The 288,358-nt window shown below is 39.8% G+C and overlaps 3 protein-coding genes, 2 non-coding genes and 1 pseudogene across 5 annotated transcripts; all 6 read left to right on the top strand.

The window, feature by feature from the left end:
- The first annotated feature begins 63,551 nt into the window (after positions 1–63,551).
- Positions 63,552–63,797, top strand: MICOS10 (mitochondrial contact site and cristae organizing system subunit 10). The gene is given in 1 exon segment (XM_049774373.1): positions 63,552–63,797. A coding segment is annotated over 1 exon segment (246 nt).
- Positions 63,798–66,933: 3,136 nt separating this feature from the next.
- Positions 66,934–67,066, top strand: LOC126012621 (small nucleolar RNA SNORA51). The gene has a single exon (XR_007497072.1). It is a non-coding gene; the product is annotated as a small nucleolar RNA SNORA51 (small nucleolar RNA).
- Positions 67,067–75,646: 8,580 nt separating this feature from the next.
- On the top strand, positions 75,647–75,770 carry LOC126012645 (uncharacterized; annotated as a pseudogene).
- A 42,338-nt stretch (positions 75,771–118,108) lies between these two features.
- Positions 118,109–118,707, top strand: LOC126010782 (ATP synthase F(0) complex subunit C1, mitochondrial-like). The gene has a single exon (XM_049774371.1). The coding sequence runs from the start codon at positions 118,172–118,174 to the stop codon at positions 118,586–118,588; it is 417 nt and encodes a 138-aa protein (XP_049630328.1). The 5' UTR covers positions 118,109–118,171; the 3' UTR covers positions 118,589–118,707.
- A 20,004-nt stretch (positions 118,708–138,711) lies between these two features.
- On the top strand, positions 138,712–271,279 carry KIZ (kizuna centrosomal protein). The gene is given in 14 exon segments (XM_049774332.1): positions 138,712–138,845; positions 151,763–151,825; positions 158,331–158,490; positions 173,215–173,304; positions 190,940–191,317; positions 191,319–191,589; positions 192,228–192,555; positions 224,198–224,342; positions 229,676–229,841; positions 231,367–231,432; positions 253,695–253,799; positions 257,172–257,259; positions 269,941–269,981; positions 271,138–271,279. Coding segments are annotated over 14 exon segments (2,091 nt in total). The 5' UTR covers positions 138,712–138,756; the 3' UTR covers positions 271,239–271,279.
- LOC126012636 (small nucleolar RNA SNORA51) lies at positions 242,726–242,858 on the top strand. The gene has a single exon (XR_007497085.1). It is a non-coding gene; the product is annotated as a small nucleolar RNA SNORA51 (small nucleolar RNA).
- Positions 271,280–288,358: the final 17,079 nt, after the last annotated feature.

Below are 288,358 nucleotides of genomic sequence, written 5' to 3'. Positions count from 1 at the left end.
TTTACAAACCAAGGACAAGCAGTCCCTTTCATAACGTCAGTGTAAACTACCTTGCATTAACAAGAATAATAGCTTTTTTTTTAAGAGATTGTGTCAAAATAATTACATTTCATTTTGCTTTCCTTTCATTCCCATCACATGAACAAACATATCAGCCTCACTTGAAGGTCTGACTGAGAACTTTTTTCCCAACATGCCCAAAGGGAAAAATTCCTGAATTCTATCATGGCAGCATGGGATTCCAGGCAGGGCATAAGCTAATTCTACACAACCTTCCTGTTTCTTCTCTTATTGATTAGTTAGCCAACATGTTCACCCAGCAAATGTCCCATTTGATGTCTGAAATGTTGTCTGTGTTTTCACCATTCCTTTGCATCACCTCACATCTACTCACATCTTTTTATTGCCTAAAGTTGGTGCTCTCTGAAATATTTATTCTTCAACTGGAAAGTCAAACTTGAAAAAGATGTTTACTACTAGCTTTGATATAGGTTTCGTTTTGTGAAGTCTTTGAATGCATTAAAATCCCAGTTTTATGGTGTGTGTGTGTGTGTGTGTGTGTGTGTGTTTGAAGCTCGAATAAAGCCCATTAATATTTTGCAATGGTCCGTTAAAAATTCAACAGTGTAGGGCCCGGCTAGATAGCACAGCGGTGTTTGCCTTGCAAGCAGCCGATCCAGGACCAAAGGTGGTTGGTTCGAATCCCGGTGTCCCATATGGTCCCCCGTGCCTGCCAGGAGCTATTTCTGAGCAGACAGCCAGGAGTAACCCCTGAGCACTGCCGGGTGAGGCCCAAAAACCAAAAAAAAAAAAAAAAAAAAAAAAAAAAAAAAAAAAAAAAAAAAAATTCAACAGTGTTGTCCTGTTAGAGTCTATTTTGATGCAAGTTACCTGGTTAGCTTAGTATGAAATTGCTATCAGGAGTGCCTTGAAATGCATTTCACCAAATGTTATTTTTCTAATGAGATCTTTAAGGGGCAGATCTTTTTATTTATTTATTTTTGTATCTTGTATAGTCCTGATGTCCCAATCACCTATTTCTACAAAGCAAGGGAACCATTTTAATTTGGTAAAGTGGAAACAGTTTATTGCCATTTTTTTTTATTTTCTAAAAGCGTGTCAAAAATAAATAGCACCGTTGTGTTTTTTGTGAAAGCAAAAACAAAAAATCGCTAAGTAGAAGAAACATACCGACATACACACTCGGGCACACATGCCTGCACGCTCCCTCCTTAAGCTTCTCCCTTACTGCCTCTCCATGTGAGAGGAAATGTTTTCAGACGTAAAAGGAGTGAGGCAACATGGGGAATTTAAAATCCATTGGTGATTTTCCCATTCTAGACATTATAGTCCCCCTATAGAAAGGGCCAGTCTAATCATAAGGTACACAACTGTCAGAGGTGTTCTGTGACAGTGATTCAACCTCAGCAGCCCAGGGCTTGCTCTGACTTCTTGGGCAGCTTAATTTGATAGATAGATAGATAGATAGATAGATAGATAGATAGATAGATAGATAGATAGATAGATAGATAGATAGATAGATAGACAGACAGATAGATAGATAGATAGATAGATAGATAGATAGATAGATAGATAGATAGATAGATAGACAGACAGACAGACAGACAGACAGACAGACAGAAGATATAGATACATGGACTGGGCAGTCGTTTATTGCTATTCTATATGGTTAGCACAAAAATGGGTTGGAAATCTCTGATTGGACGATTAAGACCTTGGTTCCCAAGGAATATACTCTCTGCTTGGCATATTTGAATTATATACTGGATGGTTGCTAAATGAGGATATGAGGGACAAAAATCAACGTTCGCACAACCTCCCACACTCCCTGGCATCCCCCTTTCATCCCTCACAACCCACCAAAACTGCCAGGTCAACCACACTGGAGTCTCTTGTTTGCCTGGTTGGAGGAGTGGGGTAAGCTTGTGCGTTCAGCCCTCACCGGGCTTCTTTGGCGGTAGAGAACACCCCACCCCCAGTGTGGGCGCGCTCAGCCAGCACAGCTTTGTGCTTCGGGTCTCCTGGGAAGAAGCTGCCAAACCTTCAGATCCCAACGCAGAGCCGCTGGCTTCCCTCTGCCCGTAAACTTCTCCTAATTAAGCCAGATCATCTAATTACAGGGCGTTCCATCAAATCTTTCTCCAGATGCTCCCGATGTGGGCGCTGGTCAAAGCTGGCGGGACTTCTGATCAGGGATGTTGGCCTGACGGCTCGGGCGCGCGCGGGGCCCCGATCGCCTGGACACGCGGGTCTCCAAGTACTGCGCAATCCGCCCCTGTTCATTTGCTCGGGCGCCTGACGGAAGCGCAGCGCGTAATTACTAAAGTTAAGAAAACAGCCCAGTAATTAGCCAGGCAACTCCATGCACAAGAAATGGAAATTAGTCGCAGCACCACAAATTAGTTTGTGCATACATTACATTCCAGGATGGTCCTTGGGGCCCGGTGTTTGTAGTCTTTGGCCAACAACCCCGCTATCTCAATAAAGCATTCCTGCCCCCGTGAGAGTGTAGCGCGGGGAGGGGAGTTTTGCTTGAATGACAAATTCTTTCCTTCTTTTGTCGCTGGCAACCAGAATAAAGTCTAATATTCGGGCTGGGCAAAGGGATCCCGGGAAACAATGATGTCTTCCTGTTGGTTTTCTTTTCCTTTGTGGGCCTCTATTAACCCGGGGTCATTAAGGTGTCTCCAAAGCGCGTGCTCATCAATTACACTGTTTCACTCATTAGACACAGTAGTTATAAACTCTTTATATAACCCTGATTTTGGACTATTTTCACAGCCTTTCCTCCTCCTAAACCAAAGCCAGGAAATTGGACTCAGGCACACACAACACGGCATTTGCATCAAAATAATACAGCGGGGCCTCGGAGAGCCACAATCACATCACTCAGAAGGAAGGAATAGAATACAAATTAAAGGAAGGATGTAAATTTTTTGCCATTAAGCTTCAATGACCATTTGAAATGGTGCAAGGCACAAAGGTTCTTGATGAGCGTCATCTAGTTTGATTATTCATACTTGTGTTTCTGCTTGAATTAAAGCAGGAGTGCCCGAGCTTGTTACAGGAAAATATTTGAATTGATAGTGAACTCTCACCTTGCCGTGCATCCATTTACTTTTCAAATGAATACCAGATAAGTTAGTGCATTTTCTAATCGGCCTGTTTTCCAGTGAGTGCTGTCATTACATACCAATTTCTTTTAGAAGTGCTTGCTAAGAAACATTAACTACTCACAAATAAGGAGCTGTCTGTCACCAGCTGCAGTCTTCACTGCGCACCAGCATTTCTGCAGGGAGAGCTGAGAGCCACATCATCCCTGTTCTCCCAGACTATCAGAGCTTCCTTGGTCCTCTCCCTCCTTCTCCTGAGAGTCCTTTAGAAGAGGCTGGCTTCTTGTCCTGTGCCATCTTTCCAAAACCAGGCAAAAGGTCTTGCTCAAGGAAAAAGCCAAACTGGTTTGCTATGGAGACGCCATGTCAGGTGTAGGGGTGGCCTGGATCCGCCCTTGCCAATAATCATTAGGAAAATATAGGTCAAAGTCACAATGAAATATTCATTAGGCTGTTGTCTATAAAAACTAAAAAGAAAAGGGGCTGGAGACATCTGACTACAGGCAAGGGACTTGTTCTGCACATGGCTGACCTTGACACCCCATAGGGTCCCCTGAGCACTACCAGGAGTGATCCCTGAGCACAGATCCAAGAATAAACCCTTAACATCACCAGGTGTGATTCCCCCAAACAAAATAAAACAAATAATTTAAAAGAATATTTCAATGATGATGACGATGACTGTAACCCTCTGAGAATCACTGGCCTGTGAATTTTTGCTGTTTGGATCCATTTGTTTTGCTTTGTTTTGTTTTATTTTATTTGGGGACCACACTCAATAGTACTTAGAGATTACTCCTGTCTCAGTGCTCAAGATTTGCTCCTGACTCTGTACCCAGAAATTATTCCTGTCAGTCCTCGGGGGACGAGATCCAGTGTCAGGGATTGAACTAAAATTCTAAAAGAAATTGGTATGTAATGACAGCACTCATGCATTTGTCACTATTCTCCACATCTGAAACTAACTTGTAGATTTAACTCAAATCTCTTTCTAGAAACAAACCTCTTCTTTTCCTTCTCCTGACATCACATGTTCAGATTCCCATTTTTCACTGACATTCCTGGCTCCTTTCTTCCTCACCTCCTCCACCTTTCGCTGCTGTGTCTAAAATATAAGCTGCTACTCCATGTGAAAAATTCCAGTTAACTTGCAAGGAAGATTCTCCATGTTAGGTCTTAGTTTTCTTTGGTAAGGCAGAAAAAGTTCAGACTTTGACATCAGAAAGTGAGAGACTAATAATCAGTACTGAATTAGCCACTGAACTAGCCACCAGTGTGATCTTCAGTGACCTCATTTTCTAGTACTTAAAGTGCTCATCTATAAAATGATGAAATCAATACCTATCATATTTATTTAGGACAGAAAAATATAAAGTATATACTTGTACTTAGCAAACAGTAGTTCTGTCCCAGAAGACTCCGTAGTCAGTTCTCTCCTATCTTTCCACCTGTATTTGTTAGCCATCTACCCTTTGTCTGAGCACATCTTTAGTTCTGTCATCTTTGGAACCTTCCAGTTAAGCTTTTCTTCCATGTCCGTTTTGTTGCAGTGAACTTTTTTAGATTAAAGAAGCCAACGGTTGGGATGAGGTAATTATTTGATCATGTAAAAGCACACTAATTTCATAATCTGATTAAAGGAATGGAATCCATGGCAATGGAAATAATCTTAGCTCAGTGTTTGCCCATAAAAGTGTAAATATTGTTCTCTTACAGGGCCTGCTTTCTACCTATGAAATCAATCTTTCTTACATTTCCAACTTGAAGCTTGAAGCATGGTCCTGTCCTTGGAACTTGTTCCTAACCTCTCTCTTTCAACTATCCCATGTCCTATTTAAGCCCCTCTGACAGCCCTTGTCACAACTTAACTAGTAATTTTTATAATTACATCTACATATTTATGCTTTACCACTTGCTAATTCTGTACTATTGGCCAAATCACTGCTCTAGGTCTCAGTTCCTCATCTCTATAATAGGAACCATTTTAATGCCTAGCTTAGAAACTGGCTGTGAGAATCACCTAAATTAAAAATAATGTCTGCCAACAGAGTACTTCACATATGAACCTTTTGTAATTATGATAGATGATAATGATGGTGATGATAAATTGTCTTTCCCTGTTAATGAGTTCTCATACTCAAGAACTGTGTTCTTTTCTTCTGGCATTTTATTGTTTTTTTGTTTTTGTTTTTGTTCTTTTTTTGTTTGTTTGGGGGCCACACCAGGTGACGCTCAGGGGTTACTACTGGCTATGTGCTCAGAAATAGCTCCTGGCTTGGGGATGTGAGATGTGAGATGCCGGGGATTGAACCAAGATCTGTCCTGCATCAGCCACATGCAAGGCAAACACCCTACCCACTGCGCTATCACTCCAGCTCCCTCTCCTAGCACTTTATACCATATAGTGTGCCGCAAGAGAAAAACAAACAGGTGGGACCAGAGTTACAGTACAGTATATTTGCCTTGTATGAGGCTGACCGTGCTTCTATCCCCTGCCCCCCCCATATGATCCCCTAGGAGAGTTCCCTGAGAACAGATCTAGGAGTAAGTCCCTCATCCCCCCAAAAAACATGTGCCACAAATATGGCTCAAAAAGATAGAGCTTGTACCAGGCATGTGTAGGATTCTAATGCTGGTTTCTCCAACACCACCAGGTATAGTCCTGGAAGTTCCTGATGGTCTCCCCATTACCCTCTTTCAAATACCCTGTCAGGACCATATCATTGACCAGAAGTTAGGTAAAAGACATATACTCAGAGGGGCTGGGTATGTCCCCTATTTTAAAAATAAGGCAAGCAGGTCTAGAGGGGCAATACAATAGGTAGGGTGCTTGCTTTGCATGTGGCACACCAGAATTTGATCCACAGCATCCCATCTAGTATCCTGAGCCTGACCAAGAGTGAATCCTGAGTTTAAAGCCAGGAGTAAGCATGAGCACAACAAAAATAATATAGCCAAAGCAAAGCAAAATAAAACAAAAACTAAGCAAACAAATAGTAAATTCAAGGCATTTATTTTCTGCCTATAATGTATCACATAAATATACCATATCTATGAATTATAAACCACATTCCTAATTTTAATTATAGCTAGGTACATAGATATATACAAACACACACATATATATACATATACATATAAGATACATACATATATATGCATGTATGTATCAGAGGACAGCGAAGTATCCCTCCAGAAAGAGATCTATCTGCTCCAACTTTGTTCAGTAGACAGTCAAATTTTTCTCTCAATCAAATCTCCTTCTAAAGTTAGAAAATAAATGTCTGGCACATTAGTTTAGATTTATATTCTGGTTTCTCTTCAGATCACATTAGTCTAGCATTAAAGAGGCCTCTGACTGAGTTTTTTATTTGTTTATGTATTATTTTTGTGCTAATAGATGAGCCCTTTTACTTTTTGCCCTTCTGTGTTTTGGTTTGGTTTGGTTTGGTTTTGGGGTGGGCGTGCCACACTCAATGATGCTCAAGAGTTACTCCTGGGTATGTGCTCAGAAATCGCTCCTGAATTGGGGGAACCTCTGAGAACGCCGAGGAATCAAATTGTGGTCTATCCTAGGCCAGCGCGAACAAGGCAGATGCTTTCTGGCTTGTGCCACCACTCTGGCCCCGCTTTTGTTTTTTAACTAAGAAACTGTTTAATAGAATAACCACAAGATAAGTCACAAACTTGTTCATGACTGAGTTTTGGTCCTACAGTGTTCTAACAGCATCCATCATTTCTCCAGTGCATTTTCTGTGCCTCGGAATTTTTTTACTAACATTCCCAAGTTACCCATTTGACATTTCAGATACTGAAGAAGTAACTAACATGAAACCTGGAGATGATTTTTTTAAAGTTTTCCCAAGTTCCCAGTTCCCCCTCTATAAGGGCAATGTTGAGTGGCAGGGAGGGGTAGCATCTTTTCTTTCGGCGTAGAGTGGGGCTTTGGCTACACCTTCAGACTTCTTTTCACCACTTAAACACAAAGCCACCACTGCCACCACCACCCCCGTTTCTTTACATAAACGTGTCAGGTCGCTGGGAGCAAGGAGAGCATGCATCTTTCTGCCTGGGTATGGCTTCCCGAGCTCATTCCACATGAACGACCCAAGAGAAAAGATAGCTCGGCCAGAAACTATTTTGTAGTAGTTGGGAACTTGATGACAATGCTGTACCTACTGGGCGATTTATTCTAATGTGCCTGGCAGACAATTATGACTCACCAAAGCAGAAAATGGAGCTCGCCTTTTCAAAAGTGGTTCAAGTCCCACCTCCCAGAGCCATCTGGGATTACTGCTGAGTCTTGGGTGGCCTAACCCTGAGCCTTCATTAACAGTCAGGCTGCTCTGCAAAGCAAGTGTGACATGCTCACAATGGAAGGGTGCTTGTGATAATTAAATAGAAATCCTGGTTTTCAATAGATTCATGTTCAACAAGTTCCTCAACACTTGTTTTGTCCTGTTTTCAAGGAGGACCCAAAAAGCAATATGAGTTTGCACACATACTTCTGGCAAGGCACAACAGGTCTGCTCTTCCATTCTGCAGGCCCCTTGCTTCTCTGAACCATTCCAAAACAATAATTTGGGAAAGTCTCATAAAGCCCCTGTTTGGGGAAACAACTATTTTTTTGCCATATCACATATAAATTCCTGCTAGATCAAGTATAGAAAAAAGTGGGGGTTTTTCTGTTGTTTTTTTTTAAACCTTCCTTCAATGGAAAATCAACTTGAAAATTATTGGTAGACAGTGGCAGACTGATTACATAATCAAAATTACTAGATATGAAAAACCCTCACTCAATTATTTATCCTCTTCAAATTTCTATTATCTTTTTTAATTTGCAAAGACAGATTTTTTTTTTTTTTTTAGAGTCAGCTAAGTGTGCCAGCTGCCCAGGGCTGTGCAGTAAACATTAGAAAGGGTGTTTAATTACCCTAAGTTAGGCTGAAATTTTACTTTCAAAACAAGAATAAAATGCAAATGTGTGTGCATGAATGTGTATATATATATACACACATATATACATATATAAATATATATATATTTACTATATTACTTGGTGTCAAGAAGGAATAATAAGAAAGCAGCAAGACCTCACTCATTAACCATAATCAGAAGTTCAATAAAAAGATCTCTGGCTACTTCCCTCAACCCAATTTTTTCTATTTTCCCCTGTGGGAGGTGCCAGGGGAGAGGGTTAATGTTAAAATAATTCATAATGCTCGCATTGTACTCCTGTGCAAATGAATTATGATTGTTCTCCCAAATCTGCTAGCTTTATTTTTTTTACTTCTCCAAAACCACCTTACCATAACCAAATATCTACTGCCAATTTTCAGGAATGTCTTCTGGGAGGGGAGTTAAGCCATGGCATAGCCAGGCTCTATACTATTCTCCACCTTGTGACCCAAATGTTGGATTAACAAGGACATATGGCCTGATCTTGCTGATAAAGCCTTCAGGGTTAGTGCTTGAGGCCAAATTGACACCTCCCCCTGGTGGTCCCTATTGTTCCATCCCAGGGTCTAGGGAGATTACCAAACCCTGACTCCCACTGTTATACATCTGACCTTATGTAGCAGCCTGTGGAGCAAGGCAGGCTGATGGAAGAGAGGTCAAAACCCTCACAGGGAGAAAGAAAAGCTCACATCAACTGCTAGGCCCTGAGATAGTCAGCCTGGATTCTGGATGACCAGACCTCCTGCAGACAAGCCAGACCAGCATGTATGATCTCTCCAGACCAGCTGCAGTCCTCCAAGTTACCAAGCCAATTCAGCCAGGATGGAAATAGTGGGAAAGATAGTTTCCTTCTTTCTCTTGCTGCTTCTGATTTCAATAAGCTAGAATTTCTTTAAAGGAACACTGGAGTCCTGGGCAAATCACACTCTATATCTTACATACTTCTCAAGTGGAAAAACTCTTCATGTGATAAGGAGTTTTGTGGTTTATAGGATATAATCACATCCAGCTCAGTGATGCTATAGATCAACATGATCAGTTCTCTTATTTTACAAATGAAAAGGGAGTGTAAGGAATTCAAAGCGACCATGGGAATAGTACAGAGGGTAAGGCCTTGCAAGAGGCTGTCCTCAGGTTTGATTTCCAGCATCCCATATGGCCCTCTGAGCACCTTCAGGAATGACCCTTGAGCACAGAGCCAGGAGAAAGCTATAAACTGCTGGACATAGCCCAAAAATAAAAAATAAAATAAAAAAAGGAGTTTGGATTATTTAATTCAACACCCCACATCTTCTACATAATAGAACTGGCACTAGGATCTTCAGTCTGCTTCTTAATTATCTAGCTCCTTTCTACTCCTCTATTAAGATTTAAAAAGAAGAAAGATCCCGAAGCAGGGCACAAGTCCTTATTGTCCCTGAGGGTGAGTTATTTCATCCTCAGCACAGCTTAGCTTCTTCCCCCCAAAACACCCTCTGGAATATCCTTCTTCTTGCAATAACACTGAATGAGATAAGAGGATAGAAAGTTTCATTGTCTCTTTTCAAATCCAAGAACATCAGAATAACATAAAGCTGATTTCTAACTCTGTTCATGATGAAGTGCCAAGTTCCAATAATAAGTGACTCTGAAAATTAAAAAAAAAGACTAATCCATACATTGGAATATAATACATACTTCTGTACTAAAGGGAAAGAAAATACACAGAGCAAGACCTATGATTGCTCTAGGCTCTTTTCTTTTTTTTTTTTTTTTTTATTTTTGGGCCACACCCGGTAATGCTCAGGGGTTACTCCTGGCTATGTGCTCAGAAGTAGCTCCTGGCTTGGGGGACCATATGGGACACCGGGGGATCGAACCGCGGTCCGTCCAAGGCTAGCGCAGGCAAGGCAGGCACCTTACCTTTAGCGCCACCGCCGGGCCCAACTCTAGGCTCTTTTCAGACTACATTCTAAAGAACTGGAGAGCAAACAAACTTGGGTATTCTAAAAGGCAGAATCAAAAGTAAGAGTTTGGATCTACTCAATATCCAGAATCTAGAAACAACACAAATGCCAAAAACAGATGAGAGGATAAGAAAACTGTGGTACTTCTACACATTGGAATACTATGCAGCTGTTAGAAAAAAGGGTCATGAAATTTGCTTATACATGAAGCTGTTAGAAAAAAGGGTCATGAAATTTGCTTATACATGAATAAACATTGAGGGTATCATGTTGAGTGAAATGAGTCAGAGGGAGAGGGATAGACATAAAATGATAACACTCATATACAGGATATTATAAAAAAAATGTATAAGAATCATATGCAAAGACAATAGTAGTGAGGACCAGGTAGACTAGTCCATGGTAGAAAGCTTGCCACAAGGCAGGGGGGCAGGGATGAGTGCAGTTAGGACAGAGAAGTGACCACTATGATAATGACACTTGAAAATGATCACTCAAGACAAGAACTGGTGCTGAAAGAAGGTAAAGTGATACTCTTCCAACAGTGGTATTGCAAACCACAGTGCCTAAAAGGAAAAAAGGGAAGAAAGAGAAAAAGAGAGAGAAGAAAGGCAGGCTGAGAAGGAGGGTAAGGGTTGAGGGAACACAAATTGTGAGAGTTGCATACTGCTGAGGGATGGGTATTGGTACATTGTACAGACTGAAACTCAAACCATCAACTTTTCAACTGCATCTCACAGTGATGCAATCAAAAAATAAATAGTAAAAAACAAGAGTGTTGATATTCTGAAGAGGCAGGACACTGAAGAATTATACAGAGATGGAGCTCCAGGAATCTGCAGAAAGTGCCACTTAAATCCTTGACCAAATACTAATTTGACCATGTGTAGAGCAATAACCCCATACGGCCTGTGAGAGAACAATCCCAGAGTAGCTGTGTGCTCAAAGAAAAATCTGAAATTCGTCTAGTGATACTGAAGTTCAAATGGCCTTGGAGAGAGCTATCATATGACCTGTCTTTTAATCAAAACCTTTGGAAGAATCACAGCTTGGAAATAGAGCTAAACTAGTTCTTAAAAGGGGCTACTCTGACCCACCCTAACAAATAGTAAAAACAACTTCATGGGTCATACATAATTTTAAAAAAGTTTTAACTGCTTACCAGGCATTCACCAACAATTCAGGCTGGATTACAGAAAAGAAAAAGAAAGAAGAAAGAAAGAAAGAAAGAAAGAAAGAAAGAAAGAAAGAAAGAAAGAAAGAAAGAAAGAAAGAAATATAAATAGAAAAAGAAAGAAAGAGAGAAAGATAAAAAGAAAGAAAGAAAGAAAGAAAGAAAGAAAGAAAGAAAGAAAGAAAGAAAGAAAGAAAGAGAAAGAGAAAAAGAAAGAAAGAGAGAAAGAGAAAAAGAAAGAAAGAAAGAAAGAAAGAAAGAAAGAAAGAAAGAAAGAAAGAAGAAGGAAGGAAGGAAGGAAGGAAGGAAGAAAAGGAAGGAAGGAAGGAAGAAAAGGAAGGAAGGAAGAAAAGGAAGGAAGGAAGGAAGGAAGGAAGGAAGGAAGGAAGGAGGAAGGAAGAAAGAAAGGAAGGAAGAAAGAAAGAAAGAAAGAAAGAAAGAAAGAAAAAGAAAGAAAGAAAGAAAGAAAGAAAGAAAGAAAGAAAGAAAGAAAGAAAAAGAAAGATAGAAAGAAAGAAAGAAAGAAAGAAAGAAAGAAAGAAAGAAAGAAAAGGAAGGAAGGAAGGAAGAAAGAAAGAAAGAAGAAAGAAAGAAAGAAAGAAAGAAAGAAAGAAAGAAAGAAAGAAAGAAAGAAAGAAAGAAAGAAAAGAAGAAAGAAAGAAAGAAAGAAAGAAAGAAAGAAAGAAAGAAAGAAAGAAAGGAAGGAAGGAAGGAAGGAAGGAAGGAAGGAAGAAGGAAGAAAGGAAGGAAGGAAGGAAGGAAGGAAGGAAGAAAGAAAGAAAGAAAGAAAGAAAAGAAAGAAAGAAAAAGAAAGAAAAAGAAAGAAAGAAAGAAAAAAGAAAGAAGAAAGAAGAAAAAGAAAGAAAGAAAGAAAAGAAAGAAAGAAGAAAGAAAGAAAGAAAGAAAGAAAGAAAGAAAAAGAAAGAAAGAAAAAAGAAAGAAAGAAAGAGAGAGAGAGAGAGAAAGAAAGAAAGAAAGAAAGAAAGAAAGAAAGAAAGAAAGAAAGAAAGAAAGAAAGAAAGAAAGAAAGAAAGAAAGAAAGAAAGAAAGAAAGAAAGAAAGAAAGAAAGAAAGAAAGAAAGAAAGAAAGAAAGAAAGAAAGAAAGAAAGAGGAAGGGAGGGAGGGAGGGAGGGAGGGAAGAAGGGTGGAAGGAAGAGGACAGAGGACTAGCTTCCAAAACCGACAAAGAAAAATCAGCATCATCTCCTTTAATAATTCCTCTTGCTGGGGCCGGAGAGATAGCATGGAGGTAAGGTGTTTGCCTTTCATGCAAGAGGTCATTGGTTCGAATCCCGGCGCCCCATATGGTCCCCTGTGCCTGCCAGGAGCAATTTCTGAGCCTGGAGCCAGAAATAACCCCTGAGCACTGCCGGGTATGACCCCAAAACCACACACACACAAAAAAAATAATAATAATTCCTCTTGCTTACCCATAGTGCTGTAATGTTTGTGATACTGCAGACGACCATGTGTCATTGTTGAGATTAAAATATCTAGTATAATATGACATATGATAAAGATGTGACAAGTAACAGTAGCTAATTATAATTCAATTATTAATCAAATGAACTCAAATGTAAATGACATAACTGTATGGATAGATGCTTGGGATGCTCATGGTGCCTGCAGTTTTTGCTTTTGCCTCCACAACCCCCATCTTGTCTCCTACACCCTTCTACCCTGGAGTTAACCCCAAACCTTAAGCAGATCAACATGAAATTTAATCAGGATGAGCAGGATGTTCCCATCACAATCGACTGATAACACACATCTGGCAGGATATGCAACCCATGTCAGCAAGTTTGCTCAAACTTAAAAGAATGAACACCAGCTAGAGAGAACCCCCTTAAGGGAGAGACTGCCATAATTAGAGTGGAAGATGAGTAGACTGTCAGATTGGACACTAGAGATTGGTGCATTTTACAAACACTGATTTCCATACCGACCCTCCCCTTAAAACCCCTTGAGCCTATAAAAGATACCTCCCCAATTTACTCGGAGCCACTGGTTCTCAATCTGCATGAAAGATCCGGTCTCCCCTGCTAGCTGGAATCAATAAAGCTGCTTTGCTGTTTGCATTCCTTTTGAATTTGGAGTCTTCATTTGAGGCGGTGGACTTCCACGGACCCTAAAACTATGCCTCTGTTCACACAGCTGTGCAGAATAGGTGCCCCCTTTCTATGCTCCAGAGGGACTAGTAGGGGTTCAGACATACACAGTTCAAGGAGCCAAAATTTGTTTCTCCAAAATCTTTGGGCTGAGACACTTTAGACATTGTTAAACCAGACAACAAAAAGTCAGAGGGGTTACAGCAAAATAGTGAAAGATAGCACTGGACTGAGGTCTTGTGGTTTTTGGTTTTGTTTTGTTTGGGGGGCCACACTCATCTGTGTACAAGGTTACACCTGACTCTGAGCTCAAGAATCACTCCATGCAGGCCACAGGGGACTATAGGGACGGTAGGGATTGAACCATGATCAAATGCTTACAAGGCAAGCACCTTATCCTCTATACTCAGTCCCACACATTGGGCCATTTTGAGTAAGCTTGAATTTCTGGCTCAGAGGACATACTGGAAGTCAACTGTCTAGGGGTGAAATCTCTCAGCATTATTTCTCTTGTAAAATTTTATCTACTCATATTAACTCACTTCTCCAACAGCTGGTGATTCATGAAATATGAATGCCTATGTTTAATACCCTTGAGTTTGTTTTAGGCCTTTTCTTCAAAATGGTGTGAGTTGGAAGAAAGACTGTTTACGAATAACTAAAAAAGGCAAATACTGAAACAAACAACATATGTCAGTGATCACCAACAAAGAAAGTAAAAACATCTGCTCAGGTTTGTCTGGGACAAAAAGAAATTACATTATGAACAAAATTAGTGCATGGCCAAGCATACCTTAAACCAGGAGAAAAACATCTGGGTCCTGCCTATGAAAAAAATAATAATTTCCTCTTGCATTTGCATTTACCTATTACATTTCTTTGTATTTTCTGTCTCTGAAATAATCAGAGAATAATATAGAGCAGACAATAAAGTAAAATATACAGAGAGATAGTAATAGGAGATAAGGGTTTTTGCCATGTATCCCAAAGACTCCAGTTCAAATTCTAGTTACCACATAAAGTCCCTTAGAGCACTGCTAAGAGTCAAACTTGAACACAGAACCAGGAATAGTTTAAGCCTAACAGACACTGCTCAAATCTACAGGGCAAGTATAATTGACCCCATGATGTATATAATGAAGCTGAGCCTTGTAAAAATAAATTAGACAATTAGCCCTAAACTAAAATCTATAATAGTTTTCCAGATACAGTACCTTGGTATTGAGCAATCTCATTAACTAACATATCAGATGGATATTATTAGACACCATCAACAAGAAACTCATTTTGGAATTTTTGGTTGCCACTGGACCTGAGGCATATTAGAAAAAGGGAATTTGGGGGCCGGAGAGATAGCACAGCAGTAAGGTGTTTGCCTTAGACACAGAAAGACAGTGGTTTGAATCCCGGCATCCCATATGGTCTCCCGAGCCTGCCAGGAACAATTTCTGAGTGTAGAGACAGGAGTAACCCCTGAGTCCTGAGCACTGCTGGGTGTGACCCAAAAACCAAGAAAAAAAGGAAAAAGAAAAGGGGAATTTGGCTAATGTGTACCCAAATAAGTACATATTTCAAGCTATATGTTAATTCTTGGAATGTCATGTACAATAGGATGGCTATACTTAATAATACTATATTGATATCTGAAAGTTCCTATGAAGTAGATCTTAAATTTTTATTACTAGGAAAATTATTTTCAGCTTTGAAAGGTGATGAGTATTAACTAGACAATATGGTGGTCATTTCACAATGTATATCAAATTATTGTTTGTTCTACCTTACTTTTGTTTAATGTTATATGAGGATTATATCACATTGCCATCTACATGGCACATGGCACCTCCAAACTCCATAAGACTGACATCCAGTATGAGTACAGTAAATTAGATGGGAAAGTTGCATAAAAGCCTACAAAACTCAGTAAGTAAAAACAATAACACAGAAGACTCAACTAGCAACAAAGAGCTTAGCAAATCCTCCAACAATGACATTAATAACCTCATTGTGAGCATAACAAGATTTACATATTTTCTTTTATTAAACTACTTTTTGAAAATTCTATTTTCCATTTTGTTGTAACAAGCAATATAAAATAAATCACTTTATGCTTGCCAGGGGGCAACCTTGGAGGGGTGCATGATAAACTGGTGACAATGGTAGAGAGAATGCCACACTGTGGGTGAAATTGATGTGTGGAACATGGAATGTCCAAAACAGCTGCATTATGAGCAACTTTGTCAACTAGTGTTTAAATTAAGTTTTAAAAAATGGGGGAGTAAAGCCTTGTATTGATAATTCCCTAATATATAAAGCATGCTCATGACTATGAGGCACTTACACATAATATTTAAAGCACTGCTAAAATACATTTTAATATTCTGAGCTTATGCAACCTAAGATGGTGAGTTAAATACATCATTTTTCACCTTACCACCCTTTTGAGGTCCTACAAAAATTTTATGAATTGGGGGCCAAGAGATAGCATGGAAGTAAGGCAGTGGTTTGAATCCCAGCATCCCATATGGTCCCCTGAGCCTGCCAGGAGCGATTTCTGAGCATAGAGCCAGGAGTAACCCCTGAGGGCTGCCGGGTGTGACCCAAAAATCAAAATAGGGGAAAAAATTAATTGATTTTCAAAGAAAAACACTGTAACAGGGCCTGAGACATATTTCAGTTGACTGGAGCACATGTTTTGCATGCAGGATTGATCCCCAAAAACTATACAGTATGGTTAAAAAGGAAAACAAAGTAAGAACAAAAATATAAATAACAACTCTTGAGATTTCTAAACTTATTCAGAAGTCGGGAAAAGGGTAAAAAAAAGGGTTAGTGGGAAAAAGAAATGGGGCTACAAGGAGGCCATTACTCAGGCCACAGATGGAGGAAACTGACCTGGCAGGGGCTGAACTGTCAAAAAGTGAAGCATGGTTCAATGAAGACTGCATGATTGAATGTCCAGCAAACCTTCTGAGAAAGCAGTACCTTAATTTCATCCTTAGAAGTTTACATCTAATTGGTCATTTCAGGAACTAGGAGTTGTAAGAGAACCCCAGCTGATAGTGATGTAGGATCAGGGCCAAAGAACACAGACATAGTTCATAGAAACCAGTGAGCTCCCACATGCCAGTCAACCTGATCCATCATTTTGAAGCAAGAGTCTACATTCAGAGGGGAAACAGGGAAAAAGACAGTGAATGACCTACAATTAATAATTTGGTAAACACAAAACAATTACACACTTATTATAATATAAAAGCCTATTATGAAGCTTCAACCTCTAGCCTCACATTGAGAATGCTTTAGAACAAATTTAAAATATTTTCTTCTGGGCTATTGGAAACTCATGGGTTCTCCATATACAGTAATGACCTATAGTATAGGATCATAAGTAGGACACAGCCATATACATTTAAAAAATCATTCTGGAAGCTAGAAAAATAGTAGGGTTAAGGTATTTGCCTTACATGGGGCTTGCTAGATCCCTGATTCCCTGAATACAGAGCCAAGAATAAGTCAGAAGCACTGCAAGGTGAATTCCAAAAATAAAATAAGTAAAATCATTCTGACATGCAAGCAGGATGGTAAAAAAAAAATGTATCTAATGTTTACCATTTTCTTCTAGATTTTGTTCCCAAATAGTCATTATAAGATGTCTCTCTCGGGGCCCGGAGAGATAGCACAGCGGCGTTTGCCTTGCAAGCAGCTGACCCAGGACCAAAGGTGGTTGGTTCAAATCCCGGTGTCCCATATGGTCCCCCGTGCCTGCCAGAAGCTATTTCTGAGCAGACAGCCAGGAGTAACTTCTGAGCACTGCCGGGTGTGACCCAAAAACCAAAAAAAAAAAAAGATGTCTCTCTCAATTCACTCCCTCAAACACGCTCCTCCAGCCCAGGATCAAGTGCAAATCCATATGTGCTCACAGCCAAATCCAACTTTCCCTTGTTATTAGTTCACTAGTTATTCCCTTGTTATTAGTTCACTAACTGAGTCTCACCCATTCTTCTCTTTGCTATCTATGACCTGTAGACTCTCCCAAAACTCCCCTAAAGCCATTCTCAACAACAGATCCATGATTTTGAAATTATCTTGTATGCTTACAATACCCCAAGTACCCAAGTCAGCCACTTGCTAATGTTTATATTCTTCAGATAGACATTCTTTTGCCTGAGTCTTACAGTGTCCTCTAAGAAGTAAAATTAATGGCTTAGGTATGCTAGATTGTATTAATGACCTCAACTTTTCACCACATAAGTGAGCAGTTTCTTCTATTATTTAAGCAGAGTATATATCAACCATGGCTCACATCACATTCACCTAAATAAGCTTTGATCATGTGACTTGCTTTTGGGGAAATGAACAGAAGTGAATGACCAGAGATTTGAGAAGTCTGGTACAATTGGGCATGTACTTTGGCCATCACAAGAGGTCTTCCCTCAATATTGTTGCTTCCTCCTTAGTCTGAACTTCAGATAGATACATATAGAACATATTTAAGCCAAATTATCAGGGAAGGATCAAACCTAACTATATCCATATCACAAAGTACATCTACTCAACCAAAGCATTCTAACCATCTAACCCCCAGAATTAGGATCTAACACTGTCAGGGAAACCAAGATCAACCCATAAACAGATGTGTTAAGTGAAAAGAATATTATGATATCCAAAGGATTGGGTTGAATGAAGGAATTCCAGCTATTGGATTGAATGAAGGAATTCCAGACCAAAGGTCAGCAGTTTTTTGTTTTGGGGTTTTTTTGTCTGTTTTTTGTTGTTGTTGTTGTTGTTTTGCTTTTGGGGCCACACCCTGTGAAGCTCAGAGGTTACTCCTGGTCATGCACTCAGAAATTGCTCCTAGCTCAGGAGACCACATGGGAAGACAGGAATTGATCGCAGGTCCATCCTGGATCTGACACCTGCAAGGCAAACGCCCCACTGCTGTGCTATCACTTCGACTCCCATAGGTCAGCAGTTTTAAGAACTAATGTTTTAAGTTTCAGTTTAAAGGCAAGAAAAATATAATAGCCAAGGATCTCAAGCAAGAAAATTCTCTATTACACATAGGAGATAGTTTTTTGTTCTATATCTTAGGACTAAGACATACCCATTTTATTCAGTCTATTGACTCTCCTGTTAATCCTATTCCAAACCATCTTTACAGAAACATCTACAATAGAATCATATGATTTACTGTAACTAGAATGTAAATTAACTACATCCATGAAGTGAACCAAACAGAAGAAGGATGGACATACAGATGATCCCATTCATCTGTGGTATAAAGAAAAGTAAAACATAAAAACAGACAATATCAAATAATGGTAAACCTTTGGTTTTTTAATTCCAATAATGAGGGGTAGGGGTGGGGAGAAGTAAATTAGAAATGAGAGAAAGAGGGGACCAGAGCGATAGCGCAACTGTAGGGCATTTACCTTGCATACCACTGACCCAGGAAGGACTGCAGTTTGATCCCCCAGTGTCCCATATGGCCCCCCAAGCCAGAAGTGATTTCTGAGTAGATAGCCAGGAGTAACACCTGAGTGTTACTGGGTGTAGTCCAAAAACCAGAGAGAAAGAGAGAGAGAGAGAGAGAGAGAGAGAGAGAGAGAGAGAGAGAGAGAGAGAGAGAGAGAGAGAGAGAGAGAGAGAGAATAGTAGAGGGTTTGGGGCACTTTGGTGGTGATGAAAATAAAATCATTTTGTATATAAAAACAATAAGTATTAACTTTTGTGGGAGGGTTTTGAGCCACACCCAATGACACTCATGGTTATTTCTGGCTCTGCACCCAGAAATTGCTCCTGGCAAACTCGGGGAACCATATGAGATGCCGGGAATAGAACCTGGGTCTGTCCAAGTTAGCCATGTGCAAGGCAAATGCCCTATGGCTTTGCTATTTCTCCAATCCCTAAGTGTTAACATTTTTGAAACCATATTACTCAAAGTAAAAAAAAAAGATTTTTAGAAAAAATATTTTAAAAATAAACACTTAGGATAACCTTTTTACCAGATCTGGACATCACAGGATCTAATCAAGTGAACTTATATGTCACTCTTTTAGGTTGTTTTGTGTGTGTGTGTGTGTGTGTGTGTGTGTGTGTGTGTGTGTGTGTGTGTGTGTATGAGCATCCTTTACATTTATTCTCTCCATGTAGTGATCCTTTAGAAAGAGGACCATTTTCCAAAACACTTAAAGAAGGTACAAATACAAAACTGTAAGTATGGGGCTGGAGAGATAGCACAGCGGTAGGGCATTTGCCTTGCACATGGCCAACACAGGACCAACCCTGGTTCAATTTCTGGCATATGGTCCCCTGAGCCTGCCAGGAGTGACTTTTGAGTGCAGAGCCATGAGTAACCCCTCAGCACCGCCAGGTGTGACCCAAAAACAAACAAACAAAAAAAAATCCGTAAGTGTGAATTATTCTAGAATAGGGCACCTGCTGTACTGCAGTTAGTCAAGGTCTGTTGCCATCCAGAAACAAAGGAGAAGGGGAGATAAAGAGAAGGAAGAAGTAAGATGCAAAATATCAGCCATAAACTTCAGAAACTATGTTCAGGATTTGTTAATGACTGAATTTTTCATTATATGCTTTGATGGGTTTGAATTTGCCTGGTGCCAGCCAACAATAAGAGAAAATCAAGTTTATATAGCAGAAAATCTATACTCTTTAGACACCTACTTACTGCAGAAGGACCCAAAGTATTGACCCTCAGTTCAGCGCTGAGATAAGAGGCATTAATCTATCCACACACTTCCAAGCTCACACTGATCTTTCCCACCATAGCTTTGTATGTTGCTAAATAGGTCTTTATTGACTATGGGCCTTGTTGACATCAAACTTCAGTGGTACTCCCAGTACTCAAGAAGGCACAAAATTCTCCTTCCCACCCCTCAATATTGGCTGAGACTCCTTTAATAAGATGCTTAAAAATGCAAATGACCTTGAAGAAGGAATTAATTTATTTGTTTGCAATTTAGATCTCTAGAGATACAGATATGCTAGCATACTTCCTCCTGCTCTGTCTGTACCTTTGTCCCAAAGGAGAGGTCATACTGAGTGTGGCTCCTATCCAAGACACCAACTCAAATGTACTTATCATGTAGTCTTCTTGTCCTTTTTTAAACAGGCTGTTGACTCAAGGGTTTTCCAGAAGAGACCAGAGGACCAGAGTGATAGACAAGGTTAGGACACCTATTTTGCATACAATAGAGGAGGCAGGACACCTACCTTGCATGCAGCAGACCTATGTTGGATCCCAAGCACTGCATATAGTTCTGAAACAGGCAAAAGAACAGATAGATAGTAAAGCACCTCCAACCCATCCTAGCAACTTAGTAATGAGTTATTGGGACTTAATAAAAGTTCTTGTGATGTAGGGGCCGGAGAGATAGCACAGCGGTGTTTGCCATGCAAGCAGTTGGTTCGAATCCCGGCATCCCATATGGTCCCCCCCCCCCCCGTGCCTGCCAGGAGCTATTTCTGAGCAGACAGCAGAAGTAACCCCTGAGCAACGCCGGGTGTGGCCCAAAAACCAAAAAATAATAATAATAATAATAAAGTTTTTGTGATGTAATAAAAACATGAGGTGCATTTGCTGGAGTTGCTTTGTCACTGGCTTAATGCTGATGAAAGTATTACAGCTAGAACCCATCTTGTATACCCAGTGACTAGTGCCTGATAAGAGTTTTACCTGGTTCCACTGCAGATCCAGAGAAGAAGAACCCCCATTTTAGTAGAGAGGCTCTAGGAAGAACAAAGGCCTGGAAAGAAATGTCAAGAAAGACCATCAGGGCCTCAAGCATTTGCCTTGCACTTGACTGACCCAGGTTGGATCCTGACATCCAATATGGTCCCCTTGCCAGGAGTGATTTCTGAGCACAGAGCCAAGAGTAACCCCTGAGTTCTGCCAGCTGTGACCAAAAAAAAAAAAAAAAACTTTTTATTAATTTAAATTAAAAAAAATATGTACCATCAATTATTCCCATTTTTCCCTCCTGCCAACCACTCTGGCAACAGAATATTACCTATGACTATTACCTAGGTAGAAAGCCCCACATAGGGCAGACTGGAAAAGACCCTATAAATCCAAATTGGGACAAAGGAAGAGCATGGCTAGGAACTGCCATAGCACATAGCACAGGGTGCCTGAGTGCAGGTCACCCAAGTTTGCCCCTCTTGAATGAGCACTTTAACCCCAGGGTGTGTACTGGGGTTCTCTATCTTTAGAGAAACATGTACTCTCTCTCCCTCTCCCTCCCTCCCTCCCTCTCTCTCTCTCTCTCTTTCTCTCTCTCTCTCTCTCATATGTTACTCTCTCCTTTTCTTCTCTCTGCCCTTTCTCAGATTTTCTAAATAAAATCTGTTTTTACTTCACTGCTCTTCTCCTCCTTGAGTTCTTTTCTAGAATTTTTGGAAGTCAAAGGACCTGAAAGGCCTCGATAAGGTCTAAGACTAACTTTCCTTTCCTGCTGAGAGCAATTCCTTTCTCCAGACTAATCCACAGACGACCCCCCCCTCCCGAAAAATTAACTCCTGTGCAGGGCAAAGCAAGTGGATATCAGGTGAGGCTTGATGGTTGTCTAGTGGGCTGGCTGGACAGAAAGTCTATTGCCATGCCGTAGCTCACTACAGGTTTTATTAGTCCTACATCTTCATAGTTGCTCCTAGGATGGGAGAGAGAGAGGTTGGGGGTGGGAGGGAGAGGGAGAGAGATGGAGAGAATGGGGGGAAAGAGAGAGAACATTTATATCTCCTCAGGGCTGCTTCCTCTCTCTTCCCCACTTCACATAAGTCACGTGGTGGCCCCCACTGACTTCTTTCCACCCCTCCAAGCACTATCAGGATAAGTAGCTTACTCAAGCCATAAATCCTGAGTTCTATGCCTCCCCAAAAAAAACCCAAATCAAAACAACAAAATGTCTTTTAATCTCTTAATATCTTGTTTAATATGTCATTTAATGGTGTCTTGTTTTATATAACTACATATATATCAAGTCTTTTATCTTCTTTGTTAAATTTATTTCAAAGTATTTTATTCTTTTGGACACAATGTAAATGTGTTTAAATTTATTATTGATTATTTCTTCTCCTTTAGTATTTGCATATAGATTGACTTTAGAACTGGCACTTTGTTTTCATTGTTTCTGAGAGATTTGGAACAGTCTTTAGGGTTTTTCCATAAACATTATTACATCTTCTCGAAATAATGATAGTTTTACCTCTTTCTCATCTGAATTTCTTTTCATTTCTCTTGTCTAATTACTCCAGGCAGGGAGTGGGGAAGGAAGAAATGGGAGGCATTGGTGGTGGGAAGGTTGCACAGGTGAAGTGGGTGTTCTTTTTTTTATAACTGAAACCCAACCACAAACATGTTTGTAACCATGGTGTTTAAATAAAGATATTTTTAAAATAATTACTCTAGCAAAAATGTCTAATACTAAATTAAATAGAAGGGTGGTAGTGAATACCCTGAGTTCACAGATAAAGCCTTTAAAAGCCCAGGATAAGTTCAGTGATAAAAGCACATGCCCATCAAGCAAGAGTTTACTATGCCCCATATATCCCTATGTAACTCAAGTGACTCTACTATTTGGAATCCCAAGTGTCATCAAAAGTGAATGAATCCGGGCCGGAGAGAAAGCATGGAGGTAGTGCCTTTGCCTTGCATTCAGAAGGACAGTGGTTCGAATCCCAGCATCCCATATGGTCTCCCGAGCCTGCCAGGAGCGATTTCTGAGCATAGAGCCAGGAGTAACTCCTGAGCACTGCCGGTTGTGGCCCCAAAACAAAACAAACAAAAAAAAAAGTGAATGAATCCAGGAGCATTGAGTGGAAATAAAATATGGTCTAACCTAAATATCCAAACCAAAGTCAATGACAATAAACTCAGGAGACCCAAACTACAACAAGCTATACGCAAGAGGGACCTGTTACACTAACAGTCCAGGGGGCTAAGGGTGGAGGTATGGATGCATGCTGGGAACTATGGTGGAGGGTGGTCAACATTGGTGGGGGAATGGCCCCAATTCACTATCACTATGTACCTTATATACAACTGTGAAAGACTTGTAAAAAAAAAATCTTAAAAAAAAGTGAATGAATCCAGAGCTTGCTCAATATCTCAAGAACCACAATCAATTGTGAGAATGTCTTAACCAAGTATGGGCAACCCCTGATTATTACAGAAATGAAAGGGAAGTAACAGGGAAAAGACCCAAAATTGGAAAGGAGTGGGTTCTAAAAATATTGATATTTTTGCTTACATGAAATATCAATATTATGATATTGAGTATGATGCTAGCTGTGGTTTATAATAAATAGTGGTCTATAGTACATAGCCATTATTATACAGGAATATGTTTCTTCTACATTTCACTGAGTTTCGATCATTAATGGGTGCTAAATCTTGTCAAATGCTTTTCAGCCCCTATTGATATTAGATGATTCATGCTTCTCCTATTTGCTGATATAGTAAGTAACATTGATTCGCATATTTTGAACCATCTTTGTGTGCCTAGAATAAGCCCTACTTGGTATTAATGTATAATCATTGTTGATGCATTGTTTACTTTGCTAGTGTTTTGTTGGGAATTTTGGCATCTATATTCACCACAGATATGTCTTTAGTTTCTTTTGTGTGTGTGTGTCATGATCCTTATCTGATTTTGATATTGGCTTCATAAAATTTATTTTGAAACATTCCTTTTTCTTTGACTTTTTCCAAAAATTTTTGAAAATAGGCTTAAAATCCTTAAAAGGTCTGGCTTAACTTCCTGGAAAAGTTATCTGGTCCCAGAATTATGTGTTTTTTGTGGCAGGTTTTTTTTATCCCTTTTAGTTCATGCCCTTTGGTGCTTTGGAGACTACTTCCTACAGTACTGGGGGTGGAGGAAACTATGCAATGTCAGGAACCAAACCCACAGCATACCTGTGCAGATCTTTCTGGCCTTGTTTTTACTATTGATTACATTTCTCTATTTGTAATCAAGGTTATTTAAATAAAGATATATAAAAATGTTAGAAAAAAAAGAAAATTCTTTTTCTTGGTGTAAGAGATAGTTCAGCAATGTAGTTTCACTTACTACACATGTAGCAGACTAGAGTTTAATCCCTAGTGCCCCATCTGCTCCCCTAAGAACATCCAGGAGTGATACTTGAGTGAAGAGCCAGGAGTAAGCCTGAACATAATTGGGTGTGGCCAAAAGTATAAAATAAAATTATTTTTCTTCAAACTTTAAATATTTCATGCCATTTGCTACTGTCCTATTTGGTTTCTGTTGGAAAGTTTGTGTCTAATCTTATAGGAGTTCCTTTTTGCTTTTAATACTTTAAATCTTCAAGTGTTGTCCACAACATAATATGTACATGCTCAAATGATAAGTAACTAAATACTTTTAAGTGAGATCATACCACAGGGATGAAAACTCTGGGACTATTTTTTTGGAAGAGGTTTGAGCTGAGCTTCATCATAATCAACCCACCACCCAGAAAGTCCAGCAGTCTATACCCACATCTACCATAGTCCCAGCAGAAAAACAGCCCTACTCATTCACCAAACTCCAAAAGAAAAGAATGCTCACTGATAATTCTCAGGTAGGCTGGTCCAGGCTGATATCTCTGTGGAAATTCTTAGTGCTGAATTGTTTTTTTTTTTTATTATTAAAATGGAATTTCTCAACTAGTATTTGGAAGAAACATGCCGCGTATGGGGGTTGGGAAATAGGAAGAAGACAACAATTATAGTAGACAAGAACATTCATTCAAGAGGAGGTGTTACTGAAATGTGGTAACAAATTATGTATGAAATTCTATCAGCAATAGTACTGTAAACCACAGTGAAAAGCCTTTTCTTTGATGGCCTCTCTGGTAGAATCAGACTTTGTGGAGGGAATTAGTGGGTTGAATTTGACAAAGTGAAGGGATTAGTGTTGAAACATTGTATTACTGAAACCTAATCATGAATAACTTTGCAATTTCATAGTGACCAAATAAAAACTGTATAAAATAGAATCTCTTAAGGACAAAATAAATGAGCTAATGTGTGTAACTTTTACCTGATATATGTTTGTACATTAGACAGAGAGCATGTAAGGGAGAGACAGCACATGTGTTTTTATGCATCATCTACATACCTGCAAAAACTCAATAGTTTAAAAAAATGGGTGGGAGGGCTGGATCACAGATATACTGAAAAATGTTCCAAATACATTGCAAGACAAATTTATATTGGAACCAAACAGATCTGATTTTTTTTTTTTTATGGTTTTTGGGTCACACCCGGCAGTGCTCAGGGGTTATTCCTGGCTCCATGCTCAGAAATTGCTCCTGGCAGGCTCGGGGGACCATATGTGGTGCCAGGATTCGAACCGATGACCTTCTGCATGAAAGGCAAACGCCTTACCTCCATGCTATCTCTCCGGCCCCAGATCTGATTTTTAACTTTTATTAACTAAAACTAGAATCTTTACTATCATAAAAGCCTTTTTAATTGTTTATTTAAATATAGATGACCACAGTGACAACAGGAAAAAGACTTACAAAAAGAAATAGAAGTAGGCCTCCACCACTCTCCCTTGTCGCGTCTGTAAGGATTCCAGAAGCAGCACCAGGTGGGAGACCGTCCTTTGCCTCCACCCCTCTCCCCTGTCACATCTGTGAGGTTTCCAGAGGCGACACCAGGTGGGAGACCTTTCCTTGCCTCCGCCCTTCCCACCTGTCGCGTCTATAAGGTTTCCCTGGGCGACATTTGCCAGGGGACTTTCCACTGCCACTGCCCTGCCCCCGACTGCATCTCCGAGGTCTCTAGTGCCCCCAGCTGGGATGGGCTAGGAACCATATATGAGAGGGTTTTCTGACAGAGGCCTGGAGGAGGCGGAACTCCGCTGACTTCCAGGTAGGGGAGGAGAGCAAAGGAGCCAGGCTCAACAGCGCCCCCAACATTGTGGCCAGGAGCGGTACTGCACTGGTGGGCAGCAAGAGGGGGGAACACTAGAGGGTACGTTAGAGGCCAAACTTCAGCCAGCCCACCCAACAGCCCCACCCAGAACTGCAATCCAGAGAAGGGACCCAGACCCACGTCTCAGGGAGCAAAAGCAGGCCGAAATCGAAAGGCACTGCTCTCCAAGCCACACCAATAAATGCATAAAAACATGGGTAAACTGAGGAGGACCCTAACAGCTGGAGATACAGAGAGAACTCCTACTAAGTTCCCAAGCCCACCAAAACACACAGATCCAAGAGATGAAGATTTAAAAGCAGCCATGAGAAAGGAAATGCAAGCCATTGTACAAGAAATGAAAGAATCGTTAGCCACTGAATACAAGAAATCCATGGAGGAACAAATTAGCCAAATTAATGATCTGATATAGAATATGAGAGACTCCATACAAAAGCAATTAAAGGAATTAACAGACACCGTAAAAAGCCAGACGAGCAGAATCACAGAGATGGAGAAGCACATAGTAGTACTTGAAGAAAAACTGCAAACCAAAAATGACCAAGAAACCAACAAGGAATTAAGAGGCAAGGCACTGGAAGGAAAAGTCCAGTACTTAATGAACAAAGACAAAAGAAATAATCTAAGAATTGAAGGTATACCAGAAGGGGAGGAAACAGGGAAAGGGGAAGAACAAGTAGTTAGGGAAATAATAGCAGAAAACTTCACCACCCTTTGGAAAGAGGACTCCATGCAAATCCAGGAAGTGAAAAGAGTCTCTAATAAAATAGACCTTAATAAACCAACACCAAGACATATAATAATCCAAATGGCAAAAAAAAAAAAAAAGAGAGAAAGATGAACTCCTTAAAGCAATAAGGGAAAAAAGGAACCTCAAGTACAAAGGAAGGGACATAAGAATCAAACCAGATCTCCCATTTAAAACAATTCTAGCAAGAAGATAATGGAATAAAATATTTAAATGACTGAATGAACGAAATTTCCAGCCTAGGGTACAATACCCAGAAAAACTCTCATTCATGTGGGATGGTAGCCTAAAAACATTCTCAAACAAAAACAAACTTGCAGTATTTGTGCAAACAAAACCAATCCTAAACAACCTACTCAGAGATGAACTACACAATCCAAACCCCCAATTGTAACATCAACCACCCTACACAACACAACTGCACAACAGCCCTCCCTGTCAATAATCTCCCTAAATGTTAACAGACTAAACTCTCCCAATAAAAGACACATAGTAGAGAACTGGATTAAAAATCATAAAACAGAATTCTGCTGCCTGCAAGAAACACACCTACAAGTACAGGACAGGCATAAGCTTAGAATAAACGAATAGAAATCAATCTTTCAAGCCAATGGAAAACCAAAAAGAACAGGGACAGCCATTCTTATATCAGACCAAATTCCATTCAACCTCGAGAAAGTGAGTAGAGACCTTTGTCATTGCATACTAATCAGGAGAGCAATAGATCAAGAGGTACTACCCCTGATCAATATTTATGCACCTAATGTAGAGTCAGCAAAATATGTAAGGCAGTTGCTCACTAACCTGGAGAAACACATGAAGGGAATGTGATAATAGTAGGAGATTTTAATACTCCACTATCACCACTGGACAGATCCAGCAGACAGAAAAAAGCAAAGAAATAAGAGCCCTAAATGAAAAATTTGAAGATCTAGGTCTAATAGACTTATATAGGGCCCTCCACCCCCAGAAAACAGAATACACATTCTTCTCAAGCCCTCATAGAACCTTCTCCAGAATAGACTATGTCTTAGGATACAAATCAAACCTATATAAGACCACAAATGTAAGGATCATTAGAAGCACCCTATCAGATCACTATGCAACAGAGGTCAAAATTAATTGCAAGAAAAAGCAATGGCGAAAAACTAACACCTAGAGATTAAACAAAATGCTGCTCAACAACAGCTGGATCAAAGAGCAAATCAAGGAAGAACTAAAAAGATTCCTTGAGACTAACGATAATGAAGAGACAACTTGTCAAAATTTGTGGGACACAGCAAAGCAGTAATTAAGGGAAAGCACATAGCAATACAGGCCTATGTCAAGAAAGAGGAAAATGACAAAATCAACAGTTTAAAGGATCATCTTAATGAATTGGAACAACAGCAGCAAAGAAATCCAACCACAAACAGAAGGCAAGAAATAGTAAAAACCAGAGCAGAAATAAACAACATAAAAACTAAGAAAACAATACAAAAAATCAATGAGACCAAGAGTTGGTTTTTCGAAAAAATAAACAAGATAGACAAACCACTGGCAAAACTCACCAAAAAAAAAAGGGGGGGGGGACACATCCAAATCAGTAGGATCACAAATGAAAGGGGAGAGATTACAACAGAACCCCAAGAAATACTACATATCATGACATCAAACAACTGTACTGTTAGGCTAGAGAACTCAGTAGAAATCGACAGATTCCTGTAAAAATACCATCTTCCGAGACTGGAAGAAGAAGACCTAGAAAGCCTAAACAGACCAATCACTTCAGAGGAAATTGACGATGTAATTAAGAAACTCCCTAAGAACAAAAGGACAGGTCCAGATGGATTTAGAGGTGAATTCTATCAAACATTCCAAGAAGACTTACTGCCACTTTTCCACAGGCTCTTCCAAACCATCGAAAAAACAGGAATTCTCTCCAACTCCTTTTATGAGGCTAATATCACACTCATTCCCAAAGATGGCAAAGACACCACCAAGAAAGAAAACTACAAACCAATCTCACTAATGAACATAGATGAAAAGATACTCAACAAAATCTTAGCAAACCAAATCCAGCACTTCATCAAAAAGATCATACACCATGACCAATTGGATTTTATCCCAGGAATGCAAGGTTGGTTCAACATATGCAAATCAATCAACATCATACATCACATCAACAACAAGAAAGACAAAAACCACATGATCATATCAATCGATGCAGAGAAGGCGTTTGACAAAATCCAAGACCAAACACCCTTTCATGTTGAAGACACTCAGCAAAACAGGGTTAGAAGGAACCTTCCTCAAGATAGTTACAGCTATCTATGAAATGCCCACAGCCAACATTATCCTTAATGACAGAAAACTAGAAGCATTTCCCCTACAGTCAGGAACTAGGCAAGGCTGTCCACTCTTTCCACTCTTATTCAATATAATCTTAGAAGTCCTTGCAAAAGCAATCAGACAAGAGAAGGGAATCAAAGGGATCCAAATTGGGAAAGAGGAACTCAAACTATCTCTTTTTGCAGATGATATGATGATATACATTGAAAACCCTAAAGAGTCCACAGTAAAACTCCTTGAAACAATTAACCTTTACAGCAAAGTGGCTGGTTACAAAGTCAATACACAAAAGACAGTAGTGTTTTTCTATACAAATAATGAAGCTGAGGAGAGAGAGAGAGAAATTAAAAATACAATTCCATTTAAAATAGCTTCAAGAAACATCAAGTACCTAGGAATCAACCTTACAAGGGAAGTGAGGGGCCTACACCAAGGAAATTTCAAAACACTTCAGAAAGAAATTGAAGAGGACTTAAGGAAATGGCAGAACATCCCATGCTCTTGGGTAGGTAGAATCAACATAATCAAAATGACTATCCTACTCAAACTTCTATATAGGTTCAATGCAATCCCCATCCAAATCCAGGCATCATTCTTTCAAGACTTAGAGCAATCAATCATAAAAATTCATCTGGAACCACAAAAGACCAGGATAGTCAAACAGATACTGAAAAACAAGAAGTTTGGTGGCATCTCTTTACCTAACCTGAAGCTATACTATAAAGCCATAGTGATCAAAACAGCATGGTACTGGAAGAAAAACAGAGCCTCAGATCAGTGGGTTAGAACAGAATTTCCAGACATAAATCCCCAGTCAACTAATATTTGACAATAGAGCCAAGAACTTGAAATGGAACAAAGAAAGTCTCTTCAACAAATGCTGTTGGTACAACTGGAAAACCATCTGTAAGAAACTGAAAATTGACCCATACCTCACTCCTTATACAAAAGTCAACTCAAAATGGATTAAAGACCTTGAAATTAGATCAGAATCTATAAAGTTTATTGAGGAAAAATTGGCAGAACACTCGAAGACCTATATATTAATAAAGTCTTCAAGGATGGAACACCAATGGCAAGGATTTTACCATCAAACATAAACAAATGGGATTATATCAAACTAAGAAGCTTCTGCATGGTGAAGGAAACCTAACTTAAAACAAGAAAACAGCTAACTGAATGGGAAAATATTTTCTCACTCAACGCGTCAGATAAAGGGCTGATAACCAGAATATACAAAGCACTCAGAAAGCTGAGTCCCCCAAAACCAAATAAAGCCATAGAAAAATGGGGAGATGAAATGAATAGACACTTCTCCAAGGAAGACCGAAAGATGGCCAACAAACACATGAAAACAAGCTCACCTTCACTCATCATTAGGGAAATCCAAATCAAGACAACAATGAGGTACCACCTTACACCAGTGAGGATGGCTCACATCAAAAATAATGGGAACCATCTGTGTTGGCGGGGATGCGGTATAAAAGGCACTCTCATACACTGCTGGTGGGAATGCCCCCTAGTCCAACACCTATGGAGAACAGTCTGGAGAGTGCTCAAGGAACTCAGAATTGAGCTCCCATTTGACCCAGCAATCGCTCTCCTAGGTATCTACCCCCAAGTCGGAAGGACATTCATCCCAAAGTATGTGTGCACCCCACTATTTATCGCAACACTCAGTATAATAGCCAAGTCTTGGAACCAACCTTGATGTCCAACAACAGATGAGTGGATCATTAAGATTTGGTATCTATACACAATGGAATACTACATGGCAGTCAGAAATGATACAATCACAGACTTTGCAGCAACGTGGATGGACCTAGAACATATTATGTTAAACAAAGCAAGCCAGAAGACAAAAGATAAACACAGAATGATAGCACTATTCTGAAGTACCTAGAATATGCACCAGATATACAACCAATACCCTGTGATTAAATAACAGGGTGAAACAGGATAGAAACCTCAAACATTGTAATAATCACCATATACTGGGGAGTTGAGCCCAAAACAAAGGGAAGAGAAACAACACAAAGCCTGACTACACATTATATCATAAAGAAACCAGCAACAACAAAAACAACAGTGTAGAGAGAACAGGTATGTAATTATCATTTTTACTACAAAGGCCCATAATAATTTACTAGGGATCTTATACAGGATTACAGGTAAAGATTATGAAAGGAAATAACTGAGTTCAAAGGAAACACTTCAAAACATTATATTTGAATGCCTTAACCTTAACACATTTAAAATAACCTCTTAGTTTTTCTGTCCATAGCGGTTCCTGGATACAAAGTGTGAACATCCTATGGTGGTACCTTGGTGCTCAGTCACACAAGGCACCATACTCTGCTTGAATCATAAAAATGGCTGGATAAAACTTTTTGACATACACTTTATCTCTAGATTATGCCTTCTTTTAGGACCTGAAGCACATGACCAGCCAGATCACCGAAGCAACAACCAAGACCTACAGATTTTTACCACAGGGCCTAAGCAACGAACACGTTCAACCAAACTAACATGCCTTTGCTCTTATACCCTCTCTTTTCATTACTTCGTATTTTTGTTGTTGGTGGTGTTTGATTGTTGGTTTGTTTTGTTTTGTTTTTCCTATTCTCTCTTCTTGTCTCCCTCTTTTTCCACCTTATCCTCCTCACTGTCATCAATTCAATCTATGTCAAATAAAATCCACATGGTTACCTCCTCTATAGGAAAGGAAAGCTGACATATAGGGTGCTGTGAACAAAACTAAAAAGGATAAACACCTATATAGATAGACCTCACTAACACAATGGTCAGTACTCGAGACACGAAACCTATACATACCCAAAAGTTGACCTCTTCGTTTCCTTTTCTTACAAGTACTATACTTAGTACTCAGCGCACCTCTTGCCCTCCACACCTCTCTACATTAATATACACCTAAGCTAACTCCTATAGTTTATATGTGCGCAGGAGCACAGAGAGATAGGAATCCTCCTTAAGGGACAAACCTAAACCACAAATAACCCATACCTATACCCTATATAACCCCTCCCATATACTATTCCCTCTCTCTCCTCCAGAAATTCGACTATTCCTTCACCCCTCAATCCCATCCCCATTATCCCCACCACACTATAACTCTTCACCCTCACTTCATAATTCAGTAGGCATCAAGACCGACTTCCTACCCCAACAGCCAGTACCCACTACCCAAGTGAAGAGACACCCACTCAAACTCTCACCTCGCTCCCGGCAAGAAAACACAACCAACGCCCTGACTGACCCATGCAGTGTGGCCCTCCTAATCACCTCTCCCTAATGTGGACTGTGGCTTGATATCGGAACTAGCTCCAAAGGTTCTCCACTGCAAGAACTCTACCCATGACCTCCCTGCCTGGATCCCACACCTCACAAGGAAATCTCAAAAGACATTGGGAGGCCTATACTTTATCATAAGTATAGACCTATATAACACCACCGCTTATCCTGTTTCTCCCCAAATGTAAAGTGATTTCTTTTTTCTTTTCTTTTTTTTTTTTCTGGTTAGTTTCTTTTGTTTGTTTTGTATTGTTTTGTTGTAGTTTTGTTATTTGATTTGATTTGTTTTTGCTTCTTTTGGGTCACTCCTGGCATCACTCGGAGGGTGCTCCTGACTCTATGCTTGAAGAATGCCCTGGGTGGGGGATGCCAGGATCTGAGCCACCATCTTTTTACAGGAAGGACAGACACCTTGTCTCCATGCTATCTCTCCCGGCCCCACTTTATTCCTTTAATTACATCTCTCTTTTTTTTTTATAATTACATCTTTTATATAATCTTCTTTTCTCTTTTTTTATTTTTTAAAAGAAACTTTTATTCCTTTAGATATGTGTGAGCATATATATTCTTAGGATTTTGTTGTTTTGTTTTTTGTTTTGTTTTTTGGTTTTTGTTTTTTTTTTTGGGTTTTGGGCCACACCCGCCAGTGCTCAGGGGTTACTCCTGGCTGTCTGCTCAGAAATAGCTCCTGGCAGGCACGGGGGACCATATGGGACACCGGGATTCGAACCAACCACCTTTGGTCCTGGATCGGCTGCTTACAAGGCAAACACCACTGCGCTATCTCTCCGGGCCCCATATTCTTAGTTTTTGACAGGTGGCTGTTTCCTTTTTCTCTCCACTCCCAAATCCACCAGCAATATAATGTAGCACCACTTCCTCCTGCAAAGATATATTAAACAAAGGGGAAATTATACATGTAAAATAAGCTCTTATCTACTAGGGATAAGAACTCATACTTGTTTACAACACAGGGACATCTCCCACCCTGAAGGTATGTCATGGGGAAACAACTTAGGCTCCAGGGAACTAGATACCAACCATCCAGCTTTGACTCCTGGATCCCAGACATAGAAATGACATGGTTCTCCACAACAGCTCCAGGAGCCAAACCCCCTCCAGAGCATTCACAATGAATGCTGCTCTGATGCCACCATGCACCAGTTCTAAATTGATAACCTGACAATGAGGAAATGGGAACAAATTGATCTAAGAGTAAGTTGTCCTTCCTCATCAGCTAACGATAAGAAAAAATCAGAAAACATGTCACCCTTTGATCTGTGCAAAAGCCAAGATTGCTATATACAGATGACTGGTTCTTACAACCAGGACTGGACAGTACACATCCAGGGACCAACAACAACAACAGCAACAAAAAGTTCTAGCCTAGCTTTTGGTCTACGATTTGTTCAACAAACAAGATCTCCAATTCCAGAGGTCTGACACAACCGCAACTGAACGGATCTTCCAGAAACATAATGAAAGACCTTATCACAGGCTCCATATCCCCAATAGTTACTGTGCCTATGCAGGGGGAAAAAGAAAAGGAAAAAAAAGCACAAAACATTTTTCCACATATTTATTGATCGATCGATCGATTTTTTCTGACATCTTTATTTTGGTGTAGAGATTGAAGTTGATGTCTCCAATATTATTTTATTTTATTTTATCTTTCTTTCTTTTTTCACTCCAGCATGATTCAATTTCAGAACAAAGACAATTGAGTGGTGCTTGTCTTTATTGTTGTAGTGCTCACTGGATATTTAATTTGATATTTCTTTCTGTATTGTTATGGTGTTTCAATTACCTTTCTCACATCCTCTCTCAAACTAAGGTTGAAAGCCTCTAGAAGGACTCCACTCATTTTCAGCATATTTGACTTCTTTTTCTTTTTCTTATTTTGTACCCTAATCTATTGCTTTTCTTTCCTTCAAACAAAACCACATAACTCGATTTATCTAGCTCCGCCTCTAAAATAGAGGGAAAACAAGGGAGGGTAACAGGACCAAACAGATATATGATCACTAATAGTAAGCTAGACAAAGAGGGGACCACCTACTCTAGCAGCCCGGGGGGTGGGAGGTGATGGTGGGGAATATGGACTGCAGAAAGGGAACTGGGATAGGGGTAGGACATATTTGGTTATGGGTATTCCCCTGATTCAATGTTAATATGTACCTAAAATACTACTGTGAAAGATATATAAGCCATTATGATATGTTTTAATCAGAAATGTTCTTTGACTTACATGTATTATTATATTATATTAATTATATTATATGTTATGTTGTTACTATATTATGTTATGCTAGTTCACCTCAATATGTTAAGCAATTTTGTCTCTTGAATAAATTCTTACAATAAAAAAAAATTTCAGGACCAGAAATATAGCTCAAAGGACTAGTCTGCATGCTTTATAGGCAGGAACCCTATATTTGATTCCCTATATTTGATAACCCCAAAATGACTTGAAGTAACCTCTGAAGAGTGTTTCAGAATTTGTCAGAACTACTTGGTGTGGCTGTAAATTAACAAAATAAAAAATAAAGCTTTTCAGATGTCCTGAGAAGAAAGAAAGAAAGAAAGAAAGAAAGAAAGAAAGAAAGAAAGAAAGAAAGAAAGAAAGAAAGAAAGAAAGAAAGAAAGAAAGAAAGAAAGAAAGAAAGAAAGAAAGAAAGAAAGAAAGAAAGAAAGAAAGAAAGAAAGAAAGAAAAGAAAGAAATAGAAGTAAAATGACTGACCCAGATGCAAGCGCGCTCATGTGCGTGTGCGTGTTTGTGTGTGAGAGAGAGACAGAGAGAGAGAGAGACAGAGAGAGAAAGAGAGAGAGAGAAAGTGAGAGAGAGACAAAATAGGGACACTGATGATGGAAAAAGTGTAGGTGAAGAGTGGTGTACATTCTATGTCAAAAACTCAATAATAAACAATTTTGTAACCATGGTACTTAAATAAAGTAATTATAACATATATATGTAGGTAGAGAGGTAACCACAAATAATTTGTTTTCTTTTAAAACATAAATAGCAGGACCAGAGAGATAGTATAATTGGGTAAGCCACTTGCCTTAAACTCAGCCAATCTGGGTTCCATCCCTGACACTTCATATGGTTCCTCAAGCCCTGCCAGAAGTGATTTCTGAGTGCAAGAGTAAATCAAGACTAAATCCTGAGCATCACCAGGTGTGACCCAAAAACAGTTAAATAAACAAGCAAAATAAATAAGTGCTAAATGGCATAGTACACTGAAACATGTTCTACAAATTTTTTGAATATCAAACTTCCCAATTAGATTTAAAAAAAAAGGTGATCTTCTAAAGATTTAGGAATTTTATTTCTTCCTGGAGCACTTTGTCTAGATAAGGTTGATTTCTGTCTTCTGTGATTGTGATGTAAAAGTATGACTTTTCTGAACTATATAACCTTATTTTGAAGGGAAGCATCTGAGGAGCATCTGAGAAGCAAGGGATAAATTCAATTAACTGAGATGACAGAAAATAATCTACTAAGCAAATATATCAGGCAATTGGAAGCTTTCATACCTTTCAAAAAGGAAATAACATATTTCTTGCCTTGTTATCTAATGACACAGGAGTTTATTTCTCTTGAAGCTGTTACAAATCTACCTAATGAAGCCTAAACATTGCTGCCAAGCAATTAGAGTTTTTATTGTGTTCCTGATTTCCTTCATTTCCGCACTTGCTGATAATCATTAGCCAATCCTGTCTGATCTAAGAAGGCAGATGTGCACATGCACACACACAGTCACACACACACATTCACACACAGATGTTCTTCTGTAACCATATTAAAAAGCAAACTTTAATTCACTTGCCTTTTATATTGATTGGTTGGTAATGAGCCTATGATAAATGGAGTAAGCAAAAATTACCTTCATAAGTGAGCTATAAAATGATTTGCCTAATAGCCTAACAGTCCAATGGCCACCACATATACATATACAGTCAAAAGAAAATAACAGCCATTAACACTTCCCAGGTATTCTGGTCTTGATTGATATCTCTGTGGCCTTGCAGGGATCTCAAACTCAATTTACCAGGGGGCCGCAGGAGGCAAAGTCGGGGTGATCCTTGAGTGCAAAGTCAGTAGTTGTTGAGTAATTGTTGTAATATTGTTTTTGCCTGTCATCCCACCTGGATCTTCCAGGTGGGGGTGATTAAGGAAAGTAATAAATAGCTTGTTGGGGAGGCATAGGGAGCTCTTTTGCCAGAACTGACGGCTTGTTCGGTTTGCTTTTTGGAGCTGGCTGCAACTGACAAAAGACTCCTTTTGCTGAACCTTTGGTCCCCTAATCTTTTGCATTCGTTGATTATTTACTCCGGATATTATTATCAAAGTCTTCCCCTAAAAGGGGGGACAGAAGAATGGGATTCAATTTATCTTTCTGGGAGTCATTCTTAGACTTGGAGACCATCAACAAGGGGTTTGAACTCCCCCCACAAGTAGTAAACCTTGAACATTGGGAGGTGTGACTCAAACCACTAAAACAAAACAAAACAACAAAAGATTCCTCTAGGGCAGGGCCACAAAATGTTGTACAGAGGGCCGCAAACGGCCCGCTGGCCGCGAGTTTGAGACCCCTGTAAGGGTCTGGGGAAAAATTCCCCTTTCTGTATGAGCGACAGCAGCCCAACAGCACACCTATACCCTTGCACAGAAACAGTCCGGCTTCACAACTGAAATCAATATGTGCAGCTAAATAGTCTCCGGTGACATCGGACTATACAGCTGAAAACTCTGGGTGTTTCCTTGTGAAATGGAATTGGGCTGAGCTCCCCTGCACCCACCCCACACCCAGAAAAACTGCCCACCATTGTGCTCTTCCCAGAAGGAAAATGGCCCAGCTTCTCCACCAAGCTCCAGAAAAAAATAATGGCAGCTGATACTTCCCAGGTAGCCCAGTCCTGACTGATACCTCTATGATGATCTCAGGAAGGTGTGAGGGCAGATTCCCCTTTTTGCATGAACTACAGCTGTCAAATGCCACCCTCTACACCCTCTGACAGACATCCCACCTTATCAAACTGTCAAGCCACCAAATTTGTCTTTGATCTATAAATCCTGGACTTTACAGCTGCCATGCTATTCCTCTTATAGTAGTGTTAATCCACTAGTAACACAATCACTTCAAATTGACCTGTGATGATCCAAGTTTTTATTATTCCATTTGTCTTTGTGTAGTCACAGCAATATGTGCCTGTATGGAGGCAGACTGTGATGGTGGGTGGGAGATTAGGAGTACTGGTGAAGGGAAGACATAGTAGTGGTGGAATTGATGTTTGAACATTTACCACCTGAAACCACTTGGTAAATCACAGTATTAAAATAAAAATTTCAGGGGGGGGGGATCTTAATGTCCATACAAGCCATGAAAATAAGGAAAATGAAAAAAAAATTCCCAGATATCTCTAGCCATTCCAGGCAATTAATTATTCTGCTCTAGTCACCAATAAGAAAGAACAAAAAAAAAAAAAGTACAACCTTCTTTATATTCCTGATCCATAGAAACTATTAAGATTAACAAAAGTAATCTTTGAAAAAAAAAAGTAATCTTTGAAGATTAAGTCAATATGTTTAAGCATGATGTTACTCAAATTATGCTTCCTGAGATCATGGCTATGGTATCTCATATTTAGCTTTTATTCATTCAGAGCAGAAACTCTTGGTGCTCTACTCCTCCCCTTTTAGCTCCCATACCAGTTGTCAATTGCTGAAAGCCATTATTACTCTTCCTAGAGACTTTCCTGGCCCATCTGGTCATGAGGGTCTGGTTAGAGGGGAAGTCCTTACTTAATAGAAAATGAATGTTTTGGATAAACAATATAGCTGTGTCCTGCCTGACTACACAGGAGGAGAAATATTGTCTTCATTCACTCCTCTAATTAGGCACCCACAGAGTATGCATCTGAATATCCACCAAAATTTTCATAAGATGTACATATCCTTCCTGGGTCCATATTTTTTTATATTTAAGTTATGAGCCTTAGAGAGATAGTACATCTGATAAGACATTGGCCTTAAATGTAGCCAACCTGGGGGCCGGGAAGGTGGCGCTAAAGGTAAGGTGTCTGCCTTGCAAGCGCTAGCTTAGAATGGACAGTGGTTCGATCCCCCGGTATCCCATATGGTCCCCCCAAGCCAGGGGCGATTTCTGAGCACATAGCCAGGAGTAACCCCTGAGCATCAAACGGGTGTGGCCCAAAAACCAAAAAAAAAAAAAAATGTAGCCAACCTGGGTTCTATCCTCAGCATGGCATATGGTCCCCCTAAGCTTAGACAAGAGTGATCCCTGAATGGAGTAAACACTGAGCAAATTAATAGAAAAAAACTATAATTCATTAAGAATGTATTGCATTTTAACTATGTTCCCAGCACACTGTCACACTGGCCAGAAACTTAAGAGAAAAAATGCATCTCAAAAGTCATCATACTTAGAGGGTAGCCAAGAATTGACCAATCCAGCAAAAAATGCAGGAACAGTGCTGAATGATTACAGCAGATCAAATGCTTTCAAAAATTGTGATATCAGGGCAATAATATCTATGGCTTTTCTATTCCTAGAAAGTCTTTTTTTTTTTCATTTTCTTTATTTAAACACCGTGATCACAAATATGATTATAGTTGTATGATTACAGTCATGTAAAGAACACCCCCCTTCACCAGTGCAACATTCCCACCACCAATTTCCCAGATCTCCCTCCTCCCGCCCCCCCCCCCACACCTGTACTCAAGACAGGCTTTCTACTTCCCTCATCCATTAACATTGTTATGATAGTTTTCAGTGTAGTCATCTCTCCAACTGCACTCATCACTCTATGTGATGAGCTTCATGTCATGAGCTGCACCTACCAGCCCTCATCTCTCTTGTCTCTGAGATACTGTTAAAAATGTCTTTCATTTTTCTTAAAACCCATAGATGAGTGAAACCATCTGCGTCTTTCCCTCTCCCTCTGACTTACTTCACTCAGCATAATAGATTCCATGAACATCCATGTACAGGAAAATTTCATGACTTCATCTCTCCTGATGGCTGCATAGTATTCCATTATGTATATGTACCACAGTTTCTTTAGCCACTCATCTGTTGAAGGGCATCTTGGTTGTTTCCAGAGTCTGGCTATTATAAATAGCGCTGCAATGAATGTAGGTATAAGAAAGGGATTTTTGTATTGTATTTTTGTGTTCCTAGGGTATATTCCTAGGAGTGGTATAGCTGGATAGTATGGAAGCTCAATTTCCAGTTTGTGAAGGAATCTCCATATCTCTTTCCATAAAGGTTGTACTAGACGGCATTCCCACCAGCAGTGAAAAAAGGTTCCTTTCTCTCCACATCCTCGCCAGCACTGCTTGTTTTCCTTTTTTGTGATATGTGCCAATCTCAGTGGCGTGAGGTAGTACCTCATAGTAGTTTTGATTTGCATCTCCCTGACAATTAGTGATGTTGAGCATCTTTTCATGTGCCTTTTGGCCATTTGCCTTTCTTCTTTTTCAAAGTGTCTGTTCATTTCTTCTCCCCATTTTTTGATGGGGTTAGTTGTTTTTTTCTTGTATAGTTCTGTCAGTACCTTGTAAATTTTGGATATTTGTCCTTTATCTGATGAGTATTGGGTAAATAATTTCTCCCACTCAGTGGGTGGCCTTTGTATTCTGGGCACTATCTCCTTTGAGATGCAGAAGCCTCTCAGCTTAATATAGTCCTGTAGCATGAAATAATTAACGATGGGGCTGGATGGCGGAGGATGGAGGCCTTTGTGCTTAGGCCCCAGCCACGTGGCTTCATCCCCATCCAGCTGGCGAATTTCAGGCCCAGGTAATCCGCGTAATCAAGACTCACTCACATGCAGGCTTCAGGAAGAATCATCTTTATTTATGCCCTAGCCACCACAGGTGTGTGGCCTATGTCAACCTTTTAAGCATTCAGCTATATTTTGCTAGCCCTGCATCTTATCTCCTGTTAGCCATCTTCCCTTTGGGCTCCATGCGGCCCAAAGATCCAAAAGCCAGGAAGCCAAGCCGGGCCAAGAGAGAAACGGCAAAAGGGGCAAAGAGCCAAAAGGGCCCAAATTCCCTTGGTCCCAGCCTTATCTACCTTTTTCCAAACCCCTCCCAGGAATGGGAGGGGCTTGCAGGTAAAGTTACACCTACTATCCGGTTCAGACCCCTCCCAGAAATGGGTGGGTCTTAGGGTACACCACATTTCCCCCTTTTTTAAATATTTTCATGCGCCAACGTAATAAAGTGAAAATTAATATACCAGCCCTTTTCAAAAACATATCATTTGCAAAATATACTTTACACCTGTAACCTAAAATTCTATTAATGCTTTTTTACCAAGCACTATTTCGGAACTTTCATGTTCCTATATTTTTAAACTATATTGGGGGAACTTCACTGTTCCTATATTTTTCCTATACACAAGTACTTCAGCATACATGCATAACATACATTTTAAAAACAGGCTAAGTACATTAAAATACACAGTAAAACATTTTGCAATTGAAAATATTAACTCTGAAAGACAACAAAACACATTTAAATCATAAAGAAAACGACTAAGACAAAGATGCAGGTGGTTAGAAATTAGATGTTAAAATGGGCTAATCTGTATTACCTCCCTTATATTTTTATTTTTTAACCACTAACTAATTAAAACTTATTCCATTACCAACTATGAGTAAAATATTACTACCCACTAATTTTCTACACCTAAAACCATAGTTCAGATGATTAATTTGTCCCACGTTGATCTCACCACGTGGCTTCTTTAAACTTTTAAAGTTCAGATGTTGTTTTGTCCCACGCTGACACGTGGCTTTCTTCCGTAGTTTCAAGCTCCGCTGCCGGTTTGTGATTTGGAGCGATTCCAGGTTTTTCGCTTTTCCGGGCAAAGCTGAGCCCAGCCAAGCCGATCCCAGCCGAGATCCCAGCCGAGCCGAGCTGCTTGGAGCTTGCCGCTTGGAGCTTTTTGCCGCAGGGGCTTTACCGCTGCCTTTTTTCCCCTCTGGGAGCACTTTGGATGTTCAGAGTTCCAAGTGATTTAAACTAAAAGTTCAGTTCGAAATTTCCAAAGTCGAAATCCAAATTCAAGCCAAAGGTCATTTTCAGAAAATCAGTCCACTTTAAATACAGTCTTTTTTCTCCTCCGTTTCCAATTTAGACTTTTAATTAGTTTTTCTACAGGCCGAGGTTTTTGTTTCTTGTAACAAAGTTTCAGTTCTGGGCCTGGGCCTGGGCTGGAGGTGATGCAAGCTTCCACCTCTTTTGTTTTAATTGCCCTTCTTTCCCTAGAAGGGGTCACGGCCATGTTTGAACATGGCTCCACGTGGCCCAGTGTTTTGGGCTCAGTGCACCCGAAAAGAGCCAAAATGAAACAAAAGAGCAGAAATTTCACCATTTTTGCTGTTTTGTTGGGTCCAGGATTCAGGTCAAAGTTCGGAGCGCCATTTGTAGCATGAAATAATTAACGATGGGGCTGGATGGCGGAGGATGGAGGCCTTTGTGCTTAGGCCCCAGCCACGTGGCTTCATCCCCATCCAGCTGGCGAATTTCAGGCCCAGGTAATCCGCGTAATCAAGACTCACTCACATGCAGGCTTCAGGAAGAATCATCTTTATTTATGCCCTAGCCACCACAGGTGTGTGGCCTATGTCAACCTTTTAAGCATTCAGCTATATTTTGCTAGCCCTGCATCTTATCTCCTGTTAGCCATCTTCCCTTTGGGCTCCATGCGGCCCAAAGATCCAAAAGCCAGGAAGCCAAGCCGGGCCAAGAGAGAAACGGCAAAAGGGGCAAAGAGCCAAAAGGGCCCAAATTCCCTTGGTCCCAGCCTTATCTACCTTTTTCCAAACCCCTCCCAGGAATGGGAGGGGCTTGCAGGTAAAGTTACACCTACTATCCGGTTCAGACCCCTCCCAGAAATGGGTGGGTCTTAGGGTACACCACATTTCTCCACATCCTCGCCAGCACTGCTTGTTTTCCTTTTTTGTGATATGTGCCAATCTCAGTGGCGTGAGGTAGTACCTCATAGTAGTTTTGATTTGCATCTCCCTGACAATTAGTGATGTTGAGCATCTTTTCATGTGCCTTTTGGCCATTTGCCTTTCTTCTTTTTCAAAGTGTCTGTTCATTTCTTCTCCCCATTTTTTGATGGGGTTAGTTGTTTTTTTCTTGTATAGTTCTGTCAGTACCTTGTAAATTTTGGATATTTGTCCTTTATCTGATGAGTATTGGGTAAATAATTTCTCCCACTCAGTGGGTGGCCTTTGTATTCTGGGCACTATCTCCTTTGAGATGCAGAAGCCTCTCAGCTTAATATAGTCCCATCTGTTTATCTCTGCTTCTGCTTGTTTGGAGAGTGCTGTCTCCTCCTTAAAGATGCCTTTAGTCTCAATGTCCTGGAGTGTTTCACCTACATGTTGTTCTATATACCTTATAGTTTCAGATCTGATATCAAGGTCTTTAATCAATTTGGATTTTATCTTTGTACATGGTGTTAGCTAGGGGTCTGAGTTCGCTTTTTTGCAAGTGGTTAACCAGTTGTGCCAACACCACTTGTTGAATAGGCTTTCCTTGCTCCATTTAGGATTTCTTGCTTTTTGTATCAAAAACTAGGTGGTTATATGTCTGAGGAACATTCTCTGAGTATTCAAGCCTATTTCACTGATGTGAGGGTCTGTCTTTATTCCAATACCATGCTGTTTTTATAACTATTGCTTTGTAATACAGCTTAAAATTGGGAAAAGTAATGCCTCCCATCTTCTTTTTCCCAAGGAATGCTTTAGCTATTCGAGATTGTTTATTGTTCCAAATGAATTTCAGAAGTGTTTGATCCACTTCTTTGAAGAATGTCATGGGTATCTTTAGAGGACTCGTGTTAAATCTGTACAATGCTTTTGGAAGTATTGCCATTTTAATGATGTTGATCCTGCCAATCCATGAACAGGGTATGTGTTTCCATTTCTGCATGTCCTCTCTTATTTCTTGGAGCAGTGTTTTATAGTTTTCTTTATATAGATCCTTCACATCTTTAGTCAGGTTGACTCCAAGATATTTGAGTTTGTGTGGCACTAATGTGAATGGGATTGTTTTCTTAATGTCCATTTCTTCCCTATCATTATTTGTGTGTTAATTTTGTAGCCTGCCACTTTGCTATATGAATCTATTATTTCTAGAAGCTTTTTGGTAGTCTTTAGGGTTTTCTAAGTAGAGTATCATGTCATCTGCGAACAGTGAGAGCTTAACTTCTTCCTTTTCTATCTGAATTCCCTTGATATCTTTTTCTTGCCTAATCGCTATAGTAAGTACTTCCAGTACTTATGTTGAGTAGGAGTGGAGAGAGACAACAGCCTTGTCTTGTACCAGAATTTAGAGGGAAAGCTTTTAGGTTTTCTTTATTGAGGATAATATTTGCCACTGGCTTGTAGTAGATGGTTTTAACTATATTGAGAAAGGTTCCTTTTATTCCTATCTTGCTGAGAGTTTTCATCAAGAATGGGTGTTGAACCTTATCAAATGCTTTTTCTGCGTCTATTGATATGACCATGTGATTTTTATTTTTCTTATTGTTTATGTTGTGTATTATGTTGATAGATTTATGGATGTTAAACCATCCTTGCATTCCTGGGATGAAACCTACATGATCAAAGTGAATGATCTTCTTGATGAGGCACTGGATCCTGTTCACCAGGATTTTGTTGAGGATCTTTGCATCTGTGTTGATCAGGGATATTGGTCTGTAATTTTCTTTTTTTGGCAGCATCTCTATCTGGTTTAAGTATTAAGGTGATGTTGGCTTCATAAAAGCTATTTGGAAGTGTTTCTGCTTTTTCGATTTCATAAAAGACCCTGGCCAGGATTGGTAGTAGTTCCTCTTGAAAGGTTTGAAAGAATTCATTCGTGAATCCATCAGGGCCTGGGCTTTTGTTTTTGGGCAAATTTTTGATTATGGTTTTAATTTCCTTAATAGTGATGGGGGTGTTTAGATATGCTACATCTTTATTCAACAGTGGAAGGTTATATGAGTTCAAAAATTTATCCATTTCGTCTAGGTTCTCATATTTAGTGGCATAGAGTTTCTCAAAATATTTTCTGAATACCCTTTGAATCTCTGCAGTATCTGTAGTGATCTCCCTCTTTTCATTTCTAATACGCGTTATCAAGTTTCTCTCTCTCCTTTGCTTTGTGAGTTTTGCCAATGGTCTATCAGTCTTGTTTATTTTTTCAAAGAACCAACTTCTGCTTTCGTTGATCTTTCAGATTGTTTTTTTGGGTTTCCATTTCATTGATTTCTGCTCTCAGCTTTGTTATTTCCTTCTGTCTCCCTATTTTTAGTTTCTTTTGTTGATCATTTTCTAATTCTATAAGCTGCATCATTAAGCTATTCATGTATGCTCCTTCTTCCTTCCTGAATGTGCTTGCAATGCTATAATTTTTCCTCTGAGTACCGCTTTTGCTGTATCCCATAGGTTCTAATAGTTTGTGTTTTCATTGTCGTTTGTTTCCAGGAAATTTTTTATGTCTTCTTTGATTTCATCTCGGACCCACTGGTTGTTCAGTAGTAGACTGTTTAATTTCCAGGTGTTAAATTTTTTCTTCTGTGTCCCTTTGTAGTTCACATCTAACTTTAGAGCCTTGTGGTCAGCAAAGGTAGCCTGCAAAATTTCTATCTTTTTGATTTTATGGAGGTATGTTTTATGTGCCAGCATGTGGTCTATCCTGGAGAATGACCTGTGTACATTGGAAAAGAATGTGAATCCAGGTTTCTGAGGATGGAGTGTCCTATATATATCTACTAGGCCTCTTTCTTCCATTTCTCTTTTCAGGTCTAGTATATTTTGTTGGGTTTCCATTTGGTTGACCTATCAAGTGTTGACAAGCCTGTGTTGAGGTCTCCCACAATTATTGTTATTATTGATATTCTTTTTCAGATTTGTCAACAATTGTATTAAATACTTTGCTGGTTCCTTATTGGGTGCGTATATGTTTAGGAGAGTGATTTTTTTCCTGTTGTACATATCCCTTGATTAGTACATAATATCCATCTTTGTCCCTTACAACTTTTCTGAGTATAAAGTTTGTGTCATCTGATATTGTATGGCCACCCCCTTTTTAAGGGTGTTGTTTGCTTGAATGATTTTCCTCTAGCCTTTGATTTTGAGTCCATGTTTATTCTGACTATTCAGGTGTGTTTCTTGTAGGCAGCAGAAGGTTGGCTTCAGTTTTTTGATCCATTTCGCCACTCTGTGCCTCTTAATGGGTGCATTTAGTCCATTGACATTGAGAAAAATAATTGTCATGGGATTTATTGCCATCTTTGTGTAGAAGTTTGGTGTGTTTTTTGTTCTGTTTTGTCTTTAGAATAGATCTCTCAGTTTTTCTTTTAAGGCTGGTTTTGAGTCTGTACAGTTTTTTAGCTATTGTTTATCTGTGAAGCCATGTATACTTCCTTCAAACCTGAAAGTGAGTTTTTCTGGGTGCAGTATTCTTGGCGAAGCATTTATTTTATCGAGTTTTGTCACTATATCCCACCACTGCCTTCTAGCCTTGAGTGTTTCTGATGACAGGTCTGCTGTAAATTTCAAGGATGCTCCCTGGAATGTAATTTCCCTTTTTGATCTTGCTGCTTGCAGTATTTTATCTCTATCTGTGGGATTCATCATTGTGACTAGGATGTGTCTTGGGGTGTTTCTCCTGGGGTCTTTATTAGCTGGTACTCTTCAGTCATGCAGGATTTGGTCACATGTTTTCTTTAGCTCTGGTAGTTTCTCTGTTATGATGTTCTTGACTGTTGATTCTTCCTGGAGATTTTCTTCTTGGGTCTCTGGGACTCCAATGATTCTAACGTTGTTTCTGTTGAGCTTATCAAAAGACTTTTATTTTCATCTGCTCATATTCTTTGAGTAATTTTTTCATTGTCTGATCATTTGATTTAAGGCTTTTTTTCCAATCTCTTCTGCTGTGTAAAGTTGTTATGCATCACATCTTCCAGCGCACTAATTCTATCTTCAGCTGCTTTTAACCTGTTGGAAAGCTCATCCATTTTGTTCTTCAGTTCGTGTACTAAGTTTTTCAGACCTGTTATTTGACCTGATATTTCAGTTTGGAGTTTTCTGATTTCTATCTTTATATTCTCTTGATTTTTATTAGTGTTCTGATCTATACTTTCTTTGAGTTCTGTGAGCATCCTCCATATTTCTTCTCTAAACTCCATTTCTGAAAGACTGCTTAGGTGATTGGCCATTTTTGGATTATCAGAGTTTTCATCTTCATTCTCTATGGCTGAAGTTGGTCTGCGTAGTTTCCCCATTGTCACGCTTATGCTGTGGGTTTTTCTACGTGTTGTGGTGGTATTCATTGGCTAGGTGGAGTGTGTGGCCGCAAAGAGGAGCCACGCTCCTCTGCTTCGACCCCTTATAGGTGGGCTTAAGGGGGCCAGCAGAGTCAGCTTTATCTGCAACTCTGGCCAGTAAACACTCACCTCAGCCGAGGCAAGCCGTGAGGGGATGAATGCCAGAGAAGATCAAAGTTCCCAGGTTGAAGTAAGCTGGGGGAGGCCCCAAAATGTCTGCCAAGCCTAAGGGGCCCAGCAGTCAGCTTTATCCACGACAGCCCGGAAACACTCACCTCAGCCGAGGCAAGTCATCAGGGGATGAATGCCAGAGAAGATCAAAGTTCCCAGGTTGAAGTAAGCCAGGGTAGAAAGTCTTCTTAAGTGAAGGGGAAAGATGGAAGAAAGCAGGCAAAACCCAGTTTGTGGTGATCCAAATGACTGACCAAGTACCTAATTGAACTATACCTAGATAGTAATTGTCATTCATGGGTGCTTGTCCTAGTCAGCCTCCAAGAGTTTTATATGCTAGGTGGTGGGATTTTATGCAAAAGATTGGTTCTTAGCAATTTCTTAGCAATTTCATAATGCTAAGCTGTATATTCAACATTAATCCCAAAGTAGGAAATATTTCTATTACCAGTGATGTGGCAGTAACATAAACTCCCTTTGTCAACAATTTCTTACACAATGCTGGACTAATTTTTATTTTATGAAAACTAGCAATATTTCAAAATTGGAATTAAACTACAAAACAATTAATATTTCACATTATTCTAAAACAAAATAATAAAATATGTCCACTATATAATTGTCATCATCTTCACTTTATAACAATAATTGATTGCTAAATTGATAGTAATATATTTATATAATACTTTTAAAGTATTTATTAAAATATGGCCACTGATAAATGCTTCACATAAATGTTATTAAGGCAGGTAGATAGATAAGAGAGGATCCCCAGGAATGAAGTTCTCAGGAAGTAATAAAACCAAAATGTGATTCAAGAAAATTACTCTATCACTTGCCATAATGTAGCTAGAAAGCAGAAAGCTGGTCTCACTTTGTAGACACAGGAACTGAGGCCAATCTGATGCTTACCAGTGTCAGTACTGAGCCAAAAAAAAGGCTGGATCCCCTTCAGAGAGAAACTCTAGCCAAAACAATAGGCTATGATAAGAATATAAAAGTGGACCACTAAGGGATCAAAGCTCTTTGCCTGGACAAAGTCTTAGCAACAGGTTCTGAACTTCCTGGAAAAAATTCTGTAGAACCAACTTTACAAATGCAAGCAGGGCACTCCCCTAATCTGGAGCCATCTGATTACAGCTTGGGAGGGGTGGCAGCTGTAAGTTTTATTTCTGTAACAGCTGCTTCTCAACTGGAACTGAGAACAGTTTACAAGTATCTTATAAATTTCACTCAAAAACCTACAAGAAGTGGCTCATGTGGCTTATGGGTTCATCTGCAAAATTCTATCCCTAATGCTACCCAAAACACAGTGGTAGAGCAACCAAGGAAGGGGTGGCTGCTAGGTTGCTCAGAGCATAGTGAAGGCCTCAGGAATCCAAGTGGTGGAAAGGCAGAGTAAACTCTTCCTTCATTAGTCCCAAAAATCCCAGAAATGAGTAGCTGGTAGGATCATGGGGCAACTGCATTGATGTGCACCAGTGAGCCCTGTAGAGGGCAACAGTAAGCAGAGTGCAAACAATTTTAGAACATTTTTATTTTATCAAAAAGAAATTGTAACTAGCTTTTTACATGCTTATTCACTCCCACATATCCTATCCACAACCCTAAGCAAGTAGCAACTTACTTTTTATCTGTGATTTTGACAACTCTGTATCTTTTATATTTTAAAATTTATATGTGTCGTCTTTTGTTGACTGGCTTCTTTTATTAAATCTAGATATTTTTATGTTCACTTATGTGGCATATATTAATATTTTATTATTTTTACTAGCCAATTGGTATTCCCTTGTATGAGTATTTAACGTTTTGTTTAGCCATTTCTTTTTTGTATTGTTGGGGTTATAAATATTTGAATTGTTATATCTATGCCTATAAATGATTCAATGCTACCAATTTGTCTCTTATTATTTAGTGCTGCTATGGATATTTGCATACAAATATTTTTGGACAAAAAATCCACTGTTCTTTAATATATATTGCATACCTTTAAGGCTAATTTATAACTACATAGTACTAGTTCCAAACCATTTACAATATGGGTACACATTCTCACAAATACTTGTTTTATTTTAATAAATTTTAATTGAATTACTGTGAGATACACTTAGAGTGTTTTAGTTTCAGTTGTACAATATCCAATACCTCTCACCAGTGCACATTTCCCACCACCAATGTCTTCAGTTTTCCCCAATAGACACCCTGCTTAGCTCTACTTAGCTCTACTTCTTTCTCTTTCTCTCTCTGTTTTCAGTTTTTCATTTTAGACACTGTGATTTGCAATATTGTTACTGAAGAGATTCTATGCATATCACATTGCCTCATTTCAGCATCCACTTCTCTATACTGATTGTTTCTAACTATCATTATTATAATAGTCCCTTCTCTGACCTACCTGCACTCTCCCACAATTTGTAGCAAGCTTCCTACCATGGAGTGGTCCTCCTAGCCCCTATCTCTATTGTCTTTGGGTATTATTACCATACTATCTTTTTTTCCTTTTATTTATATGGTGTATAATATTGATTGATTTAAGTATGTAAATTATCTTTGCATCCCTGAAATGAATTCTACTTGGTCATGGTGTATAACCTTGTTGTTGAGTTGTTGGATTGTATTTGCTAAAAATTTTGTTAAGGATCTTTGTGTCTGTGTTCATCAGGTAATTCTCTCTCTCTCTCTCTCTCTCTCTCTCTCTCTCTCTCTCTCTCTCTCTCTCTCTCTCTCTCTTCTCTCTCTTCTCTCTCTCTCCCTCTCTCCCTCTCTCTCTGTAATATGTCTGCTTTTGGTATCATGGTGGTTTTAGTTTCAGTATAACTATTTGGGAGAGGTTTTGTTTCTTTAATTTCCTGAAAGAGCTTGAAAAGAATTGGCAATAGGTCTTCTTTAAAGATTTGAACCAGGGGCCGAAGAGATAGCATAGAGGTAAGGCATTTTCCTTGCATACAAAAGAACGGTGTTTCGAGTCCCAGCATTTCATATGGTCCCCCAAGCCTGCCAGGAGCAATTTCTGAGCATAGAGCCAGAAGTAACCCCCAAGCGCTGTCGGGTGTGACCCAAAAAAACAAAACAAAACAAAACAAAACAAAACAAACAAACAAAAAAAAGATTTGAACGAATTCACTAGTGAATCCATCTGGGCCTGGGCTTTTGTTTTTGGAAAATCTTTTGATTGCTATTTCAGTTTCCTCAATCATAATAGGTCTGTTCAGGTATTCCAGATCAGCTTGGTTCAACCTTGGGAAGTTACAGGAGTCCAAAAATTTATCTATTCTTCAAGGCTCTCTGGTTTTGTGGCAGAAAGATTCTCAAAATAATCTTTGATTACCCTTTAAATTTCATAGGTATCTATAGTGACATCCTCCTTTTCATTTCTGATTCTGTTTATTATGTTTCTCTCTCTCCCTTTCTTTGAGTCTTGCTAATGGTTTATCAATCTTGTTTATTTTTCAAATAATTCACTCTTCCTTTTATTGATCTTTGGGGTTTTTTATTGGGAAGTGTTCAATTCATTAATTTCTGCTCTAAGTTTTAGTATTTCTTTTCACCTGCCTACTTTCACACATTTTATTGATTCTTTTCTAATTACTTAAACTGTGCTTTGAATTATTTATGTAGGCCTTTTTCTGCTTTCCTGAATGCTTGTAAAGCTAAAAATTTTCCTTTATACCACTTTTGCTTTGTTCCACAAATTTCAATAATTCATACCTTCATTCTCATTTGTTTCCAAGAATCTTTTGATTTCATCTCTGGCCCATTGATTATTCAGTAGTGAGCTGTTTAATCTCAAGGTGCTAAAGTTGTTCTTCCAATTCTGTTTATAATTCACTTCTGTTTTAAGTGCATTGTGGTTGGAGAAATGGTTGAAACAATTTCTATATTTTTGATTTTATGAAGGTATATTCGATTTTATGAAAGTATGTTTTAAGGCCCAGCATGCAATCTAGCTTGGAAAATGTGCATATGCACTGGAGAAAAAAAGTATATTCAGCTTTTAGAGATGAAAAGTTTATGCATATTTACATATATTTATACATTAAGCCACTCTCTTCCATTTCTTCCTTCAAAACCTTGTTTTATACTTCTTAAGTTTTAGCCTGGTTGATATATCAAGAAGTGTTAGGGCATTATTGAAGTCTCCCACTACTATTGTGTTGCTATTGGTATCTTTCTTCAAATCTACTAGAAATTGTTTAAGTATTTTGCTAACCACTCATTGTGCATAAATATGTTTATGATTGTGATTTGTTTCTGATATACATATTTATTATTAAGAAATGGCTCTTTCTGTCTCTTGTAATTTTTTTAAGCCTGAGATCTGTGTCATCTGATATTAGTATGGCCACTTTAGTCTTTTTAAGGGAGTTGTTTGATTAAAGGATTGTCCTCCAACCTTTTAACTTTGAGTATGCTTGCTCTGACTATTCAAATGTGTTTCTTGCAGGCAACAAAATATTGGATTATTTTTTCTGATACACTTTGCCACCCTGTTCCTCTTAATTGGCCTATTTAGTCTGTTGACATTGAAAGACATAATTTTTACGGGATTTTGTGCTTTTTTTTTTTTTTTTTTTTTTTGTAGAAGCTTGGTGTGTTTGTGGATTCTGTCTTGCCTTAAAGTAGACATTTCATTTCTTCTTTTAAGGTTGGCTTTGAGTCTATAAAATTCCTGAGCTGTGTATCCTTCCTTCAAACCTTAATGAAAGTCTGGCTGAGTGAAGTATTCATATCAAGGCACTCAATTCATCAAGGCACTCAATTCATTGATTTTTGTCACCATATCCCATCACTGCCTTCAGGCTTAAAGGATGGCTTGTGATAAATCTGCTATAAATTTTAAGGATGCTTCTTTGTTTGTAATTTCCCTTTTTGGTTTTGCTGCTTTCAGTATTCTTTCTGTCTCTATCTGTGGTTTTTATCATTGTGAATAAGATGTACCTTCCAGTGCTTTTATTTGGGTCTCTTTTAGCTGCTACTCTTCAGGTGTCCAGGATGGGGGTACATACATTATCAGCTCTGGGAACTATTCAGTAATGATTTATTTGATGGTTCCCTCTTCATAAGGGTTTTCTTTCTGTCTTTCTGGAACTCCAATAATTCTATGTTGTTCCTATTGAATTTATCCCAAAGGTTTATTGCCACCTGTTCACTTATTTTGAGGATTTTTTTTCCATCTTCTATTCATTTATATTAAAGTTCTTTGCCAGCTTTTTCTGTTATGTAGATTTGTTATGCAACTCATCTTCCAATTAACTAATTCTTTTTCAGCATCTGTTACTCTACTGGAGAGGCCTTTCAGTGAGTGTTTTGTCACTTTGTCTACTACGTTTTCACTTCTGTCATATACTTGAAGTTTTCTCATTTCTACTCTAATACCCTCTTGATATCCTCTTATTGGCTGTTGGTTCCATGGTTTCTTTGAGTTCTTTGAACATCCTCCACATTTCCTTTCTAAAGTCCTTATCAGATAGGCTATAGAGGGGGCTGATATTTGTTGGGTCCTCTTAACTACCATCTTCACTCACTACATGTGGTGGGTTTCTGCATTGATTTCTTTTTGTGACCTTTGCAGTGTGGTGGTGTTTGGTTTTTGTTTGTTTGTTTTAATGTGTTGTGGGTAAGCTCCTTAGTTAGAAGAAATGTGAGGCCACAGAGCGAGATGGAGTGTCCATGCTCATCTCTAAGTGACAATCCTGAGTTCTAAATAGCCCTTTCATTCTTTTTTTTTGGGGGGGGGGGGCACACCCAGCAGGGCTCGGGGTTTACTCCTGGCTCTATGCTCAGAAATCGCTCCTGGCAGGCATAGGGACCATATGGGATGCCAGGATTTGAACCACCGACCTTCTGCATGCAAGGCAAACACCTTACTGCCATGCTATCTCTCTGATCCCAGCCCTTTTTGATTCTAAAAGCTACCCATTATCACCACAATTGCTGTTCTCTGCTCTTGCCTGTCTCAAGGTTACTCTTTTGTCTGGGTGCAGGAACCTTAGTTGGAAATGCAGGCTGGGCCCAAGGCCTACCTCAATGTTAGGGAAGCAGGACTGGGCTGGGTGAAAGGATGTCCACAAATAAATTGGTTCCCAGGTTTCACTACTAAGGCTGAATGGCTGTCTGTCTCATAACTGTGCTGCCTCTGCCAAATTACAGAGTGCCTCCTAGCTTAATTGCACTATCTCAATGGCTCAACTGCTCTCTAATGTCCATATTTTGCAAACTTGGACCTATACTATTTCCCAAAGCTTCTGCTACACTCCCCACATGTCTCAGATGCATTTTTCTAATGTCCACATCATGCAAGCTTGGCCTGGTGATGGACTTGTGCATCTCTCCAGAGATCCAGCCCACCAGAACAAATATGGGACGGTTTTAGGGCACCATTCACTGAGTCACCTTGGTTTTCTCTAAAAAATCTTTCTAAGAGCTTGATTTTTTTTTTATCTGTGATGGTGGTGTTTCCTCTCCAGGAGTCAGAACCCTGTCACAGGACTCAGAGATTTCAGGGTTTTTCACTCTCAGGGGTTTGAGGGGGACAAGCTGCTCTTCATATCTCCAAGCTACCCTACCTACTACTGTAGCAGCCACTGCTGCTGCTGCCTTGTCACCATTTGCTGACATGTTATTTATATATGTGTGTATATATGTATATATAAATATATATCCTACAAATAAGTGCAGTCATTCTATATCTGTCTCTCTGTCTCCGACTCATTTCACCCATCATAATACTCTCTATAACCATCCTAAATAAGTAAAATTTCTTGACTTCTGTTTTCCTAAAATCTGCATAATATTCCATTGTGTAAATGTACCATTTTTCTAACCTCTTATCTATTCTCAGTCATTTGGGTTGTTTCCAGATTCTGGCTATTGTGAATAGTGATGCAGCAAACATAAGAGTGCAGATACCCAGACAGACAATCAATGAATCTTTGATAAAGGGGGAAGAAATGAAAAATGGAGCAAGGAAAACATCTTCAACAAGTGTTGGACAACTGGTCTGCCACTTGCAAAAAGAAAACTTGAACATTCATCTAACATCATGCACAAAGGTAAAATCTAAATGGATTAAAGATCTTGAAACCTAAAACCATAGGTATATAGAAGAACACACATAGGTAAAAAACACTTCATGACATTGTGACTAAATGCATCTTCAAGTAGGAAACACCATTGTCCAAACAAATGGAAGCAGAGATAAACAAATGGGACTATATTAAATTGAGAAACTTCTGTACTTCAAAGGAAACAGTGACTAGGACATAAAAGCCACCCACAAAATAGGAGAAACTATTCATCCAATACTCATAAGATAAGTGGTTAATATCTAAAATATACAAAGTACTGATAGAACATAACAAGAAAAATATCTAAGCCCATCAAAAATTGGGGAGAAGGAATGAACAGACACTTCCTCAAGGAAGAAATACAGGTGGCCAAAAGGCACATAAAAAAAATATTCCACTCGAAAAAACATTGGGGCTGGAGAGATAGCACAGTGGTAGGACATTTGCCTTAGATGCAGAAAGACGGTGGTTCAAATGCCAGCATCCCATATGGTCCCCCAAGTCTGCCAGGAGCAATTTCTGAGAGTAGAGTCTGAGCGCTATCAGGTGTGACACCCCCAAAAAAATTGCTTCACATCTCTAATCATCAGGGAGAAGAAAATAAAAACAACAATAAGGTACCATTTTATGCCACAGAGACTTGCACACATCGCAAAGAGCAAGACCAATCAGTGTTGGTGGGGATGTGGGAAGAAAGTCTTATTCACTGCTGATGGGAATGCTATCTATTCCAGCCTTTGTGGAAAACAATATGTATATTCCTCAAAAAACTGGAAATTGAGCTCCCATTTTATCCAGCAATACCACTCCTAGGGATATAGTCTAGGAACACAAAAACACAATACAAAAATGCCTGCTGAATGCCTATATTCATTGTAGCAGTATTTACAATAGCCAGAATCTGGAAACAACCCAGATGTCCAACAACAGATTAGTGACTAAAAAAACTGTGGTACATGTGCACAATGGAATACTATATAGCCATCATAAAATAAATAAAATCATGAAATTTTCCTATACATGGATGGACATGGAAACTATTATGCTGAGTGAAATAAGTCAGAGAGAGAGATAGACACAGAATAGTCTCATTTATCTGTGGGATATAAGAAAAATACAAGACAATATGGTAAAATACCCAGAAACAATATAGATGAGGGCAGGAAGGACCAGACCATGATAGAAAGTTTATCACAAAAAATGGGAAATGTAGTTAGAGAAATAACTACACTAACACCTACCATTACAATGAGAGAGAGAGAGAGAGAGAGAGAGAGAGAGAGAGAGAGAGAGAGAGAGAGAGAGAGAGAGAGAGAGAGAGAGAGCAGTTGCCAAGGCTTCAATAGGGCTGGGACTTAACCCACATCCCCTTTCTGAGGCACCCTAGTGCTGTTATCTGGGATACCAGTGTATTTATGAGTGTTCAGATTGGTTTACTTCTCTTTCAAGAGTTAAATGAGTCTATGGAGCTGGTTGATAAGCAGACAATGAAGCAGCTAAGCAGCTGTAGGTTGTGTGTTTGTTTGTTTGTTTTAACAGAAAACTTTTTCATTGGGTAAACTTTTTCTTTATATCATATTTAAAATGACTAAAATCATTCAGAGAAATGACAGCAAGTCAAAAATACCTTTCCAATAGTGGTATTGAAAAGTCAAGTAAAACAATACTTACAATTAAGGGTCTAACATTGGGGCCCGAAGAGATAGATAGCATAGTGGCGTTTGCCTTTCAAGCAGCCGATCCAGGACCAAAAGTAGTTGGTTCGAATCCCAGTGTCCCATATGGTCCCCCGTGCCTGCCAGGAGCTATTTCTGAGCAGACAACCAGAAGTGACCCCTGAGCACTGCCGGGTGTGGCCCAAAAAACAAACAAACAAACAAAAAAAGGGTCTAACATTGAAACAAATTATGCTTTACATAGTTCAATATTCAGTTGAATGAACATATAGACATTTCCTATACATTTGTAGTGTTTGCTAAATTCCACTCTATAAAATTTACCAAGAACATTCTTTGGTTGTACCACTGTAGTACTGATAATTAATAATAAAATATTGTGTGAGACATGTTTATAACGTTTATTTTTACTTATTGTTTTAATAAGCTAGCAGAAAAAGAAAAATAACAAAATATTAAAAAATAAAACAATTTATTATTGGTTGATTGATTGACTGGTTTTGGGGTCACTCCCCAGCAGTGCTCAGGGGTTGCTCCTGGCTCTGCACTCAGAAATCGCCCCTGGCAGGCTGGGGGCCTATATGGGATGCCAGGAATCAAACTGGATCCCTCCCAGGTCAGCTGCATGCAAGGCAAATGCCTTACCATTGTGCTATCATTCTGGCTCCTAGAACGCCATTTTTAAGGTGAAACTTAGATTTAAAATTTTTTTAAATGTAGTTGATTTTTTATCATATTTTATAATGAGCATAGAATGAATCATAATAATCCTTTGAACCAGGGAGAGTAGTAATGTACCTTTTAAAAGGTGAATGGTAGGGAGAGAAAAACTAAAATAATTCTAGACTTCTGGTCTTTTCTGTGGTGACAAGGATCTATAATCAATATATAAACCACATATTTTTCCAAATGAGCTAACCAGAATTTAATGTTATTTAGGGGTAAAAAAAAATAGATAGATAAATTCCTTTTATTTATAAAGAGTAAAAAAGTAACTTTTTAAAAAGAATTCATACTATGATAAATATTTTTACAAAGTATACATTTAAAAATACTTTCAATACTATATTAATTGCCAAATTTCTAATATTTTTACCCCATAAGCCATTTTTAGCTTATCTTTAAAAAGTTTCTAAACAGAGCCAGAGAGATAGCACAAGCTGGTAAGGTGCTTGCTTTGTATCAAGTCACCTGGGTCCAATTTTTGACATGCCCTATGAGTACTGCCAGGAGTGATCACTGAGGTCAGAACCAGGAGAAAGTTCCTGTGCCCCAAGAACCAAAATATAAAAATTTTAAAATTCTGTACACCAGAACTATGTTCATCTGAGAAAATTCTTTAAAACATGAGAATGAAACATTTTTAAATTTTAGTGCGAGATTTATATTCAATAGGGAATATCCAATTTTATTTCTAATTCAGTACCTTATATATACCTTATGTTCCATGAATTACCATGGGTAATTCCTGAGTGAAGAGCCAGGAGTAACCCCTGAGCATCATTGGGTGTGACACAAAAAAATGAAAATAGATGGCTGAGACTAAAATTATGTTTTGTGATTTATTTCAACAATTGATACACTTCTTCCATTTCAATACATGAGTACTTTGTGTTATTTCTTTTTGACACATTAAATGCAAGAAGTTATATAAGTTAAACTCAAAATATGACTTTCAAAGTTACCATATAACACACACAAAATATTTATTCATAAATATTAAATATTCACTTAAATTAAAATTTAAATATTCATTTAAATTTTTTAACATTTTTTGGGGGGGGCCACACCCGGCAGTGCTCAGGGGTTACTCCTGGCTGTCTGCTCAGAAATAGCTCCTGGCAGGCATGGGGGACCATATGGGACACCGGGATTCAAACCAACCACCTTTGGTCCTGGATCAGCTGCTTGCAAGGCAAACACCGCTGTGCTATCTCTCCAGGTCCTCATTTAAATTTTTAAATGATTTTAAATATAAAATATTCACTTAAATTTAAATATTTATTTAAATGTTTAATGATTTTTATTTTTTAAATATATTTTTTATTTAAGTAACATGATCATAGTTGGGTTACAGTCATAACCAGAACACCCCCCTTCACCAGTGTAACATTACCCCCTCCCCCCTTCCCATCCCCTGCCTGATTCGAGACAGGCATTCTACTACAGTTATTTGTTTTTAAGTTCAGTAAGTTGTATTTTTTTTCCTTAAAGGATAAGAATAAAAAAATATAGTAAAGGTGTGATAGTGGCAATCGCTGTTGTTTGCATAGGTCCAGAAAAATGGGGAAAATGGAAAAAATCCTTGACCTGATTATAAAAAGGCCTCATCCCAGAAGTTTATTGGCATAAGACCAACTCTGGGTTCCAGGCATACCAGTCCGTCCAACCCGAGTCATTCTCCATGGTCCCGGTGAAACTTTTTCACACTTTAGCTATTGTTGGTATCATATTCTTATATTTAAAGACTATGGATTCTGTGCATTTCTTTCATCGATGTCAGGCTGATACGGAGCATCCTCTAGTTTCAGCATACCATTAAATGCAGAGCAATCTGCCCTACATGCAGACTGTTGCTGAGTCGTCTGGGTGTTGGGAGCACTCTTTGGAGTAAGTTAATGCCAAAGCAGTGGTAGGTCTTCCCTGGTAGAGGGTTGGATCCATGTTATGGACAATTGTGGTTGTTTCCATAGACGGTATTTATTGTTCAAGTGTGTGTGGGCGATGGCCATTCTTCTGAGGCCTAAGCCAAATCATTATGCCAATGTTCAGGGTAAAAGGCCTAATTACATTATCAAATTGTGTTCCCATCTCTATTAGATAAGAACTTGTTTGCATATGTATTATTTTCCCATTTTAATGTGCCTATGCAAAAGAGAAGCAATGCCACAGATATTGTTGGTGCATCTGGGAGCAGACGAATAGTCCAACATTCCCCGTAACTTAGTTCAATCATGAAATCTATACAGAGATTCTCTTCTACCGGTATTGCTTATAAAACAGATCTCTAAGGGGGAAAATCAAACAATCAAATAACAAATCCAGTGGGCAAATTAGTCACTATATGAGGATGTTCTAAAAGAGTTATAGATATTAAGGGAATACATCTGAGATATACAAAGGAGATACACGTTTCCCTTTTATGTTTTAGAAATAGTCAAGAGGGAGGGGGGTGTTTCCAAGACACCACTTTGGTCTGTGATTTGGACAAGCGAAGAGCACATGGAGCCATGTCCTCCCTGTGTTGTCTGCTGAAGCTTCCAACTCCCAGAGAGGCGTTTGCTTCCTAATTGCTGGAAGTTGAAAGTTCACCAGTCCCCTCCCAGCCCCTTGCAGGGACAAGGAAGCCTGGGGTCTCTTTTAAATTACACCTCGCCGGAACCCACTTGCTGGGATCCTGAGCAGGTGTCCAGGAATAACCCTGGGGATGGGGAGGAAGGAGAGAGAAGGCTATGGGGGGGAGGGGCAGCCGAGGCTGCATCTTCACTTTATCTTGGCCAAAAAGCCTACAGCATGGAACCTTGCCATGATGCATTGCCTGCTGAAGCTTCAGACTCCACCCAAAAAATTACTCTGAAAGATATGTAATCCACCTTGGCCAAAAACAAAAATCATTAGTACAGAAAATGGTTAAATGTGGGGTAACAAGAGATGGGAGTGAGGGAGTAAAGGTATAAAATGAGCTCCTGGACGGCTTTCAGATTATGACAAGCAGATGAAACACAATGATATCCCAATATTTGTCATTATGTTCTGAGTGCCCCCGTGCGGTTTCACAATGGACAGGTTTAATAAGGAAACTTCCCTGGTTTTAAGTCCTAAAGCCAGAACCTATTGTGCTGCTATTCCCACCTCACTGGCTTGCCCAGCCATATGGCCAGAAAAAGCCCTGGAGCTCCAGAGGAAGGAGGGAGAGGGGTGCTGGGGTGACCCATGTCCCGCACCCCTTCCTAGGCCTGGTTAAAGAGGCCTTTGGCATGGCGGAGGGCTACCAAACGCCAAATTGGCAGAACCTCCCGGCTCCCAGGAAGGGAGGAGATCCTTCCCGAGCTAGAAGGCCAGAAGGTCAGAGCCCTCACCTCAGACCCTCCCTTTGGAGCCGGGAGGGAAATGGGGAAAGCCTAGGGAAACCAATAAACTCCTCCAAAGGACCCACCTTGCTGGCTTACCCAGCCATGTGGCCAGGAAAAGCCCTGAGTTCCGGAGGAAGGAGCTAATTTTTAAATGATTTTTTTAAATTTTGCTTATAAAATAAACTACTCACTTAGGCAATACACATATTAACATTAAAGCAATTCAGGAAGTTATCAGGCCCCTACACAGAAATTGCACACAAATATCACAAAGAATTCTATATTTGGGGTGAATTGATGTACTACATAGCACATTGATTTTCATTGACACAGTCTGAAACTTACATATTGTGTTACTGCATTGTTCCAATTTATAAATTAAAATACATTTTAAGAAAAAATTAATGTACACTCCTTGTATGTTGATGTCTTATTATAAGATTCATTATTATGTCATCTTAAGTTATCTTGTTCAATGGGTCTTCCACTTCCATCTTTTCTTTCCTTGTTAAAAGAGAGTATGGACTTTACATAATCTGGATTATTCAGAATACCTCTCTTTGTAGTTTTTTTCTATTCCTTGGTCCACATTGTTTCCTAGGAAGAAAAAAATTCAGTAGAATATATACACAAACTGTTCAAACTCAGACTTTTATTTTTTTGGTAAAACTACTTCACAGTGCAGTTGTATAATAATGTCTTGCTTTTTTTGCATTGTCATTGGTGGATATCTTTTTACTAATAATTCTTTATTCTTAAATGTAAAAATGTAGGAGCCAGAGCAATAGTAGAGTTCATAGGGCTCTTGCCTTTCATGCAACCAACCTAGGTTCAAATCTGGCACCATTCTCCAATACCTACCAAGAATGATCCTTGAGCACAGAGCCAGAAGTAAGCCCTGAACATTGCTCTGTGTGACCAAAAAATATATTATATAAAATATTCAATTTTAAAAATAATAAGCATCTCTGTACCAACACACAGGTTAAAGAAATAGAAATAAAGCACAAGAAACTGCTCAATAGGCTATAGTGCATGCTCTGCACACTAGAGGTCAGGGTTCAATTCCAGTATGACATGGTTCCTAAACACATTTGGAAAGAAATTATCCATAAGCACTGAGTGGGGAGTAGCTCCTGAGCACCATGGGGGTATGGCCCTAAGCAAAAAGAATCAATTATTCAAAACTTCTATATCTTATTATCCTTTCTCTTTTCAATTTCCAGAGATAAACACCTAAACTTTTGATATTTTTTATTTTTTTTTGTTCAAATGCATGTAACATATAAGTTTATTCCTTTACAGTGTATTGCCTTTGTGTGTGTGTGTGTGTGTGTGTGTGTGTGTGTGTGGTTTTTGGTTCACACTCAGCAGTGCTCAGGGGTTATTCCTGGCTCCAGGCTCAGAAATTGCTCCTGGTAGGCACGGGGGACCGTATGGGATGCTGGAATTCGAACCAATGACCTCCTGCATGAAAGGCAAACGCCTTACCTCCATGCTATCTCTCCAGCCCCTGTATTGCTTTTTTTTTTTAACTAGCATCAGAAGTAAAGGTTGGGGTGGGAGCAATAGCACAGTGGTAGGGCATTTGTCTTGCATTCGGTTGACCTAGGACAGACCCAGATTCTTTGCCTAGCATCCATTATGGTCTTGTAGCCTGCCAGGAGTGATTTCTAAGTACAGAGTCAGGAGTAATGCCTAAGAACTGCCAGGTGTGGCCCAGAAAAACAAAACAAAAGAAAATGAAAAAAAAAAAAAAAAGAAGATGATGTAAAAGTTTCTCTGCATACAAAGAACAGTATTGCTATGGTAAAATGATGGTTTTTAAAGAAAATAATCTACAGTTTTTTTGGACTAGAACATGTCATTAACTGAAGAAATCAGAGTTCAAGAATTTGAGGGGAAACATGGTAAACTTGAAACTTACCACATCCAGGGCATTGAGAGGGCTTCAGTATAAGCAATATGAGAAGTTTAAAAAACTGCACTCACTGGCCAAAGAGATGGCACAGTGGGTAGGGCACTTGCTTTGCATACAGCCTATCCAGGTCTGATCACCAGCATTCCATATGGTCCACTGAGCATTTCCAGGAATAATTTCTGAACACAAACCAGGAGTTATCCTTTACAAAAAAAAAAAAGTTAGCCACATGCAAATCATGGGCATTAACCCCTATACTATCTCTCTGTCTCTACCATATAAATTTTAGAATCAATTTGTAAGTTTCTACTAAAACTATTTGTTGATTTTTTTCTTAGCTCATGTAAATCCTCACAAAAATTTACAAAGAATTGACATGTATATTAAGTACTCCAACCTATTACCATGTCTCAGTAAAGTTGTTTTCCTCTGTACTATGTAAATCTCTTATAGATAGATATCTATTCCTAAATACTTCACTTTAATACTAGGAAAAGATCATTATTTCTGATGTTTCAAGTGTTAATTGTTGTCAGCGTACAATAATTAAATTGATTTGGATCAGTTTACTCAGAAGTCCTGCTGAGCCCATTTATTGATCTAATTATTTGCAATTTGGATTGTTTTCATTTTTCTATCTACCAAATATATTATCAATTTTATTTATTTTTATTTATTCTTTTTTTTTTAAAAGAAAAGCCTTCTATATTTCTTTATCTTTGCAGTGGGCATTGGTGTGATTTAATTTATTCACATTAGTAGGCAATTCAAGTTTGTTCCTGACAATATTCTAAATATATTCTAGTTCAAATAATGAAATACCAGCACTGTAGCTAAGCAGTAGAACACTTGCCTTATATGTGTGATTCCTGGAATACACAAAAATAATGTATTATTTTTTTCTTTCTGGGTATCTTTGATTCCAGGAATTAATACATTCTTTCACAGGTTATTTCTTAGAATGAGATCCTGAGAAGCCAGTCCTGAGATGTGTATATTTATTCTCTTAGTAACGATTAAGTCTAAGGAAAAATTGGTGGGAGATTGGGGAAGGAGAACAAGTAGGTAGGTCAGTATTCTGCTTTCCTTTGACATTTCTGTGTTGCCCTAAAAGGACACAAATTTTGGCACCTGTAGTGAGCATGATAATAAAAGAAAAAAAAAACAGGCTATGGATCTGGGGAGCCCTTCTGACATCTGTTACTGTGTCTTGACCCTTGACTCAGAAGATCCATGAAGGAAAATCAAAGTAAGAAGCAGATGCAAGGAAAACTTTCCAACCTTTTTCATGTTCAGCCTTAAAACAAAGGGATTTATGGCAAGGAGTGTCTTTGTTGTCTTGTCTCCATCCTATATTGGTCATGTGGTCTTAGGCAAATTTTTTATCCTTTCTAAGCACATTTGCCTTATCTATACTCAGGGATAAGTATAGATTACTTGTTCTTGTGGCAGAAATCTTTCACCATGCCAGACACAAAGTCAATATTACAAGTTCCTATCCATATTGGGAAAGTTTCTCCAAAAATACCTCAAAATCTCTGAATGTTTATTCACTAGAAAAACCCTTAAGGACCATAAATTAAAGCTGGAGCTGCTGTGGAGGAGAACATGACTGAGTTGGAGCTTGACAGAAAGTGGGACCAGGCAATAGCGAATATGGTTGTGAAGATAGGTAATGGCTTTGGATTAGGACTTATTTTCTCTCTTACCTTCTTACCTTCTTTTAAAAAATGAATGTGGCCATTAGCCTTTGGTTCTGGCATGGAATTAGGAATGCCCTTTTCCAACTGTCAGCACGATTTCTAGTCTTCATATCTTGTACATGGAAAATATGTCAAAGAGCAGGAGCAGTGAGTACAGCTCAAAACATCCCAGTAGGAGAAAAGCAAGATCCTGTTTACTCCTCAGGAATATTGACTGTCCTGGAGTGAGCTGACATTCTCCTAGATAGAATAATTTTTTATTGGTGGTGCTTTAAACTCTGGCACACTGTGTATTTGAAACCAAGTTTGTGTTTGTTTGTATTTTATCTCTGGAAATGGCAAGGAGGTGGTCTTAAGAGGAATAAATTAAAAATAGGCAACAAAATACCCACAACCTTATTTGCATAAAATACATAAGCGGGAGAAAGTTACATAAAATCATTAATTACTTTTTTCTTGGGGATCTATAACAGCTGTATCATTTTATGAAAATCTAGACCATATTAAATTACTCAAGTCCTAGAAGTTTGTATACCTGTACAAATTTCTCATTGGAAACATCCATTTGTTCAGTCTCATTTAAAGCACAAATCATAGTTGGTATAAGAGGCTTAATCCGGGGGGGGGGGGGGGAGGGTTAAAACAAAAGGTTTAATTCACATAAATTCACCAATAAAATCTTTCATTCCAAAAGACAGCTATTCCTGTTTTTCCACTCACAGAAAAAAATACTAGAGATTATCAGAGTTGGTTATAGTCTCCTATACTAAAGACAAAGATGGAGGATAGGAAGATAACTTTCTTTACCTGAATTCTTTTAGACTCGCAATGGTCCTCAAACTACGGCTTGCGGGCCACATATTGTATTTAATCCCATTTTGTTTCTTCACTTCTAAATAAGATATATGCAGTGTGCATAGAAATTTGTTCATGATTTTTGTTTTTACTATAATCTGGCCCTCGAACAGTCTGAAGGACAGTGAACTGGCCACCTGTTTAAAAAGTTTGAGGACCCCTGTTAAGAGCAACCCAAAGGCAAGGGCTTTGGAAAGCTAATTTATATGGGAAGTGTACTAGTCAAAATTCTCCAAAGAAACAGAACCAATAGAACATATATTACATATAGATGTAACATATTTATTTTAAAATATTTTATATTTTATTAAGTATTTTATACATTATATTTGCTGTTGATAGTAATTTCTTTTTTTATATATTAATAATTTTTATTTTGACCAAAGTGGTTTACAAATCATTCACAGTAGTATTTCAGGTACATAGTAACATTGAATCAGGGACATTCCCACCACCAAAGTTGTCCTCCCTCCACCCCTGTTCCTAGCCTGCATCCCATATCGCCCCTCCTTTGCCTCCCAGGCTGCTAGTACAAGTGGTCCCTTCTGTGTCTAGCCTGTTGTAGATTAGGTATCATTTCTCTTGTTTTTGGCTTTGGATTTGGTGTTCAAGTCTGATCATTTTTTTTTTCTGCTCAATGTTCATATGACTGTTTGGTCTTGGTGCCCTCCATTACTTCCCCCTCAATTTGAGAGGCAGAACAAGATGGTTCAAGTTATGTATTTCTGTTTGAAGGTAAGAGGAAAAAAGAAGAGAAAAGATAAAGGGGGGGGAGCAAAAATACAAAAGAGTAATAAACAAAAACAGAAAAAATGGGAGGGGTCCTAGAGACTATAAATCTTGTTTTAAGAAAAGAAGGGGGGGCCAGAGGGATAGCATGGAGGTAAGGCGTTTACCTTTCATGCAGGAGGTCATCAGTTCGAATCCTGGCGTCCCATATGGCCCCCTGTGCCTGCCAGGAGCAATTTCTGAGCCTGGAGCCAGGAATAACCCCTGAGCACTGCCAGGTATGACCCAAAAACCACACACAAAAAAAAAAAAAAGAAAGAAAGAAAAAAGAAAAGAAAGGGGAAAAGGTCCATTCTAGGATCAGTGCAAGGACCAAGACCACCAACCACAGAAGATGAATTAAAATGACACTAAGGGAACAGAACTTCTAGAACTACAAAGAAAGACTTCATCATAAGATCCACTCCTGGACCTGTGCAGAGATTGAGATCTCTAGATACAGAGACCTGATTTTACCACCCAGGACAGAGCAGAAGTCTCCCATACACCACAAAAGCACCAACGGGAGAGTAAATGAATTAGAAAGGAGTCTATATTAATCCCATGACAATATACTCCAAGGTTGGAGAAACCCTGTATCTCTTAGGCCAAGGAAATTCTTTTTCGAATGACCCCAATGTTTACTGTGCCTATGCAGGAGGGGGAAAAGAAAGAGGGAGACAAAAAACACAAAATAAACTTTTTTTTTAATTTATCTATCTATCTATCTAGCTTTTGTCAATTTCTTTGATTTGGTATGGATATTGAACTGGTTATCTTCATTTTTTATTTTTTTTCTTTCTTCTTTTCTCTTCTTCCGTTTTGTGCTCTGTCATGTTTTTTATCTCAATGTCCACGGTAAGTATATGGTGCCTATCTTTATTGCTGTAGTGCTCACTAGATATTTTATTCAGTACTTTTTTTTATACTGATGTGGTCCCATCTTCTTTTTTCCCTTCGTCTCTCAAACCGAGGATGAGAGCCTCTAGAAGGACTCCATCTATTTTCAGCATATTTGATTTTTACCCTATTTTATTACTTTTCTCTACTTCAAACAAACCACATAACCTTAACTATCCCACCTCCCAATTAGAGGGGGATATAGTGGAGGTACCAGGACCAAACAGTTGAAAGATCACTAAATAGTAAGCTAGGCACAGAGGGGACCACTCATTCTAGCAGCCCCGGGGGTGAGGGTGGAGGCTATGGGAGGAAGGACGGGAGAGGAGGTGGAGGGAGGACAATTCGGTGGTGGGAATTCCCTTGATTCAATGTTAATGTGTACCTAAAATATTGCTGTGAACGATATGATTAAAATAAAAATTATAATTAAAAAAAGAAAGGGGAAAAGGAAGAAAAACATAAAAATAATACAAGAAAAATCAAACCCAAAATAAAACAAAACAACCTAATCACAATCATTTATGTAATCAAGATGTTTAAATAAAAAAAAAGAAGTAAAAAAAAATAAAACAAAACAAAAACAAACAAACTAAAAACCTGAGAAGCACCACAGCAATACTGACAACAACAGAACACTAATCATGGTCCTGAAATAGAGACAGATCAAAGTACAGGTAAAAAAAAAAAAAAAAAAAAAAAAAAAGGAAAAAAGGCAAAGAAAAGAGAAAAAAAAGAAAAAGAAAAAGAAAAACACACAGGAAGGCCTCCCAATGCTTACCACAGGTGCTGTTCTTTACACTGACTGTATAGAAAGAGGAGGTACAGTAAATGCTGCCCATAAACACCTCAAACCAGGCTCTTTGCCTGGTCTGTATTGTGAATAGGGGAACAAAAAAGAAAGAAAAAAAAAGAAAAAAGAAAAAGAAAAAACACAGGCAACAACCTTTTTAAAAAATTAAAGAAAAAATTAATTTGTGCTATTTATTTTTTGCATAGGAACAGTAAAAATTGGGGAGATTAGAAGGGACTTCTTACTATCAAATATATTAAATTTTCCATGTATATGATAAAAATGAAGAATTGGTTCACATCATTATGAAGACTGAGAAGCCTCAAAATTTGATAGGAGTTGCAGAAGTATGGTTAATTCAATGCCACAAACTCCTATCTTGGAGAGTGTATTACAGTAGATAAGGTGTTTGCCTTGCACAGGATCAGGTTTCAATCACCAGAAGTGATACCTAAGTGCAGAGCCAGAAGTAAGCCCTGATCTCCATGGAGTATGGCCAAAAATAGAAATAAACAAGCAAAAATAATAAACCTATCTTACAGGGCCCGTGAGGTGGCACTAGAGGTAAGTTGTCTGCCTTGCAAGCGCTAGCCAAGGAAAGACTGCGGTTCGATCCCCCCCGCATCCCATATGGTCCCCCCAAGCCAGGGGCAACTTCTGAGTGCTTAGCCAGGAGTAACCCTTGAGCATCTAACGTGTGTGGCTTACAACCAGGGTGCCACAAGTTCAATCCCCAATGTTGCTCTCATTTACTGAGTATGGTTCCTGATAGCTGGGACCCCTCCTGCCACAATAGATAAAACAAATTCTAGTGCACTATCAGACATGTATAAGTACTGCAGCTGAAAGTTTATAACCTTCTCAATGACTGCTGCAAAAATGATGTGAGACATCAAGCACAACAGAGAACAACACAGAGATCCCTGGAAAACTCTAGAAACAGAATGTTCATGAGCACTACAACCAAGAAAATGCAATCCCTAGCAAACACTTGGACAAGTAAGTGAGCATTACAATGATGTGTTGTGGTTGACTGTAAATAGATGTTCTTTGGGAGTTGGATTGAGGTCTGGTTGTCCCTAAGTTCCCAAAAGAGAAACTAATATCCTATACCCCCTGTCCAGGGAATACAGGAGAAGATGGTATGTTGATAATTCTCAGGAAATAATGAATCCACACAGAATATTGAGGAAATAGCAGACAAGAAAATTTTCACTGCAAGCTACAAGCCAGTCGCTCCAACAGTTGACATCAAAGACTGTTTCTATAATATCCCCATTCACCCAAATGACTGTAAGCAATTTGTATTCACCATTCTTCTTTAAATCATAAGGCACCTATGCACAGATTTCAGTGGATTGTTTCACCTCAGCAAATGTCTAATTCACCAACGATGTCAGTATTTTGTAGATTTAGTTCTATGTCCTTCCAGTGCAAGATTTCCTAATCCTTATGTTATAAACTACATGGACGATATTTTAATAGCCTGTTAAAATTAGAGAGAACTTTAAACCTGTATTAAGACATTATGACACATTTGTCAGTAGCTGGACTACAAGTAACAAGAGAAAAAATTCAGATGATGCCACCATATAAATACCTGAGTAATATTCTAGAACACACAATGGTACTACCTCAAAAAATTTCATTCTGGACCCGGAGAGATAGCACAGAGGCATTTGCCTTGCAAGCAGCTGATCCAGGACCAAAGGTGGTTGGTTCGAATCCCGGTGTCCCATATGGTCCCCCGTGTCTGCCAGGAGCTATTTCTGAGCAGACAGCCAGGATTAACCCCTGAGCACCGCCGGGTGTGGCCCAAAAACCAAAAAAAAAAAAAAAATTCATTCTACTGGAAAGATCTTAAAACAATGACTTTCAAAAATTTCTGGTTGGGACCGGAGTGGTAGCTCAAACGGTAAGACATCTGCCTTGCCTGCACTAGCCTAGGATGAACAGCCGTTCGATCCCCAGGCATCCCATATGAACCCCAAGCCAGGAGCAATTTCTGAGCTCATAGCCAGGAGTAATCCCTGAGCATCATCAGGTGTGGCCAAAAAAATTTTTTTCCTGAGTAATATTCATTGTGTCATTTAGGTTTCCCTAAATCAGAACTAACTAATCTGTCCCTTAGCTTAAAAGGTAACTTTGGGGCCGGAGCAGTGGCGCAGCAGTAGTGTGGTTGCCTTGTATGCAGCTGACCCAGGACAGACCTCACTTTGATCCCCAGCATCCCATATGGTCCCCCAAGCCAGGAGTGATTTCTGAGCCCATAGCCAGGACTAAACCCTGAGTGTCACTGGGTGTGGGCCCCCCACAAAAAAAAAAATCCAGCAGGAAAAATTGAAATTTTTTAGAACACCTTTTATAATTTCTTCCATCATTTGCACCTCTCCTATTCTAAATATAACTGTGTTTTATATTGATGGATCATCCTCATGGAAAGCTGGAATTGTGGGTCCATCTCTGACCACACAGTGTGCACCAATTACATATAAATATGTATATATATACATATATATACATATATATGTATATATATACATATATATACATATATATACATATATATACATATATATACATATATATATATATGAGATCTGGGAGATGTGGAAGTGGCCGAATACCTGTTTTGCAATGACGAGGCCAAAAATTCAATCCCCAGCACCACCCCAAGTCAACATCTGTACTCCCTAGTCATGTAATTCATGGCACCACAAGAAGGATATAGGCTTCTATGCATTGCAGACAAATATGAAATCCTCAAAATTAAATGACAACTACAGTAAATTAAAGGGGAAGGGGAAGATACAGCATTTGATAGATACATACAGACAGACATATATATGCATACATAAATACAAAAATAAAAGAATGAAGTAGTCAATTTTTAAAATCTATTGTACAAGCTTAGAGAGTTAGCTCAAGAGACTGGATGAAGTGCATGTTCTGTCTGCAGAATGCCTGGTTTAATCCTTATACCACATGAACTGAGCACTAATCTAGGAGTAGTACTGAGAGTGCAAGAACTTTCTATTTTGACAGCAAATCTGTATCATGGGAATTCATTTTTTAATCTAACTTTTTTATTACAGGAAGCAAAAATCATTCTAAAACAAAATGGTACTTCAAGAGGGGTCTGAGCAATTGAGAATCACCATCTCGGGACCAGGGAGAAAGTTCAAAAATCTGAAACACATATTTTGTATATAGTAATCTCAGGTTTGATTCCTAGCATTACATGGTTCCCCCAAGGCCTTTCTAGAGACCCCTGAACATTGAGGAGATAATAGTCCCCAAACACTGTGGGTGTTACCCCAAATCAAAACAATTAGTCATCTTTCTTTTATGATAATCTCATTCTTAAATCAGAGGATTATAACTAAATGGTAGAACATGTGCTTTTCATGAATGAGCGTCAGGGCTCAATCCCCAACACCCCATCTCCAAAATGGAACTATTTCTTAACCCAACTCACCATAGTTTTATGACAAAGCTATCATAACTGCAATCTCTAACAGAGAGCCTATAGTCAAATACGTCATAAATTAGTGTCAACACCAGTGCTGCATTTTGGTCAACATATCTATTACAGAAACATCTAAGCCATGCACTAATGCTGCCCTGTAGTTTTTTGGGGGCCACTCACTTATTAAATTTTTTCATATGGAAGAGATTCTTGTAAGCAATTCAACTTGGGTGAAAACCAGGGTTTTTTTCCTAAGGTTACCAGAGCTTTTAACCACTGCCTAAAGTGCACCCTGTACTGATTACCATCCCTCAGATTAACTGGATTTAGCATGCGGCAATCATACTCCTTTCAGTGGGACCCATTTCTAGTAAATCGTGAGCATTAATGACAGTTGCAAGAGCTCAAATATTATATAATCACTAATTACATTCTGCGCAATTAGTGAAGGCTCATCAGTGTGAATCACTAATGGCTGATCACCCTATTATCTCTGGGAAGGAATAGATGGCCTGCATAATTTTCTGATTGTATTAGCATAGACACAAATGCTATTAACGAACTTTGGCAATCATGAAGAGGCTCAATGTCTGTGATGGACAAAGGCAAGAGGCTCGACTAGATGGGCACAGACACTTCATTTTAAACTGCAAAGCCATGTGTTTGTAGTTTGCTATATGGCCCATTCACTCTTCGCTTTTCACAAGGAAAGCACACACAACATTCTGGTTGACCAGTTGCCAGAAAACTTACACACAAGATCAATTTAGAAAAGAATATAAAAGAAAAGTAAAATACTTTTTGAATTAAGGTTTTGCATAACCAAAGATGGTGACAAAGTAGAGTATTTACTTTTATTAACCTTTACTTACTAGACCAATATATTTGCAAACTGCTACAACAAAATACCATATACTGATTGATTTAAACACCGCTTCTGAAGTCTGAAATCCAGGAGTAAGAGAACAGCAAGTTTGGTTTCTTTTGAGACCTCTCTCCTGGTTTTCAGATAGCCATCTTCTCACTGCTTCCTCCTAATAACAAATGTGAACAAATGTGTGTCTCTATATGTCCAAATACCCTCTTAGAAGTTCAGAAGTAATCTAGGATTATGATCCCACTGATATGCCCTTATTTTATCATAACTTTATCATAAGTTTCTATTAGCTTGTACAAGCATATACTGAGGTACTGGGGCATTCAGAGCTTCAATGTATTTGTGATGGGCATAACTCAGACAATGTGTTAACCAATTATGACTATTCTAACTTAGGAAGTTCTTGCTAGAAAAAATGGCAATAGATTTAGGCTGCAAGAAAATCTTCAGGGACTCTTGAGAGTGATATTCTGCACAATGGAAGTAATGTGAAACTATTGAGCACTTGAAATATGTCAATTTAAGTGAAAAACTACAATTTTAATTTTATGTAAATTTAATTTAGGAAACATAAAACTGTGTCCCATCAAACACAGCTTTTGTTTTAGTAGTGATATATTTTACTTCAACTACTAAATATTTTATGAATAAAAATATAGCATCAGTGTGATATTGCATTGAAATTAAAAAGTTTAGTTGGGGGGGCTGGAGAGATAGCATGGAGGTAAAGCGTTTGCCTTTCATGCAAGAGGTCATCGGTTCGAATCCCAGCGTCCCATATGGTCCCCTGTGCCTGCCAGGAGCAATTTCTGAGCATGGAGCCAGGAGTAACCCCTGAGCACTGCCGGGTGTGACCCAAAAACCACAAAAAAAAAAAAAAAAAAAGTTTAGTTGGAAAATCCTAGGGATATATACCCTAGGAATTCAAAAACACAATGCAAAAATTCATTCCTCACACCTATATTTATTGCAGCACTATTTACGATAGCCAGACTCTGGAAACAACCAAGATGCCCTTCAACAGATGAATGACTAAAGAAATTGTGGTACATATACACATGGAATATTATGCAGCTGTCAGGAGAGATGAAGTCATGTCATTTTCCTATACATGGATGTACAATAGAATGGTCTCACTCATCTATGCATTTTAAGAAAAATGAAAGACATTGAAATAATTCCCAGAGATGAGGGTTGGAAGGACTGGCTCAAGATATGAAGCTCATCAAACAGAATGGTGAGTGCGACTAGAGAAATAACTACACTGAGAACTATCATAACAATGTCAGTGAGAGAAGGAAGTAGAAAGCCTGTCTTGAATATAGGCGGGGATTAGGGGAGAAGGGAGATGGGGCATTGGTGATGGAAAGGTTGCACAGGTGAAGGGTGGTGTTCTTTTTATGACTGAAAACCAATTACAATCATGTTTGTAAACATGGCATTTAAATAAAGATATTATTAAAAAATTAAGGGCCCGGAGAGATAGCACAGCGGCGTTTGCCTTGCAAGCAGCCGATCCAGGACCAAAGGTGGTTGGTTCGAATCCCGGCATCCCATATGGTCCCCTGTGCCTGCCAGGAGCTATTTCTGAGCAGATAGCCAGGAGTAACCCCTGAGCACCGCCAGGTGTGGCCCAAAAACCAAAAAAAAAAAAAAAAGAAAAAGAAAGAAAGAAAAGAAAAATTAAAATATAAAATGATTAAATAGACAAGTACCACAAGAAAAAAGTTTAGTTGAAAAATATAAGTATGTCATTGTGAGAGTTATATTGAAATTGTTGAAGTAAAAAATATTTTTAGTTTTGGTTAAATAAAATATATTACTTAAATTAAGTGTGTTTTTACTTTTTATAATGTAACTGGAAAAAACCTGAAAATTACAAGTCTGATCTATGTTTCTTAGAGACAGCATTGTGTTAGAACTTGATTTCTCTAAAAATCTCATTGTTCACCAAAATCAAGTAAGTGGACATGCTGAAAAAATAAATTTCTTTTGTCAAATGATAAAAGTTTCAGGTCTTTACAAAAATTGAGATAACACGGGCTGGAGAGGTGGCGCTAGAGGTAAGGTGTCTGCCTTGCAAGCGCTAGCCAAGGAAGGACCGCGGTTTGACCTCCTGGCATCCCATATGGTCCCCCAAAGCCAGGGGCAATTTGTGAGCGCTTAGCCAGGAGTAACCCCTGAGCATCAAACAGGGGCCCGAAAAACCAAAAAAAAAAAATTTGAGATAACAGAAATCAATCATTTCAGCATTAAGATCGTATTAATCATTCATACCTATATTAAATAACTGTCTCTCTCTCTTTTTTTTTTTTTTTTTTTTTGGTGTTTGGGTCATACCCAGTCGCACTCAGGGGTTACACCTGGCTCTGTGCTCAGAAATCACTCCTGGCAGGCATGGGGGACCATATGGGTTGCTGGGATTTGAACCACCATTGGTCCTGGATCAGCTGCGTGCAAGGCAAACACCCTACTGCTGTGCTATCTCTCTTGCCCCAATAAATGTCTTGATAATAAAAAGATTCTTATTAATAAATTCTGTCATCCTGGTGCCCCTTGCCTTCCCCAAAACATCCTAATTTATTCATCTTTCATCCCTCTTCATTTGTTTTCTCATTTACTAGAAAATTTTGGGGTAAACAATCTGATAGTCATAACTTATTTCTATTTAACACATGCTGGAAACCCACTTTGAGTTTTTCATATACAATAGGAAAAATCCATTATTTTTCATTGTTGCTGCTGTTGCTGCCTTTTTTTTTTAACTTGTGCTTCCCAGTGATGTTCAAGGACCATTCTCAGCTCTGTCCTTGGGAGTCACTCTCAGCAGTGCTCAAGGAACCGTATGGTATAGGGATTGAACCTGATATCTTGTGTACAAAACATGTACTCAGTCCTGAGGTATCTTTCAAATACTAGGTATATGGCATTTTACAGTATTAAACATCAAAGAATTTTGGGGACCCAAAATAGATATGAAGAAGTTAAACTACTACCTTTTCAAATCATAACTTAATATAAAATTCTAAAGATTCCATAAAAAAATCTCTTTGAAACAATAAAACAATGTGGCAAAATGTCAGACTACAAAATCAGTGTACAAAAATTTATCACATTTCCATATAAAAACAGCAAATAAAGTGGAAAAGAAGTCAAATAAACAAAATGGAATATGATAGGAATCAACTCAACAGAAAGGTAAGAGACATATATCAAAACCTATTGAAAGTCACAAAAGTAGAAAAGGGTAGAGAGATAGTACAAGTGCTTGCCTTGCATACAGCCAACCCAGGTTCAAAATTTCCTAAATTCCCAAAATTTCATATGGTCTCCCAAGTCCACCAGAAGTAAGTCCTGAGTAAAGAATAACCCTTTCATAAAGAGCCAAGAGTAACCTTTCAGTACTGCCAGGTGTTGCCCAAAAACAAACACACACAAAATAGTAGAAGACATAAGTAAATGGGAAAATGTTTGATGATGATGTGTTGGAAGAATTAATATAGCTAAAGTAACTATCCTACTCAGAGCATTAAACAGATTCAGTACAATTCTTATCAAAATTCCGACAGCATTTTTCAAAGATGTAGAACAAAACATTACTATAATTTATATGGAATAAAACTCCTTGAATAGTCCTGAGAAAACAATCCTGAGGAAAAAAGTTTGGAAGCATCATAGTACCTGACTTTAAACTATGCTGCAAAGGACAGCAGGTAGTGTTTTGCCTTTCAAGTGATTGACCAAGTTTGATCCCTGGCATCCCATTTGGTTTTATCAAGCCAGGCAGGAGTAACTCCTGAGAACCACTATTAAGTGTGATCCAAAAACTAAAAGAAAAAAAAGAAGAAGCTCTGACAAAGAATGGGAGATAAAGAAACTATCATTAACTATGGGTGATTGCAAATTGGTTCAACTCTATGGAAAACAGTATTGAGAGCTCCTCAAAAAATATTTTTAAAAAGATCAATCATATAAGCCAGTAATTTGACTTATCTGTCTTTTTAAAGAAGAATAATAGCAAAACATCAGTTACAGGGGGTGACTCATAATTGACATCATCATCCTTAAACGGACAGGAGCGGGCTTATGGCAGAAGGCTTTTTAATATTTTTTTATTTTTTTATTTTTTTGGAAAGCCTGTCTAGAGTACAGGCCAGTATGGGGTGAGGAGGAAGGACACTTGGGGTATTGGTGATGAGAATGTTGCACTGGTGAAGGGTTTATATATATATATATATATATATATATATATATATATATATATATATATATATATATATATATATTTAAAATATATATATATTTAAAAAAGAAAAAAGAAAAGGAAAGAAAAGATAAGGCCTCCCAATGCTTATCACAGGCTGTGTTCTTTACTCTGTATAGAAAGAGGAGGTACAGTAAATGCTCCCCATATACACCTCAAGCCCTTTGCCTGGTCTGTATTGTGAATGGGGAGGGGGGACAAAAAAAAACCAGAAGGCTTTTTAAAACTCATTCTTCTTGGATTCTGCCCATTTTTGGCATATTAGACTTTTACCCCAGTTTATTACTTTTCTCTTCTTCAAACAAAACCACGTAACTTGAACTAGCTAGTCCTGCCTCCCAGTTAGAGGGGGAAATAAGGGCGGCACCAAAACCAAATACGTGCAAGACTACTAAGTAGTAGGCTAGGTAAAGAGGGGACCACATATTCTAGCAGCCCCGGGGGTGAGGGAAGAGGATATGGGAGGTAGGACGAAAATGGAGGTGTAGGGAGGACAAATTGGTGATGGGAATCTCCCTGATTTTATGTAAATATGTACCTAAAATATTATTGTCAACAATATGTAAGCCACTATGATCAAAATAAAAATTATATTAAAAAAAAAGAACTCATTCTTTTTTTAAAAAAAAGCCTTAGGGCTGTTTTCCTATACCTAGCACTTCATGGTCCCCAATCAGACAACCTTCAAAAATTAATTAAATAATTTTTTAAGAATTATGGGAGAGGGCCAGAGAGATAGCATGGAGGTAAGGCGTTTGCCTTTCATGCAGAAGGTCATTGGTTCAAATCCCGGCATCCCATATGGTCCCCCCAGCCTGCTAGGAGTGACTTCTGAGCATAGAGCCAGGAGTAATTCCTGAACACTGCCAGGTGTGACCCAAAAACCAATAAATAAATAAATAAATAAATAAAAATAAAGAATTATGGGATAGGCAAGAGTCCCATAAAATAAAGCAAAGAGAATTTGCAGCCTGCATTGAAATGTTCATTGGAATGTTCATTATATAAGTATTTCCCAAGCTACCTTGGTTTGGGGCTTTCTTTGCGTTTAAGATTCCTTTACTAGGTGTGTTTTCATTTTCTTTCTTGGGGGGTGGCATATACAGCAGTGCTCAGAGGTTACTCCTGGCTGTATGCTTCAGGAATCATTCCTGAAAACACATTGGGAACCCAAGAGGGGTTGACCAAATAAATACAAGGCATGCCTGGCCCACTGTGCTTTTCCTTGGTTCTACTGGGTACATTTTCAAAGAAAACAGACTAGTCAGCCTACTGGTAATTGGTTTTGGAATTTGTTTTCTTGCATTCTTTTTAGGGCATGATAGGAGACCAAAACTATCCTCTAATAAGGAGTAAACCTGGATTAAACACAGAGAAAGGGGCTTTATCCTTTGCAGGATCTCTCTGGCCCTGTGGACTTTATTCAATCTTATCAAGATTGTGCTTCCTACTGATTATCTCTTGATGGGTATGATGTTGGTTTGAGCTATGGTCCAGTTTGCATTTCGCCCTTAGGGTGGGCTTGGATGGAGAAGGATGGAGGCCTTTATTCTTAGGTCATGGCCACTTGGCTTCATCCCCCATCAACCGGTGGGTCTGGGGTCCAGGAAAGCGATGGGTATTGAACTCACTCACAGGCAGGCTTCAGGAAGCATCAACTTTATTCATGCCCTATCCACCACATGTGTGGCCTATATCATAACCTTTTAAGCATTCTGCCATTCTCTAGCTAGCCCTGCATCTTAACTCCTTTCAGCCATCTTCCCTTTGACCTCCATGCTGGCAAAAGACCAAAAGGGGCTAATCCCCTGGGTCAAAGGCCTTATATAACCTTCCAAGACCACTCCCCGGAATGGGAGGGGTCTTGCAGGTAAGGTTACACGTAATATCCGGTTCCCAAGACCCCTCCCAGAAATGGGCGGGTCTCAGGTAGGTACACCTAAATCCAGGGTGGAGTTACAGTCCAGGAAGTCAAAAGAAGCAGGAACTTCCCAAATACTTCCTGATTTTTTCATGACCTAAAATGCATTGCTAAGGAGCTTCCTACCTGACTACCTACTTCAGTGAGGATGCACTACAATTGTTTACTAACAGGTTAGGAGATCTTGTAGGTGGTGTCAAACCCTTTAAGTATTGTTATTACAAAGCAACTGGGGGAAAGCAACTAACGAATGACCTACCTTCCAGGATACATGATCACATAGTACAGTTTATTCCCTTTTTGTTGTTGTTATTTTTGGTTTTTGGGTCACACCTGGCAGCGCTCAGTGGTTACTCCTGGCTCTATGCTCAGAAATCGCCCCTGGCAGGCACAGGGGACCATATGGGATGCCGGGGTTTGAACCACCGTCCTTCTGATGAAAGGCAAACGCCTTACCTCCATGCTATCTCTCTGGCCCCACAGTTTATTCTTTTTTTGTTTGTTTGTTTGTTTGTTTTGGGGCCATACCCGGCGGTGCTCAGGGGTTACTCCTGGCTGTCTGCTCAGAAATAGCTCCTGGCAGGCTTGGGGGACCATATGGGACACCGAGATTTGAACCAACCACCTTTAGTCCTGGTTCGGCTGTTTGCAAGGCAAACGCCACTGTGCTTTCTCTCCGGACCCACCACAGTTTATTCTTATCCTATATTATGACAGCCCAGCTTAACTCCCACAGGGAATATCTAAAATATCCTAAATCATCACAGAATTCTCCTAATATCACATTCTCATTTAAAAAAATACTGAATGAAGGGCATAAGAGAAATAGATCTTGCTTTAGCTCTTTGTTCTTTCTAGCATCAATAAATTTTAGGGATAAAGAAATCATGCCTGCATATGTTGGAAGGATGCCCACTTTGAAGATTATTTGCTACCTGAATGTTGGGTCATTTACATGAGCCCCTGGAAGAATTTCAAAGAGTCTCTCAACCTAGTTACTCAGATAAAAAGAAAACTCAGGTGTTGAGTTTGGTTGTTTGTGTATGGCTCATATTGATGAGGTTTGCATTTCAAACACACAGCATTTTATTGAACCTTATTTTTCTGTCCTCTAATTAGAAAAAATGTGATAAAATCAGAATCAGAGATTAAAATGTATTTAAAACCAAAAAATTATAGCTATAACAGGATCATATAAATATTTGATTTAATATACATAAAACAAATGTTATTCTGTGTACTTAACTTAAACCACTACTAGTGGTTTAACATTTTTAATTTTAAATTAGAACATAAAAGGTAAAGTATGATTAATAAAAGTAACTAATATCAAAAGTCATCCTTTAAAAACTTAGAAAAAGAACAAAGAAGAAAACATGAACCAAACACTCATGTAATATGAACTTCAAGAGAAATAGTGGGAAAGACAGGAAAGAAAGAAAGAAAGAAAGAAAGAAAGAAAGAAAGAAAGAAAGAAAGAAAGAAAGGAAGGAAGGAAGGAAGGAAGGAAGGAAGGAAGGAAGGAAGGAAGGAAGGAAGGAAGGAAGGAAGGAAGGAAGGAAGAAGGAAGAGTTTCTTAGAGATCATATACCCATAGGAGACCAAGAGAGTTAAAAATATATTGGGGCTGGAGCTGTGGTGCAAGCAGTAAGGCGTTTGCCTTCTGAGTGCTAGCCTAGGACGGACTACAGTTCTATCCCCTGGTGTCCCATATGGTCCCCCAAGCCAGGACTGATTTCTGAGCTCATAGCCAGTAGTAACCCCTGAGCATCACCGGATATGGCCGAAAATCCAAATATATATATATATATATATATATATATATATATTAATTCATTTCCTTTATGGCTTTTAATTGAAGAATTTAATCCATTTATATTTAATTATTGACAGGTAAAGACTCCCTGCTAACCTCTTGTGTTTGGTTTTTGTTTTTGGACCACACCCGGGAGCACTCGGGTTATTCTTGGGTCTTGCACTCAGAAATTACTCCTGGCAATAAATACAGAATGATAGAACTTTTCTGAGGTACTTACAATATACACCATATATACATATAATACTCCAAGAACAAATACAATGGTCTAATAGGTAGAAACTCAAATCACTGTAATTGTTAGCATTTACTGGGAAGAAACAACACTAAGCCTCAACTATCCATTATACCATAAAGAAACCAGCAACAATGGAAACAATGGTTTAGAGTGGAACAGGTATGTAATCATCCTTTTACTACAAAGGCCTATAATAATGTCTTAGGGAGCTTATACACAGATACAGGTGAAGAATATGATTGGAAGCTAGAGACTCCAGTGGCAGCGTTTCCTAACAATATGTTTTAATGCCTTAACCTTAGTAGGTCTAAAATAACCTCTCAGCTTCTCTGTCCACAGGGATTCTTGGATACAAAGGGTGAACACCCTAATTTGACACCTTGGTGTCAGTCATACTAGATACCATATTCAGTTTGCATTATGAAAATGTCTTGATAAAACACTCCAATATACCCTTCTCCTCTGGTTTATGTCCTCTATTAGGACCTGAAGCATATGATCATTCAGACCACTGAAACAGTCAACTGAAAACCACAAACTTATGTTACAGGACCTACTCATCAAACATGTTTTGGCAAATTAACATTTCCTTTTTTTCCCTTTCTCTCTCTCTCCTCCCTACTTCTTTCCTTCTACCATTTCTTCTTCCTCTTCTTCCTCCTCCTGATCAACTCAATCTATGTCAAATAAAACTCACACTGTTAGTGTCTCTTTGGGAAAGGAACTTCGATACATAAGATGCAGCGGACAATACTACATAGGGTAGACACCTCCATAGGTAGGCCTCATTAACACATTGTTTGATACTTGAGATGCAAAACCTATGTGTATCCTAAACTGTCCCAGCCATTATCTAACCCTGAAACCTTCATTTTGCAAGGCCCAACCCCATCACTGATGAAATGCCTAGAAACTAGAAAGACCTCCCAACTCCGATGCACCAACCCAATCTCTTATTTGATTTAATTTTTTAATTTATTTTTACTATTTTACATATTTTTATTTTCTCCTCTCTCTTATCTTTTGCTCTCCCTTTCTCTCTTTCTTAATCTATACTTATGCTAATTATTTATCTTAATTCAACCAGTCCTTAAGAGCTCAGATCCATCCTATTAGGGTCAGAACTCTAACATCACCTTAAGAATAGATCACTAATGTATGTCTTTATGTGGACATGAGTACATTGAGAGAAAACTTCTCTATGAGAGCCAAACCTAAATTGTAAACAATCCATGCCTATAGTATATATAGCCACTCCTATATACACTATATATACATATATATATTTCACCTTCAGAAATCCTATTATCCCTTCACACCCCAATCCCAATCCACTATCTTGCCTTAGTAATGATCTTTACCTTCAGGTCTTAACCCATTAGGTATCAAGACTGACCTACTGCCCCAATAAGCCATCACCCAGTTCCCAAGAGAAAGGACACCTACTCAGTCCCATATCTCGTCCTCTGGCAAGAAACTACAACCAACACTCCTGCTGACTCATGCTCTGTGGCCCTCCTTCTCATCCCCCCACTTCAAATGTGGACTGTTGTTTAATACCGGACTAGCTCCAGAAGGATCCCCAGTGTAAGAACTGTGCCCGAGCCCTTTTTACCGCAAATCACTTCTCCAACTCAAAAAGACCAGGGTGTGTGATGAAAATGTGCCCTGGATCCACCCCGCCAAAGAATATTTCAAAAGACAAAGGGGAAGCCTATATTTCCTTTATAAGTTAAAGACCTCTATAATAGTACCTCTTAACCTGTTTATCCCCAAATGTAAGGTAGTCTCCTGCATCACTTTGTTTCCTTAATTATTTTTTAAACTTGTTTTTATTTATTTTTCCTTTATATATCTGTATGTGTATATATATATAATTTTTGTCTTGTTTTTGTTTTCTTCTCTTCCTTAACTTCACCTGTTCTGGTTCTGCTTGGTACAAAAACCTACAAGAAAAAGTCTTGCCTGGTATAAAATCTCAGGTCAAAACCAGAGCTAGGAGATGATGGAGTCTGACACTCTCACCCTCAAATGCACAAGCAATATAATATCCCACCATTTCTTCTTGCAAAGGCATACTAAAAAAGGGGGAAATGTTATTTATAGAAACAAGCTCTTATCTACTAGGGATAGGAACTCATATATTTTACAATATAGGGGCACCTCCCACCTTGAACATATGTCATGTGGTCCCAACTTAGAATCCATGTGATTAGACAGTGACCATAGATTCAAACCCTAGTGATCTGAACCCTAGATCTCAGACATAGAACCGACACAGTTCTCAGCAACAGCTCCAGGAACCAAACTCTCTGGGACATTCTTAATACTGTCTGACACCAACATGTGCCAGATATGCACTTGATAAAACATTCTGACAATAAGGAAATGGCAACAACTTGATCTAAGAGCAGGTTGTCTTACCTCACCACCTAACAATAAGATGAAATCAGAAGACACATCATCCTTTGATCTCTGGACAAGCCAAGATCACTAACTACAGAAGGCTGACTGTGACAAACATGACTGGGCAGAACTTATCCCGGGACCAATAAAAAAGACCCTAGTCTAGGCTTTAGCCTACGATGTGTACAACAACCAAGAACTCTAATTCCAGAGGTCTGACTGAGACAACTGCAAATTAACAGAACTTTTGAAAACATAATGAAAGACTCTATCCTAGGCTTCGTACTAGCATCAGTACAAAAACCAAGACCACCAACTAAAGAAGACCAATTAAAACAGCGCTCAGGGGTTACTCCTGGCTCTATGCTCAGAAATCGCCCCTGGCAGGCACAGGGGACCATATGGGATGCCGGGATTCGAACCACCGTTTTTCTGCATGAAAGGCAAATGCCTTACCTCCATGCTATCTTTCCAGCCCCATTTTTATAGATATCTCCATGCTATCTCTCCAGCCCCATTTTAAATAGAGAAATAAGTTACATAACATAAAATACACAAATCATAAAATATGCAACTTGATGGAACATTTTGGAGTTTCTCCAGTGCTTGGGCTTTTTATTTCACAAGACTTTTCCCTCAATAAATACCGTGAAAAGGAGAAATATAAAAAAACAAGAAGCCCAAGTGATAAAGCAACTAAAATATGCTTCTATGGAGAGTTATTAGCTCACAAGAAAAGCAGCAACAGAGATGGAAAGAAACGAACTAGAAATTAGTCAGAAAACAATAAACAGTATGTTAGCAGGGTGCTGGAGAAATAGCACAGTGGGTAATTTGTTTGCCTTGCATGTGACTGGCCCAGGTTCAATCTCTGGCATCCCATATGATGTCCCGAGCCTGTGAGAAGTAATTTCTATTTTTTTTTTTTTTTTTGGTTTTTGGGCCACACCTGGCGTTGCTCAGGGGTTACTCCTGGCTGTCTGCTCAGAAATAGCTCCTGGCAGGCACGGGGGACCATATGGGACATCGGGATTCGAACCAACCACCTTTGGTCCTGGATTGGCTGCTTGCAATGCAAACGCCGCTGTACTATCTCTCCGGGCCCTAATTTCTATTTTTTTTAAATAATTTTTATTTTGTCCAAAGTGGATTACAAATCTTTCACGTAAATTTTAGGTACATAGTGACATTGAATTAGGGGCATTCTCACCATCAATGTTGTCCTTCCTCCACCCCTATTCCCAGCATACATCCCTTACCCCACTCCTTTGCCCTCCGGGCTGCTAGTATAAGTGGTCCCCTCTGTATTTAGCTTGTTGTAGATTGGGTATTGATTTTGTTGTCATTGGCTTTGGATTTGGTGTTTAAGTCTGATCATTTTTTATTTCTACTTAATGTTCGTACAAATGTTTGGTCTTGGTACTCTTCAATATTTTCCCCTCAATTTATGAGGCATAAAAGATGGTTCAAGTTATGTGGTTCTGTTTGAAGGAAAAAAAAAGGGGGGGGGGCAAAATCAAACAAGCAAAAAAAATGGGAGGAATCCTTCTAGAGGCTATCAATATCAATTTAAGAGCAAAAAGGGAAAAAGGAAGAAAAACATAACAACAATACAAAAAAATAGGGCCCGGAGAGATAGCACAGCGGCGTTTGCCTTGCAATCAGCCGATCCAGGACCTAAGGTGGTTGGTTCGAATCCCGATGTCCCATATGTTCCCCCGTACCTGCCAGGAGCTATTTCTGAGCAGACAGCCAGGAGTAACCCCTGAGCACCGCCGGGCCTGAAAACCAAAATAAATAAATAAATAAATAAAAATAAAAATAAAAAAGTAAACAAACAAAAAACCTGAAAAGCACACCAGCAATAAAGACAACAAACAAACAATAACCATGGTCCTGAAATAAAAATAAAACAAAGAAAAAAAACATATGAAAAAAAACAATCAACATAACAAAAAATTAATTTGTGCTTCTCTTTTTTTTTTTGTATAGGCACAGTAAATATTGGGGAGATTAGAAAGGGAATTCTCTTGGCCTAACAGGGGTCTCAAACACGCGGGCTGTTTGTGGCCCTCCATACAACATTTTGTGGCACTGCCTTAGAGGAATATTTTTTTGTTTTGTTTTGTTTTAGTTGTTTGGGTCATACCCCACAATATTCAAGGCTTACTATTGACTTTGCACTCAAGGATCACCTTGACTTTGCCTCCTGCGGCCCCCAGGTAAATTGAGCTTGAGATCCCTGGCCTAAGAGATGCAGGGTTTCTCTACTCTTGAAGTATACTGTCATTGGAATAACTACAGGCTCTATACATGCTCTTTTACTCTCCCCTAGATCCTTTTGTGGTTTCTGGAAACTTTCCACTCAGTCATGGATGATAAAATCAAGCCTATGTAACTAAAGATCTTGCACAGGTCATAGGATGAAGCCTAGGATGGAGTCTTTCTTTACAGTTCTAGAAGTTCTGTTCCATCACTAAATAAATAAATAAATAAATAAATAAATAAATAAATAAATAAATAAATAAATAAAAGACAAATGCTTTGAGACATTATAAAATCTTTAAAAGGCTGGAGCGAGGGACCGGAGAGATAGCACAGCGGTATTTGCCTTGCAAGCAGAAGATCCAGGACCTAAGGTGGTTGGTTCGAATCCCGGTGTCCCATATGGTCCCCCGTGCCTGCCAGGAGCTATTTCTGAGCAGATAGCTAGGAGTAAACCCTGAGCGCTGCCAGGTGTGGCCCAAAACCAAAAACCAAAAACCAAAAGAAAAAAAAAAAAAGGCTGGAGCGATAGTCCAGTGAGTAGGGTTCTTGCTTTGCATTTGGTCAATCTGCTTTCAATCTCCAGCACCACATAAAGTTCCCTGAGGAGTGATCCCTGAGCACAGGCCCAAAAATGACCCTAAAACAAAGCAAAAAGACCTGTTTATATGAGCCTACCAGTATTTCTAAAATTGCTAAGAACTCTACTAGAAATGGTAAGTTCAGCAAGATTACAGACAACAAAATAAATTTATATCAGTGTACCTGGGTTTTTTGTTGTTGTTGTTGTTGTTGTTTTTACTTTTTTTTCTGGCCACACCCGTTTGATGCTCAGGGGTTACTCCTGGCTAAGCGCTCAGAAATTGCCCCTGGCTTGGGGGGACCATATGGGACACTGGTCCTTCCTTGGCTAGCGCTTGCATGTCAGACACCTTACCTCTAGCGCCACCTCTCTGGCCCCATGTTTTTTTACTTTGTTTCAACTTAGTTTTGAAACTGGTTTAAAGAACATCAGTGTACTTCGTGTGTGAGTGTGTGTGTGTGTGTGTGTGTGTGTGTGTGTGTGTGTGTGTGTTTGGGACACACCTGGCAGCATTCAGGGTTTACTGCTGGCTTTGTGCTCAAAAATTGTTCCTGGTGGGCTCAGGGAACAATATAGGATGCCAAAGATAAAACCAAGGTCGGTCCTGAGTTGACCAAGTGTAAGCAAGTGTCCTACCCACTGTGCTATCTCTCAGGCCCCATGTCAGTGTACTTTTCTATATTACCAATAAGTATTCAAAACTTAAGACAATTCCACCTACAATAGCATCAACAAGAATAAATTACTTAGTACCAGAGAGATAGAACAGCAAATAAATACTTGCCTAGCACGAGGTCAGCCCAAGTTTAATTCCCAATACCTCATATGATACTTTGATTCACTAAGTACAGAGCTAAGAGAAAGCCCTTAGCAATAATTTAGTGGTATCTTTCACCTAAGAAATATAAGACTTTTGGGCCCGGAGAGATAGCACAGCGGTCCCATATGGTCCCCCGTGCTCGGGTGTGGCCCAAAAAACAAAACAAAAAAAAATGACTTCAAAAAAAGAAATATAAGACTTTTACATTGAAAATTATAAAGCATTATTATAACTGGAGGTGCAGTTCAACAATAGAACGTTGATTATTGCAGGTATGAAGCCTTAAATTTGATCCATGGTACTGATAAATAAAAAAGTTATTGGGCTGGAGAGATAGCACAGCACTAGGGTGTTTGCCTTGCAGGTGCTGACCCTGGATGGACCTGTGTTTGATCCCCAGTATTCCATATGGTCCCTCAAGCCAGGAGCGACTTCTGAGCGCATAATCAGGAGTAACCCCTGAGTGTCACTGGTTGTGGTCCAAAACAACAATAACAACAAAAAAGTTATTAAAGAAAATCAAAGAACTAAATAGGAGTTGCAGAGATAGGACAGTGGGTAGGGCATTTGCCTTGCAAGAGGCCCACCCAGATTCAATTCTCAGTATCCATTAGTCCCCCAAGCCTGCCAGGAGTGATTCCTGAGCACAGAGCCAGGAGTAAGCCCTCCCTGATAACCACAGGTGTGGCGCCAAAACAAGGCCAAGAAAAAAAAAGGTAAAGAAGAAATAAATGCTAGTGTCAGAGAAATAGTGCAGCAGGTAAGGCATATAGCCCACTTGGAGTTCAGATTTTGAACCACATATGGTCCCCACAGTCCTGCCAGAAGTGATCCATAAACATAGAGCCAGAAATAAGCCCTGAGCATTGCCAAAAACAAAAACAAGCAAACAGTTGAGCATGGCTGGGAATGTCACTGATTGCAGAGCCAGAAGTAAATCCTGAGCCCCACCAGATGTAATCCCAAAATTAAAATATAAATAAATAAATATACAAAATAGTTAAAAAAAAAAAAGACAAACAGATGAAAGAAGGCAGCACTATACTTATCAACCACTATGTCAGAATCTCATCTCAGAGGCAGTTGGGGAGTCATAAAATGGTCTGATCATAATTATTTCCTTTTTACTATGGAAAGCGGATGGATCACCATGGCTGTACTAAGAGTTTACCTCTCATTGCAATCAGGGATCATCTTTTGGAACTGAACTTGGTCAAATTCAAGAAAGGCCCTACAAGCCGTACTATGTCCCAGGTCTCCTATCTTGGTTTTCTCACCTTCTCTGTTACTATCCTATTTCTTAAGAATGGCTTCTTAAGCTGGTTCATTGGGGGTGTTCTTTTTATGACTGAAACCCAACTACAAACATGTTTGTAATCATGGTGCTTAAATAAAGATATTATTTTTAAAATAAATAAAAGCAATTTTCCTTTTTATCATTAAAAAAGGAATAGCTTCTTACAAATCATTTATACACAAACACTCATCTGTTTGTTTCTTAAGAAACATACCTAAAATGGCATCCAAGCAGAGATGTCAAGGAGAGGATGGAATTGTGCATCTGGAGTTCAGCAGGGGCATTCTGGCTGAGAAAAAATGTTGAATATCAACTAGATACATTTGGGGGCCTCAAAGCATGAGATATGATGAGTGCCTCATGAGAATATGTTGGCAAAATTTTTTCATAGAGACGACTCTCATCCTGAAAATAAGCCAGAGGGAATAAAAGTAAGTATGTTTCATTTTTTTAATAAGATAATATTGCAATTGTAACAAAATGTCAGAAATGGATATTTATTTCAATCATGAATATATGGTTGATTATTGAATCATTATTTATATATATTTTGTAATTTAAGTTTTCTATAATAAAGCCACACCAGAACCTGAACGATAGCATAGCAAAGAGGGTGTTTGCATTGCACTCAGTCAACCTGGGTTGGATCCCCAGCACTCCATATGGTCTCCTGTTCCCACAGGAGTGATTCCTGAGTGCAGAGCCAGGAGTAACCCCTGAGTATCATGTGACGTAGTCCAAAAAACAAAATTTTTTAAATTAAATTAAAATAATAAAGCCACATCAGTAATGTACAAATATGCCCATATTTTTCTTTATTAATGTCTTTATACAATTTTATTACAAACGTGATTGTAATTGAGTTTCAGTCATATAAAGAACACCCCCCCTTCACCAGTGCCCCAAATCTCCCACCTCCCCGCCCCCCCCACCTGTATTTGAGACAGGCTTTCTACTTCCCTCATTCATTCACATTGTTATGTTAGTTGTCAGTGTAGTTATTTCTCTGACTGCACTCACCACTCTTTGTGGTGAGCTTCATATCATGAGGTGGACCTTCTAGTCCTCATCTTTATTGTCTCTGAGAATTATTACAAAAAATGTCTTTTATTTTTCTTAAAACTTATAGATGAATGATACTATTCTGTGTCTATCTTTTTCCCTCTGACTTATTTCACTCAGCATAATAGATTCCATGGACATCCATATATAGGAAAATTTAATGACTTCATCACTCCTCACAGATGCATAATATTCTGTTGTGTATATATACCACAGTTTCTTTAGCCATTCATCTGTTGAAGGACATCTTGGTTGTTTCCAAAGTCTGGCTATTGTAAATAGCACTGCAATGAATATTGGTGTGAGGAACGTATTTTTTTAATTGTATTTTTGTGTTCCTAGGGTATATTCCTAGGAGTGGTATAGCTGGATTATATGGGAGTTCAATTTCCAATTTTATTTATTTTTTTTTTTTTTAGGAATCTCCATATTGTTTTCCATAAAGGCTGGACTAGACAGCATTCCCACCAGCAATGAATGAGAGTTTCTTTCTCTCCACATTCCCTCCAGCATCTATTGTTATTTCATTTGGAACAATAAATACCCCTGAATAGCTAAAACAGGCCTTGGGAAAAAGAATATGGAGGCATTACTTTCCACAATTTTAAACTGTAATACAAAGCAATAGTTATCAAAACAGCATGGTATTGGAATAAAGACAAATCCTCAGATCAGTGGAATAGTCTTAAGTATTCAGAGAATGTTCCTCAGACATACAATCATTTAATTTTTTATAAAAAGGCAAGAAATCTTAAATGTAGCAAGGAAAGCCTCTTCAACAAGTGGTGTTGGCACAACTGGTTAGCCACTTGCAAAAAAGCAAACTCAGACCCCCAGCTAACACCATGTACGAAGGTCAAATCCAAATGGATTAAAGAGCTTGATATCAGACCTGAAGCCATAAAGTATATAGAACAACACTTAGGTAAAACACTCCATGACATTGAGACTAAAGGCATCTTCAAGGAGGAAACAGCACTCTCCAAACAAGTGGAAGCAGAGATAAACAGATAGGAATATATTAAGCTGAGAAGCTTCTGTACCTCAAAGGAAATAAAGCCTAGGATACAAGAGCCACCGACTGAATGGGAGAAATTATTCACACAATACCCATCAGATAAGGGGCTAATATCCAAAATATACTAGGCACTGACAGAACCGTACAAGATGAAACATCTAATCCCATCAAAAAATGGGGCGAAGAAATGAACAAACATTTTGTCAAAGAAGAAATACAAATGGCCAAAAGGCACATGAAAAAATGTTCCAAATCACTAATCATCAGGGAGATGTAAATCAAAACAAAAATGAGGTATCATCTCACACCACAGAGATGCCCAAGCTAGAGAAATAGTACATGTAGCCAACCACCTGTTCCATCCCAGGTACTTTGTATTGTCTCCTGAGCCCTAACAGGGGCTATTCCTGAGCACAGAACCAGGAATAGTTCCTGAGCAGCTCTGGGTATGACCCAAAACAAACAAAAACCAGAGCTAAAGAGATTGTACAGCAGGGAATACACTTGCTTTGCATACGTTCAATTCAATCATACTTCATTTACCCTTAGGCCTGCAAAAAGTGTGTTTATTAACACTAGAATTAATATGTATATTATGGATTGTTGGCATAAAAGTGATAATGGGAAAATACATCTTCCTGTAATAAAGTAGATTTTTCTTTTTTAAAAATAGAATTTTTTTGGTTGTTGTTTTGGGTACATAACCAGCAATGTTCAAGGTTACCATGGGCTCTACACTCAAGAATTACTCCTATCAGTACCCAGGGAATCATATGGTATGCTGGGGATGGGATCCAAGTCACATGCAAGGCAAATGTCCTTCTATTGTGCCATCCCCAAATGGAGAAATTTTAAAAGCACAGTGTCACACCAAAACTCCAGGTGCAAAAAAGCAAGTTGCTTGATTCAATCTATGTAAAGTCCAAAAACAAGTAAAACTTATTTATATTGTGGTATAAGAACATGTTCCCCTTGGAAAAATATTTACTAAAGGACGATAGAGACAAAGGCAGAGTCAGAGAGAGAAAAAAAGACAAATTTCTGGACGAGAGATATTATAGAGGGTGTTAAGTCTCTTCTTTGCACAGGGCTGACCTGGGTTTGAATCCCTGGAACTACATATAAACAACATCATTCCAGAACTACCAGGAGTGAGCTAGGAATGATCCCAGTGTGCTCCAAAAATAATTTTCTTAATGTGACAAAAGGATAGGAATAAATATCTGTGAGACTGCAATATGCTTTTTCTGGATCTAGTACTAGTCACAAGATAGCACAGAGGTAAGGCAATTTGCCTTGCACGTGTCCAATCCTGAACTACCTGATTGAATTCCCGGCATCCCATTAGGTCCCCTAAGCCTGACAGAAGCAATTTCTGAGCATAGAGCCAGAAGTAACCCCTGAGCACCACTGGATATGACCCAAAAACCCACCCACCCACCCACAAAAAAACAAAAAACAAGGAATGAGCTTTTTTTGTTTAGTGATTCACACTACATATTTTGGTGCACTGTTAATATCGACATCAGGTTTCACAGAAATGAAAAGAGGTTGAGATTTTAGCCTCCCATCATTTCTTCAGTACTAGGAGAAGACATGGTACTCCAGATTCAGAGACAAATGACTTACAGGAATCACAAACTTGGTGTTTCCATCTGTTTCCTGTGACACTCCCGGAAAGCCCCATCACACCAACAAGCATCACCACACTGAGGTGGGCACACAAGGCTTGGTCATGTACAATATGATCCCAGTGTGCTCCAAAAATAATTTTCTAGATTTGTATCTAGCCTCAGGGAGCCTGAATCTAGGAAATGGTCCTTGGTTCTCAGAGGATCCTGTTTTGCCATAATCCCAGCCCCAAGCCTCCAAATACAAGGCTGTGCTCCAGCCCCAGAAACACTCCTTTCTTGGTGAGTGGGTACAGGCACAAGTGATGGTGCTGAGGGATATTTCTGGCTCTGATCTCAGTAATCACTCCTGGCAGAACTCAGGAGACATTATGGGATGCCAGGGATCAAACCCTGGCTGACTACGTGCAAGGCAAGAGACCTACCTGCTGTACCTTGGCCCAGGAAATGGTCTTTGTAAAGGAGCTGAAAATAAACACTGCTCAGACTAAACTAGAAAAGGTTATTGCCTTCATCCTAGACCTAGACAATGAATAAATCTGCAATTGCTTCAATGAGAAATCCCTCTCTTCCAAGACTGATCATTGTTTAATACTTGAAAATGGGGTCTATACACAGTGTTCCCCCAATTCTGTCTTTTCCAAGGGTACTGAAATGATGGCGGGTGGGTGGTAACACCTCGAGTTCAACTGGGTGCTTTCTGTTCATTACTTAAACAAGGTCTAGTAGGTGCTGAGCAATTTATTTCTGAAAATGTGTAGTAGGTCAAATAAGTATGGACTTTAAAAAAAATTTCACAGCAACTTTGCTTGCTAATGATATTGCAATAAAATATACATCTATATGCCATTTAATGAAGCTAAATTTGTGTGCCCACAAATGAAGCTAAAAATGAAGTTCATTTAGCCTTTTACCTGCCCCAAGTCCACAGATGATTCCTTCTTTCCTCTTCTTTTTTTTCGTTTTAGTTGTTTGTTTGTTTGTTTTTGGGTCACACCCGGCAGTGCTCAGGAGTTACTTTTACCTCTATGCTCAGAAATCGATCCTGGCAGGCTCAGGGTACCATATGGGATGCCAGGATTCGAACCACCGACCTTCTGCATGCAAGACAAACACCTTACCTCCATGCTATCTCTCCAGCCCCCCTTTCCTCTTTTCTTTATTCTTTCCTTTACTCCTTTCTTTTTTCCTTTTTTCCTCCCTTTCTTTTTTCCCATCCTTCCTCCCTCCTATCCCTTCTTTCTTTCTTTGCATTTCTTTCTAGATCATTAACTATAGAATAACAAATATCTATTCAACAAAAAAATAAATACTTCTAAAAATTCTGGGAACAAGAATCAGAAAAATTTGAAATCACCGCCTACCTCAAAATAATTTCCCAAGATTGTGGGTCGACAGGTCCAGACCTCTTAACTTCATATGTTAATGTTCATATGTTACAAATATATATTTATTTAATCAAAACATGAAAAAATTAATATGGTACTCTATGTATGTATATATATACAAGATGAGACAGAGGAAGAAGGATCTATGAAAGAAATATATGTTGTCACATTCTACATATTACAGTTTGCTTTTCTTTAATAAAGCCTTGATAGTTCTTCCTTCCAAGTAATCATATAAGCAAATCTTCCTCTTTTCTCTCTTTTTTTTTGGGAGGGGGTTTGTTTTTGGGTCATACTCGGCAGTGCTCAGGGTTTACTCCTGGCTCTATGCTCAGAAATCGATCCTGGCAGGCTCAGGGGACCATATGGGATGCCGGGATTTGAACCACCATTCTTTTGCATGGAAGGCAAATGCCTTACCTTCATGCTATCTCACCAACCCCTCTTTTCTCTTTTTTAGGAGCCTTAGAATGGGTATACTTAAATTCAGTTAAGCATTCCTCTTAGGGATGTGTTTCATTTTGTTCCATGTTTTTTATTTCTACTATAGTTTCTTTAGCTTTGAGTAATATATACTAAGGTAGAGTCTGAGGAGAATTGCACACCACAAACCATTTCCCTTCACATTTGGGCCAGTTATATTTCTACTAGTTACCCATTTTCTTATGAATTTGATAATACTTTATATTATTGCTCATTTTCTTTCTTTTTGTTTTTGAATTTCCCCCACCAGGAGCAAATCAGATCCTGTGTCAGTTGGGATCATCTTAGAGCATGCTCAGCACCTGGAATTAAGCTCATGGCTTGCCTTGGGTTCTTTCAAAACCACTGAGCCATCTGCTGGACTCTTCTTGTTAGGAATCAACAACAGTCCTGCATATGCAAAGGCACCAGGGATTGAACTCAAGACCTTTGTGTTTTCCAGGCAAGATTTTGAAGCCTTTAAGTCATCATATGAGACTCCCAATTTAATTTTTCTTAGTTAGAAAGTAGAGAAAATGACATTCTATTAGTGTTTTCATTTGTATCTTCCCAATCATATTATGTAGGTTGCTTGCTTTATATGTGACCCATCCAGATTTGTTCCCCAGAAGTCCATATGAAACCCAAATTCTCCAGGAGTAAGCCCTGAGTACACATCCAGGAGTAAGCCCTGGGTATGCCAAAAAAAAAAAAAGGACGGGGGTTTCTACTCAGTCCCATGTAGCTGAAGAGTAAACTGACAAAGAAATTAGATATCTAGCTAGAACTTATGAACATAACATATATAACAGAAAGTCCTCCAATTATTTAAATAATATTTGTTCTCTTTTCCTTTAGTAAAAGAACCCAGGCTGGGGAGGAAGGAACAATATGTCCAATTTCAAATGTTCACTTGGAGGTCCAAGAGAAAGTAAAGCCAGTAGAGAACTTACCTTGCATATGACAGGCTTAGGTTTTATCCTCAACATCCATATGGTCCCCAAGCATCACTGGGAGTAATTCCTCTATGCAGAGCCAGGAACAAGCCCTGAGCACTGACAAATCAAAACATAAAAAAAAAAATTCAATGTATATTTTGGGGCCAGAGAGATAATCCAGAGGGTCAGCCTCTTTGCCCGAAGTCAGCTGGATTCTGTCCCCAACACCCTGAATCTCAGTCATATGTGATCCCTGAGAGCAGCACCAAAAGTAAACCCTGACCATAGCTGAGTGTAGTCAAAAAGAAAACAAACAAAAAAGTAGAATGTATATTTCACATATTCATCACAATATACATGTAGAATGTATATTTCACATTTTCTCTGTAGGCAGAAAAACTATACAGCTAACTTTTTTTACAAATATACTACGTATGTAAGTTGAGCAAACTGCTATTTCATGCATTCCTCTAAAAAAGGACAAAAACTGACCTCATATTTTGCTGACTTTCCTTTTATGAGAAGGCTAAAAGTGTGTAGCCTTAGGACCACAGGCACCTTTGAAATAAAAATGATGTGAAAGTAGAGCAGAAAGAAAAAAAACACTGGTTGAGGGTGAAATGCTGAAAAATCTGGGGAGCAAAGAGATAGACACAAGAAGGTTGAAAGACCTGTGGAGCAGAGATAGATTGTACAAGAACGAAGAAACTTACCTTTTAGATGGCACTAGTTCAAATCTCCAGTACTGTATGTGATCCCACTCCTATGCACAGAACCAGAAAAGTTTCCTGCACATTCCAGGGTGTGTGTGGTATGGAAACGCACAATACTTGTTACCCCCTTAAAAAGAAAAAAAAAAACAACCCTGCATTAAAAATCCATCTTTTCCACACTAGCCTACCAAGTTCTGGAATTATGTGAGTCAAAAAATGCCTACTCTGCTTTTTTGTTGTTACTGCTGGCATAATAATGGTGCCAAAGTGTGAATTAAAGCCAAGCCCATATTCTTGACTCTTAACACATGCTGAATCACTTTTATTCAAAACAACACTCCACACAAATGGAGTGCTATTTCTATAGTAGTCAGTACCAGTGGCTAGGAAAATCTGAGAGAGTTGGCTTTTGACTATTCTTCATCAAGATAATTGCTTCCAAGTAAGAACAAATTTACCTTCAGAATGACAAGAAGAAGAGGTATTGCTTACAAAAGATGAAAATAGAATTAACCTAATATTGCATAACTCTATTAAATATCTACCCAGGAAAGGGTAGATTTATAGTCAAGAACAACATGATACATGTTTATGACAGGAAGTTCTGATCCTGCCTTCACAACTAAATTTGCCAGGTGACCAAGAAAAATGACAGTTTCTCTATCCTCCCTTTTGTTACATTGGAATAAAACAGACCTTTGTGCCAATAAACTTGTACTGAGAGTTCAACAAGAAAAATGTGCATAAAAGCTTTTCAAGGGGCTGGTGAGGTGGCACTAGAGATAAGGTGTCTGCCTTGCAAGTGCTAGCCAAGGAAGAACCACGGTTCGATCCCCCAGCATCTCATATGGTCCCCCAAAACCAGGGACAATTTCTGAGCGCTTAGCCAGGAGTAACCCCTGAGCATCAAATGGGTGTGGCCCGAAAAACAAAACAAAACAAAACAAAAAGCTTTTCAAGAAATGAGTGATGCTCTGGACACAGAAGAAATCATGACATAAATATTGAGTTCTTGGTAGACTTGTATCCATACTCAGCACAGAGCCTCCCAGTTATCATTATTGCTTTATGGTGACTCCAATCTTCTTCCTCTTTTTTAGCCATTACATGATAGAAGACCCCAGGAGACATGGAAAGAATTTCAGATAGGGTTTGGCATTATCTCTGGGAAATAAAGGCAGGTGTGATTGTATGTGTGTGATTTGGGGGGATTTAACCTTTTTCTCATTGAGTTTCATATATTATCTGCAAAGAATTGATGAATATTCATTGATCTATCTAGTAACCACAAGTATGCTATTAGAAATGCATTGCTTATCTATATTTTTGAAATGTTGAAATAATTCAGTGTTGATCCTTTCCAAGATAGGTTTGCTACCTTTAAACTGAAGTGACAATAACACTACAGCTGCCTGAGGTTTCTCTCAAGTTGTACTGATACCCTTGATGCTTCTAACAAACCAGAGACTGCCTGTGAGAATCCTGTATGTCACCACTAAATTGGAAAAGGCCTGAAATATCAAAATCACACTGCAGCAGGAAAGAGAAGTGAGAAAAAGCACAAACTATGGTTATTCATGAATCACTCTGGTCTGCCATGATTCATTCCACTGACTCTCTTCTCTGGGCTCATAATTTTTTCCCTGAAAGTGTTTCACCTGCACTGAAAGAAAATGGGATGGAGAGGTGTCTAATAAAAATGATTTTTAAAGACTCTTGAAAAGCAAAAGCCTGTATGTAGGTTATGGGCTCTTCTTTTGACATACAACAGCAACACAAAGCCCAATTAACCTCTTCAGAGGAGAAAAAGAGAACCCAAAATAGTCTGTTAGGCTTGGTCAGGAGGATTGGGACAACTTGAGAAAGACAGAAGGAAAATAAAATAAGCATCACTGGAAGAATTTTTCTTTGAAAAGATGATGACCACCCATGTCTTGATGTGAGTTTCTATTGAGACAGCAAACACAGAAATTCACTCTGAAAATGTAGATCCTGCAGGAAGATTCTGGAAGAGTTATGCACCTTCACTTTAGAAACTAGGGTGGTAGGTAATTGGGAGTGAAATGCAGCAATGTAGATACTGCAACACCAAAGTCTCCAGTAAAAGCGTAGCTTCAGGTATTTTATTATAGATTTCCGAATGGTCTTTCATTGTTTCCACAGTGTGGCCCCTTCTCGCCCTCACTGACGGGCAAGGCCAGAAGACACACCGGCAAACATTTTTGCAATTTTCCCACTCTTCCTTCAAGAATGATATTTATAGACTTAAGAATTGCACTGGGTTCCCGACACAGTTCTCTTTGGGGGCGTGGATTAAATGTAGATCTGGGTGTTGAAAGACATTTACATAAGTGCTGTTTGTGAACCGGGAAGCCAGTTCTTCTATTATCGCCAGAACATTTAAATCTTAATGACTGGCATTGTTGTCTAAAAGACGGTGTTTTTCCTGCTGAGAAACTGCATTAGATTCAAGAAACGGAGCTCATTTCCATTCTCTCAGCAGTCTCTCTAGAAATGACATGCAGTGCTTGAAACTGTTTATTTCCAAATTCAGGCCTCCCTCGCATCAGTCATCAGCTTCAATTACCAGTTTTCCGGAGCTGAGCCATCAGGCTGTCTGACACCAGGGTCCGGCCTAATTCCCACCTTCTCCAGAGTCAAGAGCATAATGTGCGGATGAAAAGGTGCAAAATAGCCTGGACTTCATTAGCATGCAGGGCCTGGCTGTTCATTTGCTGGCTGCGAATGGAAGTTCTGACACTCAGAGCTGGCTGCAAAATGAGAAAAGTCCTCTTCAGGGGAGATGGGGTCCTCGGTGGTGAGAAAAGGTCATCAAAAAGACAGTCACTGCCCTTGCTCCCTGCTCTCCAGGACTGCTTATTGATTCCAGGGACACCTCATTACACGCCGGATCAACATATTATTGCCATGTTCTGGGACTGAATTGTTTACAAGTGTCTTTATCACTGGCAAAGGCCTGCCCGGCGATGCATGACTACACTCATTTGGCTCTGACCCGCCAATTATGTGTTATCCGATATGTTGCTGGGTATCTTGATCTTTGCCCGGGTGTTCTTGCAGCATCAACACAGACCCATTTACTACTTCTTTCTAACCACTCTTTGGGAGAGTAGCCATTAGCGTGTGTGTGTGTGTGTGTGTGTGTGTGTGTGTGTGTGTGTGTGTGTGTGTGTGTGTGTGTGTGTGTGTGTGTTCTGCCCCGGGAAATCTGGGCATTGTTAGTCTGTTACTTGCTATGCATGAGGTTCATAATCAGTTGGGAAAAGAGTCTCTCTCTCTCTCTCTCTCTCTCTCTCTCTCTCTCTCTCTCTCTCTCTCTCTCTCTCTCTCTCTCTCTCTCTCTCACACACACACACACACACACACACACACCACCTATCTTTATGGCTTCTAAGATAAGCCACACGATTTGTCATCAGTATGCAGGCAAAGAAAATAATGTGTCTTGTTAGTGAGCTCTCTCTGCTCCCTCATAAGCCCCGAGAGAAAGCTGCCTGCCATATTTTACATGGGTATAGCCATGGCAAACACTGCACAGGCTCAATTTAATCTTTCATGACAGACACTGGTATGGCTTCATAAAATAAAGAGTAGACTAGTAATTGGATTAAAATCTTAGTCAAGTTTGTGCGATACCCCCACCACCACCTTGCTCCCTAAAAAAAGTCCAATTGTGATTTCAAGCAGATGCATCCTGCCATGGAAAGTTGATTTCTATTTCTCTATAGTGGTAATTACTCACAAAACTAAAAGGATTGTGTATTGATAATTACATTTCTTTTTATGAACATTGCTTGAAGAAGATGCCATGACTATCCAACTCTGGGCCCTTCTCAACAAAATACTATAAAGGGGTTCCATTTCATTTTCATCTCCAATTGCTACCAATAATAGCCCTTTAAGGAGTTTCCCAGTCGGGAAATAGCAAAGGAAATGACCGGAAATTTGTCACTTCTGAAGTGATTTCACTACTCACGAGTGAAATCAAACTCTAGAATCTAACTGAAGTAAATTCTTTCTATCAATTATCCCAATTTGTTCATTATTCATCATAACTTTTCTCCAGGTGTTTTATTTACTAGTCTCAATTTTGGGAGCTAAGTTTTGTAAAGTTAAGGAGCTCTGTGTATTTTTCCTGAAATCACTGGTTACAAGCTTGCTGACAAATGACTAACTAAAAAGGCGAAATAAAGATCCCTCCTCCTCAGAGTACTTCAGCTCAATTAAAGCATCAATGGAGAGATGTTTGCTCCACCAAGTGGTTAAGGACACTGCAAACTCTGTAGTGTCATCAACCAACAAATAGCCTTTGAAAGAGAAGATGATGGAAGGATTACTCTTGGTTTATTTTCAGAGACATGATGGCATATGAAGAAGTTTGATCAAGGGATAAAGGTGGAACAATTACCAAAGCTTCCCTCTGAAGAACAATTCTGGGGCCAGAGAAATAGTATTGCAGGTAAGTATGCACCATCAGGTTCAATACCTGGTTCAAGCCCTGGCAACCCCTATAGTTTCCCGAGTCCACCAGGAGTGATGCTTGAGTTCAGAACCAGGAGGAAACCTGAGAATGGGTAGTTATTGGTGGTGGGAAGGTTGCACTGGTGAAGTGAATGTACTTTTTATGACTGAAACTACAAACATGTTTGTAATCATGATGCTTAAATAAAGATATTATTCTTAGGGGCTGGAGTGGTGGCCAGCGGTAAGGCGTTTGACCTAAGATGGACCACGGTTCGATCCCCGATGTCCCATATGGTCCCTCAAGCCAGGAGCTATTTCTGAGCACATAACCAGGAGTAACTCCTGAGCATCACCAGCTGTGGCCCAAATTCCAAAAAAAAATTTAAAAAAAAAAGATATTATTTTTAAAAATAAATTTAAAAAAATAAAATCTAAAAAAGGGGGAATGAGTAGTTATTGCCCATTCACCCCCATAAAAGCAAATCTCAATAATAGTTGGGATTCAGAGACTGTCACAAAGTGTCATTCTCTATAACCAGTTTTCATCTAAAAGTAAAGAGGATTCTTTATCATTATAAGGATTATAACAATGAAGCAGTGGGAATGACAACAAATGAGTGGTTTGGGATCAGATGTTCTAGCCATCCAGAGGCTTCTGCCTATTTACAACCAGCAAATCTGTTGTTTCAACCATAAAAGAGAATCTCTTTCTGCTATGGCTTTAACACCTCATATTCTTTATGAATCTCCAGAAGGTTCTCTTCAACGAACCAGATGGTCAGTAATCCTAGATCCTCTCTATTTCTTCTTTGTCTTGTGAATGGTCTAACTATGTCTCTTCTAAAAGTAAATGGAAATCATACACATCATTTGCAAGTACAGTAATAAGCTACAATGATCAGATGGTAACAAAAAAAACATCTTTTAGCATAATTGATTAAGTTTAACATTGTGTCAGGTAACTTTCTAGATGTTTAGGATTTATTTACTTGCTACCCAAGTGACTTACATATTTCTAGTCACTTCTCAGAGGAGAAAATACATACACACATTTAATCAGAGTTTGTGAATGTACTCAAATCCAGGCTGCTCATAAAAGAGAAAGAATTTTTTAATTTTTTTTTAAATTTTATTTAGTCACCATAAAATTACAAAATTGTTCATGATTGGGTTTCAGACATACATTATTTCAACACTCAGTTGAAACTCTTTCAACTTCACCAGTGTTCAATTCACTCCACCAATTTTTTTCCCACCCACCAGTCTGCTTATAAAAAGAGAATGGTTCTCTTGTTTTGTTTTGGGGACACACCTGACAGCGCTCAGGGGTTACACCTGGCTCTGTGTTCAGAAATCGATCCTGGCAGGCACAGGTGACCAAATGGGATGCCGGGATTCGAACCACCATTCATCCTGGGTCAGTCACTTGCAAGGCAAACGCCCTATGGGTGTGCTATTTCTCCAACTCTCAAAAAAGAATGTTTTTATTTTTTTTTTATTATTTTTTTTTTGTGGTTTTTGGGTCACACCCGGCAGTGCTCGGGGGTTACTCCTGGCTCCATACTCAGAAATTGCTCCTGGCAGGCACGGGGGACCATGTGGGATGCCGGGATTCGAACTGATGACTTTCTGCATGAAAGGCAAACGCCTTACCTCCATGCTATCTCTCCGGCTCCAAAAAGAATGTTTTTATATATGCTTTTTTGCACTATGGTTTATAGCACTATTGTTGATACATAGCACCGACTACCTTTCAGCCCTTTCTTCTCCAGAATAAATGTTTACCTACATTCAATCATGGTTGTTGCCCTTCCTTTTTATCCTCCAGGTGGCAATTGTCCTACTGAACACCAGTTCTTTTGTGGTTTTTTTTAAACATGGCTACTCTGGCTAGAGTTGGTGTACTCAATTTAGAGCTTACCAGAAATTATGAACATTCAACTTTCATCTCCATATGCAGGATATAAAGAAACACAATGTTGGAATAGTGAATACCTAAAGACCATGTAAACAGTAGTGATGCAGCTTACTAAAATATGTTGAGGATATTCAGCCTGAAGCTCTTCAAAACTATCCAGTACTCTGTAGAAGATGTTCCTATGTCTGGTTATTATCTTCTTGCTGTTATACTGTACTTCATTGCTCAGTGTCAAACCACCAGCATAGGACCTGCAATTTTTTTTTGTCCTGGGTGTTTTGTTTTGGTTCCATTTAGTGTTGATTTTTTGCCTCTAAAGTCCACTTTGCCTCTGCAATAGATAGAGGGCTTAGTTAGTGAGACTAACTCACAGCTAATTAAAACTGGTGTATAAATATCCAGCTCTGGTAGATTCACTTTAGGCAGGTGTTCAATAGTTTCACAGAATTAAATCCCAGTGACCCATAATGCCAACTTACTTTATAGTACTCTTCAAAGACTGCATTAATGCAGCCTATCTCTCAATTCCACTCACAACTGATATCTCTTGATAACAACTTCCAATTAACTGTTTGATTTGGGAGAACCAAAACTAAAGTGTTCTCACAGTACAATTAAGAAAAATAAAACCAAGATAAGATATAGATGACTTTGAGTGTTGCAACAAATCAAACAAAGCAACCATTTTTTAGGCAAAGAGGCATTTTTTAGGCTCCAAAGATTGGAGCTAGTGCTTCATACTTGGGTTTGATCCCCAGGATGGTCCTCTGAACATTATAATAGCATAGTATATAGGGTATTTGCCTTGCACGAGGTCTACCTGGGTTCTATCTTCTCCATCCCTTGAGGTCTCCCCTCCCTGAGCCAGGAGTGGTTCCCCCCCCAAAAAAAAAAAAGTCAGGAGTAGCACCCAAACACTGCTGGATGTGCCCCCCAAATAAAGCAAAAAATGAAAAAAACAAGAATGATTTTTCAAACAAAATAGAAATTAATATCTTACCTTGAGAGAAGACATATTCTGCTCATGTAGGTTACTTTATAAATCCAGGGTTTTGGAGAAGTTTTGTCAAGTATGGAACTCGAATTCACAACTTTCCCAGTCAGCAAGCAAGAACAGGAAGGTACAAGTCTGAAAGACAGTTACCCCAACATTGCATTTCCCTGGTGAATAAATAGTTAATTTCTTGCACTAGCAGCTGTAAAGAAGGTTGAGATGTGTAGCCTAGACCAGTAGCCATTTATCCAGAAAGAAGAGAATAAGAGGGTAAGAAATGACTGATAAGAGACTTAAGACTCAAGTTTTTGCAGCAAATTAGTGAACAACTAAAATGATAATTCATTCTTCTCTTCATCTTGTCCCTTTGTCCCTCACGTTGGTATCATGTCTAAAATAGCTCTCAAATACCATGCTTCAAAGAGTCTGATATCCTGAAGGGACCGTTCTTTGCTACAGAGTAAGCAAAGCAAGACAAACTCTTGTAAGTTCTCTCAACTTTGGTCAACATGAGACGGTTGGATTGAACTTTCTGGTGAAAGAAAAATAACAGCAAAGTGTTCTCTCTCTCTCTCTCTCTCTCTCTCTCTCTCTCTCTCTCTCTCTCTCTCTCTCTCTCTCTCTCTCTCTCTCTCACCCCCCCACATATCAAGAATCAAACCCAAGAGGGGTCTCAAACTCGTGGCCCGCGGACCACAAATGGCCCTCCATACAACATTTTGTGGCCCTGCCCTAGAGGAATCTTTTGTTGTTTTGTTTTGTTTAAGTTGTTTGGGTCACACCCCCCAATGTTCAAGGCTTACTACTGACTTTGCACTCAAGGATCATCCCGACTTTGCCTCCTGCAGCCTGCAGGTAAATTGAGTTTGAGACCCCTGGAAGGTATGCAAAGCCAGCATTCTATCATTGAGCTATATACCTCCAGACCCTTGGGAGCCATTCTGTTAAGCAAACTCAGCCTGCTTTGCTGCTTGCTCCAGGATACCAAATACAAGCACCACCACTCCTTCTTCAAGGAATTTTATTGAGTATACCAGAACAGTGGAATTTTACTGAGTATACCAGAACAGTGGCATATACAAGACTATATTATGAATGGCACTTCAAGAATTAGGGGAAGTTTCAACCTCAACAAGACTCACAAAAGTCCTTATTTGGGAAGGTTGTTGGTTTATTTACTTTTAGTTTGGAGCTACTCAGGAGCCCGGACAGTGCAGGGGAGGCCAAGCAAGTTCTCAGCACTTTTAACTAGCTCTTTGGCTCATAATCAAGTGTTGACAGGGGATGGGGGGAGGGGGCATGAGGCTTGCTGATATCCATGATGATCAGGACATTATACAGTCATCTCTAAGGAACAGAGTCTCGTTTCTGTGGCTTATAATTATCCATTAGCTGACAAATACCTGATTTCTTTCTTTTTGAATTGTGTATCAGGGATGGAGATACTCACTCAGAAAAACTCATTTAAATGTTAAAATAGAGGAAAATGAGAGTAGACAGGTTGATCTAACAGAATCCTCTTCATAACTTTGATAGGCCAGGCTCTATTTTTCAAATTCAAATCTTTACAATATTTGGATGTACCATGGCAATACAAGTAGATATTTTGTCTTATTTTAAAAAGACAATAGGAAACAAATGAATAGAAATAATATTTTTGTTGGAAGAATTCAGTTAATGGCCCTGAGATATTTTTTATATTATTTTAAATCCCTTTCTTTATACACTACAGAAATAGGACTGCATTTTAAAATCATTTGTCTGTCCGGTAGTCATTCTTTATTCTCAGGATAGCTTATATCTTTCATATTTAGGCTATATATAAAACCATGTTTTGTGTCATTTAGATACTTAATTGCACTCATTGCCATATTTCCAATATTGTTAGTGAAAAAGTAAATGATTAGCAGTTACCCTAATTTTGGGGGGTTTGTTTGGTTTTAGAAAGTTTTGGGGGGGTTGTTTGCTTTGGGGCCTTGAATGGAAGTGCTCAGGGTTTTTTTGTTTGTTTTGTTTTTAAGTTTTGGTGTCACACCAGGCAGCGCTCAGGGGTTACTGGTTCTATGCTCAGAAATCGCTCCTGGCAGGCTCAGGGGACCATATGGGATGCCGGGATTTGAACCACCGACCTTCTGCATGCAAGACAAAAGCTTTACCTCCATGCTATCTCTCCGGCCCCAGGGGGCGTAATTATTGGCTCTGCATTCAGGAATTATTCCTAATGATGGTCAAGGGAACAAATTGGATGCTGGGGACTAAATCTGGGTTGACCTTTGGCAAGACAAATGCCCTTTCTGCTTTTACTATTGTTCCAGCATCATTACCCCTGATTTGAACTGTACAAAGTAAGGTAGTGCTCTAGATCTTTTTTCTAGAACAATTTTCTTTTTTTTTTTAAACTTTATTCATTTATTGATTATTCATTGGTTTTGGGCCACACCCAGCAGTCCCAGGTGTCACTCATAGCTCTGCACTCAGAAATTGTCCCTGGCAGGGTAGGGAACCATCTGGGATGCCAGGAATCAAACCAGTTCCCTCCCAGGTTGGCTGCATGCAAGGCAAATGCTCCAATGCTGTGCTATCTCTCTGGACCCTCCAGAACAATTTTCTATTATGCTCAGCAAACCTCCCTCCAAATGTAAGCCCCAGTTTCACTTAAGAGATTGTATTGAAAATACGTGTCTAATCACCAAGAAGCCAAGCATTTATCAGGATAATCCTTCCAAACTCATCAACTTTAATGGTATCCAGACGGGTTTTATGAAGAGGGCTCATTAGCTAAAAAGAAAAAAAGCAAAACTTAAAATTTCAATGTTCTGTGGCTTTACTTACATTCTCAAAAACAGAATCCGAGTCCCATGCCTGCTTATTTAATAATCATCTTCCACCCATAGACTGCCTTGAAAAATAATTAAAAAATGTAAAGAAGATAAACAAGCTAAGTATCAAGCATGACAGAATTGTCCAACAAATGGGGGGTAGGTTGTATGCATAAAAATGAATAACATCAAAAAATGAGTAACATCAGAACAACAAATTCAGAACCTGAATATGTTGGTGTTTAAAATTAGAGTAGTTCTCAAAAGAATGGATGCAGATCCATTTAAAAAAAAAAAAAGCTTTCAAATTACTACACTGATTAGACATGTCTAAATTAGTTAGAAATTAATAAATTTTTAAAAGATGCAGAGGTTTTCCAATCATAAAAAAGAGAGCCTATAAATCACAGCACTGTCTACAGTTTGATGAGGGGGGTGTCCAATGAAATGCAAGAAGAAAATGTTTACAATAGCAATGAATGTGCATGGTACAAATGCTATTGTCAAATTCTCAGGACACAATAGTGTTCTAGAAAGTAATTCATGGAGCCTTGGCAAGCACTGCATTCATTACATAGTTGTATTTTAAACCTATAGTGTGAAGTAGTCACCTATCACTAAAACTCAGTGCTACTCCAGGTTCATCAAAGTACAAGGATAGTGTTCTATCACATTACTGCTTCAACACTACTCAGAACTTCTGTGGTAGTTTTCAGTGGTTTCAAGTACTGAGATTGTAAGCAGTGTAGAAAATAGAAAGCAAAATATTGAATGGCTGAGGTATATACATCAAACAAGTAGGAATCTATAACAGAGATAAGGATCCGAGTGGAATATCCTGTTAGAGTGAATTCAGCACAGAACAATTCCAAGGTAAGTTAGAGTAAGTAGCCCTGAAAAGCACAACCTGCAAAAATTAGAGCAGTCTGTGTCTCCTTCAAGATGACATGGTTCCTTTCCAGACTCCCAGGAACACAGCATTTCAACGGGCAGCATAAAGATAAAGGGACGGAAGCACAGCCATGAAATCTGTAGCCTAGAGACAGTGATAGTTAAATTCAAATCTATCCTGACAATAGAATGACATCATTCTACATAGGCTCCCTTCTGAATTTGGGCCACACTAATATTCCAGTTTCTACAACTGGGCTTTGTGGGACATCACCTTCAGGAAAGGAAAGCATTGGTTGGGGGTCAAAATAGGAAGGAGGAAGTAGATCAGGAAGAAAGGACTATGCAGGTAAAATAGTTCACTCCTGTTCTAACATGATTTGTGTTTTGTGTATCTGGATTTAGAATAAAAATAACTTTGGGGAGGAAGAACTTTGAAACTGAACCAAGGAGAAACATCACAGTGGAAATAATCTTCACCACCCACTCCTTCTAGCAACTGCCACGGCCCTTCTATAGAAGCGGCAATACCTCAAGGCAATACACACAAATCCTGTCATTTGGTTTTAATCCATAATATTAAAATAAAAAGGAGCATCCTCGTATCCCCAAACTCATGTCTTCAGTTCGAATTTTTCCCTCTGTCCTCCCCAGCTCCACACAGAGGATATGCCAATACCCAAACAACCCAGGTGTTCTCTCTCTCTCATTTTATGGACAGGGTTATTATTTAATGATAATGATTTATTTTTACACATTGTCCTGTGCTGATGTTTAAAAGATAAGAAGACATTTGTCTGAGCTAAAGCCGGAGGCCCTTGGAGGACGCCAGGAGACCCTGCCAAAGCGCTTCCAAACTGAATAGTCATTGGGCTGCCAGATAATTCAGAAACTATTTGTATGAGCTGTTTATCAAATTATTAACCGCACAGATGTTGTTTGGCTGAAGAGCAGCTGAATCCCCTCTCTGGCAGCCGTGGAGACAAAGGTCTCCAGGAATAATTGGAGATGTGCATGGAATATTAAATTAATTTACTGCTCTTAATTCTTATGCAAATTCTGACCTCTGATGGAGCCTATCAATTACCCCCGCGCAGTGAAAACGAAGGCGACAGTTTCTTTTCTTCTCTTTGCTTTTTTTTTTTTTAAACACCTCGGAAAAGGAAATATTTGCAATAAGCAGGCGGTAGGAGCACCGCGTCACTGAAATTATTTAATTGAATCTCCAAGTTTTCAGTGGTGTCCGTGGAGGATAAAACCCCAGGACGCAATGGGGGCAGGGATGCGGGGCTGTGGAGTCTGGAGGAATTCGTTGGTTGGGCTGCACACCTGCGGGCCGCAGAGAAAATACAGCAAAGAGCCTTAATTGGTGAAGGAAAATAAAGCCCTGCCGCAGGCAGACTCCGGCCTTCCAAATCCTCGATGTTCAGCTTTAGTGCCCGGCCACACAGTGGCTGGCGATTCGGTGTAAGTACCGCGAGCTGCTCAGGCTTTGGATATGCTATGGCACAATTTTCCTTGACCACTGACTGATACTACAAGGTTCACATCTGAGCTCTGGTTTCTTCCTTTTGCTAATATTTTAAGTGTTTAAATCGTCTTTCCAATGGGGGAAAAAGTTTATTCTGTCCCATCCATCCACCCACGCACTCCCGTAGGCTTGAAAAAATAAAATCAATCGACAACATTGCGCTCTTCTCCTGTCCAACTCCTACGAAATTCCGGTTGGGCCGAAATTCTGCAGCGAGAAGTGACGAACGTCCTTTTTCTCTGAATTGGAGCAAACACCCCGGCTTTGTCTGCGGCGATTGCGTCAAGTCGATGCGGGTTCTGAGTCCCGGAGGTGGGGGAGCAACGGGGGTCTCTGGGTCTTTCATCATCTTTTTTAATAAGGGCGACCAAATCGGGCGCACAATGTCATCAGCCCCGGTGCGACCTCGCCGGGACCTCGGCAGCCCGAGGTTGTCGCCGGCGGCCCCCCGGCGCAGTCCCGACGCGCCGCCTTTCAGCTCTGCGCGGCCCGCACAAAAGCCAGACAACAATATCAATTAATCATGCAGCCGGCAAACAAGGAGATTTATCCCGCGACAAACAGCCCTGCGGAGAGCCGCTGAATGGGCGTGATTAGCATGTGAAAAGGCGAGCAAAACTCCGCGGTTCAACAGCTAAAGAGCAATTTGATGGGGCTGGGATGGGGAAATTACTTGATTAGCGTCTGTCGGAGGCGTGCGCGGTTCCAGCCTCCCTCGAGCCGGGATCCGACCCCGGGAACAAAACGCGCTGGGAAACGCCGCACCGCCGAGCTAGATCGCGGGCACAGGTTCGGAACGAGACTCCCCGGAGCACTGCGGGGTGGGGGACGTCCCAAAAAGCGCCAAAGGGGCGACCTACTGGCCACGCGGGTCTCCAGCCTGCGCGCACGGCCAACACCAGCTGCGGGTTCTCTCCGCCCAGACCTAGGACCACCTAGGCCAGGCCAGGGCGCCAGGCTCCACCCTGGGCAGGAGGGGTTCTTTGAAGCGCAGCGGCTGCTCTGGCCCCAAAGAGGTACGCGCGGGGTGAATGGGCCACACACCGGGGACCCTTACCCGAGAGAACCCTGGAGCGCAGCCCACAGCGTCAGCCCCGCTGCTCCGTGCCCTGGTTAGAGTCGCGCTGCGCGCGGCGTGGCTGATCCACCCGAACGCTAACACGGGCAAGGAAGATTGGCTCGGGTCGCAAGGCGCCTGCCTCCTCGCCTGCCACCAACCTTTGGGGTTGGTGTTTGAGCAGAAAAGGTGGTCCTTTGGATACACCCTCACGGGGAGGAGCTGTGAGCCAGAAGTTGGGGGCCTGGCCGCTACGCGCTGGGATGAGCGAGCGTGGAGAGAAAAGGCTGCGGGCCTGGGGCTGGAACCGGAATGAAATATGCCGCTGGGCTCTCCACTCGGATGAGCTGCCCCAAGTGGGCCCTGCCAGGCAAAACTGCAGGCGTGGAAAGCTACTTGGTAGCGAGCGTCTGTTCCCCTAGTCCCAGAGCTCTAGCGTGGGCAGGATAGGCCAAGAGAGCGCTCTCGGGCACCCCTTTGCCGCACCGGGCCGCACGCCCTGCCCTGAAGCTCTGCCCTCCGTTCCCGGCTGAAATCCACGCACACCCCAGAAAAAGAAAATTAGTTTCCGGCTCTGGACTCGAGAGGAGCCTTCGCCTTCAACGCACACGCACAACACGGTGCTCTCTAGCTCCTCCCGGTGCCGGGAAAGGAAGGGGAGGGCAGGGCAGGGCGCCCGGCTAACGGCCGTGGCCGAACTGCCAGCAGGGAGGGTCTCGGGACACACTAGACAGGCACTTCCAGCTCAACCCCAATCCGGGTGCATAGGTGAGTCCCCAAAATGCGGCCTTCAATTGACCCGGGGCGGGGCTGGGGAGTCTAATACGGCTGTGATGAAGCACTAAAGCGTCTAAGACTTGCACAGACCCTTTGCCCAGACCCGGCCTTCTCGAGTTCGCCCCGCGCCTTGGCACAAATGAGACAAGCACCGAGATGAACAGTTTTCAGCCGGTGGCGTAAGTGTCGGTGAACAAATCTCAGATCAGGGCCCATATCCAGCAGCTTAATTTTGTTTTCTTTTTGGTGCCCTTCTCCCCCGACCCTCCCCGACCCCAAATGTATTTTGGGTGCAGGTTTGCCAAGTCGAGGGTGCCTCTAGCCTGCCTTGAGCCTGGATCCTTTCTCCTTTTAAGCCACAAGGAGGATTCCATCCTCTTGCCCTGTCGGGCTCCTGGAGCCTCGGGATTGAGCAGGTGCCGCTAGGCCGACGGCAGATCCGGACGGTAGGTGAAGCAGGGCACCCCGCCAGTACCAAGCGAACGAAAGAGGGCGAAACTGTTAGGTGTGCCCCAGCAGGCCTGCGGCCTACAGACAGCGCGATGGGGAACCCCGAAAATCAGCGCGTTAGGCCCGAAGCACTCTCTCGTGGATTTAAGGTGCTGCTTTCTAATTCCAAAACCTGCTGATTGAACCCACTCTAAATTGGTTGGCCGAGGAGACGGGCTGAATGCCTGCAAGAGACACCGAGCTGTGAGCACCCACCGCGAAGGCTTCCGGTTGGCTTGGAGGTGATGTTTACAAGTTCTGTCGGGTGCCCATCCTATTGCTCTGAAAAGGAAAAAGAGGCCGCTGCAATTTATTCCAATGGGCGGTTTTTAAGGAACTGGCAATTTGAAACGGCTGGGTGTTATTTAGTGCAATATGAAATCAAATGATCCTATTTCTCAAATAACAGTGTCTGTGAGGAGAAGTGAATCCCCTGAAAGGGTAATTGTCTGCTGATGGTATTTCCCATTATACCCGATCTTGGCCTAAATGCTGTTGGGCTGCTAGGCTGAGAGAGGTGAAATCAATGTGCGAACTTGCACCCACCAGGCAGGACTAGGTGGCCCCGCTCTCGGCTGACACTTGGAATAAACAACGCAGCCAAGTACTGCGGATTCCAGGATCATTTCCAGGTCTCCGACGTCATTAGTCAGGAATGATCTCCTAGGTGAACCAGTGAAACTAACTCTTCCCTCTTTCACAACATTGTTAGTAAATTGCAAACGGTCGCCCCTCCCAGTATCCTGGAGACATTTGTCAGACACCAGTTTGACTCTAGTCAAGAAAGCAAAAAAAATGAACGAGGGCACCTGTCCCCTGGCAAGAGCATTGAGAAGGCAGAGTCCTTCCCTTCAAGGGCACCACTACCCACATCTGTCTGCGGATTGTCCCAGACCAGTGTCCAGAGACCACGTTTCATTTCTGGGAAAGAGGTTGTGTCCTAAGAGGTCTTTTATTGGAGGAGTATGTAGCACCTTTTGAAGTTTAGAAAAATAAAAAACTACCCTGATCTTTTTTCTCTTCCGTGGATTCCACCTCTGGGGGTAGAAACCAGATAGAGGGATTAAATTTAAGAGAAGCACAGAGAAGGAACCAATCTAAAGAGTGATTTTTTAAGAACTGAAAAAAAAAAATACAGTTCTGATGGACCTCCGAGTCCAGTGTTGGAGAGTGTCAGTAATTTTGGGCAAACTAAAATGTCAGCCAATCTCATTCATAATTCACCCCCCCTTTAAAAATGTTTATTATGAATCTTGAGTAAATGTCTCCTTTTAAAAGTCTTCCAGGGCCTAGCTAAAAGGGGTGCATCCCCCCACAGAGCTACCATGAGAAAGGAATTTCAACTCCCCCCCTTTAAAAATGTTTATTATGAATCTTGCGTAGATGCCTCCTTTTTAAAGTCTTTCAGGGCCTAGCTATAAGGGGTGCAGCCCCCACAAAGCTACCATGAGAAAGGAATTTCAAGGGCCACACACCTAGGCTCTGGGAATTTCCTGTAAGTACCTTTTCTCCCCTTTAAAACTGGTTTTTTTTTTTTTTCCTAAGGAGGGCTTTTATTATATTGGAAAATCTTGAATTTTAGGCACAGCCTTTAACCTCTGTTAATTTGGGGGCATTTCAGCTGGTCGTCCTAGAACTGAGAATAATGGCTTGTTTCTGCCTTCTATAATGCAGATTTGTATCATAATATGTATAGATTTCATATATCTATCTATAAACCATTTGATTACCATCAAGTTACCCCCCCCTTTTTTTTTTGCCTCTTCTTAAAAAATACCTAGACAAGCATAAGGCATGGATATCCTTGCATATACCAGGATTGTCACAATAATATAAAGATATTAATTCTTTCTCTACAGAAGTTCAATCTATGCACTTGGCACCAAAGTCACCTGGCTCCAGGAACAACCTTCCGGAGCTCTCAGGAAGTTTTGGTCCCAAAAAAGCCGGTGGCCTGGAGTCAGTCTCTGGGTCCCTTCCAGAATGTCATTGCCCGACTGAAATGCAGAGAGCCACAATCATCTGGCCCCACACAGTCGTCCCGAGTCCTGATCCATCTGGCCTTATATATAGGCTTGGAACCCAAACCTCCTGGGAGCCGTTTTCTAAGGTCCCCCGGGGTCATCCTGCCTCTCCAGGATCCACGTTCACCTTGCTGCAGGTCCAACCCTTCAGTGGGACCACGAAGAGAAGCTCCTTCGGCCTTGAGGGTCCCCTTCTACTGCACCCTCGGCGCTCTGCATTGCGGCAAAGACAGTCCCGCGCCCCCACCCACCCCACACAACCCTTCGAAAAGTTGAGCTAGGACGGTGAGATCCTTTTCCTGCCACCGCGCCTTTGCCCGCGCGGGTGGCTCCAAACGTGCGCTCCCGCGACTTGGCAAAGGAAGCGAAGCTCCACGCGAGCCGCTCCTTAGCCCCTTCCAGAAAAGAGGGGGCTTGCAGGATTTTCTCTGATGACGCCCAACGGGACTCAGTGCCGGTCCACCCCGCGCCTCCTCCCAATCCATCAAATTGGGGACCTTGGAAACTGCGCCTAGAGTCTTTTTCTTGGCCTTTTTCTGCTTTCTGCAGACTAGGCTGCGGCCTTATTCTTCCTCAGTCCCACCCTGACCGTGTCCCCAAATCTCCTGGCGTGGATTCTCCCGGATCGAAATGGGGAAGGACTCTAAGAGGCTCAGAAGGCGGTCACCTCGGTGTTGTTTGAGGGAGTCCCTCTCCAAGTCCAGGCGCGGGGTTCCGGGGCCCACAGGGGCTGGCCCAGTTCCTTTGCCCCCTCTTCCCAGAGGTCTCAGGGTCTCAAAGACCCACTGAAACCTTGTGGAGAGGAGAAAGGGGATTTAAGAATGAGTCGCCCCTAGTCTGGGGAATATTTATTTCTCGGTCTCCCTTCCCTCCTTTGGGAGATGGGCAAGAAACACCTCCTAGCCCAGCTGATCTACGTAGTTCCAGATGCCCTGGGTCTCCCCCCACCTTTCTGCAAGCCATCCCTTCCCCCCATTCAACCCCCCACATCGGCCTCCCTCCTCTGCGGAGCCCTACTGACCTTGCAAAAGCGTGGCCTCGCCTTTACCTGGCCGCACTGCGAGAAAGAAGATAAAGCGCAGCTTCGCGCACAGCCCAGACCCGCTGCCGCGGCCAGCCCGTCACCCGGGGCGCGCGAGGGAGCCCGGAGCTCCCCTCCCCCGCGCCTTATCATTTCATCACACGCGATATTAAATTATCAAGCCGCTCGTTAATCATCGAGCGAGTTATTGGGACTGAACGCGCCGCCTCGTTATTGACAGTCCAGACCTGTTCGTGGGTTCGGGGTGTGTCTGGATGGGGGTGGGGTGGGGTAGGGGATGTCGAGTCGCTCTCTAGGAACACGGGGAATCCACACGGTCTGATGGGGAGTATGGTTTTGAGGTTGTGCTTTTTTATTTTTTGCTCAGAAGAAAATTATTTGGACTTCAGGGTTTGGTCGAGAATTTGTTTATTAAAAAAAAAAATCCCAGGTCAGTTTCCTGGTCCATTTTTTTAATTTGGATTTTGATCTGAGCCATGAAGACTGCTGGTGGCATATCAATCAACTACATCTTAATTTGCAGTTTTTCCAGAAGCTGAAGCTGCCCAAAGTCTGAATCTATGCGTCTTCATTACCTACTGTGCACGGTGTGAAATGGCTATGTCGGAAATGCACATGAAACTGAACCTCTGAAGTCATTTCAAAGGACAGATTTCCTCCTAATTCAAAGGAGATTCTTTTGCTTTTTTGCATAATATAGATGCAAACAGAAAAATAAAGACCCTTTAAAAATTAGATTTTTAATTTGAGGTTTTTCTTTAAAAAATAATCCATGTGCTTCACTATAAAATCTCTAGAAACTAGTTTTGCTTCACAATTCCTTTTCTTTTCCAATTTCTATTAAAAGAATAATTTTTCAATCAATGAACAGATTAAATGTAAATGTCTATGATTAGGTTCCAAACAAAAGAAGTAAGTGTTCATAAAAAGTTGTCTTAGTAGCACAAAGGAGGTAATTAGTTCTCAACATTTTGGATCTAACACACCAGCATAACAAGAAACAAAAGAAAGAGCCCTCTTTTTCTGGAGGGAGTGGTAGATGGTTCTTGAATTATCAGTTTGAAGTAGGCTTTGGAAGAAATTTAATTCCCAAGTCAATGCTACATTATCATTAGCCAAAGTTAATATGCAGCCAAACATGGCCTATTTCAGTAGGAAATAACTGTGATTTTAGTTAAACTAATGAGTGAAGTTTTCTAAACAATTGTAGAACAATTACAGCCCTTTAAAAATAAAACATAAGGGGCCGGAGAGATAGCACAGAGGTGTTTGCCTTGCAAGTGGCCGATCCAGAACCTAAGGTGATTGGTTCGAATCCTGGTGTCCCACATGGTCCCCTGTGCCTGCCAGGAGCTATTTCTGAGCAGATAGCCAGGAGAAATCCCAGAGCATAACTGGGTATGGCCCTAAAACCAAAAATAAATAAATAAATAAATAATAAATAAATAAAAACAAAAACATAAAAACAATTGTCAGCCTAGGGCTCATTTCTTTTTTTGTTTTGTTTTTGTTTTTGTTTTTGGGCCACACCCGGCGATGTTCAGGGGTTACTCCTGGCTGTCTGCTCAGAAATAGCTCCTGGCAGGCACGGGGGACCATATGGGACACCGGGATTTGAACCTATCACCTTTGGTCCTGGATCGGCTGGTTGCAAGGCAAACACCGCTGTGCTATCTCTCCAAGTAGGACTCATTTCTAATCTTTATAAGCTAAATTGCATTTTAGCTTTTTACTAGAAAGTGTTTCCAATTTGGTAAGCAAAAAAAAAAAAAAAGTACATAAATACTGAGCCTGTGGTTATATTTTACCATAGAATATCTTTCATATTACTGTGTGACCAAGACTATGTTTCTCTCCTGTTTGTTGTCCACATGCTTATACCCTATTCACTAACACAGAGATAGGTATGAAAAAACTCAATGTATATATACAAATGCATGATGTATGAAATTCATAAATTCTAAAGAATATAGGAAAGTAGGGAGGAGGGAACCATGACATAAAAATTTTAATAGACCAATGGAGAAAACTGTTTTGGCTATATCAAAGAAGTTATGTCTATATATGTTTTGCAATGATAGAAATACTGTGGTCAGAACTGAGAAAACATTTTTCTAGTTAAAATGGGTCATTGGCAACTACCTCCTTAAAAACTTCTCTGAAGATATTGTTTTAAAACCCAAGATTTTCAACACAATACAAGTTACTCAGATAGTATACATGTTGGTGGACTGTACAGTATTTGTTTTTGAAATGCAGAATACGGATTAAAATATGAGAAGTTTTTAATTAAAATAAAATATTTTGTTTAATGGTTATCAAAAATGAGAATATACATTTTTCATTCATTTGACTTTTTCTTCCCGATGCTGCTTTTACAGACATCAACCGATTGGTCTCTTGTAGGAATGCTAGCGGTATAATTTTAGGATGAGAACTTAATCTCTCCTGCTCAAGCTCAAGGAAAGGTCATACTTTTTTTTTGTTTGTGGGCCATGTCCGGTGGGGCTCAATGGTTACTCCTGGCTATGCACTCAGGATATCAAAGCCTGGTAAGCTGCAAGGCAAACAATGCCCTACATGCTATGCCAATACTTTTGTCCCCAGGTCATACATTTTATGACTCAGAGAGAAAATGAGAGAATCCACTTTTTGGACTCTAAAACCAGTGCTCTTTTCTAAATAACATTTAATATAGCTTTGAATTTTTCCCTTTTGTTAACCCTCCACCTGCCATACAACAGAATTAAACACTGTAATATTTTGAATCTATTTCAGAATGTAACAAATTCAGGGCAGGAGAGACAGTATAGAAGATAAGGCATTTGTTTTGCACACACCCTATAAGGGTTGGATCCCCAGCACCACATATAAACCCCTAAACCACCACAGGAATTATTCTTGAGCTCAGAAGGAGAGTAAGCCCAAACACTGGTGGATGTGACACTTAACTTGGAGCCAATTCAGTCCCTAATTTTAACACTTGGATAAGTTACTTTAAATTAGAATTAGATTCAATTCAAAAGCAAATACGTTTTCTAGATGATCTCATGAAACAATACAGTAGGGCAAACAGGGTGAAAACAAACAAAATTAAAACAGGGAATGAAAGACAGCAGCAAAGAATTACCAAGCTAGTGACTATAGTTTACAACTAGAGTTTAATCCTACTAGAAACTATGAGAGGCAAACAAATGTTCAACTCTTGCTAGTTATTGATTGAATTAAATTGCAATTTCTGACCATAAGGAAAGTCAAAGTGAAGAAAGAGTTGGTGATTTTGGTAGTTAGAAGACAGACAAATACATAGTGAACACCATTAAATTTTCCTAAAGATATCCACAACTGAATTTCTCAGTCCACATTCTGCATTGTAGTTTTTCCACTCTGCATCAAGAGATGGGATTCATTTCTCTACTTATTGAATTAGCTCTGTGATACTTTGACCTAAATAACAACAATAACTCTAGTTTTGGTCTCAACTGGTCTAGCAGCCTCCAGTTCCTATATATATATATATATATATATATATATATATATATATATTTTTTTTTTTTTTTTTTAATATTCTGGCTCCTAGGACAATTCCTCTCAGAACTGAAGAGTCATGCTGAGAGAATTAAAAAACCTCATAGAGGGAGATCAGGTTATTGTGCTGCACTGACCACCAGCTGTGGTCACAGCTGTGGCAGTGTGTCTTCTTGGACACCAAACCCAACTGATACAAAAGAAACAATAACATGTTTATACATCAGGATGGCTAGTCTGTAGTATCCAGAAATTCAAACAAACACTAATCTGTGTTTTGCTATAAGGTATTTTGACCCCCAAAAGGCAATCAGCTAGTAAAGCCACACTAGGATTTATCTGGGAATAAAAAAAACAGGCAGAGCTAGTAAGTACATCCAGCTTCTCCTTTTTGGACTCTACAACTATTGGCTCTGCACTACCCACTTAAGACACAAGAGGGGAAAAAAAGCTGCGGGAAAGTGCAAGGCATTATGGTTTCTGTAGTTTTCTAATCTAAATATTTGCAAAACGTTTTACTATCCAGCTTCATGTAAGTGGGGTTCTGAGCTTAATAAACTTTGAAATCAATTGACTATGACAAAAATATTATTCTAGAGAATGTGAATGGACCTTATCCTCTCATGAAGGCATTAAGAACAAAATCAGGGGCTGGAGAGATAGCATGGAGGTAAGGCATTTGCCTTTCATGCAGAAGGTCATCTGTTCGAATCCTGGCATTTCATATGGTCCCCTATGCCTGCCAGGAGCAATTTTTGAGCATGGAGCCAGGAGTAACCCCTGAGCACTGCTGGGTGTGACCCAAAAACCACACACACACAGACACAAAAAGAACAAAGTCAGATTTTTCTGAAGAAAATCTGCATCTCCAACTATGCACATCGCCAAGATATGGAAATAACCCAAATGCCCAACTACAAATGAATGGATCGAGGAGATGTGGCATATTATATATATATAATATATATATATATATATATATATATATATACATACACACACACACAATGGAATACGATGCAGCTCTGAGAAAAAAATATCAGACTGTGACACAAATTGAACTAAAGGATATTGTTGCAATAGTGTTCACTTAATCACGTCAACACAATCTTGCTTGTTTGTTTGTTTTGGGGGCCACAGGTGTTTGACGCTCAGGGGTTACTCCTGGCTATGTGCTCAGAAATCACTGCTGGCTTGGGGGACCATTATGGGATGCCGGGGGATTGAACCACAGTCCGTTCTCGGCTAGCGCTTGCAAGGCCTTACCTCTAGCACCACCTCTCCAGCCCTACATCAACACAATCTTAAAGCAAAAAAAAAAAAACAGAGATTTTTGTCAGCATTTAAATGGATTGCAATTAGGCAAACTGACCTGAAGCTAAATTTCTGACCAGTTATGTTTCTTGGTAATCCCTGTTCTTAGAGCCAGAAGTTCACACTAAGCACTGCTGTGTGCTCAGGGTGTGATCCATAAAAAAGTAAAAAGCAACAACAACAAAAAAGTAAGATCATATAGGCCAATTACTGAATTATATAAAAAAAAGTATAACCTTAAGAGGTTTAAATTATTAGTAGGTTAAGATAAAAAAATCTTTCATTACTGTCTCTATAAAGCTGCTTAAAATATGAAACCCTGGGGCCCGGAGAGGCAGCACAGCGGCATTTGCCTTGCAAGCAGCCGATCCAGGACCTAAGGTGATTGGTTCGAATCCCGGTGTCCCACATGGTCCCTCGTGCCTGCCAGGAGCTATTTCTGAGCAGACAGCCAGGAGTAACCCCTGAGCACCGCCGGGTGTGACCCAAAAACCTAAAATATTTCTGTAGTTTTATAATAAATAACTTTAATTTAATATCTGTTTTTAAAACATTGTCATTGTTTAGAAACTCTCTAGAAAAAGAGGTAATAATTCTCTTTGGTGATAAAGCTAAAATATTCTGTAAGTATAATGAACTATCTTTTTTTTATTTGTTTTTGGATCAACCTGGCAGTGCTCAGGGGTTATTCCTGGCTCTAAGCTCAGAAATTGCTTCTGGCAGGCTTGGGGGACCATATGTGATGCCAGGACTTGAACCACCGACTTTCTGCATGCAAGGCAAACGCCTTACCTCCATGCTATCTCTCTGGCCCTATAATGAACTATCTTAATATAAATAGCATAGGTCCAATTATTCTCCAACTTTTAGAATGTCCACATGTATTCCTTGAGATTCAAGGGATCATGGAAAAATATTATTTTTATTTTACAATATAGTGCATTGTGCTTTACTCTTCTGTCTAATTATTGCCCAATGACGATGTCACATTTTCCAAAGTTTTTTTAGACATTTATTTATAAAGATAGTTGCTTGTAAGACAGTTGAATAAGAAAGGTAGGCACTTTAGAGAATATTGGAAAAGAAAATGAGTAAAAAATAATGTCACCTTGAGCTGGGCAATGCTGCGGTCGGAGCAGGGGCAGTTGGGCAGTGGGAGCGCAGACTGAAAAATGCAGACCTCCCGGACACTGCTTGTTACTTCGGCTCTGACCCGCTGTTGTACCAGGGGTCTTATTAGGCCTGTGTCTGCCTCCTTCCTGAACAGGCCCGAGATCCCATCTAAACAACCTCAGCCTTCTTACAACAGCTCTCCACTCCAGCTGGCCAGACGGGAGTTCCAGACCAGCATGGTCTCCCAGGACATTGACACAGCCGCCAAATTTATTGGTGCTGGAGCCGCCACCATAGGTGTGGCTGGCTCAGGTGCTGGCATTGGAACCGTGTTTGGCAGCTTAATCATTGGTTATGCCAGGAACCCATCTCTCAAGCAGCAGCTCTTCTCCTATGCCATCCTGGGCTTTGCCCTGTCTGAGGCCATGGGACTCTTCTGTTTGATGGTCGCCTTCCTCATCCTCTTCGCCATGTGAGGCTCTGTGGGGGTCACCTACCCATCCCTGCTGCTTCGACTCCAGGCCACACCTAGTGCTGAGTGTGCTGAGCTTTACCATTAAACATAACGTTTCTCTAAACCAAATAATAATAATAATGTTGTCTAGTATCTGGTTCTTGATATGGGTCATACTTGGCAGGCTCCGGGGTCCATATGGGATGCTGGGATTCAAACCACCGCCCTTCTGCATGCAAGGCAAACGCCTTACCTACATGCTATCTCTCCAGCCCTCTTTATATAATTTTCAATATCCAGTTGGCCTGAGGTTCTCTTTTTATTTCATATGGTTTATATCTATCGTTTAATTCCCTCTGTTTTTTTATTTAAAATTCATTTCAAGGATTTAACTTCTGCCTAAAGATGGAGAGAGCTGTAAAGTGTTCCTCTCAGACTTACAATAGAAGCCAGAGATCAACAATTATATAATCATCAAATAAAGTCATTTTCATGAACATTTATGTGTTAATATCACAAAACAAGCAATTGGCCTTATTCTTAGGCATAGAATAAGACCTGTTCATGCCTATCCAATTTACCTTCCAGCATCTGAGTATATTCAATCCAAATCATGGAGAGAAAATTAAAAAATTTCCTTTTAAGCAAAGACTTGGTTATTATAACCCTGTAATAACTCCTGAAATCAGTCTTAAACCTCCACATTTATTTTCTTAGAGTTATTGTGGCCATTCAAGGTCATTTGAATTTACATAATCATCTTGAATTTATGAATCACCTTGTCAAGTCTACAAATGTATGTGTCTGCTGAATTTTGATTATGATTTGGTTGAATCTATAGATTAATTTTGGTGAGTTGGTAGTTTTATCTATATTTCTCTCCATTTAGTTAGAGCTTCTTTAATTTATCTACTATTCCCAGATTTTGGTAAACAAAAAAATTCCTGTCTATAATCAGTGATAAACCTAAATATTTCATTTGGGGGATAAATGGTCTTTTAAAATTTTTCAATTTTCAGTTATTTGTTATTGATTATCTAGAATAGCGACAGATTTTTGTATGCTGATGTTTTTTTAAATCCCATGGCCTTGCTAAATCACTTATTAATTTTCAACAAAGCAGTAAAAATAGACCCAATCCCAGCCTGGTCTAACTGTTTTTTTCCTTAGTTAGTTGAGAAATAATTTCTCGTGTATATGACCACAGTGTGACCTCTTTTTCTCTGTCTGCTGTATGACCTTGAGTATGAGAATCAACCTCCCTGAGATTCAACGTTTACCTTGCTGCACTAGGATTGATGGGATAAGGACTGTTAAAGCTCACTTGCGGCAAACAAAGCTGATTTTAGTGCCCTTTGCCTCAGTTTTTAAATGCTCTATGTAAATTTCTTGCATGTTTCCAATTACTAAGCTCCCTTTATACCAAGAGAAAGTGCTCAAAAAGTTGACTGGTCATAAAGTACTTTTAAAGATCCAAAGGTTGATTCATAACTAATGTACATACGATTTCTAAACATAGCTGATTTAGTTAGAGCATACTTCATCTTGGTATAACCTAGAAGTTACTTTGATAATTTTCTTACTTTTTTTTTGTTTGGGGGCACACTGGGCTATTCTTTTAGCTCTTTGTTCTGGGAGCACTCGTGGCAGGTTCAGGGGACCATATAAGATACTGGGGATTAATATGCTCTGGCATGTGCAAGACAAGTGCCTAATATACTTTACTATCTTTCCGATCTCTTCTTTTAAAACTTAAGTACAGCCAAGGACATGTTCCCTCTAGATTTTGTCTAGGCCCTTGACCTGCTTAGGAGAATTCATGAAAGACAAAAAATACTAAGAAGTTAATACCATAGGAAAAAAAATGAGCGATAGTATGAAATAAAAAAAAGAACTTATTTTTATCATTCTTCAATCTATTCTATATTACCCAATTGGTATAAACTTGAATTGTCCACAGGAATTAGCCTGCTGTTTATGACACATTTTTTTGAGGGGAGCCACATTTGACTGCGCTCAGGGTTTACTCCTGGCTCTGCCCTCAGAAATCACACCTGGCCGGCTTGGGGGACCATGTGGGATGCCGGGGAACCAAACCTGGGTCAGCTGAGTGCAAGGCAAATGCTATACCCGCTGGTGCTATTGCTCTGGCCCCTGATTCTTTTCCTTCTCTGTCTCATAATCCTTTATCTCAGATTCTTAAAATACTTTTCTAGGATCAATCATAAGCATACAGTATTTCCAGAGTGTGCCAGCATATAAAATAAAAATAGGTCCATCAAAAGAAAATTGACTAGATGAATTTTATATAATGTTCATAAAATGAAACATTATATAGCTATTAAAAATAATTAGGCAAGGTTAGAGTGATAGCACTGTAGGTAGGATATTTGTCTTGCATGTATCTGACCTATATTCAATTCCTGGTACCACATATGATGACCCCCTGAGCCCTTCCAGGAGTGATTCCTAAGTACAGAGCCAGGAATAAGTCCTGTACACCTCCAGGTGGCACCCAAAATCCAAAATACAAAAAGAAGAGAATTAGAGAGAGGCTGAAGGGATAGTACAGTGGGTAGAGCATTTGCTTTCCATGTGGTCAAGCATTTTATATGATCCTCCTATTAAGCTGGACCCACAGAGATATGGAGACAACAGAGATTGATAAAGACTTTATTAGAAATCAGCACTGAGGACCCCTGGGCCAAAGAGACATCCTGAGCTATCAGCACACATTATAAAATTTTCTAACACAAAGGCTGGAGGAGTCAAGGCCACATTCCCACCTCATTGATGCAAGTAGGGATACAAACTGGAAAACAAAGTTAGAGTGCCTGAGATATCCTGTCAAGCTTTTGACACTTACCTAATTTATGAGGTTGTCTTTCCTATTTTCATGCTCTTGAGGGCTATCAGTCTTGTGAGAGAGCTCCATTTCTCAGGATAATTGCATCTGGGTGTTTTTCCTTATCTTCATTTATAGCCCATCTAAGAAGTGTCCCTTTGATGTTAAATCTTTGTTGTTTTTCTGGTGTGTAGGGACTGCCTCACAATAACAAGTCTTGTCTCTAAGTTCTTCCATTTAAGCTGTTTCTGTACACACCTAAAATAAGCAACATATAGCACCTAGGATATCCTGACAAATTGTGACACACATCATGTCCAATTTAGGTTCGGGCAGCTCTAATTTTGGCCTCCAGCCAGGATTACTGACTTTAGTCTAAATTTGTGGCTTATTTGTTTCACACCCCAAGCCTGCCAGGAGTGAATATTCAGTGCAGATCTAGGAGTTACACCTAAGCACAACCCAACCAGGAGTGGCCCAAAAATCAAAGTAACAATAACAAAAGAATTGGGCAAATCTGAAGCTTTCAAAATACTGACATAGAAAGTCTATAGCTATGTTAAGGCTGTTGTTCAAGGGCGTGGTGCATAGCTCACAGGATTGGAGCTCATGCTTCAGAGGCCCTGATTTTCCGAGTTGTTCAACTAGCAACTCAGAGTCCCCTGATCACCTCTAAATGTGACTCTGATGTCTCAAAGGTTCAAACAGCTCAAGATTCCCACCCAAACATTGTTGGGTGGTAAAATAAAGTGCTTATACCACTCAGCAAGTAAAAAGCAGATCCAGAGTCTGAACTCAGGTCTCTTGATTACAAAAGTGATTGTTTAGTGACACTATATTATACATTCTCTCCAATAATACTTATTCTAGCTGTTTAGGTTGACCAGAAGCACTGAAATGTGTCACTGCAATGAGTTGAGGTTACTTGACCATCTGAGAGGACATGTGAGGTCAGGATCAGCAGGATTGATAAAGGAGAGGCATAAGCCAGAGAGTGCAACTTACTGGAGCACATGCTCTGCAAGCAGGAGTCCTGGGTTTTATTTGAGGCAATATCGGATCCCACAGAACAATAAAAATGACTCCCCCCTCCCACTGTCCCAGCACTGACAGAAATAGCACTCCATCCCTATCCTCAGCACACTGGGTGTGTGTGCTAATAAGCAAAGAGGCCCAAACAACAAAACAATGAAAGAATAGAGAGGAAGCTTGAAATACCTCTGCAAGAGACACGCAATAAATAACAAAAAAAAAACACTAGAATTTACTGTATTACACTGCATAATCAACAACGCCCCCATTGTAAACTAATACGGACACAATTACAAAATGCTTCATGGGGCTGGAGAGATAGCATGGAGGTAAAGTGTTTGCCTTGCATGCAGAAGGTCGGTGGTTCAAAATCCCGGCATCCCATATGGTCCGCTGAGCCTGCCAGGAACGATTTCTGAGCACATAGCCAGGAGTAACCCCTGAGCGCTGCTGGGTGTGACTCCCCCAAAAAATGCTTCATGTAATAATCACACACTCCTTACTTGCAAAATAAGTTGGCATTCAATCTGCAAACATTATGAAATGAAATGCTGTAGCCTGTAGTTCTTACAATATTTTCTTTTTGCATCCTGAAGGAAGGAACTATGTTAGCTTATATTTATTAAAGGATAGCTTCTCCCAACTATAACAGGAAGACTATCACATAGAATGCCACATTGTATCCTCTCCTCTCAACCTGCCTAAGAAGAGACCACTACTATCCATTGTCATCAATTTACAGCCAAGGAATTTGGAACACAGCAAATTCATTTGTCCAAGATCACACAACTTGTAACAGAAGGTAGTAGCATGTGACACCCAGGAGTACTTAAGCCAAAATTCTCAACCTCTCTATTCTACCATTTTCCTAGGACACAATGGCAAGTGCCTGTTGGAAAAGGGAGGTTTTTCTGTTATGGTTCCCTTCCAGGTGCCCCAGGAATGAATGATGCCAACATTTCTACAAAGACATGTCATAGATAATTGCAGACGGTGAGAAGTGGAACATTCTCCACCTGGTACCCAATCCTTACCACATTAAATAGTATTTATTACACAAAATTCTTTGGTTTTAACCTGCCTCGAGCATCCCTTTGTTTCCAATCCTTATCTTCAAGAGTACCTGTTGAACCCTGATGAGAAGTGTATCCAAGTCTCAAACAATTATGAAATCCACTAAATAATTGTTGAACAGAATCACAGTGTTCGCAGACTGTTCACTGTGGCATCAGCACCTCCAGGCTGCAAAGCTACTGCTCATGCACCCAGGGATTTCTGGCTAGAGAATAGTCCCAGCCAGGCAAAACACTATCCACTCCTTCAGGGAGAGGAGGCTACGGATTTGGCTCTTCAAGTCTTAAGCCCCTGAGGAGTTTTCTTTGCCAATAAACGGATAATCTTGGAGCCCTCATGGAACCACAAATGCAAGGATTTCAGTAGAAGTCAGAGGCATACAAGAACTCTGAAATGAAGTGAACCCAAGTTATTTAAGTAGCAAATCCCTAACTAATACCACCCAACTCTTCTATTGGTGTATTCCTGGGCCTTTTAACTTTTATAGATCTGGCACATTTTACATGTCAACAAATTAGTAGTTAGGTTTAGAAGACAGGACAAAATGAAAGTCTGTTTTTGCTTCATGAAATTTGCACACACAATAAAAATGTGCATTTTTTTTTTTTTTGGTTTTTGAGCCACACCCAGTGTTGCTCAGAAATAGCTCCTGGCAGGCATGGGGGACCATATGGGACACCGGGATTCGAACCAACCACCTTTGGTCCTGGATCGGCTGCTTGCAAGGCAAACACCGCTGTGCTATCTCTCCAGGCCCTCATTTAAATTTTGTGATACAAAAAAAAAACAAACTTGTGTTGTTTCAGTCACCCAGATTGTGGCATTTTAAATTACAAACCTAATAAATACCCCAACTCATATTGATACAGATATACAGGGTATATATCAATGTATATACAGATATACATTGTACAATGTATATACAGATATACATTGACTGGTGTTTATATTCATTTTGTTTGTTTGTTTGTTTGGGGCCATGCCCATCAGTGCTCAGGGTGTGGTTCTACTCTCAGGAATCACTCCTGGCAGTGTTGGAAGACTAAATGAAATGCTGAGGATTAAACCCAGGTTGGCCACTTGCGAGGTAAGCACCTATCTTGCTGTATTATCTCTTCAACCTTGTTTAAATTTTAAAACATAAAATTCTAACTCCAACATATTTTCAATATCAGTCTTTTATTCATCATTTCAACTACTTATTTTGGTTTTATTTTTTTGTTTTGGGGTCCAATGGTGCTCAGAGGTTACTCCTGGCTTTTGCACTCAGAAATTACTCCTGGCAGGCTTCGGGGACCATTTGGAACACTGGGGATCAAACCTGGATTGCCCGTGTGCAAGGCAAACACCCTACCTGCTGTGCTATCACTCCAGCCCCAAATGAACTACTTTTGTTTGTTTTGTTTTGTTTTGTTTTTGTTTTGGGGCCACCCCTGGTGGCGCTCAGGGATTACTCCTGGCTATGCACTCAGAAATCGTTCCTGGCTTGGGGCACCACATGGGCCGCCAGGGGATCGAATCCCGGTCTGTCCTAGGCTACCATAGGCAAGGCCTTGCCGCTTGTGCCACTGCTCCAACTCCCCAACTGAACTACTTTTAAGGTATAAAAATAACAATTCTCTACGGCTCTCCATAAGATCCATATGACTACAGAAATGAATCACTTTGTTTGCATCCTGTGCATTTGAAACCTATCTTCAAATTTAGAATAATCAACATTACATATTAATGGTGTGATTTTGGTCAAGTCTTTTACCTCTCTCTCCTCAAAATAAGGGAGTGTACTTATATTCCCTCTAATTTCTAGCTAAAATATTTTGTGATTTCTTAGGAGCCCCCCAGTTTAGACACATTGGATGAACTATGATCCAGGTAATCTAAAAGCATAGTTGCTTATAGAAACCAGTTCTGCTAATATACAAGAGTCTAAAAACAAGAGAGTTCCTGCAAGTTAAATATTCAAAGAGAAAACTGCATTTAAGTCTGTCACCATTTATTCCCCCGCCCAAGTCTGTCACCATTTAAAATGCATAATTTTAGCATTTAGTCTAGAAATATTCATTTAATTTATTATATTTTATTGTTCATAAAAGAGGTCCTGTATCTTGACTTGTCATATGTCAATGATAAATCAGCCTCAGAATGCAAATTATACTTATTTTGAGTAATCTATTTCCTGTTTAATTATTTTTAATTTTAGACTCTCCTAAAATGTTTTAATAGAAATTTGGGATTCTAAATGACTACTTATTCATCTGCTTATTCTGTATATTTACTAAATATAATTAGTTGTATTACTTGTTTGGGTGATTTTTATTTCTCTAAAAACTAAAAATTAAAAACACCCAAAATTAAAAACCCCCAAATTAAAATTTTTTATGGAGATCAATGTGAATTATGTGTCTTTCACAGTTGTATTTTAGGCATATAGTGACAGGACTTGGGGCCATTCCCACCACCAGTGTTGATCTCTCTCCACCATAGTTCCCAGCGTGCATCTCATACCTTCACCCTCAGCGCCCTGGACTGCTAGTGTAACAGGTCCATTTTGTGTATAGCTTGTTATAGTTTGGGTCTCTTGATTCTATTGTCATTAACTTTAGTTTGAGTATTTGGATCTGACAATTTTTTTATTTCTACTCAATGCTCCTGGGACCACTTGGCCCCTGGGTCCCATCCACCTTTTTTTTTTTCTTTTCTCAATTTGTAGGAAAAATAGAAATATGAGGTAGAACAAGATGATTCATGTTCTATGGTTCTGTAAAAATAAAGGTGGGAGTCCCTATATAGAAGCTATAAATAAAATTAAAATAAAAAAAGAAGAAATAATAAATGGAGCATATGTGGTAATTGTGTGTGTGTATTGTGTGTGTGTGTGTGTATGTGTGTGTGTGTGTGTGTGTGTGCATAAGTGCAGTAAAACTTGGGGAAATTAGAAAGGAAATTCCCTTGGCCTAAGAGATACAGGGTGTCTCCACCCTTAAAGCATACTGTCATGAGACCAACTACAGGCTTCAGGCATTTTAGTTGACAAACCCCAAGGTCTTTCTTTATATCCCAGGAAAAGTTCTCAGTCATAGTTGTCAAAGTCAGTCTTCTATAATTAGAGATCTTGGAAAAAAAAAGTCCGAATTTCAAGGCTAAAGAAATAGTATAGCAGATAAGCTCTCTTGCATGTAGTCAACCACAATTCAGTCCTTGGCATTGCATTATAGGCTTGCAAGTACTGCCATGAGAGAACCCTGAGCACAGAGCCAGGAATAAACTCTGAGCATTGCCTTATTTATACACCCTCAAAACAAACAAAAGCAAACAATAATAGGCAAATCTGTTTGAAGATAAATAAAATATCCTAAAAACATACATTATTTTGCCAGGTTCATAGTAAAAGCTTTATGTTAAAATCAATGAGGATCCTCTGTGCCTATTGTAGAATTAATGTGGTACAAAATAATCCGGGCGGGCGGGTGCATCACACCTCTTAGTGCTCAGGGGTTATTCCTGGCTCTGCACTCAGGAATCATTCCTGGTGGGCTCAGAGGACCATATGGGATTTCAAGGATCAAACCAAGGTTAGCAGACTGCAAGGCAAAAGCCCTACCTGCTGTGCTATCTCTCTGGCCCCATTGTACACAAATTTTATAAAACATCTAAATAAAAGCAATATCAATATTGCCTTTAGAGATTAGGCAAATGGGTTCTTTTCCTGTTTTTATATATTAATAATGTTGCCTGTAGAGATAATACAGAGACTAAGATACTTGTTTATCTCTATTCTATGCCACAGTGATACTTATGGTCTACTAGCCATCACCAACACTGAGCCCTGATCACAGACCAAAAATAAGCCCTTAGCACACTCCCAAAGTGTTTTCCTTGTCCAGTCATGACATTCCACATAAGCTGAGAAAAACCCTGAACCAAGACCATACCTGTCAAAAGGCCACTCACATCTCCTTCTGCTACCCTTAACCCCTGACAGTAACTGATCCAGCTATAGAGGTGCCTTTTCTCTTTTCAGACCCTTTCTTTTGTTTTATTAAATTTTTAAATGTGATTTTATCTATGAAGTTCTTGATAGTAGAATTTCAGATATACAGAGAAATCAGGATCACTTCACCACTAGTGTTGACCTTCCTCTACCAATGATCCCAGAGTACATATTATACCACTACCCTTTGCCCCTGGCCTGCAAATATAACAGGCCCATTTAAGTTTAGATTGTTAAAGTTTAGATTTCATTTTTCTTTTCTTTTCTTTTCTTTTTTTTTTTTTTTGTTTTTGGGTCACATCCAGAAGTACTCAGGGGTTCCTCCTGGCTCTATGCTCAGAGATCGCCCCTGCCAGGCAGAGGGAACCATATGAAATGCTGGGATTCGAACCACCGTCCTTCTGCATGAAAGGCAAACGCTTTACCTCCATGCTGTCTCTCCAGCCCCAAAGTTTAGATTTCTATTGTTGATTCTATTGTTGTTGACTTTGGCTTATACATTAGTTGTCCTTTTATTTTCCACCAATGCACCTGAGACCTCCTGGCCCCTGACCCCATCCTTTCTTTTTTTCTTTTTTTTTTTTTTTTGGTTTTTCGGCCACACCCTGTGATGCTCAGGGGTTACTCCTGGCTATGTGCTCAGAAGTTGCTCCTGGCTTCTTGGGGGACCATATGGGACGCCAGGGGATCGAACCGTGGTCCGTCCTAGGCTAGCGCAGGCAAGGCAGGCACCTTACCTCCAGCGCCACCGCCCGGCCCCTTTCTTTTTTTCTTAATTTTATAGAAAAATGCACAAATATTTGGCAAAAACAAAGTAATCTGTGTACCAAAGGTTCTCTGAAAAAGGAAGGAGTATCTATCTAAAAGATAAAAAATAAAAATATTAAAAAGAAGAAAGGGGGTATGGCAGTGTTTTTGCATAGGTGCAGCAAAAGTTGGGGAAAATAGAAAGGAAAAACCGTTAGCCTAAAAATAGGGAGATACTACTCATGAAGTATCTTGCCAATAAGAACAACTACAGACTCCAGGTATACTAAGATGTCTAACCCCAAAATCTTTCTTCATGATCCCAGTAAAAGTTCTCTTAAATCCCAGTTGTCACAGTCAGGTTTCTGTAAGTTGAGATCTTGGTTTTTGCTTAGATTCTATGTCAAAGTCAGGGTTTCACAGAGTGTCTTCTGGGTTCATCTCACTGTTAGGTGTTGAGGCAGGGAAATATCCCTGAAAGCAAGTTGTTGCTGTTTTCAAGTCATGGTGTTGTATAAACTCACTTTGGATCAAGTCAGTGCCAGGGCAGCATTAGGGCCTTGCCTGGTGCTAGTGCAGAAAACCGTGCCAGTTCCACAGATGGGATCCAAGGTTCAGAGGTGAACAATCAATGTCCCATCAACTTAAGCCTAAATCAACTGTGACAAATGTTCAGGATGAAAGGTCCCCTGCAATATAAAATTTATGAGTTCCTATCCATATTAGATAAGAACTTCTTTCTATATTTAAGATTTCCCCATTTTAATGTGCCTATGCAAAAAGAAACAATGCCACATGATACTACTGGTGCATATAGGGGCAAAAATAACAAGCTAAACAATCCCTAAAACCTGGTTCTAACATAAATTCAGAAAACTAGAAAAACTTATCTACTAGAAATTCCTACTAAACAATTTCAAAAAAGCGATGGGGAAAACTGCATCTATATAAGGAAATACACAATAAGAATTATATCTATTAAGAAAATACATTTGGGCCCAGAGAGATAGCACAGTGGCATTTGCCTTTCAAGCAGCCAATCCAGGACCAAAGGTGGTTGGTTCGAATCCCGGTGTCCCATAAGGTCCCCCGTGCCTGCCAGGAGCTATTTCTGAGCAGACAGCCAGGAGTAACCCCTGAGCACCGCCGGGTGTGACCCAAAAACCAAAAAAAAAAAAAAAAAAAAGAAAAGAAAACACATTTAGGGGCCAGAGTGGTGATGGAAGTGGTAGGGTGTTTGCCTTGCATGTGCTAACCTAGGACAGACCAAGGTTTGATCCCCCCAATGTCCCATATTGTCCCCCCAAGCCAGGAGCGATTTCTGAGCACATAGCCAGGAGTAACCCTTGAGTGTCCCGGGTGTGGCACAAAAAACAAAACAAAAAGGAAATACATTTAAAAATATATATGAAGGAAATATACATATCTCCTTTAAGTCTTTTGAAATAGTGGTGGTGGGGGGATAAAATCTAGAGCACAGCTTAATCTTGTGACATAGTCTTGTGGAGTCTGAAACACAGTTCCCAGCAGTCATGGATCAAGAAATGTCTTAGAGCAGGGGGTTTCTATAAAACTGAATTTGGTAGCAAGCAACAGTCCACAGCAAAGGGAGGTGGGAGAAAAGATGCTGCCAAGAGTAAATCAGCAGCAGTGGAAGTGGCAGCTTCTTCCTGGGCCGCGGCAAGGAGGGCTTGGAATCTCTTTTTGCTTTGGGATTCCTGAAGAGTTAAGAACTAAGGGTAGGGGCCAGAGCAGTGACATGGAGCAGTAAGGCGTTTGCCTAGCTGGCGCTAGCCTAGGACGGACTGCAGTTCGATCTCCCCGGGGTCCCATATGGTCCCCCAAGCCAGGAGCGATTTTTGAGTGCTTAGCCAGGAGTAACCCGAGTGTCACCGGTTGTGGCCCCCCCCAAACAAACAAACAAACAAACAAACAAACAAAAAGAACTGAAGGTAAAAAGGAAAAAGGGTTAAATAGGGAAAAATAACAGTTTGGGTTGAGACAGTGAAAGAATAGGAAACGGGGCCAGAGTGGTGGCACTAGAGGTAAGGCATCTGCCTTGCAAGCACTAGCCTAGGATGGACCGGGTTCGATCCCCCCAGCATCCCATGTGGTTCCCCCAAGCCAGGAGCAATTTCTGAGCACATAGCCAGGAGTAATCCCTGAGCGTCAATGGGTTTGGTCCAAAAAATCAAAACAAAAACAAAAAAGGATAGGAAAGGAAAGGATTCATAAGGTGGTAAGTGGGGGAGGTGGAAGGAAGGACTATATACAACAAAGACAGACATTATGTACATTACAGGTGGACATTAGACAGAAATAGAGGTGGCCAGCACATACAGTCACACACACACACACACACACACACACACACACACACACACACACTGAAGATCAATCCATAGTTTGCAGTTGAAAAACTGACCCAGGTTGAATGGGTCAGAACGCCTAAAAAAATATAAATCCAGCAAGTTAGATGTAAAGGTTTTCTATTTTCTAGGAAAATCATCTTTGGTGAGGATTAACTTTACTGAAGAAAGGGTTTCTGGGTTAGATTGTTCATAGAGCATTTTTAAAACAATTATAATTTTCAAGTGTGGAATACTAAGCAATATGGTAATGAGCACTGTAAAAGACGTCTGCACCATGAAGTATTGTCTAATAGGTCTGAGTATCCAGGTTCCTTTCCTGAAAGAAAACTGAAATTATGGGCATTATGATATAATAGTAAACTATTTTGAATTAAAAATAAATTGCAATAACATACTCAATGAATGAGCACTGTAGCAGGAGTCTATGGGATGCTGTTGCCTTTTCCAATGTTATCTGTGAACATAAACATTAGGTCATATTAGCAGGCATATTCAAATGGAAAATGAACAGATTAGAATATTTGTCAAGATATTTTCTGTTGTTGGACAACTAGGTTGATTTCAAGTCTTAGCTATTGTATTGAGTGCTGTGATGAATAGCAGTGTGCATAACCTTTTGAATGTTTTTCTGTCCTGGGGATAGATACCCAAAAGAGGAATTGTTGGGTCATATGGCAGCTCAATTTTGAGTTTAGTGAGAACCTTCTGTACTGTTTTCCATAGGGGATGGACCAGGCAACTTTTCCACGAGCAATGGAGGAGAGTTCCTTTCTCATCACATCCCTGCCAACAGAGATTGTTCCCAGTATTTTTGATATGTGCCATCATCACTGCTATAAAATGATATCTCATTACTGTCTTGATTTGGATTTCCCTAATGGTAAGTGACGATGAACATTTTTTATGTCTGTTGGCCATGTGTCTGTCTACTCAGAGAAGAGTTTTTAGGTCATTTCTGCAAAAACTACACTTGTATTCATGTGACAACCAAGGAGAGTAGATGATGACTCTGAAGTAAAACAGGGCTGGATTAAGTGGAGACTAGGTGGAGCCAGGAAGAGGCATTTTCCTTACTTACACTGAAGTGGGAAAGAGAGGGCTGGGCTTGAAGGAGCCTGAGAAATAAAAGGTCATTGTGCTGGGACTGGAGAGATAACACAGTGCTAAGGCGTTAGCCTTAGACGCAGAAGGATGGTGGTTCGAATCCCTGCATCCCATATGGTCCCCCAAGCCTGCTAGGAGTGATTTCTGAGCATAGAGCCAGGAGTAACCACTGAGCGCTGCCAGGTGTGACCCCCCCCCCCCAAAAAAAAAGGACATTGAGCTGACCAGGTTCTGGTGAAGGCACATGAACCAAGGCAGGAGAAAGACTATTTGATTTAGAGTTTATTACTTTGATGTATAATTTAAAACATTTGGAAATATAAATGAGGATGTTCATTCTTTCTCTTTTAGGTCCTTGTCCTGGATCTAGAAAACTGATGGGAAGCCTTAGAAACAATATACTTTATATTCATTTTTCTTTATTTGGAGGGCATTTGCAGTGACACTTGGATAGATGGTTCAGTACTGAGGTCAAATATAGGATGCTGTTTGGTCATGGGCCTTTAAGGGCCTTCAAGATTGCTCCTGAGATTCTAGGGAGCTTATCTGTACTAGAAATCTCCTTCAAGGACTCTGTAATTTGATTCATTTCTTTGCACTAACTTCCTGACCCCATAAGTTTGTACTATGGACCAATAATTTACATTTTTAATTATTTTATGATCCATAATTTTTACAGATGATCAGTTGAGTAATTTAATTCATATTTTATACATAATTAAGCACAACTAATGATCAAAAACAATTAAAATAAGTGAAGAATAAGAGACTAAAGAAACCGGAGAGGGGCCAGTGAGTAGTACCACAGAGAGGGTGCCTTGCATGCGGCTGCCCTAGGGTTCAATCCCAGAACCTCATATGGAACCCCAAACCCCAGTTTGCTGAGTGAGCTCAGAACCCAGAATCAAAAGTAAGATCTGAGCACCACTGGTGTGACCTCCAAACAAAACAAAACAAAAAGAAACAAAAGAAAAAAAATGTTTTGGCCACACCCGGTGGCATTCAGGGGTTGGTTACTCCTGGCTATGCACTCAGAAAATGCTCCTGGTTTGGGGGACCATATGGGACACCAGGGGATTGAATCGTGGTCTGTCCTAGGCTAGCATGGGTAAGGCATCTGCCTTACCCCTTGTGCCACCGCGCACAAAAAGAAATTTTGAAAAGAAACTGTAGCTTTCCTCCTAAGTTGGTGGAAAAGATGATGATTAAAGACTGTTGCTTTGGGGCTGGAGCAATAGTATAGTTCCTTACACACAACTGACCTACATTTGATCTTCAGCATCCTGTTGTGAGTAATTAGGATTAATAGTAGGAGAGTTGAAAGGACCTTCCAAACAGAAGAACTTGAGCAAAAGCACATAGCTAGGAAAGACAAGAAATGGGGATGGAATATTGATAACCTAGATATTGCACAGTAGATAGAATGCTTGCCTTGCATGTGGACAACCAGGGTTTGATTCCAGGTATCCCATATTGTCCCCTAAGCATCATCAGGAGTTAAATCCTGGGTGTACTCAGGAGTATTCAGGAATATTGCCTGAGCATTTTTGGATATGACCCCCAAAACCAAGAAACACATAATCTGGTGCTTGGGGGCTGGAGAGATAATATAGGGGCTTAAGACACTTGCCTTGCACACAATTGACCTGGGTTCAATTCTCAGCATCATATGTGCTCCCCTTAGTAAAGCCAGGAATGATTCTTGAGCATAAAGTCAAGTAGTTTGCACTACTAGATGTGGTCCCAAAACAAAAAGGAAAAAATAGAACTGGTGCTGGGAGGCAAGAGATAGTCTAGTGATAGTCCAGTGATAGATTGCCTGTCTTCAAAATGAAGTCGCCAGCTGGAGCGATAACATAGTGGTTAGGGTGCTTGCCTTGCAGGTGGCTGACTTGTGTTTGATCCCCGATATTCTATATGGTCCTCAGAGCTCACTAGGCATGATTCCTGAGCACAGAGCCAGAAGTAACTCCTGAGCACCCCCCCTCCCCCCAAAAAAAAAAAAACCCAAAAAAGATTGCCTGTCCCATTTTCAATTATATCCCACAATTTTGGGGATCATAGGATGTCTTGGTAAATCTGCTCTGAATCTATTTAAATTATTACTTTTAAACATGTTCTTTAAAAATCACTGTGAATTGTACAGTTTCAAAGTTTCATGCTTACAATATTACAACATCAATCCTTCATCAATGACTATTTTCTTCCACCAAAGTCTCCACTTTCCTTCCTGCTCCCCAGCCTGTCTCTAGAGGAGGCACTTACCCTCCACCATTGTTTTAGTGTCCTTTCCTAATTTATCCCTGATCCTAGTGGCAAGCTCCTCACTGAAGAACAATTTTCCTGCTCCTGTTTCTATTGCCACTTTGTTATTCCCTTAAAAAGTTTCTTTATGCCTAGCTATTTTGGTCGATTTCTCTGTTTGGATGTGACTATTGAAATTGTTGTCCCCAATTATTCTTATTTTTTTTTCTCTTCCTTTCTTTTCTTTCGTTATGTGCTATGCCATGTTTCTTATTTCAAGAGCATGGCGTGTTTTTTTGTTTGTTTGTTTGTTTTTGTTTGTTTTGTTTTGTTTTTTTTATCTGTTTTTTGTGGTGCTTATCGATATAGCTAGAGTCCTCACTGGATACTTGATACTTCTTTTGGTACTGGTGGAGTGTTTCACCTTCTTTTTCTCCTTCATTTTCCAAATCGATGATGAGAGCCTCTAGAAGGATTCTGCCCATTTTTGGGGTATTAGACTCTTACCCCAGTTTATTTATTTTTTCTTTTTCGGGCAAAACCACGCAACATGAACTAGCTAGCCCTGCCTCCACTTAGAGGGGGAAATAAGGGAGGCATCAAGACCAAACTGATGCAAGACTACTAAGTAGTAAGTTAGATACAGAGGGGACCACATATTCTAGCCGCCCTGAGGGGGAGGGAAGAGGAAATGGGAGGTAGGACAAAATGGAGGTGTAGGGAGGACAATCTGGTGATGGGAATCCCCCCTGATTTTATATAAATATGTACCCAAAATGTTATTGTCAACAAAATGTAAGCCACTATGATCAAAATAAAAATTATATTAAAAAAAAAAAGAAAAAAAAAGTTTCGTTATGGGCCCGGAGAGATAGCACAGCAGCGTTTACCTTGCAAGGAGCTGATCCAGGACCAAAGGTGGTTGGTTCGAATCCCTGTGTCCCATATGGTCCCCCGTGCCTGCCAGGAGCTATTTCTGAGCAGACAGCCAGGAGTAACCCCTGAGCATCGCCGGGTGTGGCCCAAAAACCAAAAAAAAAAAAAAGTTTCTTTATATTCCTCATATGAGAACATCATTCTGCCCCTCTCCCTCAGTTAATTTCACTCAGCATGACTTCACTCTACATCCATCCAAATAGTTCCTCTGTGAATCTTAAGGAAGTTCTTTTGTATATGATTTTATTTCCTTCTTTGATCTTTCTAGTTTCAATATTTTTCTCTTTCCTAAGCCAGAAGAGCATGGAGAAATATAGTACAAAACGTCCATGAAATGAACACTTCACCAAGAATATCCTATCCAGCTAGATTATCATTCAGATTTGAGAGAGATACAGAGCTTCCTGATAAATCAACAGTTTAGGAAATTTATATTCTTGAAACTAATTTTGCAAGAAAAGTTCAAAGAGTCTCTTTAAAGGACAAACTTCCCAATATGTGACATTGACTATAGAATCACTAATGGTGCATATGACTGTCCACTACTAGATTAAGAAAGGTAAACTCTTAGTTTGCTATTTTATACTGGAGGATAATTTCTGAGCTCAAGTCAGAGCCAGTTGTAACCCCTAAGCTCTGCTCGGTGTGACTCCAAAACAAACAAAAAGAGATAAAGTGATATTCATGATATCCCTTCAGTAACAATATTACAAACCACAGTGTCTAAAGAAAAAAGGAAGAGGTAAGAAAAATGTCTGCCACAGAGACAGGGGTGTTGGGAGGGAGAAGGTCAGAGGCAAACTGGGGACATTGGTGGTGGGAAATGTGCACTGATGAAGGGTGTTGGACATTGTATTCTGAACCTCAACGAACAACTTGTAACTGTGTTTCTTATAGTAATTCAATTAAAGATTTTTAAAATATCAGGTTTTTTGACCAAAAGGATAGCTTTATTATCTATTCAGAAATAACATTTGCACCCTGACAATCATTGCAGCACTGCTCACACTAGCCAATGTCTGTAAACAACCAAAGTATCCAATAACAGAGGGCTGGATAAAGAAAATATAGTACGTAATAGAATACTACTCAGCTATAATAAAAAATGAGATCATGCAATTTGCTGCTAGGTGGATGGATCTATAGAATATACTGAAGAAAGTTAGTATTAGAAGAATAGATATAAAATGAAATCTTTATTTGGGGGATATAAAGAAACATGGTAGGGGAGAATAACAAGTGCCCAAAGGCAACAGAAACTGAGATATAATCCTAGTAGGAAGTTTACTACAGAATAGGTGAAGGGGTAACTTGAAGAGGGGCGACCTGGGAAAATGGTGGGGAAAGTGGACATTTGGGTTGATATGTGGTGAGGGACTGTGCTATGGATAAAATTTTATCATTAAAAGTATTAGAAACCACAGGACACCGGAGAGATAGCATGGAGGTAAGGCGTTTGCCTTGCGTGCAGAAGGTTGGTGGTTCGAATCCCGGCATCCCATATGGTCCGCTGAACCTGCCAGGAGAGATTTCTGAGCATAGAGCCAGGAGTAACCCCAGAGCGCTGCCAAAAACAAACAAACAAACAAACAAACAAAAAAATAGAAAAGACAGGACCTCAAAACAAACGAATAACAACAACAAAAGGCATGGAGTGGTGCATGTTTGATTCCTGCCACCCTCCACAAGCCTGGTGCATCCATGAATTGCTGTCACTAGGAATTCCTTGTGCCTCAACCAAGTGCACATCCCACACAAGCCATACAACTGAAGTGTGCAGTTTTCTTTTCTCACCACCACACAGGTGTGTGTGTGTGTGTGTGTGTGTGTGTGTGTGTATGTATGTATGTATACATATGTTGTTAGGGTCTGGGAAAAATCCCCATCCTCAGGGCGCCCCGAGAGTTCCAAGGAATGACTTAGAGACTATGCAAGAGCACAGATGAGATTTTATTCTGGATCCAGGGTCAGTGCCCTGGGACATATCCCAAAGCAAAGACCTCAAGCTTTGTTTGAGCAAGGTTTATATAGATCATTTCTTAAAGGAACAGTGTCATCATTTCTTACAGGCACAGGCGCAGTTTGTGCATTTTTACATCATAACTTAGAAGAAAGAAACATATTCAATGAACAAAGAGATGGTTATTAAAACTTATCAACCCAGTGTTACATATTGCAGGTGTCAGCTTATCACAGTGGGCCAGGATGGGAACAACCTGGCCTTATTAGAGAAGAAAGAGAAGAAAGGGGATCACTAAAACTCAAGGTTCAAATGTAGCTAATTGTTATTCCTTTGCACAGAGTGGCACATACGTCAGCCTTAGAAGCATGAGAGTTGAGCTTTCTGGGGCCGAGAGCCCCCTCTGGTTGGTACTGCTGAAATCACTCTAGGCTTATAATTATTAGCAATAATACAAGAAATACTTAACGGCTAACTTAACTTCTTGATATACATATATCCTATAAAACTTAAAACTCACTTAAAGTGGCAGCTATAACATAATAGTAAGTATAAACGGGCCTTGATCCCACATGCCCAAGTCTTTATCTCCCAGGCTTGCTATCCTTGGGAGTTGTGAGAACAGAACTTGCTTATCGTAACTCAAGCTAACTGTCTGAGGCCTCTTTCTAAGTGTCTGAGGCCTCTTGTCTCTGTGGCTCCCCACTCTTCTGGCAGGGGTTTCTGTTTGCAGGCTAGAATTTTAAAATGGGGCAGTCTTTGAAAAAGAGAAGTTTAAAATATAAAAGACCTAAAACCATTTAAGAAATTTTTCCCGGGGCCCGGAGAGATAGCACAGCGGTGTTTGCCTTGCAAGCAGCCGATCTAGGACCAAAGGTGGTTGGTTTAATCCCGGTGTCCCATATGGTCCCCCGTGCCTGCCAGGAGCTATTTCTGAGCAGACAGCCAGGAGTCTCCCCTGAGCACCGCCGGGTGTGGCCCAAAAACAAAACAAAACAAAACAAAACAAAAAAAGAAATTTTTTCCTAATCAGTGTGAATGCTATAATAACAGCTTCTCCGATTTTTATCAGCAAGGAACTCCGAGTTTCAAAGGTAGAATTTGCAGAAGCTCATTGGGCAGGAAGAGGGGATTTGAGTTCAGGCATTTTCGTCTTAAATTCTCTGCTGAAGGACTCTCCAGGGTCTTCGTCTATAGAGTGAGGTTTGCACAAATGCCTGTTTCCAAAGAAATTAATGAGTAACTTGCCCTTATTTTCCAACCAGAACTGAGGCCTGCAACATAAACTATATTAGATCAATGAGGATGTTGAGGGATTGCTCTACTCTGGAATAAGTACCGTTGTTTACCATTAGGAATTTGGTCACTTTTGTAAGGTGTTTTGTTTTTAAGTGCGGGTAGGCCCATAAGCTTAGTATGGTAGCTGCTGGGAAGAAGAGGCAGGAGAGGTGGCGGGAGGAGTGGAGAGTCTACTTGACAAAACTAAAGCACTTTTATAAACGCCGAGATGCCAAAGACAAAAAAAGAAAGACGCGAAGAATTCTGCACAGTCCCTGCTCCCCGGGGTGAGGAAAAAGCCTGACAGGGTCTTTTCCCGCGAGAATTCAGAAGAAAGTGGAGGCGAGAAAAGGCGGCAGGCGCCCAGCCCAGAGCGCCTAGGCGAGTTCCCGGTTAAGATTTCCTGAGCTACGCCCACAGGGCCTGCCCGCTCCGCTCAACCCCGCCCCCTTGTAGGCCTCCTGCCCGCCCATTCGCTGAGCTCCTCCTCGCCCCGCCCACAGCGCCTTGTTTACCCGCGGTGCATGGTGGGGCGGTCGCCCGGGACGACTTCGCCGCGCAGTGGCTACCCAGTCTGGAGTTCTAGTGGTGGCGGCAGTATAGCAGCATGCGCCCGGCCTCGGTGCCGTCCGCGCCCCTGGCGAGCCCCGACTACTACGAGAAGCTGGGCCGCCTCCAGCACGGGCTGAGGGAAAGGTACGGCCTACCCGGGTGGGAGCTGGGAGTCCGCGCGCGCCGCGGGTCCGCTGGCGTTTCTTCCTCTCTTTGCTCCTACGGTGGTTCCTCTCTGGCCCGATGAGGCCCGCCCCGTTTCTGGGACCCCAAGAGGGTCCGTAGGTTGGAGCGCCCCCCACCGGGGTGCAGAACGGGGCCGTGGAACTGAATCTGCCCAGGAGCTTAAGAGTCCTGGAGTTCCACCGCCTGTCACTCTCCTCGAGACCCTGGGACCTAGCTGTCGCCTCCCGTGACACGCCCCGTCTTCGAATTGTCATCCTACTTTTGACAGCCGCGCTGCCTCTTGTGAGGACAGATTTGGGGATGAAGGCGGGAGGGCTTGGGGAGAGGGATCGGGAACGACAGTGGCGTGTAGGATAGTTTACTCTGTTTCAGATGCAGAAGACTTTGATGTTGCACCCTATTTACCCGCTGAAGATGACATTTCTAGCTTCCAAAATGTTCCTGATGCCTAGATGAGATGGGAGACACTGAAAATAGCTATTAGCGATGTGTCTTTTATTTTTTTTAAAAACATATCAATAATATCTTTATTTAAGCACCATGATTACAAGCATGATTGTAGTTGGTTTTCAGTCATAAACAGAATACCCCCCTTCAGGGCAAAATTCCCACCACCAATGCCCACCCCCCTCCAGAACCCATGCCTGTATTCCAGACAGGCATTCTACTTCTCTCATTCTTTAACATTGTCATGCTAATTGATAGTGTAATTATTTCCCTAACAGCTTTCACCACTCTTTGTGGTGAGCTTCAAATTGTGAGCTAGTCCTTCTGGCCCTTCCAGCCCTTAACTCTGTTGTGTCTGGGCCTTATTACAATAATGTCTTTAATTTTTCTTAAAACCCATAGATGAGTGAGACTATTCTGTGTCTATCTCTCTCCCTCTGACTTATTTCACTTAGCATAATAGATTCCATGTACATCCATGTATAGGAAAATTTCATGATTTTGTCTCTCCTGATGGCTGCATAATATTCCATTGTTTATCTGTATTACATTTTCTTTAGCCATTCATCTGTTGAAGGGCATTTTGGTTGTTTCCAGAGTCTGGCTATTGTAAATACTGCTGCATGAATATAGGTTTGAGGAAGGGATTTTTGAATTGTGTTTTTGTGTTTCTAGGGTATATCTCTAGGAGTGGTATGGCTGGATCTTATGGGAGCTCAATTTCCTGTGTTTTGAGGAATCTCCATATTGTTTTCCATAAAGGCTGGACTAGATGGCATTCCCACCAGCAATGAACGAGAGTTCCTTTCTCTCCACATCCCCACCAGCACTGATTGCTCTTGTTCTTTGTGATGTGTGCCAGTCTCTGTGGTGTGAGATGATACCTCATTGTTCTTTTGATTTGCATCTCCCTATAATTAGTGACATGGAGCATTTATTCATGTGTCTTTTGGCCATTGAAGTGTGTCTTAAGAACAGTTAGAGAAAGCAATAAAGCAATTTGCTATGAAGAAGCCCATAAAAAATAGATTGTTACCAGGGCTGGAGCGATAGCACAGTGGTAGGGCATTTGCCTGCCCAGAATAGACCGAAGTTCGATTCCCAGGCATCCCATATGGTCCCCTAAGCCAGAAGCAATTTCTGAGCACATAGCCAGGAGTAACCCCAGAGCATCACAGGGTGTGGCCCAAAAAGAAAAAAAAAAGATAGTTGAATTATGATTTTGTTAAATAAACTAAGTGGAGCTGGTAATCATCTTGTAGAACAAGAAAGGAACTTGATTTTTGTATCTTGATCAAATGTTCTGTGAGTTCTGAAAGTTGTAAAGTCATTTAAGTCATTTAAGAAGAGAACTGTGACAATTAGAAAGTGGCAACATTATTGCATATATGGTAAAGACAGAAATTAGTAGTAGTTTTGAAAAGAAATTACTTTCATCATCAGATAATATAGATTCAATTTTAGTCAAATATTTAGAAAGCATATAAACTGATCTAATTATCCTCACCACATTTCACTATACTTTAATCCTTTTTTATATCTTTTTTTGTGTGTGTATGTGTGATTTTTGGGTCACACCCGGCAGTGCTCAGGGGTTATTCCTGGCTCCATGCTCAGAAATATGGGACGCCGGGATTCGAACCGATGACCTTCTGCATGAAAGGCAAATGCCTTACCTCCATGCTATCTCTTCGGCCCCCCTTTTTTATATCTTACTGTCTTTCTCACATACTTACATGCACTTACCCGAATGGACTCCTCACCTTAACTTAAAACAATCACTACTTACAGTGCCTTCCAACTTCTCCAAATATTTAATAACCTATCCCTAATTTATGTAATACAACTCTTTAGATCCTGGGAAAGGAACCATATTTAACAGTATCTTTAGTTCCTATTCCCTTCCTTGAGATGGAGAAACACATGCATATATATCAAATAAATAAAAGACATCCCAAGTCAACCAGCTGGTGTCCAGGAGTTATGAATATCTATGTAGAATCCAGTAGATCTCATTATCACTAAATAATGACTAATTTTCAGCCAACTGATTATTTTAAAGACAGTATTAATTGTCTACACATACCTCTTATTAAAAGACTTAGGTGGTGCTTTTTATACATCTTAATACTTTTGTATAATTAAAGTTCCTATTAATTAGTCCATGATCTCATATCTTTCATTTCTTTTTGTGTTGTTTTGGGGGAACAGACTTGGCAGTGCTTGGGGGAGGCTATGGGTCTTGGGGAACGATATGGCATGCCAAGCTTGAGTCTGGTTTAGCCACATGCAAGGCAAGTTACTGTAGCCACTGGACAATCTCTTGAGCCCCTCTCCAGGGTCTAATTTTAAAATGTTAAGTAGGGGCCGGTGAGATAGCGCAGCGGTAGGGCATTTGCCTTGCCGGCTGACCCAGGACAGACATTGGTTCGAATCCCGACATTCCAATTGGTCCTCCTTGCATGCCTGCACACAGAGCAATTCTGAGCGATTTCTGAGCACAGAACCTGAGTGCCGCTGAGCGTGACCCAAAAACCAAAACCAAAACAAAACCCCAAAATGTTAACTTGTTCCTGTGCCATACCTTACAACTAAATATGAGGTTTTGCTTCCTGTGCTAGGAATTCCTGGGTATTTATAATCCTTATGGTATAATAGCAAGTACAATAGTTACTAACCTTGGTTTTTTTTTGGCTTTTTGGGCCATGCCCTGTGACGCTCAGGGGTTACTCCTGGCTATGTGCTCAGAAATCCCTCCTGGCTTGGGGGACTGTATGGAACACTGGGAATTAAACCAAGGTCTGTCCTGGATCAGCTGAGTGCACGGCAAATGCCCTACCGCAGTGCTATCGCTCCGGCCCAGTTACTAACCTTCTTATGTTTAATTTTTTTTTTGGCCACACCCATTTGATGCTTAGGGGTTACTCCTGGCTAAGCGCTCAGAAATTGCCCCTGGCTTGGGGGGACCATATGGGATGCTGGGGATTAAACCACGGTCCTTCCTTGGCTAGCGCTTGCAAGGCAGACACCTTACCTCTAGTGCCACCTCTCTGCCCCCCCCCCCCTTTTTTTGGTTTTTGGGTCACACCTGGCAGCGCTCAGGGGTTACTCCTGGCTCTATGCTCAGAAATCGCTCCTGGCAGGCTCAGGGGACCATATGGGATGCCGGGATTCGAACCACCAACCTTCTGCATGAAAGGCAAACAAACGCCTTACCTCCATGCTATCTCTCTGGCCCCTTATGTTTAATTCTTAATGCTTTAATTAGTAAGATAGGGAAGGCTGTTGAAATTATATTTGTGTAGTACTGGGAATTGAACTAAGATAACTCATGTGCAAGACAAGTGCCTTATATACGTACTGCTCCCTGGCCCAGTATTAAGTAAAATAAGGAAACAGCTTTCCCCAACCCAATTCTCCATCCATCCCTGAGAGCTTGAGGTAAAAACGTTGAAAGCTGCATTTTTATACTTTATTTTGTAACTAGTCCCCATGCTCACAAGGACCATTGTTTGCCAACTGCAGTCTTTTGTGAGCTGGAGACAGTCTCTGCAGCTGTGCCCTGAGCTACTTCCAGGAATATTCCATCCCTGCCCAGTGCTGTTCCTGCCTAATATCAAGCCCACCCTATTGGTGCTGAAGGACCATGTGGTGCCAAAAATTGAACCTGGGCCTCTGCATGCCAGGCATGTACTTCAGCCCTTTGAACTATCTCCTAGGTAGTACAGTTGAGTTACCAGTTCAAAAATGTCCAGAAAGTGTAAGATAGAAAATAATTTTTCTTTTTTATTTTCTTTAGCGATAGCTGAATTAATAACTAGATATTTTTTTGGTAATTGGTATTTTTCTAATCCAAATTGTAGTAGCACAGTTATAATTTTATATTCAGAATTTTTTTTTATTTTGTATACAATTTTTCTCTGCCTGTGGTGAAAGTCAGTCATGCGTGCATAGTATCACAAGCATAGTAGGAACTTGTAAGTAGAATTGAGTATCACAGTTTATATAAAAATATCCATTTGAGAGCCCGGAGATATAGCACAGCAGTGTTTGCCTTGCAAGCAGCCGATCCAGGACCTAAGGTGGTTGGTTCGAATCCCGGTGTCCCATATGATCCCCCGTGCCTGCCAAGAGCTATTTCTGAGCAGACAGCCAGAAGTAACCCCTGAGCACCGCCAGGTGTGGCCCAAAAACCAAAAAAAAAAAAAAAAATCCATTTGAAAGGCCCATGCATCTGTCCTTTTTTTTTTCTTTTTAATTTTCTTTTTTTTTGGGGGGGGGGCCACACCCTGTGATGCTCAGGGGTTACTCCTGGCTATGCACTCAGAAATCGCTCCTGGCTTGGGGGATCATATGGGACTCTAGGGATCGATCCAAGGTCCGTCCTGGATCTTCCGTGTGCAGGGCAAACGCCCTACTGCTGTGCTGTAGCTCTGGCCCCTTCCTTACCTTTTTAAGTTAGTATTGATTTAGAGTGAGGCATCATAGTATTGAAGACACTGACACTGAGCAATTAGTTGAGTAAAACTGAAGATGATACTGAGATAAAAGAGTAACAAATGACTTAGGAGGAGAAAAGTAAATTATGGCATCTCACTTATTGTGTAAATGTCAGAAAGGTTCAGGGTGACTGAGATATTTGACAAAAGGTATGTAACCCAGGCCTGAGTGTTTTATTCTGATTCTGAAAGAGTTGATAGGTAGGAATTGAAAGATAGTCCTTTGAATATACCTTTCTCTATGAAGTAACAATATAATTTTAAATCTTAATTTTAAAGCAAATACAGAAAGATAGAATTCAGAAACACAGTGCTGATGAAAAAGTTAAAATGGCCTAATGAGGGGCCGGAGAGATAGCATGGAGGGTAAGGCGTTTGCCTTTCATGCAGAAGGTCATTGGTTCAAATCCCTGCGTCCCATATGGTCCCCCGAGCCTGCCAGGAGCGATTTCTGAGCATAGAGCCAGGAGTAACCCCTGAGCGATGCCGGGTGTGACCCAAAAAACCAAAAAAAAAATTATTTAAAAAAATAATGGCCTAATGAGCTTGGCTTTCTTTTCCTTGGCAGAGAGGACCAAGAAGTGTTTTGTATTTGGCAGATCTCGCAAACTGTTTAGAAGGCCTAGGACAATCCTGGTGATACTTAGCCAACCAGTTTTGACAATTCAGGTCCTGGAAAATTGATTAGGAAGTAATACTCAAACCTTGTGATCCTTGGAATCACCAGGGTAAAACCCAGTAGTGCTTGGGAGGCCATTTGATGCCAGAGATTGAACCAGGGCCCTGTATAAATAAATCATGTACTCCTGAACCCTATGCTTTCTCTCAGGCCCTCAAGAAATGATTGTGGTTTTGCAATGTCATGAGTGTCAAGAGATATCTGTCTACTAAAGACAGAGCAGGAACAAAGATTTTTTATGTTTGTTAACCAAAAATAACTTTCTGCTTAGGAGGCAATGAGTTACCAAAGAAACACTGGTTCTTTTGACTAGAACTATTAAAAATTATTATTATTATTATTATTATTATTATTTTTTTTTTTTTTTTTTGGTTTTTGGGTCACACCTGGCGGTGCTCAGGGGTTACTCCTGGCTGTCTGCTCAGAAATAGCTCCTGGCAGGCACGGGGGACCATATGGGATACCGGGATTCGAACCAACCACCTTTGGTCCTGGGTTGGCTGCTTGCAAGGCAAACACCGCTGTGCTATCTCTCCAGGCCCTAAAAATTATTTTGAGGGCAGAATCAATAGTACAGTGAAGCACTTGTCTTGCACACTACCAATACAAGTTCAATTCCTGGCATTCTGTTTGGTCCCCAGAACCCACTAGGCTTTATTCCTGAGTACAGAGCTAGAAATGACCCCTGAACACTGTCAGGTATTTCCAATACCTGACAAAAACAAAACAAAACAAAACAAAAAAAAAACATGGATTTGAAATAAGTTTAAGCATATATAAAAGTTGCAATATAACCAAAACAAAACACTTTTTGTTTCCTCTCCTTATTTTTTTAATAGGGTCTATAGGGGTTGTATAGGATTTATTTTTGTTGATTTTTGTGAGTACTTTATCTTGGATAACAATCCTTTAGTCTGATGTGCTGAGTGTAAACTTTTTTTCCCATTGAATTGGGTGCCTTTTAGATTTAGCTCATGTTTCCTGCCATACAGAACCTCTTTAATTTGATATAATCCCATCTGCTTATTTCTTATTTTGTTGCCATTGCTAATAGAATCATATCATTGGACATAACTTTGAGGTTAAAATATTGATGCATTCTGCTTCATTTCAAAGAGGACTGACTTTATTGTAAGATATGGGCTATAGATTCAGCTTCATTTTTTTTACGTGTGGTTATTCAGTTTTCCCAGCACAGTTCATTGAAGAGGTTATTTTTATTTTGGGGGGGGGGGTTTGGGTCACACCCGGCGGTGCTCAGGGGTTACTCCTGGCTGTCTGCTCAGAAATAGCTCCTGGCAGGCATGGGGGACCATGTGGGACACTGGGATTCGAACCAATCACCTTTGGTCCTGGATTGGCTGCTTGCAAGGCAAACGCCGCTGTGCTATCTCTCTGGGCCCGAAGAGGTTATTTTTAAACTATCTTTATTCTATTTCATGCCCCAGTTCCTTTGTCAAAAATTTGTTAGCCATAGATCTGGGTATTTGTCTTGGGTACTCAAGCCTAAACAATTAGAGTTCAATTCAAGACCGTGCTGTTTTGATCACTGTGCTTTATTAAATTCAAGTTTCAAGTTAAATAAATACCTCCTAGTGTCTTTTTAGTGTGTTATAGGCCAGTGATGGTTAACCTTTTTGAGCCCAATTGCCCAAACTGCTGTACAATACCCGATCCTCCCAGTGGCCAGTCCGGCCCTGTTGCCAGGTGAGCTGGCAAATTCGCCTCCCACCAAGCTGCATATCTTAGTTGCGGACATTCCTGTGGGCCAGCTGCAAAGCCTTCTTGTGCCACAGTTGGCATGCGTACCACAGGTTCGCCATCGAGGGTATAGGCTATTTGGGGTATCTTAAGATTCTATTTATCTTTATTATTGACTTTTTTAAAGTTATTGAAGATTATCATCTGAATTTAGTTTAGGATTGTCTTGAATATATATAATTTAGGTAAGGTCATTTTGGCAATTTTTTTTTCAATTCATGAACAGGGAATATTTTTTTATTTTCTATCTCTTTCTCAAGTGGGTTATAGTTTTCATGGCATAGCTACTTCACCTCTTCTATTAAGTTGATTCCTAGAAACTTGTTATTTTTGGGTGCTATTTGAATGCAATAGAATTATTTGGGTATTTTCTCTTCTAGCTTTGTTATTTATATATAGAAATACAATAGGCTGGGCCAGAGAGACAGCATAGTGGTGGAGCGTTTGCCTTACATGTAGCAAACCAGGATGGACAGTGTTTCAAATCCCAGCATCCATATGGTCCCTTGTGCCTACCAGTAGTGATTTCTGAGCACAGAGCCAGGAGTAACCTGTGAGAGAAGCCAGGTGTGTCCTCAAAACAAAACAAAAAAACCACATTAGGCTTTTGTGTATTGATTTTGTAGCCAGCCACTTTAATATATTGGTTTATTGTTTTTAGGAGCTTTATCATGGACTTTTTAGGGTCTTTCATGTTAATCTGAAAATAGCGATAATTTGACGTTTTTTTCAATTTGTGTTCTTTGATTTCTTACTTGATTGCTATAGGTAGGACTTATAATATTACATTGAGTAAAAACAGAGACAATAGATATCCCTTGTTCCTGATCTCAGAGGAAGTACTTTTAGTTTTTAACCATTGAGAACAATGCTGATTGTGAGTTCGTTCTAGATGGCTATTATTTAAGGAAGCTTCATCCATCCTGTTTTTATTGTGGTATTTATCATGTTTGGAATTTGAATCTTGTCTAAAGATTTTTCTGATGATCAATTATGTCAACTATGTGATGCCTTTTCTTTCTTAAAAAACAAAACAAAACAAAAACAAAAGACAGGGAGACCCTGCCCACGAAACATGCTGTCATGGGACCTGCTGGATTTTCTAGGCATACTGGATTGTCTACCCAGGGACTTTCTTTGTGATCCCAGTGGGGGTTCTTTTCAATAAAAAAAAAAAAGATTTTTTTTCTGTATCAATTGATATAATCATATGTTTTTTGTATATGTTGCATATTAATTTGTTTGTGATTAGACCATCCTTGCATCCCTGAAATGATTCCCACTTGATTGTGGTGTATGATTTTATTTAAATATGCTATTGTATATAGTTTGTTAAAATTTTTTAGGGGTTTTTGTATTGTTCATCAACAAAATTGGTCTTAATTTTTCTATTAGTATCTCTACTTTGGGTAATATTAGCTTTATAGCAGGGGTTAGGAAGGATTCTCGTCTCTTCAATATTTTGGGAGAACTTAAGGACTAAAGTCTTCTCTGAAGTTTTGATAGAAGTCATCAGGGAACCCATTTGGACCACTAAATTTGGTTTTGAGGAAGTTCTTTACTATTTTAATTTATTTGCTTGCTATTGGCTGTTCAGGTTTTCTACTTCCTACTTGTTCTGTTTTGGTAGATTACATGATACTGTTTTGTTTTTGTTTTGGAGCCACATCTGGCGGCACTCGGGTTAGTCCTGGCAGGCTCAAGGTACCGTAAGGGATGCCGGGGATCAAACTGGGTCAACCACATGCAAGGCAAACACTCTACCGCTAAGCTATCGCTCCAGCCCTTAGATTACATGATTCTAAAATCTATTTTTTCTAGGTTATGCAGCTCTATGCTATAATGTTATTCAGAGGAACCTGCCAAAATATCTTATATTTCTGATGGGTCTGCTGCAATTTCTCTTTTTTCATCTCTGATTTATTTAGGAACTATCTTTTTTCCTTTTGGACCTAGGTAAGGGTTTATCTATCTTGTTTATTCTGTAGAAGAACCAGCTCTTGGTTTCATTGACTGTATTTTTCTCTTCCTTTATATATTATTGATTTCTGATTTAATTTAATTTATTTATTTATTTATTTTGGTTTTGGGGTCACACCCGGTAGTGCTCAGGGGTTACTTCTGGCTCTATGCTAAGAATCACTCCTGGCAGGCTCTGGGGACCATATGGGATGCTGGGATTTGAACCACTGTCCTTCTGTATGCAAGGCAAACACCTTACCTCCATGCTATCTCTCTGGCCCCTAATTTTATTTTTTTAATTAATTTTATTCCTTCAATACATTTTGGAGTTGTTTGTTGTTTCCAGATTTTCAAATGTGTATTATGTTGTTGATTTGAGCATTTTCTTTTTTCCTAATTTAGGACTGCCTGTACTGCTATAAATTTATTCCTTAGTACAGTTTTGATCTCTTCCATAGATTCTATTATCTTATTTTTACATTCTCATTAGTTTCAAGGAATGATTTCATTTTTTCCTTGATTTCCTTTTTGATCAAGGTATTATTTAGCAGTGTTTTGCTCAGTTTCCGAGTGTTGGAGGTTTTCCCAACCTTCCAAGTGTTTTGATGTTTCTTTTAGAGGTTTCATGACATTGAATCTAGAGGTATCTTCAGTGCTTTAATGCCATTGTCCAGGCAAACAAAAGCAAAGCTAAACAAATAGGACTACATCAAACCATGAAACATCTATACCATAAAAAAAATGATAAGAATGAAAATGATGGGGGCCGGAGAGATAGCATGGAGGTAAGGCGTTTGCCTTTCATGCAGGAGGTCATCGGTTCGAATCCCGGTGCCCCATATGGTCCCCCGTGCCTGCCAGGAGCAATTTCTGAGCCTGGAGCCAGGAATAACCCCTGAGCACTGCCGGGCGTGACCCAAAAACCACAAAAAAAAAAAAAAAAAAAAAAAAGAATGAAAATGAAAAGAATGAAAAAAATCCACTCTACTTTCTGCCACTTATCTGACAAAGGGTTAATATCCAAGGTATATAAGCACTGGGAGAATTTTCCAAGGAAAATAATACCATCAAAAACTGGGGGGATTGGGGAAGAGATGAACAGAAACTTCCTCAGAGAAGAGATATGAATGGCTGGAAGGTATAGGAAGAAAAAAATGGTCTGCATCTTTCATCATCAGGGAAATGCAAATCAAAATAGCAGTGAGATATCACCTTGCACCAGTGATATAAACTGGTTTTAATCATAAAGATTAAAAACAGTGTTGATGGGGATGTAGGGGGTAAAGGAGCTCTCAGGCATTGTGGGTGGAATGTTGACCTCTCTAGCCTTTTTGGAAAACAGTGGATACTGTCATAAACTTTCATATGATCTGTCAATTGAATTTCTTTCAAGGACACAAAAACTTCAGAAAAGACATCCACACTCTCTGTTCATTCACAATAACTAAAATCTAGACACAGCCCAAGTGTCCAAGAACAGAAAAGTGGGTAAAAAAACTGCCATATTCAAAATTCTGATGCTGTGACTTGCTCTTGTATACTTTTAATCCTTCAATTCCATTTGTATGGATTCTTTTATATTTGAACCAATTATTTGAGTTATTAAATTTCTTTTTTTCGTATTGCCTAATTGCCTTGCGTGGAGTAGTGATTGAAGGTCCTCTTCAACAGGGCCTGAGAATTTTGCCTGGACTTCTGGCCCTGTCTGCCAGTGCAACTGAATTCCTTTTGTATTCTCATTGCCCTTTAAGTTTAGTGATTGACTGATAGTTGTGCTCTAGATTCCTTATTGTTTGAGTAGTGATCCAACTTGTTATTTTACACTAAAATTATTTTACCCTCTATTGTCATTACCTGTAATGGTAATTTAGTGGGGCAGGTATGGTTCTGATTCCTCCCATTTAGGTACCAGGGCTTTGATAAAGGTAAAAGACCCTGTAGTTTTCCACTGGCCCTTAGAGTGTGTGGGGTAGATAGAATAGAGTATTAGTATTAATACATAGAGACATTAGTTTCTGTAATGTTTTTGGTGTCAGCATGGCCACTGTAACCACTTGATGTACCTGATTGTATTTTTTTTGTTTGTTTTGTTTTGTTTTGTTTTGGGGCCACACCCGGTGTTGCTCAGGGGTTACTCCTGACTGTCTGCTCAGAAATAGCTCCTGGCAGGCACGGGGGACCAAATGGGACACTGGGATTCAAACCAACCACCTTTGATCCTGGATCGGCTGCTTGCAAGGCAAATGCTGCTGTGCTATCTCTCCGGGCCCACCTGATTGTATTTAAAGATGATTTTTAGTTTGTGTATGTCCCTAGGGCTGAATGACTGGTGACATGAAGGCCAATGAAGAAGTGGCTCTTCAAAGTCCAGACAGGCCACTCAGGCTGGCTAGGGGTCAGGCAAACACACTTTTTTTTTTATCCTCCTTCCCCCCTCCTGCATACTCTTCTTGGTTTGTTAATGTCTTCCTGTTTAACCCACAGCCCCTTTGCTTTGGTTACTTCCATCTTTTCTGGTACTTAGTTTCCCCATCTCCTTGCTCAAGCATCAGTGTCTGCTTCAGAAGAACCCAATTTAAAACAAGGCCCAAGATGGACCGGGGCAATAGCACTGCAGTAGGGCATTTGCCTTGCCAGGGCGGACCTGGATTCGATTCCTGGCATCCCATATGATCCCCTGAGCCTGCGAGGAGCGATTTCTGAGTGCAGAGCCAGTAGTAACCCCTGAGTGCTGCTGGGGTTTAAAAAAAAAAAAGAATTGTGAATTGAGGAGAGAACCTGGTCTTCACTAAGTGAAAGGTCAGGCCACATCGTAGGACTGTATCCTTTCTTTTTCACATGGGTCTGCCCAGACTTGCCCGATTAAGGGCAGAGGAAAGCAACTATCTTCCATGTAAGTTGGATTTGTGAAATCATGTTGTCTAGACTTAGTGGAAACCATGCTGCCCAAATGCCTCTAGTTGAGAGAAGTCTGAACATCTCTATTTTATACATATTGTTTATTATCTACCTTTGCTCCTAAAATTGCTTTGCTGAGAGCAGGGGCTTTCATGGATTGGATCACCAATTTAGTCTCCCGGTCTACAGTAGTACCTGGTTCTTTGTGGCTCTCAAGGAGTATGTGTTAAGGGTCAAATACTTGCCAACCCCCATAGTTTGATTCTAGGCACTACATATCCTGTTAAGTACTGTCATGACACCCTGAGCACCACTGAGGGTGACACTAATCCTTCCCCAAAAAAGAGAAATATATGCTAATGAATGAACCTATTTCCCAGCCTTTTCTTATCATGCTTCCCTATTTTCTTCGAAAAAAATTTTTTTTCTACTGATATCCTTTGTTCTTTCTTAAATTTCTCTTGAGACAGCTGTTTTATCTTCAGTTTAAAATCCAGCTGGCATTTGTTGTTTCTTTGAATCTAGGGAAGTAGTCTCACAAAGTTATAATTTCAAAAGAAATGTCATTCTAAATATGACTACTTAGTGCTTATCCCTGCAACTTATTCATAAAATATTTTTTATTTTAGTGAGAAGAAGAGATTGGACTTGGAAAGGAAACTTTATGAATACAATCAGTCTGACATATGTCGGTAAGAGATGATAACATTGAAAGTTTTAAGTCAGTTTGCTTTTTTGTTAACTAATAAAAATTTAAGCTTTTTATGTGTTAGAATACTTGTAGTACTTTTCCTATCTCATATTGTGTCTTGGTAGTGCTTGGGGTCACTTCTAGACATGCTCAGGAAACCATGAAGTGGCAAGTTTGAACCTGGTTAAGCAGGGTCTCTAGTAGGCAAAGCATGAGCTCTAGCTTTCTGAGCTCTTCCCACATTCTCTTATTTCTATATGGAAGTTAAGACTTCAATTTAATATAGTTACTGTCAAATATAAGAATACATTTAGTGGAGAGATAGAATAGCGGTAGGGCATTTGCATTGCACGCAGCCTATCCAGGACGTATGGTGGTTCGGATCCCGGCATCCCATATGGTCCCCCTAGCCTGCCAGGAGCGATTTCTGAGTGCAGCGCCAGGAGTAACCCCTGAATGCCACCGGGTGTGACCCCTCCCCCCAAAAAAAAGAAAAAAGAAAAGAATACATCTAGTGGGGTAAAGAGCTCTAATGGCTGAGCACCTGCTTTGTAGGCTGGCATCCTGTTTTTGTTTTATCATTTTTATTGAAGCCCCATGATTTGCAATACTGTCAGTTATATTTTTCATGCATGCATCGTTCTAACACGTACCCATCACTAGAGTGCCCACTTCCTCCACCAGTGTCCTAAGGGTTATACCTATCTCCTTTCCACTGCCCCCAACCAAGATAAGCTCCTTTATGTAGACAAAAATGTATAGTTCTGATACTTTTGACTATTTGTTTTTCCCTTGCTATATTTCTTTCTATCTACACATGGGAGAGATCTTTGAATTGTAGAGGTGATGATCTAACACACATATAGATGAATAAAGCTAAGTGGAAATTCCACGAAATTCTAAATCAGTGATGAAGAAAAGTTTCAAAACTTTCTATATTACTTTTTTTAAAGACATGAATTTGGAAAATTAATAGTATGAACAATTTTATTCTAAAACATTTAAATATTTACATCAAGTGTATAAGTCCTACAACTATACAATTTCGAATGAGGAGAGGAGAATTAAAAAGTTGAATGACAATAAAAGTGTGCTTATCCTAAAAACGGTATGTTGACATTATGATGGAAATATTATATTGTAAATAATGTGTAGGTATCTGCATTAGTTAAAAGAAAAAGAACTCGGGCCCGGTGAGATAGCACAGCGGTGTTTGCCTTGCAAGCAGCCGATCCAGGACCAAAGGTGGTTGGTTCGAATCCCAGTGTCCCATATGGTCCCCCGTGCCTGCCAGGAGCTATTTCTGAGCAGACAGCCAGGAGTAACCCCTGAGCACCGCCGGGTGTGGCCCAAAAACCAAAAAAAAAAAAAAAAAAAAAAAAAGAAAAAGAACTCTATAGATCTAAAGAAATCTCTGAAACCTCTGGAATAGACAAGAAAGAACATTTAACATAAAGATTAATTCATTACTGAAAAAATATAAAACCACTAACAAGCTAGGAGTACATTTAGTCCTTTCTTGGAGTTGGACTACACCTAGCAGTGCTCAGGAATTCTTTCTGGATCTGCACCTGGAAATTACTTCTGGCAGATTCCTGGCAGGCTCAAGAGACCATATGGAATGTCAGGCATTGAACCTGGGTGGGCCAAGTGCAAGCATATGCCCCACTCACTGAGCTATTGATCTGGCCCCAATTTAGTCCTTTCTTAATTTAATAGGGGGAAAACATAAGTACCATGAGTGAATGCTACACTAATTGGTGAAGAGTTAAGAATTCTGCCTTGTTTTTTAAAGAAGCTTCTTTAATACTTCTTGTAAAACTGGTTTCAAGGCATTGGATTCCCTAAACTATTGGGAGGCCTGTTTTTGATTCCTAATATTGCATGGTCCCCCCAGTTCAGTTAGGAAAAGCCCTTAAGTGGCCCTGAGAACTCCAAAGATAGATAGAGAATATCCTTAGTTTAAATTATTGTAAGATAAAATTTATTTTTGCTTGTTAATATTTGTATAATTTCAAAATGTATTTTGATTAAATACCTAAGATATATAAGTTAAACTTAGAGTTTAACCTTTTTGGCCTGAAATTAAGCACATTGTCCTAATATCTAATATTGTTTGTGGATATTGTAACTAAGATTAAAATTAATGTAACTAATAGATAATAGTTATACTATCCTTATGTCACTTAGTATTAAGAGAAAACATTAAGTGTTTAAATTTCATTTGTGGAGGTTTGTGTTTTGTGGCCATACACAGTTGTTCTCAGGGTTTGACTCTTGACTCTGTGCTCAGGGGTCACTCTGGCAGTGCTTGGGGGAACCATATGCAATACGGGGATTTGAACTGAAGCCAGTCATATGCAAGACCTTGTGCATTCAGGTTTGAAGGAAGGATACACAGCTTCATGGATAAACTATAGTTCAGAAACTTTACAGACTAAAAACCAGCCTTAAAACAAGAACTTAGGGGGTCGGAGAAATAGTACAGTGGTAGGACATTTGTCTTGCATGTGGCCGATCCAGGATGGACCCAGCTTCGATTCCCGGTATCCTGTATGGTCACCTGTGCCTGCTAGGAGCAATTTCTGAGCACAGAGCCAGGAGTAATCCCTGAGCATCACTGGGTGTGGCCCCAAAACCAAAATAAATAACTAAATGTTTTAAAAAAAACTCAACAAGATGGGAATGAAAGGAACTTTTTCTCAATGTAGTCAAGGCCATTCACAAGCCCGTGGCAAGTATTCAACATGGAAAAACTAAAAGACTTTCTTCTAAAATATGGCACAAGACAAGACTCCCTTTCTTGCCACTTCTATTCAACATAATTGTATAATCATAGCAATCAGGCAAGATAAAAATATAGAGCATCAGATACGAAAGGAAGAAGTCAAGCTCTCACTGTTTGCAGATGACATGATGCTATATTTTGAAAATCTTAAAGACTCTAAAAAAACTATTCTAGAAACAATAGATTTGTAAAGTAAAATGGAAGGTTACAAAATTAACATGCAAAAATCAATAGTCTTCTTATACAAATATAATGATAGAAAAGAAATGGACATAAAAAACAATCCCGTTCACAGTTGTAAAACAGAAATTTAAATTTTGGGGGTCAACGTAACTAAAGAGATAAAGGATCTATACAAAGAAAACTACAAAATACTGCTGCAAGAAATAAAAGAGAACACAAAGAAATGGAGAAGTATTCCCAGTTCATCGATTAGGAAGATAACATCATTTAAATGAACACTCCTCAAAGCATTGTATAGATTTAATTCATTCTCTCTAAGGATACCATGACATTCTTCAAAGAAGTGAATCAAACATACCTGAAGTTTATTTGGAACAGTAAATGCCCACAAATAGCTAAAGCAATCCTTAGGAAAAATAGGAAGGAAAACATCACTTTCCCCAACTCTAAGTCATATTACAAAGCAATAGTCATTAAAACAGCATGGTATTTGAGTAAAAACAGACCCACAGGTGACTGGAATAGACTAGGATATACATAGAATAACCCCTAGAAATACAATCAATTAATCAACTAATCTTTGATAAAAGGGCAAGAAACACAAAGTAAAGCAAGGAAAACCTCTTCAACAAGTGATGTTGGGACAAGTGGTCAACCACATGCTCAGACCTCTCTTTAACACCATGCACAAAGTTCACATTAAAATGTATTAAAACTTTGATATTAGATCTGATATATATAGGATAAAATATGTAAAATAAATAAGATATATAGGAGAAAATATAGGCAAAATGCCCCAAGACATTGAGACTAAAGTGATCTTTAAGGAGGAAACACCACTATCCAAACAAACAGAAGCAAAGATGAACAAATGAGACTACATTATACTAAGAACTTCTGTACTTCAAAGGAAGCAGTGACTAGGATACATAGGCTACCCACAGAATGGGAAAAACTATTTACTCAGTACTCATCAGATAAGGGGCTAATGTCTTAGATACACAAGGTACTGACAGAACTCAACAAGGAAAAAAAAAACATCTAACCCCATGAAAAAATGGAGAAAAGAAACAAACAGACATTTTCTCAAAGAAGAAATACAGATGGCTTAAAGGCACAGGAACAAATGCTCTGAATCACTAATCATCAGGGTGCTAGATTAGCTTTCTTTGTTATTGTTTCCTCTTACTGAGTTTAGTTGGTTTCTATGCAACTTTCCCATTTAATTTGCTCTGCTCCTGCTTAGCTATTGTGAAATTTATAGATGTTGCATAGTGGTATATATGGCTGCTTACTCCAGAAACTTTGGAACTAGAATGATTCAGTAGCTCGGTGTCTCTTGAAATTAGTCATGGAGCTGGGCCTTGTATAAGCTAGAGGAAGTCAGGATCTCATGAGCTTGGAGACTAGGACTACCTGTGAGGCTTTCTTTTTTCCAGAAGGATAAACATGGTTATTCAATCAAGATCACAATGCAAAGTGATTAGCATGAGAAGAATTCCTTGAAAACTTTTGACTTAAAGGAGACTGTAAGGTCTCTTGTTAATATATTTTTTAGCATTTCTAGTACCTTTGAATTTTTTCTTTTGAGAATGAAGTTTTTGTGATTTTAAATATATTTTTGCTTCATGAAAGACTGTTGAATAATGATAGGCTGCCTGCCAGGTACTCTATAATTTAAGAGTTTGTGAAGAGGGGCCGGCGAGTTGGCACTAGAGGTAAGGTGTCTGCCTTGCAAGCGCTAGCCAAGGAAAGGACCACGGTTCGAACCCCCGGCGTCCCATATGGTCCCCCCAAACCAGGGGCAGTCTTTGAGCACGTAGCCAGGAGTAACCCTGAGCATCAAATGAGTGTGGCCCGAAAAACCAAAAAAAAAAGTTTGTGAAAAAGAAAGAGAATTAACAATGCTGGTTCTGTGAGCTGAGTAGACTGCAAAACATGAGTTGTTGTTGGATTTTCTCTATTGATCTAGATGAGAGTCTAAAGATTTTAATCATAAAAAAAGATTTTAACCATAATTTGAATAGAAGCTCAATCAGATTTATTACACAATATTATAATAATATATTTTTAGGGGTTATTTAATGAAAACTTCTTTGGTATTTTAGTTTATTGAATTGACTTGTTTCTTAGGCCACAAATGGCAGTACTATTTATCTAGATCTCAATTGGTATTTTACATTTATTTATGTATTTATGTATTTATTTATGTATTTATTTATTTATTTATTTATTTTGGTATTTGGGCCACACTTGGTGACACTCAGAGGCTGCTCCTGGCTTTGCACTCAGAAATTGCTCCTGGGTTGGGGGACCATTTGGGATGCTGAGGGATTGAACCACGGTTCGTCCTAGGTTATCTAATACAAAGTAAACACCCTACCGCTTGCAACACCACTCCAGCCCCTAATTTTTATTTTTTTTATTCTTTTGGTTTTTGGTCCACACCTGGCAGTGCTCGGGTTACTCCTGGCTCTGCGTTCAAAAATTGCTCCTGGACCATATGGGATGCTGGGTATCGAACCCAGGTTAGTCCTGGGTTGGCCGTGTACAAGGCAAATGCCCTGCCACTGTGCTATCACTCCAGCATCCCCAATTGATATTTAAATGTTAAAATTTCGGACTGCCACCTGGTACCCTCTCCTCTCCTCTCCCTCCCTCCCTCTCTCTCTCTCTCTCTCTCTTCTCTCTCTCTCTCTCTCTCTCTCTCTCTCTCTCTCTCTCTCTCTCTCCCTCCCTCTCCCTCTCCCTCTCCCTCTCCCTCTCTGTCCCCTCTGTCTCCCCTCTCTCCCTCCTCTCTCCCTCCTCTCTCTCCTCTCTCTCGTTTTTGGGTCACACCCAGCAGCTCTCAAGTGTTACTCGGCTCTATGCTCAGAAATTGCTCCTGGTACCCTCTCCTCTCCTCTCCTCTCCTCTCCTCTCCTCTCCTCTCCCTCCCTCCCTCCCTCCCTCTCTCTCTCTCTCTCTCTCTCTCTCTCTCTCTCTCTCTCTCTCTCTCTCTCTCTCTCTCTCTCTCTCTCTCCCTCCCTCTCCCTCTCCCTCTCCCTCTCCCTTTCTGTCCCCTCTGTCTCCCCTAAAAAAAAAAAAAAAAAAAAAAAAAAGGAAAAAAAATGTTAAAATTTCTTGATACCTATGGATTGTGATTTATAGTTTGATTTCTTTGTTGAGCAGGTAGTTTGAAATTGTTATATAAAAGAATGATAATGGGCTATTAATCTGAACATAGCCACATTGATACTGCTTTTGAAATCACATTTAATTTTCAGAAAGAAATCCAGATAAATCTTTACTAGTTCAATGTTATAATGTGTTCTTGTATACATTTCTCAGGAGACTTATTCCTACATATGATACCTCAGTGGTGTTGTATTAATTTCCTTGCTTTGAAAATGCATTTATATTTTGACCTTTAGGTTTTTATGTTTGTATAAAAGATCTCAAAATACATTGTTTCAGGAATGATTAAATATTTCTCTCTCTTTAGGTATGTTAACACTGTGCTTTATTTATTAAAAATCAACTTTTTCTTTTTTAGAGTTAAACTGAAGTATGTAAAACTAAAGAAGTACCTGAAAGACATATGTGAATCTGAAAAGAAGGCTCATATTCGGAACCAAGAGTATTTGAAGCATTTTGAACACATTCAAACTCACATTGGCCACTTCACAAATACAGAAAAACTTCAAAAACTGAAGGTGAAATTTTTTTCTGTTGGGAATGTGGTTCAGTGCTAGAATTCAGTCTCTGACTCTGCAGCAAATCTATCTGGTTTTTCAGTCTTTTTCCTTTTTTTTTTTTTTTTACTAAAATTTCAAATAATGGACAGTATTTAGATTGTTTTGAACAATAGTGTTCAGATGTTCATCCTTAAGATTCTTATATTTTTCTCAGTGAATTGCTATGTAGCCAAGTATTTGACTCAACAACAATGAAATAAAATTTTCTCAGACTCCTACTTTCACTGAGAAATTAATAGAATATACTTTGTCGTACTATAGAAAGTGTTAGCTTTAAAAGGTGTGGTCACTAACCAGTACCAAACTTAGTACCTGGTACTTGATGTTTGTTGACAACATGACAAAGTTTGAGCAGTATTAGGGCTTCTAGAGATTGCTTCTAAGCTCCTCTGTTCTGGTCAGTCAAAAGCTAATTGAAGACTGTGAATATAGAATTGACACTGAGGAGACTGCTTTTATGATCCTGAGTAGTGTGCTCCTCTCCCATGTGGCTTTCCATTGCTTCAGCCTCAAAAATTATACATAGTGGGGCTGGAGCAGTGGCGCAAGCGGTAAGGCATCTGCCTTGCCCATGCTAGCCTAGGACGGACCGCAATTTGATCCCCCAGTGTCCCATATGGTCCCCCAAGCCTGGAGTGATTTTTGAGCACATAGCCAGGAGTAACTCCTGAGCATCACTGGGTGTGGCCCAAAAACCAAACCAAAGCAAGAAAATTATATGTAGTGTCAGGGCCAAGCCTTTTCCGACACCACTGTGTTGATCAGGGATTGTTGCCCAAATTAATAACTCAACTGCACACTTGATTGCAGGAGGAGTTGGCCTTTCTTATTCCCTTCCCTTTCCTCTCCTTTTCCCTTTCTTCCCTTCCCTCTCCTTTTCCCTTCCCTTTCTTATCCTTCCCTTCCCTTTCCTCTCCTTTCCCTTCCCTATCCTTCCCTTCTTTCCCCTCTCTTCGCTTTCCTCCACTCTTTATTGTAAAGATACACACACTGTAGTTTGCATGTTTGTCTCTCTCACACCATGAGTTCATGTTTGAAATCCTAACCCCTGAAAGTATTGTTTAGATCAGGCCTTTGATAGGTATTCATGTCATAAAGATGTGATTCTGATAAATAGAACCTGATAATAGAACTTGATAAATAGATTCTGATAAATAGTGTCTTACAAAATTGTAAGCTCTGATCACCACTGAGTGTGGCCCAAATCTCAAAACCAAACAAAATGAAACAGTATGGAGCAAGTAAAGATTTAGTCCAAATAAATTTTCTGCTAAATATATACGTATAATTGTATATATAATGTGTATGTGTATATATAATTGTTTATATAATTAAGATGCTGGAGATAGTTCTGGGAAGGTAAACAAGGATTTAGAGCAAAACAGAAGCTTTCTTCATTATATAACCTTTGGTAACATCTAAGTTACTTTCAGTAAGTTTCTCCTTTGTAAGACTAGATTCACTTTATGTATTTAAAATAAACAAGTATTAAAATCAACCAAAACTTAAAAGAAAAAACAACTTCTGACTGCTTTTGTGAATTATAATACTTCGTTAGGGGACAGTATTCATTTTTAGGACTTTTAAAGAATATTGATGGGGCCGGAGAGATAGCATGGAGGTAAGGCGTTTGCCTTTCATGCTGAAGGATGGTGATTCAAATCCCAGCATCTCATATGGTCCCCTGTGCCTGCCAGGGGTGATTTCTGAGCATAGAGCCAGAAGTAACCCCTGAGCGCTGATGACCTGTCAATTTTTGAAAATTTAGTTTTGTGGTTATATCGTTTCTTCTCTATAAGATAAAAATTTGATGGATATAAGTGCTAGAATTAATAGTGCTATGGATTATGATTCTCTACCTTTACCTTCTCCTTGATTCCAGTACCAGCAACTTTTGGAGAGTGTTTTGGCCAGTTTTTCTTGGTTCTTTTTAGCCCTTGTTTTTTTTTTTTGGGGGGGGGCACACCTGTCAGTGCTCAGGAGTTACTCCTGACTCGTAGCTCAGAAATCGCTCCTGGCAGGCTTGGGGGACAAAATCTATAGCAAATACCATTTTCTCCCAAATAATGCATATTACCTATCAATGTATTTTTTTTATTTTGATCATAGTGTCTTACATATTGATGACAATAACATTTTAGGTACATATTTACATAAAATCAGGGGGGATTCCCATCACCAAATTGTCCTCCCTACACCTCCGTTTTTGTCCTACCTCCCATTTCCTCTTCCCTCACCCCCAGGGTGGCTAGAATATGTGGTCCCCTCTGTATCCAACCCACTACCTAGTAGTCTTGCACCTGTTTGGTCTTGATGCCTCCTTTATCTCCCCCTCTAACTGTAGGCAGGACTATCTAGTTCAAGTTGCATGGTTTTGCCGGAAAAAGAGAAGATATATAAAGTGGGGTAAGAGTCTAATACTCCAAAAATGGGTGGAATCCTTCTAGAGGCTCTCATCATCGATTTGGGAGATGAAGGAGAAAAAGAAGGTGAAACACTCCACCAGTACCAAAAAAAAAAAAAAGTGTCAATTATCCAGTGAGGACTCCAGCTATATCGATAAGCACCACAAAAAATAGACGAAAAAAAAATAAGAAAGAAACAAAAACAAACAAACCAAAAACATGCCATGGTCTTGAAATAAGAAACATGGCATAGCACATAATGAAAAAAGAGAAAAGAAGAGAGGAAAAAATAAGTATATTTGGGGACAACGATTTCAATAATCACACCCAAACAGAGAAATCGACCAAAATAGATAGGTAAATAAAAATAATACTAACAATAATAAATGAAGGTAAAAAAAAATATATATGTATATATATAAAATAACCAAGGTTTTGTGCTTTTTGTATTTTTGTTTTTTCCCCTCCTGCCCTGGCACAGTAAATATTGGGGTCATTCGAAAAGGAATTCACTTGGCCTAAGAAATATGGGGTTTCTCCGTCCTTGGAGTATACTGTCATGGGATCAGCTCTAGACTTTGCTCAGGATCATTTATTCTCCCGGTAGTGTTTTTTTTTGGTGTGTGGAAGACTACTGCCTATCAATGTATTTTTACTGTTATGTGTTAATATTTAAGATTAAGCATGCCTAATATTTAAGATCAAGTGTGCCTATTAATATTTTTTTTTTTTAATTTTTTTTTTATTTAAACACCTTGATTACATACATGATTGTGTTTGGGTTTCAGTCATAAAAGGAACACCACCCATCACCAGTGCAACATTCCCATCACCCAAGTCCCAAATCACCCTCCTCCCCACCCAACCCCCGCCTGTACCCTAAACAGGCTCTACATTTCCCTCATACATTCTCAATATTAGGACAGTTCAAAATGTAGTTATTTCTCTAACTAAACTCATCACTCTTTGTGGTGAGCTTCCTGAGGTGAGCTGGAACTTCCAGCTCTTTTCTCTTTTGTGTCTGAAAATTATTATTACAAGGGTGTCTTTCATTTTTCTTAAAACCCATAGATGAGTGAGACCATTCTGCGTTTTTCTCTCTCTCTCTGACTTATTTCACTCAGCATAATAGATTCCATGTACATCCATGTATAGGAAAATTTCATGACTTCATCTCTCCTGACAGCTGCATAATATTCCATTGTGTATATGTACCACAGTTTCTTTAGCCATTCATCTGTTGAAGGGCATCTTGGTTGTTTCCAGAGTCTTGCTATGGTAAATAGAGCTGCAATGAATATAGGTGTAAGGAAGGGGTTTTTGTATTGTATTTTTGTGTTCCTAGGGTATATTCCTAGGAGTGGTATAGCTGGATCGTATGGGAGCTCGATTTCCAGTTTTTGGAGGAATCTCCATATCGCTTTCCATAAAGGTTGAACTAGACAGCATTCCCACCAGCAGTGGATAAGAGTTCCTTTCTCTCCACATCCCCGCCAACACTGTTTATTCTCATTCTTTGTGATGTGTGCCATTCTCTGGGGTGTGAGGTGGTATCTCATCGTTGTTTTGATTTGCATCTCCCTGATGATTAGTGATGTGGAACATTTTTTCATGTGTCTTTTGGCCATGCGTATTTCTTCTTTGTCAAAGTGTCTGTTCATTTCTTCTCCCCATTTTTTGATGGGGTTAGATGTTTTTTTCTTGTAAAGTTCTGTCAGTGCCTTGTATATTTTGGAGATTAGCCCCTTATCTGATGGGTATTGGGTGAATAGTTTCTCCCACTCAGTGGGTGGCTCTTGTATCCTGGGCACTATTTCCTTTGAGGTGCAGAAGCTTCTCAGCTTAATATATTCCCATCTGTTAATCTCTGCTTTCACTTGCTTGGAGAGTGCAGTTTCCTCCTTGAAGATGCCTGTAATGTCCTGTAGTGTTTTGCCTATGTGCTGTTCTATATATCTTATGGTTTTGGGGCTGATATCGAGGTCTTTAATCCATTTGGATTTTACCTTTGTACATGATGTTAGCTGGGGGTCTAAGTTTAATTTTTTGCAAGTGGCTATCCAATTGTGCCAACACCACTTGTTGAAGAGGCTTTCCCTGCTCCATTTAGGATTTCCTGCTCCTTTATCAAAAATTAGATGGTTGTATCTCTGGGGAACATTTTCTGAGTATTCAAGCCTATTCCACTGATCTGAGGACCTATCCTTATTCCAATACCATGCTGTTTTGATAACTGTTGCTTTGTAGTACAGTTTAAAGTTGGGAAAAGTAATTCCTCCCATATTCTTTTTCCCAATGATTGCTTTAGCTATTCGAGGGTGTTTATTGTTCCAAATGAATTTCAAAAGTGTCTGATCCACTTCTTTGAAGAATGTCATGGGTATCTTTAGAGGGATGGCATTAAATCTGTATAATGCCTTGGGGAGTATTGACATTTTGATGATGTTAATCCTGCCAATCCATGAGCAGGGTATGTGTTTCCATTTCCGTGTGTCCTCTCTTATTTCTTGGAGCAGAGTTTTATAGTTTTCTTTGTATAGGTCCTTCACATATTTAGTCAAGTTGATTCCAAGATATTTGAGTTTGTGTGGTACTATTGTGAATGGGGTTGTTTTCTTAATGTCCATTTCTTCTTTATTACTGTTGGTGTATAGAAAGGCCATTGATTTTTGTGTGTTAATTTTGTAGCCTGCCACCTTGCTATATGAGTCTATTGTTTCTAGAAGCTTTTTGATAGAGTCTTTAGGGTTTTCTAAGTAGAGTATCATGTCATCTGCAAACAGTGAGAGCTTGACTTCTTCCTTTCCTATCTGGATTCCCTTGATATCCTTTTCTTGCCTAATCGCTATAGCAAGTACTTCCAGTGCTATGTTGAATAGGAGTGGTGAGAGAGGACAGCCTTGTCTTGTGCCAGAATTTAGAGGGAAGGCTTTCAGTTTTTCTCCATTGAGGATAATATTTGCCACTGGCTTGTGGTAGATGGCCTTCACTATATTGAGAAAGGTTCCCTCCATTCCCATCTTGCTGAGAGTTTTGATCAAGAATGGGTGTTGGACCTTATCAAATGCTTTCTCTGCATCTATTGATATGATCATGTGGTTTTTATTTTTCTTGTTATTGATGTTGTGTATTATGTTGATAGATTTACGGATGTTAAACCAGCCTTGCATTCCTGGGATGAAACCTACTTGATCGTAGTGGATGATCTTCTTAATGAGGCATTGAATCCTATTTGCCAGGATTTTGTTGAGGATCTTTGCATCTGCATTCATCAGTGATATTGGTCTGTAATTTTCTTTTTTGGTAGCGTCTCTGTCTGGTTTAGGTATCAAGGTGATGTTGGCTTCATAAAAGCTATTTGGAAGTGTTTCTGTTTGTTCAATTTCATGAAAGAGTCTTGCCAAGATTGGCAGTAGTTCCTCTTGGAAAGTTTGATAGAATTCATTAGTGAATCCATCTGGACCTGGGCTTTTGTTTTTCGGCAGACATTTGATTACTGTTTTAATTTCATCAATGGTGATGGGGGTGTTTAGATATGCTACATCCTCTTCCTTCAACCGTGGAAGATTATAAGAGTCCAAGAATTTATCCATTTCTTCCAGGTTCTCATTTTTAGTGGCGTAGAGTTTTTCAAAGTAGTTTCTGATTACCCTTTGAATCTCTGTCATATCAGTAGTGATCTCTCCTTTTTCATTCCTGATACGAGTTATCAAGTTTCTCTCTCTCTCTTTCTTTGTTAGGTTTGCCAGTGGTCTATCAATCTTGTTTATTTTTTCAAAGAACCAACTTCTGCTTTCGTTGATCTTTCGGATTGTTTTTTGAGTTTCCACTTCGTTGATTTCTGCTCTCAGCTTTGTTATTTCCTTCTGTCTTCCTGTTCTTGGGTCCTTTTGTTGAGCATTTTCTAGTTCTATTAGCTGTGTCATTAAGCTACTCAGGTAAGCTCCTTCTTCCTTCCTGATGTGTGCTTGCAAAGCTATAAATTTTCCTCTCAGTACTGCTTTTGCTGTGTCCCATAAGTTCTGAGAGTTTGTGTCTTTATTGTCATTTGTTTCCAGGAACCTTTTTATTTCCTCCTTGATTTCATCTCGGACCCACTGGTTATTGAGCATAAGGCTGTTTAACTTCCAGGTGTTAAAGTGTTTCTTCTGAGTCCCTTTGGAGTTCACAAATAATTTCAGAGCCTTGTGGTCAGCGAAGGTAGTCTGCAAAATTTCTATCCTCTTGATCTTATGGAGGTATGTTTTATGTGCCAGCATGTAGTCTATCCTGGAGAATGTCCCATGTACATTGGAGAAGAATGTGTATCCAGGTTTCTGGGGATGGAGTGTCCTATATATATCCACTAGGCCTCTTTCTTCCATTTCTCTCCTCAGGTCTAGTATATTCTTGTTGGGTTTCAGTCTGGTTGACCTGTCCAGTGTTGACAAAGCCGTGTTTAGGTCCCCCACAATTATTGTGTTGTTGTTGATATTATTTTTCAGATTTGTCAGCAGTTGTATTAAATATTTTGCTGGCCCCTCATTCGGTGCATATATGTTTAGGAGAGTGAATTCTTCCTGCTCTACGTACCCCTTGATTAATATAAAATGTCCGTCTTTGTCCCTTACAACCTTCCTGAGTATAAAGTTTGCATTATCTGATATTAGTATGGCCACTCCAGCTTTTTTATGGGTGTTGTTTGCTTGGATAACTTTTCTCCAGCCTTTTATTTTGAGTCTATGTTTGTTCTGACTATTCAGGTGCGTTTCTTGTAGGCAGCAGAAGGTTGGATTGAGTTTTTTGATCCATTTAGCCACTCTGTGTCTCTTAACTGGTGCATTTAGTCCATTGACGTTGAGAGAAAGAATTGTCCTGGGATTTAACGCCATCTTTATTTCAAAATTTGGTGTGTCTTTTGGGTAGTCTTGTCTTAGATTAGGTCTTTCAGTTTTTCTCTTAAGACTGGTTTTGTGTCTGTGAAGTTTCTGAGCTGTTTTTTGTCTGTGAAACCATGTATTCTTCCATCAAACCGGAAAGTGAGTTTTGCTGGGTATAGTATTCTGGGTGAAGCATTCATTTCATTCAGTCTTGTCACAATATCCCACCACTGCTTTCTGGCATTGAGCGTTTCTGGTGACAGGTCTGCTGTAAATCTCAGGGAAGCTTGCTTGAACATGATTTCCCCTTTTGATCTTGCTGTTTTCAGAATTCTGTCTCTATCTGTGGGATTTGTCATTGTGACTAGGATGTGTCTTGGGGTGGTTTTTCTGGGGTCTCTTTTGGTTGGTACTCTTCGGGCATGCAGGATTTGATCACATATATTCTTTAGCTCTGGAAGTTTCTCTTTAATGATGTTCTTGACCATTGATTCTTCCTGGAAATTTTCTTCCTGGGTCTCTGGGACTCCAATGATTCTTAAGTTGTTTCTGTTGATCTTATCATAGACTTCTATTTTCGTCTGTTCCCATTCTTTGACTAATTTTTCCATTGTCTGCTCATTTGCTTTAAGTTTTTTGTCCAATCTCTCCTGCTGTATGGAATTGTTATGTATCTCATCTTCCACAGCACCAAGTCTATTCTCAGCTTCTGATACCCTGTCCCAGAGCTTATCCATTTTGTCATTCACTTCGTTTACTGAGTTTTTCAGGCCTGTTAGTTGACATGTTATTTCAGTTTGGAGTTTTGTCATTTCTGCCTTCATATTTTCTTGGTTCTTATTAGTGTTCTGTTCAACTCGATCCATGGTTTCTTGGAGTCTGTTGAGCACCTTCCATATTGCTAGTCTAAAGTCCTTATCTGAGAGGTTGATTAGTTGTTCAGTCATTATCTGGTCCTCAGAATTGTCATCTTCATTCTCTATGTCTGATGCTGGCCTGCGCTGTTTCCCCATTGTCACATTTGGATTGTGGGTTTTTCTACGTGTTGTAGTGGTATTCATTGTCTATATGATGTTGGCAGCACACTCCTCTGGCTCCACCCTTTCTGGATGGGCTGACTTGCCTCTAAGGGAGGGGAGTCCTCCGTGGATGAAGCCTCACACTGGGTCAAATCTTAGGCCCGAGCATGTAACAGAGAAGACAGTCCAGAGAGAAATGTTTGCTTCTGTGATATAGCGCCGTTCTTAGTGTGATTTTTCCTTCTTGTTGCAATGGAGTTCTTTCCTTAGAAAGAGTGCACGGCCGCGTAGCGAAGCGGAGCGGCCGTGCTCCTCTGAGCCTCTTTTTGCCCCACTCGCAAGAGTTTCACGCAAGAGGACAGTAGACAGACATAGACAGGTCACACTCACAGTCTTTCACAGCTGAGCCCCACTGGGCCGGTGTACTTTTGCGGATTTTCCCCGCCTGGTGTCACACACAGGGAGCCAGCTTTTGCAAAGGATAGCCGGTTTTTATGCTCTGAAGTCCCTCCCTGAAAATGGCGTCTGGGCGAGTGAGGTTTCTGGAGGCTCTTTTTGCCCCACTCGCAAGAGTTTCACGCAAGAGGACAGTAGACAGACATAGACAGGTCACACTCACAGTCTTTCACAGCTGAGCCCCACTGGGCCGGTGTACTTTTGCGGATTTTCCCCGCCTGGTGTCACACACAGGGAGCCAGCTTTTGCAAAGGATAGCCGGTTTTTATGCTCTGAAGTCCCTCCCTGAAAATGGCGTCTGGGCGAGTGAGGTTTCTGGAGGCTCTTTTTGCCCCACTCGCAAGAGTTTCACGCAAGAGGACAGTAGACAGACATAGACAGGTCACACTCACAGTCTTTCACAGCTGAGCCCCACTGGGCCGGTGTACTTTCGCGGATTTTCCCCGCCTGGTGTCACACACAGGGAGCCAGCTTTTGCAAAGGATAGCCAGCTTTTATGCTCTGAAGTCCCTCCCTGAAAATGGCGTCTGGGCGAGCGAGGTTTCTGGAGGCTCTTTTTGCCCCACTCGCAAGAGTTTCACGCAAGAGGACAGTAGACAGACATAGACAGGTCACACTCACAGTCTTTCACAGCTGAGCCCCACTGGGCCGGTGTGCCTATTAATATTTAATAGTTGAATAAGTAAATGTCGTTCTGTATGGTTTGGAAAATGTTTAGCATCTAAGAGGAGTCCATATATATGTATAAATATACACACACACATATATATATATATTCAGGCAAGTGGTATGTAGTAAGGAGTAATTAAAGAAATATGAGAATACAGAAGAAAAAAGAAATATAATGGGAAAAGTTGTGAGCATGGAATGTATCTCATTGGCCTGAAAGATTTGCCAGAACCTCCTCCTTTATCCTAAAACCTCAATCATTTTCAGCAGATTTCACTACTTAAACCAATGTCACTTGCCTCTTCCAGGTAGGGAAATAAGAAGTAAAATCTAAGCAGGCAATATCAAACTCAGTCTCTAAAGCAATGAATAGACCAAATGAATTGCCTGATGGGTAGTTAATTGTTCTTGAGTTGATTAGCAGTTTTCCCTAGAGGAGTTGGAAGATAAGTGGGTTGTGCTTAGGAGCCCTAGACTAACAGATCCTATTGGGATTGTAATAGTTTGACCCCTGAAATAGCCAGTCTGACTGGGAGTAGTCTAGAATACATGGCAAGAAGGGAATAGGGCTGTTGGAGGAGGGTGGGGCAGGGGGACAGACAGTGTTGGAGTGCTGGTGATGGTGTTCAAGATTGCATCAGAGAGAAAGAATGCAGTGTCAACCCTGATGTATTCTGGAAGTATAAGATACTTGGACATATCAGTGAAAAAATGGACAAAATGAGAAGAGAAAATACAAAATTGAATTTTTTCCCCATCATTCAAATTTACCCAAGGAGTCAAACAGTTTCTATAAGTGTTCCCGTTTCTTTGAGTTATGAGAAGATTGGTCCAGTTAATCTTAAACTGTGTACAATCCCAAAGACCTATGAGAAAGGAAATCTCTTGAAAATAAGGTGTTAGTCTTTTTGAAACTAGAGTCCCACATCCCTGTTAACATTCTGTTAAAACAGCTCTTCATGTTTAAGAGTTAGATCTGATGGTTAATAACCAAGTAGCATATATATTACTAAAAGGTAAAGAAGGAACAAATCAGTTTTGGTGGAAATTCATGGTTGTAAGTCTTTCAGGTACAGTTGGTATCAGTTGGGGCCGGAGAGATAGCATGGAGGTAAGGCGTTTGCCTTTCATGCAGGAGGTCATCGGTTTGAATCCCGGCGTCCCATATGGTCCCCCGTGCCTGCCAGGAGCAATTTCTGAGCCTGGAGCCAGGAATAACCCCTGAGCACTGCCGGGTGTGACCCAAAAACAAAAACAAAACAAACAAAAAAAAACCAAAAAAAAAAAAAAAAAACAGTTGGTATCAGTTACCAATTTCTTGTTAAAATTTTTGATCTCAAAAATTTTATTTTATTTGCATTACTTAATTTATAAGGTATCTACCATTTATTAAATTTTTTTTAGTGTTGTAAACACATCAGAAAGTATTTCAAAGGAACTTATTTTATTTTTTTTACTGTTTTGCACTTTTTGCTCAAGCAAAATCAATTATATAAAACATTTTAGTTTTGTCTTGGCAGCCACAGAACTTGGAGTTCCCTGAATATCTCTAAATTTTTCAATACTGACACCCCAAAAGGAACACACCAAATTAGATGTCAGAGTAGAACAGAAGCCAAATAAGGTTAACAAACAAAACTAGGGGCTGGAGAGATAGAACAATGGTAGGGCCTTTGCCTTGCATGCAGCCAATCCAGGACAGGTGATTTGAATCCCGGCATCCCATATGGTTCCCGTGCCTGCCAGGACCAATTTCTGAGCGCAGGGCCAGGAATAACCCCTGAGCGCTGCTGGGTGTGACCCAAAAACCAAAAAAAATCCAAACAAAACTAATAACAGAATGATCGACTAGTAACAAATAGCTTAGTGAACCCTCAGTGACTGAATTCCCATTGCAAGATATAATAATTTACAGTTTCTTTTGCTGTATTTTTGTTTTGTTTGTGTCTGCCAATGGGGCTGGCTTGGGGGTGGGTGGGAATCCGGTACAGGGAATTTTATGCTGGTGGTGGAATTGATGTTAGAACATGGAGTGGCAGAAACAAATGTGTTATGAGCAACTATGTAAGCCACCATATTTAAATGAGTTAGCAAGAAGAGCACAGAAAAGCATTCGATTTGTAACCCAAGAGCAAATTTTGGGTACTATAGAGGTAGCTCAACAGGCTGATGCATACTTTGTGTGCTGGAGACCTAGGTTTGATCCCTGGCACTGCATGATTGTATCCACCCCCCACCCCTACCCCCTACCCAAAGGCTATTTCTTTGATGGTGCTTACAAATTGCTCCTGACAGCTGTAGCTCTTGGGGGTAGGATCATAATCATGGGGTGCCAGGGATGGAATATTGGCCTCCTGCCATGCAAAGCCTTTTTCCTTGAGCTTTCTGTTCATTAAGCTGTATTTCTAACCCAAGAACGAATAGATTTTGTTTAATCTCTATTTAATTTCCATGTTATTTATTTTGTAGTTTGTCTCCCTTTTTTAATTTTATTAATTTTTTTTAATTTGGGGAGTGGGTTATTTTGGACCACACCTGGGTAGTGTTCAGGGGCTATTCCTGGCTTTGTGTTCTGAAGCAACGCCAGGTGGTGTCCAGGATTTTAAACTGGGGTCAGTGGAAATCAAGCGAAGTGCCCTAACTGCTAAACTGTTCTCTCCAGGATCCTCTTTTTTTGTTTTTGGGCCATATCTGGCTGTGCTCAGGACTTAATTCCTGAATCTGTGCTCAAGGATCACTCCCAAAGGTGTTTGTGTCAGATCATATGGGATGCTAGGGATAGAACCAATTGGGCACATGAAAGGCAAGTGCCTTAACTGCTCCATTATCTCTCTGACCTATAAAAATACTTGCTTGGGGAGTGCCTGTTTAAAACTCATGAGGTTAGGGCCGGGCGGTGGCGCTCGAGGTAAGGTGCCTGCCTTACCCGCGCTAGCCTAGGAGACGGACCGCGGTTCGATCCCCCGGCGTCCCATATGGTCCCCCAAGCCAGGAGCGACTTCTGAGCGCATAGCCAGGAGTAACCCCTGAGCGTCACCGGGTGTGGCCCAAAAACCAAAAAAAAAAAAAAAAAAAAAAAACTCATGAGGTTAACAATTTTTGAATTCAAATGAGAGAGATGGAATAGAAAGATGTAAATTGTATCTTTTTATTTGCCTTTTTTCCTTTTCTTGATTCTTTTTCTCATTTGTACTGTTTAAAACTTTAGGTATTTATTTAGATTATTATTGCTATCTGTCATGTTAATAACATTCTGAAAGAGAAAAATTATTCCATCTTGGGGCCGGAGAAATAGCATGGAGGTTAGGCATTTGCCTTGCATGCAGAAGGTTGGTGGTTCGAATCCTGGCATCCCATATGGTCCTCTGAGCTTGCCAGGAGCGATTTCTGAGCATTGAGCCAGGAATAACTTCTGAGTGCTGCCGGGTGTGACCCAAAAAAACCAAAAAACAAACAAAAATATTCCATCTTTATGATTACTAATAAACAGGTGGCTTGTAATACCTTTTCAGTTATTTTGGGAAAAAATCAAATTTATCATTGTTGTATGTTTTTTTTTATGTTTCAGAACAAAATTCAGCATTAAATTCAAATCAAGATCTAAGGAAACATTTTTCTAATTTGAGTCTTTTTGAGGCATATTTTTATATATATATATATAATTTCTTTATTTAAGCACCATGATTACAAACATAATTGTAGTTGGATTCAGTCATAAAAAGAATATCCCCCTTCACCCATGCAACCTTCCCATCACCAATGCCCCCATCTCTTCCCTCCCCCATCCCACCCTGTAGTATTCGAGATAGGCTTTCTACATCCTTGAGGTGTATTTCTCTCTCTCTCTCTCTCTCTCTCTCTCTCTCTTTTCTTTCTTTCTTTCTTTCTTTCTTTCTTTCTTTCTTTCTTTTCTTTCTTTCTTTCTTTCTCTTTTTTCTTTCTTTCTTCTTCTTTCTTTCCTTCTTTCTTCTTTCCTTCTTTCTTTCTTTCTTTTCCTCTCTCTCTCTCTCCCTCCCTCCCTCCCTCCCTCCCTCCCTTCTTTCTTTCTTTCTTTCTTTCTTTCTTTCTTTCTTTCTTTCTTTCTTTCTTTCTTTCTTTCTTTCTTTCTTTCTTTCTTTCTTTCTTTCTTTCTTTCTTTCTTTCCCTTCCTTCCTTCCTTCCTTCCTTTCTCCTTCCTTCCTTCCTTCCTTCCTTCCTTCCTTCCTTCCTTCCTTCCTTCCTCCCTTCCTTCCTTCCTTCCTTCCTTCCTCCCTCCCACACTCCCTCCCTCCCCCCCTCCCTCCCCCCCTCCCTCCATCCTTCCTTCCCTCCCTCCCTCCCTCCTTCCTTCCTTCCTTCCTTCCTTCCTTCCTTCCTTCCTTCCTTCCTTCCTTCCTTCCTTCCTTCCTTCCTTCCTTCCTTTGTCACACCTGGCAGTGCTCAGGGGTTACTCTTGGCTCTATGCTCAGAAATCGCTCAGGGGGCCATATGGGATGCCAGGATTTTACCTTCTGCATGCAAGGCAAATGCCCTACCTCCATGCTATCTCTCCAACCCCAAGGTGTATTTCTAATTGTAGTACATGCCTGTTTAATTTAGAAAATGTTCTGATACTTACCTGTGATGAGCCACAATCTGACTTTTTAATATTTTTTAATTTATGATATATTAAATTTTAAGTGCTTTTAGTGTCTTGCTTTTGAGAAAAACTTATTTTATTGTGGAATCAGTTTCTTCAGTTATAATGTAATAATGATGCAGACATTTTTAACTGTTAAAGCCAAAACAAGCATAATTCCAATGGTGCTTAGTTCTTTATAATCATTGATATTTATATTAAATTTTTATTTATCGAAAATTGAATTTATTTCAGGTTGATTATATAGAAAATATCTGTTCTATTATGCATTTTCCATAATACTGTGAAGAAATCAGATACATAAGAATTCAGTAGGATTACTTTCTGTGGTTTAGGACAAAGTTTTTCAGTCAGAGGCAACACTGTCTGAAGTGTTACTTTTATTATAAAGCGACTGGTTTTCATTACAGCCTCATCTATCAAGGTTTATTTCTTAAACTGCAGAAAGATTAAGTGAAATTCAGATAGAACCTTATTTAAAATCGTGATGTTTTATAGAATGCATTTTTTGAAATTGTCTGTTTATTAATAAAGCTGAATTTCTCAGTAATATCAGCTTTTACTTTTTTTTAACTGTTCTTTTTAGGTGTAAAGACTGAAAATTATAGGCAGGAGCTAACTAATAATTCTACCACAAAATTAAACTTTGTCTTTAGATTGACTATGAGACTAAAATGAAGATGCAGCTACTCTCAAATGAAAACCTGGGAATAAAAGTTGAAGTGAAAGGTGAAGATAAAGATAAGGTAATAAATTAACATAATAAACTTTCTGCTAATAGGATTCCTGGATCTAAAATAAACATGATAATGTTTTATAAGAAACTGTTTTACAATGATCTTTCTGATTAAATCTTAAATGATCAAAGGCATTTACTTGTACACTACTTTAATGTCTATTTTAATGATATTTGTTGAATATCAACAAATATGGGTTTAAAAGAGATAGATTCCAAGGTAAATATCATTGTTTTTAATGGATGAAATTATGTTTTTCTGAAAAATTCTTGTGGAAAAATAATTAATATTCTTCGTTCCATCCATGTTATAAGTGAAAAGTAAATAAAATGTGTTTTTGTTCTTTTCTTTATATATATATATATACTTTGTACATTTTAACCTTTTCACAGAGAATGTGGGAAAAAATGATTGCATATCTAAGCAACAGACAAAAAGACCAGCAAGGAATACTTAAATAAATTCTGCTATGTATCTGCCGTAATGCAGGCTTCTAATCCTCCTGCCTATCTCCATATAAATGATTCTGTTCAAGACCATAGATGTTTTCTTCACTAAAAGCAGTAAAGCTCTTTTAGATGAAATGTCTAAAAACATCTTGTAATAACTTGGAGCATGCTGGCAAGAGTAGTCACTTGTGACTATGTGTGAAACCCCCTCAGCCAGTCGATATTGTAATAAGCAAAAATGGTAGCATCACTCCATTATTCAGAAAAGCCAACAGCGTGCTTGTTCCTTAGGCTGCAGCATTCATTAAGGAAAGCTTACTGGGCTGAAAGCTGGAAACAGATGATAACGGGATATGATTTTCATATTTAATGCTTTCCTTGGAAGAGTATGTGTGCTACAGATTGATAGAAGAATCAACTGCTACTTTACTAAAAGACTTTCAGGTTTGCCCTATAGCTACCGATGGAATCATTCAGCCAAGAAATTAACTTTTTCTCCTTTTACCTGCTTTATATATCTGCTAAGCAGGCTGCCTGGCTGCCAGTAAATGCTATTATGCAGTTAACTGTTTGGTATTTAAGACTCTTATCAGAAAAGAAACAGAGGCCACACTATTTTGTTTTTATAGTAGGAACAAGGTTTTAGTTTTTCTTTTTTTTTTTTCTTGCATTAGCAGGCATTAAGCTGAGTTTATAGGAAGTTTTGGTTTTCCTTCCCAAAGATTAAAAAGTTAAAAAATCTAGAATTTAGAGTATTCTTTAAACTGTAGGTATAAAACACCAACCCCCAGCAACCTTGACCTATGTAAAAAGACCTTTTATGATAATTATTTTATTGCCAGTAATATACACTTCTAAACTATTCAGGCAGTTTTTTGTTTGACATTTGGTCATGAAATAATTTGAGTGCTTTTAATCTGTAAACCATTTTGTCCTTTTTTTTGTGCTTTTCTTGGTAAATCCATTTGTAGTATGGCACTGTCAGTCATATAGAAATAGGAGCCTCTGTCTTTTCCCATTTTTACTATCTACTGCTTACCTTTTGTAGCATGTACCTTGTGTTCTCTTAAGTCATGTTTAAAATTAAGGGCAAGAGACAAAAACTGGCAGCCCTTTAAAATGCTATATAACATAATTAGGAGAAAAGTAATTCCTGTACACTGAAATGTATCATCATCTCTTTAAAAGTTTTAGACATTATCTGCTAGCTAGGGAATATCTGGGAAATTGTGCATCTTGCGTTTTTCAATTTTCCTTTATTATACAATTAATTTAAAGAAATCAATTTTTTTCTTTTTAGTTTTTGGGCCACACCTGGTGGTGCTTGGGTTACTCCTGGCTCCGTGCTCAGAAAATCACTCCTGTCAGGCATGGTGGACCAGACAGGATGCTGGGAATCAAACCCGGGTTTGGGTTTGTCCCCAGTTGGCCTCGTGCAAGTCAAATGTCCTACCACTGTACTATCGCTTCAGCCCATAAAGAAATCAATTCCTTTTTTTTTTCTCTTGGTTTTTGGGGCCACACCCATTTGATGCTCAGGGGTTACTCCTGGCTAAGTGCTCAGAAATTGCCCCTGGCTTGGGGGGACATATGGATGCCGGGGATCAAACCGTGGTCCTTCCTTGGCTAGCACTTGCAAGGCAGACACCTTACCTCCAGCGTCACCTCACTGGTCCCATCAATTCCATTTTCTATTTTTTTAATTAATTAATTAATTAATTAATTAATTATTTTGGTTTTTGGGTCACACCTGGCACTCAGAAATCGCTCGTGGCATGCTCTGGGAATCATATGGAATGCTGGGATTCAAACCACCATCTGTCCTAGGTTGGCTGCTTACAAGGCAAATGCCCTACTGCTGTGTTATCTCTCCGGCCCATGAAATCAAAGTATACCATCAGTTTAACCTTGCATTAGTCTTTATTATATACCTTTTCTGAAACCATTCCTATCACATGATTTCCATTTATTTTTTGATGAAAATTTGTCCTCTCTGTTTTTAGGCAATTTTGTTTTGTTTCTGTACCCAGAGATTTGATGCCCTTGAACTGGCTGAAGCATAGTATATTCCACTAGTTGGATTCCATAAATAGTTATTGATCACTGTTCTGTTTGAGAAGCTAAGGAAGTGGGGTCCACCAGTGACTACTACAGTTCTGATTCTCAAGATGTTTCTTTTGATTGATATTCCTTTCTGAGGCCCAGATGTTGTGTGATAAATGCCAGCTCCAGAGAGGCAGGCATGAGCTCTGTAGGAAGGATAGTATGCTAAAGTCAACAACTCATGGTGTGGTGGAAAAGGTAGAAATTAAGCTAGTGTAAAGAAGGGATTGTCGGTTAGTGGGGGATGTGATAGGCATTCTGGCAGATATTATGATGTGCACTAGTTCTTGCACATTTTGTTTGGTTGGTTTTGTTTTGGGGCCACACCTAGTGGTACTGAGGGCTTATTGCTGGCTTTACGCTCAGGAATCACTCAGGGCCATATACAGTACTAGGTATTGAACCCAGTCTGGTTGTGTACTAGACAAATACCCTACCCACTATACTATCTCTCCAGCTCTGACATTTCTTTATTCAGTTTTACTCAATTCTTTTACTTTTAAGTCTTAGTTATATCCAGAGAGACATTTGAGAACTGGGCAACAGATAGTGGGCATATTGAATTATTAACGAATATAGGTATGTTGGGAGCCGGAGAGATAGCACAGTGGCAGGGCATTTGTCTTGCATGCAGCTGATCCAGGACCGACAGTGGTTCAAATCCTGGCATCCCATATGGTCCCCTGTGCCTGCCAGGAGTGATTGCTGAGCGAAGAGCCAGAAGTAACCCCTGAGCACTGCAGGGTGTGAGCCCAAACCAAAAAAATAAAATAAAATACAGGTATGTCAGGCCAAAATAATAGTACAGCAGGTAGCACACTTGTCTTGCATGTGGCTGACCCAAATTTGGTCCCCAGGTCCCCTTACAGTTCTCGGACAACTTCTAGGAGTGATTCCTTAGTGCAAAGCTAGGAGTAAGCCCTAAGTACTGTGAATATAGCCCTAAAACAAAAACAAAACAATGCAGGAGTGTTGTCATGATATTCTCAGACAGTAATAATTGTAAAGAAAATGGTCTTCCTTCTTTTTGTTGAAATGAGTTAATGAAATTGTTGTAATTTATAACATATTGATTGGGAGGGCAGGGACTTGGGCCACACCTGGCCATGCTTAGGGTTTCTCCTGGCTCTGTACTCAGAAATCACTCCTGGCAGTCTCAAGGGACCATTTGAGATGCCAGAAATTAAACCTGATTTCGTCCCAGGTCAGTCGCATGCAAGGCAAGTGCCCTACTGCTGTGTAACATTGATTTTATATTGATTTACCTTGGAAAATAACTTAGACAATCTACGTTTGAAGTTTAAGCTTAATGAATTCATTTTAAAATTTGTTATTTTATCCACTATTAAAATTAATGACAAAAACACCTTAGTGGCCTGAATTGTTAAAATTTGTTTACCTTTGTCTTGGCTATAATTTGCAAAGTGGAAGAATTAAAATTAACATTGTCAGGCTGAAATGTTGCTCAATAATGGAGTACATACCTTACATGTGTCAAAAATGCTCTGGGTTCACTTCCCAGTAACACCAAAAAAAATTCTTAGTGGCATGATCTCTTAACTGGCTCAGGCTATAGAAAAAAATATTATAGAATAAGTGGCTTCTCTTAGAAATTCTTTATCCAAGGTGTGAAAGCTATAAGTTTAAGTTCAAGTTGCTGGTAGGGTTGATTTCTAGGAAGAGTTTTTTTCTTGGGTTGCAGATTGCTGTCCGCCCTTTGTCTTTGTGGGGTCTCTTATGTAGGTATATGGAGAGAGATTAATCTCTGACATCTAATGAGAGCAGTCATATGGACTAAGTACCACCCTTCTCACTTCATTAACTTTATTTATTTTAATAATATATTTAAGCACTGTGGTTACAAATATGTTTGTAGTTGGGCTTCACTCATAAAATGTATACCCCTTCATCAGTGCAACCTTCCCACCACCAATGCCCACATCTTCCTTTTCCCCCAACCCCTTGCCTGTATTTGAGACAGGCATTCTATTTCTCTCATTCACTATCCTCATGATAGTTGTTGGTGTAGGTGTTTTTCTAACAGCACTCACCATTCATTCTGTGCTAACCTTCCTATCAAAGAGTTGGTTCTTCCAGCCCTTATCTCTGTTGTATCTGGGTATTATCATGCTGTCTTTTATTTTTCTTAAATCTCACAGATGATTGAGACTATTCTGTGTCTATCGCTCTCCCTCTGACTCATTTCTCACTCAGCATAATAGTTTCCATGTCTATCCATGTAAAGGTAAATTTCATGACTTTATTTTTTATGACAGCTGCCTACTATTCCATTGGTATATATACACAATATCTTTAGCTACTCATCTGTTGTTGGGCTTCTGGGTTGTTTCCAGATTCTGGCTAAGGTAAATAGAGCTGTACTGAACATAGACATGCAGAGGGAATTTTTGTATTGTATTTATATATTTGTAAGGTATATCCCTAGGAGTAGTATAGCTGGATCATGGGAGCTCAATTTCCAGTTTTTTGAGAATCTCCATATTGTTTTCCATAAAGGCTGAACTAGACAGCATTCTCACCAGCAGTGAATGAGTTTCTTTCTCCCCACATCTCTGCCAGCACTGATTGTTCTTTTTCTTTGTGATATGTGTCATTCTCTGTGGCATAAGATGTTATCTCATTGTTGTTTTAATTTGCTTCTTCCTGATGATTAGTGTGTGGAACATTTTGTCATGTGCCTTTTGGTCATCTGTATTTCTTCTTTGAGGAAATGTCTGTTCATTTCTTCTCTCTATTTGGGGGGGGCGGGGCACACCTGGTGACGCTCAGGGGTTACGCCTGACTATGTTCTCAGAAATCGCTCCTGGCTTGGGGGACTATATGGGACGCTGGGAGATCGAACCTCAGTCTATCCTAGACTAGCGCAGGCAAGGCAGATGCCCCACCGCTTGTGCCAATGCTCCGGCCCCATCTCTCCATTTTTTGATGGGGTGAGATATTTTTTCTTGTTAAGTTCTGTCAGTACTGTTTCCTTTGAGGTATAGAAGCTTCTCATTTTAATGTAGTCCAGTTTGTTTATCTCTGCTTCCACTTGTTAGGATAGTGATGTTTCCTCTTTGAAGATGCCTTTAATCTCAGCGTCATGGAGTATTTTACCTATGTCTTCTTCTCTATACCTTATAGTTTCAGGTCTGATATCAAGATCTTTAACCCATTTGGATTTGACCTTTGTACATGGTGTTAGATGGTGGTCCAAATTGGCTTGTTGACATAGTTATAGATGCTGTACTACAGATAGATCTTTAAAATATTATGGCAGGTGAAAGAATCCAATCAAGAAAAATCACATATATAATTTCATTTGAATAAATTTTCCAGAGTGAGTGAATTTTTGGGAAACACAAGAGAGTAAGTGACTTCCTGGACGTGTTGGCAGTAATAGCAATGTTCATGTTCTTGAGACTATGCCATCCAAACACAGTTCATTTCTTTTTCTTGTGTTTAGATTTATTTTTACATAGGTTTAAGAATACTGTTTAATTTTTGAATTTTTTTCACTTATCATATATACAAACTTTGAGTTGGAATGTCCACAAGTGATAGTGCGTGGGACCATATGGCACCAGGAATTGAATCCTGGGGCTTCTACATGCAAATCAAAGTACTTCAGCCCTTTGAGTTCATTTCAAGTTGCCTCATTTAAAAAAAAAATCACGATGTTATTTAGTAAGCTTATAGGTTGCTAGTAAATTTTCAGGGTTATAAATAATGTTTAAGTGAATTTTTGATTTCCACTTTTTTTTAAGATGCTATCATGAGGGGCCGGAGTGATGGTGCAGTGGTAAGGCGTTTACCTTGCATGTGTCTAACTTAGGATAGATCTCAGTTTGATCCTCCAGCATCCCATATGGTCCCCCAAGCCAGGAGCAATTTCTGAGCGCATAGTCAGGACTAACCCCTGAGCGTCACAGGTGCGGCCCAAAAATCAAAAAAAAAAAAAAAAAAAAAAAGATGCTATTATGAGGGTTGGAGTAGTAGCACAGCAGTAGGGTGTTTGCCTTGTACTCAGCTGACCCAGGACAGACCCGGATTTGATCTCATCATCCCCTATGGTCTCCCGAGCCAGGAGTGATTTCTGAATGCAGAGCCATGAATAACCCCTGATCACCATCATATGTGACACAAAAACAAAAGATGCTATCAAGTACAAGTACTGTATCAAAGTAGTCACATTACTTCTTTGTGATCATTTATATAATTGAGTTATATCTTAGCAACTTTATTATAATACAGTATCATTATCCATATTTACTTACTGTGCATTAGATTTCTAGCACTTTTTTATTATCTGTTTTAAATTTAAGAACATTTGTCGTACTTATTCATTCCTCACCACAGAGGGCACACAGAGATTTTTTTAAATAATAATTTTAGGTTTGAAGAAAAGTTACAGATACAATTTTGAGTGTTCTTAGTTTCTGTACCCAGTTTTCATCATTATTAACATCTTAAATAATAATTTAAAGTTTGTCATATTTTTGGCTTCTGAGACCCCCTACATCAGGGGTCTCAAACTCGCAACCCGTGGGCCGCGAACGGTCCTCCATACAACATTTTGTGGCCCTGCCCTAGAGGAATCTTTTTTTGTTTTGTTTTGTTTTAGTTGTTTGGGTCACACCCCCCAATATTAAAGGCTTACTACTGACTTTGCACTCAAGGATCACCTCGACTTTGCCTCCTGCGGCCCCCAGGTAAATTGAGTTTGAGACCCCTGCCCTACATTGATATTAACTAAATCCCAGGTTTATTCTTTTTTCTTATTGTTTGATTCATTTCCTCCACTAATGTATACTTTTCTATTTTAAGACCATACCCAGTATTGCTCAAGGTTTATTCCTGCTATGCTCTCAGGCATTACCCCTGACAGGGCTTTAGGGACCTTATTGAGTGCCAGGGATCAGCCTGAGTTGGTTTTGTACTACCTGCTCTATTAACTCTTCAACTCCTACAGTTTAGTTTTTAAAAATTTAATGTAATATAGAATGCAACTGCATGTCAATCATTTTATAAGAAGTCAAGTTTTTAAGGGATTATTTTAAATAATTTTGACAGCCTGGAGATTGGGACTTAATTTACTTCTCAATATATTTATTTTATTAAAGTATTATTTGTATTCTTTAAAAAATAGAAACAACAGGGCTGGAGAGATAGAATGGAAGTAAGGCGTTTGCTTTGCATGCAGAAGGTTGTGGTTCGAATCCCAGTATCCCATATGGTCCCCCAAGCCTGCCAGGAGCGATTTCTGAGCATAGAGCCAGGAGTAATCAGAGTAACCCCTGAGTGCTGCCGGGTGTGACCCAAAAACCAAAAACATAAAAACATAAAATAAATAAAAACAACACTTCTGGTATTTATATATATAAATATATATACTACATGTAATCAAAATTATATATTGGATCAGACACCAACATCTATGTACACTAGGGCTAGAACTCAGGACTGCTAGAACTTGGCATTGTACTACAATAAGGAATTTGTGAAACAAATCCTAGCAGTAATCCGAATTTACTGCTAATAGCACTGACTTGATTATATGAGTATGTGTCCTTATCATTGTTCAGATTCTCTTACTTGAAACATAATCCATATTCCTTACAAAGCATCAGGCATAATGGAGAAAGCATAATGATTAATGTGGACAAAAGTATAGGGAGGTCTTTAAACACACTAGGACATTCTAAACAATTGAAAAAGACTTACAATATCAACAGTATTTTTTGTTAAATAGGTAATTAGGGGGAGGGAGTTATACCTGATTGAGCTCAGGGCTTACTCCTGACCCTCAGGAATCATTTCTGGGGTGACCATATGTAGTAGCAGAGATATGAGCCAAGGCTGCCATATGCAAGGCAGGCATCTTAACTCCTATACTCAACCATTGATTTTAGTAAAATTAAATTATTCAATAAGAGCATCAGTAAACTTAGAAAAACTATGAGCGAAGAATGTATGAAAACGTCAAATAGAAATGAATGAGATATAGAGTACAGTAGCTAAACTGATAAATACTTTACTAACAGAACTCTGAAGGACAAGGAAGATGAAATTATCAAGAAAGAAAACACTTAAAAATTGAAGAAAATGTAAGATGTTTAGTGGATATTACTGAGAAGAACAGCATCTTCATCATAGGGATTTCAGGAGAGTTAAGAGAGAAATTTGTTGTTGTAAGAGATAATAGGTAATAATTTCCCCTATTCTGAGAATGGTCACTTATTACTCTGATATGGAAGCCCAGAGAACTCTAAACCAAATAAACCGAAGCAAAATACCAAGATATATTGTAATTAAAATGGCAAGAATGAGAGAGAGAGAAAAGATACTCCTCAAAATAGCAAGATAAAATCAAAATCAAAGACTTGCATTGGATATCTGAAATGAAGTTCTGCAGACCAAAAGGAATGGTATTCTGTTTTGAATGAAAAAACTTTCAATCAAAAATTTTTTATCATGCCAGTTTTATCATACACATTTAAAGAAATGACAGAAACATTTTTAAGCAAACAGCTGCAAAAGGCATTTATTGCTTCTAACAGCTCTACAAGAAATACTAACTTGTCTTTTCTATAAGGTAAGGAAACACCTTTCATAAGCAGAAATATACTTAATTGAATTTGAAGGTTACTTTAAGTTCAAAGTGTAAATAAACTTAGAATTTTGATATAAATACATGCTAACTTCAAGGCAAATATACTTAAAAGAAAATAAGAAGAGGCAAATGGAAATTGGTCACTACACAAGAGGTCGATAACAAAGTGCCAGCAGGAAAAGTAAGGAAAAACAAAAAGTTTCTGAAATCCTCATCGAAAAAAATGGCAAAAATTACTTCATGTCAATAATCTCTCTAAATATCAATGGATAGCATGCCTTGCTCAAAAAGCGTAGAGTAATTGGATTGATTAGAAAACAAAAACCATTTCTGTTTAGAATTCATGTTAGAACCAAGTTACAGGGAATGTTGGACTTGTTCCCTCGGCCCTCAGATGCACCAATAGTACTTGTGGCATTGTTCTTCTTTTGCATAAGCACATTAAAATAGGAAAATATTATGTATGCAAATTCCTTTCTCACCACAGAAGGCACACAGAGGTTTTTTTTTGTTTTTTTTTTTTTTTTAATAATAATTTTAGGTTTGAAGAAACTTCAGAGTGAGGCCTCCTTGTAATTAGGCCAAGGCTTTTTTTTTCATTTTCCCATATTTTGCTGGGCCTATACAAATAATGGCAATTGCCACACTCACACCGTTACTATTGTAATTTTTAACACTTATCCTGAAAGGAAGGAAGGAAGGAAGGGAGGGAGGGAGGGAGGAAGGAAGGAAGGAAACTAGCTTACTAAACTTAAGAAAAATAACTGTAAACGGGTGGAGGAGGACAACACTGATGGTGGAATGCCCCTCACTCATTGTCACTATGTTCCTCAAATATTACTGTGAAAGAATTGTAATTCACTTCGACCACAATAAAAAATAACTTAATAATACAGGAATAATACAGGCAGGGGATGGGAAGGAGGGGGGCCATTGGTGGTGGGAAGTGGTAAAGGGGAGTGTTCTGTTTATGACTGAAACCCAACTACAATCATGTTTGTAATCATGGTGCTTAAATAAAGAATTTATATTTGGGCCCGGAGAGATAGCACAGCGGTGTTTGCCTTGCAAGCAGCTGATCCAGGACCTAAGGTGGTTGGTTCGAATCCCAGTGTCCCATATGGTCCCCTGTGCCTGCCAGGAGCTATTTCTGAGCAGACAGCCAGGAGTAACCCCTGAGCACTGCCGGGTGTGGCCCCCCAAAACAAAACAAACAAACAAAAAAATAAACAAAGAATTTATATTTAAAAAAAAAGGAAAGAAAAAAAACCAGGAGCCAGATCAGTGACACTAGAGGTAAGGTGTCTGCCTTGCAAGTGCTAGCCTAGGATGAGCCATGGTTCGATCCCCTGGCATCCCATATGGTCCCCAACCCAGGAGTGATTTCTGAGCAGCCAGAAGTAACCCTGAGCATCACCGGTGTGCCCCCCTCCCCAAAAAAAGAAAAAACCCAAAAACAAACCAAAAACCAAATAAACACAGGCTGAAAATAAAAAGGTTAGAAAATAATCATACAGACATATGACCATAATTATAGCAAAGTGGAGTTCAAGCTAAGTATGATAAGATAGAATGAACATAAGGATTAAAAAGTCAATTTAGCAAGAGAATTTAACTCTATACATATGTATCTGTATATGTATATATATACACACACACCAAATTAACACCAACAAACTTCTTTTTTATTATTTTTTAATATCATAACACTTTGATTACAAATATGATTGTAGTTGGGTTTCAGTCATGTAAAGAACACCCCCCTGCACCAGTGCAACATTCCCACCACCGATGTCCCAAATCTCCCAAATCTCCCTCCTCCTCACCGCACCCCCACCAGTACTCTAGACAGGCTTTCCACTTCCCTCATTCATTCACATTGTTGTGATGGTTCTCAGTGTAGTTATTCCTCTAACTGCACTCACCACTCTTTGTGGTGAGCTTCATGTTGTGAGCTGGACCTTCCAGCCCTTCTCTCTTTGTCTCTGAATATTATTGCAAAAATGTCTTACAGGAAAATTTCATGACTTCATTTCTCCTAACTGCTGCATAATATTCCATTGTGTATATATACAACAGTTTCTTTAGCCATTCATCTGTTGAAGGGCATCTTGGTTGTTTCCAGAGTCTGGCTATTGTAAATAGTGCTGCAATGAATATAGGTGTGAGGAAGGAATTTTTATATTGTATTTTTGTGTTCCTAAGGTATATCCCTAGGAGTTAAGACCAACAAACTTCTTAAAGCAGCTACTCAGACCTATGAAGAATATATTAACAGCAACAAAATAGTGGTAGGACACTTGAACACCCCATCCCCATCATTGAACAGAATAACCAGACAGAAAAACCAATGAGAAATTAAGGAACCGTTTTAAATGATGATTTGGAGAGCTGGCCTTAATAGATATGTACAGGGGGCCGGAGAGATAGCATGGAAGTAAGGCATTTGCCTTGCATGCAGAAGGATGGTAGTTTGAATCCCGGCATCCCATATGATTCCCGAGCCTGCTAGGAGTGATTTCTGAGCTTAGAACCAGGAGTATCCCTGAGAACTGCCGGGTGTGACCCAAATCCCGCCCCCCCCCCCCAAAAAAAAAGATATGTACAGGACTCTCCTCACTCAAAAAACTGAATACAACTCCAGTACAAATGGGATTTTTCTCTTCTTTCTTTTTTCTCTTTTCTTTTTCTCTTTTCTTTTTCTTTCTTTATCTTTCTTCTCTTTCTTTCTTTCTTTCTTTCTTTCTTTCTTTCTTTCTTTCTTTCTTTCTTTCTTTCTTTCTTTCTTTCTTTCTTTCTTTCTTACTTTCTTTCTTTCTCTTTCTCTCCTTCCTTCCTTCCTTCCTTCCTTCCTTCCTTCCTTCCTTCCTTCCTTCCTTCCTTCCTTCCTTCCTTCCTTCCTTCCTTCCTTCCTTCCTTCCTTCCTTCCTTCCTTCCTTCCTTCCTTCCTTCCTTTTTTCCTTTCTTTTATTTTTGGTTTTTGGGCCACACCCGGCGGTGCTCAGGGGTCACTCCTGGCTGTCTGCTCAGAAATAGCTCCTGGCAGGCACGGGGGACCATATGGGACACCGGGATTCGAACCAACCACCTTTGCTCCTGCATCAGCTGCTTGCAAGGCAAACACCGCTGTGCTATCTCTCCAGGGCCCTCTTTCTTTCTTTCTTTCTTTCTTTCTTTCTTTTTCTTCTTCTTCTTTCTTTCTTTCTTTCTTTTTCTTTCTTTCTTTTCTTTCTTTCTTTCTTTCTTTCTTTCTTTCTTTCTTTCTTTCTTTTCTTTCTTTCTTTCTTCTTTCTTTCTTCTTTCTTCCTTCTTCCTTCCTTCCTTCCTTCCTCCTCCCTCCTCCTCCCTCCCTCCCTCCCTCCCTCCCTCCCCTCCCCCTCCCTCCCTCCCTCCCTCGCTTCCTCCTTCTCTCCCTCCTTCCTTCCTTCCTTCCTTCTTCCTTTCCTTCCTTCCTTCCTTCCTTCCTTCCTTCCTTCCTTCCTTCCTTCCTTCCTTCCTTCCTTCCTTCCTTCCTTCCTTCCTTCCTTCTTCTTTCTTTTTCTTTTCCTATTTTTTAGTTAAAGAATAGAAAGTTTATTAGATTACTGAGGATGCCTTAGACAAGATGGTGTCATTGGCATTTATTGTTTTACTTCCTTTACAATCAGTAACACTTTGAGGTCTTTGTCTTGCCTTACTTTCCCAGCTAGAGCATACACAACTTTATTGAATGGAAGTGGGCAGAATAGATTCTTACATTAAACCTGATTTTTTATCACATAAGGTAAGATTTAAGCTCTTTTAAGCCCATATATTCCTTTTTTTTTTGGTTTTTGGGCCACACCCGGCGGTGCTCAGGGGTTACTCCTGGCTGTCTGCTCAGAAATAGCTCCTGGCAGGCACGGGGGACCATATGGGACACCGGGATTCGAACCAACCACCTTTGGTCCTGGATCGGCTGCTTGCAAGGCAAACGCCACTGTGCTATCTCTCCGGGCCCCCCCCCCTTTTTTTTTTAAAATTTGTAGCAGTACATAAATGTCCGACAGAAACCACTTTATCTGCCGAACACTCATATTTTTTCTTGAATATATGTTCCTCTCTTTCCCTTCACTTTTTTTTTTATGTTGTTGTTTGTTTGCTTTGGGCCATACTGGCAGCTTTCAGGGATTACTCCTGGCTTTGTGTTCAGAAATTACTCCTGGCGGGCTCAGGGGACCATCTGGGATACCAGAAATTGAATCCAGGTCTGTCCCAGGTCTGCCGTGTGCAAGCATGCAAGGCAAACACCGTACTGCTGTGCTATCACTCCCTTCATATTTTTCTTTGTACATTTCTTTTTTATTTTTTTTTTAATTTTGCTTTTTGGGTCATACCCGGCAGTGCTCTGGGGTTACTCCTGGCTTTTGTGCTCAGAAATCGCTCCTAGCAGACTAGGGGACAACATTTGAACCACCATCCGTCCTGGATTGGCTGCATGCAAGGCAAAGGCCCAACTGCTATGCTATCTCTCTGGCCCGTGTAAATTTTTTTCAGTAAAAACCATTGTACATCACACTTACACACAAAAATCACCTCTATGACTGGAAACTAAACCCTCGGTGATGAGCATAATGTTAAATGAATGGCACCAAATATTTCTCTCTCTCTTTTTTCTAAACTTGTTTGATTTATGATCAAGTTGTTTATAAGTTAGATAGGTTTCAGTTATTCAAATTTATAAGTCAAAAACTATTATAATGTGTCTCTTTGAGTGTATCCTTGAGTTCTACTTGTTGGATTTTGTCAATTTTCTGGATATTTATATTTTTCCTTTTTTTCCCCCAACAAATTTGGGAAGTTTCAGTCATTGTGTCTTCAGATATTTTCTCTTTTTATTATTTGGTGTCTTCCTATTTACCCCTTCATGATGATGCCTATATTACTTAACTTAATGGTGTTCCACGTTTTTTAAGTTTTTTTTTTTTTTTTAGGTTTTGTTTTGCTTCTCTTCGATGTTTTCTTCTTTCTTTATCAAATGTTCCTTTGCCCTTTCTTCAAGTTCCCTAACTCTTTGTTTGCCCACTCAGATACATCTTTGAACATCTAATGAATTTTTCGTTTCAGTTGTACTTTTCATCATTCCTATTTGGTTTTGTTTTAGGTCTTCTAATAAGGATTTTTCTAATAAGTATTGGTACTTTTATTTTGATAGAACATTTATGTCAAAAAATCATCTCAATAACTTTTTAAATTATGGTTATTTAATAAAATTATAAAGAAAAAGGCAAGATTTTTGTCTTTTTTAAATTGTTGAGTAATGTTCCATTTAGTATAAGTACCACAACATATTTAGTTACTTATTAGTTGACATTTAGGATGTTTCAGTATCATTGCAATTAAAGCTGCAGTGAGCGTGATGTCTCTTTGAATTAATATTCTTATAGTTTTAACTTAAATACTGAATGGTATTTATTTTATGGTACTTAGATCACTTGGTTATTTTTATTTTTAGCTTTTTAAGGAATCTCCATATATTTTTTGTTGCTGTGTTTTTTTGGTTTTTGTTTTTGTTTTGGGGGCATTCCTGGGGAATGCCCAGGGGTTACTCTTGGCTCTGCTCTCAAGAATTGATCCTGATAGGCTTAGGGGACCTTATGGGATGCAGGGATGGAACCCAGGTTGGTCCCGGATTGGCTGCATGCAAGGCAAATGCCCTACCTGCTGTATTATTGCTCTGGCCCTCCATACAGTTTTTATAAGGGCTCCATTGAATTGTATTCCCATCCACTGTATCTGAGAGTTTCTTTTGGCCATACCTTCACTGACAATTGTTGCTTTCTGTATTTTTGATGTAGGCCATCCTCACAGTTGTCAGGTGATATCTCATTGTGGGTTTTGTCTTGTGTTTTCTTGATAATAAATGAAGTTCTGTTGGCCATCTATATAACTTTTTTTTTTTTTTTTTTTGGTTTTTGGGCCACACCCAGCGGTGCTCAGGGGTCACTCCTGGCTGTCTGCTCAGAAATAGCTCCTGGCAGGCACGGGGGACCATATGGGACACCGGGATTCGAACCAACCACCTTTGGTCCTGGATCGGCTGCTTGCGAGGCAAACGCTGCTGTGCTATCTCTCCGGGCCCTATATAACTTTTTTTTGTTTTTGTTTTTTGTTTTTGTTTTTCGGGCCACACTCATTTGATGCTCAGGGGTTACTCCTGGCTAAGCACTCAGAAATTGCCCCTGGCTTGGGGGGACCATGTGGGACGCCAGGGGATCAAACCACGGTCGCGATCTTCCCTTGGCTAGCGCTTGCAAGGCAGACACCTTACCTCTAGCGCCACCTCGCTGGCCCCCGATATAACTTTTCTGAAGAATTGTTTGTTCAAATTTTCTTCTCATTTTTAATTGGATACTTGGTTTGTTGTTATTGAATTATGTGAATTCTTTACATGTTTTAGTATTAAACATTTTTCTGATGTTTGTACATGCATTTTTCTCCAAGTCAGTAGATTGCCTTTTCATTTTTATGGGAACTTTTTTGCTATACAAAAGCTTTTTTTTTTTTTTTTTTGATGTAGTCCCATTTTTTCTTTTTGCTTTGGTTTCTTCTGTCATCAAATTCCTCAGAGACCTCTATGTTCAGTATTTATAAAAGTATTGCCTACTTATTATATAAATTTTTCAAGATTTATATCTGTCTATTTGGTGTGAGTGTGGCAGGATTGGAAAATACCAGGTGGTGCCCCAAGACTTACTACTGACTCTGTGCTCAGGGGTCACTTTTGGCAGTGCTCAGGGATAGATATGCAGTGCCAGGAACTAATCCAGGGTCAGCTCCATTAGCTCCACGTTATTCACCTGACTATTAACTTCTCTTAAGGCCATTGTTTCTTAATTGATTTTTCTAAATATTCATTGATATAAGTAGTATTATTGACATTATTATGCTGCTATACATCTCCTTTTATATAAATTATATATTTTATACCTCTTTTTATATAAGTTATGAAATATAAAACCTAAAGATTTGTTTTATATATCTGGAGCACCTGTACCAGGGACATGTATTAATGAAAGTTTTTTTTTGTTTTGTTTTGTTTTTTGTGGTATTTTTTTTTTGGTTTTTGGGTCACACCCGGCAGCGCTCAGGGGTTATTTCTAGCTCTATGCTCAGAAATTGCTCCTGGCAGACTCAAGGAACCTTATGGGGTGCCGGAATTAGAACCACCGACCTTCTGCATGCAAGGCAAACACCTTGCCTCCATGCTATCTCTCCGGCCCCGAAAGTTATATCTTTTTGTTAAATTTTTCCCTTGATTTTATAATGGTTTTCCTTGATGTTTATATATATATTTTTGACTGAATATTTTATCAGATATGAGAATATAAGTTCTTGTCTTTTTCTGTTTTTTTCTAGGAAGATTTCACTCTAGTCTTTGGCTATAAGTTTTACTTTTTTTAAAAAAAACTTTATTGATTCATTGATTGATTGGTTTCTGGGGCATATCCAGCAGAGCTCAGGGGTCACTCCTGACTCTACACTCAGATATCGCCCCTGGCAGACTGGAGGAACCATATGGGATGCTGGGAATTCAAACAGATCCCTCCTGGGTCAGCTGCATGCAAGGCAAATGCCTTACCGCTGTGCTACCTCTTCAGCCCTTGTAAGTTTTTCTTTTATATTAATTTCTTCTTCTGTTTCTAAGGTAGATGGAGCTTGTCATTTTGTAAACTGCCATATTATAACTTTTTTGTTTGTTTTGTTTTTGGGCCACACCTGGCAGCACTCAGGGGTTACTCCTGGCTCTGCACTCAAATTACTCCTGGCAGACTTGGGGGACTATATAGGATGCTGGGAATCAAACCCAGGTCCATCCTGGGCTGGCTGTGTGCAAGGCAAATGCCCTACTGCTGTGCTCTGTCTCTCTCTCCAGCCCCCATATTATAACTTAAAAAATTACGTTAAATGGGTCAAGGAGATAGATCCAGGGTCAGGGTTGTATCCTTGAATACACAAGTTTGGTCCTCAGTACTGCAAATAGACACTAATTGCTACTGGGTCAGCACTCTGTTAATCCCTAGCACATGAGCTATCGTGAGAGCAGTGCCATAGCAGCACTCTAGCATTGAAGTATCTCAGTAAATTGGCAAAATACCAGGGCTCCCTAACCACTGCTTAGGACTTCACCCCCTAAAGTCTAATATTAAATTTATCATCTTACCATGTATGAATTTCAGTTCAGTAGCAGTAGATACTGTCACATACATGTGCAATGTGTTCATCTCTTCCTGAAAATACAGATTCCATAGTTCATTGAGAGCATTTGCTCTGTGATCCAACAATATTATTAAGATTAAATTGTAGGGGCAGTGCTGATTTTTTGCTCATTTCCTTTTGAAGCCATACATTTCATAAAATGTAGTAAATCTTGATTTTAATAATTGTGTTTATTTTTTCTTCATTTCCAAAACAACTGGACATATCTAATTGTATCTGTCTACCATTTCTTTTAATGCAGCAGATTGCATCACAGGTGAGAATTAACTCGGGGCCAGCCCTGTCAAGAGGACTGTATCAGCCAGCAACAAGCTTTATGGGCCGCCAAATGTCAGCCACCTCCAGCACTGAAGATTTCAGTACTCAGGAGAAATTGTTCCCACCTACAAAGAACTTTTCAATTTCCAACCCACAGTCACAGCGACAGACAGCCCCGAGCAGTAATGTGACAGACAGCTATGTAGTACCAACTCACAGTGACACGCGGTGCTTAAAGAAGTCTGACAAAATAGACGGAAAGACGTCTCTTCAGATTGGTGAGAAGACGCCAGTCATAGCCAGTGTGTTGTCTGAGGAGGAACAAACTCATTGCTTGGAGATAGGAAGCAACCATGCTTCCTGGCAAGAGTAATTTATCTGAAGGCAAAAAATCTGCCAAATTCCATTTCCCATTATGGGGAAGATTAAGTCCAGAGAACAGCACCACTGACTCAAAGTATGACAGTTCCAGTAGATCAGAGGGATCAGACAAAGAAATATTGACATGGGGACATATTAAAGTCGAGAAAGAAAAAGCTAGACCACCAGTCTCAGTGATATCAGTCACAGACTACCGTGTCTCTGAAAATAAGTGTTCTCAAGAGAAGCATTCTGCCCGGGAAGGTTTCTCAGGTAGGGTAAGAGGCTAAGATTGTTTGTGATTTTGTTGTATTTTATTTTTCTCAATGGTAGTGAATTTACAGAGTTTCTCATATTCTTTTTTTTGTCCAAACCAAGACAGTGAGGCTGGGAGTTTAACCTCAGTAGTTGAACACATGTCTCACATATATAAGAGGCAGGGTTTGAGCCCTAGCACTGCAAAATCAAATGGAAAAACAGAACAAAGTAGTGACTTTGGCCAACAGTTTTTTTTGGGGTTTTTTTTTTTTGTTTTTTTTTTTGGTTTTTTGGGCCACACCCGGTAACACTCAGGGGTTACTCCTGGCTATGTGCCCAGAAGTTGCTCCTGGCTTGGGGGACCATGTGGGACACCGGGGGATCGAACCGCGGTCCGTCCAAGGCTAGCGCAGGCAAGGCAGGCACCTTACCTTTAGCGCCACCGCCCGGCCCCTGGCCAACAGTTTTATTGAAATTTATAAATTTAAGCTTATTGTGATATTTTAAGTGTTTATTTAATAAGTATTAAAAGCTATAAGTTGTTATTTCTACATTTTTTAATAGATGAGAAATTATCTAAGAGCTAGACTATCACACTTTGCATTCACCGAAAAATGTAGTAATCATTAATGTATTCATATCTCTTTTTATAGATCATCTTTCTCACAGAGACCCAGTGTCCCAGAAACCCTCCAGGAAAATGCAGGAAGAGCAAAAGGAGGAAAGTTTGAGCAGCAGCAGCAGCAGCAGCAGCGACCTCACAGTCTCTATAAGTGAGGATGATCTGTTTTTAAAGAGTCCAGAACCACAGCCAAATCCAGGTGACAAGATGGAGGAAGAAGATGGAATAGAGGCCTTAAAATTAATCCACTCAGAGCAAGAAAGCGATGCCTTACTCACCGAAAAACGTAATTGTATTTTGCAAGCCCTAAGCTCTTCTGATTCAAAAAAGGAATCCTCCACTAACTCACCAACAAGAGAGTAAGCCATTCAGTTTTTTTTTACTGTTCTGTTTTAATTATAGACAGTTTTGACACCATCACTCTGGGATGTATTATTGAACTCAGTTATGAATGTGTAAGTTTCCTAAGTCTCAAAAATAGATTTTTAGACAAGGTATAATTCTCTTACATTTTTTTTTTTATTAACTAGCTTCAAAAGTCTGATATCATTGAATCATGATAATTCCAAACAATCCCTGGTTAATTCATAGATCAGTGCCCTTCACCTGCAATCCTTTCGAAAATGACTCACTGTGAAATTGTATAATACAAAGGGTGATAAATAAACTTACTAGAATTCATATTTAGAACTCGGGAACTTTGTATCTAAAATGCTTAGTTCTTGTATTCCTGCCTTAATTTTATTTTGTGATTAAATGAGTTAATAAGTTCTAAGTATATATCTAGGTGGTATTATTTTTCTAAATATAAACATAAAAACATTGGAATCATTAATGTTAAGTAGAAGCATTAGCATTAAACATTTAAGACATTTACATTATCCAACTCATAGATATGATTAGTTAGTCTTACATATTTTTTTACTGTTCATTAGAGTTACCAGGTCGCTATATAAAGAATAAGGAAGCTGCTTTTAGTGTGTTTTTGTTATTAAACATTTTAATTTATTGAATCATTGTGAGGTACAAAGTTACAAAATTGTTCTTGATTGAGTTTCATTTTTACAATGTTCAAGCACCCATCTCTTCTCCAGTGTCTACTTCCCTCCACCAGTGTCATCGGTTTTCCTCCCACTCTCCAAACTGCTTCTCTGGTAGACATTTTTCTTTTTTCCTTTTAGGTACTATGGTGTATAGTACTATTACTGAAAGAGTATCATGCATATCACTTTGCCTCCTTTCAATAGCAAAGAAATGGAAGCTTCTAAAATCGAACTCTGTCAATAAAAATAGCACAAATAGGAGGCCAGAGAGAGGACCATAGATAGGGTACTCATCTTGCTCATCGTTGACCTGAGTTTGATCCCCAGAACATCTTTATGGCCCTCCAAGTCTGCCAAGAGATCTTAAGCTCAGAACTAGGAGTTAGCCCAAGGTAAGCTAGTTATGACCCTCCACCCACCAATAAAAAAAAAAAAAAAAAAAAAAGGAGAAAAAGTATTACCAGTGGTATCAAGACCTAAAAAAACAAACTGTTGCTTTTTTTTTCTAAATAATGAAATGCTTGGGGATATAGTTCTGTGGTAAAATATATGCTTTGCATGTATGAGATCCAGTTAAATAACCTAGCATCTTCCGTAAGGCTGTACCTTGAGATTAAATAATTTTACTTTCTTAAATTTAATAAGGAAACAGAAAAGCCAGAGGCGTAATGGTGACTCTCAGTGAATTTGCATTATATCTGTACATTGCTTTGGGAAGTATTACCAAATCTATTAGTAGGATATGTGTTTTCATTTCTTTGTGTCCTCTCTTACTTCTTTAAGAAGTATTTTATAGTTTTCTATGCATAGGTCTTTCACCTTTTTAGTAAAGTTGACTGCAAGGTAGTTGATTATTGGAGGCACAATTGTGATTGAATTTTTAATATCTTTTTTCCTCTTTCATTTTTGTATATAAAAGAACCATAGATTTTTGCATATTAATTTTGTAACCTGTAATTTTACTATACAAATTTGTTGTTTCTAGAAGCTTTTTCGTAGAGTTTTAGGGTTCTCTAACTGTAGTATCATGTAATCTGAAAATAGTGAGAGCTTGATCTCTTCCCTTCCTTTGTAGAGTATTAGGGTTCTCTAACTGTAGTATCATGTAATCTGATAATAGTGAGAGCTTGATCTCTTCCCTTATGTGGTTTTCCTTCATATATTTTTCTTGCCTAATTGCTATGGCAAGGACTTCCACAACTATATTGAATAGAATGGTTAGAGTGTTTAACCTTGTCTTGTGCCAGATCTTTAAGGAAAGGCTTTTAGTTTCCCTACTGAGTATAATGTTTGCTGTGGACTTGTGATAAATGGCTTTGACTATTATTTAGGAAAGTTCCTTCAATTCCCATCTCCTTGAGAGTTTTTAATCACAAATAGGTGCTGGATCCTGTCAATTTTTTTTCTCTGTATCTATTGATATGATCATGATTTTTCTCCCTCTGCATCTGTTGATATGGTTATAGTTTTTTTTCTTTTATCAGTATGGTGTATTATGTTGAGTGATTTGCATATGTTAAGCAGTTTTTCCATCCCTGGATTTCAAATTGTATTTAGTCAAAATATGTGATCTTTTTGATCAATTATTGGATTCTATTTGCTAGTATTTGGCAGCGTCTTTGCATCTGTGTTCATCAATGATATCAGCCTGTAATTCTCTTCTTTTATGTATGTCTGATATTTCATATCAGGGTTATGTGAGCTGCATAGAATATGTTTGGGATTGTTACTGTTTCTTCAGTTTTCTGGAAGAGCTTGAAAAGTATGTTTTCTTGAAAGGTCTGAATGAATTCATTAGTGAATTCATCTGGGTCTGGCCTTCTGTTTTCAGGGAGTTTGGGGATTACCATTTCAATTTCCTCTGTAGGAACACTTCAGTTCAGGTATTCCAAATCATCTTGGTTCAAACTTGGGAGGTTATAGGAGTACAAATGTGTCCATTTCTTCTTGATTCTCTTGTTTGGTGGAATAAAGATTCTCAAAGCAATCCCTGATTTTCTTTGATTTTCTATAATTTGTTTCAACACTCTTCCTTCATTTATGATTTGGATTATTAGGGTTCTCTTCCTTTGTGAGTCTTGCTACTGGTATTGACCTTGTTTATTTTTTCAGAGAATCAACTCTTGCTTTCCTTGATCTTTTGATTTTGGCAGGGGGGGTTCCCAGTTTATTAGTTTCTGCTCCGTTTTATGTTTTCATCTTGCTGCCTCTGCTTTTGCCTCATTTTGTTGGTCATTTTTCAGTTTATTAAGCTATGTAGTTGTTTATTTACATTATTTATTCCCAATGAATGCTTGCGGAACTATGAATTTTCCTCTTAATACTACTTTGGTTGTGTCCCACAAATTCATTTATTTCGTATTCTCATTCTTGCTCATTTTGCTTAGCTGAAAGAAATCAAATCTCAATACTACTGATCTTTTCAAAAGCTGGTCGTGGGCTTTAGAAAAATTAAACTCGAGGCTGTTGTGATAGCACAGTGGCAAGGCATTTGCCTTGCATGCAGCTGATTCAGGACGGACCTGGGTTCAGTTCCTGGCATCCCATATGGTGCCCCAAGCCTGCTAGGAGTGGTTTCTGAGCACAGAGCCATGAGGAACCTCTGAATGCCACCAAATGTGGCCCAATCTTCCACCCAAAAGAAAAATTAAACTCAAAAAGAGAATGAACTAATTTTACAGTTTGTAAAGTACATAAGTTATAGGAGAGATAGGCAAAAAAGAGAATGAAGTGCAAGGTAGAACATGAAGAGGTTTCACTATGGCCTGCCCAACTGATGGCCCTGGGTTACTTTTCCATGAGTATAGTGTTCAACTTTACTTTGGGAACAAAGACTGGAATCCGTGGGGTGGAAAGTAATAGCACAGGAGGCCAATAATACTAAAGAACAGAAGTCAGTCTCGGTGAAAAGAATAATCAACTAAGAATAGATATCTGGGGACTGGAGAGATAGCATGGAGGTAAGGCGTTTGCCTTTCATGCAGAAAGACGGTGGTTCAAATCCCGCATCCCATATGGTCCCCTGTGCCTGCCAGGGGTGATTTCTGAGCATAGAGCCAGGAGTAATCCCTGAGTGCTGCCGGGTGTGAGCCAAAAACCAAAAAAAAAAAAAAAAAAAAAGATATCTGATAGTACAGTAGACAGGCATTTGAAAGAACTTAGAAATGTGATTCCAGTTATTCAGACAGTGAATTTAGGGTAAATTCCCAAAGAACAAAGTTGCATTCTATTATTTCCAGTAGTAAATTTGTTTTTCATAAGCAGGAACTCCATAATTTTAGTATTTTTATGTTAATATCTTTATTTAATGAGCAATAATTTGCAGCCATTGTCACTAAGGTCTTTAGAGAAGATGGAAAAAGATGACTCAGTTGAAAAGGACAAATACAAGAAAAACTGACTTATATGCAATACATAAAGAAATGTGATATATAAGCAAGGGAATAGACCATATCTAAGAAAGAAGATCCCTTCAATTCTGTCTATATAATCAAGTATCAGTAGGAAATGGGTAGGGAATGAACCAAAAAGGTTCAACTTGTTTGTGGTCATTGATATAGCAACACTGTACTTCTAAAACACATAAACATTTACATTCTTTTTGTTTGTTTGTTTGTTTTGGGGGGCCACACCGGTTGATTCTCAGGGGTTACTCCTGACTATGAGCTCAGAAATCGCTCCTGGCTTGGGGAGATCATATGGGAGGCCGGGGGATTAAGCCGCAGTCCATCCTAGGCTAGCGCTTGCAAGGCAGATGCCTTAACGTCTAGCAGTGGCACAGCTTCAGCCCTAGCATTTACATTCTTGTTATCAATGTTACTTCAATTCGAATTAATTTAAATATTTAAGGAAAAGAGGACCCCATTGGTCACTTTCCAAATCCTTGTCAAAGGCTGTTATAATCAGTGAGTGTGATATAGAATGATGGGATAGATATAGAGAGTAAGAGTGAAGGTATACTGAAAGAGGATGAGTATACTGAGAAGAGCTTGAAAAGGTTAGAGCCTAAAGAACTTTTATCTGCATGATTGTTTCTTTGGTGGCAGAGTTCTAAGATTGAATCTCATACATTGACATACATTCTACCATTGAACTATTCCTCTGCCAATTTTTAGTGTTATTACAAGATAGAACTAAAGATGAAAATTTGCTTACTTTTGTTAAGCTATTCCAGTACTTAATTTTTTATGTTTCTATTCAGGTTTTCATTAAATTTTTGTCAGCTTTTAAAAATGGGTAGTTTTAAAATAGGGATCTAATTATTAGATATTAGATACTTATACTTCTTAGATTTGTCTAATTTAATAATTTCTTCAATAAGATTCTATTCTGTCTTACTGTTACAAGTTATAGTTTTCTTTGTGTGCTATTTAATTTGTATCCCACTGGTTTTGACAAGTAAACTCTCATTCAGGTTTGAATATTTTAATTTACCCACCTAAATGTTTATAATTAGACATCTAATTTTATCCCACTTTGTGCAGAGATTGAACATCTGTTCTTTTGTCTTTGATGATTGACTCTAATAATAACTAGTTTTTACTAAAAGTTCTCATATTGAAAATAATGTATATTTACTCTTTATTGGTTGTATGGGGCCTATATTTTCCTTTAGTTTATGCTTATTAATTATGTAGTTCTAATCATCTGTGTATTTACTGATTGTTTGACCATTCAGGATTTGTTGCTAATTAGTATTTTTATATTCTTCCTGAGTAATCTAAAGTCCTTTAATACTTGGTCTCCATTATTCCTTGTGGGTCTTTTTCTGTTTTCTCTTCTTTCTCTCTCTCTTTTTTTTTTCATCAGTCAGTGTTTTCTCAAATCTGCCCATTTTTTAAGTGGACATTGTATAGGAAGTTTTTCTAAATGATTTGAATCCTAGGAACTTCTTCTCTAAAGAAGATTTACATTTGCTTCTCACAGGCAAGTAAGTAATTCTTGATCCTTTTATCCAGGTATGAGATTTGAGGAGGTTTGAAGCCAGGCTTTGGACCTTTTAAGGACCAGACTATTTTAGTCTCATCCTTAAAAAAAGGAAGCCCTTCAAGGTTTCATCAAAATGTGGGTGATTCATTAGGATTCCCCTTTCATGGTAGACTTGGACTTATTTTTTATTTTCTGATTTTTAGGGTTGTTAAAGTCTGCTCAGCTTTTTAGACAACTCACTGTCTTTTCTTTTTTTTTTTCTTTTCACTGTCTTTTCTAAAGAGTGTGCCACTGTTTACACCCTCCATATAAAATTTGTCCCCGATATTAGACTTATCTTGAATTTCTTTACTACCTTATCTCACTGTAATGCAACAGAGATAATTTGATATTTAATGTTGTTTCTAGTGAAAGAAAAAAACTGGTCTGTATTACTAAGATGGCATTATAAAAACCAAAGTTATTAACATACTCTTTTCAAATGAATTTTATTATTGGATTATAGCATATATAGGAAAAGTTTAAATCATAAGCATGTTACTCAATTAAATATTATGGAATGAACTCCCGAGGAATTCTGCTCTGTGTCTCTTCCATCATAATAGCTTCCCCTTAGCTGCTGCTGCTTTTCTGAATATTAGGGAAATCAGTTGAAAACCTATTCATTTTTAATTATAAACTCTGTAATGTTGGACAGGTAACTTCTAATTTCATTTTACTTTTAAAATCTATTACTTAGATTATTTTCTATTCTATTTAATCCTTCTTCCCCTATAATGATTCTTTTCAAGTCTTTTTTTTTTTTTTTTTTTTTTTTTAACAATTTGGTTCTTTAGATTGTACACAGTACTTTTCTCAATTTAGTATATGTGGTTGCCAGAGAACAGGCAGTGGTTGGGAAGGGAGGAATGGAGGCATGGGTGGTGGGAAAGTTGTACTGGTGAAGGGGATGTTCTGTTTATGACTGAACCCAACTACAATCATGCTTGTAATCATGGTGCTTAAATAAAGATTTTATAAAAAAAAATTATAGAAACTTGGGGGGGGGGGAGAAAGCCTTCCAAACTCAGAACTGACATATGGAATATCCTGTTTAAGAATGTTATGTTTACCTACATATCTATGAGAAATAGATGGTGGTTGTCATGTGTTAGTACTTGATAAATTAATGTTGCTATATAATGGTAATAATTTCTGTCACCTTTGGGTGCTTACTATGTACCAGATGCTGTGCTAGTCATTGACACACACAATCTCATTCACTACTGCAACTAAATGTAATGACCTTCATAGTGATCTTATTGATCTTAACTGATAAAGGCTGAGTTCCCTTGACTTCTCCAAGACTCAGGGAAGAGCCCCAGGGGCCAGTTTTGGTTTCTCATTTTCATAGCTCCAGAGCTCCCTCTTCTGTTGTTCTCTCAAAATGTTGCTTGAGCATGGCCTCTTAGGACACTTGTTAGGTGTGTTTCTTAGTACTTGTTCCTTCCTCTTTAAGAGATTGTCTCAGTTTAGTTCAAGTTAGAGCTTACCCCCAGCAGCTTCTCAATACTGCATACCTGTGCTGAGCCACTTAAAATTTACACTTAAATTGGTAAATTGATTTTTCTTTTATGTTTTGCATCCACACCTATGGTGCTCACACACACACACACACACACACACACACACACACACACACACACAGAAAGAGAGAGAGACTATGTGTGTACCCACCTCAAGTAGGGTACTTTCAGCAGAGAGAGAGAGAGAGAAGAGAGAGAGAGAGAGAGAGAGAGAGAGAGAGAGAGAGAGAGAGAGAGAGAGAGAGAGAAGGGAGGGAGAGGGAGAAAGAGAGAAAGAGAGAGAGAGATAGAGATAGATAGAGAGAGACTGTGTGTGCCCACCTCAAATAGGGTCATTCCAGCAGACAGAGCCTCCTGACAGATATAGCAGAAACCAGAAACCTCATGGAGCCAGCACAGCTTCTACAGGAAAGAAGAGGCTCTTTGATGTTTGTTAGAAGCAGGGCAAGTCTTCATTCAGCCTCTCCTCACATTTCATCGACTAAAGTTCTGTCCCAGTCCCATTCCCAGGCTAATAACTGGCAAGGGTCCTTACTGTTACTAGGATAAGAGAAGCTGTTTTTGTGAAGGAGCAGACAGCAAATATTTCTGGCTTCTCTCTTCTCCCCAAGCCTTACTAAAACTCCATTCAAATCTTAGCTGATCTGTGCCTGTGCTAGGAATTACCTTTCTTAGCTTCACGTAGAGGTAGGGCTAGATACAGATTCCCAGATTTCCAAACAAAACTGGGCAGCTCTGTAGAAGGAGGGAACTGGGCATGGATTGGGTAGAGGGTAGCCTGTGGCTTTGTTTCCTTGACAGGAGGAAGTGTTTGAGATGCAGAGCATCAAACAGAAAAAGTTGTACAGGTGGAGAGGGGACATCATGGCCAGGGAATAGTTTGACCCATTACTCTGATGGTTTAAGACTAAAACTGCACTTTTAGGTTTACTGTACCAAATAGGGTTTACTTTATATGAAAACAAGTTTTTAAATTATCTTTTGGAAATATTCTACAATTAGATTGTGAGAGATTTATATAACTGGACTTTTATGGACTTTTTTTTTTTTTATTGGAGCCACATATGGCTGTGGCTGTGATCAAGGCTTACTCCTTGGCTCTGTGCTCAGAGAATAATACACACTGCCTAGGTTCAAACTAGCAACAAAGCTCTCCCTCCCCACTCGCACACACATGCATCCCATCTTTATGGTTCCAGGACTTTTTGTTGTATGCAGCATAGAATCCAATTTTAACCACTAACTTACCTTCCCTTTTCTTCTCTTGAGAATAGTCTTTTGGGGCTATTGGTGATAGATAGGTTTCTTGAAAATTCTAATCCCTTTTAAGGTAGGATTTGAAAAGGAGGATGAAGACCACCAACCTGGAGCAGTATCTCACTCTCTTAAGACTCAACTTTCCCCAAATGCTCAGTAAAGAGGTGCCCCAGCTGAGCATAGAGCCAAACAGCTCTCAAGAGTGCCCAGTATATAGTATCATTTTCACCTTTGGGGCCCTGAGGTAAGGTATCTGTCTATCAAATAGCCAACCCCAGTTTGATCCCTAACACCCTATAATATCTCCCAAGCACTTCCAGGAGTGATCCCTGAGCACTACCAAATGGGATTCCAAACCCGAAAACCAAATAAACATCTTCCCCTTTGATGAGACAAGTTGAGAAGTTGGAGATGTGCTTGAGAATCTGAACTTAGTGCTATTCACTATCACTACAGTGTACCTGAGACCAATGCCCATCCTTACTGTGCAGCTCTTGAGAAGCTGCTTTGCCTCCACAGACATGTTCCCTCGGACATAAATATTTGCAGAGTTGCCCAATACATCGGAAGGTCAAACAGGCAGCTGCTGCCATGAAGCTGGTCCTCACCCTGTGGCTATGACCCTTGTTCCAGCCATACCTACTTGCTTCAACTACACCCACATGCCCCAACAGTGCCCAGGGACCTTGCTTGAACTCTGGCACAGCTCCCACCATTAGCCACTGCCTCCGTTCCCAGAGTCAAGACCTGTGCCACCTGTCCTAGGACCTTTCCAGGCCTCTTTCCCTGCCCTGGGCATACCACAAACACAAAAGCCTCTTTTTCCAGACCCATAGAACCTCTTCTCACTCAGAACATTGATAGTTCATCAATGGCAGAAAAGAGGGGTGCAGAAAGAGGGGTGCAGGATTGCTCATCCCTAACAGCCTTTTTATCCTTGGCAGTAGGAGGAAAGAATGAATCTCCTCTTCCTAACTGTCCCTCCCCTGCAGCTCCCTTCCTGGAATGGGGTTTGCAATGACCCCATCTTCCTCTAGTCACCCCAGATACAGAACCTGTAGTTATTGTCTCAAGACTTACTCACTTGTCCTTTAGGTAGAGTAGTTGGGGAGGGCTACAAACTGAATCATGTAGATCAAGGGACAAGGAGCTAAGAGCATCCCCTGTGGAAGTGGAGGACCCATGTGCCCCACTTTTCCCATGAGAAGTGGGTTCTGGTTAGTGTGGGTGGGGGCTTCTGCTCTTGGCTGCAGACATGAGGATCATTATCTCCCCTGTCTTGCAGCCTTCTTTATTTATTTATTTGTTTGTTTATTGGTTTTGGGGCCACACTTGACACTCAGGGGTTACTCCTGGCTATGCTCCAGAAATCGCTCCTGGCTTGGGGGACTCTATAGGATGCCAGGGGATTGAACTGTGGTCCATCCTAGGTTAGCGTGTGCAAGGCAGATGCCATACTGCTTGCGCCACCGCTTTTTAAATTTTTTGGGGGGGGGAGGCATCATCACCCCAGCAATGCCCAAGACTTTTCAGGAATTACTCCTTGCCATGCTGTGGCATCATTATGGGATGCCAGGAATTGAACGTGAGCCAGGCGTGTGCAAGGCAAGAGTCTTACACACTGTACTGTCTCCAACCCTCCTCATTGCTTTACTTTTAGGAAGGTTATTTGTCTGCCCTTATACCCATTTCTAGAGTAAAACTTGTCAATCATATTTGTCTTGTGGTGTGCTTGTCTGATTTTCTACCAGCAGTGAGGAGCCCTTTCCCTTTTTTCTAGGGTCTGCCTATGAAGGCCAGTTTGCTTGCCTTCCTCCACAGTTAGCTTACTTATTTGTCTATAATAAAGTTTTAGTATTGTCCATTTTCATGTGTCTCATACTTTTTAGTCTTTGATTTCCTCTTTAGCCACTTGCTAGCTGAATTTAAAACTAATTACTGGGCCCGGAGAGATAGCACAGCGGTGTTTGCCTTGCAAGCAGCCGATCCAGGACCAAAGGTGGTTGGTTCGAATCCCGGTGTCCCATATGGTCCCCCGTGCCTGCCAGGAGCTATTTCTGAGCAGACAGCCAGGAGTACCCCTGAGCACCGCAGGGTGTGGCCCAAAAAAACAAAAAACAAACAAAAAAAAACTAATTACTTTTCTTTTTTTTCAGCTATAGTACTGACTTTTTTGTAGATCCTCAGAGCAGACCAGCACAATCTTTCCAGCAGTTTAGAATTAGAATCCAGACTTTCTCTGACAGGTGTATGGCGACATTAATAACCAAGCTTGTAGCTCCTTTTCTCTCCCTGGGAGTTGCCACTCCATTTCATTGTCAGGTGGAGGTAGAGTTGGAGGTGGAGTCAAAGTCACTGAAGGTTCTGGAGTTACTCTAAGCTTTTGGTCATCACTGAGAAACTCCCACTCCAGAGGAGTAAACTGCTAACATTTCAGGGTCTGGAAATTGCCTGAGCCCAATATATTTTCCCTCATCCCTGCGCCCCTTACGAAAGTGTAATGTTCCTAGCCCCTCTGAGTTCTGATCTCAAGCTTCTACTCATGCCCACATGCATGTTATATAATAGAGGCAGATAGATCCATGGAAAGGCATAGCAGAAGTCTAAGATGTGAACTGTCTCGCTGACCTACATTAGTCATTGAGCCCCAGAAAAGATGATTCTACCCTGACAAATGCAAAAGCACCCTCAAGAATGGAATCTTAAAATTGATTATCCATTGGGCCACACAGATAGTTCAGCAGATAGGGCACTTGCCTTGCACTGAGTTCCTGGCATCCCATATAGTTCACTGAACACCACAAGGAGTGAATCCTGAGTGCATTGCTCAGAATCACTCCTGCAAGCTCCCCTGCTGGATGTGGCCAAAAAAAAAAAAAAAAAAAAGACAAAAAATACCTGATTATCCTAATACCTGATAAATATTTTTATAAATAAATATAAATAAATAAGTAATATGTAAAAGTATCTAAAAGTATGAAAAATATCTGGTATGTAAAAAAAATTCCACAGTTCAGGGTCTGATGGTATTATATTTAGTGAAGGACTCATAAGTTGGATTATGGGGCATCTGCCTTCATGTTCTTTTCTGTAACAAATATTTAATTTACTTCAAGTAACTGGCTCCTTAGATATGATGTCTACAACTCAATAAGGTATATCCAGCACCCTGATATGATGCTCCTCTGGTGACATATCCTGGCTGATTCACAAGCACCCCAGGATAACAGGAGTTAAATATTTCCAGTTTCATCCTCCCAGCACCAAAGAAGGTTGTTTGCAATCAGCCCGGTGTTAAGATTGGAATTCATGGAGTTTTCAAAGAAAAGGGGGCTGCAGTTATTGATTTGTTTCCTATGGGCTGCCTGCAGCTTGCTAATGGCTTCTACGCTGCTAAAAACTTAACTTGAACTAAGTCTGGTGGTTTCTATTTAAGAGTGGAGGGAACGAAACACCTATTAAAAGTTTTCTTAGGCCTCCCAGTACCTCATTAAGGAACTTTTTTAAAGGGTGGACATTCTGGGAGAGGGACTCATTCTGAGAATTGGAATGGAACAGAATGATGAGGTCTGTTTTGAGGCCAATGAGGGGGAAAAGGCAAGACTTCTGCTTGTGCAGCCCCTGCTACAATAAGAGGACCTTAACACAGATGGGCGGGCGAGCTCCTAAAAATGTCGCCCATAATTCAAGCTGTCAACTTAATCCTACTGTTTCCAGGTAAAGAGAAGGGGCCCTTGTTTCCCGGGTGAAGAGAAGGCTCATTGCTTGCTGACCCCTGGTCCCCAGCTTGCTGCAGGCCGCCCCTCTTTTTGTGTCAATGCCCCTTCCTTCCCTCCTTTTGGCTATTGTGCTGCTCTTCAAGTGGCCCCCTGGAAGGGACCACCCTGGGAGCTGCACAATGGACCCCAGGACACCGCCAAAACATAGGTTTTGTAGGACAGCCCAGTAAAGAAAAATGTTGTTTAGCTATGTATGTGTTTGTCCTTTCTACAACTGTTTTGTGTGGCCAACAAAACCCCCTCTACAGACTGCACTCTGGCCACACATACCGCCGTGGGGTGTCAGGCGAGAGCTCTCGTTGTCGCTGCCAGTTTCTTTTCCCAGGGCTCTAATTCCTGGTGCAGATTCCATTCATGTGCCTGGATTTATGGTCAGGAAATGTGGCATCAAAGCAAAGTCTTGGTGGGGGCTTTTGGAAACTATTCTACCCAGTGGTCGGGGAGTTGGTGTTTTGGCAATGCTCTAGGATGAAATTTGTCCTAATGCTGCTTCACAAAAGCCAGCAGCCTGGAATTCTATTCTCAGTGGTCATTTACACCTCTGTAAAAGGATCAGTGCCAGCCAATTGTTAGACTGTTTAAATCTTAATTTGCATCTTTATGGTGATAGAGCCTAGGCTGATCTCCCTACAGCTTCTTTGTATTTGTGTACCTGTGGGTGGGAGGTCATTGGAGGGTAAAGGTGCTAATTTGTCCAGAGGATGATCAGTTAAACTACAAAAATTGCAATCATTTCGGCTGATGTCAGACTACTTTGGTTCATTAGTTATATTTTGTAGTAGTTGAGAACTTTTGAATATTGGGTTATGTTGTTTCTGTCCAAATTTAAGACCCCTCCTGGGTCTTAGAAGGATTTTATTTATTCATTTGACCATTTGTATCGATGCACCCAGATCTACAATACTTTTAATGATACTTCTTTATGTGTATATCATTTCAAAAATCACTGCCAACACCAGCAGCCTGTTTCCCTCATCAGTGTCCCAGTGACCTGTTCCAGACAAAATCTTGACTTTCAATGACTTTGGTCATTTTTTGTTTATTTTCTTGTTTTTGTTTGGTTTTTGTTTTGATGCCACATCCAGAGGTGTTCAGAGGTTACTCCTGGCTCTTAGCACAGAATCATTCCTGACAGGTTCAGGGTACCACATGGGATACCAGGAATCAAACCCAGGGTGGCTGCATGCAAGGCAAATGCCCTCTCTACCTGCTGTACTATCACTCTGGTCCCATTGTCCACTTTCTATATTTCCTTGTATCCCAATGCAGGGTTCGGAAAACCCGATTTCCAGCCGCCTGGCGCAGAGTAATGAAAAAAACTCGAGCCCAGCAGTGATGCAAGCAAGTTCCGTATATTATCTGACCGGTCAGAGGTCCGAAATGTACCCGTGGCAGAGTAGAGGTTTACGGACCCCGAAACCTTAAGCCAGTCTCTTTTTAAACAGAATTTAGACAGGTTGATTCATTCTTATTATCAAAGCACAATCTTAAAAGAAACAGGAATGAGCACTGATGTTGGAGAGCTGCGCCGGGGGGGGGGGGTTGTGAGATAAAGGTGATTTCAAATTTCAAGATTTTAGGGCGGGTGGGCCACACAGGAGCGGGAAGCAGGGAGGCCAGGGGGCAGGGTGGCAGCATTTTCAAATCTGGAGGGCGGGTGGGTCACACAGGAGCTCGAGGGCAGGTGGGTCATACAGGAGCTCAAGGGCGGGTGGGTAACACAGGGGCTGGTAAAGCTGTGGGAAGCAGGGAGGCCGGCGGGCAGGTTCTGAAAAGCAACTTATGGCTGGAGTTTAATAAATTCATATCATATTTTAAAGCTTTCATTAAAAGTATGTTTTTCACTTCTTTCACCAGCATATGAGAGATCTTTTTTTTTTCCTTGTGGAGGCAGTGATAACTATGCACATATAGATGAATAAAATTGAACTATTAAGATTTCTAAATGTTGTTCAGAGCTGGAGTGATAGAACAGCGGCAAGGCATTTGCCTTTCATGTGACCCACCTGGGATAGACCCAGTCAATCCCCGGCATCCCATATGGTCCCCCCAAGCCTGCCAAGAGTGACTTCTGAGCACAGAGCAAGGAGTAACCCCTGAGCACTGCAAGGTGTGGCCCCCAAATCTAAATGTTGTTTATTGTAATTGACATATTTCTTCAAGAGGAACATGTAACAACCAGAATGAAAGTAGAACTAGATAAAATGATCATTTTATTTTTATTTATTTGCTGGGTGGAGCTCCACACCTAGTAGTACTTAAGTCTTACTCCTAGCTCTCTTTACACTTAGTGCTCTGATCTCTCCTAGTGGGGTTGCAGACCTTATGTAGTGCCAGAGGTTGAACCCATGCCAGCTACATGCAAAGCAAGTGTTCTACCCATTGTACTATTACTTGGGCCTATAAAATTATAATTTAGAAAATATATGTAATGAACTTAAGACACTGTGTGGGCAAGAGATATAGTACAGCGGATAGGTCAGTTGCCTGATGTTGCCAACCCTTGTTTGAGCTCAAGTACCCGAATATGGTCCCTAGACCCTGCCAGGCAGAGTTAGCACAGCAGACTTACTTCACTCAGCGTGATTCTCTCAGATCCATCCTTGTAGTAGCAAATTACATGATTTTTGTCTGTTTTTTTTTTTATCATTGAGTAATATTCAACTGTGTATAAATCTCTAAAGTAATCTTTTCTGTTCACATCATGTGTTCTTAGTTTATAGCTCAGAGACTTCTGGGGCTAGAGAGATAGTACAGTAGACTTACCTTGCGCACAGAAGAGTTAGATTTGATCCCCAGCACCCTTAAATAAGATCCTGAATACTACCAGGAATGATCCTTGATTACAGAGCCAGGAGTAAGCCTTGAGCATGACTGTGTATGGCCCCAGAACCAAGTAAAAGACTTTTCAAAAAAGTATTATGATTTGGAAAAAAGATAGACTTTAACCAGTGAAGGGTAAAAAACTGAAGTTCTGGGTCAGTGTTTCCAGAACTAGAAAGCCCAGGCTCCTGTCTGTGTGTATTATCCTTAATCATGTTTCTAGTTCATGAGCCACCTCCACAAATGGGGTACTTTTCATGTTTGCTCATTTTGAAGTAAATTTCCTCCCCTAAAATATTGTCCTGGATGTTGTGTATGTAAACATTTTATGGGATTATTATGTTACTGACCCTACCGTGATCAGTCATTATGCCCTACCCTAGGGTAGGGCACAATCCAACACTGGATTCAATCAACTATATTGCTTTATTATTATTTTGTCTTATTCAAAATGTGATAAACCTATTTTAATCAAACATTTTAAATAGACATAACAAATTACACACAAAATATTTACTATTTATGGCCAATGATTAGCACATCATTTTGAGTCTATTGTTCCTTAGAGAAAATGAGGACTGAAAGTCAAATCTGTAACACAACAAATAAAACATAAATTTTTTTATAAAATAATACCTAGAGAGATGTGTAAAAGTTATGTAATGAGTTAAGAAAAAACTTTCTTTTCAGTAATCTTCATGTAGGATTATTTTTGCCAAGATGTAGTTCCTAATTTGTGATACTAAAAAATGAGGCATCTCTCTTTTTCTTGATTGTTTTTAAAGCTGCTTTGAATACTAAACTTAGCCAAGAGGTTTTCTTTTTTTTTTTTAATTGTTTTCTAAATTTCTATATAGCTAAAAGATGAAAATGAAGCTAGGAAACAAATTATTAGCAATTTGCCTGGAAAAATAAAATCCTTTATTTTATATTTACTTGTCACTAGGTAAAATAAAAGTATTTTTCAAGCAGTGACTTTTTATTCAGCTTGTCTGGTCACATGCCTGACTTTACAAAGAGTAAACGGTGTTGGGGCCAGGCCAGTCTACAGAATCCCAGGGAAACACTAAACATGGATCTGTCAACCCTTGCCTCTACAGCTGAAATGATTTTAATTAGTAAGGAAAACCGAGGACATGAAAAAACTGATGGATAAATACTGTGTGGAACTACCAAAGGTAGGGTGTTTGCCTGGGTTCAGTCTCTGTCATCCTGTATGGTCCCCTGAGCACTGACCAGGGGTAATCTCTAAGCACAGCGGGGTGTGGCTCCAAAACAAAAACAAAGAACCAGCTCAGGACTTGAGAAGTAGCTGGAGTGCCAAGGGATAACCTAGAATCTTGAACAGGATTTAAGTCCAAAGAGTCATTTATTTTCTGCCTAAGAACTCTGCTTAAAAGTGGGGGTAGACTTGTTCTTGAAGTTGTCATTCACCTTCCAAAAGGAGGACAGAGGACATCTTCCCCTTTGTGGCAGATAACCACAAAGAATTTTATTAACTTTACCATAGAAATAATTATAAAAGTAGGCGGGAGCAATAGTATAGTAGGTAGGGTATTTGCCTTAAACCAGCTGACTGATCCTCGCATCCCATCTGGTCCCTTTATCACCCAGGAGTAATTCCTCTGTGCAGAACCAGGAGTAACCCTTGAGTATTGCTGGGTGTGACCCAAAGCCAAACAAAAAATAACAAACCAAAAATATTATTCTAAATTTTTTTTTTTTTGTGGTTTTTGGGTCACACCCGGCAGTGCTCAGGGGTTATTCCTGGCTCCAGGCTCAGAAATTGCTCCTGGAAGGCACGGGAGGACCATATATGGGACGCCGGGATTCGAACCGATGACCTCCTGCATGAGAGGCAAACGCCTTACCTCCATGCTATCTCTCCGGCCCCCTATTCTAAATTTTTTAATTAGCATATTCCTTTATAGGTTGCCTGGTTTTTATTTCCTTGGCAAGAGCAATAGCGCAGCGCTAGAGTGTTTGCCTTGCACGCTGCTGACCCAGGACAGACCTCAGTTCAATGCCTGGCATCCCATATGGTCCCCCAAGCCAGGAGCAATTTCTGAGCACATAGCCAGGAGTAACTCTTGAGCGCCACTGAGTGTGACCCAAAAACCAAAAAAATAAAAATAAATAAATAAAAATATTCATTTCTTTTTGTTGTATGCATCAAATATTTTTATTATAGTAAGCAATCAAACCTTTAAGGAAGATCTGTCTTTGGTGTATTTTCCCTTAGCTTTTTAGAATCTGGCTTCCTCTAAGACAGACTTTTTGTTTGGTATTCAAGCCCAGTGATAAGGGGGACCAGCAGGACCAGTAGAGCTCAGAAGTCACCATAACTACCCCTAGGAGTAACCAGGCAGTGTGGGGGAATTGAACTCAGGACTACTTCAGTCCTTTCAGCTTTTTCTCCAACTGAGCTTAAATCTCTTTGGCATCTCCTATGACATCACATCAGACTTAACCTCAAACAGTGGCCAAAATGTTCTTCTTTACCTAGACCTTCAGTAGCCTAGAAACAGTTAAAGTCTAACTCTTTGTTTCCATGTCTTGCTAAGAATAAAGAAAATTTTATTGTAGTGGGATCCAGGTGGAGAAATAATCGTCATTTTTCTACATTCAGAAATAAGAGGAAGTAACCTATACTTCAGCCAGCAGTTTTCAATTTCTTAGCAGTGACAATTTAAGTAAATTTCATATGAGTTATAGAGATCTAACTTTGTTCTGATTGACAATATGAAATTAGCCTTTTCTGCTGTTAAGATTATCTGGCATTCCTATCACTCAAGTAAAATGTAGGATGAGATTGCATTTCTGTGCATTTGAACATCCTCAAAGTCGTTGAAGGGTTAAAGTTCCTCTGATGCATTTAAAACAGTCTCATATACACAAACAACTTTCCCCAACTGCTCCATTTACATCTTTGTCAGGAGACAGTCTGCTTGCTGCACTTTTATTCTAGAACTTATTTCAGATTTTCATAAACCATGAAGAAACCACCGTAGATTTTAGAAACTGGCTCTCTTCAGTAAATAAATATTTGTTGCATACCTGTTTTATTTTATGGATGCTGCACTCATAGTAACATTCTGAGGAAAACCATTCATTGCTTCCAACCCCTAAATTTGTTTTTTTATTCAACCCCCAAATTGTATTTAGGGTTAAAGTAATGAAAAGCAATTCTGGGGTGCCACTCTTGTTATATTTCTACTGTTCTGTTTCTATATGCTTCCAAATGAAAAGTCCCAGAATTGCAAAATACAATAATCAACAATGTAGCATAGACTCATCTTCAGTTTAACATTTTTATATATTTCCCCATCTATCTCTTTGTAAACATCTATTTCTAATTTTTTTTTTTTTTTTTTTGCTTTTGTGTTATACCCAGCTGTGCTCAGGGGTTACTCCTGGCCCTACACTCAGAAATCGCTCCTGGCAGGCTCAGGGGACCATATGAGATGCTGGGATTTGAACCACCGTCCTTCTGCATGAAAGGCAAATGTACTACCTCCATGCTATTTCTTCGGCCCTGTTTCTAATTATTGATGAAATCTATTCAACTCAGTCCCTATTCATAAGAATATCCTAAAATAGTCTGTCCTAAAGGGGTCACTTTGGTAGGTCAAAATCCTAAATAGGTTTCTCATTTTTCAAGGTCATGCTAGTGATACAGGCCTCTAATCTAGAAATTTCAGATGTATTACCAAAAGGACCTGGGAGCTTGTTAGAAATATGTTCTTGGGACCATAGCAATGGAGCTGCAGGTTAGACATTTGCTTTGTATGTAGCTGATTTGGATTCAGTCTACTGTGCCCCATATGATCCCGTCCCGACACCCCCCTCCCCCCTCCACCGCCCCCCCCCCCCTGTCCTCAAAAGCTTCACAAGAATGAGACCTGAGCAGAAAACCAGAAATAAGCCCTGAGTTAAACCGGGTATAACCACTACGCTCCCCAAAATTTTTATTTTAAATATGTTCCCTGGCCCTACTCACCACTGAGTCAGGAATCTAGAGGTGAGTCCCAATCATGTAGGTTTCATTAGGCTTATTAAGGCTCTCTGCTCCTTCCGGTTTGAAACCCATAACTCTGAGTTCCCTTGGAGGGCCGAAAGACTAGGGCAAGAGAGAAGTCTAGTTGTTTGCATCCATTTTGGCACATATGCACCAGGACTTTTTGCAAGTCACCCAAAATCTATTCCATACTTACTTTTTGATGGTCTGTTTTTTTTGTTTTTTTTTTTCTCTCATGGCTTCAGCAGTTTTGTAGCATCTGAGCTATTTAATGAGTTCATGGAACTTAAATGTGCAATGTATTCTTTGTCCAATGCTGACACTTATAAGGGCCTAAATCATTTTCTATACATGTAACCAGTCTGAACCCTGAGTTTTATTTGGAAGGCTGACTATGTATACTCTTTTTAAAATGTAAGTTAAAGAAATTTATTCTTTCTAAAATACTGGGCTAATGGGGCCAGAGCAGTGGTGCAGGGCGTAAGGCATCTGCATTGCACGCGTTAGCCTAGGACGAACTGCAGTTTGATCCCCCTGTGTCCCACATGGTCCCCCAAGCCAGGACCCATTTCTGAGTGCATAGCAGGAGTAACCCCTGAGCGTCACTGGGTGTGGCCGAAAAACAGACATGAAAAACAAACAAAAAAATACTGGGCTAAAAAGATCGTGTCAAGGCACTTACTTTGCATGTGGCCAACCCATGTTTGATCCCTGTCACCACATGGTCCTTGAGCACGACCAGTAGTGACTTCGGAGCATAGCCAGGAGTAGCCCCTGATCACATCAGGCATGACACCCAGACAAATAATTAAATGCAACGCCACACTTATTTGTGTGTGGACATTCAATGAGTCTGTAAAAATCCACCTTGCAAGGTCATTATTTGGCTGAAAAAGAATAAGGATTTGGGTCTGAATATCTTCTACCCAGCATTCTTTTTTTTCTTTTTTTTTTTTATCATATTGGCTTATATATCTTTCACGGTAGTATATTAGGTACATATTAACATTGAGTCAGGGGAATACCCATCACCAAATTTGTCCTCCCCCCATCCCCGTTCCCTTCCTGCAACCCATATCCCCCACCATCACCCCCTGGGCTGCTAGAGTAGGTGGTCCCCTCTTTGTCTAGCTTACTATTAGTGATCATATATCTGTTTGGTCCTGGTACCCTCCCTTGTTTCCCCCTCTATTTGAGAGGTGGAGCTCAATAATTCGAGTTATATGGTTTTGTGTGAAGGAAAGAAAAGCAATAGAATGGAGTAAAAAATAAGAAAAAAATTAAAATCAAATCAAATAAACTGGAAATGGTGGAGTCCTTCTAATCTAGAGGCTTTCAACCTCAGTTTGAGAACATGAAAAAGGTAATTGAAACACCACATCAATACAGAAAGAAATATCAAATTAAATATCCAGTGAGCACTACAGCAATAAAGACAAGCACCACACAATAGTCTCAGTTCTGAAATCAAACCATGCCGGAGTACAAAAAGAAAGAGAAAGATAAAATAAAATAAAATAAAATAAAATAGGAGACATAAACTTCAATATCTACACCAAAATAAAGACGTCAATAAAAATTGATCAATAAGGGGCCTGGAGAGATAGCACAGCGGTGTTTGCCTTGCAAGCAGCCAATTCAGTACCAAAGGTGGTTGGTTCGAATCCCGGTGTCCCATATGGTCCCCCATGCCTGCCAGGAGCTATTTCTCAGCAGACAGCCAGGAGTAACCCCTGAGCAATGCCGGGTGTGGCCCAAAAACCAAAAAAAAAAAAAAAAAAGATCAATATATATGTAGAAAAATGATTATTTTGTGCCTTTTTTTTTTCTCCCTGCATAGGCACAGTAACTATTGGGGATATTATAGAGGGAATTCCCTTGGCCTAGGAGATACAGGGTTTCTCCACCCCTGACGTATACTATCATGGGATTAACTATAGACTCCTTGCATGATCATTTACTTTCCCCCTGGTGCTTTTTTGGTGTATAGAAGACTTCTGCTTCATCATGAATGTAAAATCGGACCTCTGTATCTAGAGATCTTGGTGTCTGTACAGCTCAAGGAATGGAGCTTATGATGAAGTCTTTCTTTGTGGTTCTAGCAGTTCTGCTTCTTTGGTGTCGTTTTAATCCATCTTCTGTAGTTGGTGGTCTTGGTCATTACATTGCTCCTAGGATGGAGCCTGGGATAGAGTCTTTTGTTATGCTTCTGGAAGACCTGTTCAGTTGCGATCGTCTCAATCAGACCTCTGGAATTGAAGATCTTGTTTGTTGAACAGATCATAGACCAAAAGCTAGGCTAGTGCTTGTTGTTGTTGTTGTTGTTGTTGTTGTTGGTCCCGGGATGCATACTGTCCAGTCCTGGTTGTAACAACCAGTCATCTGTATATAGCGATCTTGGCTTTTGCACAGATCAAAGGGTGACATGTCTTCTGATTTTGTCTTATCATTGGCTGGTGAGAAAGGACAACTTACTCTTGGATCAAGTTGTTCCCATTTCTTTGTTGTCAGGTTATCAATTTAGAACTGGCACATGTTGGAGTCAGAGCAGCATTATGGATGCCCTGGAGGGGATTTGGTTCCTGGAGCTGTTGTGGAGAACTCTGTCATTTCTATGTCTGGGATCCAGGAGTCAGGGCTGGATGGTCAGTGCTTAATTCCCTGGGGTCTAAATTGATTCCACATGACATACGTTCAGGGTGGGAGATGCCCCTGTGTTGTAAAAAAGTATATCCCTAGTAGATAAGAGTGTTTTTTACACGTAAAATGTCCCCTCTTTTCAATATGCCTTTGCAGGAAGAAGTGGTGTTACATTATATTGCTGGTGGATTTGGGGGTGGAGAGAGAAGAAAACAGACACAGGACAAAAACTAAAAATATATATGCTCACACATATCTAAAGAAAAAAAATTCTTTTTTTTTTAAAAAAAAAAGATTAAATAAAAGATGTAATTAAAGGAATAAAGTGGGACCGGGAGAGATAGCATGGAGGCAAGGTGACTGTGGCTCAAATCGCAGCATCCCACATGGTCCCCTGTGCCCACCAGGGACTGTGTCCGAGCATAGACTACCCAGCATTCTTTGCTTAACTTTTTTTATTTATTATTATTTTTTTTTGGTTTTTGGGCCACACCCGGTGACGCTCAGGGGTTACTCCTGGCTATGCGCTCAGAAGTCGCTCCTGGCTTGGGGGACCATATGGGACATCGGGGGATCGAACCGCAGTCCATCCAAGGCTAGTGCAGGCAAGGCAGGCACCTTACCTCTAGCACCACCGCCGGCCCCCTTTGCTTAGGTTTTTATGTGCCCCATATACCATTTTATGTCAATAATCTTCATTGAAATTAGAATTTAAAGTCCTAAAAATGAGAATTCAACATAAACCTAGCATGTACTGGGGATCTCCCAGTCTGGAGAGAGCCCAATGGGCTAATTTCATGCTTCACAAGCAGGAGACCTAGGTTCTGTCCCCAGCATCCCATGGTCCCCACCCCATGACCAGCCCACTGGGAACTACTCCTGAGCACAGAGCTGAGAGTAGGCCAATGGCCATATTTACGTTACCACCTGCACCTATGGAAGTGATCCCTAAGCTGTGGAAAATGCTGGAAATAAACACTTTGGTTAATGCTTTTCAACCTAACTCAATCAAAGGAGGTAAGAAAGTCTCCTTCATTTCCTTATTTTTATTGTATGATAAAAAAGAAAAGTAAAAATTATCTTTACAAGGCAGCAAAAGAAGCTGGTCTGGGAAGAAGAGTACTTCTGAGTTTTCTAGGCCATTTTGTTAGAAAGGCTTTTTAACCAAAATGTATTAGAAATGCATCATGAGGCTTTTTAACCTGGCCTCCATTTCTTTTTTGCTGCCTTTTTATCTGTTAATATACTATTTAGTATAAACTACAGTTGTGTGTAGCTTATATGCATTAATAATTCCCCGTGCAAACTGATTTCTTACACTAAATGATTCATGGTATGATTCTCTTAACCTCAGCTGCCAAACTGTGATTGTGGTTGAAAAGATAGGATATCTACATCTATTAGACTAATGTTCATTATAATGTCTCAACGTGCATAATAGAGCATTGGTTGCCGTTATGAAAGGTTGCATTTTATATGACTATTGATCTATAGTTATATATAAATCAGCCTTCCATAAGAAATGATCCTTCTTTATGACCAACACAAATTTTAAAATTAATATCTGGAGACTTCAAGACTGTCTTCTTACCATAGTAATTTTTTAAAGCCAGATAAAGAAGTCAGGAATAGTTAGTAATGTCAGTGTGCTGTATTGTTAGAATTTTTGGTAGAATTGCCATTTTTTTTTTACTTTCTCTCTCTCTCTTTTTTCTTTTTGTCTTTTATCTAGTAAGTTTACTGCTTTTTATCTGGTATTCAGATAAGAACATCCAATCCTTATTTATAGTATGATACATTTCTCCAGTACAGATTTAGCCATCTTAAAACATGGTAAAAATGGGTATTGAGGGAGATGAAAGAAAGATACAGTTAAGGAAAATTCTAACAATTTTGAACTATTGTAATGATATCTTTCACTTACGTCTTCTTTCAATCACTCATTTGCAATTTTTTTTAAATAATATTACTCTTTATTTTTTGGTTTTTGGGCCACACCTGGTGATGCTCAGGGGTTAATCCTGGCTATGCACTCAGAAATTGCTCCTGGCTTGGGGGACCATGTGGGACTCGGGGGGATTGAATTGCGGTTTGTCCCAGGTTAGCGCATGCAAGGCAAACAAGCTTTCGACACCACTCAGGCCCCTCATTTGCAATTTTCTAATTGAATTTGTGAGGATTTTGGTTCAGCTCCAAAAGAGTGGATGCACTAAGAAAAGTTGACATATTTTTCACGATGTTCCTCTTTTGACTTTGAGTTGCTTTGTCCTGGTATCCTAACAGAACTGCATCTGCTTCTAATAGAGTTGTATTCTGTTATGGCTCCCAGAAACCTAGATGTGAGTTCAAGGTCTAACAACTGCAGAAGAACTGTTTCCCTTCTGGTATTTCTCTTCATCCATTTCTGGTTCTTTACACACACAGTGAAATTTGCCACCAAAATCTATATAAAGGTTATTTCCACGATATGAAATATTTGCACAATGAACAGTTTATCCTTGACTGGGCCCATTTGTATAAGAGGAGAATGTTTCAGCATAGAGGTGAAGGAGTCATCTTTTTGTCTTGTTCTGTTTTGTTTTGTTTTTGTTTTTGTTTTTTTGGGGGGGGGGGCCATACCTGGCAGAACACAATTACTCCTGGCTTTGCACTCATAAATCACTCCTAGCAGGCTGGCTCTGGGGACCATATAGGATAGCAGGGATTGAACCCAGGTTAACCACATCATGCAAGGCAAACACCCTAACTTCTATGCTATCTATCACTCTGGCCCTCCACATTTTTTGAAGGGCCTCTAATTGACTGAGCTCAGTCTTTCTTTGCACTTGCAGCTCTGAGTGCTGTTTCAAAGTGCTTGCAAAGCTGCCAGAGCACATCTTAGAATCTGTGAAATCAGAACTCTCTCCCCCAGATGCACTTTCTGTGCTCAAGTTTCGGCAGGGCTGTGAGAAGAGGAAACCTTGTGGAACATGGCTCTTAGATGTCAAGACATAAGTTCCACATAGCTCCGCTATTTTTGCTTTACACATGACCTTTGACCTTTCCACATGAACACCAAATTGCCATTTCTTGTATCAGAGGATGCTGTTTAAGGCACACCGACTGTCATGGGCCCATCTTTCTTGTGTCAGAGGATGCTGTTTAGGGCATCCAACTGCCATTGGTCCATCTCTAGCTTTAGAAAAGACACCCAAGGGGCCGGAGCAGTGGCGCTAGCCTAGGATGGATGGAGGTTCGATCCCCCAGCGTCCCATATAGTCCTCCAAGCCAGGAGCGATTTCTGTGTGTATACCCAGGAGTAACCCGTGTGTCACCGGGTGTGGCCCAAAAACAAAAACAGAAAAGACACCGAAGGAATGGAGAGATAGTACAGGGAGTAAGGTGCTTACCTTGCATTGCTGACTGAGATTCAATCCCTGGTACCACATATCATTAGTGATCCCTGAACATAGTCAGGACAAAACCCTGAATGTCACTAGCTATTCTCCTCCCTGACTCCAAAAGTACCCAATGTCTATATGACCTTTGAGGGATAAGTAGTCAGATTCTTTCTAACATTTTTAAATTTTAGCATCAGGTTTCTACCACCTAACTTGCTCTACCCACACCCTGTGCCCTTTAACACCCAGGAGTTATTGTAGGTTACTCCCTTCAGTGAAATATTACTGTTTGCTCAGAGATTTCCCTGGAGTCAAAGCTATCCATTGGTCATTTTGACTAACCATTCTAGAAACACAATTTTGGAGAGAATGATCTACTTTTCTTCTTAATTATTAATTATTGTGATATCCTAGAAGCCTAAACAAGGCACTAAGATAATTACCTAAATAGCTTTTTTTGGTAAAAGTATAATGAGACCATCTATAATAGTATTAATTTCCAATTATAACTACTTATATACTCGAGTATAAGCCGAGTAAAATTTGTGCTAGGGGAAAAAATCCGGACTCGGCTTATACTCTGATCATACAGGTTATTTGATTCAGTGCGCTTGCACCAAATAAAATGCACATAGTCTCCAGTTGTCTTCTGCTGTCTGCTGGAGGGGTGGTGCTTCAGCTCAGTCCACAAGTCAAGGCTGAGCTGAAGAGGTAGGCAGCTGAACTGAACTGTATGCCACTGAACTATTTAACCCACAATATTCTGCGCTAGGTATAAGACTGACAGCAGTGATGATGATATCTGCGAACTCAGTGATGATGACAATGTCTATGCTGATACCCTCACATCAGATACAGCTGAAGCTCTGTTTAAACATACTGATGGGGAGGAGGAAGAATCCAGTGTTGAAGGACTTTAACCTTTGTGATTTAGCTTGATTATCTGTTAAGCTTTGGTTTTCTGCACTTTATTTAAAATTTTAAAATTATTGTTGCTAGTTTACAGTTTTGCTTTAGCAATAAATATTGAAAAATATTTAACCTACTGTTTTCTCAATTATTGTAATTGGATATATATTTTTATTTTTGAAATTTACAAGTGTGTTTTGCACCCTGGCTTATACTCTAGTCACTAAGTGTTACCAGTTTTTAGGGTAAAATTGGGGGGGATGTCAACTTATACTCGAGTATATACAGTAATTATTCCTTTTAGAGGCCATTTCTAAATATTGTGTATCCAAACCTGTATTGAAAAACTGAGTCACCTTTATATTGTTTAGTTACAGTATATGAAAACCTCTCTGTTCTATCCATGTGTAGGTTAAAACTCAAATTATCTATTACTTTGCATCTAAAAATTTTGTCTTTTAATCTGTTATAAATTAGTTGATATAGAAAATGCTGATATATTTAAATTGCAGTTTTCTCAATTAAAAGCATTTCAATTTTCTGAAGTAAGGGGTATGCTATTTAAATGCATCTATATATTTATGTTTCTAGAGATCAAACTGATGCTATGGAAGGCAAGCATTGTATCTTTAACTTTTTTGTTATTTTTTCATTAGAGGAGTGTATGACATCAAACCTTGTTTCTACTATGTGGGATTCATATTATAAATTTTCCAAGGTGAAATGGACTAAAGAGGGGAACATCCTTTTAATCCTTGTACCCTCTTTCCTTATTCACTTTCTGATTTGGAGCATTTCTCTAGAATGATGAACAAAATTTCATGCATTTTTAGCCATAACTCTTTTACTTTATGCCAAATAATTATGTATGTTTTAAACCTTCAAGAAATCCTGATTTTTGTGGTTTCAGTATCATTTCTCTACTTTGTGCCTTCCTAAATTACTCATTTGCTCTCTGACCTCATGCAAATCAGTTAATGAGTTCTATTTTGAAATTATTTAATAATAATAATAATAATAATAACTCAAATTCTTTCATGCCAGTACTTAAATTTAGTTACAGTTGCCTCTGCAGAACTCACCAAAGAGACTGGTTTCTGATGTTCATTTCATCCAAACTAATTTAACTTATTCTAGTTAAATTTGTTTTTAACTTTAACTTAGCAAAACAGCATTTCATACTAAAAAAACAATTGAATTACTCATTTTGAGAACTGTATCAACTAATTGTACAAGAATTTTCTCATGGCCTGAGTGCCTTTTCCTAGTAGGTAAACCTACCCAAAACCAAATTGAATGCAAAGATTGTTTCATTTTCATTGAATCAGAACAAAGAAATTAGGTAATTTTCTGGCATCTGATGCCATAGTTTTATGCAAACATTGTTCCCACACTACCACCAGAGTGTGCCTGCTTTCTCCCACCAATGCACCTGCTTGTATTTCAGGCAAAAGTGATGTCGGTTAATCCAGTGTTTCATAGTACAAGGCTGTTGTTTCTAATAGAATAAATTTACTAATTTACACAAAATGATCATTTCCAAGGTATAATAACATGGACATATAACCTGCTGCCTTTCTAATTCATTTATTATTAGTTCGAAGAACTTTTCCCATCGGTAAATCTATATTACTTCTAGTCTATGGTTTTTAGATATTGAAACAAGCCAGTGCCCCCTGAGGTCAACTTTTCTCATAATGAAAGGTACACATGTGCACGTGTGTATGTTTGTGTGTGTGTGTTAGAGAGAGAGAGAGAGAGAGAGAGAGAGAGAGAGAGAGAGAGAGAGAGAGAGAGAGAGAGAGAGAGAGAGAGAATATGTCCACAAGGATAGGATAAATGCTAGTTTTCATCCTTTTACTTACTAAGTTTTATAAAAAGTTGTCCTGGGGCTGGAGAGATAGCATGGAGGTAGGGTGTTTGCCTTGCATGCAGAAGGACAGTGGTTCGAATCCTGCATCCAATCTGGCCCCCAAGCCTGCCAGGAACGATTTCTGAGCATAGAGCCAGGAGTAAACCCTTAGTGCTGCCAGGTGTGAACCAAAAACCAAAAATAAAATAAAAAGTTGTCCTTGTAGTTTTCAAAGAAATCTTTGTTAATTTATATTTTAAAACTGTGGGTAGAAAACATATAGAGGTGCTTGTATTGATGCAGCAGACCTCCATTCTATCTCTAGCATATTGTCTCTCAAGAACCACCAGTAGTGACCCCTAAACGCAGAGTGAGTAGTCCTTGAGTGTATGTGACCTAAGTTTCAAAAAAAAGCATATATACAATTTATACTTACTCATTTTTAGATTCAGAGTTCAGTAATGTTAAATTCATTCACATTATTTTTAAATGATCTCTTTAACTTTTTCCATCTTGAACTGCAAGTCAGTAGTCATAAAACAACTCTTTCTTTCACCCTCTCTCCAACCCCTGGCTATTCCATTCTACTTCTTGTTTCTGGGAATTTGACTGCTCTAGGAAGACTATGTGAGTGTAATCAGAGTAGTTATATTTTTGTTAGATTATTTCATTTGGCAAAATGATCTTAAAATTCCTTCATGTCGGGGCCGGGCGGTGGCGCTGGAGGTAAGGTGCCTGCCTTGCCTGCGCTAGCCTAGGACGGACCACGGTTCGATCCCCCGATGTCCCATATGGTCCCCCAAGAAGCCAGGAGCAACTTCTGAGCGCATAGCCAGGAGTAACCCCTGAGCATCACGGTGTGGCCCAAAACCAAAAAAAAAAAAAAATTCCTTCATGTCTTATTAAAAATTGAATTCAGGGCCCGGAGAGATAGCACAGCGGGGTTTGCCTTGCAAGCAGCCAATCCAGGACCAAAAGTGGTTGGTTCGAATCCCGGTGTCCCATATGGTCCCCCGTGCCTGCCAGGGACTATTTCTGAGCAGACAGCCAGGAGTAACCCCTGAGCAATGCCAGGTGTGGCCCAAAAACCAAAAAAAAAAAAAAAAAAAAAAAAAAATCAGAGAATTCTTAAAATTAGTTTTTGAGTTTACTTATTTTTCTTAATTCATGAAATTCTTTTTGGTTTTCGACATGGTATTGCTCCCACTGTTGGTCAGGGTACCTCATGGTAAAGGGATCAAATATACATGGAAACGTAGGTTTTTTTCTTTGTGTGTGTGTGTAACTGTTTTGCTAGTGGGAGTCCTTTTAAAATAGACCCACGCCTTTTCCTTTCTAATAGTTTTTCATAGCTTTGTTCCTTTATTTCTTCTTCCCTCTTTCTCTTTCTCTTTCTCTCTTTCTTCTTTCTTCCTTCTTTTCAGCACAGGCAATGGAGGGGTATTTTTGAGCAGGACTTGCTGGAAGACCTAAGTCCTTCTCAATTTATACCTTTTGAAAATAGGTGGCTGGTTGAGCACTTCTTTATTAAGATTTCAGAATTGACTATTAAAACAATAGAAATTGCTGAGATGCTTCTTTCTGGTGTCCAGAACCAGCAGGGTCTCAGTCATCCACTTAGCAAGCACCCTCTGTCCTCATCCCGGGACAGTCCGCCCATACCACGCGATTCCTCTGCTGAAGGATGTATCCACATTCTTGCCTTGCCTGTTTCTCTTCCATCTCTATCATTCCTCTCTTCACCAGGGACTCCAACTTACAGTCTTTCATTGCTTCCTAACTTTCTGATAGGACAAGGTTGTTCCAGGCTCATCTTTATACTTCCTGCTCCACATCTTGAATAGTGATTTTCTCCTGGGGCCATTTTACTATCTAAATACCACCAGTTGGGCTTAGTAAACTCTTCTAATAACATTTTAATTTTTTAAACATTATAAACAAGGATTAACTGTCATGCTGATGGAAATGTGATCTTTTTCTTTGTCTTTATTTTGGGGTCATACCCAGTGACACTCAGGAGTTAACTCTTGGCTATGCACTCAGAAATCGCTCCTGGCTTGGGGGACCATATGGGACACCGGGGATCGGACTGAGGTCCGTCCTGGGTCAGCCTCGTGCAAGTCAAATGACCTACCACTGTGCTATTGCTCAGCTCCTAATCTTTTCCTTAACCACATTTAAGAGCCTGGCCATCTATGCAGGGATTCAAAACCATGGCCAACCATTAGAATGTCTCTTTGAGACAGAACAAAGTCATAGACAGTATTGAACAATGACAAATTCTTAGTTTTAGGTCACAAAACTGACTAATATGGGGGTACAATAATAATACAGCTAGTTAGAGCACTTGCCTTGCATGGTGCCGACCCGGGTTCAATCCCAGGCATCTCATAAAGTCTCTTGAGCACACCAGGGGTGATTCCTGAGAGCCAGGAGTAATCCTTTGCACCCCAGGTGAGAACCCCCCCAAAATAAACAAAACTAAAAACTGACTAATGTGGAGCCGGAGAGATGGCACAGTGGTAAGGCGTTTGCCTTGCATGCAGAAGGACAGTAGTTCAAATCCCGGTGTCCCATATAGTCCCCCGCGCCTGCCAGGGGCAATTCCTGAGCATAGAGCCAGGAGCAACCCCTGAGCACTGCCGGGTGTGACCCCCCCCCCAAAAAAAAACTGACTAATGTAAAATGAGGGGGCTGGCAGTGGACGGATAAAATTCAGATAGGAGGTGACATAAAGCCACTATTACAGGGACATGCACACTTTGGTAGTAGTATGTAGTAACTTTGTATATCATTACACTCAGTACATTTAGGGATTTTGACTTTTTTTGTTTTTGTTTTTGGGTTACACCTGGCAGTGCTCAGGGGTTACTTCTGCCTCTACACTCAGAAATCGCTCCTGGCAGGCACAGGGGACCATATAGGATGTCAGGATTTGAACCACCGTCCTTCTGCATGCAAGGCAAATGCCCTACCTCCATGCTATCTCTCCGGTCCTACATTCAGTACATTTGAATACTACTATAAGCCTATTACCTAAACTATAATTTATAAATATATAATCATTCTGTGAGATATAATGGGCCAGAGAACTAGCTCAGTACTAGAGCAGATCACATGTAGGAGGCCCTAAGTTTGACCCCTTGACCCCCCCATATACATACAATTTCATGGCAACTGAGCCATATCATTGACCAAATTTACAAGGCTCTTGGGACAGCATATAGGGTGCTTGCCTTGCATGCAGCCAATCTGGATTCTATCTCCAACACCTCTTATATTCAGTCCCTCCCCCCCAAGCTGCCTGTAGTGATCCCTGATCATAGAGCCAGAAGTGATCCAAATCCTGCACCCCCACAAAAGAAATATTTTTACTAGGCTCTAGTGGATATATCAAAAATTCAATATGATTCCAGATCTCAGGAGCACTCAAAATTGAGAGTGCTCATCTAGCAATGAAATCATAACAAAAATAAAAGATAAGTTAAAATAGAAATATAGATCTGAAAAGATGTACAGTAGGTAGGGCATTTGCCTTGCACACAGACAATTAGGGTTCAATCTCTGGCATCCCATGGACCCCTGAGCACCACCAGATACAAGTCCTGAATGCATATCCAGAAATAACGAGCATTGCTGGGTATTGCTCAAAAACAAACAAGAAAAGAATTGGACTTTATAAAATCTTGAAGTCTAGAATATATGACATTCCAGACTTCGGATAATTTGTCATTTGGGATCATCAAAATGTAGACTCATATAAATAACCCCGTGTTACAAATGTCTGATATACCTATGTTTTATAGATCCAAACAAGCTACAGAGTCTGCCTTATTGGCCACAGGATTGGGTCATGATGTAGCCACCTTGAAAGTTCATGGTAATTCTATAAAAGAAGATGCACCTAAGCCATCTGGAACTTTCCCAGAAGACCTGGATCAGAAGGCAAAGGTCAGTCAATTTGTTTAATATTTGTTTCTTGGGGCACAAGCGATAGTGCAGCAGGGAGGGCATTTGCCTTCCACACAGCTGATCTGAGTTTCATCCCTGCACACCACCAGGGGAGTAAGCCCTGTGCATGCTAGAGTGATTTCTGAGTGCAGAGCCAGGAGTAAACAATTAAGTTTCAGAAGTGTTCGAGTTAATTAACTTGGAAAATAGGTTCTTTTTTTTTTTTTTTTTGATTTTTGGGCCACACCCGGTAATGCTCAGGGGTTACTCCTGGCTATGTGCTCAGAAGTTGCTCCTGGCTTGGGGGACCATATGGGACACCGGGGGATCGAACCGCAGTCCGTCCAAGGCTAGCGCAGGCAAGGCGGGCACCTTACCTTTAGCACCACCGCCCAGCCCCGGAAAATAGGTTCTTAACAATCAATGTATTTGAAAAAAAATTGATAGCTGGACTTTTGGCTTAATTTTCTCATCTTAGTGTTTTGTCTAAAAATCTCCTGGGAGAGGGAGGTGGGTACAGTGGTGGTTTGATGTTGAAGTTATGTGCATGAGAAACTGTTGTTGATAGTGTTGTAAACCACAGTATACCAATTTAAAAATTAAAGAATCATAAAATAAAATAAAAATTATAACTTGTTATATAAAGTTGATTCAGGTCCTCTAAGTAACCTAATTAAAAGTCAACCACACATTTTCCAAAGACCTTACAACATGTTCTCATTCTATTTTTCTATGTGCTCTATATTTATGTGTTATTTTTTAAAGAAAAAGAAATTTGGGCCCGGAGAGATAGCACAGCAGCATTTGCCTTGCAAGCAGCCAATCCAGGACCTAAGGTGGTTGGTTCGAATCCTGGTGTCCCATATGGTCCCCTGTGCCTGCCAGGAGCTATTTCTGAGCAGACAGCCAGGAGTAACCCCTGAGCAACTCCGGGTGTGGCCCAAAAACCAAAAAAAAAAAAAAAGGAATTTATATTATAGGGAGGGGAACATTTTGTCATAACTACAGTGCTCAGGAGCTATTCCTGGCTCTGTGTTCAGGAATGACCCCTTAGGTGCTTGGAGGCCTCTGTGGTGCTAGAATTAAATCAGGGTTGTTCACATGAAAGGCAGTCGCCTTGACCCTTACTCTCTCCATCCCTCTCCCATATTTAAAAACTACTGAAGCACATGCTTGGTATGCTGGAAACCCTGAGTTGATTGTATGCTTTGCATGTTCCCACCTGCATCACCAGGTATGTTCTTTGAGCACTGCCAGGAGTTGCTCAAAAATTGAAAGAGACTGGAGAGATAGTGTAAGATGTAATGCTCTTGCCTTGCACACAGCCATGCTAGGTTTGATCCCTAGCATCACATATGGTCCCCTAATCACTTCCAGGAGTGATTCCTGATGTCAAAGACAGGAATACCACCAAGTGTAGTGTGAGAGAGGGTAGGATGGAGAAAAAGAACAGCATTTCTTAGGAAAAACAGAAATCTCTATTGTTTTGTTTTGTTTTGTTTTTCCCAATTTTGTTGAATCCCTCATGATTTGAATACTGTTAGAACCTGTATATAGATTCATTTCCTATCTGTTGATAAGTATAGAGCTTAAGAAGGACCTTGTTTTCAGATTTGATTGTATGATTTATTACTGTCTTATAATAGCAGTGTTTCCACTCTTGTTTAATGCACGTGCATCATCTCTCGGTCATGTTGGCTGAAATACATATTGGCTGAATATCCTTTGCTGTTGAATTACTGGTTTTGGGTTTTTTGTTTTGTTTTGTTTTGTTTTGTTTATTTGGGGGGGGGTGTTGGTCACATCCAGCAGCACTCAGGAGTTACTCCTGGCTTTTCGCTTAGAAGTCACTCCTGGCAGGTTCTGGGGACTGTATGGGATGCCGGGATTCGAACCTGGTTCCGTCCTGTGTTGGCCACATGCAAGGCAAATACCTCTGTGCTATTGCTCCAGCCCCATTACTGTTTTTTTTTTTTTTTTAAGATGTTATTTAGGGACTGGAGAGATATAGCGGTAGGGCATTTGCCTTGCACACAGCCAACCCAGGACAGACAGTGGTTCAAATCCTGGCATCCCATATGGTCCCCTGAGTACAGCCGGTGTGACCCCATAAAAAAAACAAAAACAAAAAAAGAAAAGGTGTTATTTATAGTAGAAACATATGTCATGTTTCAGATAATCAGTCCATTCATATTTTTTTAATTAATAACCCCATTAGCAATGTGTTTCCTAGTTAGTAACTTCTTTTTTTTTTTTTTTTTTTTTTTGCTTTTTGGGCCACACCTGGTGACGCTCAGGGGTTACTCCTGGCTGTGACACTCAGGGGTTACTCCTGGATATGCACTCAGAAACCGCTCCTGGCTTGGGGAATCCTATGGTATGCTGGAGGTTGAACCAAAGTCCGTCCTGGATCAGCAAAGTGCAAGGCATAGTTAGTAACTTTTGAGTCAAATTATATCCTGCCTCCATTCCTAAATAATTTTTTTATTCCTTTTAAAAATTATTATGGGAGGGGTCGGAGCAATAGCACAGAGGCAGGGCATTTTTCTTGCACACGGCCAACACAGGACAGACACCAGTTCAAATCCCAGCATCCCATATGTTCCCCCTTGTCTGCCAGGAGCGACTTCTGAGCACAGAGCCAAGAGTAACCCCTGGGTGCCACTGGGTGTGACCCAAAAAAACAGAAACAAAAAAATAATAAATAATAAAATTATTATGGGATCATAAATTTACCAGGAGACAAAATTTATCTTTAAAAATGGAAATATGCACTTTCTCAAACAATTAGTTTGAGACTAAAGAAATGTTCAGCCCTAAAGAACAATGTTACCAAAGGAATGTGAGCAGAGCAGGCCTTGAAAACCTGAGAACAAAATGGTTTTATAGGTTCTAGTACTGCTTCAGTTTACACGTCATCTTTATACCATTATCAAAATAAAGTAGCATTGAATTATTTCTCCGTATTGAAAAATATACACATAGGTAGTAAATAGTATACATATTTCTCAATTGGTAAAAATCTCAAAAGAAAAGAAAAGAGACTGTAGAAATTTAAGAGAACTGTACTACAAATTAATGAATGACTAGTCAAGCATACCTCTAAAATATTTACTTTGATTTGTAGGGTAAAAGGCTAATTAAATAGCCACATGGAAATGATGTTTACCTGTGGGTCCTTGTGCTCTCAGTCATCCTGTCCCTTTTCTCTTGAGTAAATACATCATTAAAGCCACAGAAACTCGGATTATGGCCCTTGGAGACTGATAAGATCCACAGCACCCATATAGCCTATTAGGCAATTACATAATTGAGCTACATGCTTTAAATCAGAAAAAAATGTAATTACTGTATGTGAAAAATAATGATTTGGGTGCTTCATTTAAATATAAAGTGTCTTCATATTCCTTTATTCCTAAATGAAATCTATTTCCACCAGACAAACTTCTGCAAACTTCAGGCAAAGCCAAGTGACTTGTTAGTGTCCCTCAGAGTAGATTGGCCCCATCCCTACCACACATGATGCCAGGAAGACATGTGTAGAAATCTCTTCCCTTGGCACCAAAGGAAGGTTCTTGTCTTATCCCTTGAATACTAATTTGCTGGCTCATACTTTTCCTTTCTTTTTGCTACATAGATAAAAACCACCTTCACCTCTAAAAAACATAGGTATAATGTAAAGTATGAGGCTAGCATTTTTCTTTATAAACACTGAGTAATGACTTCTGGTGTGCCAGAAAAAGTTCCCAGGGGAAAATCAATTAAATCTGGGTTGTGAAAAAATAATGTCCTCTGCTCTCTACCCTCAAGGTTTTAATTTTTCATGCTTTTCTGGTTATGGAAACAGAGTGACTCATTTACATGTAACAGGATTTCATTTTATAGACATTTTTTTAGAAGAGAAAATCACTTTCTCTTGGTTTTTGTACCAACCATCATAGAAATCAAATACCTTTAGATCTAGTATATATTTTCTTTTAAAAACTAATGGGAACTCAGAATTGAAAAAAAAAGTTTTATTGAATCACCGATGAGATACAAAGTTAAAAAGTGTTGATGGTTGAGGATCAGTCACTCAATGGAATTCAATATTAAGGGAAACAAAAAGAAAAGATTATCCAACTCTTCATATCTTAATCCTGTGAACATGTGTATATGATATTGAGTTTATCAACAGACATGGGTTGTTGGTTTTTTTTTTTTTTTTTTTTTTCTTGGTGTGTGTACTCTGAGCCATGATAATCCTGACGTTTCTTTTGCCTAAAAGTTCTATAGTCTCAAATGTAAAGCTTCAATGGTCCTTTACAATTTTATTCTTTTTTTTCTCTCTCTCTCCTCTCCCTCCCTTTCTCCCTCTTCCTCTCCCTCCCTCCCTCCCTCCCTCTCTCTCTCTCTCTCACACACACACACACAATTTTATCCTTAATATGTAAGACAGTTGCTATTATGAAATTATGCCAAGAAATTATTAATTACAACTTTGGGTAAGGTAATATGACAAATAAATACATATTTGAAAATTTATAAATATATAAATTATTTTAAATATCAGGAGAAAATTATAGCTTCCAATCAGAATTTAGGACCATTGTTTTTGTGCATATTCTAGAGTTCTTTGCCTAGATGTTGGGGTTATTCTGCATACCAAATAGGAAATTAACTTTCTGTAACAGACTAGATAAGGATGGTTATAGATAATGGAAACTAGACATGCCAGTATGGTCTAGAAAACATATGGTGTGTTTGTGGTTTCAGGAGCTGATGGTACTCTTCACACTTCTCTTTAGGGACAGATTCTAGAAGCAGTTCAATGTAGTGATCCAGATAGGCAATGGATTGGGGCACTGTATTGGAAGGCATTTCTAGAAGATTGGGAATACTGAGATCACTTTTTTTTCAGATCTCTTTCACAATTGAAACCAACACTATAGCATGAAAAGAATGTTGTAAAACAGTGAAAGGATAAATCTTGGATAAAGGAGCCTAAATTAATGGAGGTAGTTAGATATCCTAAACAAGAAGAAAACACTTTAGTGTTATCAAGATACGGTCCTTAAAAAATGTATGTTTGTGAATTGTAGGTTGTTGTAAAACAAATCTAAATTAATACTAGAAACTAATCAGATGTTTTTTCATGTTGAAGACATTTTAATTTCAGTTAAACATCAGGAAGTGAATTAAATCCTAAGTAAAGCTTAACCTAAAATTATATCTAAAGACTATTAAATCCTAAGTAAAGCTTAACCTAAAATTATATCTGAAGGTCTTTGAAACTAGGGAAATATGGATCCAGTTTGTTTTTATTTCTTTGTGCTTGCTTTTAAACACTGTAGGCAACAGCTTTATTGAAAAAAGCCCTTACAGAAGAGTGTGATGATAGGTCAGCTATTCACAGTAATGAATCATCTTGCAGCTTGCCATCTATTCTGAATGACAATAGTAGAATAAAAGAAGCAGAACCCGCTCTATGGCTCAACAGTGTTCTTACAGGAGAACAAGGTAACTATTGTTGAAGGTTCTGACCCCAGCAAAAATACATTCATTGTCAACATAGCATCCTCGTTCACAAGGTATATTTACAAAATAACTCGAAAAATATATCTGGCTTCAATCTGTGTAGCATGTTACCTGTTTTATATCAACTTCCAAGAAATAAATAAGTTCCTGTTTGGTCTCACAAGAACAGAAACCTAATTATAAGTGTGTTATTCTGAATTCCCAATGAAGTAAGCATTTGGAAGTTGTGAACGTTGAATAAAATGTTGCTTCCTACTTGATAATTCTCATCAGTTGACAGAGATAATTATGATTTTTATTGTGATTCCATGAAGCACTGAAAAGTTTTTGCTAACATTTAACTAGAATGTGTAGCAGGACAGCCCCTGAAGAGGTTGACTGATGGAGGGATGGAGAATGAGGCCCTTTTCTTCCAGCTCGGAGCACGCGTCTGCCACCCTGTCTAGCCCACGGTTCTGAGGTGAAACGGCGGGTAAACAACTCGCAGACAGTCAGGCTCGTGGAAATATTTGCTTTATTCGGATGGACAAAACTGAAGTCCAAAGACTCAGATTCAGTTCCAGCCAGCAAAAAGCCCTCGCCTTCCACAGACCCTTGCTCTTATACTCCAGAGTCAGGTCCCACCCAATGGTGGGGTCAGATACCAACCAATGGTGGAAGCAGAATCAGGTCCTACCCTAGGGTGGGGGCAGAATGCCAGGTCACACCCTTGGGTAGGGCACAGATTAGGGTGAGCAACATAGTAATCCCCCAAAATATTTACATACACAACAGAATGTATTTTTTTATTTATTTGTTTGTTTGTTTGTTTGTTTGTTTTGATTTTTGGTCCACACCTGGGGTTATTCCTGGCTATGCACTCAGAAATCACTCCTGGCTTAGGGGACCACATAGGATGCCAGGGGATCAAACCGTGGTCTATCCTAGGTCAGCTGTGTGCAAGGCAAACACCCTACCGTTATGCCACCGCTCTGGCCCCTGTATTTATGATTTTTAAGCATTTTTTTTACATACATAAAACTCTAAAGCCTAAACAGATTAATTTTAAAAATCAGTGAGTTTATGTCTTCCCAAATTTAATAACCCCTTTTAATATCCAGAAATTGAGACTACTTTAGCAACACAATGTCATTTATACCAATAAGATACCATAATGGTATTTATGATTAAAACAGCGATAAATTGCTCAGGATGTATTTAATAGTTGATGCACATGGACAGAATTGGAAGTTAACTTGTCTTAAGCCCCATTCAAGTGTTATGATATATCATCAGACTAGATTATTTTTCATAAAGTCTAGATTATATCTTAATATTATAATAGGTTTTCTTTTTAGAAGTAGCACTGTCTGAGACAAGAAATTATGCCCCTAAAGGTGGCTGAGAATCAGGGAGTTCAATGGACTAGCAAAGCCACATCCAGAAACACAACTTGAACATGTTGTTACCATATATTTGATTTTGTCATGTAAGTATAACATATTGTTATCATGTATTTGATTTTCAGAAGTTTCAAATAGCTATACAGAGGAGAGCAAGGAAGAAAGCCTGGCAGCAAAGATTCCAATCACAGGTAAAGTTCTGGTATCCTACAAGTTCCAAACCAGGATTCAACCTTATGATATGATCAGTATATCCTAGGCTAGTGGTCTATGGACTCTGCTGTGTGCTGGGGTGTTGGAGCAGCAGCTGAAGTGTAAGAACAGGATATATGAACTGACATTAATACATAACTGACAGTGAAAAGTAACCATGGCTATTTAATTCCCCATGATCATCATGTTATACATTCATACATGTATAACACACACACACACACACACACACACACACACACACCTTTCTCTAGCACCTGTGTCTTTGAAAGGCTCAGTCTCCATGGGGAACACCCAGTCATTCTATGCCCAACTAGACTTGGTTCTGATTTTACTCCTTTCTTTCCTGTGATAACTGAATTTGTATCATTAAAAGGAAAAGCAGGATGAGGGTAGGATAGAGTCCCAGACCAGAAGGAAGCTTGTTCGTGTCTCAGTTACAAAGCTGGAAACTGATCACTTAAAATTTTCAGTTCTAAGGTTTCATCCAGACTTTTCCCATTTTTGGATCTGCATTGCTGCCTATCATGACTTATTTTGGGGGTTTCGAATATCAACAGCAATTAGTATTCTGACCAGAGTTCTATTTGAAATACATCTAAATTTACTAGTACCTTGTTTTGTAAAGTGGTGTACTACTTCATTATAAATTCAAAGGTCTGCGTTTAAATATTTATACAAGTGAATACACCATTGCACTGAGGTATGGAGGCACGCATCTGCATGTGTGCTCCTTTTGTTGTTTATAAGCAGGAAAAATAGCTTTCTTTTATGGCAGTACATACAATTCATGGCCTGATGATTAATTTTTAAATCCATGTTTTTATGATGAACTCTGGTTTTGAAAAAGAGGTTTATAGTGAAGCAATTGTTTTACATATTCAGCATCAGATAATATTTCACTGCAATCTCCAGAGATTTTTTTTCTTCTAAGCATTTTTCCCAGTGATGCTTCCTCTTCAATTTGAGCAACAACAAAAACTCTTAATAGAGTCCCCTCTTTATTTTTATTAATAGGTATAGATGATTCCAAATCCCCAAAATTGGTATTTGGATATTTTTCTTTTAATTCACTTTTTTCTTTTTTAGATTTTTGGGCCATACCCAGTGGCACACAGGGGTGACTCCTGGCTGGCTCTGTGCTCAGGAATCACTCCTGGAAGGCTTAGGGACCATATGGGATACTGATAATTGAATCCAGTCAGTTGCATGCAGTGCAAACACCCTACCTGCTGTACTGTTGCTCCCGCCCCTTAATTCACTTTGGAATATAGAAATGTTCCAAGAACCCCTGAATTTATTTCCAGAAAATGAGGCTTTGGGAGCCAGAAAAATTATCAAGGATTGCCTTGCATGTACCAGTCCCATTTGATCCAAAGTTCTACATCTAGTCCTCCAGGCACAGTCTGGAGTGACCCTATGCACAGAGCCAGGAGAAAACTATGAACACTACCAGATGTGGCCCAGATCCCCCTTTCCCAAATTGATAAGAGGTTTCTTTTTTTTTTTTTTTGGTTTTTGGGCCACACCCAGCGGTGCTCAGGGGTTACTCCTGGCTGTCTGCTCAGAAATAGCTCCTGGCAGGCACGGGGACCACATCGGACACCGGGATTTGAACCAACCACCTTTGGTCCTGGATCGGCTGCTTGCAAGGCAAACGCCACTGTGCTATCTCTCCGGGCCCTATAAGAGGCTTCTTGATAAGAAACTTGTCAATGACATAGTTGCCCTTTTTTGTGGGGTGGGTGATTTACAATACTATTAATAATGGTTTCTCTGGGACCAGAGAGTTAGTACAGTGGTAGGGTGATTGCCTGGCATGTGGCTGACCTGGGTTTGATTCCCAGCACTTTGATTCAATAAATCAAAGTTGTTTTAAAAAAATGTTTCTCATTGGGGCCGGAGAGATAGCACAGTGGTAGGGCATTTGCCATGCATGTGGCCTACCTGGGATGGAACCAGGTTCAATTCCTGGCATCCCATATGGTTCCTCAAGCTGGCCAGGAGCAAGTTTTGAGTGCAGAGCCAGGAGTAGCCCGAGTGCTGCCAGGTGTAACCCAAAAACCAAAAAAAAAAAAGTTTCTTATTAACATAATTCCAACACAGTTTCTCTATTTTTGTCTGCCTCTTGGCTTTGATGCTAAATCACTGGGAATCAGGCACACACTTGGTTGTGGAGCTCACACTCTTGGTGTCGCCCTGGCTGGGCATCATATGTTTGGTGGCCATATTAACACTTTGCCATGGTATTTGCTGGACTCACCCATGTTCATTCAGTGCTTACACACATGCTTGCTAGGGAGCACATTGTTTTAGCCTGAAGCTTGCCCCCATTTGGCCCTGGTGCTTGCCCCCACCACCTGTTGGCCATGTGCTCACAAGGGCCACACTCCTGGCCAATTCTCACAGTTTAATCCCTACCACCATTTTGTTGTGATGCGTGTGCATGCCTGACTATGCCAGAGATAACACATTTGCTGCACTACTGTGACACCAGGTATCACAGAGTACAGAGGTACAGAGACTGCACTCCACACACACAGGTAGTGCTGATCTTGAGCCTGGGCAGATCAGGATCTGAGCCATCCCTAGGGCCCCTCTTACACCTCTTTTCACTAGGTGGGAGTAGATAGTTTGCCCCCAAATTAATTCATATCGTATCCTCTTTTTCAAAAAAATTGCTCTGAGCTCTTGTTTCAAAACTGTCTTCCTGTCACATATGCAGAAGTCTTATGTAGAAGTTTGAAAGCCTCTTTGTCATCAATACTATGAAATGGTCCTTTTAGCATCATGTCAGTTCTGTTAATAGACGTTTTGAATTATTCTTTGTGTGCCATGCTATAGCTCAAGTAATCCAGTGCTTGCCTTGCATGTGTGGGGCCATAGTTCATCCTCAGTACCATATAGGTGCTCATTCTGACCACCACTGGGTGAAGGACCTAGTCTGGAATGTTCCCAGCTGTGAACCCCAAGCACTACAACCACAGTAACAACAACAAAATCTGGTTTTATACCTATTGGGCTACACCCAGCTGTACTAAGGGCTTACTCCTTTCTCTGCACTCAGAAATTACACCTAGTAGAGTTTGGGGAGTCATGTGAGGTGTCATGGATAAAACAGAGGACAGGCACAGGCAAGGCAATCACACTTTCTGCTCTACAACCTCGCTGGACCCTGGGTAGTTTTGCCCTTAATTTTGAAAGCATTGTTTGATTACGGCTTGGCGAATCAATCCTTACTGCCACACTCAGTTTCTTTGCTTCTGACTTGCTGTACCTCTCATAACTCATAATACTGTTCTCATTTATGTCATCAAAGACTCTTTGCTCTCAAGGATTTGTTTTGTTTTGTTTTCGGGCCACACCCAATGATGTTTAGGGCTTACTCTTGGCTATGCACTCAGAAATAGCTCCTGGTTTGGGGGACCATTTGGGACTCTGGGGATTGAACTGAGGTCTGTCCTGAGTCAGCCACATGCAAGGCAAACGCCCTACCACTGCACTGTTGCTTTAGCCCCAGATTTTGTTATTCTTTTAAAATGTTTTCTCTTGGGACTGGCACATGGTACAGCAGGGAGGGCATTTGCCTTGTGCAACCAACCCCTGGTTTGATCTCAATCATTCCATTCAATCTTTGATCATTCCAGAGCTCATCTTTTAAGTTTTTGACCATAATCTCTTTATTAAATTCTTTTATCATTTGGTTTAATAATTTGGAGATTTCACTTTTGATCAAAACAAAGCTGTTTTAAAGCTTGATTTAAAATAGTTTGCTTCTGGGGCAGAGAGATAGTACAGTGAAAAGGGCTTTTGCCTTGTACATAGCCAACCCAGGTTTGATCCTCTTGCTTCCCTGAGTGAGCCAGGAGTGATCCCTGACAGCAGAGCCAGGATTAACTCCTGAGCACTGCTAGACTTGGCCATATATTGATATGGCCAAAAATCAAAATAAATAAAATATTTCACTTCCCTAATAGAATAGTTATATTGAGATTTTTCTCTTTATATGGGCTGTACTCCTAGAATATTCCAAAAAGAAAAATGGTTCTAAAGTTTGGTCTCAAGACCAGCAGTGGTCTTCAACTGTTGGTCCGTGGACTGGTACTGGTCTGAAAAAGTTGAAAGCTAATTGTCTACTTCAGTGGTTATAACTCAACTGATGAGTTTGTACCCAGGACAGGTGCCAGTGCTCAGGCATAAAAATGTTAGAAGAGTGCCACTCTGGGCATTGAAGAGCTGTCATGATGGAACCTAAGCTGTGGTATTAGCCAGCAGGATCATGTCTTTGCACTCCCTGCTCAGTTTTTCCACATCTGTGAAGCTCTTATATTGGGAAAGCAAACACACAACCTAGCATGGTAGTGTTAAGGCTGAAGTGAGATCATTAAAGTATATTGGACACTTGATACACACTTAGTGATTTACTAGAATACAACTCATGTGAATCTTAGTCCTACTGGTGTACAGGAGCCAGTACAACCCTCAGTGTTTTCAAACCACTGGTACCTAATTAAGAGGACCTCCATGCAAACTTAGAAGGAAAAGATGCAGAGTTGAGAGGCAGTGCTAGACAGAATGCCCAGGATATGAGTCTGGAAAGGGTATGAGACCTCTTTGCTGTAAGTTTGGCAGTTCCCTGCCTTTCCTGAGTTGCATAGCCACATGGAAATAAGACTAGCTCAATTCCTGTACTCTAATTTCTCAGACAGCATTTCCTGAAAGTAGACCTGAATTCGTTTTGCAAGAAGTGATAACTCAGCCAATTATCTGAATCCAAGATATTTACTATATCAGAAAAGAAATCTCGAAGGAGCTTCATAGTATAGTAGAACATCAATTACGTCCATAAGGAAACACTTAGATGGTGATGGAGTAATAATACAACATGTTATGCACTTACCTTGCACATGACTGACCTTGATTCAATCCCCCAGCATCCCAGATGGGCTCCCAAGCACTGCAAGGAGCACTCCTGAGTGCAGAGCCAGGAGTGAGCCCTGAGTGTGGCCCCCAAAACAAAGCAAAGTACTTAGAGGACTGAAGAAAGTGCCGTGGGTAAGGTGCTCACCTTCCATGCAGCCAAGCAGTATTCAATCCCTAGCACCACATATGATCTTCTGAGTTCTACTAGGAGTAATTCCTGAACACAAAGCCCAGAGTTTGCCCTGAGTACCTCTAGAGCCCAGTCCTATTTCCCACCACCTGCATACTCCAAAGATGTCAAGTGGCCAGGTATCCGGCCTTCACTTCTGTGCTTTAGGAAAGTGCTCAAGTGGAAGAACATCACAGGGGCTCCTTCTCATCAGGAAATAGCATTCTCCTGGTGTGCACCTCAAAGTATTGATTGGACTTTGTAGCATTTTTCCCCCAATGAACTTTACACAGTGTTCCACCAAGGAAATACTGTAAAAATTACAGATTTTGTGTACAAAGTCTGAATGCTCTTTCTGTCCCACTGCATCCTGTCCAATGCACGGGTCTTTATAAAGAACCAGTGAGTGTGCCCTTTAAATGTGTGCACCTAGAGTTTCACATAATTATTTTTTGGATTTTGGGTCACACCCAGCAGCGCTCAGGCATTACTCCTGGCTCTACTCAGAAATTGCTCCTGGCAGGCTCAGAGTACCATATGGGATGCTGGGATTCAAAGTAAATGAATATAAATAAATAAAATTACTGTCTATCTTTCCTATGGTTCCTTTTTGTGGGGCATTACCTTATGGATATGATTATGTTATACAAGACTTTGGGCCACTTGGATATAACTAAAAAGTTATATAACTAAAGAGTTCTGCAGCCACTACCAGATTAGAGGCGTTAGTCTAGAGGTGCTCTTCAAAACTTATTTTGTGGGGCTGGAGAGATAGCATGGAGGTAGGGTGTTTGTCTTGCATGCAGAAGGACGGTGGTTCAAACCCCAGCATCCCATATGGTCCCCCAAGCCTGCCAGGAGCGATTTCTGAGCTTAGAGCCAGGAGTAACTCCTGAGCACTGCCGGTGTGACCCAAAAACCAAATATATATACACACATATATATATATATATATACATACATACATACATAATCTTTTTTGTGTGGTTTTTATTGCTTTACAGCCATTTCAGCAAGGATATATATAATAAGGAGCCATGTGTAAAATAATGCATGGGTAAAAAATGCCCAGGAGATCGAATAGAAAAGAGCTTTTATTTTTGTCTAGTTTTGGTCCACACTGGCTATGCTCATGAGTTACTCCAGGCTTTATACTCAGAAATTATGCTATTAGGCTCAGGGGACCATATGGGGTGCCAGAGATTGAACCCATGTTGGCTGTATTCAAGGCAAACATCCTACCTGCTGTGCTATCATTGTTCCCAAAAGTTTTTTTGCTTTTTTTTTTTTTGGTTTTTCGGGCCACACCCGTTTGATGCTCAGGGATTACTCCTGGCTAAGTGCTCAGAAATTGCCCCTGGCTTGGGGGGGACCATATGGGATGCCGGGGAATTGAACCGCAGTCCTTCCTTGGCTAGACACCTTACCTCTAGCGCCACCTCGCCAGCCCCTTTTTTGCCTTTTTTTTTTTTTTTTTTTTTTTTTTTTTGGTTTTCCGCCAAAACAGACTTTTTTTTGTTTTCTTTTGTTTTGTTTTTGGGTCACACCCGGCATTGCTCAGGGGTTACTCCTGACTGTCTGCTCAGAAATAGTTCCTGGCAGGCACGGGGGACCATATGGGACACCGGGATTCGAACCAACCCAACCACCTTTGGTCCTGGATCGTCTGCTTGCAAGGCAAAAGCCACTGTTCTTTCTCTCCGGGCCCAAAACAGAGTTTTTTTTATTCTGCCATTTTCAGAAACACAAGGGGGGCTGGGGAAATTTCCCAAGAAGGGCACAAATAGTTTCCTTCCATATTTGCATATACAAGGCAGAACATTTCACAGCATAATTATGTACTGTGTTCAGGGGACTTGTTGATGAGGGTTGCAGAAAAGGGATTCACAGCTTAGAAAAAAAATTAAAAATTTTTCTGCCAGGGCCTGGAGAGATAGCACAGTGGCTATTTCTGAGCAGACAGCCATGAGTAACACCTGAGCACCACCGGGTGTGGCCCAAAAAACCAAAAAAAAAAAAAAAATTTTTTTTCTGCCAATTCTTCATTTTTGCCAAAGAAAGCCAAGTATCTCCAGGGGCAAGAGCCAGTGCTGGCACTTGAACCCTGACAGGATAGCACTGGAGTGTCTGAACCAATTAGATGTTAGTATATTTCTGAACAAAAGCTGCTCTGCAAGGATGTGCAGAGAGCAGCAGTGGATAAAAGCAGCACCTTTCCATTGTTTGTCCTGTGATACTCTGAGAAGTAAGCAGAATGTTTGAGGATTTCAAAGTGACTTGCACCAACAGGTTTGCCTCTGTGGAGTGGGGCAGTCCTCTGTGTACGTAGACATAACACCACAGCTCATTGTTTCCCCTGAAGCACGTAGATCAGGATTAAAGCAGTGCGTCTCTCAATTAAAGAAAAAAATCTCCCTCTGATCTGCCCCCTCGCAATGAAATTTCCTGCCTTGACAATTTTATTTGTATTCACCCTAAATTTCCTTTGGAGAGTGAAGTGAGTTTTCATTTTAGCAGATGCTGCAGTCTATAGTAACTAATACTAATAATAATAATGTCATAAAATGCCCATCACCTAACAGTTTCTGGCACACAGTGGACATTCATTTTGTCAAACGAATGAATAAAAATGAGAGCATTAAGAAGTTGCCATAAATGCATGTTGATTCAGGCCAGAATACTATGTCTTTCAGTCATTCACTTCCCCAACACTTTTCCCACCCCACGTGCCCATCCTGGCAAAACTCATCTCCTTAAGCTCCATGTGAAAAGGGCTCTCAGCTTTTATCTCAAGAGGATTAAGCCTCAAAGAATGTCCATTCAGCCTCTCGTTCTTTTGACACCAATTCTCTTGGTCAAGCTGTGTTGAAAGTGGTTGCCTGACTGGGCCATTTCTCACTGATACTCTTTGGTTAGCTGAAATAGTCAAGGCCACACTAAGGTGTGTCCATTTAGGGGTTTTGTGGGGGATCACTGTAGATTTGAAGAGCATTTCTGGAGATTCCCAGAAGAGCCTTCCAGAACACTACAGCTGGAATTTTCCCTCAAATTGGAAAAGGTTCATTATTGTTAACATTGGAGATAACATTGGAAATGGAAATAGTCATAGTGCTAGATTATCTTTGGTGACCTGATTTATCCTAGGTGAAAAGACTATAGTGACAATTTGGGATTGATTGAAGTACCATAATAATGCACCTCCACTACTAAAATTGTATAAAAATGTTTTTCTCCAGTTTTGTCCTAAACATACACAAAAATCAGTATTTTTTAAAATGCTACTTGCTGTCTATGTTTCCTAGGAGGGGAATTCCCAACTCATAAAACCAGGGAATCACTCTGTGCTCCTAGACTGTCCCCTGTTAGGTATGGGGATCCTCTTTGTGACACTTACTGGGGTTTCATCCGGGGTTTCATCTGCTGCTTCCTGATTCATGACATTGCAGGGCTGTTGTAAATATCTAACATAGTCATCAAAGAACAGAGAAACTTTCTGATAGGAAAGGCGCTAGATGTTCTTGGGTTAGTGCTCCTGGCTTTCAAGGACTTGATCATCTGAGTGCCTGGAGAAATTGAAATTCTTCTCAGTGGTGACATGTTAGATCTTGGTGGCATTCTAAAGCATATCCTGACTCAGATCCACCATTTTTTAGTGGCAAGACTTGGGCCACAACCAAGGTTTACTTGGTTGTTCAAGGTGTACTCCTGGCTCTGTGATCAGATGTCACTTCAAGGTTTAGAGGACCATATGGGATGCTGTTTATAAACCCTAGGTCAGTCACATACAAGGCAAACACCCTACTCACTGCGCTTTCACTTTGGCCCCACAGCCCCACCCTTACCAGTTAGGTTCTATATGTATCAAGCAACTCCTGAGGTTTGAAAACTAGGGCCCTCCAAGCTAAATGAACTAAATGAGCCCTTGAAGGTCATACTGCTAAACCTTTATTTGCACAAGAGACTTGAGTGGAGAGAGAATACAAAGTTCTACAAACTCAAGGCAATAGAAATGATTTGGCTCAAAAGTTCTGGATGCTGAAAAATCTAAAAGCAGAGTGTTGGCTTCTTGGGAGGTTCTGGAGAAGAATCCTTTGTCCCTATCTACTTTGGTGCCTCCCAGCTTGCAGAAATCCAGTTGTCCCTATTATCTCCCCAGTTGCCACCTTCCCTGCTTCCTGTCAGCAGACCTTGGCTGAGAACCTCCAGTAAATCCAGGACGGTTTCACCTTGAGGCTCTTAACTAATTATACTTCAAAGAAGCAATTCCCAAATAAGGTTACATTCTGAAGTTGTAGGTGCACAGGATATGTTGAGGTCGATATTATGCAACTCATTAGAAGAAGCAAGAAAATTTCTTCATATTTTTTTATTTCCAGCATTCAGTTCTCTCCTTTAGTGATTATTCCTGGCCTACTAGAGACTATTATGAATCATATAATTTATTATCCAGGTATAGCATAGATAATATAAGTATTATAATAATACTATATCAGTAATTATGTAAGTTATCAGTATCAGATAACATCAGTACTTATATGTTATCAATAACATATAAAATATATATTAAAATCATATATAACACGTAAATATTATATATTACATACAGCAAATACAAATTAACATGCATATGTTAAATATGTTAAATTCATTTTATATATGACATATATAAAATATATGTAATATAGCAACATGTTACATTACTGATATTTATGCTTCCAGTGTTGACAATTATAAAATAATGATAAAATAGAAATATTACTAATTTTATTATAAAATAATCATTCAATGTAAATTATTGCAACTGTTCTCAAAAACTATACTATAAAATATAGCTCTTGGTCAAGATTACTCAGTCTATGAACTTTAAAACAAAAGCCTGTCTAGAGTACAGGCAGGGGTGGGGTGGAGAGGAGGGAGATTTAGGACATTGGTGATGGGAATGTTGCACTGGTGAAGGGGGGTGTTCTTTACATGACTGAAACCCAACCACAATCATGTTTATAATCAAGGTGTTTAAAGATATTAATTAAAAAAAGAAATTGACATTTGAAAAAAATTAAATTTAATTAAAGAATTGTGGTTTATTGATAATTGAGTTTTAGGCATATAACATTTCAACACAAATCCCACTACCAGTGTCACTTCCATCACCAGTGCTCCCATACTTCATCATCCCCGTCCTCAGCTACTCTCTCCTACCCCAGCCTACCACTTTGGTAGGTTCAGTGGTTTCAGCTTAGATATGTGTTTTCATTCTCCCACATCCCCAGTATAACCAAAGCCCAGATCCCACTCCTCCCTTACTTCCCTTTCTCCGCTTCTTTTTTCCTGCCTTGATTTCTTTTTTTCATTTTCCTCTCTAGGCTCTGGGGTCAGGGATGACCTAGGCACCACCCCTGTACTACATTACATTTTCTAATACAATTATTTTATATGCCACAGAGAAATGTGATCATCGGTGTTTGTCTTTCTTCTTGCTTACTTCACTCAACAGAGTATCTTCCAATTCCAACCAGGTTTCAGCAAATTGCACATTAATCTCTGAACTTAAGGATTTCACCTTTTTGTTTTGTTTTGTTTTGTTTTTTTGGGCCACACCCAGTGGTACTCAGGGCTTACTCCTGGCTATCTGCTCAGAAATAGCTCCTGGCAGGCATGGGGGACTATATGGGACCCCGGGATTCGAACCAACCACCTTAGGTCCTGGATCTGCTGCTTGCAAGACAAATGCCACTGTGCTATCTCTCCGGCCCCATTTCACTTTTTTAGGGCACATAGTATATATCAGTTATATGCAAGGCTTATTACTGGCAGAGCTCAGGAAATCATATGGGGCACTGGGGATCAAAACCAAGCTGGTTGTGTGCAAGGTAAGCACTTGCACACCTACTATCTACTGCTCCCAAGACTTTTAATGAGAACTGAAAATTCACCATCCATGACTAAATAGTATTCCATGGCAGGCTCTATGGTTAAAATTTATGTCTGATGCAATGCAAGCAGAATTGTCTCAGTTCTATTTTGGGCCTGAGCACTTGTGTTGCATTTATACCTGAACACTGGAGTGATTTGGAGTGCAGAGCCAGAAGTAACTCCTGCGCACCATTGAGTGTGACTCAGAAAAAGACAAACAAACAAACAACATCAAAAAAGAAGTCTGCTAAGTCACTATATTGCGAAAGTTCCATAGAAATTAAGAATGTGATGTTCTTTACACTGACTATATAGAAAGAGGAGGTATAGTAAATGCACCCCATATACACCTCAGCCCAGGCTCTTTGCCTGGTCTGTATTGTGAATGGGGCAGCATAAAGAAAAAAAAGAATGTGATGTAAAGGGGGCCAGAGCAATAACACAGCAGGTAGGGCTTGCCTTATGTGCAGCCAACCCAGTGTCAATATCTGGCATCCCATATGGTTTCCCCAAGCCTGCCAGGAGTAATTTCTGACTGCAGAGCCAGGAATAACCCTGAGCACCACTGGATGTGTCCCCCCCAAAAATATGTGATGCAAATACTTTTCTTTTTCTTTTTTTTTGGTTTTTGGGCCACACCTGGCTATGTTCTGGGGTTACTCCTGGGTTTGCACTCAGAAATTACTCCTGGTAGGCTCAGGGGACCATATGGGATGCCAGGATGGAACCAGGGTTATCCATATGCAAGGCAAAAACCCTACCCACAGTGCTATTGCTTCATCTCCAAAATACCTATTTTCTTTTTTTGGTTTTTGGGTCATACCCGGCAACGCTTAGGGGCTACTCCTGGCTCTACACTAAGAAATCGCTCCTGGCAGCACGGGGGACCATATGAAATGCCAGGATTCGAACCATCATCCTTCAGCATCTAAGGCAAACGCCTTACCTCCATGCTATCTCTCCAGTCCCCAAAATACCTATTTTCTGAAACACTTCCAAGCACTTGCTATAAATTGTCCATTTTTTATGTATCAGTCCTCTCCATGAAAATACAAAGGGAAATCTAGGGAGTAGATTTACAGGCCTAGGATCACTGCTGGTATATAGTTTTATTACAGAAAGTTTGGACATGAAAAGTGATTTTGGTTCTGTATCATATTTACATAAGACTGACCTTTAAAAAAAATCCTAAATATAGATGCTTTGCTACATTTTTAGAATTATGAAATTATTCTACTTTTCTTTTTTTCACTTGAGCAGATTATTTGACTAATTATTTCTGAATTTCAAGTGAAACTATAGAATTAATACATGTCATTATTTCATTTTATTTCTAAAAACAACTAGATTTGCTACATCACTGATGCATGTAAATGGGAGGGGGCTGTCAGGTATAGAAATACAAGAAAAATAACAGCACTGGGAAACTCAGTGGACAGCAAAATATTTTTTAATTTAATTTTTAAATTTCTCTATATTCCATGCAGGGAGTGTAATTATCCTTTCTTACTCAAACCAGCCCAGTTCTTTGTTAGTTCAAGGTCATTTTGTCCTAGCTGTGGTGATAGTATTGTTTGCATCTCCCTTTGTTATTTCTTTTCTAGGCCCAACTCTTGTATTTTTTCATTAGGGATTTCTGCAAAAGCCAGAGGCAGATTCTCTGCTTTGGAGAAACCCCTTACAGGCTGGTGAACCAGCGTTTATCTGGCTCTTGTAATGGGTTGTTAAAAGCACTTGTTCATCAGATATTTTCTTTCTCTTTTTATTTGTAGATTTAGAAGTATTTTAGCAGGTGTACATTTGCATATAAAAGAAAATAAAAGATAAGGAGTTGAGGCTTTTTATTTCTCCTCTCCTCTGCATCCTCTCTTACCTCCCTTTATTCAGCATGTTTTACTTTTTTTCCCCTAACTATTTCTATTTCCCAGACACAAAATATATATCCAAAAGAGAAAAAAAAAATTATCCCAGTGACCTTTCTTCACCACTTGGCCAGAAGTAGATGATTGGGTTTGGCCAGTTCATGTAAAAAGTAGGAGGAAATAAATCCATCTCATTGTGTCATCAGTCTGGAATTAATGAGGATAGATTTTAACCCCTTGACCTCTTGCCTTTATTTTATGTTCAAACTATAATCTTTTCTACTTAGAAAATTCAATCTTGACCCAGATTTAAGAGAATAACACAGAAATTCGAAGCTCAAGCATCTGTGTGTATGTATATCTTTCTGTACAAAACACTCTAATAGAAAAAAATACTGTTCCTTTGATAAAAATGTTACTTTTTCCTGAGTTTTTTCACTTAAGAGTTGGGCATTACTAATTTTGAGGCTGTTTTTCTCGGTTAAGCATCACAGGGATAGCAAGTAAAGACTTCAGAGACCACTTCTTAAATTTGCCATTAAGACTAAATCTTTACCATGGATTTCTATGTTCTATTGAGAAATCTTTTCCCTGACCCTACCTTCTGTTGAGGTCATTATTGATAGCAAACTCACTCACTTCAATAGCAAGAGTTGTTATTTTAGCTCCTTTGTTCATTCGCTCATTTAATAACCATGAATTTAGGAATCACTGGAAAACAGCTTGGTCCCCCTTGATTCTTGGTTAGACTTGCTCCAGAAAATCTTGGGTCTGAGTTGCCACAGATTTCATGTCTGTGGCTTTGTCTTTGGGCGTCACCAATTTAGCATTGTAACCAGATCTTCTAAGCTATTTGAAGAGAATGTCAAAATTGTTGGAGCACCTCTAGCAAAAAATTGACTCTCATCTGGAAAGAGTCTGAGACCTGGCCCATCTGCCTCAACCATTCAGTTGTGGCAGCTTCCCTTGGTAATATCCAGGGCCTCACTTTCCACAAAGAGAAGCTTTCACTAAAACTGGCCTGTGTTCTCTGACTTCCATTTTTCACTGAGTGTTCTTGTGACCACTTTTAGTGACCACATCAACAGTTATTCACCACCCTCTAATCCCATTGTACATTATGTTGGGCCTGTGCAGTATTTGTTGTTTTGTTTGTTTGTTTTTTGTATTTGAGGAAGAAGTCTGGAAAGATTGGGCTCAGTTTCTTACATAGCCACACCTGGCGGCAAGAAAGCAGCTGTCACTTCTGGTCAGGACATGTAGCCGACTCCAGTCTGTCACAGGGCCCCCCTGTTGCCACCCAATTTACTATTTCCTAATGTACAGGACTTGCTCGACCTCAGAAAGAACCTGCATGTACGATCACACTGCAGAAGCTGGATAGCTGTCACCTCTCCTCACTTTTAGAGTGTTCTTTTATTGTTTGGGGACCACTCACTATGATGCTTAGTGACTATTCTGACTTGGTGCTCAGAACCATATAGTGCCAAGCTTGAGAAATGAACATGGAAATTTCAGCTGGCAAAGCATGTGCTTTGGCCCTTTTAAATTATCTCCTCATTTTTAAAAAGCCAATTTTAGTTTTATTTTTCATTTTCAATCTCTCTGTGATTCCTATGTTGTTTTTTGGCTGTTATTTTGTAAAATGAAGATGAATAAAGGTGTAATTTGTGCCATGGGAGACATTCTAAACTTTGAGGGCCAGATAGATCCTCAGACTGCCAGTTGTTAGATGGTCTGTATTATCTCCTTTTGCTGATGCTGGTGTCTTGGCCCTACCTCAGTGAGTGGTAGTTCTTCAAGTGAACACACTTACTCATTTTACCTTCTAACCTTGTCTTTGCTCTTAAACCACTGGAGGGAAAGCCACGCTGGATAGTTTGCAGCTTTATACTAGCTGAAGAGTCTTCAGCTTAATTCTGCCAATTCCTTAGTCCTCAACACAGCTATGTCCTCATGTGGGTTTCCATGACTTTTGTCTTAGTCCTGAACTCACTGCATTGTCCTTCCTTGCTAGACTAAAGCCAAGAATACTCCAAGAACACTCTTGATTCCCCCAATCTGAAATTATATCACAACTATTTGCTTGGTTTTCTTTGTTTCTTTCTTTTACAAAAATCCTCCCCAGAAAATAATTGGTATAACTTTTCTTGTTTTTTTCAATGATTGAATTTATTTAAAAAATTAATATTTTTATTTAAGCACCATGATTACAAACATTTATAGTTGGGTTTCAGTTATAAAAGAAAGAACACCCTCTTTCATCAGTTCACCATTCCCATCACCAATGCACCCCATCTCCCTCCTCCCCTACCCCCTGCCTGTATTCAAGACAGGCATTCTACTTCTCTCACTCACTACCATTGCCATGATAGTTGTTAGAGTAGTTATTTTTCTAGCTAAACTCACCACTCTCTATGGCAAACTTCATATCATGGACCAGTCCATTCAGCCCTCATCTCTTATCTCTGGGTATTATTACAATAATGTCTTTTATTTTTCTTTATTTTCTTTCTTTCTTTATTTTCTTTCTTCCAGCCCTCATCATTGTCTCTGGGTATTATTACAATAATGTCTTTTATTTTTCTTAAAACCCATAGACGAGTGAATCTATTCCATGTCTATCTCCATGTAACTTATTTTACTCAGCACAATAGTTTAAATATCTATCCATGGATAGAACAATTTCATTACTTCATTTTCCTAACAGTTGCATACTATTCCATTATGTATATGTACCAGTTTCTTTAGCCACTCATCTGGTGTTGGACATCTAGATTCTGATTATTGTAAATAGTGCTACGATGAATATAGGCATACAGAAGGCATTTTTATTGTGTTTTTGTGTTCCTAGGATATATCCCTAGGAGTAGTATAGCTGGATCAAATGGAAGCGCAATTTCTTTTTGAGGAATCTCCATACTGTTTTCCAAAAAAGCTAGACTACATGGTATTTCCACCAGCAGTGAATGAGAATTCCTTTCTCCCCACATCCCCACTGATTGTTCTTGTTCTTTGTGATGTGTGCCATTCTCTGTGGCATGAGATGATACCTCATTTTTGTTTTGATTTGCATCTCCCTTATGATTAGTGCTATGGAGCATTTTTTCATCTGGTAGTTCTTTGAGGAATTGTCTCTATTTCTTCTCCCCATTTTTTGATGGGGTTAGATTTTTTTTTCTTGTTAAGTTCTATCAGTAACTTGTATATCTTGGGTATTATCCCCTTATCTGATGGATATTGGTGAATAGTTTCTCCCATTCTGTGGGTGATCTTTGTATTCTAGTCACTATTTCCTTTGAGATGCAGGAAGCTTCTCAGTTTAATATAGTCCCATTTGTTTATCTCTGCTTCCACTTATTTGGAGAGTGCTGTTTCCTCCTTGGTCTCAATGTCATGAAGTGTTTTACCTATGTGTTCCTCTATATACCTTAGGGTTTGGATCTGATATTAAGGTGCTTAATCCATTTAAATTTGACCTTTGTGCATGGTGTTAGATGGAGGTCCAAATTCACTTTTTTTGCATGTGGCTGACCAGTAGTCCTAACACCACTTGTTGAAGAGGCTTTCTTGCTCCATTTTGCATTTATTGCCACTTTATCAAAGATTAATTGGTTGTATATCTGGGGAACATTCTCTGAATACTCAAGTCTGTTCCACTGATCTGAGGGTCTGTCTTTATTCCAATACCATGCTGTTTTAATGACTATTACTTGTTGTACAATTTAAAGTTGAGGAAAGTGATGCCTCCCATCTTCTCTTTCCTTGGGTTATTTTAGCTATTTTTGGGTGTTTATTGTTCCAAATGAATTTCAGGAGTGTTTGATCCACTTCTTTGAAGAATGTCTTGGGGGGCCGGGAAGGTCGCGCTAGAGGTAAGGTGTCTGCCTTGCAAGCTCTAGCGTAGGATGGACTGCGGTTCGATCTTCCAGCGTCCCACTATATGGTCCCCCCAAGCCAGGGTGATTTATGAGCACATAGCCAGAAGTAACCCCTGAGCGTCAAATGGGTGTGGCCCAAAAACCAAAAAAAAAAAAAAGAATGTCTTGGGTATCCGTAGGAGAATTGCATTAAATCTGCACAATTTGTTGAGGAGTATTGCCATTTTTTTGATGTTACTCTTCACAGTCCATGAACAGGGTATGTGCTTCTATTTCCTTTTGTCCTCTTTTATTTCTTGAAGCAGAGTTTTGTAGTTTTCTTTGTATAGGTCCTTCACATCTTTAGTTGACTCCAAGGTATTTGAGTTTCTGTGGCACTAATGTGAATGGGATTGTTTTATAAGGTTCATTTCTTCTCTATTATTACTTGTCTATAAGAAGGCCATTGTTAATTTTGTAGCCTGACATTGCTTTATGAAGCTAATGTTTCTAGAAGCTTTTTGGTAGAGTCTTTAAGGTTTTCTAAATATAGTATTGAGTCATCTGCAAACAGTGAGAGCTTGACGTCTTTCTTTTCTATCTGGATGCCCTTAATACCTTTTTCTTGTCTAATTGCTATGGCAGTACTTCCAGTACTATGTTGAATAGAAGTGGTGAGAAGGGGCAGCCTTATCTTTTACCAGATTTTTGAGGAAAGACTTTTAGTTTATCAACAATGAGAATAATATTTGCCATTGGCTTGTGGCATATGGCCTTGATTACATTGAAAAAAGTTCCTTCTGTTCCCATTTTGTTGAGTTTTTTTTTATCATGAATGAGTGTTAGACCTTATTGAATGCTTTCTCCACATCTCTTGATATGATCATATGATTTTTATTTTTTCATTTGTTGATATGATGTGTTGATTGATTTATGTATGCTAAACCATCCTGGAATGTATGCTAAACTGCATTCCTGGAATAAAACCAACTTGATCTTGGTGTATGACCTTCTTGATGAGGCAATGGATCTTATTTGCCAGGATTTTGTTGAGGATCTTTGCATCTGTGTTCATCGAGGATATTGGTCTGTAGTTTTTTTTTTTCTTTTTCTTTCTTTCTTTTTTTTTTTTTTTTTTTTTTTTTTTTGCAGCATCTCTGTCTGGTTTTTGTATCAGAGTGATCTTAGCTTCATAAAAACTATTTGGGAGTGTTTCTGTTTCTTCAATTTTCTGAAGGAACCTGAAAGGGATTGATAGTAGTTCCTCTTGAAAGGTTTGAAAGAATTTGTTAGTAAATTCATCTGGGCCTGGGCTTTTGTTTTTGGGAAGACTTTTGATTACATTTTAATTTCTCTGTAGTGATGCCTCTGTTTAGATATGCTAGATCATCCTGGTTCAACTGTGGAAGATTATGAGTTCAAAAATGTATCCATTTCTTTCATATTCTCATGTTTTGTGGCATAGAATTGCTAAACTGTGCCACTGCATTAAATCACAATTGGTTCATATGTCTTTTAAATACATTATCATATACTTTATTATCTAATTTAGGAAAATTTTTATAAGTAAAGGAGAATTCCATTAACAATTATTCTGGAGCAACAGATAGAAATCTGAATTGTATTGACAAACTGGGATGCCTGGTCGCTCTAACTTTTCTTTTTTTTTTTTTTTTCAGTTTCGGTAAAAAAACAAATACCATTAAATTTATTATCAATCTTTTTTTGGGGGGGGGATGTTTTTTGCACTCTGGGATTTCTCCTGTCTCTGTGCTCAGAAATCACTCCTGGGGCTGGAGAGATAGCATGGAGGTAGGGCGTTTGCCTTGCATGCAGAAGGACAGTGGTTCGAATCCTGGCGTCCCATATGTTCCCCCGAGCCTGCCATGAGTGACTTCTGAGCCTAGAGCCAGAAGTAACCCCTGAGTGCTGCCGAGTGTGACCCAAAAACCAAAAAGAAAAAGAAAAAAGAAATCACTCCTGGTAGGCTCAAGGACCATCTGGGATGCTGGGTATCAAACTGTCACTTGTCAGTCATTTTTAAGTATAAATTTTTATGGTGTTAAGTGTATTTTTTTATAGTACTGCAAATTGAAAAATATCTGTAGAACTTTTTCAACTTGTAGTACTATGACACTATAACAGCTATACAATAAATATTAGTTCCTCTTTCTTCTTCCCAGCTCTTACTCATCACCTTTCTAATTATGTTTTTATGATATTGACTGTTTTTGATCCTGTAGTATTTGTCTTCTTGTGATTAGTTTATTTTATATAATGTGTCAAGGCTCTCCCATGCTGTAAATATAAGGGACCAGAGTAGTAGTATAGCAGTAGGGTACAGACCTTACATACAGCTGACCCAGGTTCAATCCCTAGTACTCCATGTGGTCCCCAGAGTAAGCCCTGAGCACTGCTGGGAGAAGTTCCAAAACAAAAAACAGATAAAAAGAAAAAACATACTGAGGTCATCAATAGCATAGTGGTAGAGTATTTGCCTTGCTCGTGGCTGACCCTGGTTTGATTCCCCACATCCCGTATGGTCCTCCAAGCCTGCCAAGAGCAAGTTCAGAGTGCAAAGTCAAGAGTAGCCTCTGAGTGCCACTGGGTGAGGCCCCAAACAAATACTGTAAGTATGCCCAGATTTTCTTCTTTTTTTTTAAAGACTAGATTTCTCTTTCTTCTGTTTTATGATGCCAGGGATCTCATGCATGTGAGGCCTTTGTTTTATCACTGAGCAACACTGTTAGCTTCAAGACTAATATTTCCTTGTGTGCATATGCCACATGTTTCCTTATCTATTTAATCATTGATAAATAATTTAATTGCTTTATCTTTTTGGCTATTATAAAAACAGGTATGCCTGGGTTTTAGAATATATCCCGAATTCTGTGAAATTATATGCTTAGAAGCCTTGTGTGTTTGTGTGTGTGTGTGTGTGTGTGTGTGTGTGTGTGTGTGTGTGTGTGTGTGTGTGTGTGTGTGTGTGGTTTTGGGGGGCCACACCCAGTGGCACTTGGGTTATGCCTGGTTCTGAACTCAGAAATTGCCCCTGGTTCGGGGGACCATATGGGATGCCGGGGATCAAACCCGCATCTATCCTGTGTCAGCCACTTGCAAGGTAAACATATTACTGCGTGTTACCACTCTGGCCCCCTTCAAAGCCATTATTACCAATATGATCATCCACAGAATCTCAATCAGTAAAAAAATTTTAAAGAAATATAGTCAGAAGTTGGTTCATATATTAATTCTCTTAATAGTTTGATATGGTACTTTTTTCTTTTTTTAATTAATATCTTTATTTAAACACCTTGATTACAAATATGATTGTAGTTGGACTTCAGTCATGTAAAGAACACCCCCTTCACCAGTGCAACATTTCCACCACCAAAGTCCCAAATCTTCCTCCTCCCAACCGTACCCCCACCTGTACTGTACTCTAGACGGGCTTTCTACTTCCCTTATTTTTTTTATTTGTTTTTTTTTATTTGTTTTATTTGTTATGATAGTTTTCAATGTAGTTATTTCTCTAAATGCACTCATCACTCTGTGGTGAGTTTCATGTCATGAGCTGGACCTTCCAGCCTTCCCTTTTTTGTCTCTGAGAATTATTGCAAAAATGTCTTTTATTTTTCTTAAAACTCATAGACAAGTGAGACTATTCTGCATCTATCTCTCCCTCTGGCTTATTTCACTCAGCATAATAGATGCCATTACATTCAAGTATAGGAAAATTTTATGACTTCATCTCTCCTGGTGGCTGTATAATATTCCATTGTGTATATGTACCACAGTTTCTTTAGCCATTCGTCTGTTGAAGGGCATCTTGGTTGTTTCCAGAGTCTGGCTACTGTAAATAGTGCTTCAATGAATATAGGTGTGAAGAGGGGATTTTTGTATTGTATTTTTGTGTTCTGAGGGTATATCCTAGGGGTGTGTGTGTGTGTGTGTGTGTGTATCCTAGGAGTGGTATGGTATTTTTAACTAAGATTAGAAAAAAGCTCCATGGAGTGGTTTTTATAATGGCTGCATCATTCCATACTATATTCCCAGTAGTGAACCAGTTTTCTAACTTATTCATAACCTTACCAGTTCTCATTCTCTTCTGTTTCATTGGTAGTAGCTATCCTGTTATTAAAATATCTGAGGTAATATATTAATGTTACTTAATTTTAATATTTTATATATAAAATATAAGTATTTAATATGTTTCTGACTCATACTTACTAATTTAGGGCATCTTTTCATGAACTTAACTCATTATTTGTATATCTTTAGAAAGGTAATCATTTGTCCTTTGCCTACTTATAAATCAAGTTATTTTTTTTTTGTTATTATGACATTGTAGATCCTTATGCTTTTTGTTGTTGTTGTTGTTGTTGTTTTGGTTTGATTTTTTGGACCACATACAGTGATGTTCAGAAATCACCCCTGGCTCTGCGTTCAGAAATCACCCCTGGCTTGGGGGAAAATATGGGATGCCAGAGGATCGAACCACGGTCTGTCCTACATTACCACGTGCAAGGCAAATGTCTTACCACGTGCATCACCACTCTGGCCCCGGATCCTTAAGTTTTTTTGTTTAGTGTTTCATTTTCTGGGTCATACCTACCAGTGCTCAGGGAGCACTCCTGGCAGTGCTGGGGGATCATTTGCAGTGCTGGAAATTTAACCTGGGTCACCTGATTGCAAGTTTTTAATGTTACACTGTACTTTCAGGTCCCACATATTTTGCATATTATCAAAGATATGATGTTTGTTATTTCCTATAGCATATGCTTTCTTTTAACTCCATTATTTCTTTTTTTATTTAAAAATTGGATTTTCTCTCCTCTGGAGAAAACCTGAGTTCTCTCTCTTTCTCTGTCTCTCTGGATCCATCTATCTAGGTACCTAGCTATTTATCTCTCCCTGCTCCACTTTTCTTTCTCTAAATTTCTTTCAATAAAAACTATGTTGCAGGGCTGAAAGATAGTACATTGGGTAAAGCATTGCATGAAAGCACTAACCCTGGAACTACATGTAAAACTGTTAAGGTTGTTTTTTGTTTTTGTTTTTTGTCTACTTTTGGTGTTGTTGATTAAACTTCCAGTTTAGGAAATAAACATTCATTGCTAAACCTACTATCCTGAAGCATCCTCTACTTTCTTACACTTGGTTTTGTTTTTTATTTTTCACTTTTAATTCTGATCTTACATGTTAAATTTTGGATCGATTTGACCTGACTCTTACCTGTTTTAAGGAACAGACCCAACTTGATTTATTTTCTGTTGCTAACAGGTGATCTGTGCTTTTTTAGTTTTGTTTTTATTTTTGTTTTTGGTTTTTAGGTCATACCCGGCAGTGCCCAGGGGCTACTTTTGGCTCTACACTCAGAAATAGCTGTTGGCGGGCTCGGGGGACTATATGGGATGTCGGGATTCAAACCACTGTCCTTCTGCATGCAAGGCAAATGCCCTACATCCATGCTATCTCTCTGGCCCCTGATCTGTGCTTTTTAAAATTTTTAGAGACGAAAGCCTACCAATTGCTGAAGCAGGCCACACTTCAGGACAGCAAAAAGCCAGCTGACGACCAGTGTCAAGAGGACAGTGCTCCTTCGGACCCACTCTCAGGTCAGTAAGGGCAACATCAGCGCACAAAGCCAGCTCCTGGAGCACCCAGGATCGGAGCAGCCCTTGTGTACAGGGAACAGTGGTTGTTTTCTGAAGGTTTCTGTTTGGTTTGGGGGCCACATCTGGCAGTGCTCAGGGTTTACTCCTACTGGCTCTACACTCAGAAATTACTCTCAGCAGGCTCAGGGGACCATATGGGATGCCAGGGATGGAACCTGGGTTGGCCGCATCCAAAGCTCTCCCTGCTGTGCTCTCACCATGGTCCCTTCTGAAGGTTTCTGGAGTCTGCTATATAAGTTTCCACACAAACTGGTGACAGCTAGAATAAGTCTGCTTTTCTCTGTCCTGTGTGAACAAGTTTGGAAGAAATGTCTAGCCTACAAATATTTGCTCCCCACAATGAAGTTAGTTAGACAGGATCAAAGAATGAGTAACTTTGATGTACATGAGTTTTAGTCCCTTGTATGTGTATCCAAATTGTGGTAGTATTAATATTCTAGTAGTCCATATGTTTGTTGATATGTAACATGATCCTTTACCAGTTGTATGCCAAAATATACTTAGATTTAGTTTCTTCATTCCACCCTGTGCATTGCAAGATTTTTGATTTTCCAGCAATAGGTTCAGTAAAATATGATATGTTCACTGTCTAGCCCTGCATCTAGAATTTGTTTTTCACTTGGTCACATATTACATTTTACTGCCATTCTCACTCTCAACCACAGAAATTCTCTGGGCTCCAGAGAAAATCTAGAAACTGAGGCCAGAAAGATAGCATGGAGGTAAGGTGTTTGCCTTGCATGCAGAAGGACGGAGGTTCAAATCCTGGCATCCCATATGGTCTACCGAGCCTGCCAGGAGCGATTTCTGAGCATAGAGCCAGGAGTAACCCCTGAGTACTGCCGGGTGTGACCCATAAAAACAAAAAATAAAGAAAAGAAAAGAAAATCCAGAAACAGAGAAATAACTGTATGGCAATTAACTGTAAATAACTGTAACTTAACTGTAAGTTAAGAAATAAGTTAATGGCTTTAGTACAGGCAGTGAGGCTTTGTATTAGGAAACTTCCTACAACTCTACCCAGGGAAGCTACAGCCTGTTTTGGTCACTTTCTACATCAGATGCCTAAGGCTCTGGACCTGTTGTTAAGAAAGCTGCTGAAATCCTGGGCCTTTTTTCCATGTCTGCAAAGATCTCATTCTGGAAGCATCTGGACACTCTGTTTGGCCTAAATGTGGACATGTTGTTAAGAACATTGCCTTACTGTCATGCTAGGCAAGCAGTGGCCAATTAGAAATTTAGCAAATACCCAACTATGATCATGTTACTTAAATAAAAAATATATTTAAAAAAAAAAAAAGAAAGAAAGAAATTTAGCAAATGCTGTCTGCTGAGATGCCCTTGCACTCAGATCTGGGATCTCCAGTCATTTCCAGCTAAGAATCACACAACTCCATTTTCTTTCTCATACTGTCACACCAATTTAGGAACACACCAATTTAGACTGCAATGTATATCTGAAGGTACGTAATGTTCAGAAGCAAAAGAACTAACAGTATGATCCACTAGCAGCCAGAGCTTACTAAATTTTCTGTCAATAAATAGCTTCAGTGCAAGATACGATAATACACAATAATATAAGATACACAAATTTTCTGGTTGCTATACTCTTTTTTTATTCCTTTGATTTTTGGGTCATACCCGGCAGCGCTCGGGGATTATTCCTGGCTCTACTCTCAGAAATAGCTCCTGGCAGGCTCAGGGGACCATATGGGATGCTGGGATTCGAACCACCATCTGTCTGCATGAAAGGCAAATGCCCTACTTCCATGCTATCTCTCCAGCCCCTGGTTGCTATATGCTTTATTTTTCTTTGCTTTATTTTTCTTTTCTCTTCTTTTTTTTTTTTTTATTTTTTTTGGTGGGGGGGTATGCCATACCCAGCTGCACAGAGGTTATTCCTGGCTCTGCACTGATAAATTAGTCCTGGCAGTCTCAGGGGATCATATGGTATGCCTGGGATCGAATCCAGCCGTCTGCAAAGCTACTACAAGGCTAATGCCCTACTCACTGTGGTGTCACTCTGGCCCCATTTTTTTATTTTTATTTTTTTGGTTTTTCGGGCCACACCGGTTTGATGCTCAGGGGTTACTCCTGGCTACGCACTCAGAAATTGCCCCTGGCTTGGGGGGAACCATATGGGACGCCGGGGGATTGAACTGTGGTCCTTCCTTGGCTAGCGCTTGCAAGGCAGACACCTTACCTCTAGCACCACCTCACCGGCCCCTTATTCTTTTTTTAATAATTTTACTCCCACTTACTTGGAATCAAATGTATTATAATCAACTATGTCAATATGCGATACATGGTCTTTAAAAAAAGTAATTTTATATATGTAAAATAATATATAAGATATATACATATATGTGTGCATATATGTATATATGCACACATATGAATCTCCCTTGGTGGCTAGAGACAACTCAAGGGGCTGAACACTTCCTTGGCACATGTGAGGTTCCATACCTGCTCCCTTCAGGCCCCTGAGCCCCACAGTGAGCCTGGAGTAACCTCTGATCACCATCAGGTGCTCAAGCAAATAGTAACAATTATCAAAAATGTTCAAGGCTGCTGAGAGGCAGAGATCAGGGTTGCCCTACAAACTGCAGAACATGAAACTGGGGAGCAGAGAGGGACAGACCAGCAAAGAGGTGGCTTGTATAACTGATGAGAGATGCAAAAGTGAGCATGCATCACTGTCCCTGAAAGCCCAAAGCAACTTCTTGACCTGGTTTCCACCCTTCGTTATCCTGGGAGCCACAGCTGTTCATCCTCATTAACAGAGAGAATCAGCCTGTGCTCAGTGCCATAGAAAGACCCGTGGATACACAAGTGCATATGGATTATTTAAAATAGACCTCTTTAGGAAGCTGGAGCAATAGCACAGTGGGTAGGGAATTTGCCTAGCATACGGCCAACCCGGGTTCAATCCCCAGCATCCCATATGGTCCCCCGAGTCTACAAGGAGTAATTCTGAGCACAGAGCCAGGAGTAACCCCTGAGCACCACCAGGTGTGGTCCAACCCCTCCCCAATAATAAATAGAAATAAAATAGACATCTTTGGATGATTTTTTTTTTTTCAGTTTTTGTAGCTTCTATATAATAGTTCTGAAAGAGGCTGCCCTCTTCAGCCTCCACCATTTCCTTTCCAGTATCCTGCCATTATGCTGTGCCTTACCTTTAGGACTCCCAAGTCTTTCACAGCTTGAAACACTCCTTCCTCCTTCATCTGTTGATGTTTGTTTTACCAGACTTACTGGGAGGTCTATTTGGCCACTAATGCTCACCCTTCTTGTTTGTGCTTATGACAGGTCTGAAAGTTGGCAGCAAGACAAAGACAATGAATAAAATTGCTTCAGAAGCTAGTTTTTCATCTAGCAATGGAAATCCTTTGTCCAGGTAAAGTCTGAAGGCCTTTCTGAACAGTGAGAACAAGATGAGACCTGTCACTGGGTAATGAATTCAACTCTGGGCAAATTATTTTGTTAGGTGGCTAGATGGACAGTTATGGTTGGGTTTTTGTTGTTTTTTGTTGTTGGTGATGGTGGTCTAAAATAACATTCAAAACTTTAGTCTTCTTGGAAAATATTTACCCCTGCACCAAGTATTGTTTTGCAGCTGTTGTTTCCTTGGTTTAAGATTCAATTGACACCTCAGTGAACCACAAATTAGCGTCTACAGCTGCTCGCAGTAGGACTGCTTAGAGACCACACAATAGAGGGAGTCGGGAAAGGGCAGGGAGAAGACATCATGCCCCCAAAGAAATAAAATTGCCCATTTCTTCTTGCTGAAATGGCTGATATATATACACAAACATAGAAAGAGATTGCTAGTATATATGTTACATATATACATATACAAAAGCAATTGCTTTTGAATTCTTCTTTTTCTGTTTAACCAAGTGTTTTTACTTAAGTTCGTTTTATCTTTTCTTAGACTTTCTTACTTATTTTCCAGAAAGAACCAAACTAATCTGTTCACATTTTTTAAATGCAGCCCTTCTTAAAAGTTGTTCCAGGTTGAAAGCTAAGTAAGTTTGTGTTGGATTTGTCATTCACATGAAATACTAAACATGCAGTGGCATCCAATCCCTTTGAAAAAAATTAAAATTGAAAATGTAAACAGTCATCTGGTGAAAGGTCATTTTGCTCTGGAATGAGTATCTTTGAAAACAGTACAGCGAGTTTCTTTTTTAAATAACATTTCTCATTAAAAGGCATCTTTTTAATTGCATTACATTAGGATTCATTGCTTACCTCAAATGAAATGTAAAAACTTGTAAAGTCCTATAAATATATTTGTTCTAGAAATGTAGTGTTTTTCAGTAACAAAAATTACATTTTTATTTGCAGTTTTATAAAAATTACAATATATTTGGGTTTTTGAATATAGTCTTTTTCTGTTGTTGTTTTGGGGCTACACGCAGCATTGCTCAGAAATTATTCTTGGCTCTTTGCTCAAGGTTCACTCCTGGTGGGCTAGGGGACGATATGTGATGTCAGAGATCAAACCTGTGCAGGTTACATGCAAGGCAAATGCTGTATTATTATTACTATCAGTAATAGTACTTCCTGTATTATTTTTTGCTATGGACCCAGAATATAGTATATAAAAATATTTTTCTAAAATGAAATTACTGCTTTTAGGAACCTGACAAGTTCCATTTTAAGAAATTATTCATTTAATTACCTGAAATTAATCTCAATACTTGGATTTTCATGTGGGTTTTTATTGTTGTTGTTTTTCATTTTGGGCCACATCCAGTAACACTCAGGTTACTCCTAGCTATGCACTCAGAAATCGCACCTGGCTTGGGGGACCATATGGGATGCCAGGGGATCAAACCACGGTCTGTCCTGGATCAGCCATGTGCAAGGCAAATACCCTACCACTGTGCCGTTGCTCCAGCCCTCATGCATATTTTTTGAAGGAAGTGGGAGATGAATATGATACAGAAGGAGTATAACAATATTAAATTTTTATAAATTATAAATGCAAGTTCTAGGTCTTCTGAAAAGAAATCAAGGAGTCAGAGCAATAGTGCAATGGTTAGAACTTGCCTTGCATGCAATTGACTGGGTTTGCTCTATATATGGTCCCTGGAGCCTCACTGGGTGTGACCCCAAAACAAAACAAAACAAAACAAAACAAAAAGACAATAAACCCTATAGGTACTTTTCAGGAAGTAATGTTAACCATTGTGCTTAATATTGTCTCCCTTTAGTGTTTAAACATCTGAGAAGTGCTGTTTTCATCATATTTCAGAGGCATTTAATAAAAACAACAATGGGGAGGGTTATATGCTAATAAGAGCTGGCCTTGCACAGGCAAGTCAACCTGGACTTCCACATATGTGTACACATGGCACCACACATGTTCTCTCATCTCCGCAGGAGTTATCCCTGAGCACACTCAGGAGTCAGCCCTGAGCACCAAACCCTCCACTGACCTCCCCCGATAATTCGTCTGTAACTTTTCTTTGCATGTCCATGTTTTTTCCTTCCACCCCCTATATGTCTAATTGTATCTGTGTATAAAACAAAACATTTTTCTCAGACTGATAATTTTATTTCATCTTTATTTCACTAAATTCAAACTAAAATGTTTTCCTATTTGAGGTGAAGGACCTTTGTTAATACTGCTGTTTCTGCATGAAATTAATGTTCTAGAGAAATGATAAGCAATCTCATCACCTCCTTTAAAAGGAAAAATAAAATCAAACATCTTAAGGAACCCTCGGTTCCAGACACTTGATAATAATCCATCGATGAAAGGGTCTGCCTTGGATTGTGGAGTTTGGCTTGCCAGCAGGGTTTGGTTCTTGTGCAGGCTTGGTGTCATGTACAACCCTGGGTCTGGAGAGCCCTGGTTTTGCTGTTTGTGCCTGGATTCACTGAAATTTCTTAGCGGCTTACATTTAAGGATCCCACTTACTGCAGTCACTCCTCATGCTTTATTGCTTTTACAAGTGGTCTCAAAACCCAGTACTTGAGAATAAACATAACAGTGCAGTGCTGTATAGCACTTTTAAAAATTCTTCTTTACTCTAGTTTGTCAGTGAGCTGATGAGCAACCTCAAAAAAAAAAAAAAAAAAAAAAAAAGACTTGCTGGACCTTAAAAAAAAATGGCTTCTTCTGATGTCCTAAAGACAATAATTGTGATGTGCTAGTTAAGCCCAAACTACAGCTGAGGGATTTTACTTTAAAGCAGCGGCTTGGGTGCAAAAATGCATTTATAGCTCTTTGTCTGCACCTCATTATGTGTGGGCCTGATTCATTAAGTAATTGGTTTGCAGTTGTTTACATGAGTATTAAGGCCTTCTTTTCAGCCGCCTTTGAGAGATACATTGTGCAAATGTTGCCCGCGATGAATGCAGAATGAGGGCCAGAGGGTCCGTCCTATTGGCTAAACAGTGCGCTCTGTTGAAAAGCCAGAGAAAGGGATTGGGTGCTGCTTTGCATAGCAATGACTTTCTTAATAAGCGTTACAGATTAATACACATAAGCTATAAAAGATGCAAAGAGATACTCTTAGCACATTTATACACGCTCGTTTCATTGTGACGGCGGTGGGGGTCTGCGCGCTTTCATATTCCGTTTTTCAGAGCAGCGCTTCAGTGCATGAGCCGTAATAGAATCCGATGTTTATTGTATTATAAATCACGGGCAAGTAGGCAGATCGGCAACAGTTTATTATTAAAGATTCTTTCAGTGTAAATCTTTCTCTACCATTGTATTTGCTTCGGCAAAATCATTTTGTGGTTGAGTGGGGCTGAAAGGCATAATGTACGAAGGAGTGAGTCCTAATGGGGAGCCGTTCTCCGCGTAAAGACCACTTGTTCCCTTTTGTTCTGGGGTGCATGCCAGAGCTTCCTCTCCTTTGCAAACATTGTCTCGCTTTACCTTCCCCCAGGAAGCCGGTGTTTTTGTTTTGTTTTGTTTTTTTCTTTTTCTTCACGCTCCCGGACCTATTGATTCAACGAGAGTATATTTTAACAGCCTGCCGTGTAATTTAAGTTTACGGGTCGGATCGAACGAAATAACATTCTCTCCCCTTCCCCCAAAAGAAAAGAATGTGTGCTTGCAAAATAATTGCCGGGGAGGAGAGCAGAAGTCTTGGCCCCTGCAGGGCCGCCGTGGGTGGCAGCCGCGCCCGCCTGCAGCATCAGGAGCCACCAGCGGGGGGTGCCCGGTCCCTGCAGATGCTTCGGGCAGTGGTGCACCATCACTGTTCCCCGAGCCTTTTGCTCCTGGGATGTAAGATCGCCAAAAGCCAAAAGTCGATGTGATACAAATAGCATTTTCCTAGCAATCCTTTAGGTTCTCTGACTCGGTCCAGCAGGTCTATATTCGCCATCAATTAATTCTGTTGAATTCGTATACTTTTAGTCAGGATAGTCTGTATGCCTCTTATCATAAACGCTCATGTTTTGTTTTTCTTTTCCCGCGAATAGGGAAGAACCATCTTTAGTTCAGTGAGCTGGAAGGAAGGAGTTAAGTTGATCTCCGGGAGCTAAAATAATAAAAGTAAAAATTTAAAAGGGCATGTACTGCAGGGAACCTGCTTAACCATCAGGGGGCGCTCGGACTTTTTAAAACCCCGAGTTGTGCCTTCCTTTAAAAACAGCAGCTACCTTTAAAAACTGCAGCAGCTTTCAGGTATGCCCCAAAGAGAAAACAAATCAGTGCACAGACATTTGTGGTTACACTTGCAGATATTTTATTACGTTGAAAGATTTTTTTTGCCCTTGATATTTCAGAAGTCTATTTTTGAGAAAATTCCAACTGAAGAATCTGTTTGAAATATTTTACTGCTAATTTAACTCGTAGTCAGAAATCACAAAAATTTGCAAAATTCAAAGCGTAAATGCAAATGTCTTCTCCCAAGTTAGCTGTTTGGGGGTTCGATGGGGAACCTTCCCTCTCTTGTCCCCAATACCACAGACCCTGTTCTTCGCAGGCCACCAGAGTCTCATTGTCAAACTCCACTGATGTGGCCACAGAGAGTGACTTCAGTGGTTTGTTTGGACCATAGATATTTTAAATTACATTTATACAATTATGTACATATCATTTTTTTGACTAAGAGGTTAAATCAAAAGTCACTGTGTAACTAACATTCTGTCCCCTCCCAGCGGGCCAGAGTGACTGTCTTAACACCCCAACCTAACTGCTTCAGAGTTTCAGCTGACTCTCTGGACCGAGGTGTGTGTGTGTGTGTGTGTGTTGCGAGGGTGGGAGGTCTGGACCGAGGGAGGGTGTGTGTGTGTGTGTGTGTGTGTGTGTGTGTGTGTGTGTGCCCTCACAGAGCCTCTCTGCTGTGTGCCTAGGTTCCGTTTCAGGCTCTTTTGAAATTGTTTAGTTTTTGTTTTGGGGCCACAGTTGGCAATGCTCAGGGTCTACTCCTGGCAGGGCTCAGAGATAGTCAAACCCACATTGGTGTGTGCAAGGCAAGTGCCCTTATCTGCTGTGCTATCACATTTTTTGAAATTCTTTGCTCCACTCCTTTACCTGAACAATATGCCTGCCAGATTTTCAAAGCTAACTTTTTTCTTTGTTTTGTTTTTTGTTGTTGGGCTCCTGGCTTTGTACTCAGAAATTACTCCTGGCAGGCTAATAGGACCATATGGAATGCCAGGGATCAAGCCTGGATTGGCTGAGTATAAGGCAAACACCCTGTGGGTTGTGCTATTGCTCCAGCCCCCGTTAAGACTTAACTCTTTATCTTCTACAAGTTTCCTACACAGGAACTATAAAGTGTTTAGTATTCAGTAGCCCTGAGGGTATTTCTGTCATCTGTGTGGTCTGGTGGTTACTATTCCATGTGGTCTTCTTACTGAACTTGGAGGAATTTTTCGTAAGCACAGTGGTCAATGGCCATTAGCATTTATGTCCACATGAACAGCTGCAGCTCAACTCAAGCATTTTTATTTATGAAAAGAGAGTTGCCACTGTCCTTACCTTCTATGGCATCACATACAGAGCAACAGTGCATCCTGCCTTGGGAGAATTCTCAGCAGGAGTGGATGCGAGAGGCTCATGTGTACATAGACCAGGGGTGGCGAACACGTGGCTCTCAAGCCGCATGGGGCTCCCTGCCAAAATGAATGTGTCTCTTTGCCACTTATCATTATTTTGTATACTGTGGCTCTTTGCCAAGAGTGGATTTTGTTCTGCTGCTTCTGAGGAGGGACCTCTGAGGAGAGATCTCCGAGAGTGTGGAGTCCCGCCCCCAGGCTGCATCCTCCCATCTCCCATCCCTCAGAAACAAACTGCCAGGCAGGGTTGAGGGGGAAACCCGTGTGTCACATGTTGGGTCACATAATTGTTAAAATTATATGCTTTTGTGTGAGTGTTTGTCTGTTTTGGCAGGTCACTGCTTGGTATGGCTCTCTGACTCTCACAGTTTAAAATTTTGGCTCTTTGTGTCGAACTTGTTCACCACCCCTGACATAGACCTACTCGTGGTCCTCTCTGATTGGTCCTTTGAACTCCTGCCTTCTGCTTTCACAGTGTATAGGAAGCCAGACCTGGGATTCTTACCTGACTGGTGCCTCTTGTGGATTCTTGGTCCATGCTGTTCCAAGTGAAGGAATTCATGAGCCACCAATGAAACCTCAGGCTAGAAAGTCTGTCTGCCTGCTTGAAAAAGCCCTGGGAGAGGAATCTCCTAGTGTCTTCCCCACCCCAAGAGTCCACATATATTAGACTTGTTTCCCCATTCCTCCTTAATAATGCATTTCCTATCCCATCACCTCTTCATAGAACTCACAGCTGCTCATCACAAACCAAGAACAGGCCTTTCTACACTTTATGATTGCATACACAGGTACAGGTGCTGTTCCTAGAATAAAAGCTCCTTTGTCTTGATTCTAGTCAACTAGTACTTAAGTTTGGCAAGGCTGGGAACAATAGTGACTGGGCTTAGAGTTGTATTCATCTGTGTTATTGAAGGCCAAGGACGTTATACAGTTTAAGCTGTTTAAAACAAATATAACCAATTACCAAAATGCATTTAAGAAAATTAAGATAGTTAGGGCTAGAGAGATGGTACAGGGATTCAGATGCTGCCTTTTATACATTCAACCTCAGCACTGGAAGCCCTCCACCCCCTCCCCCCCCCCCAATTTCCTCCAAGAATCATCTCTGAGCGCAGAGCCAGATGTAAACTGAACACAGCCAGTGTGGCTCAAAGGGTAAAAAAAAAAAAGATTGACAGTAGAAAGTGGGAAGAGGTAACATCAAAATGTTAACATCTACCTTGTTGGCATCCAGTATTTAACTAGTGAAAAAGATCAACCAGCCTTCTGGGGTGCCCTACACACAGCATTGTCTTGTTAAAATGAGACCAATTAAATGTAGTCCAGAGCATCTGGACTCTTAAGTCTGTGGCTGTGGCTCTTTACTGTATGTCTTTTACAGTTTCTTTCTTACAAGATAAAGTACTTTCATACTCTTGGATAAAATTAAATTGTAAGCACATTTGATAAATATGGTAACTGTATCCTTTGGCTTAGAACTTGGACTCGTCCCTATCTTATTCTTTAAAAAGTGATTTCTCTCTCTCTCTCTTTCTCGTTCTCTCTCTCACCATTGTAGCTAAATCAATTGCCTCTGGTTTCCACTTTAAGCAGAGTTTCTCTGCCATCTCTATATGACCTTCCCCTACCTGTATTTTTTAGATGTGACTCCAAGAAATAAAGAATTGCAAGCAATAAAGATCAACCTACATTTCAATATTACATTAACTTGCAGTGATGGCTTCCCAAAAGATACCCTAAGGTGGGAGAGGATGAAGTAAGAAATACTTGACATCTTTCTGGTAAAATACATGAATTTAATTCAGAACCTGTTTCTTAGAAGAAAATATTTTTGAGAAGAAGCTTGAAGAACCTGATTCTGAAATCACATAATTCAAACTAGAGGACATATTATTACTTAAGTACAGATCAAGTATTTTTATTATATTTTGGTTTTTTTGTTTATTTGTTTGTTTTTTAAGGAAATGGACCACACCCAGGGGTGCTCAGACCATATCCCCAGGGATGGATCCTGGCTGGCCTGGGCAGGGTTCAAATTAAGTGATAGGGATTGCAGCCAGGTCAGCCAAAGCCAACGCAAGCACTTTATACCCTGTATTGTTGTTCCAGCCCCAGATGCAGAGTCTTTAAGCAGGGCCTTCTGCTTACTGAGGTTTGCCTTTTCCTTATTCTCTGAGCACCTACTGAGATCAAAGCCCAGGCTGTTCATGTGCGTGGAAACAACATGGTTGTCCTCATCATGCTTAAAGTCTGGAGCAGAGGAGGGCTGCGCTGGTTAGGAGAGAGATGAGTGTGAACATGTATCATGGAAAGACATAAAAAGTCAGGAGCTCGTGGCCAGAGAGATAGCATGGAGGTAAGGAATTTGCCTTCCTTGCAGAAGGACGGTGGTTCAAATCCCGGCATCCCATATGGTCCCCCAAGCCTGCCAGGAGCGATTTCTGATCATAGAGCCAGGAGGAACCCCTGAGCGCTGCCAGGTGTGACCCAAAAACCAAAAAAAGAAAAGAGAAAAAAAGGAGAGAACTGGGGAACTGGGACCAGAGAAATGGCATGGAGGTAGTACATTTGCCTTCCATGCAGAAGGATGGTGGTTCAAATCCCAGCATCCCATATGGTCCCCCAAACCTGCCAGGAGTGATTTCTGAGCATAGAGCCAGAAGTAACCACTGAGCGCTGCTGGGTGTGGACCCCCCTTCCCCCAGAAAAAAATAAAAAGTCAGGAGCTCAAACTTGGAAAGTCTGCAGGATGAGAGCTTTTGTTATATACAAAGGAAGACTTAGGAAAGGGTTTTAAGTGAGAAAATAAATGATCAAATTTGTGACCTGAAAAGTGGCAAATGGATCCTAAGAGTCAACATGAATATGATTGAGTACCAGCTAGGCCATAAGAGAGACCCATCCAAAGAGCATTTTTTGACTAGGAGATAGCACCTAGGGCAAAGAGTAAGGACTCTGAAAAGTACTAGGTTGCAACCTGATGCCTGGTGTAGGACTAATAGGGGACAGAATAGTATACAGGGCTTTGGCTGGGCAAAGATGCCTTTGGCTGAAACAAGAAGAGAAGCCAGCTTCGGTGGAGGGGAGCTAAGCACACTGGGATTTTGGCGTGGATGAGTATGTTGAACTCTGGGGTACTTTGAAGGTAGCAAGTGAGCACTGGACATGTTCTTAAGGCTCAGAGAAGCAGACTAGCCTTGCGTAAGTACCTGCTCTGTGCTCTTCCTGAATCAAGGACTTCCTGCAGCCACATCCCACCCACTGTTCAGTCCTGCCCCTCCCTTAGGCCTATGAAACCATTTTTGGCTTTAAAAATAGAATCCAAGAGCGCTGCTGGTGTGACCCAAAAATAAAACAAAACAAACCAAAAAAGATAGAATGGAGAAATGATAGATACATGATTAAGATGTTTTCTTTGCCTGTGGCCAAACCTATTTTGATCTCTAGACATCTGAGATGTGCTCCTGAGCACCACCAAAAGTGACCCAGGAGCTCATAGTGACCCAGGTGACCCAAGTGTCACCAATAAGTAGCACCTGATGTCACCTGCAATTAACCCAGAATCTTGGAGACAATTTTCCTCTTAGAGGCTCACACTATCTGTGCCTACCTTCCTTGATGCCCCCATGGCTGATAGTTGGAATTGGACTCTCCCATAGCTCTAGGGCCCTCTGTTTCTCCTGGTGAAATGCTACAGGCCTCTAGTGACCCTGGCATATCACAAAGCACCAAATTTAAAGGGACCTCCAATAAATATTGAGTGTAGAAAAGGGTACTTTAGTGGAGTGTGTTTTACTGAAAAGAGATGTAAATTATAGCATTTCTGACAGAAAGGAAGATTTTTGTTTGGTTGGTTTGGGGGCCACTTTTGGCAATGCTTGGCCAATCACCACTTCTTGGTGCCAGGGATGAAACCTGGGACTCTGGTATGCAAAGCATGAACAATTGCCCTTTGAGCTTTTCCCCTGGCCCTCAAAATATGTTTTAACCCATAAGACATGGCTCAACAGGAGAGACAGACGTTTGCAGACTCTGTCAAGAGGCCAGGATGCTGCTCAGGGAAGAGCACAGGGGAACTCATCTGTCTCTGATCTGAAGAGCTGGACTCTCATCTAATGATATCTCAACTAGAGGGGCCAGAACAATAGCACAGCAGAAGTCATTTGCCTTCCCTTGGCCGACCTAGAATGGACCCAGGTTCAATCCCCAGCACTCTATGTGGTCCCCTGAGCCTGCCAGGAACAATTTCTGAGCACAGAGTCAGGAGTAACTCCTAAACACCACCAAGTGTGGCCCAAAACCAAATAAATAATAAAAAAAATTTCAACAGAAATGTGGGCAAATACTTTGGTAACACCACTAGGAAATAAATCAAAATGTCAGGCCACACATAAGCAGCCATTTCTTCTTAGTAAGCACACCTTTGGCCATTTACTCTGAACATTAAAGAATATAAAGAGCTGGGATGTGGCTCGTACCTGGCATGTGTGAGGCCCTGAGTTCAAGCCCCTACATCACAAAAAAAGGATGAGAAAAAGATCTGAAGAGATAGTACAGGGTTTAGGGCTCACACTTGTATGCATCTGACCTGGATTTAATACCAGTCCCCCACATTTGCAATATGTAGGCAAGGTGGCCATGATTATCACCAGATGTGGTCCAGGGGGATCCCAGAGTACCAGTGGGGTGACCCCAGTGGTCTCTGGCACTGAATGGTTGGTCCAGGTGGTATTGCCTGGCCACCCTGAGACACATAGTATCTCCTCACTCACACACACACACACACACACACACACACACACACACACACACACACACACATCTGAATATGAAAAATGGTTGAATAATGTTCCTAAATAGGGACTTTTTTATTTTTAATTTATTTAAAGAAAATGTATTACATAGTTGACATAACTGATCATAATACAGGAAGACCAAAAGCAATATGATTTTAAAAAATTGAAAGAAAAACTAAAGAGATGGAAAAGAAAGGAAAGAAGTTCAGTAGCAAGTATATTTTTGAAAATTATTAAATCACAATTCATTAAAGCACCTACAGAAAGTTTAGTGAGCTCTTTTTAAAAAAAAAGGATAAGAGTTGGGGCCGGAGAGATAGCATGGAGGTAAGGCGTTTGCCTTTCATGCAGAAGGTCATCGGTTCGAATCCCGGCGTCCCATATGGTCCCCCGTGCCTGCCAGGAGCAATTTCTGAGCATGGAGCCAGGAGTAACCCCTGAGCACTGCCGGGTGTGACCCAAAAACCACAAAAAAAAAAAAAAAAGGATAAGAGTTAAAAAAAAAAAAAGATACAGTAATAATGGTGTGAGAGTGGCAATTGTAGTTTGCATAGGCCCAGCAAAATATGGGGAAAATGGGAAGAAAAAAAGCTTTGGCCTAAATACAAGGAGACCTTATCCCTGAAGTTTTCTGGCATAAGATCAACTCGGCTCCAGACATACTAGGTTGTCCAACCCCTGAGTCATTCTATGTGGTCCCGGTGAAATTTTTTTGCACATTAGCTGTTGTTGGTGTCAGGTTTCTGTAGTTAAAGATTCTGGTTTCTGTGCATTTCCTTCATTGAAGATGATGTAGAGCGTCTTCTAGTTTCATCTCACCATTAGATGTGAGCGTCCTGCCCTGCAAGCAGGTTGTTGCTGTTGCTGAGTCGTATGGATGCTAAGAGAACACTCTTTAGAGTAAGTCTAAAGGAAGTGGTAGGGTAGCTGGAGGGTCTTCCCTGATAGAGGTTTGCTTCCTGGTGATGTTATTGTGGTTGTTTTCATAGATGGTCAATGGTTCAAGGATGTATGGACAATGCCCAGTCTTTTTTGACCTTATCCAAGTCATTATGCCAATGTTCAAGGGATAAGGCCAAACTGCATTACAAAATATGTGTTCATATCTCTATTAGATAGGAACTTGTTTGCATTTGTAATATTTTCCCACTAAATGGGGACTTTTAAATCATTAAAATCACAGACTTTTGAAAATACCTGATATATATAAGAGCTCATAGAACCAATGTCTTTATATTGCCTCTACTGATCAAACAAGCCCCAAAATGTAATTGTGTGTGTTCAAGGTACTTGCATTTGTTTTGTTTTGTTTTGCTTTGTTTTGTTTTGTTTTGGGCCACACCTGGCAGCAGTGCTCAGGGGTTACTCCTGGTTCTGCTCTCAGAAATTGCTCTTGGCAGGCTTGGGGGACCATATTGAATGCCAGGAATCGAACTTGGGTCCATCCCAGGTTGGTTGTGTGCAAGGCAAGCACCCTACCACTGTGCTATCACTCCAGCCCTGATACTTGCATTTTTATCTAGCACATATTTGTTTTGGTTTTTGTTAGGGGGGCACACCTGGTGGTACTCAAAGGCCGCCCCTGGCTCCATGCTGGGGCTCACTCTCAGCAGTGCTGGGGCCATCATGCAGTGCCTGGGATCAAACCACTGTTGCCTGCATACAAAGACTCCACTGCAGCCTGCAGACCTCTCTGAATGTGTTCATAGCTGCAATTAATCAAATGGTTTGTTTTAAACGCCTTGGTTAAACTGATTGGCCTGTGATCTGTGAACTTCCTTACCCTTTTCTTAGATTTGAACATATTTTTGGGGTGGGACAACATCCAGCAGTTCTCAAGGATTACTCCTGGCAGATGCTGGGGATCAAGTCTGGGTCAGACATGTGCAAGGCAAGAACCCAATTATATGTACTCCGGCCCTGAATGCTATTATTTTGAATCTGTTTTAAGTATCTAACTGGTTGCTTGTCTATTATGTCTCTGCCTTGCTCCTAGCCTGCACACACAGGCAGTGCAAGGGTCATTATGACTGGGATGTTCTGCCACAATGAAGATTCTTTCCCAAAAACATTAGAGTTCAGAGCAGTTGTGACATTTTCTCTTTGACTTAAGTTTAGGAAACTAAATGTAGATTATCTAGCCCTCTGAATAATCTGATTAATCATCCCCAATATACTCAATGTACAAAAAGTATTAATCTGGTTACTCTTTGGGGGTCTTACCTGGTTTGTTTATTTTATAGGTATCAAAGCAAGGAACTGCCAACCAATTTAAAGTCTAAAGGTAAGAGAAACTGGAGACAAAGATTTCATTTTGAATTTTATTTTATGTATTTATTTTTCTTCTGGAGGACTACCCCAGACTGTGTTCAGGTTTATTTCTGGCTTTGTGCATGAGAAACTTAGTTCGATGACAGGGATGAACCAGAGTCAGGCATGTGTCTGGAAAGCTTCTTACGTGCTGTATTAAAAGAATTTCACCAAACGAATGGAGTGGCATGTTTTAATCTTCCAACATCCTACAGAAGGCTGTAAGGCTCACCAGTGCCCACAGGCTCTCGAAATTTCTCCTGGGCTGTGGCCTCTGGGAACATTAGAGGGCGTGTTTGGCACCATCCTTCTGGAACCACACGGTAGCTGAGACACAAGGGCATCCCAGCCCGCAGCAGCCAAGCAAAGTTTCAGGCGCGAGTATGAATTTCCCTTCTCTTCCTCCCTCTTGAGCCCAGAGGAGGCCAATAGCACAGACCAGGCCATAGTAGCTGGCCTCTCACAAAACATGAGTAACCCTACTCCTGAATCAATCTTCAGTCTCAATCCACATCCTGTAGTAAAGAGTTGGAGAGAGTAGATGAGACAAGAAAGTGTTCTGAATTGGACTTTTCTGAACAGTGTCTGGAACACTTTGAAGCATGTGAATTTGGTTTGATTTGGTTTGATTTGATTGACAAAGTTATTGATAGTTGAGTTTTAGGCATATAATATTGCAACACCAATCCCACCATCCCATGTCAGGTCACATTACCAGTGCTCTTATAGTCTGTGATCCACCAAGCCAAGTTGTCCTCTTCCTCTCCCAATCTGCCTGCCACCTTTACAATTCAGTGGTTACAGCTCATGTTTTCAGTATTGTTGAGCCTGTGCTTTGGGCTTAAGAGCTATGCTACTCTCCCATCTCACCAATCTAACCGAAGCTCCAACTCCTGTTCCCCCATTACAACCCTTTCTCACCTTCTGTCTTTCCTTTTCTTCTCTGTCCTCCTGGAAGTGTATGAAGTTGTGCAGAAATGACCTTCATCGCAGGTGTTTTTATCAGGCTACACCACATGGTGTCCCTAGCAGACTCTACAGGCCAGTGCTCCAATCAGCTAATTCTACTGATTATACTGAGCTAATCAAGGCAAAGCGATGCTAAATAATTGTCTGGTTTTCTCTTGCAGCCTTCTGGGGTGAATCTGATGACAGTAACTCTGAAATTGAAGCAGCTTTGCGTCCTAGAAACCATAATATAGCTGATGATTATGACGATTTTTATGACTAATCAGATGAGACATCTATTGGAATTAAAAATCTTGAAGCAAACTGTTAGCTTCTGTTCATATGCGATACCCCAAACAAGTGTGTCCTTGTAAGTGTTCTTATTTGTTCATGTGGGAAATTTGAATCACATTGTTATTTCACTAAAATTTCACAGTATAAATGTGAACTAGCATATTCATTTTAAGTGTTACTAAATAAAAATGATTAATGCAATATGCCCGTAAAAATTCTATTTTTTTCTTGTAGAAGTTCACAAGCTGATTCTAAAATTTCTACATAAATTCAAAGGACTCAGAACAAACAAAACAGTCTTGAAAGACAATTAGGAATACTCACCTTCCCAAATGAATGCATGCTAAAAGTTGCAATAATCAAGACAATGGCAACGATACAGAAATATAGATCAATGAAGTATCAATAGACACAAAATCTTCACAAAAAGAACCTCTCATTTCTAGTCAAGTTTATCAAGATCATTCAATATTAAAAAGAATTTCTGGGCCCGGAGAGATAGCACAGCGGCGTTTGCCTTGCAAGCAGCCGATCCAGAACCAAAGGTGGTTGGTTCGAATCCCGGTGTCCCATATGGTCCCCCGTGCCTGCCAGGAGCTATTTCTGAGCAGACAGCCAGGAGTCACCCCTGAGCACTGCCGGGTGTGGCCCAGAAAACCAAAAAAAAAAAAAAAAAAAAAGAATTTCTTTTTGGGCCCGGAGAGATAGCACAGTGGTGTTTGCCTTGCAAGCAGCCAATCCTGGACCAAAGATGGTTGGTTCGAATCCCGGTGTCCCATATGGTTCCCCATGCCTGCCAGGAGCTATTTCTGAGCAGACAGCCAGGAGTAACCCCTGAGCACTGCCGGGTGTGGCCCAAAAACCAAAAAAAAAAAAAAAAATTTATTTTTAACAAAAGATGCTGGCTCATCTGGATAACCTTGTACAAAATATTTAAATTGGATTCCTACCTCACACAATAGCTAAAAACCAACTCAAAAATGGATCAAGACCTGAATGTTAAAAGCTAATGTATAAAATTCTTAGAAGTAAAACATAGGCATAGATTTTATATTTCGGAGATTTTTTTCTTTTTGGATTTTGAGCCACAGCTGGGAGTGCTCAGGGGTTCTTCCTGGCTCTGCGCTCAGAAATCACTCCTGGCAGGCTTAGGGGACTATATGGGATGCCAAGGATCGAAGTTGGGTCAGCTGCATGCAAGGCAAACACCCACCCACTGTGCTATCACTCCAGTTCCTATTTTGGAGATTATTGTAGTGACTTCATTTTATAGGAATGATCAATTATATACTTCTCTTTCAATCTTCTTCCACTATCCAAATTATAGAAGGATGAGAACCCAAATTCCAAGTTTTTAATGATTTTCTATTTTTTGTGACCAGTCCCTGTTCTATAGCTATCCAGGGGCCAGTCCTCAAACTATGGCCCATGGGCCACATATTGTATTTGTATCTGTTTTGTTTCTTCATTGCAAAATAAGATATATGCAGTGTGCATAAGAATTTGTTCATGGGCCCGGAGAATAGCACAGCGGTGTTTGCCTTGCAAGCAGCTGATCCTGGACCAAAGGTGGTTGGTTCGAATCCCGGTGTCCCACATGGTCCCCCGTGCCTGCCAGGAGCTATTTCTGAGCAGATAGCCAGGAGTAACCTCTGAACATCGCCGGGTGTGGCCCAAAAACAAAAACCAAAAAAAAAAAAAAAAGAATTCGTTCATAAGTTTTGTTTTTACTATAGTCAGACCCTCCAATGGTCTGAGGGACAGTGAACTGGCCCCCTGTTTAAAAAGTTTGAGGACCCCTGGCCTACCCAAAGCCACTGCATTAGAACAAAAATTAAGTAAATTCCAAAGAGTTCTTTGTGAAGATCCAGGGGTAGACGTTTGTATGTCCTATTAGGTTACACTGATTTTCCAATATATGTAAAAGACATATGAGAACTTGAGTAACATGAGGATTTGATGGGGGAAAAAAGTCAGTCCCAGGAGATAGGGAAGAAGAGATGGTTCCAGAGGTAAGGCTCTTCTTTTGCCCAGTTTGATCTTTGCATTGCATATCGTCCCCTGAGCACCATGAGCTGACAGTTTTGAGCAGGGAGCCTGTATTATTCCTGAGTACTGCCAGGTGTGGCCACAAGTGCTCAAAAAAAAAAAAAAAGTACATAAAAATAAAGCAGAGCACAGAAAACTACTAAGACCTGTTGTGCCCTTAACACTTTCAAGGATTTCATCATCTAGGACAGTATTGGGGGTGCTGGGATGATGGGTCAGGTGAGTAGCCTCTGAGTGCAATTGAAGGCTGCTGCTTATTGGTTTGCTCAAAAAAAGTAGATTTAAAGGGGAGAGCCAAATTAAGTCTGAGAATTTTGGTTGAGGGTAATTACCTTCCTGGCTTCTAATTGAGGTTCAGATCGAGCTGTATTATACACTTACTCTGCCCCTTTTTCTGGTATGTCCTGGTACATCAATCACTGGGGTACAGTGATGGCTGTGACCTGGTCACCGTGTCAATGTGCTCCTCTCCAACAAGCAAGACCAAGTCTGAGATACTGTGCCCTGCTCGCTGTGCTAAATAGTAACCAAAGTTTAGAGGGAAATATCCATTGTCCTGGGGTTCAGTTAGGGAAGTTTCACATAAGGTGGCATATGAATGGGACAGGGTAAAACTGGGTGGAACAGGAGACCCTGGGCTGAGTCTCAGAGGCACAGAAGATGATCTGGAAATGAATTTGTCACAGAGGTTGAGCTGCCAGGATGGTGCTGCATGTGCTAAAGGAGAAAGGAACGGAGGTCAGGGAAGGTAAGAGCTGTAGGGTGGAGAGGAAGGAACAAGGTGCTTCTCACTGACAGACATTATGTTTTCTACAAAGAAAATTCAGATAATAAAGAGGCAAAGTGTTGACACACGAGTTCAGCAATCTTAAATGGTAAATATCAGAACAATTTCATCAGGCAAACCATTTTTTTTGTTTGTTGGTTGGTTGGTTTTTGTTTTGGGCCACACCCAGCAGCGCTCTGTGGTTACTCCTGACTCTGCTCAGAAATCGCTCCTGGCAGGCTCGGGGGACCATATGGGATGCCGGGATTTGAACCACCATCCTGCATGCAAGGAAAACACCCTATCTCTATCTCTCCAGCCTTATATAATTAAAATTTTTCTAATAGCTACATTAAAAGAAAATTTTTTTTGCTTTTTGGGCCACACCTGGTGACGCTCAGGGGTTACTCCTGACTATGCCCTCAGAAATCGCTCCTAGCTTGGGGGACCATATGGGACACCAGAGGATTGAACCGTGGTCCGTCCTAGGTTAGTGCATGCAAGGCAAACACCCTACCACTTGCTCCACTGAGCCGGCCCCTACATTATAATTTTCAAGATAAACTAATGTAATGAACTTAATATTAATTTGGGTATAATTCTGATCTTTAAGATAAAGTCTTCCCCTCTAACAATGTGTAATTTTTTTTGTATTTAAAATCCTTTTGGGGGGGCTCTGGAACAATAGCACTGCGGTAGGGCATTTGTCTTGCACGCAACTAATCCTGGACAGACCCGGGTTTGATTCCCGGCATCCCATATGGTCCCCTGAGGCTGCCAGGAGCAATTTCTGAGAGCAAAGCCAGGAGTAATCTCTGAGCATCGCCAGGTGTGGCCAACCCTCCCTCCCCATCCCCAATCCATTTTTGAAGTGAGGAAGGGCTTGAGCCACATCCCGCAGTACTCAAGAACTATTCCTGGCTTTGTGCTTATGAATATGACCACAGAAGTAGATATGGCTTTATTAAATTTATATGGGGGGCACACCTGGCTCAGCTCAGAGTTTAATCCTGGTTCAGTACTCAGAGATCACTCCTGATAGAGCTTGGGGGAATCATATGTTGCACCAAGGGATTGAACCCAGACCAGTCACATGCAAGGCAATTGTTATCTATAATACTATCTCCAGCCCTTTATTTTATTTTTATTAGAAAAATAAAACACTAGGGAAATTCTCAATGTGATAGAGTAATGCTCTAATATTGTAAAATTATTTAAAGTCGTAAGCAAAGCATTGAAAGTTTTTTATAGGGGCCAGAGAGATAGCATGGAGGTAAGGTGTTTGCCTTTCATGCAGAAGGACGGTGGTTCGAATCCTGGCATCCCATATGGTCCCCGAGCCTGCCAGGGGCGATTTTCTGAGCATGGAGCCAGGAGTAACCCCTGAGCTCTGCCGGGTGTGACCCAAAAACCAAAAAAAAAAAAAAAAAAGAAAGAAAAGAAAAGAAAAAAAGAAAGTTTCTTATGCCCACCCATAAGAAAGTGATTATAACATACTACTGGAGAATGTCAAAATGATTTTCTCCTTTTTCTCAGCAGAACTTGGGAAGCCAAAGTGCCTTGTGGGAGAGGTAGCTTTAGAGCTAGTTGTCAGTGGCCTATGGCAAACTATACCTGAACTAAATCTCCCAGCAAACTACACATAGGTCTAGGGAGGGAGGTAAGATGACCGATACTGAAGACTATATTGTGACTACAGCCTTCATGCCTAGTTGCATTCCTAGGTGTGTAGTCACATGCCTACCTGGAGATGGGTGATGGACCCAGGTATAGTGTCTCTTTGAAGGAGATTCTTGATAACTGTGGAAGAACAGGAGTTGGAGTTGTGAAGCTCTCAGAAATCTCCAAGGAATGCACGATCCCTGTAACATTGATCATCACAGGTAGCTGCTACTCATGCTCCTGGGCCATCCAGATACTGAAACCTTGAGGTAATATAGTAGTGCCTCAGCCTGTGAAGGAGTTCACTAGGAAATCAAATAAATATATGTATGCTTATATATGTGTGTTTACTTAATATATAAATATATATATATACACACATATCTTTGGAAGAAAGTGTGAGGGACTGCGAGAGAGTGAGAGCCCCATACTATCTCCAAGAGCCAGAAAGGATGTTGGGTCTGGAGATATAGAGCTATTAAGACACTTTGCCTTGCATGTCTCCAACTTGGGTTCCATCTGGTTTTTGGGAACAAAGACTACCAGGAGTAATCCCTGAATGCAGAGCCAAGAGTAAGCCCTGAGCATCACCATGATGGCTCCTAAAAATGCCCAGAAAGGATATCAGATGCTGGAATTAGGCCTCAGGTTCCAAAGTCAGGACACTGGAGAGACGTGGGTCTGGAAGCAAAAGTCAATGTAAGAAATAATACACGGGGCCAGAGAGATAGCACAGCAGTAAGGTGTTTGCCTTAGACGTAGAAGGATGGTGGTTCGAATCCTGGCATCCCATATGGTCCCCCGAGCCTGCCAGGAGTGACCCCTGAGCACTGCTGGGTGTGACCCAAGAACCAAAAAAATAATAATAATACACACATACACACACACACACACACACACACCACCACCACCACCACCACCACCACCACCACCACCACACCAGGGATGATCTTTGTTTTGGGTAAAATAAGGTGTAACGTAACAGGGAAGATACTGAAAGTGAACATGGGACTTAGAGGATGCCAGGGAGGCTGATTACAAGATGTTAGGTGGGCTATGGCTCAGTCATGGGTTGGAAGCCTGAAAAGGGTAGCTACAACACCCTCAGTCAAGTGGTGAAACCTGTGTCAAATGCTACTGGAAATTAGGGCTCAGTGCCAATCTCACTGGGGTTGGGGGAGGACACTGGCCACAAATTATTCCCAAAACTGGATGAGGAATAATATGAAGACTAATCCAAAGGCCTGATGCTTCTTCTGGCCTTCATGTGTCTTGGGAGTGGGGTGGAAAGGGAGAAAAATGGAAGGATCAATCCTAATAATAGTATGGTTTGTCTGGTTTGAAGAGTCACCAGTTGACTATTAGTGAGATTTGTCCGTGGCCTACCTCCCAGCAGGAGTTTAACAAGAATCCCTTGGTTAACACCCAGGTAAACAAGCCTTGCCTTGTGTAACAGAACACAACTGCCACATATCGCCAGAGGCCTTTAAAGGGAATAAAAACTCTTCCAGTTTAAGAGCTGAAGTGGAAACACCTTCCAGACTGACAGGATAAGCCCATAATAGTATCCACACAAGTCAGCACAAGGACCTGTGGACAAGCTACACATTGAGCAGGTTAGATGACAACTAAAGATATCAGGAGCCCAAACATTGATGTGAGTGTGTGAGAGAGGGGAGAGGGAGGAAGAGAAGGATCTGGAATGGCGTAGGAAAGACATGCGACAGATCAAGGCAACCTGGAGCTGAAACTGTAGGACCCAGGCTGGGAAATGTGGACTGTTTTAAGTTGGAACAGAGAGCAGAGCCAGGCTCTGAGACATCTCTGGAGAGAATAAGTTTACGAAGCCTCACTGTGATGCTGCCTGGCAGTATCCTGGATCTTGGGGAAGACTGACCCATGGACCTTGGTCCTAGAGGCTCCCTCCAGCTCTGGCTGGCACCAGTTTTGTACAGTGTGCCAAGCTGCTTCTGCAAAGGTGGTTCTCGCCCCATTCAGGAAGCCTGGAAATGACAGAAGGAAGGCTAGAAAGGAATTTAGTATTTACCCAAATTTAGTGTGTAATAAAAAAAATGTTTAGATTCAGGAAGAGTGGGGGGAGAGAAAAGGAGGAAGCCAAACAACACAAAATCCTCACAGTTTTTATATGATTCTCCAGCTTTCACACTCACCCCTTCCATCTTCCTGTCACTGGCAGTTCTGTCATGGGCAGAGTGCCCCAGTGACGATCAGATATTGATGTATCAAACTGCCAAAAATACATTAAAAGAAGATTGCAGTCATTTCCCAATCCAAGCAGATAAGGATTAGTTTACTCAAGGACGCCGCCTGGGTGACAGAAACTGCACTCAGGCTTGGAAAGACACGTTCGCTCAGATCTCAAGTCCAACTGCTTTGGGTAATGGTGTTGGATATTTATTTCACAATCACCTGAAAATCTCGGGCTCCTTCATGTGCTCCATTTAATTCTTTTGAACAACATGGTTTTGTCATGAGCCCCTGGCACTGCTATTTTTCCATTTCCTCAGGACAGTTGGGCCATGGACACAAAGACTAATATTTGACAACAGATGGCTCTGTGCACTTCTGGTAAGGTCATATCTCACTTTTGGAATGCAAGTGATAGCCGGGTTCCTCTAGAGCCGTATTTATTATACTATTATTGTGCACAAACTCATTAGATGTCAAACATCCTGCCAATCAACTTGATTCTGGGCTTCCCCAGCTGTCCAGCTGGCAGCTCAAAGATGGCAGCAGATGAGACTGATGGACCATCTCCTGCAGCCCCAAATTTAAGGCAGGATGATCCTTAACCACTGGAACGTGCTGGAGAAAGAACTAGAAAGGCAGTAGGCAGAATCCTGCAGTTGGCTGATGCACCACAGCAGTTGTGAAATGACCTCCATAGAGTTCCTCAGGCCAAGTCATCCTGGCACTGGCAAACACAGTTAGAGCAATGATAAAGTAAACTGAAATCAAGCAAATCAAGCTGCACCACCCCCAGAGCCACGGAATGTTGTTGATCCTACATCCTGGTCCCAATTCTTGCTAAGAGTAGTTGCCTCTCTCTCTCTTATTTGAGACATGCATCCATGCTCAAAGCCCAAACATTCCACACAGACATTTTTTTTTTCCGTAATCAAAGAATAATACATTGGCTTACTCAATTTACAAGAATGTTTGTTTTCAAGTACTAATGATGCCCTGGCCCAATAGAGAAAGATTAATTTAACTATCCTGACCTCAGGGTATTTCTGTCTCATTGAGAAGACCTGATTGTCTACATACAAACATGCAATACTCTACTGCTGAATATACCCCCAGCACGAGAATGTAAAATTTCTGGAGACTGATATGGTGCTCTGGCTACTGGCTCCAGATTTTAATGTTAAAATGCAAAATCCAGGGCAGGTCTTTCTGACATCAGTTCTCACAGTGCTGTAGGTTTCTCTCCCTCCAGCTGTAGCATCTTTTCTGAAAGCTGAAAGTCTTAGAATAAACTTCAGAATTCCAAAATAGTAACATTAGCAATATTATGCCAATGCAGTTGTTTGAGTAAAGAAATGGGGTCCTGGCACTTCCTCCTCCTATATCTCCCAGTATCCTCCTCTCTTAGTTTGGATTCTTGACGTTGGACCATAGTTCTTTTTCCTGCCTTTTCTCAGTCCCCCAAAACCTCCAGGAGTGATACTTTAGCAGAGACAAACCCTGAACACCACCATGTGTGGTACAAAAAAACACAAAACTAAACACAAAAAAAGAGTAATAAAAGCAATTAATGAACCTTCTAGTTTGTAAGGTCTATAGAAAACATATAGCGCAAAAGACAAGTTTCTTATCAGTAATTAATATAAATGAATTAAACTCTCACCAAAATATAGCAGTTAGCATACTATATTTACAAAAAGCATGACACAATAATATATTACAGTAGAGACAAGTACTTTAGAGCAAGGAAGACAAGTAGGTACAAGTCAAAAAATGGAAAAACGTTTCATACAATAGAAGAAAAAATGGATAAAATAAGCTAGTTACAAAAAAATAAAATAAAAAGAAAAAAGAAAAAATATATAAAAAAAAGAAACACACTAGTGGTGAAGACCTTTGAGAGAATATGTAATGCCACCTAAGAAGCTTTTGTATAGAAGTTAGCTCAGTTCAATCATAACATAAGCCCAGAAGATTAAAAAAATATATTTTGTGAGTGGTTCTACTGTAACATTATAAGGAAACCTGGTTAAACCCAAATAAAGAACAAATTCAATAATTAAAAAAATAAGCTAGTTACAAAGAAAAGCATACATATATCCCACTTATATGACTTATCTAGAGAACTCAAATTCCTATACAAAATAAATAAAAGGCCAGAAAGATAGTACAGACAGTTGGGAGGTATGGCATATGCCTTGCACAGAACAGACCCAGGTTTGAGCCCCAGCATCCATATGGTTCCCCAAGCCTGCCAGAAATGATTCCTGAGTGCAGAACCAGGAATACTCCTTGAACAACAGTCCACTGGGTGTGGCTCCAAACAAAACAAACAAAAAATTAAAAAGTGGTTTCTCTGTGTTTGGAATATTGAGTAATAAAGCATTTTATTTAATGAGTTTACAGATTTTTGGTTTTACAATATGAAGGAGCTGAATAGTGGTAATGGAGGTACAAAACTAAATGTTCTTAAAACCACAAAATCCTTATAATGGTAAAATGATAATTTTATTTTTTTACTTATATTTACAATACTTTTTGGAGGAGTCAGAGAGTGGCACCACCTGGAAATTCTCAGGGCTTTTCCTTGAATGTGCTCAGGGATCCCTCCGGGCATGTCCAGGAGACCATATGGGGTACCAGGGATGAAATCTGGGTTAGTCGCAAGGCTTAACCCTTGAGAAATCCTTTTGGCCCCTTGGCATGATCTTCTGAAGTGAAACTAAATTTAAAATAGTTTTAAATTTAATTTAGATTACAAAAAACATGTACTGTAATTTAAGAAACACTGTGATACATGCAAATGCATGTAAGTTTCTTAAACTCTTGGAAAGGTGCTGTTAAAAGAAAATGCATGGTCCCCCATGCCTGCCAGGAGCTATTTCTGAGCAGACAGCCAGGAGTAACCCCTGAGCACCGCTGGGTGTGGCCCAAAAACCAAAAAAAAAAAAAAAAAAAAAAAAAAAAAGAAAATGCATGTTGGGGCTGACATAATAGTACAACAGATAAGGCATTTGCCTTGCACTCAATGACCCTGGTTTGATACCTGAAATCAAACTGCCAAGAGTGATTCCTGAGCTCAAAGTCAAGAGCAACCCCTGAGCTTCACCATGTAATGCAAAGTACAAAAAAAGAATAAAGAGTGCAAACCACAGTGTCATAAAGGAAAGGAGAGAGAAAGAGATAGAGGAAAGAGATAGGGAGCGAGGGGAGAGAAGCAATTTGCCTTCTCTAGAGCAAGGCAGGGGTTGTGTGAGAGAGAAACGAGATATTGGTGACTGGAAGGGTGTACTGGTGAAGGACAATGTACATTGTATGGCTGAAACCCAACAATGAACAATCTTGTAACCACAGTGCTTGAATAAAGCAATTAAAAAACATAAATAAATTACATTTAAAAAAAAGGAAATGCATGTTTTCTCCTTTTTTCATAGAATAGTTTATTGCTTTTTAACTGTGGTGCCCTGCCCTGGTATGCTCAAGATATCAAGAATTTTCTTTAAACATTGTCCTCCTGCTGTACCTGATTCCTGTGGCCACTATCCTGTGTAGGACTAACTGTTCACTTTGTGGTCACCAGTGAGCCTTTCCATCTGATATTTAAATCCTTTGAATATTGCTTTGCCTTACAACTGCAATTAAATCAATAGAGCCAGTTTAGGATCTGAGTCTCAGGAAGCTGCTTCCACTTTTGCACTTTGAGGGAAAACAGCTGATGTTTAAGACACTGCATTGCTGTGAGGTGGCCACTGTGTTGTGAGAAGACCTTCTTCCACAGAGGAATTTGTGGAGAACCAAGGGGCCAGCCAACACTTAGCTCTTCCAGTCAGCCATCTCTGTCACAGGAAGCAGAGATGAGCTGCCTGTCCAAAGTGCAAATTGGAAGCAAATAAGCAATTGGTATTTTGAAGCCTCATATTTTGGGTTTTTTTTTTCATCTCAATAGATATTCAGAACAGGAAGTTTTTTTATCTGACTGAACCCACTCAAGCTTATTGAGCCAACCAGCCCTGTTTCCTGAGATCTTCCTTCTCTCCTCTGTTCTCCTCTTTCCTGTGAACTGATTTATCCAATCTGTATATGTATATATGTATGTATATATATATACATATATATATATATATACACACTCCTCGCTTAACTACCAAGTTCCATTTCTACGACTTGGCCATTAGTGAATTGGTCATTAAGTGAGGAACTGCATTACTGTATATGCATAGTACTTGACAATACAGTATTCTGAATAAGTCAAATAACGAGAAAGATCAAACTGAAAACTTCCACTTGTTTTAATTTGCATAGGTTCTGTAATTTACACACAGTACTGCAATATATTATAGAACATAAAGTTAGTAAAGTAGGTACATTAAAGCACCAAAAAAACAGTACAGGGGCCGGAGAGCTATCATAGAGGTAAGGTGTTTGCCTTTCATGCAGAAGGTCGGTGGTTCGAATCCTGGCATCCCATATGGTCCCCCGAGTCTACCAGGAGCAATTTCTGAGCATAGAGCCAGGAGTAATCCCTGAGCACTGCTGGGTGTGACCCAAAAACCAAAAAAAAAAAAAAAAACCACAGTACTGTACTGTAGAGTGTACAAGATGGAAAAAGGATATTTAAAATAAAAATAAATTCAGGTTATTATTTTCGTTAACAAATCCTTCAAAATCTTCATCTGTGTCATCATCAGAGCTATTATCAGGAGCTGCTGAAGGCCCAGGTAAGGGACATGATGGAGTAGAAATTGAAGCATGGGTAGTGCTTGGTGTAACTTTCCAAAAGTATCCACTTAGAGTGGTCTGTGAAATGTGACATGTGAATACTGACCAGGAAAAAAAGCAGTACCGGATCTCAGAATAGTGTACATCAGCCATGAATGACGTTGAAACGCAGGACCGCTACCACATTCTATATATATAAGCAGTCCATATTCAAATATAGCTGTATTTGTGGCCCCAAATATAAATTTTGGGGAAATTGAAAATTGGAAAATTCTTTGCTTCTCTCAGGATGGAAGACAACTCTAAGAAGCATATTACTGTCTCTTTTGCAGGCTGACTTATGACTTATTTGTGGTGAGACCTATTGTAATCGTCCTTTCTAGTGATAAGGCAACTTTAAGGAGTATTTTTTTCTTTTTTCTTTTAACAAGCATTATTTACATTATGGTAACACTGAGAGTTCATACTGTTTAATGTATAAGTTCTCTCATGAGTCTTGCTCATGTTCTTATGGCCTTTCTTGGTGAATCATTTCCTTCATTGTCTTGACTTCTGGCTGTATGTTTTCATTATGGAAATGTCTAGCACCTTCATGTTCACTGCCATTTTGAGTAGAGATGAGTCACTCCAAAGTGCTGCTTAGAGACAGTGAGGCCAAGAGCACAGGAGGGAGAGAAAATAAACTTGTCGCTTGCTGCCAAGAGAGGTCAAGAAAACTTAAAGCTCTCCTGTGTTGTCAGGAAAGGTGCTGAGGATGTCTCCAGAAAAAGAGAAGTAGAGGATATGAGAATCTAAAAACTCTACTCAGCATTAAATTAACTAACCCTCTCCTTTACCCCCAAGAAGAACTACACATAGATATTACAATAATTCCTCCTGGTTGCAAAGCCATTAAATAATTCCACAAATGTCTTCCTAAGCTTCTTACTGATGCTGGTTGAAAGTTCCTAGTGTTCTCAAACTGCCTTTGATCATGTCAGAGAGTCACTTTGGAAGGTTTCTTCATGGCCTTAATCATGTTGGATGCAGTCCCTTTGGTAGTTCATCCTCCAGAAGGAAAGGAATCACGAGGCACAATTTACATCTCTCCCTCCTCTCTCTCTAACTCCAGGGTATTAAAGAACAAAAATGTGCAGGTACCCCACTGACTCTCATTAGGACCTTGGGAATCTCATAAAATGATTACCTATTTCTTCACAATGGAACAGCTCAGCAAAATCTTGGAAAGGACTTGAGAGAAAAGGTGAAAAGACTTATTTGCAGTCTCCTTCTTCCTGTGGTCTCAGGGGAAGAACCATTGATTAAATACAGAAGGTCAATATCATCCTGCCGGGCAAACTTGAGATTCTTGAAGAGCCTCTCAGCCCAGTAGGACTCTCGAGCCCAGCTTCAGAGTGAACAGAAGAGATGCAGCGATTTTCCCCTTGGAGGCTCATCTTGGCCTGAGCTCCTGATTAAATACAGAGTGTTTGGATCTTTATGCTTTTAGTCCTGCCCTGGTCAGAAAAGAAATTTGTCACAGCGTCTAGCTTTATAAATTCCTAGTTTGGCCTCATATTTTATTTTTTAAAAAAATTAGTTTGAATCACCATAAAATACACAGTTATAAAGTTGTTCATGATTAAGTTTCATCAGTGCATATATCCCACCACTAATGTCTCCAGTTTGCTTCTTGCCCTTCCCTTTTTCCTTCCCTTGTCTGTCTCTATGGCAGACATTTTTCTTCTCTCTCTCTCTACTTTTTTATTCATTTTAAACATTGGTTTGCAATATGGTTATTGAAGGGGTTTCAACTCAATTTATCTCTTTTCAGCACCCACTTCTTGTCCAGAGAGATATTTCCAGCTATCATTGTCATAGTGATCCCTTCTCTGTCCTAACTGCACTCCACACACTTTGAGGCAAGCTTCTTTCCATGTACTGGCCCTTCTGGTCTTAATCTCTATTGCCGTTGGTTATTATTACTACACAGTCTCAGATTTAAGTTGCTTCTCAGCAAGAAGATGAGTCCAAATGGTTCAACAGATCTCTCTTTGCACAAATTATTTCAAATCTGTACGGGACCATCTCTCCCACAATATTTACACTCACTTGCCTGACATATCAATTCCTCTTCTAGGGTAACAGATTTATTCTGGGATAGAAAGTAGATGTTAAACACTGTATAGCTACCATTTAAGATCACAACAATCTTCCCTAGGGTTGTGGTTATTAATATATATGTATATATATATATACACACACACATAAATGTATATATAGACACATGCCTATGGTTGAGGTTTGAGGACACATACCCATGGTTGAGTGACTAGAGAGCAGAATGCAGAGGTCAATGATCAGATTACACTGAAGTGGAAGCCTCATGCCCCAACCCCACGGTATTGGGGAGACACAGGTCTGGAAGCAAACACCAACACAGGAATAATCCACACATGATTAAGGAGATAAAACAGGTTCAGAAACTTCCACAGCAAGCCTTCTGCTCCTAGAAAGCAGATATCTCAGTTGTGGAAAACTGAAACCAAAAGCAGTTTTCCCCGGAGACCGCAGGCTTTCTTGGGAAACCAAAGACCACTGGAGTGGAGAACAAGTGGTCTAAGGCAGTGTTTTTCAACCTTTTTATGCAAAGGCACACTTTTTTTTTTTTTTTTTTTTTTTGGTTTTTGGGTCACACCCAGCAGTGCTCAGGGATTATTCCTGGCTTCAGGCTCAGAAATTGCTCCTGGCAGGCACGGGGACCATATGGGGTGCCGGGATTCGAACCGATGACCTCCTGCATGAAAGGCAAACGCCTTACCTCCATGCTATCTCTCCGGCCCCAAGGCACACTTTTTTCATAAAAAAAAATCACGAGGCACCCCACCATTAGAAAATGTTAAAAAAAATGTTAACTCTGTGACTATATTGACTATATATAAAGTAATTCTCTTGAATAGGAATCAAATAAACACAAAGAAATTATTTTATAATTACTTTATTATGAAATAATAAAATATATGATATAATATTATGAAATAATAAAATATTTTATGATTGTTGGTCTATTTGTGAGCCAAAGTCACATGTTACAGATGAAATTGGAATTTTTCCCACGGCACACACGACAATATCTCACAGCACACTAGTGTGCCATGGCACAGTGGTTGGAAAACACTGGTCTAAGGCACTAAAGGTGCTTAATTCCAATGAGTAATAAGTATCATCAAAGAGGAAATATCCTGAATAAAATTTAAACCAGTTAATCCAACATCTCACTCTTATTAATTTTATAGAAAAATGCAGAAATATGAGGTAAAACAAAATAATTCGTGTCCCAACATTTAAAAAAAAGGCAGATGCCTCTATCTAAAAGAAAAAAGTGGGGCCCAGAGAGATAGCACAGTGGCGCTTGCCTTGTAAGCAGCCGATCCAGGACCAAAGGTGGTTGGTTCGAATCCTGGTGTCTCATATGGTCCCCCATGCCTGCCAGGAGCTATTTCTGCAGACAGCCAGGAGTAGCCCCTGAGCACCGCCGGGTGTGGCCCAAAAACCAAAAAAAAAAAAAAAAAAAGAAAAAAGAAAAAAGTGGTGGCAGTTTTTTGCATAGACACAGCAAAATTTGGGAAAATAGAAAGAAAAAACCTTTGGCCTAAAAACAGGGTGTCCCCACCCATGAAATATCCTGTCATAAGACCAACTGCAGGCTCCAGGCATACTAAGTTGTCTAACTCCAAAGTCTTTCTTCATGGTCCCAGGAAAGTTTATCCTCAAATACAGTTGCTGCAGTCAGGCTTCAGTAGAAATCTTAATAGATTATTATGCAATAATCTTTGCATAGATCCTATGATGAAGTCAGGGTGCCACGAAGCATCTCCTGTTATCATCTCACTATTAGGTGGAGAGGTAGGGAAATCTGCCTTAAAAGCAAGTCGTTGCTGATCTCCAACTTGTCATCAGGTTGATATATAAACCCATCCTGGAAAAAGTAGGTCCAAAGCAGTTCTAGGGCCTGTCCTGGTAGAAGGTCCATTTTTAGTATTGGAGCAGACAATCAGGCCAGTTCCAAAGATGGTACCAAACTTCAGGAGTGATCAGCCAATGTCTGATTGACTAAAGCCTAAGTCAAGTAAAAATGTTCAAGGTGGAAGGCACCCCCATAACAAAAAATTTTGAAGTTCCCGTCTCTACTGGATAGTAACTCCTCTCTGTGTATAAAATTTCCCCATTTTTTGGGCTGGAGAGATAGCATGAAGGTAAGGCATTTGCCTTGCATGCAGAAGGACAGTGGTTTGAATCCTGGCATCTCATATGGTCCCTGGAGCCTGCCAGGAGCGATTTCTGAGCGTAGAGCCAGGAATAACCCCTGAGTGCTGCCGGGTGTGACCCAAAAAAAACAAAACAGAAAAAAACTTCCCATTTTGTGTCAATACAAAAAGAAAAGTATCACAGGATACTATTGGTGCCTTTGAGGGAAATAACAAATCAAACAACCCTTATAACCTAGTTCTATCAAGAGCACAAAACTCAATAGATACTATCTACTATAAATTCTTACTAACATCCAAAAGATGGGAAACTACATTTACATAAATGTAATATAATATAAATGTACATAATAAATAATTATACATATTAAGGTACTACACCTAAAGGAATTTACAAATTTACAAAGATATGTACATATCCCTTTTAAGTCTTTTAAATTAGTATGAGTGGTAATAAATCCCAGATCACAGTTTCATCTAGAAACATGGTCTTGAGAAGTCTGTAATAAAATGGCTTGCAGCAGTCACAGAAAAGGAAATGTGCTAGAGCCAAGGGTATTGCAAAAGCAAAAATTAGTTATGGGCAACAGTCCATGGTGAAAAGAGGTAGGAGAAAGGGGGCCCTTTGAGAGCAAATCTGCAGCAGCTGTGGCCGCATCTTCTTCCCAGGGCTGAGAGGCAGGAGTCAGGCTGGATGTGTGGGGTTCTGGTTCCTGAGGAGTTAAGAACTGAGAGTAAAGGGGGGTTAACTAGGGAGAAACAACAAATCAGGGGAGAGAAAATAAAAGAAAACAATAGAAAGAATTTGTAAAGTGGTAAGTAGGGAAGGGGAGAAAAAAAGCTATATACAACAGAAGGAAGGACTATATACAACATAGACGGACATTATGTACAATATGGAAAATCGTTAAACAGACATAGAGGTGGTCACAACACACATACTCACACATAGACAGACAATGAAGATAGATCTATAGGTTTCAGTTGAAAATCTGACCCAGGTGGAACAAATCAAAGTGCTTCAAAATATAAAGCCAACATGTTAGGTGGAAAAGTTTTCCAATACCCAGGAAAAGTCATCATTAAAGCAGGTGAGTTTTTAGTGAAAAAAGGCTTCATGGTTTAGAATATGCACAGAACATTCTTTTTTTTTTTTTTTTTTTTTTTTTTTGGTTTTTGGGTCACACCCAGCAGCGCTCAGGGGCCACTCTTGGCTCTACACTCAGAAATCGCCCCCAGCAGGCTCAGGGGATGATATGGGATGCCGGGATTCGAACCACCGTCCTTCTGCACCCAAGGCAAACACTTTACCTCCATGCTCTCTCTCCCAGCCCCTGCATAGAACATTCTTAAACGAATCATAATTTCAAGTCTAGAATACTAAGTAATATGGTAAGAAGCATTGTAAAAAGAGTCTACACCATGGAATGTTGTATTACAAGTCTCGAGCATCCAGGT

This window comes from Suncus etruscus, chromosome 6 (assembly GCF_024139225.1).
Source record: "Suncus etruscus isolate mSunEtr1 chromosome 6, mSunEtr1.pri.cur, whole genome shotgun sequence".
Classification (NCBI taxonomy): domain Eukaryota; kingdom Metazoa; phylum Chordata; class Mammalia; order Eulipotyphla; family Soricidae; genus Suncus; species Suncus etruscus.
The sequence above is the reverse complement of the archived record's forward strand: the minus strand, read 5'-3'. Positions and strand labels throughout refer to the sequence as shown.

Excerpts from the sequence above, each read along its gene's own strand:
- LOC126010782 (XM_049774371.1), top strand. The coding sequence starts at position 118,172 with ATGCAGACCTCCCGGACACTGCTTGTTACTTCGGCTCTGACCCGCTGT.